This window comes from Rhyacophila brunnea, unplaced genomic scaffold, assembly GCF_057557595.1.
Source record: "Rhyacophila brunnea isolate RB1 unplaced genomic scaffold, BYU_Rbru_1.0 scaffold_5, whole genome shotgun sequence".
Classification (NCBI taxonomy): domain Eukaryota; kingdom Metazoa; phylum Arthropoda; class Insecta; order Trichoptera; family Rhyacophilidae; genus Rhyacophila; species Rhyacophila brunnea.
In genome coordinates, this window is record NW_028233170.1 from 18,682,794 (window position 1) to 18,971,151 (window position 288,358).

The 288,358-nt window shown below is 29.8% G+C and overlaps 1 protein-coding gene and 1 pseudogene across 1 annotated transcript in view; one reads left to right on the top strand and one right to left on the bottom strand.

Annotated features, from left to right (window-relative positions):
• Positions 1–3,458: 3,458 nt before the first annotated feature.
• LOC147066127 (large ribosomal subunit protein uL30 pseudogene) lies at positions 3,459–131,776 on the bottom strand (annotated as a pseudogene).
• Positions 131,777–175,431: 43,655 nt separating this feature from the next.
• Positions 175,432–288,358, top strand: part of LOC147066128 (neural-cadherin-like) — a 549,013-nt gene continuing 436,086 nt past the window's right edge. Inside the window, exons 1-2 of the mRNA XM_085956145.1 lie at positions 175,432–175,546; positions 281,189–281,396. Of these exons, the coding sequence (XP_085812271.1) occupies positions 281,336–281,396 (61 nt within the window). The 5' untranslated portion in view covers positions 175,432–175,546; positions 281,189–281,335. The remainder of the gene's footprint in view (positions 175,547–281,188; positions 281,397–288,358) is intronic.

Sequence of the window (288,358 nt, forward strand, 5' to 3'; positions counted from 1 at the left end):
GGATATTACGTAAATCTATTATGACCTCAAGGGAATCGATCCCAGAGGCTCCGTATGAAAGGCTAGCGCGCTATGCACTGAACTATAAGGGTTGCAATTTATCAGACCTGAAATTCGAATTCAAAACCCACGAAAATATAGACCGACAAGTTACCGCTCGGCAGTGGCGAAGGGTGGAGGTAGGCTGTTAAGATCCGCCATAAATATTACACACTTAACTTTGTCAGTCATACATACTTGTTTTCATTGAAATAAGACTACATTTTACAGATGGTGTTGGTTAGTTTTTAAAATTCAATTAAACCCTGCGAAAACCAAGCCATAATATATAATAATCAAAAAATACTCGTATATCTATAAAATATCTAAAATTATGCAATTAAATCATACATAAATTTGGATATTTTATAGATAGAATAATATTTTTTATCTATTATAGTTTGGTTTAGGCATAGCTTGATGAATTAAAAAAATGAACCAACAATATGTGTCATACGTATTCTTAATCTAACGAAAACAAATAAGTAAGAATGAAAAAATGTGCACAATTTTGTCATATCGCCTAAAATATACCAATATAATTATGGTTTGGTTCAGACAGGGTTTAATTGATTTTTAAAATCCAACCAATACCATCTGTAAATTGTAGTCTTATTTCAATAAAAACATATACATTTGACTGAAAAAGGTTAATGTGCACTATTTATGGCGGATCTTAACAGCCTACCTCCACCCTTCGCCACTGCCGCTCGGTAATCATGGGATAAGTTATTAGTCAGACATATAAAATTAATTTAACATTTTAGTGATAATATTTATGTACAGGAACGTAATGACTCGTGTTCAAGGACATCAAAATGATGTGGTTTGATTCATTTATGAACGAAATTTAAAATATAATTAAAAGATCACGATGTTTTTCATTTGGAATGACTCATTCAAGAAAACCATCCACTTCACATATGAGTGGTTCACAAGCATAGTGAACCGAGTCCATTCTGGTTATTTTTGAGTAAGCTAGGTTTTAACATAGTATTTGAGTATTTCTTATTCTGTATGATTTTCGTTACATAATAACTTAAATGTACTCAAAATAATACTTCAGAATTGCAATCATACCTACCCTTACACAACTAGAAATACACAAATATTATGTTTGAACTAAGCTTATTCAAAAATAACCAGAATGGACTAGGTTCACTGTACTTGTGAAACACTCATATGTACGAGTATTTTGGAAACCGTAAACATCTAAAATCCAAAGTAATATGTGCTAAAGATCCCGAGAGCAATAATTAGAGCAAATTGTGAAGATGAAGTGTGGTACTTACTTCACAACTGCAAAGTCTACAAAGAATTTAGGGTATCCAATATAATCCAAATCATCAAAATATCTTTATTAAAATAGGTTGCTCATGTTCAACGAATGGACCTTAGTCGACCAGTCTGAAAAGTCTTTGACGCGAATTTACTGAGCGGAGGAGTGGAGGAAATTTCGGTGGCTGGATGGCTTGGTGCTGAATGCATGAGCGATTAGAATGCCGGATTGGAAGAGAAAAGTGGAGGATAAACCGAGCCGGAGAAGCCGACTAGAGAAAACCGAGGGCCACTCTAGGCTGTTACGCTACGAATGATTGTGACGCTGTTTTATACAGGGTTATTTAAATATTAAATACTGATACTCCGTAAAAACGCAGTATAAGAAGAATGTAAATTTCCTTGATAAGTTCAATGCAGCACTGAGTCTTTATTCAAAGCTGCTACCTCCAAAATGACCATTGGAAAAGAAGCAGAATCTTTAAATTTGCATTTAATAATATGATAAGATCACGAGTTTATATAAATTTAAGCTACATTTTAGTTTGGATTAGGTATATACATAGTGTATTAAATTTTACCTATTTCAATTTTGATCATCATTTATTATTCTAATAATCAAAGTATCACAAAGCATCAAGGAACAATGTATCTAATAAATTCCATTGTTTTACACAATATAATTGAGCTTATTTCAGTTGAAAACTTATGTTCTGTGATACTCATAATAACGTAAGAATGTATTTCCCTAAAGGTGCATGTTATACTGGGATCAATATCGGTTTATTTGTTTTACAGAATTGGAAATAATAAGACGTCAAACTCGTACCTAAATCAAAGCCGCAATGAAATAATATTGTTGACATTAGGCTGGTAACCCTAGAGCAGATTTTCTCTGTTTATTGTACTTAGACAAAATAAAATTTCGTGTATCGATATGATTTAATTATGATAGAAAAGATTTATATTATTATTATATTTACAATGAAATAATAATAAATAATAAAAATAAATTCTTTTGATAAAGGTAGAGAATTAAGACCCTTTCAATTAATCAGTAAGCTCTTTTTCTCCGAACCAATAATTATTTCTTTAATTTAATTAATCTATAAATATTTTATTCTAATAGTTGATGATTAATGTTTATAAACCTCCTGAACAGTCTAGACTTATTTCGTAAAAATCGTAAGTATATTATTCATATTAATATTGAAAAGTTAAAGGTTATTATGTTAGAAGATTATGAAAGAATACAAATATTTATTGAGTTATAATATGAAAAAATATGAATTCACAACGTAATATATAAATATTTTAAACAAATTCATAATTATAACATTTATACACTACAGTAATTAGTCAAATTCTTGAATTACAAAGTGACCAAAGAAATAAAAATCAAGGAATATCCTTCATCGTATCAGATGTGTAGCAATCATACCACTCAGAATTACAAGGGTTGCACACTTAAATATGTTTTGCTGTCAAAACAAAACAAAGTGACGGAAGCAATTATCAGCATTTTTTTAATCATAACCTAGATTAATAGTGTATATTATGATTTATTTAATTGCGACAATATCTCTTTGAATATATGGACTACATTTTGTATAAAAATAGTAAGAACGATCCATAACTCGACACTCATCTCGAGTCCATCACTCGGCTCACTACTCATCTCGAGTCTGGTATTACGAGACAGTCAACGGTCATTCCACTTGAGTCCAATCTCTCGGTTATATTAACACCTCGGTACATCGCCAGTCAGTTCAATAATATAGTCGATCTTATCAGTACATCTATACCCGCGATTATAGCATCACTCTGACATGTTTATCATTGTATTTATTTACTCTTATAACAATAAATGAACTCTCCTTTGGAGTCATCTAAATTCTAAGCAACCACGACCTTCATCACTTCACACCTCATCATTCTGCAAAGATATTGTGTCTTGTATGAAAAAGGTGTTCTTGTTTTTTAAAATTCGCCGCACTACAATGGTGTGGTCATCAGAAAATCCCGGTTTCTATTTCTCCGTATATTATCTCAACTATTCTTTAATATGGTTCTCAGTATATGCAAGGCTAGCCATGATTGGTACTCGAAACTGGCTGTAGTGATGATGGGAGAATTGCTGATTACATATTTCTTGAGAGCCTCAGAGGCTTCATTGTTGGTTCCCATTCGGACATTCGGAACCTTGAAATGAAAATATAAGATAATGATTTTTTTTAACAAACAGTATAATAAGTAAACACATACACAAATATAATAATGTATGCAGTGTAATATTGATCCTAACTGGTTTTGTCCATTCAGGGGTCAATTTTGAACTAATGGAGAATATTTTAACGAATACGAGTATGTTATTTTATGCCGAGGATTGAAAGTTATATTAGAAATACATTACGATCATGTTACGTGAGCTCACATGATAGAATCAACAGAATATTTGATAATACAAATTGACATCTTACAAAAATATTGTGTCAATAATTTGTTTTGTAGCTCTCTTATGCTCGAAATGCTTATTTTATACTCGAAAATGTGTAAATTTGCATAAAATTAAAAAAACGTTCTACCGCGCGTGAGATCGGTGATGTGGCATAATACGCATAAGGTGACCTTAGTATGGTTCTGATACATTTTGGTAGATTTTTTAAACTGATACTATTCGTTTTTGGCTCAAAGGGTTCTACAGGATGGGAGCACGTAAAAAAATATTGCATACTTTTTTTCCATGGCGAGAGTCTTCCGTGAGCTCACAGGGTTTCGTATGAAGTGATGGTAATATGATTCTAGCATTAAAACCTCAAAACTCGTATAAAAAAGTGCATAGATATTGTGGAAACTGGGGAAACTAAGAAAAACTTACAGATCTCCAACTGGTAATAGAAGACAGAAGAAATTAGGTGATAGAAAAATATATTTTAAGCAGCCGTAATCTATACTGGAATATGGTTCCAATAACGATAGTACTAATTATTAGCAGACTTACCAAATAGTCTAAATATATTGTTTTTAGAAATGAACGATAGATAGTTTTATAAAAAAAAGGTTCCCAAAAGCTAACGTCTGAACAATAGAATGATAGCTTTTGTAACATAAAAAATATTAGAACAATCAACACGCGCTATCCAATCGGATTGTTGTGTGATTTGTCGTTAGAGCTAGCGGCTATTGTCATGTGAGAGATACATGAAATCCTTTTTTTAGAATTGAAGTTATTTTTGGTGTACAGTGAATCTTCCATTAACTAAAATGACAATAAATCCATTAAACGAATCAACAAAATGTCACATTTGCTTAGAAAATAATGTGTTCTAAAAATATTTAAAAAGTAATTAAGGCACTTTACACTAGTTTATTCATGATACTTCACATGATCATATTTGTTTTTTTCTTGAATAAACTTGAATAGAATATTAATTATTCAACTTGAATATTATTTATATTTTAGTTAGAAGCCATTTGCGTTGCCCCAATTAGTGAGAATTAAGAACAAAAAGAGGTCGAGAGAACATTACAGTTTTTTTCTTTCTTGAGAAAAAAATATAGGTTTATCTTTCTTAATAATTCTCATTGCTTTAATAGCGATGTACTCATTATAAACTAATAATAATTGACCAACATAATTTGAATAAATAATTTAGCAAAAAGTTAATTCTTATTTTTTGGTACTAAACTAAGCCAGCATAGAGTTTTACAATATATTGTTCAACTCTATGTGGATAAAATTTAATATAAACTGAAAGAAACATGGACTTAAACTTATGACCCATGGCTTTAGAGGCAACACTACTTGTACTACTATACCGTGGTCGTATAAATATAAGCTCGTGTTAATGATAACAGCTAATCTTGTTTTTGATGAGATGCGAATGATATTTCCATTTTTTTTATTTTCCAAATCGCTGAGGTTCAAACCAGAAAACCATAAATGTCACGAAGAGTTGAAATTTTCGACATGTAGCGGAGACCGGGTGACAAATATTAAAGTTCACAATTGAATGTGATAGAACCGAGAAGTTATGCATATTGTCAAAACCAGAAAACTATTATAGTACCTCAGCCACATTATTAGAGGGCAATAGTATAGCATACCCCAATTAGTCATACAAGAAAAGACCAACGGTAAGCGCAGCGTAAGACGACTCCGCATTTATGGGCTTAAAAACCTCCGTGATTGGTACAAGTTCAACTCTACTGACCTGTGGGTCTATTCTATGCTTATCGACCGCTAAAGTGATAAAGTGAAAAATATTATCAAACTTAGGGTAGGTTTGTATCAAAATATTAGCACTTATTGTAACAATTACACGAAGCCGGTTTTTATTGTTGCAATAAGTGCTATATTTTAACAGCACCTATCTTGCTGCTGTTAAAATATCGCACTTATTGCAACAATAAAAACCGGCTTCGTGTAATTATTACAATAAGTGCTAATATTTTGATACAAACCTACCCTAAGTTTGATACTATTTATCAATTTAGTGTTCGATAAGTATAGAATAGACCCACTGTTCCGGGTAGCAGATAATAAGGCAAATATTGACCTGGCATGATTCGAAGAATATACGGTTATGAAATTGATTTTGAAATTATTGGCTGGGTTCCAGAGTACAACACGCTCTCTCGGGCCGAAAAAAAATTTTGCCAAGAGAAGTTACATTTTAATGGCATCTTTTCCGTGGCAAGGGCGAAAGATAACTAAACACTCATCGATTCTCAGGTATACGAATTCAAAAAACCTATGTTATTTTCTTTCGCTGAAAGACTGTTTTGTTAAAATGGCGCCAGTTTCAAACAAAAATCAAACTGCCTTCTCTAGTCAATTATGCATGATTACAATAATACATAATTCACACGTCTTGCTGGTGTATTTTTATGATGGCAACACTATCTTTTAATATAAAAGAAATAATAGTATTTATAATGAATAGTAAACGTATCAAAATATGATAATGCATGATAAACAAGTCCGCACGTTATAGAAATAATAAGTGGATTTGATGTTTATATTTACGTCTCGGGCCAGTTTTGATTATTTTAAGATGCGCCGAAGGCATCCAACCCCAATTTATATGGCACAGTTCATATCCCCGTCAAGTTTAATATTCTGAATGTCTGAGAAAAGCAGCAATACAACGAGATAAAATAAAATAACATAACCGTTTACGTCGGTCCACCCCCCAAAACCATCCCCAAACCGCCTCCGAACCTTGGGACTTTGAATTCTTTTTGTGGATTTACCATATCTTTATGAATTTTCCGTGCCTAGGTTTGTAACGACGTGCCATATGCCTTTGCTTTATAGGCTCGAAAGAATGATAGGCAGGCGCCACGCCGTGAAACGTGCCCAAACGATTTTTGGACGCCTAATCTAAATTCAAAAATTTACTACAGAAAGTAATATTCATCACAACATTGATATAAACTGCTCCCATATTGTATTTTAGTACCGCGCTAAATGAATCACTCTGTAACCGATTACTAGGTGCAAGGCAAATAAATCTATACCATTTACACAATAATACACTTCACGACATTTTATCTTGATTCAATAACGATAATATAATTATTATAAAATTATTCGTTATCCTAATATATTCGTTTTTTTTTTAAATTATTATTCACAATGTCCTTGCTTATTACTACAAGGTGGTTGTTAGAAATTTTGAACAATCGCAAACACCCAGGCATTGAGAATAACACATATATATTGTATCCTCACCGGGAATCTAACCCAGAACTCTCGAACTCTAGCGCTTATAGTTGCAAGTTTCACAATTATGTGTCATAGTTATTTTTAACAGTAGGCATGCATGCGGTGTCTTTTAAAATGAGGGGTGCTAATCAAAATAAGTCTTTTTATTTATCAAAAGAGCCAGTTATATTAGAATTACCTTTTATAAATGTATTTTACGTGAACTTGCTATCTATGCAATGTTTTATGTTGGATTTATGTGGAAAGTAAAATATTATTTCACCAATATAATACTTCATATTACATAATTTAGTTTCTTATATTACCAAACCTACGTTCATTTTTATCATTCTTTCCTTGGCGTTCCAATTAAGGAATAACGTGGTAAACTATACAGTTAGGTATATAAAATATAAATATTATCAATAAAATACTAAAAATATATTATAATTACGGTATTCGTTCAGTGTGTCCGTTCCTGATAAAATGGTTCAGAGCAGGTTCGGTTTTATGACAATTGGACCAATTGAGTTCAAGCGAGACTTACGCGTTGGGAGCGACACGAGAAAAACACGATCAATTTTCTAATAAAGCTATTCAGGGCCACTATTCAAAAAAAACAGTCTAAATTTAGGTTATTAGCGTTGTTAGATAGGCAGTACAAAATTGTCAACAGAAAGTGTCCTCCATGTGTTAAATATTTAGTAAATTAAAAGGCGTTATTTTAGTATCAAAATACTCGGTAAAATATTGGTTTAAGAAAAAAATTCAAGCTCTCTGTACACTTACAAGAAATCCATTTTCGAAAGAAACAATAATACATTATGGGGTGAAAACCGGACTTTTACGTAAATTGTATAAGTAATAGATATAACGATCAACATTAAATCAAATAGAGAATAAATATGTTAATCGGTGAACAAAACTTACAAAAGATGTTAGTAGAAAGGTTGTGTGGTCAAGATGAAAATTTATAGAATGGAGATCTCAAATGTGTCAATAAAGTATAGAGTATTGGATAATTACCGATTAGATAAATATATGACATAAGAGGAATCACCAATATAGACATAGGAGACGCCTGTATCAAGAAGTAGATATTTGTAGTTTGAAGAAAGAAGGAAAAAAAAATTCTCACAGGCATTGCATACCTACGTCAGAGATTTTGTTTACGAGTAAAATGTCATGGATGTAAAAATACGACAATAATAAAATGAATACGTCATGTTTTAAGACAGCATACCAATGTGTACGAGACACCATAATAAGCTGAAACTTAATACAATGTCTACAATTATTGTTGACGATACAATGGATATTGGCCACATTTTTGAGATCGAGACTAATATGTTGGGAAGAAATAAAACGTTACTTTTGCGGCCCGTGTTACTAATTCAATAAAAATTTAAATTTTAACCTCGATAATATTAAAAATAATGTCTGAGATGGTTTGAAATCCACATAGCTTCCGGCTCGAAATTTTCAATTTCCGGTCTGTAAAAACAAGTCTCGATTTAGACATCAACTAACATCTTTTATACCCTGACCAACACTCTCTGTCACCTAGCCCTGACACTTTTCAACCCTTAACGTTTTATTTTATTTTTTTAAATATAATTTAGTGTCAGTTCTACATTCTAATATTTTTCATCATATAAGATTTCAGATTACCATAATATATTTATATGACCTTTTGTGTATCTTGTCTTCAAGATAACTCATTATTTTATAAACCCTTAACAGCATGGAAAGGGGTAAGCCTTTCTACCATTGATTGGGCTTAATCTAAAATCATTGACACTATGTCGTTTTTTTATATTTTGTAGAACAATCAGGATCATTCATTGATCGGCAAATTGGTGTTAGGTATGTTATAAGCGATTTAAAATTTAGAGACAACTCTTTACCATTATAAGACAACTCGTTACTATAAAATGAGTGCAAACAATTAGAACCTCATTGATTAAAACTATGGTCTGAATTAGTTTCTGACCATAGTTTTAATCAATGAGGCATGAAGAATGAGAGCATGTAATATATTATTTTTAAAACTGCGTGTGATTCGATTATGGTCAGTTTTACAGTAAGCAAATGTAGTATGATTTAAAATACATGAAAATACTGTAGTATTATCTAAAAATATGTCTCCATTCTCATTTTAGGATAACATTATAAACTTGAATGACAGTATTATAATAAAATTAAAGTAACATGAACTCTTCATCTAAGTGAAATTCAAAATTTACAAGTGGCGCAACGTGGCATGGTAAGGTGCATGTTGGGCATACTGCGTAAAGATCACAAAAACAACTAATAAATAAGGAAGTAGATAATAGTACGCGATGTGATAAAGGTCCCTAAGCAGATGAAATGGCAATGGGCCGGACATGTCGCTCAGTGAGTGGACAGCCGCTGGATAAATGTCATCATACAGTGGTACCCAAAGGGCACTAAACGCACACCCACTGGATAGATGAGCTCATAAAGTTCGGTGAATGTACGTGGCGGCAAAGAACTAGGGACCGAGAAGAGTGGAGAGCACTGGATCGACCGCGGCTGATGATAATGATTATAAGTTAGGTAATTTTTCTAGTTGAATGAATTTATACCATACCTTTTCAAAAACCTTTTACATTCAGTAATAGTGTAGTGATTAATTAGTACTCAAACACAAACTTTCATTCTTATAATTATTTTATATCGAATTTATCATCTAATCAATTTTGATCCGTCTTATGTTTATACTTACGTAATATAAAATTTTTCTGTATTGAAAAGTATCAAATAAACCATTAAATGAGGGAAAATAGCAAAGTCGCCTCAGTGAATATCAGCAGCCATTAAATTGAAGCTGACATCGAGTAATTTACGATACTAATGATTTGGCATTTTAATAGGTAAAAATATGCTATCATTAGTTCAACGGTAGTAAATTTGCTATTTTTATTATGGTAATAAAATACGTAATTAGGTGTAAAATTGCGTTGATTTGGCATTAGAGTTTGTGCTAAGTCGCTAAATTAAAACTCTCACGAGATTTTAGGGATAATGGGTCAAAGTTATATGTTAGCATTTTCCAATAGAAACGGAAATATTGATAAAACTATGAAATATGTACAAACAGAGAACTAGTGGGTCGACCATATAATATATAGCAAATAAATGAAATATCGATTTATGATTCCATTCAAAGCTTTCAAACGATACTGATATTTCATTTAGTAATATTCTATAATATACCATAAGAAACTAAAATATAATATACCACAGCACAGTTTTAGTTTATTCGACAACAATATCAAACTATAAGTTGCTAATACAACTTTTCCAATAAGAAAATTGTGTGTTTACTCTGTGATCATTCCCGCCACTGATCATCTGTGCATAAAGTAAACATTTGTATTTTATAGATATTAACCTAATTCATGGAATTGTCATTTTATGGTTTAGTTTTAGTTATAAATTATATGAGCTCTCTTCACTTTTGTTATATTACTAGTGGCTGATTATACTAAAAAAAATGCGAAAAAAATAATATCATTACCTATAGAATGTGGTGATGAAATAATATCATTACCCATAGCCCACGGTGGCCACGTGGCTTAAGCGTTGGACTATCATGCCGTGGGTCCCAGGTTCGAATCCTGGGTCTGGCAAGTATACATATTGTTTTTCAATTTGTGTGTGAGTCAGGGTATGGACCTAATAGGTTGAGCAAGTGGCTGACATCCATTTCTCGTAAAAACAAAATCTGTTAATACAAACCTCTACTCTGTGGACGCCCATATGATCCTATTAGGATTGCACATGGTTGACAAAAAAAAAATGTATGGTAGTCATACAAAATTTAAATGACCAAAGACAATATTCTGTTTTTTAGATGATTTCGAATATTTTTTTTGAAATGAAATGAAAAAAATCCATTACTTATAATGATATTATTTATCCAGTTATGTTCTTTAAACCTGAATAGTTGAAAACTAGTTTTTCCTAGGTATATATTACTGTAGGTGCAATAAGTGATAAGTAGATATATATACAAACTAGATTTTCATAGGTAGGTACATATACGTAATACAATATTATTCCGTATTCCCCAATTGCATCGTTTTCATTATTTTTTATAAGATCGTAACGAAAATATTTATACATTTTTAATGAAATTTTATGACAACAAGATATTGGACATATTTAAATTAAGGAATAAGATTACATTTTCTCCTTTGAAAGGAAGCAAAGACCCTTGTAATATTCTGGCAAATAATTAAAAGTAGGAAGATGGTGACAGTATGATATTATGAGATATAACGAGGATAACATTTTGCGTCCTTAAAAGTACCTACGAATAAGTTAAATTATTGAGTTATGACCAAACTTTGTTAGCGTCTGACCTAAATTTTTCATAGAACTTATTTTTACCATTGAATACGTAGCATGTAGATGATAATAAACTTTCTCGCGTAAGTATTTTGGTTTCGAACTGTGAATATTCAGTTTTCTGCAAATAAAGTATTATTAATCTAGTAATTACGAGAAATTAGATAAAAATAGTGTTTGTAATATAATCAACATGATAGTGTGAAACAAAAATATTGATTTATCAATGGTTTCATGAAATACGTAGTTAGTAAAAATAAAATTAAAAAAAAACTGTTACGATTTGGTGCTCTCAACAGGACAGTCAAATTGCTGGGATCCATGAATCAAGATAATAATTATTTGCGCTTGCTAACCATCAAAGATGAACTCTGGTTGAATTATTGTACTTTATAATATAACTCAGGTGGAGTCTTGATTTAATATGAACAGTAAGTCGTTGAAAAAACCGAAGACCGAATCAAAGACCAAAGCCAAAATATATTGATGTGAAGCTAAAAAAAAAGTTACTAAAGATTATTAATTATGAATTGGTTGCTAGTCATTTAACATTGCAGATTCAGTTTACACTATTAACGCTTGCTAAATCACAAGAAATTTAACACTTTCTAAATATGCAAAATTTTAACAAAAAGAATTCTGAAATATGAATTATTCGTTGTGAATACAAAATAATATATTTTTTTATGAAACATCACTTAAAATCACAATAAACAGTATGTCGGTCGTAAATTATAACCTATTAATCATTAAAAAATGCCGTCAAAGTTAGTGACTAGAGTTTATAAACATCGTCTTTTAATAGGCTGACATAATATAGGATATTGATATTTTTTGGTAGGTACCTAATAATTGAACCTCAATAAAAAAATCTAAGAATATTATCAAGCATTACCATAAAAAAGCTTGTTTGACTTCTTCGAGTTGTTATCCAAACTATTTGGTCAACACGCATATATTTTATATATATAATAAAGATAGATACCTACTTATATATTACTACTATCTACTGCTTGTCCTTTTTTTCAATTTAGTACACAATTATTTATTACTCTGAACATTGTTGATTGTGTATTAGCCAATCGCTGTATTTCGTAATACTGTTTTATTCTTAACAAATAAATACATAAGATAATTTAATAGAACGTATTATTGTGAGTATTAATGTACCGATTAAGTATATTAGGAATTAAATAAAGAAAAAATCAATGACATATTTATCACACAACGGCAAGAGAAATTTTCTCAGACAATGTGATTATTATTAGTTATGAGACTAGAAGATAAATAATGACAAATAAATCTATTTTAGTATAATATTATGTAATGTTTGTAATGAGATAGTGTACTCTTTATTCGAAATCAAATTGTCGTCAATAATGGATATTTGCGGTGAAAGTAACGAGAAAATATTAAATCTTTTTATCCAATGGACGATGTCATACGAATTCAATTTCAATTATTACACTGAGTATTCGCTTCTTAATCCTAGGATAATCCTGCGAGATTATCTGAAAGGATAAACCTTTTGACTTTATTCGCCGGGATTTCCTGAAAATTTTGAACCTGCTATACTTAGTTTGGAAACGGTTTTCGAATTAGAATCAGTAAATGTATTGAGCTTAATGAATCGTTCGGAATAAAGTTTTCCCCAATGAGTATGTCAGCATTATACGAAAACACCTTAATGCTATCCTTAAACCAAAATTTCACTCTTTTAGTAAAAATAAAAGAAGACTTTTAAAATATCAAAATCAGACTAACTATAATAATTAGTATTTAAAGTGTTCCTTGTAGTCAATATCTTCATAGATGAGAATATATTATTATTAAATCATGATCTCCACTCATCGGAAAAGCCTCTTGAAGATCCTTTGTCATTTACAATTACTGTAATCTGCAGTTATGATTTATTTACTTTATTTTTTCATTCCAATAAGTCGGGATCCTTTTACATCCTCTTCAACCTTCCACGATATCAAAATCAGTTGAAAATAATCTATAAGCATCGCTTTTATTGCAATGCAGATAAAGCTAATTTTTCAATAACTTTTATCTGTTTATAAATGGATACGAATTGTATAAGCGTACTCAGATAGGCTAGATTAATATATGGGTCATGGTATCCAATTCCGTCTATTTAAAAAGTTAATGCATTCTCTTCAACAAGACACGAGTCTAATTTATTGAACATGCCCAGCTCACTTTTCAAGTAAATAGTATTTGCATTATTTTTATATTTTTGTTTATTAATGTAGTATTTTCATTAGTTTTTTATATCATATTATAAAATTATTAAAATATACACAAAAAATATTTGTATTCAAGCTTTTTATACTATGCGATTTCATAAGTATCCATGAAAATGTCTACACAAAAGATCCTAATAAACAAATCAAAAATTTTACATTTCGTGATATAGGTAATTTAGTAAAGTGTTTAACGCAGAATTATTTTGACATTTTTACGTATTAACTCATTTATGTATTTTATGTATTAATAATAATTTTATGTATTAATAAATACTTTTTTTGTACTTGATAATAATGCTGAATAAATATTATAGAATACTGAAATGTCATTTTGACATTTCATATTGATTTATATAGTAACGCACGTATATATTAATAATTTAGTTGCTAGAAACCGCTTAGCAACCTATAATTGTGAGTAGTAAATATTACTTTTAACGATTTTTTTCCGAAACATACAAAATAGAATTAACTGAAAATTAATTCAATTCTGCTTAAAGATGGCCAAAAGTATTAAAAGAATACATTGTCGTCGTGTTCTTATATATTCTAAAAGATTCAAATGTCCAGCTAGTCGGAAAGTTAGTTAAAAATCTTCAATCGTCCAATACAAATCTTGGACAAACAAGAAAAATTTGTACTGTACAGACAAGAAAAAATCTGTACCGGACAAACAAGAATACGAGCTATTAAAAACGTTGTAATAAAATATCAGTGCCTGAGGTTAACAACTTGTAGTAAAATATAGGTTATAATCAATGGCTATAATTAGTATTGAGGTAATTTTATATTATACATCTGTTGTAAGGAATGTAATTCAATCCTGAAATCGGACGCGGTATTAAATTTGTGGCCTCAGTATCGTTTACGTCAATAAATTTAAATTATTATTATTAAAAAATCGTATGTTTATAAAAGTTATGAACCTTATCGAAAATAATGATTTAATTATATTATATTATATTGGTGACACAGTTTCATATACATATTTTATATATAATAAAACTTTATGAACGATCTATTATGCAGTAAGTATTATATTTTTAAAATTTCGATAGTTTGTGCTTAATTACAAATACCGCACGCTTCTAAACAGCTGGGTCTCATGGGGGTAGTTAAGACATGAACTGCTCACAGGTGAAACATTCTAAGGGAGGTAATTTACAGAAGTAAATGTGAATAATATCATTGTGAGAGTAGGTTTCGTAGAAACGAGATTTTTTTCGCCTGCAGCGCTGATAACGTCATGTAAATCACAGATTTTTTTAATATTGTATTTTTACATTTAATATTAATAAGTATTACCGTAAAATGGGGTGAATAGACACTATGACACAACACAAAGATTCTTTTTTTAATGATGTTGATATCAGTTATCAAAGAGCAAACCAAAGCAACTCAAAGATCTGTCAAAACTGAAACAAATGCATTATATTTTGATGCATGTGGATTGTTATTCTTTCTGACTACTCAAATTTTTTTCTGTTATTTCAGTAAATGTTAGTAAAACTATGTTATTATTGTTATTAACTCTTTTTTTTTATTTTCTATAAACTAAAGATGTTTTTGTTAGATATTTAATTAAGTTTTGGCATTATTAGCTACTTTTTACAGAATTCCCTAGACATTAGCAATTTAATGTACTTATATATTTTTTTTTGGAAAGAAGTTAAATGTCAAGATCTTTTCCACACATAAATAAGTATGCGTTGTTGTAAAACTCGCTCATTTTACAACGTTTTTTTATTACAACGTTTTTCTTAGCTCATATTCTTATTTGTCCGGTGGTTGTTTGTCCAGTACAAATCTTGCAATCGATTTTTGCTAACTGTCCGACTAGCTAGACATTTGAAACTTTTAGAAAATATCAGAACACGATGCCAATGCATTTTTTAAATACTTTTAGCCATCTTTAAGTAGAATTTAATTCATTTTCAGTTAATTCTGTTTTGTATAAAAAGTTATTTTGATACCATTATTGATTGCTAGGGGGTCCTAGCAACTAAATTATTAATATATACGTGCGTTACTATGGAAATCAATATGAAACGACATTTTATTATTCAGTATTTCTATCAAGTACAATTTTTTTTTTGATCGTTTAAGCTAGTCAAGCCAAGCTTATATGATTCAACAGAAAATTTAAAAACGTTGTATATAAAACGTTATTTTTATCTTGTAATTATTTATAGTTATTTGTCACTTATCGGTGCCTATTTAAATTGATTTTATTTTTATTTGATATTCAACGTTATTTTATCACTGTTGATGGATTTAACCAAGATATACAAAAAGTTTGAAAGCCTTGAAAGTCTTATATCTATATTCCGTCCGGCTCTCTGGATTATATGGTGATTTGCACATTATCAGTTCTAATATGCTTTCGTTTTTTATTTTGAAGATCCATTAACACATTTTCTCAATAAGAGATTTGACCATTCAAAATATCCATACTGTCCACGACTAGAATATTGATATAATTTTTAAAATTGTTTATTGTCTGTTTCCTGGATTTCGAGACATTTGGCCCTTTGAAGACGGCGACTGAGATCGGTTTTCGCTTGACTGATAAAACAAGTGAGTGATATTCAATTGAGTACAAAAAACGGCGAATAAGTATAGAAATCCAAAAAGGTAATGCAGTCGGTATTTTAGGTATTCTTAAGGTATTCGGGGGACTATCAGAAAAAAAATATCTACTTGGGGAAACCTAGTATATCAATAGTTTTATAATTATTATTTTATTTGTCTATAAATACGTAATATAATAAATCATATTATATAAGTGTTTGTTTGAAATAATAATATCAGTAATATATTATAATCCATGCAAATGATATCAGTCCTTATCATGAATATTTTTTTTGCTAGTAATTTTTATATTATGTACAAACTATTTGATGACATGAACGTAATTAAAATTAAGTCAATATATAGACCTATAATTATTATATTGATAGAATATTCCGTTGAACCATATCCATAGCCTTGATCAGTAGAAATATCATTTTTTTGGAAAACTATTGTCATAAAAATAATTTCTCTCCGAAATATATGTTTTGTTGAACAGCCGACATTAAAAGACACAAATATTTTTTGAAAGGCTTACCGACTTGGATATTAAGGTAGTATAACTTAGGTCATAAAGTAAATTTATAGTAGTGGTAGGCTCGTGGATCGCCACGATCTTTTAATTTAATTTGTATTTGCTATGAGAAGGTTAAATAAATGAAATTGTGAATACTTTTGGGAGGAAGAACTCTCTTCCTATTTATACGCAAGATACATTTTACTTTTGCTAACCGAGTATTGCTATCAACAATAAATTGCGACGCGAATAATCAAATACTAATATTTACACTTCCTTAAATAAGGAAGAAAAGTGATTAAAATTCATACATTTCCCTTTGTTCAATACAAGGTTTCGCAAGTGAATTCTACAATTTGTAAATAAGAACAGGAAGTCTAGAGAGCATTTATATTTAAATACCTAAAGATAAATTAGAGAATTTCGTGAAATTATCTGGTAAATGAATGAAATTTTGCGTTGCGTTTAAATTGTAAGAAATACCTTCTAATAAACCAATATTAACCAACACACCGGAAAGTTGCGATATTTGCTTTATATCGTAGATATTATTGCAAATATGAGCGCAGCTGTTTACTTTTAACTGTTACAAATAGTATTTAATTGTATATAAAATAAAGAAAATTAGTATTAAGCAAATTTGGACGTACAAATTTGTCAGAAAGAAAAAAATATCTTAAGTACTATATTTTTATTTAAAGTGTGAGTGCATGATATAAACGGAAAAAATAACAAACGCAAAGAAAACGTTAAGTATATATTCATATTTTTTTATATAAAGTACCTAGTTATCATGAAATAGGTACCTATATCAGATTAGCTAAATAAAAATAAATTGCCATGTTCGATTGTAAACAAAGCATATAGCAGTGGCGAATGGTGAAGGTAGGCTGCTATGATCCTACACAAATAGTGCACATTAAACTTTATCAGTTATTCATATTTGTTTTTATTGAACTAAGACTAGTTTTTAAAAACAATTTAACATTGCCTAAATCAAACCATAATACTTGTTGTGATGTATTGTTATGGGCGATTCGACAAAATAGTGTACACATTTTCATTTATACTTATTTGTTTTTATTGAATTAAGAATAAGTACATATTACATACGTTGTTGGTTAGTTTTTAAAATTCTTTAAGGCATGTCTAACCAAACAATAGTAGATAAAAATATTATTTTATGTATAAAATATCAAAAACGATGCATGGTTTAAAAGCATAATTTTTGATATTTTAGAGATAGACTAGTTTTTTTTTACTATTATCCATTATGGCTTGGTTTTTGCAGAGTTAATTTAATTTAAAAAAAACTAACCAACAATATCTGTAATTTGTAGACTTAGTTCAATGAAAACAAATACGTATGGCTGACAAAGTTTATTGTGGACTATTTATGTCAGATTTTAACATCCTACCTCCACCCTTCGCAACTGCTATATAGACATTCACAGAGTGGAGGTAAATTAATATATTTTTTTTATTTACGAGAAATGGATGTTAGCTACATAGAAAAAAAACATGTGTGTTTTCCAGACATAGAATTTGAAGCCGAGATCCACTACTTTATAAGCCAATACGTTACCGCACGGCTATCACTTACGATAGCCAAATATACGCTATTTTAATAATAACACAACGTTTACCTAAGGTCACAAACACACAAGTGGAACATATTGATATCCGAAGCTACTTCCTAGGATATAGTTATTACAGTTTCAATTGGAGTCACACACAATAGATTAATAATTCTGTCCATTGAAAGAACAACTAACAAATTATATGCACTCAATTATTGAAATATTTTTTTAGCAATACAACATGCCTAGAAACCCAATGATAGTAGTGTATTTAGTAATATAAGAGAAATAATCACAAACACCCAGGCTTTGAGAAAATCATATAACTATAATGTGTCCTCGCCTGGAATCGAGTTCGGCGCTCCCGGATGAAAAGCCAGCGCCTTACCCATTGCACTACGAGAGCCGCCTATGGGACTACAGTTCAGTTAATTATTAAGAACATAAGTTTTTTCATCCATTCGTATATATCGGTAAAATAGATAGGTAGAGGTAAAATAAAGATTGTACTTAATTTTTATACTAAGTACAGTGTGTAAGTATACATATTCCGTTTCTTATATGATAAACCTTATACCTAGGACTTATTAAAAAATATACCTTACCTACATTATTGTATATTAAAAACTAATAGGAATATTATAAAACATAATATTTTATATATCCAAGTAGGTTTATCTAATATTTTAATCATTTGAGAGGTTCTATGTTTTTCATTTTCGTAGACATGTTATCAATTCTTATGTAAGTAGGTTTGTATTTTCATTAAAGATGTAGAATATATTTTAAATTACATGAGTTTCAAAGCTGCTAGACTTCGAGACATCTACGTCATGTATTACACGACAACTAAAAAAATAACAACTCCTATTAAGGTTTAGCATGATCGCATACTGTATGTTCATACATTTATTCCATATTGTTTCCCATGTGCACCTGTGACATGAAAATGCTTGTAAGCAGCTTTTATAAATGCATTCATTGAATACAAATTGTATTAAAGTATTTCGGCACTTGAAACCATTATCGTTTAAACGCATATTATGTATGCATGTTCATATATTTAGGTTTAATGGCACCATAATACTGTTTGAAATGTTGTATACTAAATATTCATTATTTGTATTACGTACATAATATTAAAAAACATAACGAAATATTCCACACAATATAATATTATCTATAAGTGTACCCAGTTTCACCTGCTTTAATAGGATATTTTAAAATGAATTAATACATTAAGCTTAATAATCATATTATGAATTTTAATTCGTTATAAATGTGGTAGGTTTTAATTGAATTATTATAAATGTATTTAATTAGTCGCCATTACATTTATTATGAATTAGTTTTACTTGATTGATCTAATTATATTATATTCGATTTTGATTTCAAAATGGATACTTATTTTATATAGCCTGAAATAATAACATAATTATTATAGAATGAAGCTGAGTAAATTTAACTGAATTATTTTTCAAAATATTTTTTCGAGTATTATATTTAATTCAAAAAAATATTATTATCTATAAATTGTGCGTATGAAATCAATTAAATATTGTCAGTTGAGAATTTTCTATTAAAACGGATGAAAACGGCCGTGATTGTTATTAAATTGGGTGTATAGAATACATGTGATATAATATTGTGCCATATTTTAATTAATAGTTGACAGTATTAACGTGAATAATTATTATTTATTTGGTAAACACAAATGAGAAAATAAATAAATTATATACTTTATAATATATAGATACAAAGTGTTATACTTATCTACTTTTCTTCAAATTCATCTTTCCTGTATTATGTAATAATTCTTACTTTCAAGATAATCAAAATCGAAAAAAAGATAGAAAAATCTTACTTTTTTATTTAAAGATTGTCAAGATATGTATTCTTGGCAAAAGTATTTGGAGACACTTCCGGTATATGTTCAACGTAGAATAGTTTGATCTATCACATATTTATATTTTTCCTTTTCACTTTGGTCACTTTTTCACGTCAGATAGAAAATATCAAAGTTCGACATACATTCACAGTTTTCCCCTAAACTACACCATTCTGCTCAAATTTTCTTTGCATCCCTTCTGTTTTTGGAAAAGGAATATGAAGAATATAATAATTTGGAATAATACATAAAAATAATTATTATTGTCATTTCCGCCTCAAAATATATGATATATTTTTGTAAAAAAAAATCATCTCTTTTCCTAGTTTAGTAAGACATAATATATAGAGACAAATTATTATAAAAAAAGTCTTATTCACACAATTTTGCTACATACGTTTTTAATTAATAATATCGATTTGAGCAAAGTATCTAATTTATATAGCTACAGGTAATATTGGTGTATCTATGTGATGTTTGGATACATTTCGGGTTATAAGTTTTTGAAAATAAACAACGATATTATGTAGTTACAGTAAAAAATGGCTGTTATACAGTTATGATTAAATACGTATGTATCCCTGAAAATCAGGTAGTTTCAAAAAGATAGTGTACAGGCACTATATTATATTATAGCCGTTACAGGTTGCATGGAAACGGACATATTGAAGGAAAATCACATGATATTAAAAATGAATATTTAAATTTGTCAGTATTTTTTTGTGTGATCTAAAGCTTGTACACAATATCAAGATTATCAACAAGATAATAAATAAACAATGTCTTGTATAAACTTTATTAATGAATCAGGCTGCTTATCATAAGAAACTCTGCGTAGAGTTAAGGAACATGGCGTAGAAAGAGGTGAATCTGGACGGAGTGAACGGCGGATACTTTTTTGATGTTATTTTAGAAATTCAGTGAATTAGGTGTAGTATCTTTTTTGAGTCACTTATTATATGTTCATTTGTTTAATAAAATTATATTTGATTATAAATTACGATACATAAAATATCAAGATTGTTAAACAGCAACTTATTAAGAATAATTAATGCGATCATAATTTAACATAATAAAGTTAGTATTTAAATACTTCACAAATGAAAATTCAAAATTCCTTATACAATACCTACTATTATGTATGGCCATTATTTTAACGGCGTAGGATTGTAGTATATTCGATGGATGCCAGTAATGTGTTTTAGTGGAAGAAAATGACCACATATGTTATGCAAATGCGTCAATTTAAAATGTGCGTATAATGACTGTCAATAATCTTAGTCATTACTATTATAACACGTTTTGGATTTCACAATGTTCACGTAAAAGCAATAAAATCCCTCTGTACCGTTACATAAAACACAAAAGTATATTCGCGTCACGAGATTTAACATGCATATTAGATATCAACCCATTTATATTTTTACGAGGCACCAATTTTTATTACAGCTGTGCTCCTCGCCCATTTCCAGAGCAATCATTTTAACAGTAAAATTTAAATGATTATTTCTATACGACTCGATAAAACTCCGGCGTTTTTCTCAAATTTTTAAATGAGTGCTACCGATTATTCACTCAAATTGCTTTACTTATTACGCGCATTAAATTTCTATCAGCATTATAATCATCTCAATTAATTGTTTCAAAAAAAAAAACTCCAAGTGGCTGCCTCCTTGAAAATATATTGTACAGATATACTTACGGGGAGATTATTATAATATGAGTTATTACTTCATATATTTTATGATGTTTTTCTCCGGATATCAATCAAATGTTACAATGTTTTATACTTGGAAATATTCCAATATTACACAACTCAGAACGTTAGTAATATATTTTTAAATATATTTTATCATATGAATATAATATATATATTATAAAGAATATCAATACGGTTTTTTATTATATATATTACTAGCTGAAGTACCCGGCTTCGCACAGGGTCGCTTTGTGGGTATATTTATCTTAGATATTTAAAAAAATATTAAGAGGTAATTGTTTTTTTGATATTAAGATATCTGTGTTATACTATATGGCAATATGAAAATAATTCTAATAGGAGTAAATGTCAAACAAAAGACCACTAAATTAAAATCGAATCCAAAATATGCAAACGTTATTAACGTTATTAATATGTAGTAAAAAAAATCAAAATTGCATTGAACAAACAAACAATAAACGTTGTATTTGATATAATACTAATTTAGAAACCTTCGCAGGTGTGCGCACATCAACTGACAAAAGTTTCATCGCAATCGAACGAATGTAATAAGAACGCATACGAATAGAAGAAGAAGATGATTTTCTAATTCAGAAATCTTTGTGGGCATGCGCACAACAACTCATAAAAGTTTCAATGCGAATAGAAGAAGATAAAATAGAAGAAGAAGGAAATGGTTTTTCTAATTCAGACACCTTTGCGGGTTTTGGCACAATTATTGACGAAAGTTTTATTGCAATCAGATGAATTGAATAGAAACGCATACGAATAAAAGAAAATAGAATGATGAAGAAGAAGAAGATGATGATTTTTCTAATTCAGGAACCTTTGCAAGTGTTGGCACAACCACTAACGAAATTTTCATCGCAATCGGATGAATGGTATAGGGACCATACAAATAAAAGAAGATAGAATGATGAAGAAGAAGAAGAAGAAGATAGTTGTACTCATTCAGAAACCTTTGCGGGTGATACCACAACGACTGACAAAGGTTTGATCGCAATCGGATGAATGGTATAGGAACCATACGAATAAAAGAAGATATAATGAAGAAGAAGTAGAAAAAGATGGTTTTTCTAATTCAGAAACCTTTGCGAGTGTGCATACAACCACTTACCAAAATTTCATCGCAATAGGATGAATGGTATAGGAACGCATACGGGAGATACAGAAAGACAGACAGACAAACAGGCATACAGAAAAACAGACATTCATTTTTCTATATAAGATATGGCCTATACTCTTCACGGAAGGTCAAGCAATAAGTAAAGTTTTATTGCAATCGGATGAACGGTATGGCAGTTCATACAAAACGAACAAACAAACAAATATTATTTTTTATATATGAGATAATTTAGAAACCTTTGCAGGTGTGCACACAACAACTGACAAAAGTTTCATCGCAATCGGATGAATGGTATAGGAACGCATACGAATAGTAGAAGAAGATGATTTTCTAATTCAAAAATCTTCGTGGGCATGCGCATGACAACTCACCTAAGTTTCATTGCAATCGGATTAATGGTAAAGGAACGCATACAAATAGAAGAAGAAGAAGATGGTTGTACTAATTCAAAAACCTTTGCGGGCGTGCGCACAACAACTGGTCAAAATTTCATTGCAATCGGATGAATGGTATAAGAACGCATACAAATAGAAGAAGAAAGAGATGGTTATACTAATTCAAAAACCTTCGCGGGCGTGCGCACAACAACTGGTCAAAATTTCATCACAATCTGATGAATGGCATAAGAACGCATACAAATAGAAGAAGAAAAAGATAATTGTACTAATTCAGAAACCTTTGCGGGCAAGGGCACAACACTTGATCAAAATTTCATTGCAATCGGATGAATAGTATAGGAACGCATACGAATAGAAGAAGAAGATGATTTTCTAATTCAGAAATCTTTGTGGGCATGCGCACAACAACTCACTAAAGTTTCATTGCAATCGGATGAATGGTGTAGGTACGCATTCGAATAGAAGAAGAAGATGATAATTGTACTAATTCAGAAACCTTTGCAGGTGTGCGCACGACAACTCACCAAAGTTTCATTGCAATCGGATGAATGGTATAGGAACGCATACGAAAAGAAAAAGAAGAAGATGGTTGTACTAATTCAGAAACCTTTGCGGGCTTGCGCACAACAACTGGTCAAAATTTCATCGCAATTGGATGAATGTTATAAGAACGCATACGAATAGAATAAGATAGAATAGAAGAAAAAGAAGAAGAAAATGGTTGTATCAATTCAAAAACCTTTGCGGGCGTAAACACAACACTTGACCAAATTTTCATTGCAATCGGATGAATGGTATAGGAACGCATACGAATAGAAGGAGAAGAAGATGGTTGTACTAATTCAGAACCCTTTACGGGCATGCTCACAACAACTGGTCAAAATTTCATCGCAATCGGATGAATGGTATAAGAACGCATACAAATAGAAGAAAATAGAATAGAAGAAAAAGAAAATAGTTGTGTCAATTCAGAAACCTTTACGGCGTGAGCACAACACTTGATCAAAATTTCATTGCAATCGGATGAATGGTATAGGAACGCATAGAAATAGAAGAAGATATAATAGAAGAAGAAGATGGTTGTACTAATTCAGAAACCTTCGCGGGTGTTGGCACAATCACTGACAAAATTTTTATTGTAATCGGATGAATGGAATAGGAACGCATACGAATAGAAGAAGATAGAATAGAAGAAGAAGAAGAAGAAAATGGTTGTACTAATTCAAAAACCTTTGCGGGTGTTACCACAACAACTGATGAAGGTTTCATCGCAATTGGATGAATGGTATAAGGACCATACGAATAAAAGAAGATAGAATGAAGAAGAAGAAGAAGAAGATGGTTGTACTATTTCAGAAACCTTTTGCGGGTGTTAACACAACAACTGACGAAGTTTTCATCGCAATCGGATGGCTGGTATAGGAACAATACGAATAAAAGAAAATAGAATGAAGAAGAAGAAAAAAATGATAATTTTTCTCATTTAGAAACCTTCATGGGTGTGCATACAACCACTAACCAAAATTTCATTGCAATCGGATGAATGGTATAGGAACCATACGAATAAAAGAAAATAGAATGAAGAAGAAGAAGAAAATGATGATTTTTCTAATTCAGAAACCTTCATGGGTGTGCATGCAACCACTTACCACAATTTAATCGCAATCGGATGAATGGTATAGGAACGCATACGGGACAGACAGACAGACATTCATTTTTATATATAAGTATAGCCTTTACTCTTTGCGCAAGTGCAAGCAATAAGTTGACAAAGTTTTATCGCAATCGGATGAACGGTATGGCTGCGCATTAAATACGAACAAACAAACACACAAACATACAAATATTAATTTTTATATATTAGATAATAGAATATGCTTATACATTTTATAGACACATATTTTAATAATCTACCTTACTACAGAATACAGGCTAAAAATAATTAGTATAATAACTCTGCTATTCAAAACTATATAAATGAATATTATTCTTTTTCTTCTTTCTTTCGACCATGTCCGATCCTAATAGGATCATATGGACCTCCACAGAGTAGAGGTTAGTATTAACAGATTTTGTTTTTTACGAGAAATAGAATGTGTCAGCCACTTGCTCAACCTGTTAGATCCATACCTTGACAGACACAAATTGAAAAACAATATGTGTACTTGTCAGACCCAGGATTCGAACCTGGGACCCACGGCGTTATAGTCCAACGCTTAAGCCACGCGACCACCGTGGGTGTATATTATTATGCATATACTTATATACAAATTATTATAACTGTTTAATGGGTCGGATGAAACTTTTTATTAATACGTCAATATTATTTATCCTAAAGCGCGCAGAAGATGGGAATTATTTTTGTAAAATATATTCAACTGCTTACTAGAGTAATTTGTAAAAAAATATTATAGTTTGACAGATAGTTATTATGAGTGTTTATATTAACAATTATTATTATTAATACGTCATAGCGTCGCTACATGAAAGAAACAGTGAGATAAAGTGAAAAAAATCGATTTCGAGATAAGTATGCCAATCGATTGCTGAAAGCTATAATACCTATGTAATGAAACACTGATTATTTTAAAAATGTAATACCCTATTTAAAAGGACAAATGCCACTGTTGCATTTATTAAAATTGTTCTATAAGTACAAAGCAACCGTGATATAACTGAGATTAACTACTGTTAATAATGGTATACAAAAATCCTACAATAGTAATTTATTATAAACCGATGAAAAAACAAAATAAACATATTATAGTTAACTATTTAATTTGTATGATACAAACATTAAAGTTAAATTATCTCGAAACTAGTATTTTTGTTTTATACCCCTGTTGCTTTCAGGTAGCGATGTTAACAATAATTATAATTAACAGATATATTATTTTTAATTGTTAATTATATTAATAGTTAATTATAAAAACAATATATTTTGTGCTTACATAAATATCATGTACATAGCCAAAAAACTAATGAAAAGGCAAATATTTCATCAAATGGTAGGTTTCCCAATAAACTAGGAATTTTCAATTATCACCAGTTAATTTGTCAAATAGTGAACATTTCCATATTTCTATATTAATTGTCAAATAGTTATTCGAAATTAATATGAAACTATAATGATATTGGAAATATATAATTTTGAAAAACACTTTCTGAGAGAGGGGGCGTAAACCCGGGAGATACAGGGTTTGATTCCCCGTCGGGGTGGCTTACTTTTTTCAAAACAGATTTTTTCTATAATATACTCTCTCAGAAAGTGTTTTTCAAAATTATGTATTTTCAATAATTAGAATGATACATTCTTAAAATCTTGTGAATTATTCGTTGAATAAAAGAAATATTTAATTATAATGATATTATTTTTACATACTTAGCCCTTTTAATCAAACTATATAGTAATATATAATAATATACGAACCAAGTTAAGTATGCAAGAACACTTGTCATTAAAAAATAAACCATTTAATACATATATAGTAATTATTTTAACTACAGTGCGCCCTATAAAACATGACTATAAAAGATCATAAAGTGAAACCGTTTATAATCATATTTTGTTAACGAGGTAGGTATAGAGGTAAACATTATAATTTAGTCGTAAACCGGCATACCTGTCATATATGAAAATGTTTTCTTATGATTTTCTTAGGTTGTGTTTCGATTCAAATCTCTATGGAGTTTCAATACCTATCTAAAATGTGTCCATATAAAATAATTGTAATATTGAGTGAACTATAAATTAGAACTAGTTTCAATTTAATTCCTAATAATTAATATGATTGCTTTCTTTTAAATAATTCTGAAATTATTATCAGTGACAGTATGAAATAATATTTATTAATTCATATAACAATAGTTGGATGAAATTGATTAAAATGAAATCTGACACGAATCAAAGAAGATATTGTGACATCCCACCAAATTTGAAAATGTAAGTAACTTGTACATTAATTAACTAATCAACATTAGAGCGAGAAGTTTAAAAGAATACTATTTTATGTAATAAAAATACTTTATGCAGTCATCAAATGTTTAAAATAAATATAAAGGATAATAAGACTTTAAAATAATATAAAGAGATTATCTAAAACATTTAAGGTACGTCCAGGATCATGCTTTGAAAATAGAACAAAAGCTCCATTTTGACCTACGCTGAGCATGTCCCCCCTTAAGTAACAGGAAGGTGTATCTTCTTTATTTACTTATGGTATATACCAATATTTTATTTATTTATTTATTGTCGTTCATTATTTTGATAATGGTGTTACAATAAAATTTTTTATAGATTTAAAAAGAATACATGCTGTAGAAATATATATTATTTATATTATCATAATATTGTTAAATATATTGACAATGGGTATATATGTAAATTCCAATAATTTAAGACATTCCAACCTTATTATATGCGACAACATAGTATAATCTGTGTAAGTATATTTTTGCCATTGATGCATAGTATCTGAAGATACCGAAAAATAAAACTCATATCTCAAAAAATTACCAAAATGGAATACCTGCTCTAAACGTAAAAGCAATTAGAAATTAATGTTGCATGGGACTGATTTCACTGTTCGTTAACTGATGCAAATACAGCGATTAAATTATATTTAGTTTTTATTTTCCACTAGAATGACAAATAAAAATTATATTTGTTAATATGTAAATAAGTATTCAATAAAAATTCATTACGCCCTTTGGTTACCAAGCAGCTTATGCGTCTGTTTATAACGTCGTGAGTCTCAGGTTTGTATCCTGGGTCTGGTGGATACACACACTTGTTCAATTTGTGCTGGGAATCAGAGTATCGACCAAATAGGTTGAACAAGTGGCTAACATCTATTCCTCGTAAAAAATCTGTTAATACAAACCTCCGTTTTGTGAACGCTTATATTAGGTTTTTAATATGATCAGACCTGGTCTAATAATAAAATAAATAGTCATTATAAATAAATTCAAATGTTCGTTAAAAGATATTTTTAATGAATCTGTTAAAAAATACTTCCATTATTATTCAAAGTGCGCTGTAATAAAAGACAAGTAAACATGAAGTTTTATAAAATTAATTTCATAAACCAAATAAAAAAAATATTTGAAACTTATCAGGGCTGAACATTTTTCTTTGGGATCTTTTTTCCATGTTTTATAAGCAAATGAATGGAACTGATGGCGTGGACGATAATAAATTAACTTCTCCCTACGTAAGTTTTTCAATAAATCTAGAAATAAACTACATTACCAAAAAAGTCTTTGAAAAATCGGATGTTGGATATTCGTAGCTTTTGTCTAAAATAAACTGAATTAAGACTGATTCAAAGCAAAAAAAAATATCTGATAAAAGTAAGTTTTTTTTAATAAAAACTAAAGAAATACTTCATCTTTCACTTTTGCTTATTCACTTATTTAAAAAAAAATATGTACTCTCTTACATAAATGTCACCTGTAGGTCAATATCTTAATAATATTCTTGCTTTTAGGTAAACCTTTGTTATTTATTACACGTATTTACTTTAATTCGAGGAATACTGTAATGTCATTTTTGATTGAGTTCATTTTCATGACATTTCAATTAATCATATTTTTGATATTAATATTATGCTACATATTCATTCAAAGACTTGACATATTTTTATATATAATTACATGCTACGTTTCAGGAATAAATATCATTTTATAAAAAATAAAATTGGTACCTAGTAGTGTTTATTTCTTTATTAATTAATATTAATTTTAACATTAGTAATGATATACATGATGAATTTACATATTATACTGTGATATTTTTGTTTAGGATTTTTTTAGTAATAATATAAATGGTAACTATAGAAAATTGAATTTAAACTTAAAATTGATTTAAGTTTTTCGTTTTCCCATTTGAATCGTTTCTTGCGACTAAGAATTTCGCCTATCGGTATCTTCACGTATTATGTACTCACCAGTGGCAAATGAACTACTGACACAGAATATATTTAATTACCATGTAAATAATAACAGGTAAGTACTGAATGATCGAAAAAGATTTTTTTTTATAGACTAAAAGACATCACTTGTAAGTACAATAAAAATTTCCAATTAACTAGTAACTATTTCAAGAATATGAGTGGTTCACAACCATAGTGAACCAAGTCCATTATGGTTATTTTTGAGTACCTAAGCTAGGTTCAAACATAATATAAGGGTATGATTTCCCTAAAATAATAACTTAAATTTGCTCAAAATAACACTTCAGAATTGCAACCATATCCTTACACAATTAGAAATACTCAAATATTATGTTTGAACTTAGCTTACTTAATAATAACCAGAATGGACTTGGTTCACTTGGTTGTGAACCACTCATATCATAATGTGGCCCTCCACAGAGTGTAGGTTGTATTATCAAATTTTGAAATCAGAAATGGACGTTAGCCACTTGCGGAATCTATTAAATCCATAGTCTGGATCCCAACATATATTGAAAAACAACATGTAAAATTTTTCCAGATCTGGAAATCGAACTTGGAAGTCACCACATTATAAGTCTGGTTACGCGTCGTCATGGGGGTAGTATATAATATCTAATATATAAAAATCAATATTTATTTGTTTGTTTGTTTGTTCATATTTTATGCGCTATCATACCGTTCATCCGATTGCGATAAAACTTTGTCAACTTATTGCCTTGCACTTGCGCGAAGGTTATAGGCTATATCTTAAATATAAAAATGAATGTCTGTCTGTCTGTCTGTCTGTCTGTCACGTATATGTTCCTATACCGTTCATCCAATTGCGATGAAACTTTGGTGAGTTGTTGTGTGTACACCCGCAAAGGTTTCTGAATTAGAAAAACCATCTTCTTCTTCATTATATCTTATTTTATTCGTATGGTTCCTATACCATTCATCCAATTGCGATGAAACCTTTGTCAGTTGTTGTCGTAACACCCACGAAGGTTTCTGAATTAGTACAACCATCTTCTTCTTCTTCTATTCGTATGCATTCCTATACCATTCATCCGATTGCCATGAAACTTTTGTCAGTTGTTGTGCGCACACCTTCAAAGGTTTCTAATTTAGTATTATATAAAATACAAAGTTTGTTGTTTGTTTGTTCCATCCAATTTTGAATTTTTTTTACTACATATTAAAACTATTAATTACGTTTGCATATTTTCGATTCGATCTTATTTTGTGTTCTTTTGTTTGACCTCATATTGTATTACACATATATTTTAATATTAAAAAGATAATTACTTATTATTTTTTTTAAATATCTAAGATAAATGTATCCACGAAGCGACCCTGTACGAAGTCGGGTACTTCAGCTTGTATTCTATATTATTAATTAATTACTTTATTCTATATCAGTTGTATGGTTGTAATTGATGAAAGTGCCTAGTACCTTAAGATGACAAAATGTAATAACTGAATGGCCAAAAACGATTGTAATGGAAAAATTCAAAACAAAAATTATTCATTACAATCGAAATAATGATACTCTCATTTGATACAAATAACGTTATTGTCGTACAAGGTGATTAGGAGATAAAGTACCTACGTTTCAAATACATTCATTAACAAAATGTATGTACGAGTAAATGTGGGTACTTAATTAAATATTTAGTTAAAATATAATTTCGAAATTGGTCGTAAATTCGTAAAAACGTGATTTATGTCTATATTTATTTGCAAACAGTAAAACTATCTAAATCAAACGACTTCCCAACTTTAATTCCAGTTCGACATAAAATAAGTTACCTACTGATATTTTTGTTGTATGTGGGAGTATATAAGTACCATTATAGCACTACAGCTTTGATGAGGCTGACGTGTTCTTTGGTCGCCTCCATCGTTGAATGCCACTAACGCTATTCCTGCCTCTTGGCTAACGAGTTTGGCGAAAGCCTAATAATAATAATTTCCAAAATTTTGAAAAATTACAGAATTAGGTGCGCCAATTTTGAAACATCTCGTTTTTAAAACATTTTTTAGAGCGTTAACAGCAAAAAAAGTTACCCAGAGATTCAGCATTACTCTCATTAAAAAAATATATTACTACATAGAAAATTGGAGAGTTTGTAATTTGTTAGTAATTTATTACCCAAAAAGTTCATTTTACAACAGCAAATATAACCTTTAACTTACAACCTTAATTCCCCAGAGTATCAAAGTAAAATAGGCAAGAGCGCTTAGAAATAGTTTTTATCGTCAGTAATGTTAATAACGAAAGGAAACTTATTAATGAGCCAATATAGATTATTGTTTGCTATTTTGATACAAAATCATACGCCGTAAATTTTGTAAAAATAAAATAGTCTATGCCGAGTATTAACAATATTTTAGTAAAATATTAAATATAATTATCATTATAAATAATATGAAAGGGTAAAAATAATGATAATAGTATATAATAATAGTATGTAAGATATTATTTAAAGTACATATAACTTTCATTGTTTAATCTATTAATATTAATTTACATAAAAAATAACACGTCGACAGCATTATAACATAACATAATATTATTAGCGGGTAAACGTTGCGAACAAAAATTTAACTAAAATTTCTTTTATTGTATTAATAATTAATAATTGTCAATTCATGATGGAAATGCATTCTATTATTAATTTAATTCAATAAAACGCAAATTTTATAGTACTTTTCTTACTTTTATTAAATAAATATAGAACGGTTTTGTCGGCCTCAGAGATATATTTTCGACTCTTGTTGATTATTTTATTTGAAATATAATAAATAAAAATAATATATTAAACCAATACTGCCTGGACTTGGCTCAGTCAATACTACCTGTTCTTTAATACAACCTATTGCCGGTATCGTAAAAGCTCTTTTAATAATATTATTATCCGCAGAGTGGAGGTACAGATGTTGGCATGGCAACTGAAGACGCAAAAAGCTCAATGCCCTACTTCAATATGTACTTATTGGTTTATTCATTTCAATACAATTAAAAAACCTCATTCTAAGATAATGACGTTTGTTATTATCACGATTTCTATTTCAATTTAATAAAAACCTTTGTTTTTTTTTTGTAAATGAGATTTTTTTATTTTGACCTTGTAGTCTAATAGAATTTATCAAAGCACAATAAAATTTTATAGTTTAATAAGAAATCAACCCAGATATTACCGTGTAAAAATGAATTAATAATTAGTTAATTCCAGAAATAGTTATTCAATTTCACATTCAAGAATATTTCGGCATTTTTTAGTATGGTTTTTTTTTAAATCATTATAATGATTGAAAAAACATCAAAGGGCATTCATTAAAACTTATAACAGTGACATTTTTATTTCATAAAATACAATAAGAGCATTGGTTTGAATCATGGGTCTGATAGATACACAATATATTGTTTATAAATTTGTATTTGGAGTCAAAGTATGGACCCAAAAGGTTGAGCAAGTAGTTAACATCCATTTTTTATTAATTTATTATCGGACTTGGTCAAAATAAATAATTGGTTTAGAGATCAAATAGATATTCCTAAAGGCACTACATGGTGTCCATATGCTTCCCCTAATGATCGGATATAGGCTGAGAGTTATATCAGATACCACCAAATCTATTGAAAAGAAAAAAAAAAACATTGACAATCAAATAATGTATATATGTTGTTATAATATAATACTAGATAGTTATAAATGAAAGTATGTGTATATAGTAGAGAACACATAAGAATTACGAAATTATTTGGGAGAATTACTAGCAAAAGCTTTTATTCACCAACGGCCTATCAAATAATAGCAACATAAACTTTGTTCTGTGACTCACACAAATGATGTTAATGAGCCAATTTCTTTCGCAAACAGCAGATAGCATCAGACAATGCGATACGAAATGTTAAGCGGTGCCTAGTGACTGTTACTGCTACAGTGGTAGGAAATATTTTCCGCTTAATGGGACTGTCATACTACACATACGTAGTAAAAATAGAGAGTTTAGCTAAATATTATTTTTCTAGTGATTCAAATCTACCATTAATAGACACATACATTTATATTGCGTATAAATACCTGCTACACAGACAAGTTCTGTTTTATAGTATTGCCGTCATAATAGAATCTCAGTGTCTTTATTCAATAACAATATTTTATCAAATTAACATTTATTACTAGTGTAGTAACAGTATATAAAACAGTAAAATTGTCAAAAAAAGTATTTTACGTGAAAGAAGAAAATCAAAATATCGATAATAATTTTATTGTATTCTGTATGACTTCTCTACTACGTATTGTAATCTACTAAGCCAATCTGGATTAAGCCCCCACAAGGGCATAATGATTATTAGTGCTGTAATGACATATAGGTACACATAAACAATAATTATTTATGTATATATTATATGTAATTTTCTATATTTTGTTGTCACACAAATGAATTATTGTATTTTGGATGTAGATAATATTTTTTTTATAACCAATAAGAAGATACTTGTCAGTCTTTCAAATAATAGTCTTATGTGCTAAATTTTAAAAATATTTTTCATACTGAAGAAAATCGTTCCTAAAGGAAGAGCTAAAAGACGATGCTGTCTAAAAGAATTCCTCTTTACTTAAGGGGGAAAGGCATGGCAACAGAGAACCTAGCGAAAAAATACGAAGCTTGCAATTTGAGATTTTTTTTGATAATTTACAATTTCAACTGTATTAATTAATAAATATGTATCTGAAAACATTAAAAAGAATTTTAATTTTTAATTAAATAAAAAAAATTCAAGTTATACACATTTATATTTTTATAAAAATCGATGTTTTTTAAATAAATATTAAAACGATGAATTAGTCAAAAATCTAAACGAAGAAAAATTGAAAACTTAATAAACTAAATTTTATAAATAAATATGACCATAAAATATAATGTAATAATAAAATATGACTCTGTAACGAATTCAAATTTTATTACATTTTTTTACGTAAGTAATTTTATCTTTAAATTAAAATTCTTTTTAATGTTTACATATTTATTAATTAATACAGTTGAAATTGTAAATTATCGAAAGAAAATCTCAAATTGCAAGCTTCAAATTTTTCCGATAGGTTGTCTGCTGGCGTGCCGGGCGAAGTCAAGATATTATAAAATTATAGTTTAGACTCTAAAATGTCATCTTTTATTTTTCCGACCATGTCCGATCCTAATAGGATCATGTGGGCCTCCACAGAGTACAGGTTTGTATTAATAGATTTTTGTTTTTTTTTTTTACGAGAAATGGATGTCAGCCACTTGCTTAACCTATTAGGTCCATATCCTGACTCACTGACCGACTGACACAAACTAAAAACAATATGACGTGTACTTCTCAGACCCAGGATTCGAACCAGAGACCCACGGTGTGATAGTCTAACGCTTAAGCCACGCGGCTACCGTGGGTGTCAAAGGGTGAGATGAGAAAGGATGATGAAGGAAGGGATGTCATCTTCATCGCCCCAAAAATGTATCAGCAAAGGTTATTCTGTGACAAAATTACAACTAATTTTAGTACTGTCGTTAGTAAAAAATAACTATAATGATACTAACAACAGTATTATTTCAAATGTATTCCCCATAATACCGAAAATTCTCACTAACGCCTTTTTAGCTTAACAGTCTCGATATTAGAATGTTTTATCAAAATTCAATATATTGAATACATCAAGTAGAAATAATCACTGTCATTTTTAAAATCAGTCACTGAAGTCAGTCAAGTCAACCCATAGAGATCCGATAAAGTGAAATTGTCACGTGGTATGAATTCTAGTGATTTATGATCACTAATCAGTATGTGGCCCGAGGGCCGATGTTTATTCCGATGCCAGGTGAGGCGGTGCACCTTACAGTGTCGCATTGGTCGTGATTTATGTTAACATGGTTCTTGTATGCGTGCAGAGAGACATCTGCGCTCGCTATTTACCTTTCCTTGCCTAAACCCGGGCCTACAGGGAATATATTAGCCGTGTCGTTTAAGCCCCTGGCAGTTTTGTAATATGTTTTTTATTAACTCTCACGTGCTGGGTACATTTGTAATAACATTGGAATGATGGCGGTATTTATTCAAAACGTATAAAGTAGGCCGCGCGTCTCTGAGATTTTTATTTTCGCCAGTGAAAATGCTCGCTACCCGTAACTCGATTGAAACTGTCAAGAAAAACAGCTTTAGAAACTTTTGCAAAGTGCGAATTTAAAACATAGTTTAAATAATTATACAACCAGGTATGTTATAAAAATATTCTATTTTCATGATCAATAAAAATATTACCTGTATTAAAACCGCCGCGGACAGATTCTTAAAATTATTCAATAAACTAATATTATTAACCCACTATAATATTAGGAAACAAATATTCACTCTAACTTTACAAACCAATAATTATTTCACACAAATAACCTATCATAATACTACTACTACTTTACCATATCACGCCCTAATGTTGGGGAATAGAACAGGCACAAGGTCGCGCCACTTTCCTCGGTCTATTGGCACGTCTCGCACCTAAGGCCATGATTTTTAATATCACAGAACAAAATAATAAGATATAAAGGTGAAAGTTAATCTCTATTGTCCAAGACTTGAAGCCGATTTTGGTTTACGAAAATATTACCGATATTAAACCAATAAATATGATGATACAGAATTTATGTAACTTTACTATTAAAAATAACTAAATTAATATAATTTAAAACTGAAAAAAAAATAACTATAAATGATTAAAAAGCTTTAACACGTGTTTAAGTATAACATCTCACTTAGTAATTAAACCTTGTTACAGTCTTAAATTATTTTTGTATTCCATAGATAATACGGATTGGCTGCAATAGCTAAGTAGTAGTGTCCGCAAATTTAATTATTTATGTATCTAAAAAAATATATTGAGCACAACAGTTCAAAAAATTCGCAATAATAAATAAGGATAAAAAGAATAGGTCAATCAGCTTAATAGAAAAAGAAAGCATAAACTTTTTATTCATTCGTACATAACAGTAAATACATTTTTTTCATTAACCCTAAAATTAAAATACAGAACTGGATAAATACTGGGGTTAAAATATAACATTGCTACTATTTGTCTATGGTTAATAATAATAATTGTTCACATCGGTCATCGTTCGTGAATTGATAAAAAACTATGTTTATTATACGGTATTATTTTCTTCCCGATTTAAAGTAAAGAAAGACAAAATCAATCAAAAAATTAAAATAAACGCCAGAATCTGAAAGATTATCGAATACAATATAATAAATATATAGTAATGATGTGTAATAATTACTTTTGAATGTAGTATAATATACAAATTCTTTTATGCTATTTTATCCTTTTTATTCTTCCTTCTTCTATCCCTTATCGGAGGTTAGACATCACCACCGCCACTTGTTCCCCTGCTTAAATACTAGATACAAAACATTGTTACTGATAATAAAAGGAAAATGTAACTAAGATTATTTTGTAATGCACCTGATAGGTAACTACTGGGATTCCCCTCAACCATCTGCCACGTTTATACACCCGTTGTGCAAGAATATACCGTGCCGTAATGAATGTTAGGCACCTTTCAATGTTTTACTGAGAATATACCATTAGCAACTTCCCAAGATCTTGATCGGCGTGTATTAAAGTGTGCGTGATTCCTATTTTGATATAATATTATTACGGTTAATAATACTAGATGAGAAATACATTTTTGCTCGCCGTAAACTTTTCGAAGATTTCCCTCGTAGATACTAAGTCACAATAACTGACCTAACTGTGGGTCTGACTGAATTGTGAAAATCTTCTCTTTCAACCGACATATCGTGGAGATTCTATAAGGCCAAGCAGACAGAGCTTGGAAGCAAAATCACCGTGTCTGGTTAAGGACTGAGAAGTCAAATGGTGTGCAATAAATCTGGTTATTTCCATGCACTACTGTATATTTGGAATAAAATAAACGCATTTGTTTGACTTTGGAAAAGAAAGCCCATCCCTTGATATACATGAGAGAAAAAATTTCAATAAGTAGTCAAAAAGTTTGCGACATTTTATTGCGGTATCTTCTTATGAAGGTTTTCAAAATAAATTCAATCAGAATAATATGAATCACGTAAATTATCTTTTTATTGTTGTATGATATACCATTATCGGTCTTCGGCAATGTTTTCAGTTGTCTTTTTCATCTGCCTCTATTCTGAATGTACTGAGCTCACATATATTTTAGTGCATGCTAGTAAAAGTTTTGGGAGATTACTTCTAAAACACTATTTCAGTAAAACTTTAAAGGGCACCTCACATTCTTAACGCTATGGTGAATGGTGAAAATGTATTTTGTATTGTCATCCGTGTCATTCAATGTTATAATATGATCGGTTTGGTTTAGTTTAATGTTAAAAAAATCAATGTTCAATTATTTAATTTCTGACAATAAATATTTCCGGTCCAGTGTCAAAAAATACAAATCCAATCCTTAATACGTATATGATATTTAGTATAAGAATTATTAATTAAAATTGCCGATCTTTCAAAAGTAACCAAATTGAAAAACGTTATTTATTAATATTTTATTGACAAATAATATAAAGGACATTCTTTCCAGTCATTGAACGACTTTGATTATTGGAAAATGTAATTTATATTAGTTTTTACTATTATACTAGTTACATAATATATAATATATATATCTATTATATAACATATAATATATTATCTCCTCTATCATTGCTGTATATTTAAATATTCCAGACGATAGTTGGATGAAATGTCTCTTAACACCCTCCAGCTTTTGGGAATAGTATCAGACTAAGCATATTACGTTATCTTCATGTTTTGACACGTGTCAGTTTGTTTCTACTTTTTTTTCAAGAAAAGACCTTCGTCATATAAATGGCGACGAAAATTCAGTAAGATAATATTGTACACATGTAGTATATACGCTATAAAAATATCGCGGAAAAAATGTTGGAAAAATATATATACGTTTCCCAAATTAATTAAGGTATCACTATTTTCTACTACGATCTGAAAAGAGAAATTAATATAAACTGTTAATCTTGGCAATTTTAATAAGCTAATAATTGTATCTCTGATTTTAAAATATTTCCCTTTTTAGCAATGTTTTGACTATTTCCATGATACATTACTACAAAATATAGTATTTTATTCCGTTATGATTCAAAAACTACAGGACCAGTATAATTTATTAAAGTTTGGAAAGCTTATAAACTATATTGTTGATACCAATTAAGTAAACTTTCAACAATATATCTTAAAAGGTTCTGTAGTGAAAATAAAACTTCTCTAACATGCAAAAAATCATCATCTATAAGTAAAGTAACCAGTTAATAGAGGTGCAGTGGTAAAGTAAGGTGATAGTAGAACAAACCATTGTCTATTTATATAGGTAGATAAAATAATTGGTAATTAAGTTCAATTAGTCTATTTCTTTATATGTCGCAGGCGATATCTAGCTATATTAAATATACAATTTAACGCTTCATATTATATCATTGACTTTACCATTCGATGTGTATGTCGATCGCCTCTAAGATATTGTCATGTCGTGTAATTTTCTAGTGTGGTAACGTCTGAATTTATGTATTATTATTGTATTTTTTCTTCTTCTCTTCAGGTTTTCCGTCATTGATGTTATTGGTAGCCGCGTTTTTTCTACGCCTAAGATACAAGAAGCCCAACGAAAGCATCATACCTTAATAAAATACTCTATTTTTGGCTGCACAAACCAGACAGCTGGCTAATAGAGGTATAAATTTTTATAATGATTGCAACATTACTAATTTTAGCGAACAAAATTATTTTTTTTCTAATTTTATTGCCTGTAAAAATATCTTATTTATTTTTCTAGTAGAAGCCCGCAATGTAATATTTTTAATCATATTTATTATAAAATTTTATCGAATCAAGCATAATATAATAATATATTATATGAATATTTGTTGTCAAATATTATGAATCATAACAAATCAGCATGTGTTATTTTCTTCTCGTATCATCCCTTATCAGAAGTTGGACACCATCGGGGTGATCTTTACTTTATTATCTGGTACCCGAAATAGTACGGTGAAGCTACCGTTGTATCAATAACGGAATTGGTTAACGTGGTGTCGTCTTCTGGTAAATTTATTGTTGATTTGACCTATTATAGTGTTACTGGGGTACTGTATTTTTGGTTTTAATAGTACGCAGGATATCTCTGTCATTTTCCCTTCATCTAGAATATTTAAAATTTTTATTTATATTCACGGTGGAGTAGGTAAAAAACATGTGATTCATATGTTATAATCCCGCGTTTGCCAAAATTAGCATATTATTTTTTTGAAACCAAGATCCAACAAATAACAACCATTCTCCGTAAAAAATTACCTCCGTTCCGTGGGGACTTGTATACTATGTTTGAAAGCGGAAGTAATAATTTACTTTCTTACCTTCATTATGTACATCAATCTGATTAGCTACGTATAAACCAAGATTAATACAATATAATATCTGAAAAATATACCAAGTATCGCAATATAACTTGGATAATATTAAAATATGTAAGTAATGTTTTTCAAGGCAACTATAACAATTATAAACTTTTCCTTAGAAAAATGTATTTTTCTAAAGGCCCGCTGTATAAAAATAATATCTTGTTCACAAAAAACCATGCATGAAATGGACTTTCGTATAAGCTTTCGGATTCGGTTGAAGTAAGCTGTTGTATAGAAAAATCAAATTGAAAATTTAATAACAGTATAATAAAATATTGCGAGTTTTTTTCTGTATTGTGTTTTATACTACTATCTTTTGTGAATACATCTGAGAAATAAAAGAAATGCCTATTCTACGTTTATTATGTAATAATATAATATTATCTCACCATTTAATAAAATTACGTTATTCTGACATTAGTCAATACAATTATTTTTTTCCGTTTTCATTTCATTGGCTTTACAATCCACAGTAGATCTTGACTGCCCTGCCCCATGAAGAGGTTTTGTAACATATTTTTTACAATAAAATTGATGTTATCTTCTTATTCAATCTAAGAGACGCATGCTCGGGATTTTATAAAAACATGTAGTTTTTTTCAGACCAGGGATTCATACCCGAGACTCCGACTTATCAAGTGGATACGTTACCACTCGGCTATTGCGGGCGCACACGTTTTCAATTGCATTATAATATCATTAACATATTCATTGTTGCATTTTAACGAACTAAACACATAATCTTATTTATAGAATAATAATATAAACTTAGGGAGGAATGCTATTTTTATATAAACGTATACAAGATCTATAAAAAATAAAGTTTATTGTGGTTTCTAAATTTAATATAGGTAGGTATATGTTTCAAAACTGTGTAAGATATAGAATTTGAGAAGTAAAATTATTTTTACTTAAGGGAGATATGCATGCCAGCAGAGGCACCTAGCGGAAAAATAGGAAGCTTGCAATTTGAAACATTTTTTTGATAATCTACAATTTAAACTGTATTGATTAATAAATACTATGTATCTGAAATCATTAAAAAGATTTTTTTTTAGTCAAAGATAAACTCACAATTGTAAAAAAATGTGAAATTGTTGCAGGGTCCTATCTAATTATTATTACATTATATTTTATGGTCATATTTATTAATAAAATTTAGTTTATTAAGTTTTCAATTTTTTGACCTTTAGATTTTTGACTAATTCATTATTTTCATAATTTTTATATTTATTTTAAAAAACATCGATTTTTTTTAAATATAAATGTGTATAATTTGAAATCCTTTTTATTTATATCATATTTTATTTTAGGTTTGGTTCCAATATTAAAGTTTGACTTGATATGAATAAAAAGGATTCCAAGTTATACAAACTTATATTTTTATAAAAATTAATGTTTATTAAAATAAATGTAAAAAATATTCAAACGATTAATTAATCAAAAATCTAATCGTTAAAAAATTGAAAACTTATTAATTAAATTTAAATAATAAATATGACCAAAAAATATAATGTAATAATAAGATGGGACCCTGCAAGAAATTCACATTTACTTTTTTTTTTACAATTGTAAGGTTTATCTTTGACTTAAAAATAATCGGAGTGTACTTATGTACGCGCGTTAGAAGTTATGCTTCTTTGGCGTAACAGAACAAAAACAAAACTTGTGATTAACTAGACTAAACTAAAAAAATCTTTTTAATGTTTTCATATACATATTTATTATATATATATATTATTTATTATTATATGGTTGAAATTGTAAATTATCAAAAAAATGTCTCAAATTGCAAGCTTCGTATTATTCCGCTAGGTGCCTCCGTTAGTATAAGGATCCCCTTAAATACAAAAAAAAATCTAAAAGACGGTTGAACCGAATGGCATTATAACTCACATTTATTTAACTATCCCGAAGAATGCTTGATGCTGTATTTTTGTTTATGAATAAAAGAACTAACCCTGATAGTGAAAGGTTGTGAGTTTGAATCACAAATAACCCGCTTTTTCCAGGATTTTTTCCAATAGTTATATTTTTGATTATTTTCAAAATATATGTTAACAAAAATATACTGTTAAATAATATTGCGCTTTATTAGGTATTAATACATAGCACCTAACATCAAGGTACTGTGATAAAAAGCTTTAAAGAGAAAGCTAAGAAAGATGGAATGTTTAATAATCGTTTTTGACTGAACATAAATTATTACAATAAAAAACTCGAAGGCCACGGAAGATCATAAATTTTATACGTTCGAGAAAGTGAATAGAAAACCTATAGCTATAGAAATATTGTTTCCATCGTAAAATAGTCTGAAGAAAATAAAATTCTACGTTATACCTATTTTAGTTAATCGCTATGAAATCCAACCAACTCAGTAAACTCTCTCCGGAATTTGTAACACATACTGCTAGGTACTAGTAACAGTTTTTCTATGTGTTTTCCAATGTTTTATACACCCCAACAAAATTTATCGCTTAAAAAGCAAAAAGCTGGTATCTTAAAGGCCATTTCCGGGGCTGCTATTTTGAGGCTGTTTTTTACTGCGAATATGGGGGTTCTGAAACAAACACCCAACCGTCTGAATCAGGAATCTCAAAAGTAAGGCGAACAAAATATCCTAATTAAAATTAACAATTTAATAGACAGTTATAAGTTTTTTTTCAAATTAGAATTTGAAAATGTTATTATTTGATATTATTTTCGTAAAATGTATACATAGCTTTCCTCGTTTATAATACAAAAAAGGTCTCCAATACCGGCTATGTTAACATTTTAAATAAAATGTTAATATACCTACAATACTTCATTATAACAATGATTTTCTATTTTATCTATCAATTTGTGTATAACTATAACAATGTAAAACTTGTAAAAGTTACAAACATTTAAATTTCATATATATTTTTATATTATAAATCATGTGGTTTAATTATATTATTTATAATGACTAAAAGGTAAGTACGTATGTAGGTATCCACGTTAATTATTGTGAAATGTTTATTTAAAATTAATGCCCAATATTCCAATTTATTCTCAGTAAAACTAATAACTTTAAAAGTAAATATATCTCAATTAAAAGCTGCTTGTATTTGAAATTTACATAAATTAAAACTTTGGCAAAGAGTTTTCGATATAATTTTTATTTGGTTGAATGGTTTTCTACTTTTTGAGAATTTGCTTGATGATTTTCGCCAATTTTCCTTAGTAAAAATTACATGCTACCTTTCACACGATATCGTTTAATAAAATTCACAAAATAACTTAATTAAAATGTAGTTCGTAAAAAACTCATCCTTCAAATTGCCGATTTTTTGTTTTATTAAAAAAATACAAAATTTTATAAAGTATTATTTTTCACTTTAACCGAATCGAAACTATTGAAATGTTTTTAGAACATCTGATGTATATAGATGTAATTTAAAAGACACCGAAAAAACCCGTCACATTCGTTTAGAGTAAAGCCTTCAAAGCGACGCACAGTTTATTTGTAAATGTTTACAGAATTTTCATGTTTTGGTTTCATTCAAAGGTTACACATAATTGTGCGCCCGCAATGCGACTGTAAAAACATTCAAATAAATTCTCTAATAGAAAAGGGGGTGTTTTATATTACTTCGTGGAAAAGTCTTAAAAATCTGCATATTCGTAGCGGTTTTCATATGTATGAGTATAAGTGACTTGCACATTATGTGATTGCGGTTTATGATAAATACATTGATTACCAAAAATCTGTGATATTCTCGTCAAAATATCAAATTCACATGAATTAACTTCATTAACATAAATAATTATTTAAAATGTCCCTGTTACATGCAATTATGCAGATTAATTTATTATGAAACTAAATAAATAGACATTCTATACCTAAAAAAACGATGTACCTAATTTTATTATTAAATTAGTGTATTTCGTAAAATGTCATACTGTGTAGAATAACATGACTAAATAATGGTCAACAAGAAATTGGTTATATTTAATAATGTTGTTTGAAATTTACAGATATCTACTTAACCCAAAGGTAGAGTGAAAACTCGTCTATATCTAAATACGAGGGTGGGTCAATAATTTCTTAGAAAAAAAGCATTAAAACAGTTTTTATTTTTGTATTTTTTTTTTATTTCTCAACATAATCTCCTTGGAGCTCAATACACTTGGTAAGACGTTTCTCAATATTTTTTAAACCGTCAGAAAAATAAGTTTTCGGAAGGTCCTCAAAATAAGCATTTGTCCGATCGATGACTTCTTCATTTGAAAAAAAACGTTGTCCACTTAGCCATTTTTTTAAGTTTGGGAAAAGGAAAAAGTCACTGGGGGGGGGGGGCTAAATCTGGCGAATACGGTGGGTGGTCGACCAATTCGAACTTCAATTCTTCAATTTTAGCCATTGATCGTAAACATGTGTGAACACGGGCATTGTCCTGATGAAAGAGGATTTTTTTCCTGTTTAAATGAGGCCGTTTTTCTTCAATTTTGTTTTTTAGCTGGTCCAATAAAGATGCATAATAATCCCCTGTTATTTTTTTTCCTTTTTCCAAATAGTCAACGAAAATAATTTCACGTGCATCCCAAAATACAGTAGCCATAACCTTACCAGCTGATTTTACGGTTTTCGCCTTCTTTGGACATGGCTTGCCTTCGCAATCCACTGCTTTGACTGTTCTTTCGTCTCGGGAGTATAGTGGTTTATCCATGTTTCATCTACAGTCACAAAGCGACGAAAAAATTCATCCGGATTGCGTTTCATGAGCGACAACAGGGTTTTAGAGGCCACCACCCTATTGCGTTTATTGTCGACTGTGAGCAAACGCGGCACCCATCTTGCAGAAATATTTTTCATGCCCAATTTGTCATGTAAAATAGAAATGACGCTACCTTTTGAGATCCCTGTAACCTCAATTATCTCACCCAACTTTAATCTTCGGTCACTTAACACCATATCGTGGATTTTATTGATCATTTCTGGTGTAGTCACCTCTACAGGACGTCCTGAGCGTGGTTCATCCTTTGTTGATGTACGACCACGTTTAAATTCATTTAACCAGTTATAAATAGTTGCAAGTGAAGGAGCAGATATGCCGTGAACTAAATCCAACTCATTTTTTATTTCCTTTGCTGTTAACCCTTTTATATTAAAATGTTTAATAACAGCTCTAACCTCAATTTTCTCCATTTTCCATTTTTCCATTTTCCACAAGCAAATTTTTTTTTTAAATGTACGAGAAACACACAACAACCCGACCAATCTGATTGAAACTTCGCAGCATACTGAATCGGTAGTGCCGCTGCATGAAAACAAACCGCTTACAGTACTAGTCGCGCCACCTGTCGGCTTTTCTAAGGACTTATTGACCCACCCTCGTACCTTATAAATCATATAGTTAAAATTTTCATTAAATATCACAAAATTATATCAACGAACTAAGAAAAACATTTCATTTATAAAGCACAGCAACCTTTTGAAATCTTGTGAGGTACATGATAAAACTATATATTATGCTGATTTGTAAAATTAGAGTAATTCTAAAATACTTTTTTTTAATGACGTTTACTAAAACTGCCTCAAATATGATTGAACATTTATAGCTGTCATACAGCTTATCATAATTTAAATAACTTAAATCAACCCCTTTCTGATTGTATTATTAATGGCGCTATATAGGTTTTAGATTATTCTAGCGTTTGTTTCCTTCCAGCTTTATTAAAAGCTACCTTCCTCCAATTTTGAACTCATAGAATCGACATGTCAGCCTTTATTCATCTCGGAAGAGGACAACCAGCACATTGTTTTTTTTGACTTTCCGAAAGTAGTTTTTTGTCACGCTTTTCATGCTGTTTGCATGATTGAGCCTTTTAAAAAGTTAATGATTTCTAGATAACATGTAGGGAGACATGGAAAAAACATTTAAAGCATTTTTATTCAAATCATATTTTACTATAATATGTATTGTTATAATTTAATAAAATTGTGTCGTGTTAAGTAGGAATTTACTTTTGCACATTACTAGAATGCCGTACGTTTTTCAATTTGGCACTGTTAAAGATGATTTTCATATATGTGTCGCTAGATTTCAAAATCAGCCAAGTCCATAGTGGGTGAATAAGAGAAAAATAGCTTTTTGTTTTCTCAAATACACAGTCACAAGGGTGAAAGTTTATATTATTTCGAGTATAGAATATTTAAAATTATTAAATTCCACATTTTGATAGTGCAAAAATGTTAAAAAGCAGTAGTTCTTCAGCAATTCACAAAAAAATCAAAAATACCTAAAGGTGGACTTGGCTGATTTTGAAATGTAGCGACACATATATATTTAACCATGTTTGATCCTAAGATGATCATAATATGGGCCTACAAAGAACGGAGGTTGTATCAACATATTTTTGTGTTTATGAGATATGGATTTTATCTACTTGCTCAATATATAAGGTCCATACTCTGATTTGAAAAACAACATTTATGTATTTGCCAAGCCCAGAATTCCAACCTAGATCACACGATATTATAAGCCGTCGCGTCACCTGCTCGGCGATCGTGGACGCGGGACTTAAGGGGGATCCTTATATCAACAGAGGCACCTAGCGGAAAAATACAAAGCTTGCAATTTGAGACATTTTTTTGATAATTTAAAATTTCAAAATATGTATCTGAAAACATTAAAAAGATTTTTTAAAGTCAAATTGATAAACTTACGATTGTAAAAAAATAAATAAAAAGGATTTCAAGTTATACACATTTATATTTTCATAAAAATCGATGTTTTTTTAAAATATAAAAATTATTTAAACGATGAATTAGCTAAACGTCAAAAAATTGAAGACTTAATAGATTAATTTTAATAATAAATATGACCATAAAATATAATGTATAGGATGGAACCCTGCAACAAATTCACATTTTTTATAATTGTAAGTTTATCTTTGATTATTTTTTCTTCAGATATTATTTTTTCAGATACATATTTAATAATTAATACAGTTGAAATTGTAAATTATCAAAAAATGTCTCAAATTGCAAGCTTCGTATTTTTCCGCTAGGTGCCTCTACTGGCATGCCTTTCCCCCTTAAGCTTTATATTACTAATATATAATCTTTATATATAAAAGAAAGTCGGGTTAGTTACACCATTTATAACTCGAGAACGGCTGGACCGATTTTCACGATCTTTGATTTTTTAGTATAGTTTTAGTAATAGCAGAATAACTATTAAAACATCGAATAAATCACGGAAAAATTAAATTATGAAGAAAATTATTTTCTCATACATTTTGACATTTTGAACAATGAACTCGCGCATTCGAAAATAAAAGAAAATCACAAAAAAAAAAAAATCCGTAAACGCCATCTCTGATACATGACAGAAACAATAAACAAGAAACAAACAAACAAAAGAAAGTATGAACATGGCGTTTTTGACAGTTGATTCAGTTCAGCCTCAGATAATACTGAAAGACTTTGTTGTAGATAAATAGCGATTTTGATCGTGATTTTCAAACTATAAGTTGCCTTCAAAAATGTTCACTTTGTGAGGTTATCAAATTTGTGAATGTGCGCGTATCGATAATTGCTTCATGATGTAATTTTGAATTGTGTGATTAATTTTCCAGTGTTATTTACAATGCCGCGAGCCAGAAGATCTAATCTATCTATCTATATAAAACAAAGTTGGGTTATTTTTTATATTTATTTTATAACTCAAAAACGGCTGGACCAATTTTTATGATTGTTAATTTGTTGGATTTGTCTCCGTTCTGAATAGCAAAATAACTATTAAAACATCGGAAAAATTCACGGAAAAAAAAATTATGAAGAACATTCATTTTCTTATACATTTCGTATGGAAGGGCTTCTTTGATGATGTCTATTGATGATATAGAACTGATTGACTGGTTTCGATGATTTTTTTTTTGTTCGTCTCGGCCTCGAAAAGCTTCCTCGTGTATTGGAAAAGTAAGAAAATCACAAAAAAAATCCGTATACACCGCCATCTCTGATACATGAGTATTGCAATTCAGTAAAGTACATCAAATACATCTGCAAATATGTCACCAAAGGCAGCGATATTGTGGTTTTTGGCGTTCAAACTCCCAATACCAACGATGAAATCACGCACTATCAAGTTTGTCGATATGTGAGCTGCAATGAAGCAATTTGGCGTATTTTCTCAATCCCCATTCATGAACGTCATCGCACTGCTGTACATTAGGCGGTGCATCTGGAGAATGGTCAATGAGTTTATTTTAATGCATCGAATGTTGCTCAACGTGCTGTAACACCTCCAGCGAGAACATTGACCAGTTTCTTTTCAATTTGTCAAAGCGATCCGTTTGCACAAACGTTTTTCTACTCTGAGATGCCACGTTATTATACTTGAAACGCTTCATCGAAGAAATTTCAACGTCGGAAGCAAGGCGATGCGGTTCCTGATCATCCGGATGTACATTCTAATGATGCTCTTGGTCGCATTTACACAGTTCATCCGAAGAATGACGAATGCTTCTATTTGCGGTTGTTGATGGTAAATGTTCGTGGGCCGACATCATTTGAATCACTTTGAACTGTCAATGGTATAGTGTGTCCAACATTTTGTGCTGCATGTCAACAGCTCAATTTGCTTGAAAACAATATTCATTGGGACATGAAAATTCAGTGGGACATGAAAAAAGCAATTGTTTCTCCATCTCCAAGTCAGATACGCACATTATTTTCTATTATTATTTCGACATGCTTCCCATCAAATCCACCTGAACTGTGGAACAAGTACAAGCATGACATGTCAGAAGACATTTTACATCAAATTCGTGTCAGTTCAGAGAATCCCGATCTCGAAGTGAATGAGGAGATACATAACCAGGCTTTGCTTTTGATCGAAGACATGTGTTATCTCATGTGCGGCAGTTTGTTAGTCAAGTTAGGAATGCCAACGCCACGTCGTGGAATGGATGATGCTTTTAATCGAAAATTGGAACGTGAACGTGAATATGATCGAAATGCATTGAACCTATCGGTTCGATCGAATGTACCAATGTTGAACCCCAAACAGAAGGAAGTGTACGATACGTTAATGAAGGCAATTGATGATGGAAATGGTGGTTTATTTTTCCTCGATGCGCCTGGTGGAACTGGGAAGACATTTCTCATGTCATTGATTTTGGCCACTGTTCGTGCGAGATCCGAAATTTCTGTAGCAGTTGCTTCTTCTGGGATAGCGGCCACGTTGTTAGAAGGATGCCGAACGGATCATTCAGCGTTGAAATTGCAGTTAAACCTTCAAACGACTGAAACACCGACAAGTAGTATTGCGAAACACTCAGCAATGGCCAAAGTTTTGGTAGCAAGTAAAATCATCACCTGGGATGAATGCACAATGAATGAACTATGAAAAATCTGTGCAATTACTCAAGATGTTTTGGTGGCGCAATGATTCTACTATCTGGCAATTTCCGCCAAACACTACCAGTCATTCCAAGATCGACCGCTGCCGATGAAATGAACGCTTGCCTAAAATCATAAACTCTGTGGCGCTATGTGAAGAAATTTCAGCTGACGACAAACATGCGAGTTGCATTGCTAAACGATCCATCTGCCGAAGATTTCTCTAAGCAATTGCTGACTATCGGTAACTGCCGTGTTCCTGTTGACGAATCGAACGGATTGATTTCGTTTTCGCTGAATTTTAAAATTTCGTCTCAGCGAAGGACGACCTCATCAACAAAGTGTTCCCGAACGTCATTGCTAACCACAAAAATTACAATTGGTTGAGTGAACGAGCAATTTTTGCGGCAAAGAACAAAGATGTGGATTACTTAACCTTCACAATTCAAAATCAAATCGTTTGTCCAATGCATTCCTTCAAATCTATCGACTGTGTAATAAACGAAGACGAAGCAACCAACTATCCAACTGAATTTTTAAACTTATTGGATCTACCTGGCTTGCCACCGCACAATTTACAACTGAAGATTGACTTGGTAGTTATCATGCTTTGAAATCTGAACCAACCAAAACTATGTAATCTATTTCATTTTGATTTGATTTTTGCACATTTATTGAACCTAATTCATTTTGAGTATTTTAATTCAGCTAATAAGTTAACACAAGATTTCTTGAATCTGAGACGGTACAAAGTTCGCCGGGTCAGCTAGTAATATATAAAATGATGTTAGTTTATAACATACTTATTTAAAGTTCAAAATTCAGGCAAATATTAGATAAATACTTATATTCTTGTATTCTTATGAAGTAATTTTAATTAAGGGCAAAATTTTAATTATAGGAAGAAATCTTAAATACGAATGAAAAATATAATATATTGGATTAAACTTAAAAATACATATATTTTTTTGTATAATTTCAAACAATCTAAAACTACCACATTATTTGTAGAATGATTCAAAATGTAGATATCTTTCAATAGGTATAGATAAAGTATGAGAAATTCAGAAACTTACCTAAATTAGATTTTTTTCGCTAATGAAAATTTCAAATATTTTTGTGTAAATTAAATTGGAATCGAAAAATTTGGCCTTAAATGACTAAACATTCAGTACATTTACTCTTATTCATCGGGCACCCACCCTTTATGTAATAGAATTCTTTTCGTCTTATCCTTATCTTTCCAAAAAATATATATTTCAAAATCTAAATACATTTTTTTACTTTAACTTTGAAAATCAAATTTTCTTTGCTTAGAGTACTTGTTATCGTGAATTCTTTTACACTCTGCAAAAATACTATTTAAGTCGTACCAAACGATGTGAACAAAAAATGAAATCACGTCAAATTATTGTTCACTTCCGGACTGAGGAAATAGCCTATGAAAGTTATTTGATTTTTAAATTAGGTGGATAGCAAATATTTTTATTATTTTTACGCCGTATTCACGTATTTTAAAACTCATTTAAAATTTCAAAAAATAGATCAATATTGTCTCCTCTTACGTAATCCGTTTGGGTAAATGCTTGAACCACTTTTCATTACTAAGGCATGAATCGTATTAAATATCTATTAAGCCAATCTGTCGAATTATTTATGACCAAAACTGCGTCTGGTATCTCTGCTTATAAGACTATACACATTATAAAATATGGTGTTTGACATACGGTACATATATTTAAAATTATAAATTTGGAATCGCGTGGGATGCAAAAGATTTTTGGACGATGCGAGTATCTTTTTAGAATACGAGTTTTAAAGCTACGAATGATGAAATTTGGAAATATAAAAAATGATTTTTAGGTATATATTTAAAATATTCTAGATTTTATGACCACAAGTTACGCCCAATATTTGTAAAGTTTATACTGACTGGAAAACTATGAATTTAAAAAAATATTATTTATATATTTTTTCTAATTTTAGAGCTAGAACTATAGACTATTCAGGTCCATGTTAAATGGAACAACCACCCTCTACTCCGAGCTACCTCCCTTTCGTCACATTCCCCACATATTATCTATCCATCTTCATCAAATGTGGCCCAGAGGCCGAGTACCTACAGGGGTTCCTTCAAAAAGTTTATGGAGAGCTCCAGATCCATCGTTTCTAACAACTCCCTGTTAAGATATTAACTGAATCTGGATTAAATTGAATAATATCATGATAATCATCCAGGATCGATCCACGGTTAGATGAAATCCTCTCTTAGCTCTTTCCACTCTTCTTGAGCCCTAGTTCTTTGTTGTCGCGTATATTTACGAGAAATTTATGAGGTCATCGATCCATCGAATTTTAGGGCGTTTTTGTGGTTGTTTAGTACCCTTTGGATACCACTGTGTGATGGAATTTATCTAGCTCATTGCCATTTTACATGATTAGCGACCTTATTATATTAAATATATTACTAATTATAATAAATTTAGAAAGTACTTTTTAATAAACCGTCATATAATGCTCATTACGTATCTGCTTATAATGTCGTGGGGTATCGTGAGTCTGGAAAATACACATATTGTTTATCAATTTCTGTTTGGAGACAGAGTATGGACCTGATAGGTTATGCAAGTGGCTAACATCTATTTCTCGTAAAAAACAAAAAATCTCGTAATACAAACCATTCTATGGAAGCCTATGTGATTTTATTATGATCGTACATGGTCAAAAAATATATATACCTACAATAATTTCATACTTATGTGAATAAAACTCTCTCTATCTGTAACGATGATAAACTTGCTATGATCTTAGACTAATTATTGCCCTATGCTCTAAGGCAGGAGCATGCTAGAGTAAGGAGGCGGCTCTCGTGGTGCAGTGCATAAGGCGCTGGCCTTTCTTCCGGCAGCTCCTGGTTCGATTCCCGGTGTTGTCACAATATAGCTATGTGATTTTCTCAAAGCCTGGGCGTTTGTGATTGTTTCACTTCTAAAACTAAATACACTATTGTTTCACTACGCTTCTGTTATTGAGGTTATTGGCCTGTTGTTGTATTATAAAGAATACTCATATAAAGAAAAGTTATAAGATTTTTTATTTTAATGTGATTAGTTAACTCACGAAACGATAAAAAAGTACATTTAAAAATATTAAAAATTTATGACATCTAAAAAATTTAGGTAGTCTATATAATTTATTTAACATACTGAAATAACAAAGGGTATAATATACTTAGACGACATATTATGTTGTTTTATATTTAAATAATTTATAAAAAAAATACATATTACCTATATACGGCTTTCGTTAAAACTGACCTTTATAATGAAATTATTGATCTATTATGTATGGTATACGGAGTCGAAAGAGTGAAGAATATAGCATTTTGCAGGCAGAAAACCCTTTTATTAGTTAGCATTTTCCGCAGCAATAAAAAAATAAGACAATTAGAATAAAATACAGAAGCTGGAGATAACGGCAATGAGGCAAGATAATATCATTGAGTCACGAGGCTTCTGAGAAATGTTTGCAAAACTAAATTGGTTGTAATGATAATCTTATTCACTTAAAGAAATTCAAAATAGAAAAAAAGGGTAAAAAAAAATTATCTTCGTGAATACACCTACATACTTTAAAAAACTTAAGTATTTTAATTTTGAATTTGCTTTAGTAATTAAACAATTATTTAAGTTACGAGGTATTGATGATTTATAAAATATATTTTGAAATAAATTTTTACTACTTGGCATTTAAGAGATTGTTTGGCAAAATCCACACCGTTCATTTCAACAACTTTATTTATATCTTTAAATTAGATGTAATACATTGCTTATAAAACTTGATAAAATGTAATATATACTTGTAGCCGAGAGCCAGACTACATTAAGTCAAAAAATCGTCGATAATCGTCAGAAGGTTTTGAAGTCAGACTCGGTTTATTACTTTATGACGGTCAGACCATAAATCACTGAAAACACAAAGCACGCCGAGTGTCCTCAAATATTACCAATATTGTATGCACGTTTCGTATACAATATGACGAATTTTAATGTATAATAATATTATGATACAACCCAAACTATTGAAAATAATATATTATTGAACACATCTTTAAGTTTATCTCATATTTATACACATTCAAGATTTAATACAATATGTTACAAGAAGGCAACCCATTTTCAGTCATTATTGTGTTCCCGGGGATAATGCAAATTGAGATATTTCATGCCTTTAACGTTAATGTATTTACGGAATTATTGTTTTAATAATTTTATGTGTCTGTAATGAATAAACTTTGTGTGTGAGATGCACCTGAGATATACAGTAGGTAATTAAGGAATAAAACCTATTTTTCTTTTTCACGAAAAATTACTTAAGACATTATGGCTCTGAAGTATAGATATAAGATGCCAAACAATCACCAGCAGACCAATCTACACTTTACCGTCTACTACCAGAAATAGTTCAGTAGAGCTGTACTCGTCTCGATTAAGGAGATTCCACGTATATCGTTGATGTTTCATTGAATAATATTATATTAAATGATATACTTCTGTATTTTCATAGTGTGGTAGAGGTAGGTACTGTAGTTTTTTTTAGTTTAGATATAGAGGTTCTTCACATAGTATCTCAGTTATTTCACATACGTCAGCATTAGTCACCATATAAATCTTTGGCGGTGACGGAGTTGAGAGGTGAAAGACTGATTGGAGGTTGCTCGAGGAGTGAGAACTTATTGATGCGTAAACGTTATACAGGTGGCACAGGAATGGGAATAGAGGCTCGGTGGAAGGAATGCTTGTATCTCAGGCACGATGAGAGAATGCTTTAGGGCGAGGCTTGGCGAGAGAGTGCCTTGGTCCGAGACTTGGAAGAAGTTAGTATTATAAGGTGATATCCGCTCAATCCGGGGCACGATGATAGAGTGTACTACTATATCCCATCAACAGTGACTCGCTATTTTTTTGAAATGCATAAATTGCGACAAGCCATTCTTGATGTAGGTCACACTAAGTTGAGTAATATTATGACTATGTTACTTTGCGGTATTTCGCTGATAAGGCCTGGGGTTGTCGACCATCATCGACGCACCTTACACTTGCAAAATGTCCTGACCGTAGATGAGATGATGTGCAATACTTGTGTAACTCGCTGATTTCCGCGTTGTCGTAATCACATTTACTGATACGATTAGGGGTTGTTGACCAGAAGTTTAAGGGATTTTGAGTATATATAATATAGTATATTATTATATCCACGTGTTGACGAATTCAACTCTCCTGAAATTACCTGATTTAGTGTCCATACCTTCACGTCATAGAAATGAATTGAGATGATATAAGTACGAACCGTATATAGCCTCAGGTCTAGGTTGAAATTTGTATCACAAAGCAAGCATTTTCTTTAGAGACATACAATCCTTACTATCTCATATTTGTTATCAACAAAAAACTTTAGCTACTCAAATAAAAACATTGTATCCACTTTACTTATACTACTTATGCTTTTTTTATATTTCCTAATTTGCAAGATTACTATTTGTTTCGATAATTTCCTCTAGAAAACGTCATATCTGTACTTATATGCATAATGACTTAATAAAAATTAATTTACATTTTTGTCTAAACAAACAGATACTCAGCCCATGTTAAGTCAAAAAGAATAATAAGGCAGGACATTAAAAAAACTAAAAATACATATGCTATAACTACATTTATACAAATGGAAGTACCGGATTATCCTAACTTCATTATTTAAGATTTGAAATATAATAGACTTACGTCTTTATGATTTTAGAAATTTCACATTTCTATTATATTATGCATAGTCAAAAAAAGTAATTGACTTTGAAAAATGTGATAATTTAGTCACAAAATTAATGTATACTAAGAACAGTACTTTTTTTCCCCCAGTACCGGACTTAAAGCAGGACAAACCGGAGCAAATGGAGTCAAAAATATAAATAATACGCTAAATCACATTGTTGGGCTAAAATGAGTCAAAATTATAAATAATATAATATTATTACTCATATATGTAACTATTATATTCTTATACAATCATTCTAAGGTATCGCTATCCATTTTAGGTAGAGTGGTTTTGCGTCTATCGATTTGTGAATGAGAAAGCAAAGTTCTAATCGTTTGAGATCAGCAAAATATACGTAGGTATGTGCACCCACGTACACCTTCAAAATCAAGCGGCCCCTTCGTATTGGGTCCCTAAGGGACATTTATCTGCCAAAACTGCTTTGCCGTTTATATTGGTATGATATAAGCTCTTTGTACGCATATTGAAGGCACTTTCCCTTACTCTATACGCAAAATTGGTTTACCTGTACCATGAGAGCCAAGTTAATTTGAGCTCGGGCCCCATCTAGCTCAGAGTGTTACATTATGCAAACATTAGTTTAGGACTGATCATCGAAAATCAATGACTCGTTACTACCGATAACGAGAAACTTAAATAAATGAGCACCTCAACTTTGGTAAGATATCTTGAATGCCTTGTGGTCGCTTTACACCCAAAAGGTAATTTTACCTGTACGACCCTCGTCGCTGTTCCGTTTTCATTTTTGGCTCTTAATGAAATTTCCACTTGACATAAATTGGCATATACGGCTGGAAATATAATATATTAAAAAGGAATAATATTTTTAAAGTGGGAAAAAAGGAAACATGTATAACATAAAATACTATGTGACGAGAAAAAATATTTTTATACTAAGTATCTACCTCGCTTCTAGCAAATCTATAATATACCCAGACCCATTTATCACATTATATTTTTCAGCCGAAATGGTACATAATATTATTTTTATTATTTATAAAAAAATACATAATTGTATATCTGTACTAGTATGGGAGTGGTCAACCTATTTATACTTAGACGCAAAAAATCCAATTTAAAAAAATGTGACAATGAATTTTTCCAAGGAATATTTTTAAAATTCGTAATTAAATTTTTAGCTTCAAGATAGGTAAGGAAATAAAGTAAAATCTATTGATCTTGATTTTGAAGCAATTTTTATTAAGTCGAGACCTTCATTTTTCAAGTAACGTATTGAAATAAATAATATTTATATACTTAAATACATCAAGCAAGTAATAATATAACATTTTTTTGATATCACTTTGAAAGTGGATTTAAATTTTTACCTATACGATACACGAATATTGATTTTTTCATTATATTGTGCAAGTTTATCTTCAAGTAACAATGATACTGTGAATTCGATTCTTTTTTTATTTAATACAATGCAAATGTCATGAATAATAGTGCGAACTAATTTATTGTTCCATCAGTAGGTAATGAAATTAGGTCATGTGACACTGACGACTTCTTTAAATAGTAAGAAATTATTAGTCAGTAATCGTAACTTATGTTTGTATGAAGATATTTTGGAGAGAAAAGAATGTTGCGTTGGTTTCAACCAACATAATCAATTAATTCCAAATTTTTCGAGTTTTGTCGAATATGAAAAAATATTTTCCATACTTCACTTAGCATTACTATCCTATTTTACTTATAGTAGTATATGTGTTATATTACTATTACAATTTGCAAACAGTGTTCGTTATTTTATTATAAATTCAATTAAGACCTGCGAAAACCTGCATATTTGATAATAGTAAAAAAAATACTCTATCTACAAAATATCTAAAATGATGCAATTAAATCATACATAAATTTTGATTTTTTAATAGAATAATATAATAATATTTCTATCAATAACAGTTTAGTTAAGCAAAATATACCAAAACTATTGTGGTTTGGTTTGGCAGGGTTTAATTGATTTTCAAAAATTAACCAATATCATCTGTAAATTGTAGTCTTAGTTCAACAAAAACAAACATGTACGACTAACAAAGTTTAATTTGCACTATTTTTGGCGGATCTTAACAACCTACTTCCACCCTTCGCTACTGCTATGCAGCAGTTATTGTATTTTTAGCTGTTATTATTTTATTATAGAAATCCAGTAGATTTCTACAGGTGTCTATAACCTAATTACAAAATAATTAGCTTGTCTCCAAAATACTACAACACATTTCGTGTGTTAATAGAAATTTTCAATGCCAATGTCAAAGATTATATCAGTATGATGTATTAAAGCTAATCAAAAGCTTGCTTGTTGGTATATAAATTCTAATATTACGTAATAATTATTTATTTAAGCCCTGTCTGCACTATAAGTTATTCATAATGAATGTATTATTAAAAAAAAGCGTACTAGCTAAAATCGCTGATGGAAGTAGCGCTGCTTTGTAAATAAAGTTGTTTACGGATACTGGAAATTAATTCAGTCTAAACAGAAGAAAAAAGAAAATTTATCCAATTAAAAAATAAAAAAAATACACGCACATTTTCTTTGGCTAACTTTCGACACAAAAAAAACACGTAAATTAATTTGAATATCATAACTTTAAAAGCTTTGCGGAAAGCATTTGACGAACCGATTTTTATATTCACCCCGAAGGCTATTTCAAGATTTTTTTCTTTTGTTTTAAGCTACTGAGCTTTTCTTATAAGAAGTTATCGAATCTTCATTCAAAACCGTCATGTTCTAAAAGCTTTTGTTTCTTTTATACCTAAGTCTATTATAACTTGAGTAGTTAATTGTGTTAATAATATTATTCACAAAACTTGATCAACCTTAAAATAATTTGACATTTCGGATCTTCAGCTTACGTTATTAGTTATTAATGTAGGTATAATTACAATTAGCCCCTCAAAATTACTTCACAAATTATAATCTTAAGATATGTACATACAGTTATCAAATACTTGTCATATTGTATTATACCTTCAATTATTATTTAAATAATATTAAACCAATTTCACCAACATAAATGCCAACATCTTCATTTTCATTTGTGTTTTTGTGATTTGGTGGGTATATCGACCCATATTGCCAATGTCATGATAAAGTGATAAAACAGAACAGCCAGGGAAAAAATAAAACATTCATTTTTGTGGAATCTATTTATTAATTAAATACTTATAAAACTTAAGTTTATAAACGAAATATATAGTCATAAATATTTAACATTTAAAATTTTTAAGTGAAACCATCAACTGTTTATTAGGTATATATATATTATATTTTTACAAAACTGTTATTTTGAAAAAAAATATATTTTTTTCTGCCGATAAGGGTAGCAAACATTACATATTATTAATTTAAGACGTTTACAATATGACATTCAGAAATAAAGAAATATTATTGAAACAGTATTGTATAAAGGTTATTAAACAGTAGACGAGTGTAAATAGAAAAACATATATATTTATAAACTAGATTAAGTACAAGGAAGTACACCGAATGAGCTGAGTAGACCTTATTTTAAGAATTTATAAAACGATTCCTACCAATACTCATCCTCACGCAAGTTTAATATGTCAATATCCGAAGTGGTTTGGTTAAACATAGTTATCGCCCTCCCAATTGGCATTACCAGTGGCAGGTTGGTTCTCCACCTTGGGAGAAAGAACAACTGATTCTCTCTATTTCTAAGATAGTTATCATGGGACACACAAATAAACACTACCCAGAATGGCAGAGTTCTCATTTATGCCTCGTATGAGTTGAATAAAATACGTAGATAAATAAAGATCTCTTCTAAATTGCAGACTGCATTATATAAGCATACCGAAGAGATGATAAGTATGATGATAGGACAAAAGATGATATTATTATGCAGGGTGCCGGACGAAATCCCGAAAACCGAAATCCCGAAAGCCTAAATCCCGATAGCCGAAATCCCGAAGGCCGAATTAAACTAAATTGAAAAACAATGATACAGCTTATATATTATATAACTCATTATGTGTAACTATTCGCAATTGCTGTATAAATTAAAACCCTTTCCCTCATTGTATGTGTCAACCATATAATAATATATATTACGCTGTGGTAATATTAAATGTTATTGTATCCAATTCTGAATCTTTTGACAGCTTTTTCAGTACCTAGTGAACAGCAATGTGTCGATGACCCGGTGAGTTTCCTTACACAGAATTGTATACTCTTGCTATTTTGTTTAGCAGCAAGTTCATAATATCGACTCACATTCATTTAAATATTATTGACGAGACGTAGGATCACGTTATGTCCTGCTGGCTTTTGGTTCATTGCCTAAGGTGCTGTCGTATAAACGTTGGGATGATAATTGTCGGGCATAATGTTTTTCCATATTGAAAAAGTTTCAATAAGTAATAAAATATGCAAATACACGTAGATAATTATAGAAATGATTGAGTTTAACATACACTGATATCTAATATATAGTTATAAGATGTAGGTACAGATAAGATTGGCAATTAGTGCTCAACGGTAAAAAGATTAGATGTACTCTTTATATTATTAAGAAGTGAAATCGTACTGTCACATAGATTTGACAAACAGTGAAGAATTATTTATATATATTATATAAATGTATAGTAGTAGAAATATAAAAGTTATTAAATATAAATAAATGTATGTAATTATATGGGTGTTAAGAGTCTACCTCTAAATGCGTAAAACATTTTAGTTATGCAGTTTGTTAAAAAAACTGTAATTTAGATAAGATGAGAATTATTTATTGCAGGTGAAATACAATAATATACACCTAAATAAAAATATAATCATATAGGTGAAACAAAATATGGAGACATGGTTTTTAGTTATAAGAAGACCTCATGATTTTAAGTAACATATTTAAACATGGTATGAATATACTTAGATGGTGGATGATTAAAGTTCTCTATATTATGTTTGTATAAAGATATTATATAGTATAATTTTACCCCCAATAAAGTCAAAGCGAGTGATAAAATTAATGACATTTATTTTTTAAATATTGAAATAAAAATATTCAATATTTTTTGCCATTGAATATTATAATTCTAGGCGAAGAAAAATAAATTCCATGCAACAATTTTAGACGCACCTTTTGCAACATAATATGTCACTGTGCTAAAACTGTCAAACAAGATTCTCAGTTGGGTGACTAATGACTTGCCCAAGTTGCTAGACATACGTGGAACGGTTATCTACAAACATGCAATATAACTTATCAGTGACAATTGTCAACCAGAAAACTGGTAAAGCACATATGTGTCTGTTTTATCTCTAGTTTCAACACTATATCATCTTCTTAAAAAACCTTTTACAGTATAAGAAAAATAAACAAGAAATAATAAAGAATTATTATTCTAATAAATAGATATTCATCATTATTGATTTAACGATCCTATATGGATCTTGGCTGTATTCAGGATATCTTTCAACGACTACCTATACTGAGTAGTAGTTCTTATGTTTCAAAGCCCCATTCAGATGGTGATTATGTCAACTCAGCCAAGCCATTTCAACTACAGTATTCTAATTGTTCGTTTTCCCTCCAGATTTATTGTTTTTCATATTTTTAGGGACTACGTTTTCTCCATTCTTACCATATTACTTACACATTTTTCATAATCTACTAAAGTATAGAACAGAATTAAGTCATGATATGATTTTTAAAACTATGCTAATAACCGTTCAATAAATTCTGTCATACGGTGGTACCCAAGGAGTAAAAAAAAAACTATAAGAACATCCTTAAATCTGCTGAATAGACGAACTCGTAAAGTTCGATGGATGTAAATGACTGCGAAGAACTGGGTACCGAGTAGAGAGATGTAGCTTGGTAAGACTTTCATTAAAGCAGTAGATTGGCCATGGTTGATGATGAGGATGATGATATTAGGACTAGTAAAGTTATTGATAATATAAATCGTTTCACTAAGTACTATAAAGTTACTATAATAAAGATCTGTCTACGCAAATATTTTCTCATTTTTCGGATATTCTATTGAAATAATTAAAGTTTTCTGAAAATGCAATAAAAAAATCGGTGCTTTCAAGATGTGATGTTGGTGGAGGATTCTTTGTATTCCGTGGATGACAAAGCACACAGACCTTTCAATATTTGAATAGTATGTCATCAAAAAACGTTTATTAGCTCTCTTAACATTAGACACGTTTTTCAAGGTGATCACATTCTATAAAGTACAATATTATCAAAAATTTGACAGTGTTATAATATACAATGGTTAATGCAACCAGATCCATATAAAAACGCCTAATTTGGAAGAAAGTTATTGAAAAAGAATACGCAATTTCAATGATCGCTATCAATAATTAAGCAAAGGTTACGAATCTATTGCGATATCTTGACGTATTCTATTAAGTATAAATATGAATATTAATAGTTTTAATTAGAAACACTTTCAAAGTACGGTTACTTTTGCCATTATTCGTTTATTCGCGAGAAAATTGTATTTAACTGTATTAAAGAGGTCGGTATTATTAAGGTTATAAGAAAAACGGAAGTTAAATTGTAGTAACATACAAGCATTAAAATATACCTACCAACTTATTAAAGTACTTGAGATATATTGTGTATAATAATTATCTTTTAAACAATAGTTCTTCTTCTTTCTTTGATTTTGCTATCTTTTCTTTGTCAACCTGAACAGGGGTAGAGTGTTGCAGTCAAACCAGTCTCATTAGTCATTATCTTCCCTTAGAACTTAATATCTACCAGGTCGTCGTTTTTTGGAAATCTTTTCTTGAATATTATTAGACGCATAGTGATTATTATTATCTATCAGGCTAAAGTATGCTTACATTCTAGTTTTGACTTATATAATATGTGTTATAGTTACATGTGATAAGTAATTTATTATGGTGTTTAGATATAATAAACTGATATAAATTGTTATTATTATTTTGGAGTTTTTGAGAAAACTATAATAATAATTATTATTGTCTGGTATTTTTCATTCCACAGACACGGTTTATTTTTCACGATTTTACAATAGATGAAAAGGTATAACGGTGAAATTTAACGAAAATATTTTCAACTTTTGAATGAGAATAATATGCCGTACTTCTATGATAATGTTGCTGCGAGTATGTACTTTATGTATTAAAATACCTACTTATTATTCTGGTCGTAATTTTAGGCGCATAATTTAAATACTCGGAAATGGAACGGCCTTAAATTATCCCATTTGTTTCGCATTCATTTGTGCAGAGAAGTTTTAAATATATATATAGGTAGGTATAGACATCATGCGAAAGCTTTTTGGTAGATAATATTACGAATTTCTTTTGTCGTAAACCTTTGCATGTTCTACGTACAACCAGGGAATTTTTTAAAGGTATTCTCTTGAGACTATGGTTTTACGGTTCCTGCGTATATTTTATTTAATATGCATGTAATAGTACCAACTCCTAAGTGGCGGTAAATAAATTGTCTTGGTTCCATATATTACAAAGCAACAAATTAATGGTTATTGGTTTATGTAATACTGTATACAAAGTAATTTAATAATAATTTATTGTATTTATTTCAGCGGAGTGCATAATTCATAAAATATACTTATGTAAAGATATTTTAATTGCAGATCACATGATTATAATAATATATGGATATTTTTTATATTAATACGTACCTATAGTAAGTTGTTCTTATTGTTCTTATAAACATTTTTTCTATAACTACAGATATTAGTAAAACGTTCCATATTTGAACCGAAGGGAGGTAAATGTTGTTAAGACTGAGGGGTAATGAATCCAATAAACAATAACTTGCGTGAAGAACGGCTGATATTTTAAACATCAAGACAGATAGTGTACAGTTTACTATAATTATTTTGTTGATTAGAGATATGCTCCCGGTTGGCTTTACCTGCAATTCTCAAGTGATAATAATATCTAATTATCATCCCTTATTTGCAGTTACCACCGGCAAGTAACATAAGGTGACATTAAAGTAACAGGAGTGTCATTTTTTATTTTATGTTGTGTAATTGCTTGGACATTGATGTAATATAATATAAAATATTCTTTATACATTATTCACTGTCGATTTAAATTAAAAACACTTAACAAATTAACATTTTTATAATCGTCAGTCGTTGGTGCCACCACTAAGTAAAGCTTACGACGCTTACGCACTCAGTGGACCGTGTAATCTGTATCATGATATATTATCAACGCCACTGGTTTATTTTACAGTAGTTAATTTAGTAGCAAGTAAAAATAATTTAAAAAATCTAATAATGCAAATACTATATAAAATATAATTTACATATATAAATTAGGAATATATCATATAAGCATATTATACTCAACTATATCATGACATTAATTAGGAAATAACAATAAAAAAATGTTTTTCCATATTATATTTAAATAGGTACTAAAATGTTTTATCTAGATTTGGTGTCATTTTTCGGTACTGTTCGGTTATCAGGAATACAGCGGAAAACACATTTTGAAAATACCCGATATACTGGATTATTTGTTAGTTTAGGTTAGGTTAGATTAGGTTAGGTTTGGTCAAGGTTGGAAGTAAGCTGTGGAGATCCGACATATTATATAGTGCACACTAAACTTTATCAGACATATTTATTTGTTTTCATTATACTAATAATACAAAAAATTGCAGATGGTGTTAGATGGACTAAACCATTATAGTTAAATTTAAAAAAATATTTTTATATCACTATAAAATATCTAAAATTATGCCTAGCAATCGTACCCATATTACTTTAGGTGTTTTTTTAGATACAAGAATATTTTTTTAACTAATATGGCTTGGTTGCTTAGGGGTTAATTGAATTTTATAAACAAACCATCACCATCTCCAATTTGATTTCTTTAAATAGAACTAAAAAAAATGCACAATTTTTTTTGGATCCTCACAGTCTACCTAAACTATTATGGTTTGGTTTAATTGAATTTTAAAAACTAACCAATTTAGTTCAATGAAAACAAACTAGTATAACTGAAAAAGTTTTGTGTGCAATATTTATATCGGATCAAACAGCTTACCTCCACCTTTTGCCACTGGTCTATCTGTACTTAGTGTGTTGTTTTACATTAGAATTTTTTGCATGAATAAACTACCGCTTAACAAGATATTGGTGTTTGTTTCCACGCTAATTTTGAACTTATTATAATCTTAATAATTTCGATTTGAAATGGTTTTTTATTTTAATTTTACGAGTAATACCACACTATGCCGTATATATACTCTTGATGTTTTTTTTTTAGCTTAAACCAGAAATATTTTGACTACTGACTATCGACTATGAATATACTGTGTTGGACATGCGGTGAGTTTTTTAATTAAACAGAATTTTGTAATAATAAAGTGTATTTTTAACAGTTAAGATAGTTTTGTAGAACATAACAATATTATTATGTTTTATGACGATCAAGATACTTATAATAAAATTATAAAAGATGCCACAAATTAAATAGTTGATAGTGTAGTTCTTTGTTTTTCATCATTTCCATTCTACCTTTCAGCATCTTCGGACATGTACGTATGGCACAATTATTTTTAGTTGACTAGTGTTAGTATACCAGTTGATTATCAGTAAGTCAAATTGTATTAATCTGATTTCAAGTTCAATTGGCAGTAAGATTTCTTTTTACACAATTTTATCATAAATTAAATTATCTGTAATATTAGTAGCTTCCATTCTTAAACCTTTTAATTCTTCAGAGTAGAAAGTAGAAAGACGTTTATTTCATTAAATTTACTTAAATTTTGGTATTTTTTGTAAAATCAAACATACGAGTACATAAAATAGATACCAAAATCTTATTATGGTTAGTCATTATATTATAAATAAGAGACAACGTAGAGTCAAAATGAAATTTAAATTCATTCGTTATTCCTAATTACCAAACGATATTTTCTCGTGATTTGTTTTCCCCTCATTAAAATGTTTTCCTTTCTCTTTGAGAATTAACGAGCTTTTGATAATATTGAATTCAAAAAATATTGACAAGCAAATTTTACGCGCACTCGATAGCAGCAAGTTTTAAGCATATTAAGGGTAAGGTTTTTTATTACTTTTTACTGCTCTTGAAGATGAAATATTTTTTTTTGATATATCAGTCACAAGCTTCTAATTATTATCGTCGTATATATATTATTTTTTACATTTTTTGGCATCCATGCGCGGCATTTATGAGGAGGGAGTATTGATTTGTTAAAATTAATATATTCTTTTTTTAACGAAAATCTAATCCAGTCTTTATTTTTCATAATAATTTAAATTCAATTTAGTTATTCTTGGAACAGTTTTTTTTACTAGACATTACAATGAATTAAAGTGTGATAGAAAATAAATTTAAACAAAATAATATTGAAAAAGTGTACACTTCTAAAACAGAATAATTATTCTTTTTCTTCATTCATCTAGATTTGTATGTTCTTTAAAATAAAATTGATATAAATTTTGCTCTCTTTTATTTGATTTTTTTGCCACTTGGGTTTTGTATTTGGGCATTTTCAGGTATTACGCATACTCATGCGTATACAAATAGCAAACGTATAATATAATATTTATAACTGACTTTCATTCGGAAAGCCCAAATAATTAATTTTTTATCCATTATTAAAATTACTGGTAAGAATATCAGGTAAATTTAATGTATTTTGACGTTATACTATTTATATAAACTATACCACAATATACTATATCTGGGGAATAGAAAACGCCCCTTAGTTGAATAATGTAAAAGAGTAAATGACTATTGCTGTTATTGCATTGCATAAGACCCTTTACAGAGTGGACTTTATATTAACAAACGATTTATATGGGACGATTGTCAGCTACATATCTAATTAGCATTACGTTCTTACTCTTAGTGAAATACATTGAAGAAAAAAAATGTCAGACTCGGGATCGAACAAAGTAGGTATAAGTGGTTTATGAATAAATAACACTAACCAAATAGTTAAGTAAATACAATGATAGTAGAAATTTAAGTAGGAGTAACTTACGTATACGCGTTCATGATGTTTTAATTGACAATCTACATATTTTAATATAATACAATAGTATTTTGATTAACCTTATATCGCATAGTAATTTAATATGACTAAATTTGAGTAAGTACCTACTTCATTGTAAACACATATCATGATAATCGTTTATTTAAAAATAGTACCTACATAAATCTTATCACTCACCGTTAAATGTAATTATATGATAAAATAGCTTAAACCCTAAAACTCTTATCAATGGTCAAACGAGTTGTGAATTTTTTCTTTCAAATGTCACGTACGCGTATTGTAAAACGTTACTCTCTACGTTAAAGCTCGTAACTTTAAAATTTACGGGGAAAACACCGTACAGAGATAGCGGGAGGAGAAATTTTGTAAAAATCATAAACAGATGTTAAACATGGACACGTACAGAACAGGGGAGTGAGCAGGTAAACTCGTAACGGCAATCGTAAACACATGTGGGTATTATGTTACTGCCGAGGAATATGAGGGTACAGAACTCTATATACTGTTTGAATTTGTGCGGTATTAGTGCTATGTCTCTAGTTGTAATTTGGTAATATATCAACCAAATATCGTATTAACCTTGTATTTCTGGGAAATTCTGTAAAATTATTACTTACTAAACATATACTATATTTCTATTCTGGTTCAAAAACATTTACTTTAATGATGTGGCTCTAAAGAGAAAAATATATACTTAATATAATTTATTATAGATAATATTACCTATATATAATAATACTATGAGGACTTAGTGACCAGAATCCATGGGTGCATTTTAAATTATAGATAACAATAATTTAAAAATGTAAATATGCCATTATCAAAGATATGGGCGATTTTTGACTCATTGCATCTAAATGACGTGATTTTAAGTTAGAGAATATTTGATAAAGAATACATGATCATATCATCCAAGTCTCTGTACATACGAGAAGTAGTTGAAAAAAATCTTAAAATGTGGTTATTTCCATAAAAAAATCCTGAGTTTTAATTTTATTACTTGGAAGTTTTTGAGTGTTGGAGTCCTCGTTTATGAGGATGAAGATGTATGTAAAAAAAGTGATCTCTTTATAAAGTTCACACATGTTTTGATATTTATGATTGGTATAATGTTAGATATAATATTTGAAAATTTATTAACTTAGCTCTATTTATAAATAAATATTTATTTTATGAATTATTACGAATACCCTGTAGATGGGGTCCCAACAAAACTACTCGGATATTACCGCCCAGAATGCTGATGACATTATTAAATTCATATATTATTATTTATTTTTTTATTTTATTAAAAAATATAGTATATTATTGGGTAGGACAGGTATAAAGGATAAAATATACTCAACCACTTAAATTCCAATCAGGAGAATTAAACTGAAATATCATGATGTTGTAGAAAAAGTCTCAGCATCATTAAAACTCGGGTAGTAGAAGGAGTCTGTGGAAACCGGATTATTTGATATTTTTTAAAGTATTAAAATGCTCACAACATTTATAATAGAACGACATGAATCCCACCATCAAAATTACTATACATAATATTATATCATGTTCATAAACATATTATTTATTCACACTATTAGAAAGATGTGAGTATTTTGTCGTGTATCGGGCTGTTATAAAATGATAATTTTATATAACAAGTACCTACCTCTCATGTTTTCTTCATATTTTTTAGTAAGATTCATTATAAATCAAAATTCTACCCTTACTTAGTTATCAGAGCAAACTCGAGATATGTCAACCAAGATGAAAAAAGTTATAAGTTATAACAAGTTTTTGTCAGCAAATACTGAGATTAGGTTAGAAAAAAGTGATATTGGATTTTGTTCGTGATCTATACCTATAGATTTGATTTAATAAAGGATTACTCAAAACTTGAGTAGAGGGTGAGTTACACGAAAACTATTACCGCTTCCCAGGCGTAGAAAAAATAATTTCATGACAACCATCAATCGTTTAGAAGTCTATTGGATTATTCGCTCAGAGCCGTGGGATTATTTTTTTCCAAGGGTAGAATTTTTATATTACTTTTCCTGAATGAAATGAAATATATTTTGTTACATAAACCAATACAATGTAGAGGTTTAAATTTTCAGAAATAAATTATGCGACGAACGTGAGTTTTACGTTATTTAAAAATATAGTTTTACTTATTTTTTTCTGTAACCACATTGTAAAGTTGAAGATTATTTTACAATAAGATGTAAGAAGTATGAAAATATACAAGTCATGCCTTACTGTAGGGGGAAGTTTGAAGAAAAAGGAGCTTTGGAAAAATACGTATCCCATCTCTGCGTAATCTCTATGATGGTTCAATAATAATTGCGGCTTTATTTAGGATAGATTTAGAAAACGTGGTATACAACCTCATACGATGATCTCTTACCAATTAATAAGCTCATTTTATAACATTTTTTCTTATTTACCATTATGGATAACCTACTTGTTAGGTAGGTGGTCATAAATATTATTTTCATAAATAAAATTTGTAATAGATATCCAGCGAAATTTTAGGGTGGCCCATATTTTTTTTGCCTTGTGCGCTGGTTAGTGCCCTTTGAGTAGATACCGTTGTATGATTGCATTTATACATCAGATTTAACTCGCTGAGCAAAATAACATTTTATCAGCTTGGTGACCTCTATTACATCTTATACTTAATCTTCTTGTCTGCTTATCTATTGTATATTTTGTGAGTTACGTTGAACTACATGTGGTGTTTGAAGTTCTCTTGCACCAAAATATTTTTTTCCCGACTATTTCCGATTCTAATAGGATCATATGGGCCTCCACAGAGTAGAGGTTTGTATTAACAGATTTTGTTTTTTATGAAAAATGGATGTCAGCCACTTGCTCAACCTATTGGGTCTATACCCTGACTCACACACAAATTGAAAAACAATATGTGTATTTTCAAGAACTAGGATTCAAACCTTGGACCCACGACATTATAACCCAACGCCTAAGTCGCTCGGCCATCGTTATTGAGTAGGTACCTACCTGAATTTATAAATCGTCAACCCATTTTTATGTTTGTTAAAAATGACGTTAGAAGCTCTGAATGTGTACATTTTTTTAATAATAAATCTATACTGAATTCAAACAAAATTATGTTTTTTTTCAACACTGCATTAGAACCTGTGAAAACACTTAATATGTGTACTTGCCAGACCCAGGATTCGAACCTGAGACCCACGGCGTGATAGTCCAACGCTTAAGCCGTGCGGCCACCGTGGGTGTAAATATTACATTCGATGAACTCACCAATTCTGGTGGATTTACTCGCCAGTGAAGAACCAGGGACTGATAAGGAGATGCGGGAGACTTTAATTAAGCAGTGAATCAATCCCGGCTGATGGTGGTGGTATACATTTTGTACTCATAATGCCAGATTTAAAAAAACAATGGATAATGGATCACATGCTTGAATCTCACGGTTGGGTCAAATTCACCTGTGTTTTTGATCAAAATATGGATATGATCAAAATATGGATTAAACGATAGCAAACAACTACTATTAGTAAAATATTTTTTTATAACAAAATAATTTTGACAACGAGTATAAGAAGTCTTATACGTTATTTCTGTTATGATATTTACATTATTTTGTAAGTTATCGAATCATGGTCAACTTGGTAAACTCCACAAATATTAATATCGCCCAGTTTCCATTGAGATTTTCTTGCTAAAATAATAGCGGCTATTTTACAACGTTTTTCTTAACTTGTATTCTTATTTGTCCGGTACAAATCTTCCAATCCATTTTTAACTAACTTCCCGACTAGCTAGACATTTAAAACTTTTAGAATATATCAGAACACAATGCCAATGCATTTTTTATACTTTTAGCCATCTTTAAGTAGAATTGATTTCATTTTCAGTTAATTCTGTTTTGTATAAAAAAATATTTCGGAAGAAATTCGTAAAAAGTAAAACTATTATTGGTTGCTAAGTGAGTCCTAGAAACTAAATTATTAATATATACGTGCGTTACTATGGAAATCAATATGACATTTCAATATTATTTCTATCAAGTACAATTTTTTTTGATCATTTAAGCTAGTCAAGTCAAGTTTATATGATTCAACAGAACATTTAAAAACGTTGTATATAAAAATTTATTTTTATCTTGTTGTTATTTATAGTGTCTGGACTCAGAGTATGCCCCTAATACGGTAACCAACTAGCTTTTTCCATTTCCATTTTTCATAAAAACGTTGTATATAAAAAGTTCGTTTTATCTTGTAATTATTTATATTCATTTTGATAATATACTTATACGAGTGTAGTTATAAGCGGTTTTACATGTATTTTTTCAAATAAATAACGATGCCAAATTGTAGTATTATTGGATGCTTATCTCCTCATTGTGATGGTTTGTCATGGAAATTGGCAAATAAGTAGCATAGCAGTAGTGTGAAGTTTTTTGTAATTTGGTAGCTAACTTAATCTGTGGACCAGTGATTCTTTTTTGCTTAAATTTCATACATTTCCACTCAAATTATAGCGAAAAATGTTTTCTCAATATCTATAGTGAAAACAATCCCCACTTCTAATTATATCTATACTCATTTACCTTGGAGCACTAAGAATAAATATTTACCTTTCGTTTTACATATTTTATAGTTCCCCTCGAATGGGATAATCTGGTATACTTATTCGATGTAATCTGTTAAGTATATATTAATTTAATAATGGGCTGGTCCTTCTTCTATCTTTAGTCTCTATAATTCAGTCAGTAGTTCTTGTTTTATGGAAGCACTCTTTAATGCAGGTCACATAAAACAGCTTTTCAACCAAAATAATTCCATTTTAGTGTCATATTATTATGTTGCGTAGTCAGAATAGGTATTTCTCTCATAACAGAAAATAATTAAATTTAACTGTTAGATTTGCATACCACACTGGTATAATATAGCTAAATAGTTTAAACTATAGAGTTGCATTACAGTACATTTTTAATTAAACATTCTGGTGGAATAAAATGCTTTCCCATTCTCCTTCACTACGACATTGGAATAAATACATAGGGTAGATTTAAGCTTTACATTAATCTAAATACAATAATTTTTGCAACCCAATGACATGTTGACATATGTCATTGTTGCAACCTAATATTTATTGATAAAATAATGCTATCATAAAATACACGATTTTAAATAATATTATTTGGAAGAAGAAGGCCAAAATTTAACTAGCATTCCTCGTAAGTAATTGGTTTATATTACCTTAACTTTTCGGATGCCGATATTTTAAAATTTTGAGCAGAAATGGTAATTAAAATATATCAAATATAAGATTAACGGAAGCCAAAATATGAAAAATACTAAACAAATAAAATTGTATATAGATGCTAAATAAATTAACTTCTGGACTATTTATATTTTTATACGTCGTAAATTTTTTTTTCCCAGCATAGATTTAAGAGTTGATCATCTAATAAATTTTCATGTGGAGAGGGCAAGCTAAACATTATTTACAAATATTTTTTTTATATATAGGTACCTATATATTATTTTGCTTTTATGTACCTAATATTAAAAAAAAACTCGAAATTCCCCAACACCATTTTTTCCAGTATCAAATAGCAAATCCCACACCACGACAAATTTATTTTATTGTCTTAATGAGTAGTTCCGACCATCTAGTATTTAATTAAAACCGAAACCATTTTGCATTATAGATAGTTTTTGAGGAATCTACATAATTTATAATATATAGTTATCATTATAAAATATTTCACTCAATAACAAAAATATTTAGTCATGGAGTCAACCAAGATTCTGTTAAAAAAATAAGCCCATACGTAGGATATGTGTGTTCGCTAAAGATTTTTATTGTGTGATTTCATTGATTTATCGTAAAGTAGGTACTTAGTTGTACCTAGTGAATTGGATAGAAACTATGTCATAAATATACGAAAAAAAGCCTCAGATCTCTTTTTAGCACAACACACAACGTATATTGGTGGTGATGACTTGGCAGGAAATAGGAAAACGTTATTGGGCGAGTATGAATTTTCTATTTCGCTAAAACACTTTAGCCGCCGACTTATCGTCCATGTCAAATAAAGATAAACGTTTTGTATCATTTGTCTGCTTATATATTTAATCTAAGCCGAAAGGGATGGTCTGTATTGTGAGGGTGACTCGTCGATTCATTTGTTCCCAGTAACACTCTAATCCGCGCCAATCTTGCCAGGCTCTATTTTTCAGTTAGTGGGGACTATATCAGGAAGTAGGTTCTCACAAACAGACCGAAAGGAAAGCTTCATGAGTAACGGTTGTAATTTTCAAAGAAAGGGTCCAGCGTTAAACTACTGGACTCACATCTTTAATTAACTTTATCACAGTTTCGCAAATTGGATTGAAAAAAAGTCATCAGAGTGAATATGGAGGCGTTAATGTTAAATCAATGTATACATCTAAGAGTTATCCATTTTATAATAAATGTAAAGCTACATTAAATGAAATATGATATTAACGGCTGTTGTGGCCATCTGATACATCAAGAGTAATGATCCATAATATCTATAAACCTAGTATTATTTTTGACTGACATCCTTACATATAATTTATAAGATTGCACTAATGTGTACCTTATTATTTTTTTTAGCAACAAAAACACATTTTATTGTATATTATGATATATTAAAAAATGTACTTAGATAAATAAATCATCATTAGCTTTACAGTCCGGTGTATAATGGCCGCATTCAAAGGTCTCTTGATAAATTTAAATAAGAAATCATTGATATTATAAGTATACCAGGGAATCCAAGTGACTAATCTTTTTCTACAAGTTATGTCAAATTATAAGCATTCTTTTTAAATAGTCGCGTGTCAGTTACCGACCTAAAATAATACCTGACACTATTTTATTTTTAGTGAGATATTTCTTGTTTATCTGTCAATTTATTCATTCGCGGTTCATAATAATTATTACTATAAACCACAAATAAATAAATTGACAATATTGAAGAATATTAATTTCCAATTTCTTTCAATTAATAATTCCATTTCAGTAAAATAAAAATCAAGGCAACATTTTGGTTGAATAATAATAAATCAATGAAAATAGATGTTTGTAGTCATGTTTTTCCAAAGTTGGTCTGCTTTTTATTTATTGTATCGGTACTTAAATGACTTCCATTCTTTTAAAAGTACAATCTGTAAAACTAATATTTTTTAATTCATAGACGGTATATATATGAATACAGAATATTATTCATATTGTTGCATCTGCAATCTATTTGACCGCATATTAAATAAGTGAGTTTGTTAGATAAGGTAAACTAGAACAATTGAGTAAATTTTAAATAAATTTAGAATAAATACTACTAATTTATCATAATATAAAATATAATTTAAACTTTGCTCTTTGGTTCTCGAATTACTTACTTACTTGTCATAGGTTTGCCTATATTGAAAAATATAACACATGAGTTTGACAGACGAGATTAGAATTAGTGACCGTGTCGCAAATATTTTTCAATTTGACCCCTGCAGCGCAAGAATCTTTTTTATAAAAAAATCCCAATTTAAAAAAAAAATTACATACGTCAATTATATTTATAAGTCACGGCTCTCGTGATGCAGTGCGTAAGGCGCTGACTTTTAATCCGGAAGCTCCGGATTCGACCCGGTGAGGACACAATATATTTATGTAATTTTCTCAAAGACTAGGTTTTTGTAATTCTTTCACTTCTATTAGTAAATATACTTATGTTAAACTATACTACTGTCATTGGGCTTTTAGGCGTGTTGTAGTGTTAAAAAAAAGATTACATTCCAAATGAAAATGAAAAAAACTGCGCTAGATCGGTCATGTACATAGAATACCAGAGGAGATAATGCTGGCTATGTACGCATCCACTTAGGACTAGATAACACCTGGGTCCTGGACGGCTTCGATGAATACAGCTACATTTGGCCACAGCGGATTTGCAAATTTCCTCTCAAAGTAATTGGAATGTGGTGTCACTGGAACGTTCGGGATGAAGAAAGTTTCTGGGGTGCACCAAGTCTCGCTACGGGTTGTGGAGTCAATAATAAGTATGATAATGTCTGTAAAAAGTATGTACCTAAATACATTAAAAAAATGTTTGCAATTTTAGATATGTTATAAGGGGTGTAATATATGGTTGGTTGCGTTTTAAAATCACGTCGGGGTCACCACTTATAAGGGGTGTAGTTGTTAGTTATGTCTTTCAACTACTTATTGTATATCAGAAGGTTGCTTGCGCATGTGACATGTGATGGGCAGCGTTGAATTTAGTATTTATATCATTTATATTATGTATTACACGGTACTATGAAAAGACAATATATTAATTTAAGTTTTGATTAAAGGTTTATAATACTTTTGAAATAGATAAACACAATCACTAACTTTTTAATTACCCAATTACCATATTTAAATAACACGTTAATTATATATAGTGGCCAACGACTCCAAACGCGCCAGTCGCAGTGTTAGCACTAAATGGCTTTAAAAGGGAAACGGTCGAACTGCTCGTGTCGACTACATTTTGAGAGCGCTCTGTGACAACTGTGTCATTTCCGTTGCGTTCTTGTCTATGCTCTAGAAATGAGCATAGACAAGAACATATCGGCTGTAGGGTTGTATAAAATCGGTACAAGGTATACGTTCAATTTTTATTTATTAAAAAATATTTTAAATATATGCCGCTTTCATGAAAAATGAAACTATGAATGGTTCACATTGTTTGCTTGTAATAAAAAAAATAGTAGACAGAAGAATATATTTTATTTACTTAAATAATATTATTTGCAGGACTAATTTTGAGAAATTAGTATTTTCGAAGATAATTATATTAACTATTAATTTAAATGTAAAGTTTTACCAGCAAAATATAATTAGATCATTTCATTAATTCTCTTGAGCTAGAAGTTGAAAAGCAAAACGATAAATACCCAAATGTCTGGAGTTGCAAACTCGTTTCGCAGAAATTTCCAGATTATTTTCGAAATATAACGAGCAGATAGTATTACAATCATTTTAAATATGCGCATAATTTTAATTAAATTTGTTGATCATATTATCAAATTACTTACTTTTAAAATAAGCCATGCGTGACATTTGATTAAAATTAATTATCAAAAACAAGTTTGGCTTATATTTACGCCTTTAAGGTAAAATTTAAATTATTTATTTTATAACTTATTTAAAGATACACGTCACGAAAATAGTTTTTTTACATTTTGAGCTATACTATTTTCACACTTATTAAAATTAGTTATTTTTTTATATTTTTGAATTGTCTTAGACATTCTGCGAAATTTAATATATATTTTTTACTTAACCTTAAGCTTTTACTCCACATATTACTATAATTTGTTTTTATTTTAACGTATTTGGCACATTTTACAAGCTTTATGTAAACTATCATTTTTTTTTCTCTTATATGTAGACTTATGTGCCACCATAATAATATTATATTATACTCTATAGGTAGTTGATAATGGAGGTTATCTTAAGAGTCTTTTTACCATTAACAATTATTAGCTATTCACTAAACCCATTGGATGGGTATTTAACTTAAATCAAATAAAAAGTTTTAAAAATAGGTATCTATCTAAGTTTGAAATCTATGACTAGAAGATGATCTGCTCCATCGTAATCGGCAAACTTTAATAATAAAAGAGAGGATATTTTTCTGGTCTAGATTGGATATTTTTGAATATAATAAAATTTATCTTTAGAGTAATATTTGCCACATCTCGATTGAAATACTTTGGTAATACACATGCGATATGCAAAATATGTACTCGTACACAGCTTCGACAATATTAACCATTCTGATTACAGATATGTCCCAAAAGAGCTGTGAGCAATTGGACACTCGAGGTTTTGATCGACTGGTGATGTCAGGGCAGATTGGTGCGGCAATGTTTGAGATCGGTGCTTAGCATCATCGGTAAGTATATTAAACGACGAGTGAGCTACTTGTAAATGCCAGTAACTTGATTTAATTGTAAAAATAAATAAGTAAGTTATTAAGGATATAATATATAAGTGTTTATATAATTAACAACTGTGGCGGTTTTATAAGCCAATTTGTTGAAATCAATTATATATTTTATTATATTGGCAATGAAACACTGCACATTAATTATTGTAGACTATTAAATTAATGTAACACAAGTTCTATTCCCAGGTAGAAATGCGTATATTTGTATGAAACAATATTATTTATAATTTTCTTATAGTAATGTCTTGCGAATGCATTTAGTCACTATTTGCCAAACAATATTTTGAACTTTACAAAAAATGAATAGGTATTACGCGTCTTGGGCGTCATGTTAGGAGAGTGTGACGGCGACGCGTCGTCGGTAGCACATAACGTTTCCCGCCTGTTTATTGTGTACACTGTACGTAGATAGATTGATTCCCCACTTGGCGACGTTTTGCCAAAGTGCATCTCAACATCTACAAACTTTAAACTATATTGTAATTAAAAGTTGTGATTACACGACCTAATTCAAATTGTCGAGAATCGAAAATTTTTAATTTAATTGTATTAAATTTGGTTCTGTAGAATCTAAAATTGATTGATTGATTGTAGATTATTGAGAATTCTCATAATGAAAATTATTGATCAAAAGCTCTAATTGCCACTAAAATTTAAAATAAGTTTATAACCTACATTTGGTGTAGGCGCTGAAAGACTTCTAGAGGCTTTTGTCAAATATTTTGTACTTTTATATTTCTTTGCAATAAAAAACCACGAATGCCTCCGAACTTCTGCTAAAATTTAATTTTCGATTTATTACCTGTTCGTTGTTTGCTATACTTGAAAATATCAATAATTACAAAACAGTCAAATCGTCAACCTGTAATGACTGTTTACAAAATAATATCTTAATATATTAACAAGGATCATTTTAAGACTTAGTTCGTTGAAAAATATTTTGCAAAAAATTGATATTTTCTATAGCGCCTTACAGAAAATTGGCATGGAATTTTTGAGTACCGAAATTTTATAATAACGGCCTGTTAACTTTTATTTAAGACTATAGTATAATATTTTGCGTTTTTATTTTAATTTTATTGTTGAACGTACTTTTAATTTTATTAGTCAAATATTGTAGGATCTAAGATATTTGTACTCTCCAATTCTGCATATTGCAATGCAACAACCCTGCTGAGATACATACGTAAGTCAAAATTTAGTATTAAACGGATTCTTTATTTTTTAATATAGAAAACCAATATTTTAAAATAGCCCTTCCGAAAAAAGTGATTAGAAAATTCCCGATATAATGCTACTGTTTAATTTCTCGTCACGCACCGCGAAGCACCACCGTATCATTAATAATGCGGTATAAATCTGAAATCCGAAAGCCGAGTTAATCTTTCCGGCCGCAATATATCACTGAGGCCCTGGTGCTAAATCGCGAAAAAGGCTCACATTATCCATAAAAATTTTGCCTACGCGTCTCCGGCATCGCATTGGGAGAGTGGCGACGGCGACGCGTCGACGGTGGCAGCGCACAACGGTTCCCGCCCGTTTATTGTGTACAAAGATTGATTCCCCACTAGGCGACGTTTTGCCAAAGTGCATCTCGATATCGACAGAATTAGTCTCTTTTGTAATGCAAAATGTCATCCATACTGAGTACGAATACAGAAAATGTATGTAACAAAACCTTAATTTAATACAGCTTAAGAAACATTTAAGTCGAAAATAATGACATTTATTAAATTAGAAAGTTCTATAAAGATACAACATAATTAATGTAACTACTAATATTGCAATGCTACTTGTAATGATATTTATTAGTAACCTATAAAAATAGAATTTAAATGCGCCTGTCAATTACATGACCTCATATGGATGAAAACTGTTCAACTCAGGTACCAATAACGAAGGCTACGTGAATGGTTAATTCAGTCTGTAGAAATGTAAACATTTTGAGTGTGATTTTTTTTATTTTTTCTGAAATTATCCTTTGTTTTGTTTTTCTTAATATCATATTATTATGAACGTCTTAAATTGTTAATTTTTTGTAGATTATATTTTTTTTATTAATAAATAAATACCTACTTTCAGATTTTCATGTTTTTTTTTGGTACATAATAATATGTAACTATTTTTCCTGTCAAAATATTAAGTTCATCCTTCTCCTCCGTTTTTACATATTTGGATTTTCCATGTCTAAGAAATGTCATGAAAAAAGCATACTGTTAATGTATGGATACAAACAATGCTAAAATAAATGTGTTTGTTGAAAAAAGTTTGTGAACACAGAACGTTTCTCAATGTAAAAAAAAGATGTTAAATTGAAACTTCTTTTTCAGGACAGTTATTCAAGCGTGTTCTGTTCAAATGTGGCATACATAGTAATTTCTTATTAATGTCCGAGTATATGTTATAGTATCATGTTACATTTAACAATTTTATTTTAATTTTACCTAAGTGCACTAAAATTTATAGTAAAAAGTCATACTATTATAGAATATAGTAAGTATACAAAATTCTACGTGCAAATATAATACGTCATAGACAAAATGATAATATTATTTTGACAGTTTATTTACACAGAATGGCACTACTCCACCCAGTGAGTGAAGCGTTACGGTGTCACGACTGAGTCGACTGGATTCGGTGTTCCCCGCTTTTCCTTCTCTTGGATAAAGGGGATTTTACTCTTTTGTCGACCGGTTCACCGGCGAAGTGGATAAATCGATGGTTAGTATTTTGTCCGTATATATTGGAGCTCAGCACTATGAGTTATAATAAATCCTTTATTACTTTTATGCTCTCTTCTTTATCATTAGGTAATTATATATTACTAGGTAGTGGTTTGTTGGGACAATACAAAGAATTTAGAGACATTATCTTGACCTTTCTCGCTCGCGTAGTCTTTATTTATTTTGTGGTTTTAATAAATTGTATTTGACACGAGACGTAGGTATTTGGTAGATTAACCCATTAAACACAGAAATAGGTTCAGCGGTTTTAACATTATTTCAATAAAACCTACATGCGATAGAATTGGATATATATATATATATATTATTTTATAAGAATATTTGCAATTGTCATGAAATACCACACATACTTAAATAACTTAAATAAGAGTACATACGCAATGTGATAGAGGTTGCCTAACTAAATAGCAATAAGTTTGAATGTCGTTAAGCAAGTCGATAACTGCCGATACAATGCAGTCAAACAGTAAAGTTGTAGAGCATAAATATTTATACGTTTTACAACTTTGCACTATTTACTATACTGATACGCCTCTTTGTCTGATTACCTCGCATAAAATCAGATCAAATGATATTTAGTTGTATTATTATGTAGTAATACATAAATAGGCAGATTAGGTACTTAAATATTTTTTAGAATATATTACAATATTATTTTCATCCTAGAGACGGAGTGCAAAGTTATAAAGCATAAATACTTTTATCGGAGGGATGACGGTGATGTTTACTTATCCCCGATGTTAAGTTTAAAGTTCTGAAGATTGATTGTATGTATGTGTGTGTGACATAATATATTTTGGCACTGATAAAGAGAAACACGTGTTGGTATTTTCTTGGTTTTATTTTGAAGTAATTGATTTTAGTTTGAGTGAAGGGTTTACATTATACTTTGGAATTTAGATACGGTGAGCGACACCGAACAGTGGGGCATGTCGACTACATTATAGGAAGGACGAAAGACAACTGTTATATTTCCGTTTGCGTTATTGTCTATGGTCTATTATAAAATGACCTTAGACAATTACATGTCGGTTGCAGATTTATACGAAACCTCTACACTCTACCCAATAGGACCAAAAGACCACAAGCACGCCCTAAAATTCACTAGTACGACGAAGTCATAACATTAGATCGATTTAGGTGGATGTTGATGATGATAAATATTATAAGTTAAGTGCGATGTTCTTAGTTGAAGTTAAATTGGTACGTAAGCATATTATATATTTCAATTTTTAAATAGTATGTTAATTCTGAAATATAAAAATATTTTCTTATATTTTCTTCCATTTCCGATTCTTATGGCGTAAAATATATGTATCTGCACCATGCGGTGCCTCCAAAAATCACTGTCATTCACCAGTATATACTCATAACATACCAGCATCGCATTCCACCACCAGTGTAATATATAATATTAAATTCTACAAAAGCTACCCTTTTTTGCCAATAACTACGTTGGTTGTAGTCATATAATTTAAATAATTTTGTTGAATTTAATCTTATTCAATTTTATATTTATATTAAACATACATAATTAGAATGAACCTCTCCAGTTAGATACTGTGTTATTGATTATAATTAAATGATTATGTTTTAATAACCTTACATCTATTTAAAGTCTAAATATTTAAAGTCTCAATAATAAAAGCCATAACGACTGATCAATGTATAAATTTTTAATTAATTATTTTTTTATTCAACGAATAATTCACAAGGTTTAAGAATGTAACATTCTAATTATTGAACATAAATAATATTTGAAAACACTTCCGAGAAAATATAATAAAACCAATAGAAAAAATCTTTTTGACAGGTTGATCCCGCAGGAATCGACCCTGTATCTCTTGAGTTTCGCGCTCACGCACGTGGACCACTATGCTAAAAGTATTATACTTAATTACGACAAATTTTAACTAAAACGAGCTTTTCTCTGAAGTGAGAGATGCAGGTTCGATTTTGCGGGGTGTCTTACTTTTTTTAAAACGATTTTTTTCTATTGGTTTTAATATATTTTCTCCGAAGTGTTTTCAAAAATTATGTATGTTCAAGATTTAAATATCATGCATCTGTTAGGATTTCAGTGTATTATTTATTTCAAAATAATTAATAACCAAATTATGTGATATTGCAAATAATACGGTAGGTATTTTAAGTATTAATAGCTATCTACAATTAAGTAAGAACATTATCTAGGTGTGTATTTAATAGTGTGATATAAAATTCTTACTTAATTATAATGGAAATAATAAAAAAAAGTGTAAGAAAAATTCTCACGTTTCATAATATCAATTAAACGTACATACGCCACAAATAAACGCCGTGAAAAGCAGGCAGCGACAAAGTTTATTAGTGGGTAGGAAGGAAATTTGAGTTATTTTGGCCTGGCAACCGCTGATTGCACACAACGATCACGTCTCTTCCGTCCGTACCGGGGCGCAATTCATCAAAGCGGAGATAGACGACACCGGGCGTGCGTCTAATACAGGATGCAGGCATTTAATGGAGCCACAAGCGATGCAGATATTCCACATCATAGGAGAAGCAAGCCTTACCTATACGCTTTCAGAGGAATCGAGCGGAAGTGTCGTGTAAACATCTAAAATACCCCAATAAAGTGTACGGCGATAATTAACCCTTAAATGTAAATACAAAATATGTAGATACAATGCTATAAGAATTTATCTATAAACATTCACGTAAATATTCCATTTTTATATTCTCATTGAATTAAATCGAACTCAGCCGCAATTAATAAGAAGCATCATAATACTTTATTAATATATTAATTTTAGGCGAATTCATACAAAATAAATATGCATACCCATAATTCCGCTGTATCAATTATTTATTGTAGGTGTGAGTCACTGAAATATATAAATAAACTAAATATATGTATAACTGAATGTATAATGTTCAACTGTAGATGTCATAAAGGTAAAATCGAACTTGTAATAAATACTTTATTGTGGAAATTGTAAAAAAAATAAAAACTATTAGTTTTTGTTATTTCTTAATTAATATCAGTGAACTATATTTAAGACTTTTTAATGTTTGTACCAACTATGTGTATCGTAATGAAGCAGTGTTAATATGACAAAAATAATCAAATTAATAAGAGAGAAAAGCGAAGCTAGTCGCCATAGACCAAGATTTTGTAGTCAGATTTCGTTTATGACTTAATGACGATCACGCCATGAAATGTAAGGAATATAAAACTTCCAGAATGGCCTCAAAATTGTTATATGAACATATTTTGTATTAATAGTATATGAATATTGAATCCGCGGCGGCTCTCGTGGTGCAGTTGGTAAGGCGCTCGCCTTCCACCCGAGAGTTCCTGGGTTCGATTCCCGGTCATGACAAAAACATTTATGTGTATTTCTCAAAGCCTGGGTGTTTGTGACTGTTCAAAATTACTAACAACCACCTTGTACGAAAAAGCAAGGACATGGTTATTAATAATTCTAAAAAAAAAAGAAAATATTGAATCCGCATTCCGTTTACGTGACAAACTATTATGCATATTTTGATACATACCTAACTGTGTTGAAAACAAAATATTCTTTAACACGTTTTTAATTACTAGTGTATTTCATATATTTGGATACTTATAATATAATATATAATATATAAGATATATTCTTTTTAAAACAGCAGGCCATAAAGCCCAATGACAATAGCCTAGTGGAATAGTAATATATTTAGTAATAGAAAAGAAACACACACAGGCTTTGAGAAAATCACATAAATAATATTATGAGGTCACATCTGAATCAAACTCTTGGCCCCAGGATGAAAGGCCAGTGCCTATCGCACTTGACTATGACATTTATCTACACTCAAGAAGTTTATGTTCTTATTATCACACTCAGAAAGTATCATACTTTCTATTATTTTTGTGTTCCCTGTATACTATATAAATGATTTTGTGAAACCTAATGTAAATATCAAATTTGTCAAAAACACTTGAAAAAACTAAGTGGTATTATTTATAGTGTAGGTTAGTGTGGACTGTAAATATTTAAATGCTCATCATATAATAAATTCTATATCAAAAATTATTAATTTATCCCTGCCTGGTAAAAGAAGATGAGATCGGTTAAGACTGAGATCGATGGACTTCGTCGCAGAAGATTTAAAGATGATCAGCCTAAAGTATTGGAAACTTGTCAATCTACCTACCTGGAAAGTTTTATGGTGAAAGTTTCTGAAGTAGGGCAATACTTTCCAAGAGTTGTATAGCCAAAAATGATGACGTAGTTATTAAAAATAATATATTGAAAAGTAACTGTCTTTCAATAGATATTATTGTAAAGTGTCCAATCGGATTAAACATAGGAAATTTATGGATCAAATTTAATGCACTATGACAGTACTACTAACAGTTAATCAAATTAGACTGCCTTAGATGGCTTTGAAATGTACACAGGATGAACGAGTCACGCATGACAAAGAAACTCACGTTAGGGAAGGCAAAAAGCAAACGAAGATCTGGTCAACGCAGTTGAAGTTGGAAGGATAATGTCGAGTTTTTTCAAAAGACCTTGAACATCTTAACCAAGACGAAAACAGCTTTGAACAGACTTGGATGGAGGCAGGTGATACAGGAGGCCAAGACCCACATAGAGTTATAGCTGGTTGCAATAACTTTTCATTATTATATTTTAAATTTTTGTAATCAATATGTAACTGTTTGTTTTTTAATAAATAAAAAAAAATAGCTCTAGGAAAAAGAAAAATAAGAGTACCTTCTGAGAGTTAAAAATATTAGTATTGTGAAATAATATTCAATTCAAAACAACACAGCTTTAAGCTTATAAACAATGTATTTATACACGAAAATATTATAAGCGTTCATGTATATACAAGAACACTTACCAAATATCAAATCTATATCGACGTAAGCATATAAACTCAATTTTAAGTACAAGTGCATGTCGGATCAATATTTAATATGGCATTGAAAACAATATTATGATACACAATACCTACCGGAATTTTCATAGATAAATATATTTACTATTTACCTACCTAGTTATTTTTATTGACTTCTACAACAATGTCATTAATGGAAAATTACATTTCAAATAATGATAAATAATCATAAAGTCATAAACTCAGAAATAATAATTATTGAAGCTGGATTAAATATTTAGTATCATCAAGTTATAAAACCTTAATGCGCGATGAGAATTATCATATTATAATTGTGAGAAACTTTCTTTCCTGAATTCATTATACTTTCTCGTTATCCATATCCCTTCAGTTTGTTGAATAAATATACACCATGACGTGACGTCTCCAAGAATACCTGTCGTTCATAAGTCATCCTTCGTCCATCCTGTAGCTCCACCGTCTATACCCTAATTAATATAGTATTAAGAAGCACAGGTTAAATTTACCTTTCTCCCCCCTCTTTCTCTCTTTCTCTCTCTCTCTCTCTCTCTCTCTCTCTCTCTCTCTATTTCTCTTTAATTTAGGCATTCCGCAGCTTGTGGCCGAGCCAGATTTAATCTTGATCTTCCACCTTAGTTGTGTAATACATTATTTTTTTTGACCAAGTCCGATCCTAAGAATATAATATTATAGGCCTTCACAAAGTGGCAGTTTGTTTTTACGAGAAATACATATTACCCACTTAACCTAATACGTCCAAACTCTGACCTCGAACAAACATTGAAAAATAATAATATGTGTATTTGTCAGACCCAGGATTCGAACCTGGGAAAATTTTGAATTTGAATTTGAACCCTTCGGGGTCAGTTCTAAATTGGCTTCAGATAGTTTTATAATAAGGAGTAGGTACAACTAAGACAATAATATGACTATTAATAAAATTATATATATTTAAATAATGTGACAAATATCCAAAATTAACTATAGGGTGTATAACAAATATTTTAACTAGTAAATTTTTTTAATAAATTAAGGCTTAGGTAACGACCTTTCACAAATTACAGTAAATAAGAGCATTCGGACCTCATTCCATGTGAGAAAAATTGCTTGATTTTAATTCACGTAATGTTGATAATTTTTTTTTGAAAAAGTATTGTTAACTGTACGCTTGTTTTAAGTATTAAAATATAAACCGTTTTATAGCTATTTTTTATTTATCTGACTCGCTATCCTTGTATAATAGTTATAGTAATATGCACTCAATTTATTTAAGATCATTTTTATTATTGTCTAATATAAATTCGTCGGTAGGTTTATAAATTGACAGTATAACGTATAAATAAAATTATGATTAATAAAATGATTTAACTGATGCATTTAAAATTAAATAATAGTGTACAAATAGTGATGTAAAGTTTAATTGTTTTCCTGGTTTCAAATACAAATTGCTTACAGGTGCACACATTGTGGCTTGACTTCGTGATCGTGACCAGACGCGGAACCAGACAACTAGACAATAACCGAACAATGTAATCTCGGTTTGATAGACAGTCAGAACGTTTAAAAATGTTTATTATCTTTTAGATGTATTACTTAGTTGATATAAAGTTTTATTAACTCTTTTGTGTATAGGAATAAAAAAGTTTTTAATATATTATATTGATTATTCATTTTCGTTCAAACACTTTGTATAATATAGCACTTTAGGTTTGGAACGATTGTGGAAAATAATAAAATTGAATATCTAAATATTTACTTTTATTTATTTATTTTTTTTATTTAAAAAAAACATTGAGCAAATAACAAATTATTAATTCAAGACGTTCACAACATGACATTTAGAATAAAAAGTACAAGTAAATCAACTATAGAAAAATCAAGGTACAGAAAAAAAAGCAAAAAATAATTTTATAGATAAGAAATTAAATAAAAAATAATAACAAAAAAAAATACAAATTAAATAATAAAATAGAATTTTAAAAACAGAATACATAACGCATCGCTAAAAATGACTACATCTCTTGGGAGTGCATTGACCAGCCGCACAGCCATCGCTATTGGTGTCTGGTGAGTCTGACATGAGGAAACAGCTTTCACCCAAAATAGGTCATGGTGCGACCACGCATGTAATATAATAGATGATAAAAAAAATCAGTTAAACATATTTTAACAAACATTGTATTGCACTTAACAACAATTGTAACACATTTAATTGTACAAGTATTTGTGGCTGTCATCGGTTTCTTGTAACTCAGATCACAATAATTATAATATTATTTATTAAATACAGTATAACCCCTATTTTACGTTTTTTAAGTGACTGAAAAAAAACCTAATTGGAGGGAAAATGTGAAAGTATTGAAAAAGAGAACATTGAAATTTCATGTTTCTAAAAAAATAACGTTTTATTAAAAAACAACATTCAATTAAAATTTTTATTGATGTTTTATTGAATTTTTTTTTATTTTTTATTAATAAAATCATGTATATTAGTTTGTTGCATTTTTGTTATGTAATTCTCACCTTACGCCGTTCGAATGTCACGACCCAATCATTGTCAAGCGCGCGTAACTCGCATATTTTGAATATTTTCGACGTAAATCGTGGGAAAGAAAAACGTAATTGCGGGTATTAAATGTACTGAAGTACATCGGGACTGAAAATATTACACGCAATTGCCGGGAAAACGTGAATTTCGGGCACATAAAAACGACGTTATACTGTATTCACTTTTTACGTATAATCAGTCAGCACCTAGGTATATATAATTTGATTTCATAATGCTATGAGATAGCAGTTTTGCAATTTCTTGACATTACAAATTAGTATTTTTCATAATAATTTCAACATTTATTATTTCATAGTGCGCCAGTCAATAAATAGCAGCTCAGAATCGTTTGGACCTTACTCGATTACAAGGTTCCGTTAAAGACATATCGCATCGAATTATTGTTATATTTATTAAATTGCATCGATTGTGTACCCTTGTAATTATTTGAAACAGTAAAGGAATTCTCGCCTCCTCCATCATCACGAACAACTACTACAAATTAAAAAAAAAAAAACAATATAATATGTACAAAAGTAATTTTCGCATACTTAGGAAAAATTTTGCTTACCATCACTTGAGGCCATAATGCATCTATTAAAAGTTTAATATTAGGCATTAACATGATAAAATATTTTGGTTACATTAGGTATGAGTATAATAACAAATTTGTGGTATACTATAATAACACAAAACTTGTTTAAAAGTAAGTCTGTATAATACCACAGTCATTCAATATATCAATAACCTACTAATTTAATATTACAAAAAAACTTACTAAGAGAGAATTTTCCAGCTGATGTGTTTTATATGAGTAGAAAAACCGTACACGAATCAATAGAATACGTGATCTGAGTTCGAAGGTCAATCATAATAAATATAAGTTACAACAGTTAACGTACCTAAATAATAAAAAAAAATTATATCTACAGAGCACGCATCCATTAAAAGTTAGCGGTTCATGGAATGAAGAAAAATGTTTTTTTTTTATTATTATTTTAATTGAAAAAAGCACATTAATCCAAAATTTATTATAAGCAGCCACAATTAAATATGTATGGGTATATGAAAATCTTTGTTTCACTAAAAGCAGCCAAAAAAGTCGAATACTTTTAAAATTGATTTGTTTAATACGTATCTTTTTTTCAATTCCAAAAAATACAACACATAAAATGATTTTCTTGTTTAGTAAAGTGATACTAATAACACAGTTGAATAAAAAAACAAACTACTCTCTACATGAGCAAATATTATGGTGTAGTATACGATTTGCTATTTGGTAGTGAAAAATTAAATTAATGAAAAATGACATTAAAATGTGACAACCTTTTGTTTTTAATCATGGATTAACAATATGACATTTAAAAATATTAAAAAAATTTCTTTTAATATACAATATAATTCATATTATAATACAATAATTAAGTCTGAAAAATAATTCAAATTAGAGTATAAAACAATTATTTATTACAAATTATGGTTCAGATAATATCTTTTTGGAGAAACATCTCTAGTACAACAAGAGTATAACCGATTTTAATTAAAGTTCGCAAAAGGCCAACCTGGATGCTTACACATTTAACAGCGATGGGCTCGATTTCATCATTACCGTCTTCATTATTGAGAATAAATGTTTGTCTTTCCTAAAATATACACATTTATTAGTAAATTTAGCCACTTATTTGAAATGATCACAAAATTTATCAGTATATATATTATAATATGTCAATTTTGTGATGAAAAATGTATAAAGTCAAAATTAAAACATTTAAAACTGAAATTTTATAGATGGATATACAGGAGTTCTACAATGGAAACAGCAGTTTAATATTAACGTTATATAATATGTAGGTACATATTATTTATGTTATGTATTTAAGTGTATCTGTATTTTTGACTGAAATTAATTTTCATTGCATAATTTTCCGTAAATCCAGATTTGAAAAATGATAAACATAGTTTCTAACGTGTTAAAAATACGTAATTAAAAAAATTAGGGGCAATAATGACCTGCAAATATGGGCCCATACTACGTTCTTCAAAAAAACTAACCCTTTTTAATGCTGTTATCGATATGAAATCTTCACCAATAGATTCTTAGAGTTTTTTTTTTCAGTTTTCTATTGAAAATAATGCGAAAATCTTTCAAATTATTTAATAGAAAAAAATATTGTCATTTTAATAAAAACTGTTTCCCATTTCATATAAAACCCCTTTTTAATATATCTAGGTGGTTTTTATAAATAAGTACATAGTGTTGTTTGGCTTCATTATTAGTATCTTTCTTAATGACATAACATAGGTAAAAGTAAATAATGTCGCTGACTTTTATTTACAAAACAACAAAACAGTTCATTTATTTTGTGCACTTTCATTGTGGTCGCAAAAATTCTCTTGATACACCCGACCGAGATAAAAAAAAGTCTTTTATTTTGATCCCAAAACAAATTAATTGCGGTCTATTTGTTTGTGCTAGACTAGCGGTGATAGCACGGCCCCAATTGAAATTGTTTCTGTTATTGAAACGAATGTTAACAGAGATTGCTTGTGTAAATGTGTTTTCAAAACAATCATTTTTCCACTCATTTAAAATGAGTGTTGTTTTAAATAAACAACAAATGCGGAACAAGGAAATTTGAAAATGAAAGTATTCAGGTGATAAATTTGAAGGGTTTTCATATAAAACTGCTGCATATGCCAAACATTGTATACATACTTATTATTTATTGTTAATCATAAGTAAAGATCCAATATAATTGAAACAAAAATTGGTAGGTAGACTTTTCTATATTTAATATATATACATTAAGATCAACACGTGTATTACTGTAGGTAGAGTGCAGTGGCGAAGGGTGACTTTTGAAAAGAGGTAGGCTGTGGAGATCTGATAAAAAGAGCACACTTGTCAGGTATACTTACGAGAGTAGTACGATATTTACTACTAATGAATAGGTAGGTACACACTAGTAATTGACAACGACACACTAATTCAATGAAACTTCAAAAACTCATTGACGACATAAAAATGAGCGATGTGTTTAAATTACGTATTTTTCAAAACATGTATACCCATCAAAAATCATTAGATAAAAATTATTTTTATTAATAAAAACATTTAATACTTACTTATTTATTAATATTAGATTAAGCGCCGTTGAAAATATTTTTTTTATTATCTAATTATTAATGATTTTGGAAAAAGTGCGCAGTCATGACAACATTATTATGCGCGAATGTTTAGGCTCTGCGATAGGAGCTTACCTTATTTCGTACAAATCAGCAGACTTGCTTAGGTTACGAGACGTAAAGTCAATACGAAAAAAAATCAGAATTATTTCACACATAATCGGAGATTTATTTACGTCGAGACGTCGCGGAGTTTATTATTTATTTACGGCGCGCTGTGGTATATTTTTTAATACCTTAGCAGTTGTTTTGTAAACTGTGTAAAACTGTAATACATTCCTACATATACGACATCTCTCGTTGGCAAAATAAATTATTTTTATATAACATAAAATATTGAAGTGATTAAGTATATAAATATGTCAATATGCAATTAAAAAATATTTTTTCTTAAGAAGGTAGGCTTTAAATAATCGCCTAGTATGGAGTCTTTGCCACTGGTAGAGTGTAGTTCTATAATATCCTGCATATAGCCATCCAGCGATAGAATACAAAATATTACTAATTTACATTTTAAATTATTTAACGTAATATCAACATCTAGGTACTAGAACTAGGTTAAGGTAAAGAAATGGAAAATATATTTTTTTTAAATTCAACACTTTCATATTATTAAAACGTATTATTTTATGTACCTATATTATTATAATCGTAATCATCAGCAAGGGTCAATTTACTGCTGGATAAAAGCCTCCCTTAGCTCCTTACGCTCTCCTCGGTCCCTAGTTCTGCGCTGGTGTGTACACCCGTCAAACTTTATGAGTCAGTCTATCCAGCGGATTAAGGGCGTCCCTGTGGTCGAGTAATGCTTTTTGGGTACCTATGAATGACGGCATTTGCTCGTTGAGTGACATGTTCAGCCCATTGATAATTCACCTACTATGCGACCTCTATCACATCGCGTACTCCTATCAACTTTCTTATCCATTAGTTTTCTTTGAGGTCTTTCCTCATTATGCTCATGGCGTATTCTTTATGTATATTTATCATTTATGTGTTGTAAAAAAAATTGAAAAGATCGTAGTACCGATTCATGTTGTCTTCAAAATAAAAATCTGTTTAACTTAAATTCCTAAAAAATATTATGTCAGATTTTATTTTACGAAAAATGGTTCTAAGCCATTCGCAGAACCCATTGGGCCATTGAAATAAATTAAGGATACTTTACACTTTATGATAGACAACACGCCTACGTATTTTTTCGACTGACGGGATAGATTCCAGAACTAACGGCTTCAATATATGGCCGCTCTACAATTCAGCTACGTGAGTGCGAGACGCATTTTTGATGGTAGGTCATAATTATTTCAAAGAATATCTTTTCATTCATTGTACTTACAGTACACTCTCTGTAATCCGCTGCTCGATTATCCGACAACTATTATAATCCGCCGTTATTTTTACTAGTCGAAAGCACAAAATCAAGCTGTATAATTTGCCGGTATTCGATTGTCAAATTCAGTAATCCTCCGCGTACAAGTATACAACGCATGTGAGACGGGTTTATTCTGGAAACTTCTCATTCGTAGAACGTAATTTCATCGCAAAGAAAGTAATGTAGGTACCAGGAAGGAAAGTGCCCAAGGACCGCATCACAATAAAATTATGCCGTGCTCCAATGCAACCGGGACATACAAACTGAAGTTTTTGGTCATAGGGAAAGCCAGGAATCTTAAGCCATTCAAGAATATCTGCCCCACTGATAACTGGTTGTGTCAAGTGATTTAATGTTTAATATTTAGTTAATAAACTTAGCTTTTGATTATAAATAAAACCGTAATTTCCTAGTGCAAATTTTTCAAAAAAACTATTTCTATGATTAATTTTTACCATATTTTGTATATATGCACTATAATTCGCCGCTTTTACTAATCGGATACTTGTCTGGTTTTTGGGATGGCAGAAATTTTGAAAAAAACAAAAAAAAATCACGAAGCGAGTTTGAATGCATTTTAAATTTAATAAGGAAAACATGACAAGGATTATTTTTTATTTACATAAATCGAATTACCTTTATCTTAAAAGATAAGAGAAACCAGTACCAACCATATTTTTTTTATACTTTTTACGGCAAACAATACCTGGAATGAAAAAAAGGTAACGTATTTTTCCACTTTTCTCAACGAGTTTGTTATTTCTTTCCATTCGGAAACGATACCCTTAGGATTTTAAGGCTTTTAGTGTTAGCCTGTTGGGAATATTGTGTTTCAATAATAATTACTTATTTTTTGGGAATTATTCTTTTTCTCTCCCAGAAAAAAAAATAACGATTATTAATTTGTAGCATATATTATACAGTACACGTGTGTAATCGAATCTTTTGTAAAATAGTATAAATCTGAGTTTCTACGGTGTCTACGCTGACCGGAATTGCGTAAACGAAAAAAGCATTTTATTCAATATCCCGTCACCCATCTATAGATATAAACATCACAAAATGTTGTACCAGGTCGTTATAATAATAAATTATTAATTTCATTAAAATAATTATTAGAAATTGCTAATACCTTCATTAGTACTGATTTTTTACGAAAATAATGTAATTATTTACCTATAATTGATAATTTGATTTAAATTCACGATATTAGAGAATCGCTTCGATTACATGACTATTAGTTAATTTAGTCTTAATAGGGTAGGGTGCAGGTGGCTAAATAAATGTGGTAAATCACATTAACCAGAATCTGATGCATGCAGGTTTGAGTCCCGCCTGGCACCATATTTTTTTCAAGATTTTTTTAATAATAATATTATGTAAGTTTCTTAGGTTTTTAAAACTAATATTATTTAAATATGTACCTACTACATAAGGGGATTTTGATAGATGGTGAAATGTGCCGTTTTAGTAATTATATAGTGGTTTTATACATTATACATTATGTACATCAATTTTGGTGATATGCACTAATTTATCATATATACTCATTTAATTTAAACGTGGTTTGTTTTCTAATGAATGCTTCATGGATGGTAAAAATTGAAATAAAAGCCATAGATACTGAATCATAAAAACCTATCATGAGATCTTTTTAAAATTAGTCATGAATACCTAAGTATAAATAGGTGTTGTAAACGAAAATCATCAGATGGAGTAAAAAAACATGTCACACATTTTTTTATTTACTTTTTGATAATATTTTTTATAAAGTATTCATATGTAATAGGTACCTTCGTATATTCTGTATGTTTAATGTAGATGTGTAAAGGTGGTCACAATATAATATATCAGCACGTCACGTTTTTTTTTTTTGTTGATGGAAGTAAAAAAGTTAATGGAAAAATGGAATGAAAATATCGAAGCATTTAAAAAATGTGGTTAAAATTTTTGTGCGTTATAAAAAATGATAGAGACGTTGAATTCGTTAAAATAGCGTAATAAATAATTTAACTTTCAAAATGACAATATGTTACCAATGGCAAGGATTTTATATCGTAAATCCAATATATTACGAAGCTCTCAGCTAGACGCTTTTTACAGCGAGAATACGTTATCAGCTAAATGTAATATTTCAAAACGAAAAAACGCTACTATGACATACGTACTTATGAATAGGTTAAAGCTCCGATTATTGAGAATACATGAATTTCTTTACAAAAATAGACAAGCATTTTCACCCAATATTATTTATTTTATCATGATGTGTTTTTTTTATAAAAATACACTTTCATGTGTATCTACTATTGGTAGAAATAGGAAAGGAAATATATTTTTTACATTGTCGTCAATTGTATAACTATAATCGACAAAAAAGCATTATTATCAGTAAGCGTTCAAATATAACTGTCAGATGCTTACATGGAATACATGAATACTAAACGACTAAGACGACAGGTTAGCAGAATAGTTCAAATAAATGAACGTAAATTATTAACGAGCAACCTCATTGCAATATTATGTAGAAATGTATTTTCAACCCCTAAATACAATAATACAAATGTCTTATACTCTGTATTACAACTAATATAAGCAGGGGTTATTTTTAATCACATTAATCTGACTTCGTCGATTTATAAAAGGATAATAATAAAAAAATAAAGACATCATGATTTTAATAAAATAGTATACGAAAAATAGATTGTCAACAGACAATATATTTAAATTATGGAAATTTTATCAATTTCTTTGCTTAATTCATAGTTGCTGCACCAAACTTTGGATAAAACTCCACTGACATATTTTATTAATGAATTTACTGTAAACACGAAGTATGAAGAAATTTAAATGGAAATCTAATCCATAGTATTAGACATTATTTTTGGTTAAAATATTTATTGGTTAAAATATAATTATTATTCTGTAATATTATGGTGATTATAAAGTTTGTGTTGTTTCACACGGTTTCTTAGTGGATATGCAATTTTCTACTTATAAGGCTTGAAAATTTATTTGCGCGTACAGTAAATTTTTGTGGTACTAATAAATAATACTCTTATAAAATACCAATAGTAGTTTAAATTTCTACACTCTTTAAAATTTATATTCAAAAGCTCCACCGAGAAATGGATCACTTTAAAGATCGCAAGTTGCAGAACTTCCGGGAAAACTTTCCACCCAATAAAAAGGTTAGCTTAATTGCTCCCATCCCACATTAGATTTTATCCTCTTTTTTATTAAACAGTGTATTTTCCGTGGTATAAAACTGGTTGCATTGTCCGTATGGATGATTAGTATGCAAGCGTTGCACTAATTTCGGTGCAATAAATTATCAGAGCTGCCGCCAAATGGGTCCTGCATATACCAGTGCCAATCGGTTTGCATAGTTAATGACGCCTGTTTCCGAATTCAAATTAAAATGCAATTCTGGTCATATTCCACAGAATACTGAGTAATATTCAATAAAACTGATTTGTAGCTGATCGGTAAAATAAACTATGACTTCTCTACGTTCTATACTCTTCTGATAGGTATTTAATAACTGATATTATATTATGTACTATATAAAAAATAAATGAAGTCGTCTAACCTCAATCTTCTTCTAATAGCAACACCCACATATTATGTGAAATCTACCATTGTGATACTTGCATGTTAATATAATAAGCATCTTACATTAATAAAATTATATAATATGTTGTAACAACATGGAGACTTCTAATTTCTATCCGTTCTTTCAGAGTTAATGTGTTTTATCTATGACGTTGCAGAGCAAACGTTATGTTTAAGATAAATGTTGTATAATTATATTCAATAATACATATATTTTTTTAACACTACAACACAGGAAATGAGGCCTAAGCAAAGTAGTGTAGTTAGTAACATATTAATAAAAAACATTTACATACATCCAGACTTTAATAAAATTACATTAACATATTTTGACCTCAACGTGAATCGAACCCACACCCCTCGGATGAAAGGCCAGTACTATCCGCACTGGACTACTTAAGCGGCTGGAAGTATAAAATTATTTTTTTAGAGTCAATTATCCTATTAAGTTAGCGGAAAAATACGAAGCTTGCATTTTGAGATTTTTTTTTGATAATTTACAATTTCAAATTCAATTTAATTAATAAATATGTATCTGAAAACATTAAAAAGATTTTTTATTTTTTTTAAATTTAAAGATAAACTTACAATTGTAAAAAAATGTAATAAATGTGAATTCGTTACAGAGTCACATCTTATTATTACATTATATTTTATGGTCATATTTATTATTAAAATTAATATATTAAGTTTTCAATTTTTTGTCGTTTAGATTTTTGGCTTATTCATCGTTTTAATATTATTTATATTTATTTAAAAAACATCGATTTTTATAAAAATATAAATGTGTATAACTTGAAATCCTTTTTATTTATATCAAATTTTATTTTATGTATGGTCCCAATATTGAAGCTCGATTTAATATAAATAAAAAAAAATCAAGTTATACACATTATTATTTTTATTAAAATTGATGTTTTTTAAAATAAATATAAAAAATATTAAAACGATGAATTAGTCAAAAATCTAAGCGACAAAAAATTGAAAACTTAATAAACTAAATTTTAAAAGTAAATATAACCACAAAATATAATGTAATATTAAGATGTGACCCTGCAACGAATTTAAATTTTATTACAATTTTTTACAATTCCAAGTTTACCTTTAAATTAAAAATAAAATTAAAAATCTTTTTAATGTTTTCAGATACATATTAATTAATTTATACAGTTGAAATTGTAAATTATCAAAAAAAAATCTCAAATTGCAAGCTTCGAATTTTTCCGCTAGGTTCTCTGCTGGCGTGCTTCTCCCCCTTAAAACTAAAAGTTGCGTTTATTCCAAAATATTTTTTTATAATAATATACTATGTAGACTAACAGACTAATATATAGATTAATAATAAAAATTTATTTGATTTAATTCGTTATGATTTTATAAGTTTTTGACCTGCTATGATATTATGTTTTAAGCACAAAAAACTTAATATTAATATTATTTAATATGTTTATTAATTTATTATAATATATGTATAAAACGTTAATTATATTATGTAGTGTAATGACACACAATGCTTATAACTTAAATGTTACAGATGTTATATTCGTTATCATTATTTTGAATATTGTGGATTAAAAAGTTATTTTTCGGATTTTTTTCATGATTGCATGATACAAAAAACTCCGTCAAGATATACGGTATTTTCTGATAGCTGACGTGTTATTTTAACGATATGCTTACCCATATCTTGTTAGTGATAAAAGAAAAACTGAAATAAAGAGTATTTTTCCGACGACGTATCGGATTATGTTTCTGTTTAACTGATAAAAGAGAGAATTATCGTTTTCAATACGAGATCAAAAGCTCAAGAAAACCACACCTTCCTGGAAAATATATATTTTTATGCTTTATTGTTTGTTACATAAATATCGATAAACTGAATGGGTTATTTGAAATAAATATTTTTTCGAGAATGGGATGAATATATTATATTATTAGATACAACTTATAATGATGTCTTTTAAAAAAATAATTGTTATGTCTTTATTCCGTGTATATTACCTCTGTATTTCACTCAGATGAAGCATTTTAGTAATCAAAATGAGTAAAATGGTGATATGTAAGAAAATTCGTATTTTTCTCAAAAAAATATTCATCATTATGGATTCCAGAGAGGTGCGACACAATTATCATAATTGAGTTATGTTTAAGGCCGGGAAAAATATTTGATCAAATAAAAATACAAATCAATAATTTCACGAATAAAAGTGACGCCTGGCCGAATTTAATGTTGATTTGGAAAGACAAAATTTATTCAATCGAAATAAAATATAACACAAAGAGAAAGGACGACACTAATGCTTGAATAATCACCTGGTATTGGAATCTCTCAAGCCGGGAATTCATGGAATTCCATCGATAAAACTGTCATTTTATCGCGATATTTTTCTCTTCATGACATCATTGCTATTAGGCGTAATGAGATTCAAAATCTATATTTGGAATATAGAAAAGTGTTGAAAAAAGCCTTCTTTTATAGAAATGGATCTTAAACGTATTAAGTCGACGTAAATAAAATACCACTAATTATATATATAATATTGATTAAATAACTACAAAAGCTTTTGTATTGTAAGTTCATTAGAAGAGAACTTCACACTGCTACTATGACAATCCACTATAATTTCAAATTCATCTAATTAGTTCATTACATACATGTTTTTATATTGGCAGACAATGCCGAATAAGCCTTGGTGGCGCTTTTAGCAATGGATTGTAATTTGAAGATGATGATGGATGGTAGGATTTCAGACCTAGGGGGGGGGGGGGGGGGGGGATTTACACAGGATGCCAGATACTGACCTTTATGTTGAGAGGGCTGGCGCACGCTGGGGCCGGTTTGGTGTTCACGCATTCACGCACTGGTAAACGGACGGTACATTTTGATAGATGATATATGAGGTTGATAAATGATGATGATAAGTTCAAGATTGATGACATAGACGCGACGTTCGCTCAAACCGTATCAGATTAAGCTTAACGAATATATGTGTTTTATATGAGTCACGCTGTAGTTAGCGACGGTAAAGCTATAACAAACTTCCGCGCTCGGCAGTCTTGGAGTAACTTTTGAATCACTCTGTATAATGCGGTGCGGAAACAAGCACCCGTTCGTTCTCTTGAGCTGACTGAATGTTATTCGCAATCACTGTCGTCTTATGGCCCGTTATTGCTCGTCGTCTGGTCATGTGACAATAATAAATAAGGATGTGAGGTGGGAAGAAAGGATGAGGCCTAGCATTTTGCCCAACCAAGTCTTGAATACTTGGATTCATAAGATATAATTATAAAGTTCGCTTTCACTTGATATTTAATGCATCTCACATAATATTGTCTTACCTATTAAAGCAGCCATTCGCATATTTATTGAGCTGCAAATACCTCTGGAAAGATACTTTTTCGTCAATTTTATGTAGGCAGCCAGAAGTAATATATTGGTCATTGTTTTTACGATAATTAATCGATAATTAGTTGCCTCATAACCCCCTTGTCCTCTTTAAATTGCGTCTTGTTGTGTAAATTGCTGTCACTAATAACTCGAAGATGTTTCTCATTACATCCAACCACTGAAGTCAATATGTCATCACTGTTTCAGATTATAGATTGCAGAAACTTTTCGAAGAAATGTCATCTTGCCGAATCTTGATAAATTGTACGACATCTGGCGCATCATGATACTACATATCAGTCACATAAATTAGACCAAACGCTTTCCAGTGATTTTTTCTTTATTCTATAATAGATATTAGCTGTAAATGACGAATAATTATCTAAATTAAGCTTATATTGTTTTAAAAAAGAAGGAAGTGAAGTAGGAAAAAACTTATCTTTCGTTTTTATTGGTTTTACTTTGATTAAGTTAATAATTAATATCAGATTGGAAACATAAAACACGATAATAAATATCTTTATGCACGTAAGGTTTAAGCCTATTGTATATTTTAACTTTGACGAAAAACCATAATAAAAGCGTTTTTGTACCTCCTGTAAAATTGTGTGGGTTAAATACATTTTTATTTTACCAGTCGCTATATTATATATCTCAACACTGAAGGATATTATTAATGATTGTAATACATATAAAAATTAAAATAAATACATATAGTATAATTACATGGAAATATTATATAGATATATACCTAAATACGTCTTCGGTGTGGATTCGAAGGCCCTCGCAGTCCAGTTCGTAAGGCACTGGCCTTTAATCCGGAGGTTTCAGGTTCCATTCCCGGCGAAATCACAATATATTTATGTGATATTCTAAAAGTCTGGGTATTTGTTTCACTTATTTTACTAACTACACTATTAGTTCCACTATTCTACTATCACTGGACCATCGGTTGTTGTAGTGTTAAAAATAATATATTATGTATAATATACAATAATATATATGGACGCGTCTACAGGTACAACAAATCCAAATTTTAAATAAAAAGTGAGCTGAAGTTTTTGAGGTAATATCTTGACAAAATGTATTCCTTTAACTTAACTAGGTATTAATAATTCATAAATCAAATTACATTTATAAGTCGTATCCAATGATCTCTCAATAAATATGAAAAAATAAACAGTATATGGTCAAATACAAAAATACAAATCCAATTAATGTCAAATTACCTTTGGATAAAAAAAAAAACACAAATTCAAAATAATTCAAAATCTGACAGTTTTCCAAAACTGAAAGTTGGATTGAGTGTTGCCAGTGTTGAATGTGCCTAAATCCTTAGAACACTGTATTGAAAAATATTAATACTTACCGAAATAAAGCCTCTGTCTAAAGGTACAACTGTCCACAGGTACAACACTCTCCCCTTTATTATATAATGTACTATAATATTATATTTATTTAATACCTGAAACGCATTCACAAGTACATAGTTAGCATAAGAGAAAATCACTGTGCAATATACTTACTAAGTTAAAAAATTGGATAAGTAAGTATTGAATGTGCAAGGGAAATCTTTGCTTTACTGATATCAAAATAAAATATTATGGTGCATTATAAAATAGCAATTGATTGCCATGCAGTAGAAATTTTCATTTCGTATTCTTGATTGCATTCAAGGCATTTGAGATATTCATAAAAATAAAGGTCGCTTTAATAGGAGATCGTACGTTTTCACGGTTGGTTAGATTGGGGATTTCCAACGGATAACGGATGTAAAATCCCGCCGTCGACGTTTCAGATGCCGTTACCAGATTCATTCGTCTCACCCTTGTGAATGGATTTCCAATAGAACCTTCCCAAAATGTTGTGATTTATCGTCCATAGCTCAATTGCCTACGTATATTACAATTTCATATCCAATATAGGTAGCAATAGAATTTGATATAATTTTTACTTATTTCAAAAAAAGAAAATGTATAAATGTGGAGTCAAATTAAATATAAAAGAGTATAAAATATGTTGCTTAAATTCTTAGAATCAAGTATAATTATGTAAGTGAGGCGATATATATCGAACAAGTACTGTACTTTTAAGTGATATATAATTTAAAAAATATAATATTTGAGAAGTTTTCAACCACGTTAGGTCTCTACCATATTTTTAATCGTGTTTGATCCTAAGATCATAATACGGACCTCCATACGGCAGAGATTATAATATTAACGGATCTTTTTTTTTACAATAAGTTGATATTAGCCGCTTGCTAGACCTATTAGGTTCATACTCTGGATCCAAATAAACATTGTAATATTATAACATATATTTTTTTTGCCAAACCCGAAAATTCGGAACCCACAAAATTATAGGGCAACACATTACCTCTAGGCCATCGTGGGCATCAACGTAAGCATTAGGTAAGATAGATGTCTTTTTTCTCTCATATACTATTACATATAATATTATATGTAAGATGTGGGCTGGACATGTTGCTCGGCGATTAGGCAATCGCTGGACAAAAATGTCGTCATGCAATGGTACCCAAGGACACTAAACGCCATCATGGACGCCTCGAACCCCGCAGAATAGACGTATTAATCAAATTCGGTTGATCTACGTGGCAGCAATTCACTAGAAACCGATAAGAGCGGAGAGAGACAGGAGAGGCCTTCATCCAGTAGTGCATTGAACCCGGTCGATGATGATATCTAATATATTATGTAATCGATATTATATTATCACATAATACATTAAAATATGTAATATTTATTTTTGATACGGTCGATTAGTGGCAGAGTTATTAATATGTTTTTATTAATTAGTTTAAGAAAGCATCAGTAGAAATTTACTTTTTTTATGAATTATGGAATAAAGGTTAGGACATTTTTTACTAATACTAAATGATAAATCACAGATTTAAAATATAATATGCACTCAACATAACAATAGTGGCTATATTGCGCCAAAATAGCGATCGATGGGTGTTCCATTATTATTTTGATATATATATAAATAGAAATACTACGGCGGGAAATGAGCAATTGTCATTCCGTATAAAGGTAAATCAAAGAGGTTTCTCTAAAAGCCCAACAGCCACTTCAAAGCCTACAGGTAGATGTTAGTCGAGGGTCTCAATCGATAATAGACCATGAAGTACAACTTTGAATGAAGGAATCATTTCAGAAGCTAAACTGACAACTGCAAAATCTTAAGAAGCGAGTGATTTAAACTTTTGAAACTTACGTTTAACCCTGATTTCGACAGGTTATTTTTATTTTCGTATATATTATATTATTACAAAATTTTAGGGAAAATATAAAATTAAGGATTAAAATAAAAATATGAATATTTTAACAGAGAGAATCAGACTCAACACACGCGTGTGAAAAAGAACATAATATTATTATATTATATTTATTAGCAGCGGCGTGGGACTCGGCTTCCACGGTTTCGGATACATAAGGTCTACCAATTACGCCAATGTAAGCCCGTATTTAATTTAATATTCTTCCATTACGTATTAATAATACAATATGATTGAGCCATTTTAGTCGCATTTATTCCGTATTTCCCAACCCACCTCCTAAATCCAGTAGTGTTGTCACAGGACGAAACGAGCGGGGAGTTACGGTCATAATCTTTCATTCACCCTCATCTATCATCCATAAACTGTGTATCCAAATGCGGCGAACATGGTGACCCAAAACAAACTAGTGCGTGAGTGTATGACCCGTGACAGTGCCAGTGCGCGCCAGCCCTTAAATCATCATAAATGTCAGTGCCTCGTATTCTTGTTCATCACCCTCTTCCCCTTTATCCGGAATTCCCAGCATCACCTTCCAATAATACAGTCCACTGGCGAAATGCTCAACCACCATTTAAGATTATTTATTTGGTTAGAGCATTCTTTGAGAACTTTATTTTGGACATATTAATATGATGTACCTATCGATAATTATTGTGCAAAAAAAATATTTTCTAAAAGATGTTCATATACTACCTGACGTATAAAAAAACAAACAACACTCAAATTGTTATGGATTTAGAATTTAAATTGAAATTCCATCAAGTAGCTTCGGTCGATAGTATTAATATTAAAACTACACAATTCAGACTAGCTAAAAGTCCGAGGACAATAAGTCGTCCTAATAATCTATGCTCTGCTAAAGACCAACAGACAATCCATGAATGAATAAAAAAGTCGAGCTTTGACAGTTCTAATAATTAAAAACTTTGTAATGTCTTCCGATATACCTGAAAAGTTGTGTTTTTTACGCGTACATTTACGGTAACCGGACAAAACAAAACATGATATTATGACAGAACTATGACAATTCAGAAGTATGAAAGTTCAGAACAAGGGGAAAAATAAAACACCTATTTTGTTATATCTACGTATTCATTCAGAATTATTAAAAGTCATTATTTTGTTGCAGTCATCCAAGCATTTTGAACATATTAGATTGATTAAGATGAGATTATAGTATTTATAGCTTGCCGGCAACACCGAGTTGAGTCTCGTTTAACTGAGGCTTCCCAGCGATTATGAATGCACAAACTAGATAAATTGTTTTTTTTATGGCGTACCTATTAAAAATCTGTACAACATTATAGAGATACGACAATTTTAATATTTAATGTTATATTTTTCCTCTGTTGTTCTGAAATTTTGTAATAGTTCTGTTTATTGCTGTTCTAGTTTGTCACCGTTATTTTTATTCATGGAGCCTAGATTTACATACAATATTATTAAAGGAGTGAAAACAGCACAAATTTTACGTTGCCGTTTAAGAATATTATAAATTAAAATCTTAATCTCTCATGTTTAGTATGTAGTTTAATAAATCAATCAATAAAAAAAATATCAATTACTTACACTTTTTTCTATTCAAATGATTGCGAATTAATGTCAGCTTAATCTTAAGTAGTAGTTTATGGATGAATTCTGGCGATTTGGTCAGTAACAAACATATCAAACACGTTTGAAACAAAACTGATCTATGGACTTAAAAATCCGCGGATTTGGGGTTTTCCGCGCGAAAAAAAGTTCGATAACCTTAAATCGTTTGACTTGCCTGACAATGGAACAGGGGCATTAGGTTTTAATAGCCCATAAATTATGATTAATAAATATCATTTTCACAATAATTTTATTATTTAAATTTAGTTCTGACCAACCATTTCTGACCGTCAAGTGCCGCGCACCGGGTGACCCAACAAACAATACCACACAAGTGATAGTGCAACCAGAACATGGAGCCAGCTTCAACAGTATAAAAAGTCAGTGCCTCGTATCCTAATATAACCCTCCCTCCCAGCCCACTATCCATATCCACCATCAAAATTAATTACAGTCCACTATAAAAAGCGCAGTCAATATCTAACAAAAAATCTAGAGTCTACTGCAATACTTAACAATAATATTAACGAATAGCACATAGCATAGAAGTATAAAAGCTTATTATGAATATAAATAATCGCCTCTTTCAGATATCTTTATATACTTCCCTGAACTGTTATCTATTTTTACTATTTATCAGCCACAAATAAAATAAATCTCTATATATATAAAAATCTCGTGTCATGATGTTTGTGGTCGAACTCCTCCGAAATGGCTCAACCGATTTTTATAAATTTTTTAATGTATATTACCTAACAAATTTTGTTAGGTTAACTACCAGAAATTGAGATACCACTAGAACCATTGAACGGCTTGCTCATCGGCACGGTTCCAGATTCAAACCTGTTCCTGAAGTCCATTCGCACATTCAATTCATGCTTCCAAATGACTTCGTCCGGAGCAACAGAAATAGTTCACAATACTGCAGCAAATGGTCAACAATTTCATTCTACATTCAAAATCAAAGGCCAAGTATACCACAAAGTAGGCTCATTGCTGCCAATTCCGAACGAACCACATACATTTTTACAAATCTACTTCATTGGCGGTGAGGACATCAATCATGTAGATGCACGTTGCGGCTACAATAACCTCAATTCACCTAATGCCAGGCGCATTGTCGGCGAACTGGACGCCCTGTTGAATGAGCACAATGAATTATTGAAATTCTTCAAAGCACACATGCACGAATTGCAAAGTGAAAATCACGCTATTGTCATCAATCCTGATAAAACACCAGCTGGTTAGCACGTACGTCGATTCAATGCGACTGTTGATGACGACATTGCTGGAATCATGGTTGGCGACCGCACATCGACGCGAGAAATCGTGATTCGAAGAAGAAACAATAATCTGGAGCTCATCGCTGACACACACCGTTCATACGACGCTCTCCAATATCCGCTAATTTTCTGGAAGGGACAAGACGGATATTGCATAAACATTAAACAACGAGATCCTGTCACAAGTAATTCATTCATTATGAACATCATTACTCATTTTGAATTGAGAAAATGAATGGTTGATGTTTTTTTGCTTTTATCGGCGGTCATCGTCCACAGCGCTCTATTCCTCTTTCTGTCATATCCCCACACACTTACGATACATTCGTTATTTTTTATTTAACAACCAAAATATTCACTAGAAACAGCGCTCAAATTGGAAAAATTTACGAACCGGAGCGCTCGACAGTTTTCTGAAGATTTTTACATAGTAAAGTTATCAAAGTTTATGTATTTTTTTCATAAAAATAAGTGTTAGATTTTCTATTATATGGCCTATCCAGTTCAGACGGTCAAATTATCTATTCCACGAGACGGAGCGAAAATTTTACCGATTTCACGAATAGGAACGGCGCTCCGGTGCGTTCCGGTTCATTTAGAGCCCTGACTAGAAATAATTTATATGGCAAAACAACGTTTGCCGGGTCAGCTAGTATATAATAAAAAGCTTTGGCAATAAATCCATAATATTGTACGGTCGCATTGCGTGATATTCATATTCGGTTGCCTAAAAAATCCACGTGGAAACCGGGTTTGTTTTAATTATCGTGCAGTCTAATCAAGAATTTGCGCTTGTCAAAATGGGCCTTAGCTCGTTTACGGACTAATTGGTCGCAGTGTACATATCCAGGTAGCTTCGGCAAACACGACGAGTATACCTTGTTCAACCTTCTATTCGTATGAATGCTCTTAGCTCAAGCATAATATTATTACCTGTAGTGATTTATGAATGACTAATTATATTTGCAGGGTAAGGATTACCAAAGTTGAACCAGTTTTGGGAAAAGTCACTATTACACCAGATAAATCTTGTAATAATATCTAACGGTAACTTGGAAAACCTTTAGAATTATACCATACTCCGTGTTAGGTACACAGACAGAAAAACGGTACTGACGGTGTCTATTTTGAAGTAATATCCATAATAATGTATGATTGTTTTTTTAAGTGAGCGAGAAAGAGCGGGGTTAAAAAAATTAACAGGTGCCACTAACTTTCGATTTACTCCGCCTACTATTAACAGCTTCTCGTGGCTTCAACCACAGTTCTCCAAACTTTGAGTCTTTTCTTTCTAGATGCCTTTATGGATATCTCGCATTTAGTATCGAGGTTTCTTTCAGGGCTATAAGCACCTGATTATAGACACAAACTATAGCTGCGGGTCTATTCTATACACGAGGCTGCTTTCGGTCCGCTACGTCAGCTAAATAGGGTAGAAAAGTATCGAATTATTAACACTTATTTTAGCAATTAAAATAATTTAGTTATAATTGTTACAATATGTACTATGTTTTACAGCACCTCTCTTAGCTGTGATAAATTTTAGACCGAGAGTTTTGACAGTTCAGACAGCTAACTTATTGTAATTGTTACAATAAGTGTTAATAATTCAATACTTTTCTACCCTATTTAGCTGCCGTAGAAGATCAAAAGCAGTGGGTCTATTTTATACTTATCGAACACTAAATTGATAAATAGTATCAAACTTAGGGTAGGTTTGTATCAAAATATTAGCACTTATTGTAACAATTACACGAAGCTGGTTTTTATTGTTGCAATAAGTGTAATATTTTAACAGCAGCAAGATAGGTGCTGTTAAAATATAGCACTTATTGCAACAATAAAAACCAACTTCGTGTAATTGTTACAATAAGTGCTAATATTTTGATACAAACCTACCCTAAGTTTGATAATATTTATCATTTTATCACTTTAGCGGTCGATAAGCATAGAATAGACCCACATGACTGTGTATAGAATAGACTCGCTGGTATACTCATTTACGAGTTATTACGGCATCTATATTCTTTATTTTCGCATCTAAAAGTAGTTATCGAATGCGCATGGCTTAACGGCCATAATGATGAGAATTGTTAGTTTCCGTTTGTATCTTCAGCTCAGTCTTGTGTTTTGGACATTGAATGTCCCGGATTGTTGCATACATGCATGCGTACCACGGGTCTTACCGAGAGAACTGGGTCAATCCGATGAGAAAATTATTCGACAGCCAAATCATCCGGGTTACGATCCTCACTCATGAGGTTTTGACGAGGAAGAAGATGTAATAATATTCTATATTATGTATATACGTGAAGTGCTGCATAGTTTCGAGCTCCCTTTACTTATTTTTTCTGTGTGATCAAACGTCATTCATCAAGTGAAGCAACCGCATTATCTGCATCATAAAAAACCGCCAAGCAAAATCCAAGAAAAAAAATTAGAACAATATTATTTAAATACGTGGCTTTCGCTATTTATCCATCAAGCTACCGAGTCAAGTATCTACTTGCATGTAATATTTTAAAATTCTCTCAACCGTTTCTGGAATATTAATTATATTATTAGCTTGATTCATTTATAGCATTACGATCACTTCAAATAATATTATTGTAATGTCCTTGGACTTTCTAATAACTATTAATATGAATATGTTTAATATACATATAGTTAGTCCTAGTTCCTAGTAGACGCCTATTAACGTATCTATTTATAGCACAGAACAGATTAAAGCCATGCATTAGTTGAGGCACGGTCTAAAAAGATCGTTGCTAGGCGATGTGCGGATTGCGGGTCGCGGGTGCAAAAGACGCCTGTCAAACGAAATATTATTTCTCATATAAATCCAACATACGTCCATTTTATGTTCTGTTTATTATTCTATTAGTAACAATAATAATATATTCATTGACATGTTTTCTTTTTAAAGTAAATGGGTAACGTTTTTAGTCATCTTTACACGATTTTAGAATTAATTGGCCCGTCGCCATCACGCAGCAAAGTGACGTGTGTCTGACTCCACGTTCTCTCAATGAATGCGAAGCGAGTACAAAATTTCGTCGCGCGTACAGTTGAAAATTATTTGGCGTTTCACTGATGCGTCACCTTAATAAATATAATTCCTATAGGCTATACCGCAATGCACTACGTTTTGAATGGGCGAGTGTCATACGAAAATGAACCACACGTTAAAGACGTGTAATAGTGTGTGTTGCAACTTTCAATAACCAATATTGAATGAGCGTCGGTGAATAAACCGAGAACAGTGTTGTCAAAAAGAATAACAAGCGTATTCTCGACACGTGTTTAAGATTATCCTATATTCTTCAATATTCGAGATCGGTTGCCTGTTACTCCACACCCGTTAGGTATTGTGTAGTTCTCATTATTTCTAAGTTACCTGATTTATAATGTTACTAGTCAAATTTACATGTTGTTTAATTTATATTTGGACACATATTATGGACCCAATGTGTTGAACAAGTGGTTTACATCCATTTCTCGTAAAATAAATCTGTTAATACAACTTCCTCGCTATGTAGGCCTATAATAATAATATTATGTTCTTTTTAGGAATACACAAGATGATGCTATATTATCAGATACATTGCTTTCAAAAGATGTGTATTATTGGAATCACATTTATTTTGATTTATGATTTTTTTAATGAGTAAGATTTTGATGTTTTTACAAATATTTTTAATGATATCATGCTTCAACTTAATTAAACGAATGTTATTGATATATTAATTTTCAAAATGGGTATTTAGTAGCCATGCAAAATAATCAAAGCAATAAAAGGATTAAGTATCATATTTCAATAAATGAAATATTTAAAAAAATAGTATGTATTTGCTAATGAAAAATAAAATCTAACCAATATTTTTTTTAGAATGGGGATATTTATTGCAGATAACAATATTTATAATAATGCCACGTTATATTCCAAATTAACGAAAATCAAACAAACAGTACATATTCCGTGATTAAAGATGTTTTAGATAAAATTATAATGAACACAGATATCGGTTTGAATTTGCAAACAAAGCAAACGAATTAACGTTTTGCGTATATAGGTCAAACAAGATGGTATTCCGATTAAATTATTTTATCCGAATAAACGCTTGTACTCATTGTTTATGTATTTATGAATATAATTTATAATACAACGATAGTCAAATATGTCAAATATTATACCACGTTTTTCTAAGCTCGTATTCTTGTTTGTCCTGTGGCTGTTTATCCATTACAAATCTTGCAATTGATTATTAGCTAACTTCTCGACTAGCTAGAAATTTGAAACTTTTAGAATATATCTGAACACGATGCCAATGCATTCTTTTAATACTTAAGCCATCTTTAAGTAGAATTGAATTCATTTTCAGTTTATTCTGTTTTGTATGAAAAGGTATTTTGGAAGAAATCCGTAATCCAATCCACTATTATTGGTTAGCAACTAAATTATTAATATATACGTGCGTTACTATGTAAATCAAAATGACATTTCAGTATTCTATGTAAGTTTATTTGTTGCAAAATAGCAAAAAAATGATTAGTTGACAATTGCCTTATTTGTCCTAAATTATTAATACATAGAATTTTCAAGTTTATATGATTCAACAGAAAATTTAAAAACGTGGTATATAAAAAGTTCTTTTTATCTTGTAATTATTTACAATATCTTATTGCAAAATTAGTATTATAATCAGCCGGGATCGAGTCACCACTGGATGAAAGCCTTCCGTAGCTTCGTCTAGTTCTTTGCTGCCACGTCCATTTATATATCTTAATGAGTTCGTCGATCCACCATAGTTTAGGGCGTCAGTGTGGTAATTTATTGCCCCTCGGGAATCACTGTGTGACTGTATTTTGTCCAGTGGTTATCCACTCGCTGAGCGATACGTTTCATCGGTTTGGCGATATTTATCACATCGCATATTCTTGTCCGCCTCCTTCTTTGTTAGTTTATTCTGTAGTCTTTTTGCGTTATACGCATACCATACGACGTAGCGTTACTGGAGTTTTTGAATTTGTCTTACATTAAGGGTCCAGGGTCCAGTTCATAAAGGGCATTGAATTGCCCAAATGCGCTCCATGCCAGTTTGGTTATACTGCATAAATTGATTTTACGTGAATCTCAGATAACAAAATGTCAATTGGTACTTACTGGTAGAGAAAGAGAGAATTAAACCCCAAAAACCAACTATACATTGATAATAATACAATAATAATAATAATAATTGAATCGTTAAAATTTTTAACGCACATAGGCAAGGTGGGTACCGACCGCCTCAATCTAACTTCTACTCCTAGATACTGAAGCACTTATTAGTCGATCGAAGTACCAACAATGTACTTACAATGATTCTACAATCGTTAAAGCAGTATCGCGTTAAAAAAATAGTTAGTTGCATGAGTCGTCATTATATTTTATACGATGCACGTTTCCTGTCCTCCAAATTCATTCAATCGAAATTTGGGGTGTAATGTACTCATTGTTGTTCAATTTATAAATATTATACGATTTTACATTTACCGTTACTGACACACCTTTGATTTTATATTTCTCTAAAATGTTTTGCATGAATAAAGAAATATTCTCACTTATCCATGTTACTGAATGATCTACTCCGATGAGTGTTTTAAAGATTGCGTCTATGTTTTTTTCTGGACAACGGACGAAGTTTTATAGAAGCACAATATATAAAATCACATATCTCTGATATATTATAGACACATAATAATATATAAGTAAATATAATGTTACGTATTATATACCTACTATCTTCGATTGTAAGCAGAGAATGTTACCATACATATAGATGAAGTTATTATTAAAAGATTTTTGTTCTTATGAAAAATGGAAAAAGCTAGTTGCTTACCTTATTAGGGGCATACTCTGGGTCCAAAGACACTATAACAATAGAACAAGATCTATATTCGGCAGACCTGGGATTCAAAACCCGTGACCCACAACTATATAAGCTGACAGATTACGGCTATTAGGAAAACAATAGTTAAAATATTTTATGAAATACTACTGATTTCAAATGTCTGTGTTATTTTTTGCTCTCTATCCTCTCTTGTTTTTGGATGTGGAAAATACCAGAATTTACCAGTATATTTTATTACATACTATAGTAATTTAAATATATAAAAAAATCGAATAATTATATTAAATATAAACAAAAGCGACCTACTTGTATGCGTTCTTTTTGTTTCAGTGCTTCAATAGCTGTTTATGAAGTCGTGGGTCTCGAATACGATTCTCGGAGCTTTAAAACGTATAAAAATTTGCGTTTGAATCCAAATCATGTATGGACTATAGCCAATATTTATTTATCGTATACACAATCTGTTCAGAAACTTCTTTGTCAGGCATTCAAGATACATATTATTAAAGTATATAATCAATAAAAAATGGACTACCTAGTTTGCTTGAGCATATTTATATAGACTCAAAAATTTATTTGAAGAAATTTTTTTGAGATTATAATATTGGTAAAAATGATTAACTATACATTCTCAGAAAAAAGAACCGATTAAATATACCCGTGTGGCAAAATTCTCATTTACAATATATTCCTTGGAACACCTCAAAAATTTTCAAACATCACCGTTAAGGTACATTTCTAAAAACATATTCTGGGTAATATGACAATACTGTTATATCAGATTTCACGAAATAGCAACTAAAATGAGCAAGACATTGCTTAAGGGTTGTATATAGCCAAATTTTCAAAATATGAGTTTGGAGCTCGTAACATTAAAATAATTATAATAATTTATTTTATTTATATCTAGTTTAATACGTCATACATGCGTTCGTAAAAAGTAATAGTTCAGAAAATATTAATTTCATAATATTCTGATGATCACGATAATGACAGCTATTTTGGATATAAACTCATCCTAAGAACTATCTCAATATAATAGTTGTATTATAATTATTAGATATATCTAAATATATTTTTATAGCGCAATTCAGCTGACAATATCAATACTTTAAATATTCTATAATTATCACTTTTCTTAAATGACGCTAAATTCAAATGTTATATTAAAAATACTAAAATACATCGAAAGTTTAGAATTGACTACAGAACTGATTGAAAGCTATTATTAATTTGTGGAAGGTAGTGAAATTTAGTAAATACAAATAAATATGAAGCTGGAGACTACCACGTCTTTGGTAGCGTGGGTACAAATGTCTTGTAAATGCTTATAAATGGAAAATTAAAGGTTAAACCCAAGCACTCTAAAAAAAAAGAACAGAATTTATTAAATAAAGAATACGATGTTTGTCTGGCTTTACTATTGACCTTACTACCTAGGTGGATTTTTGTGTCTTCCGATAATTCGATACTTACCACTAGTTTGTTGTGCAGTAAATACCATTTATTGTTATCACCAAAATGAATGTCTGCCAGCGAATCTGTAAGTTCTTGGTATAAAAACTGTATGCCACGAAAAGTTTCAGGTGTGCCGTGAAAGAAGAAATATGTCTACTTGTCCGTATTGTGTATTATATTTTAATTATTTAAGAGAGTCGTAGATCGTATATTGTGGTCGACGCATGATCATCACGTGTTCTTAAATAATTTATAATCTGTGATTGGTTATCCAATGGAAGAGTACAAGTTAGAACTGTGGAGAATAAATGATAAAATCTCACTGCTTGATTACTTTCCAAATATAGATGCTTCCTCAACCAAATGACGAAAGTATTTTCCATCGCTTGATTATCAAATGAATATATAGGTCACCAATCCTTTCGCAGGTTACGACGGTAGTCGGTACACGCCCGTCATTATCAGTAGGTAGAAGAAGGTTTAATACACTTCAAAAACGATCATGATGTGCACGAAGCGTCATTTTCTGACCAAGAGTTTTTAGCATTTGGTTTGGAGTCAATATCCTCAATTTACCACTATAGTCATTAAATCTCCGCTGCCGTTAAGATCTTTGAATCTTTGCAAATAAGGTTTCTGGAGTGCTCATGAAAATGGAATTAAAAAAAGGGAGCGATTACAGGTGTGATATGTAGAGTTACGGGTTTTGATAGATTCTTTTTCAATAATATAATTTTATTATTACTATCGCTGAATTTTTTTTATTAAAAATATTAAAGTGGATATATCTATTTTTTGAGGATTTTTATTTGGTGTGCCATAAAACAAGGTGTGCCGTCAAGTAAAAAAGTTTGACAAACACCGGTCTAAATCTTCATGAGGCTTGTTATCGGTTAAAGGTCCATTTATATCTAACAGAAACGTAACGTACAAGACATGATATTATTATGATTGCGCTCATATATAATAATATTATATTAAAGCATAGTGGTCGTATCTACAGATATGAACGGAGAAATATTCAGACAAACTACATGACTAGCCCATTAGTGTTATGTTTTATGAATAACGGTAAAAACGAATATTTAAAAAAAATATATTTTGATTTTTTTGGTTGGAATATGGAAATTTAAAAAAAGTATACTTACTAAAATATTTACACTGGTAATGGAATATACATTTTTGATAGGATATACAATATGTACATATAATTATATCATAGTCTACACTCTACTAGTATACACGTTTTGCGTTGACCTGATAATAATCCTCGTTCTTCACCTCTCTCAAATTGCGCCACAAGAATGAGGGGCGATATCTGTAATGGTTTCCGGACTATGGTAAGGATGACTGGCAGCAAAGCCTGGGATGCTATTAAGAGTATAAGTATACGTTTGAAGGGTCACATTGTTTTTGGAGACATATTATAATGTTATCATTGTATATGTAGGTGCAAGGTCAGCATTTTGTAGACTTAGGCATCTCATTAGATGAATACCAATAGTGAATACAAAACATATAGGTACATATTATATAAGTTATTGTTTAAATAACTTGCTATTAGCTTAGGCCTTAGATCATAATAAAACATAAATCTAATTTATATAAAACGAAAAACGCGTAAAAAGATTTTTTTTTTGAGTCAGCAATTCATATAATATTTTTGATAGAAAGTATTTTCAGTATTCAAAATGTATAGATCGTAGTAAGTACCAGTGGCGAAGGATGGAGGTAGACTGTGGAGATACGACAAAAAAGTACACACTAAACTTTATCAGTCATATTTATTGGTTTTCGTTCAATTAATAATACAAATTCGAGATGGTGTTGGTTAGTTTTAAAATTTAATTAAGCCCTGCTTAAACCAAACCTGCCCTCTACATTTACTATGGCAGTACGACCAATAGGCGAGTGGGGAGTCATATTATACTACGTTAAGTCATTCATTGTCGGCGGGCAGGCTTAGTATTTTTAACTACTATTATACCAGTGGCTCATTAAAACTGATTTATATTTCTATTTGACTTGGGAGATCATAATATATTATCCGAATTAGTATATCATTAGATAAAACCAAAAAATAAATATTATTCCTTGATAAATTTCGTAAAAAAGAAAATAACACTCTATCTTCTGTTGTTTTTAATTTATATGTTTACGTTTCATTCCGATCATGGATATATTTATAACATCGAAATGACTTTAGGATTTTTCATGTCTTTTTTACTTCATTGATGACACAAGCATTTATACCAATGGACAAATAAATAAATTCTCTCTAGTCGAAAAAATCTCATTTATATTGTATGAAACTAACTACTATATTATAATCGCAATCAATAGTTATCAGTAACATCCTAATACACTTATTGGAATCTCATTTTAAGAAGTAAGTTATTTTACTAAATACAAAGGAATTAATGAAGAAATAACTATCAATATAGTCTTACGAGACATCAATATTGCGACAATACATATTATTTTTTGTCAGAAATATGCATGAAAAAATAAAAATATAAACATAGGTATTTGCAGCGAATGGGACAATTGACGCATTTTGAACGCTGCATTTACCGATTATCGGTATCGGCACCAATCATTATTTAATTTGTAAAATACACGATTTCTGTAATTCTTTCTAAATCTGATAGATTTTAATTGTGTCATTGTATTGATTCAATATTCTGAGATTGTTTACCTATTTTTTATTTTCTGTTTTATTACCACCGTTCTACCTTATCTTAAAGTTCAATTTATTAGTTTTGCATGAATCGGGATTCAATTTCTAATCCACGCTATATTATGTGATAATTAAATATGTGATTGTCGAATATACGTTTGATTTAGGGGTAGTATTTCCGGGTAACAAAGACTTAAGTCGATGAATCAAGATACTATAACGGTCCCTATTGTAGAGTGACCAAAATTATACACATTTGTGATTACTGATATCGTTTTAAAAAGTTGATTTTCCTTTATGACAAGACAAAGATGACGTGTACTAAATATTATTACAATATGTATATTCATATGTTCGTGTATTTATAGTGTCGGCAGTTTGTCAATGCCACAAGAAACCGAAACACTATGTCACAAAGCATAAACAACGTCACACCAATCAAGCTGGGTATCGTAGCCAATGTTGATTATTTAAACTGTGCGTTATTTACAATGCTTAAACCAGGATATTTAGCAATCTTTGGTCACATTATTTAGCAACATGAATTATATAAGTTCACCTAAGATGATCAATTTGGTAGCCGCTATCAAATTTATTACGATCTTAAATAATTACGCTATTTCAGTTCATTAACATTTTTTTATTATCGTCACAATTTGTTAAGTAAAATAAAACCACACAATATTATAACTATGTATAATAGTTTAATATTTATTATGACCTATTTCATCCATACTTTTAGTACTTATATAATAAATTATGTGGATCAAATATATACTATAAGTTCTTATCTAAAGTGTGGGGGTTATTTTTTGAAATTTATGTTTATATAATGGAACTATTCCAAATTCAAAACGCATTATTTTTATATCCCACTCGTTTTATACAAGATTAAAAAAAACAAAAGTAGCTTCCATCTACTGTGATTTGGGTACAATTTACGCTTGTGTGTCAATTATTTATTCTCGTATATCAGGAAATGTCATTTTTAAACGTATTATTGTTTAATCATTAGTGAAAATGTGAATTTTCAAACCTATCGGATCTACTTGCAGGCACGTGATAGAATTATTATTGAATCAGCAGAACAACTTTTCTCCACAGATCTTTAAAAATGTATTTTATGTCGATCTACGATAAATAAAATATAATGAATTGCTTAGGTATCTAACAAAATTACGTGTGGAGTGGGCAGAGAACAATATTAAATTTTAAATTAATTATTATATAGTAATAATATATTATATACATACATAATTTTAAGACACTTCTGAGAAATATTTTACCACTAGATTAAAAAAAAAAAACAAAGCTATGTATGTTTGGTAGAAGAATGCGACATTCTTAAATCTTGTGAATTATTCGACGTAGGTATAAAAAAAATACTTTGTTAAATAATCTATGTAAACAATTATCTACTTTTATGTACTATTAAAAATACAGTCCATTAATTATATTTTTTACTATCAAATGGTAAATAATTATTTTTAACGATTTATTATTAATTTTAATCAATAATATTATTATTGATTATCTAACAAATATTGCTTTGAGTGGGCAAGCTTAACGTTATTAACTTATTTACTAATACATGTTAATAGATCTGTACCTTAGAGTTAAAAGTGGTAAAGTCAGATTTTTATCATTTTCGAGTGAAGTATGCAGATTTAAATCTATACCTATCCACAAAAAAATGGAGTCCAATGTCACATGGTTTTCGAAATACTTACTACTTCTAAAACGACGGTAGTCCAATTATTATACTTTAGAACTGAAAAAGTGGATGTCCAATTTAATTTGATTTACTTTAAGCTCTAGCAAAACGATTAATAATTGCAAAAGTGCTGAAGTCCAATATAGGGAGTTTTAGTTCGAACACGAATGAGAATTTTAACTAGATTAGATTTACTCTGTTAAAACTGCTCTCCTGCGAAATATTGAATATGTGACTTCCAGAGTTAAAGCTCTAAGGTACAAAGATTAAGTATGTATTATTATAATTATTATTTCACTTTTATGTACCTAATATTAAAACAAAAATTCCAAATTTACCCTAAATCATATTTAATTTTATTTTTCACTACCAAATATTACACCACAACCACATTTTCTTGCATATGAAGTAGTTTCTGACTGCTATTATTATATAATAATATTTTAATTAGGGTAGGTACGTAAATGGCATTTTCTAATACTGGTTTTAAGTATTTTATTACAAAACAATAAAATATTAAAAATAGAATTATTGTGATAATTTAATTCATTGCGGTGGCCGCGCGGCATAAGCGTTGGACTACAAAGCCGTGGGTCCCAGGTTCGAATCCTGGGTCTGGCAAGTACAAAAAAAAAATGTTTTTCAATTTGTGTGTGTCAGGGTATGGACCTAATAGGTTGAGCAAGTGGCTGACATCCATTTCTCGTAAAAAAAAAAAACAAAAATCTGTCAATACAAACCTCCACTCTGTGGAGGCCCATATGATCCTATCAGGATCGGACATGGTCGAAAAAAAAAAAAAAAAAAAAAAAAATATTTTAAATACGTAGGTGTTCGTTTACGGTATATTAAATATAAAGTATACGGATCATATTACTAAATAAAATTCTTTTGTTTTTTAGTAATTCTTTAAACATAACAAAGTAATTGGCTCTTACGTCACATCTAATATTTAGCTTAAGGCTTTTACGCCAGTCGTCGAATCAATATCCGGTTTAAGACAATCTCCTTTGTGAAAATGTTGAATCTTAGCCTAGCTCCGGGAGCTTCAACATGATATTTGTCGGTAGGTAAAAGATTATAGATAATGAAAATTTACTCCTGATTGTAATCAAATCACAAATGAGTATTTCGGGATGGTAAATTCCAACTCCCAAATTCTTGCATGATGAACGCGAATAGCTATTTTATTAAATTTAATATAAGAGATGGACCATCTTTAGGCTTTCAGATATAATTCAGAAAGTCTTGTCGAGATATTTTATTTTTAAGGGATGAAATCCTTTTTACACAAAGATATAATAGAAAGGCAGCGCTATTGTTGTTGTTATATTAATGGAATACCAACAGTAAGTTTTATAAGCATTGTACACTTATTGAATGTGATTTTATTTTTAGTAGATAACACCTAAGAGCCTTACACTTAGTCATACTTATTGCATATGTGAGTGGTTTTCAAACTTTTTTATATTACGGCTCACTTCATACCTAAAGTTTTTTTTTGTGACACTCTAAGAATACGAATTATTTGAATGAGTTTTTGAAGTTTTTTTTAAACATTAAACTAGACACAGTTTCCCAGTCATATTATATTCTGGGCAAATTTCCATCGTAAGTGAAATGCCGACCCACATTATTTTTAGTCTAAAATTGTTTAAGTAAAGTCATCAGATATACTTCTTCTTCTTCTGCCATATTCGCCCCTTAGTTGGAATATATGGACACCACGCGGCGCCTACAAAAATCCCTGTCTCCCGCCAGTCTTCTTGCTTCGTTCCAGGTCAAACCAGCATTCCATAGCTCCGCTGTATACACTCTATAGGTAGTATTTAGTGGCCTTCCAGGACGCCGAATTCCGGTTGGCTTGAAAAACAGGCAAGCCAGGTTCAGGTTCTCTTCTGGCATCCACAGCACATGGCCGAGCCAGGTCCAACGTTATTTCTTCACTCTCAGCCTGTTGAGAAGCTGCTTGGTGCGTTCTCTTATCTATCTCTATATACTACTTCCACCAAATTATTTTGCTACTTAAAATGGATACAGGCAAAGTTTTCTTTTATTTTTATAAACACACCAATTGTCAGTACCACAAGCCACAAATTGTTTATTTCACGGGATCTATTCTCAAAAATTATGCTATATAATATATTCCATCCCTGTTAGTAGCTGTACACACTTTATAGGTGCAAAAATATTACGTGTCATATGTGCTGCGCTGGATCTGCTATGTGCAAAGAATGCCGGAGAATATACCAGCAAGACGGGCTATGTACACAACCTCCAAGGGCAAGAGAAGACTTGGAATATTTTGCGGACCGCTAATGCAAATCAAAAACTATTATTTATAAAATATTTTTTATTAGTTTTTAAATCTTGCATTATAACTGATAGAAGTACGAGTATCATAATATATAAGTCTGATTATTAACACAAAAAAATGTACCATGAAAATTATATTGTTAATCAGAAATCAATCTTTAAATAAATTGTTAATAATAGTGCAATATCTGCTGCTGCATCTTTGCAAGAATATTTGTATGTGTTGTATCGGAGAGACGAAGCTCTTCATTGACAACCATTTAGTTTTTATTACTGACATAGCCATAAAAGTCTTATCATGTGAATATGTATTTTGTCAAAAATCGGGTCAATACAAATTTTAATTGAGTGATAGAAAAAATGTTTGTATTTTATATCTCAACACCAGAGAAGCATTAGATTATAATAATATTTATATATTTAATTTTTTGAATTACGATTTGCTTTGAATTTTGGCATAAAAGCGTTTTAAAATGGGCGAAAACACTATTTACGGACCGTCAGAAATTATCTGCGGACCGGCGGTTGGGAAACACTGCTCTATTATAATATCGTATAATATTTATTTGTCTACTACATATTTGTTTATGGGTAAGCAATTATTGTGTGTAGAAGAATATTTGAAAAGTCAAATATACCCAGTATATTAGAAATTTATCTGTTTTATGTAAGCATGTAGGTTGCGATGAAAGTTTTTCCGGTTCCTCTGTCAAATGCAGCTGACGACTGTTCCTGGTGAAATGATTCATGCTTTTATTTATATTTCAGACTTCATATACAAATCTGAGACGGTTTTACTTTAAATGCTGTACAAATAAACTCTCACAAATGTGAATTATCGCGTATATTTGCATACAGTTTTCACATAATATTATACAATGCATATAACCAGATACAGTATAATATATTACTACCTACTTAATATCTATCGATATATTTTGATTCATGACATCGTAAAACTCCATTGATTGATTGTCGATCTCGTGTAGGTGCGCGCATACAGACAAATTGTATGGGTGCTATCTAGGTTCCCATCACTACTCGTCATGTATGTACAGCCGTGGATATGCACGTCCGCCTTCCATGATGCTATAAACGTGTCGAAAAGAAGTGATTTTAAGTGCTCATTCCGTCCCGAGACGGAGCCGCACGGGACTGATGCTGCAACCATGCACCGTTGTACTTAAAGAAGGAAGTTAAGAAAAAATTTGGACTGGCCTGCTGTTTGCTGACGTTAAGTACCCTGTGCTATAATAGAGAGTCAGGACTATCCCGCTCCCCATACGATGCTACAAATTTCTCCCATTTTTAGTTTACTTTTAATTTTTTAATTAAGGTGGTAGGTTTAACAAAACCCAGCAGATGCCACTAACTTACACATTCACCCCTCCTACCACTTATAGATTATTGTCGCTTAAAAAATGAACCCTATCACTTTTCCCGGTATAATTCTAGCGATGAACACCTAGCCTAAAGGTATAACGACTGGTTCTCACCTACGAATTACAAATCTACGTAGCCTACTGGTCATAATATTAGATTATTTGATGCCCTTTTGTGTTATACATGCTGTCTTATATTTAATACTAGTCGCGTTAAAATAGTATAATAAACACTGATCGAAGGAGAAGATAAAGTAAAATTCCACTCGTATAAATATTTTGTATTTTTTCGTTCCTGATGTCCAGACGCGGGAAATCCTCTACTCTCACACCTGCTTTATATGCATAATTATTATTTAGAATGAATTTATTATTACCTCATATAACTATTGAGTCAAGATACAAAAGAATAAAAAGAATGAAAGAATACAAAAAGTATTGTAGTAATAACGACTTGTTACCTTTACTTTTACGGCTAGTTTTATTAATCAGTATACAATATTTTTAACTTTACGGTGTAAGAAGTCAAGGAAGTCAAAAGATCAAGGGTTGACGCGGGCAAAGAAGCTTTTCTATTCGATAGCGCTACCATGTAAAGAACGCTGCGGACTTTGAAATACCTTAAGATGTTTGGACGGCAGAGTGCTGGAAAGATTTAATGACATTTTAAAGAACTCACAAATCTCAATAATGAGGAATACAATAACTGAGGCATACCAGATTATGCAGGGTATCTCTTTAATTTATTACTAACTGTTATTTGAATTTTATTAGCTACCAACATTTTGATTAAAAATACCATACCAGATTTTACACGTTACTTTAAATTATTTATTGATATTTAAAAATTGGTTCTATACAAAGTATAGTGTTACTAAATTCGGAAATTAGTCAGGAACTAGCTTCTGGTATTCTTGCTAAGATTTAGCTTCTTTTGTGTTTTATGTTAGGATCAAATTTAATAATTGTAAATTGTAACCGACTATAGATAATTCATGTATACAGGGGCACCATGGCATGGTAAACGTAGCTTGCAGTTGTAGTAGTATTATTTGCTAACATTAGAATACACCCACAAATCACCTTTAGTACTACTGTAGACTGATTTACATATACCGTCCTAGATGGACCAAGCAGGTCAAATTCCGAGAAGGCAGACAGCAGGTACAAATTCGTGCTATCATACGGCGCACTGTACTCTAAAATAAAATCGTTATTCACCACAATTATGAAAATTAAATACAGTTTTAGCTATACCATAATTGAGACTCAGGCCCTTTCGCATACACAGGTGTAGCATCTGTTAGCTAACTAATAAAATTATTTATTTATTTAGGTAGGTATGTACTTTGTATTGTTTAAACATTGCAGCATTAAAAACAAAGTAGGTAACTTATGCTTTTAGGGTTAAATAACAGAAGATACTTATTGTAAATAGTTAAGTACTTACATCAATTTAGTTAAATACCTAAGTTGAAACATAATACCATTAACAGAACTGAAACATTAATAAATCAATTACAGTTATTAACGAGCTATTTAAATTGAAAACTAACCAATTTCTATATTGCATTCTAATGGTACTTTGTTAAGTTCATGCGAGCTTTGGGTGTTTGGCTTGAGAATTTGTTATTAAGATTGTTTTGCAAGTGCTAGAACGCTTGAAGCCAGGTCACCAAGGACCAAAGTAAGCGAAACACTAATGCTATTAGATAAGTTAACATGAAGCAACTGCATAGTCTTGCATATAAAATAATATAGAGACACTTAGATTTGTAATTGAAGATGCACCGAATTACATTGCAGCTATTTTAATAATTTACTAGTACGTTAACCGGGGGCTGACTTTGACAATTGCCTACAACTTTATTTTATTTGTTTCGCATATAAAGTTATTTAATATTAACTAGTTCAATAATTTAAATTTGACATAATACCAGCTTAGAATTTCATGAATAGTTTTTGGAAATGATTTACATACTGAATTCGTTAACTTATAACTAATTCCAAAATTATTCTCGCCAAGGGTTTTGTATTCTCTGTGTTAAGCGTGAAGTATTGGATTTAATAATACTAATTTACATTAATATTTACTTAAATACGTAGTACCCATACAACTATTATTATAGTACCTCTATATAAATATTTTCGTAATATATTAACACAAGTCGGTATAATTAATGAAGGTTTTTGTTTATCTGATGTTGATTTTTTTCAATTTGTCATTGTAAGTATTTTGTTACCTACTGTAATTAATTATAATGTTATATCAAATAAAGTATTTTTTGACCATGTCTGATACTAATAAGATTTTCCACAGAGTAAAAATTTGTATAAACAAATTTTTGTTTTTACAAGAAATGGATGTTAGTTACTTGCTCAACTGACTAGATCCATAATATGACTCAAAACACATTTAAAAAAAAAATGTGTATTTTCCAGACACAGAATTCAAACCCTTGGACCCACGATAACAAAATGAATTTATTTCGTATTAATCCTACTTATTTATTAATATAATTGCGATATGATCACATCATGTAAATACAATCTAATTAGCATGCGTAATTATATAGTCTGTCCCTCGGGTTAAGATATTTAGAGCCTGGATACTCACTGCTTTGAGGACCGTGGTAAAGATTTGTCGTTGGTTGACTGACAGCACTGATGAGTAGCAGCCAAACAAGTACACGATAAAGCAAATAAGCATAAAAATCCAGAGAGGTAAAACGATCGCTGTTTTGGGTACTATTGAGATAATATTTAAAAGACTAAGTGATATATTTTACATACTTACTCACTTATGCATACTTACTGATAGTATTTAGATTTATATGTACTTACTTTTTATATTATGTTAGTACGTTGTTATGAAAAATAACATATTATATTTATCTAGTAATAATTTTATATCTTCTACATACTCCAGTTATCTATATATTTTTCGTTAACACGTCATTAGATAATTTATACATATTATTATAAAAAAACTTACAAAAACCATTTCGTGTTAATACGTACCAATATATTTTTTGTTAATTTTCATTAAAGGTTTTGAGGCAAACTCAATTAAAAAAGTTATAAAATGTATTTTTTTAGGATAACATCTTATATTATATGCCGTTTTGTGACTATATAAGTATATCCCTATGATAAGTTATTTCAAATGTGGGACCTTTTTTTTTAATAATTCCAAGTTTTAATCATGTTAGGTATATTTAATTTAAAAAAATATGATCGATTGTTCTAAAAAATTAAAAATAATTTGAAATCCTTTTCATTTATATCAAATCTAATTTCAGTATGATCACAGTATTGAAGCTGTATCCATATATTATTATTCTTGCCTTTTCAAGTTTTGCTCGGGACCGATTTTCATTTATGCATAATTTTCATCGTTATGTAGGTGTACATAATGTCGTCGTTATCCTATAAATCACACCCTAAGTTTCTGGAGGATAATGAGTAGGTATGTAGTTTACAATAATATATTTCAGTTGTCAAAAAACAACGATTACAGTCAACTAAGCAATATCTCAATTGCGCTGTTGGCAGGAAAACAAATTATGTAAACATGTCAGCGCGTTACAAAATTCGATCGGTTTCGCAGGAACGACAAATCGAAAGGTATGCATAAAAGATTGAGTGTGTATTGGGTAGATACACAAACCTATGTCAAAAAAATATCAGGAATTTTCATGCGCCGGCTCGGAAAATTCTCAGTCGCCTCATGCCCCTCATCTTTTTTCATTTTGAAAGACAAATTCTCGAACTTAGAACACACCTTTGCGCGCCAATAGCATTTTTACGAATTCATTTTTCAAACAAATATCTCCCGCGGGTTCTATTCATGGCTATAATATATTTTGAAGTATTTCTCAAAAGATGTCACATGTGCTCTGAGATATTACACATCTCAATAATAAGGTCCATGAGACACGGCGGTGCCTATCGAAGCCTTTATCGAAAAAAAATGATATATCGTACCAATTTTATTGGGTATTTTGTATTTATTTTACAACGCATTTCCTAAATAACCAAGAGTTATTTAAATTATTTTTATTGCAAATAGCGAAAGTATTTCATAACAAAAACATTCACCATCATCAGCCTGTTTCAATCTACGATTGGATAAAGGCATCATTGAACTAAATCCACTCTTTTAGATGTGTTGTTATTTTCTGCCATACATTCTTTTTAACACAACAACATACCTTGAGGCCCAATGTCAGTAGTGTATTTAGTAATAGAAGTGAAATAATCACAAACACCCATGCTTTGAGAAAACCACATTTGAAACCGATGAAAGGCCAGCGCCTTACGCACTGCACCATGAAAGCGTCCTGACTAGGTAATCCAATCTCGAGCCAAAATTCTGATCCCGGGATTTCGGGATTACAATTTGACAATCCCGGGATCCCGGCACTGGTCCCGGGATTGGCATTTTTTCCATTGTTACTATAAAAATTTCATATTTACAAATAACATTATTTAAGACATTTATTGTTAATATTGTAAACGTTCAATCTTGAAAATACATAATTTTATTGTAGTAAATAATATTTTAATATAAATAATAATGTGAATTTAATATGAGATTGCTGTTTCTGATGGTAAATACTTAATGGATGGGTTAGCGAGATTTAAAATAGTAAAGCAAATCATGGTGTACGTATGGCCTTTCCGCTTCATAAATCTAATTAGTCAGCCAAATATGGAACTGCCGTAAAACGTATGAGATCATGGTGGAATTACTTTGTCAAAAGTGCGAAGCATCGTTTTTTCCAATCTTTCTCATTTTTATTAATTTATGTGAAAAAATAAAATGAATCGGCAACTTACACATTGTTTTAAATTAAACTTCATTCAAACTCAGTTTATTTCTAATGTAGTTATTTGTTATTAAAAGTATTTTTTCTGTTATATTTTCGTTTTTATTTTATTTTCCATAAAAAATGATAAAAAATCAATCCCGAAAGTTTCAGGATTGGAATCCCTAGTCCTGACTCTTCATATTTCGTCAATCCAACGTCAGTTCAGAATCATCTTATATCACCAGAGTATTACTGGATTACTTATCGCAATTATGACTATCGTGTCTGGCCCATATACATTTAAAGGTTACCTAATCGATCCTTATTCTGTTTTTACGCTTGATGCCCAACATTCACATCCCCATGTCACTTTGTGCAACTCTTAAGTTCTAAAATTCTTTGTTACAAAGAGGTTTTGCACTGGAATCATACATTCACTTGAGGTACTGGGATGTCGCTATAGAAAATGACGTTCATAAATTTGAATGCACTCTACGCTAACTTTGTTCAAAGGATAAGTTAGTCATTCACACCACCATCTATGGATACTTGTTCGAGATAGATGTAGGTAGTTGTATATTTGATCGAGTTGGACACCACTGATTGCAATTATCTTTGGATCAGTCGTGTGGATAATGATTATGAGTATTACAATATGTACTTTCATTTTTAAACCTATATAATATTATTGATTTTGTCTTCTAGTTTTTGTGTCAAATTTTGGAGATCATTTGGTTCTATTAAGATGACAACATTGAAATCCACAAAACGTAGGTGACTTAGTTATTTTAATGTATTAAATATATTGTATTTAATAAAATGTGTGTATATATATTTCATTTTATAGTTATTTCAAGTAGAAGATTTAGGTGGGTACTTATAATTACGCATTGTCAAACTGTAACGAACAGAACAATATAAATAAAATCAAAGTTTTATTAAATATTACACGTTAAAAAATATTATGTAGAGTCTGTTATCTATAAACTGGCGTACACGTCACACGGAAAGCATTGTGCCATCGCGTTCAACTGTTGCAAGTTTTCAATGGGAGGGAACGAGATGGATGCTGAAGCGGGGGGGGAAACCGGCATGCCAGCTTATAGAAGACAGACTCACAGACTCTAGATATGGTATTATAGGGAATACATTTATGTAATCTACTAAACTTTCGCAAGTGAATTCTATATAGGCTTGCAGTTGTTAGATATGGGAAAAGTGTCAGATTTAAAATATTTAGACTCGTCTTTTCTTACGAATTTTGGGGGTACGTTCATCAGACCTTCTCACAAATACTCAAGCTTGCGAGCAGACACCGCAATGATCATAAAGAGGCCCCTCACGTGTCTGAATCATATTATAGTATAGAACAGTGCTCCGCAACCGGTGTGCCGCGAGACGATGCTAGGTGTGCCGCGGTGCAATTGCCAAATTTGCGTACATTGCTGGTAATATATTTGAGCACCTGCATGAACTTAATAAAATAAAGCAAGGTCAAAATGAAAATATATTGACGTGCTCTGATAAATTAGAAGAATTCAAAAATAAACTTTGCTTTGGCAGAAAGATTTAAGACAAGGTTCTCTACAAATGTTCCAAAGGAACTACCAGACCACCATTGAAAAGAAGCAATTAATTTTGGATCTGTCTCAAAAACAGTTAACTAGCTGCAAAAGAAATTTCATCAGTACTTTCATACAATCAATGCCACAGGATATGAAACCCCTTTGCAACCAATGCCGAAAATTCTATAGAAGCGCTTTTCCTATAAATTCGAGAGGAATTTTTTGAATTGATAAACGACGGGACGCTAAAACTGAACTTCGCCGATGATCCATTGGCTATTTTCTGGATTTCGGATTTCCGACAAGGCTATCGCAGTTCAGCTCCCATTTTCGAGTCAAAATTATTAGATTAAAATTAGCTATTTTACTACGCAGGTATTAATATTTCAAAACATGTGATTGTAGGATACAATTTATCATAATTGTGTCAATACTCGACAAATAATTATTCCTCACCCGACAACTAACTAACACTAATTATAATAATATAATATAACCATACAAAAAATCGCTAAACATAAAATCAATACCATTAATTTTACCTCGAACACTATTTGAAAGACGCTATTTTAGATTATCACACTGTCTTTAATCTTAGCGATAGGTAAGGGGGCCCGCCAAAGATCTTGGGCTGGGATCCCTCTTCAGGGTATGGGGTCCATATTTTTGTGTATAAATTGTTTTACGTGTTAATTCTGAGAATACCTTTGGTGTGCCGTGGGTGGGAAAAGGTTGCGGAGCACTGGTCTAGAGTCCAGATTCCGCCTGTAGGTATTTCATACCCCCCGTAGTAAACGGTATAAATTCCAGCATGGTGGTTCATCTTGCACTTTGAATCATTGCCAAAATAACAATTAAAGGAAATTGTGTTACTATATTCTTGTCTTACTCCGATGCTGGAGCATGGTCGAGTAGTATAACTTTACAAACACGTCATTACGACGATTATAAATGTTTATTTATGTGATTGAAGTAGTGATAATAATAACTCTGTATTAAATAGTGTATTTCCTATATTAGCAATTAATTTATCAAATTAATAGATTAAAATATTTAAAAAAATGTTCCTATGTATTGTCCGACAACAAGAAATTGGCGATAACAGGAAGTTGTTGTAATCGCATGTAGCAGAATTCTAGTGACAGACGCCAAAAGTTTACTAATAATAATTCTAACGTCGCTCTTGATAGTTTTTAGATATATTTTTATTATAAAAAGCTTCAAAATACGTAAATTGACAGATCCGTACACTACGGAAGCTTATATTTAAATGATTAATTTAGGGTCGTTCCTCATTTTGAAACGGAAATATGATCAGCTGCACTGGAGGAGATTGTTAGTTCGCAGTTTTAACACGTAGACTAGAAGACTTCTTGTTTGAAAGTATATAATATAATAGTTATGTTAAAAGTAGTGGTACATAGTTAGGTAAGTACTTAATGTTTAAAAAAATCTTAAGTATACGAATAAAAGTTATCCAGTATTCAGTCGACGAGACAGTATTATATTGGCTCACAATAGTAATAAAGAAAGAAATAAATAGTTTTACAAGTTTGTTGTTTCGCAAAAATATTTCCGTAACATTTTGTTATCATTCACGGAAGTCAGAATGTTTGCGAGATAAGTGAACTTTTAAAGAAAAATTATGTTATTGCTAGAATTGTAAGGAACTAATGCGAAAGATTTATTCGCGAATAATGTTTTTGCGTTACATGGAAAGTTATTGGATTAAAACTTTCGTTATTTCAGTTGTGGAAGACTCGGAAACCACACTCAACAGTCATTCCTTATTTCTGGCAATTTAACAACAGCGGCACGTGCAGTTGCACTTTCTAAATCAGTTCAAGCGAATTCTTTACACTATTACGCCATTGCTTGCTCTTGAAAAATTAATATAGTAAAACATTATATGTAGTGTAATACTTGAAAGTAGTGTAAATTCAGGGTCGGCGTCTGAATATGGCGACCCAGGCAATTATCCGGAGTGCTGAGATATAGAATGTAAATGAATAAAATATAATATATAGCACATAATATATTTAAAACAGATAAAACAGGGAAGGCAAAGCAGAGGAAGATGATGGAGCTTACTGGGGGCAGCGTTCACTCTGCCTTGAGAGAAACAAGTAACCAAGAGGGGTATAAAGTCTTAGTTGCTCAGAAGATGATGGAATTCCAAGGTGGTCAAGATGGATTGACCAAGAAGATAACATGTGTATGTATTTACATTTCATTGCATCTAGTTAGAACAGAGAACAACATGAATATATTTATTAATTAAATGAACAGTCACCACCATAAAAAAAAACATTTGTTACACGGGCTAGAGTCCTGCGTGAAACTTAGCATAATCTATGACAGTATAATGGTTTTAAAAACAAAGTTATTTTGATTAATTTTACTTTAATTACTTTTTCATAAAGATTTATGCTAGTACTAGTATATTTCACTGACGTGTTTTTCAATTATTAAGCATCTCCAATAAAAATGTTACATTCTTAAATCATAGGATATATTGGTTGAATAAAAAATAGTTTATTATTATAAAGTGTAAGTACGTTATAACTAAATTTGGAGTGATCCTGACACCGGATAAAAAATATGGTAATTGATACTACGAATAAAAAAAAAACGATTACTTCGTAATTAGGTAGGACGCATATAGATTAGTTGGTAGAGCACATTAGCGCGAATCCAGAGAATGTGGATTAGAGTTGCGCAGGGCATCGTATTTTTTTCATAAAGATTTTTTTCTATTTGGTTATATTATTTCATTGAGGTGTTTTCAAATAATATATGTTTTAAAATACATTAATATTTTTGTAACTATAACAACAAATATTTACTTATATATGACTTTATAATATATTAATTTATAATGATTTTTTATGAAATAGGGAATAGTCAGCATCATCCTTTTTATTCATTAATATGTTTAATTATATAATTTATGGATTATTTTGACGTTGTTTCACTATAGTCAAAAAATAATTAAACAAATTTACTAATCGACATGGTAAGTTATGAAAATAATTTTATTTGATATAATGTTACACATTCGTTAACTAGACTCTAGAAATAATGATGATGGACTAGTTTAATATACCTATGTATTACATAATGTTGATATAATATATGTATTTGCTCTACGCAGTAAGAAAATAAAGTTCATTTATCAAAACTAATAGTTTATTCATCGAAACGGTGTTGACTGAAATAGACGGAAATTAATTTTCACTTAAAGCGTCAAGAAAACAAGTGACGTACACCGCAAATATTTTCCACTTAACTTTTGGTACGCTTTTCGCATGGAAAATTATAGTGAATACGGCAAACATAAAAAAATATTAAATACCGCTCTGTTGTAATGGTACACGGTAAAATCCTTATCACGATTGCATAATTCTTAAGTTGTGCACATATTTCATAAATTATTTATTATAATTTTCACCATTTTTATTCTCTACTCATTATTAATAATAAATCAATCCGATCATAAATATTTGGAAACACAAAAAAAAACGTTGAAAACCTTTTTCTATAATAAAGAAAGAGCTTCGATTAATTAAATTTAAGCTAAAAAAAGACCAATAGTCCACATATAAAATTGACTATACTGGCTTTGCACAGAATTTCATATGCTATGGCATTTATTAGGCCAATTAGAAGATTGTGTAAAAAAACAATTCGTCACAAAGAGTAGATAGGCAGTAAAAATACTACACTTTGACTTTGGGGAAAAATCATGTAAAATTCATGAAAAACCGATACGCATAGATAAATATATGCTCAGAATATCAGTCCTATGCGACATTTCTTTTACCGGGAAAAAACTCGGCTACAAATCGCAGTCATCAGTTCCCAATCAATACGAATAAATATTCATCAGAATCACCACCGCCTTGCGCTACAAAGAATTTTCCATGGTTTTTGCAAGGCGGTTTCATAGGCCCTGACCGAATTCAAATTAGCAATACCCTATGCGGGTAGAAGAATAGTTTTCAATAAGGCATATTCTCTCAGCCGACATAATTTTTATTTGACTAGCATCAAGTAGAGTAGTTTGCGTGCCAAATTCCTTAAAAAAATCTCGATAGTAAATGCGAGGTATCCATAAAGGCATAAAAGAAAAAAAAAGATACACAATAAACATAAAAAATGGCTGCAATTGCGTATGGAAAAAAACGGAATGACAACTGAGCGATCTTAATATGTCGAGTTTACCAACTAACCAAAGTTTCATGCGCTTGAGACATAATTTTAAATATCATAACAGACTACCCCACAAGAATTTTTATATTTATAGATCAAAATCTTTAGGAAACACGCATTTAGGATACTTATTCTTAAAAAATGTCTCACTACCATAAATACTATAATACTTTTATACTAAATTTCCCTACTTATTGAGATTTATCTTAACAATCGACCTTGTCTGACTTAATTGCTTATGTCAACTACTAACATCAATAAATAAAGAATCTGTTGACTTAGGTAAACAGTTCATTAAATTGATACCGACTTCATCAATGCTTTTGACACAGTTAACCACAACTTCTGTGCAAAAATAACCTATTTTTATTTTATGGCTTGTTCCTAGTATGGTTGTTCTGTTACGTATTTAATCATTTACAAAGTGTCGTAATCAAGGGCCATTCGTCCGATACTTACGCGGTTCCGTTTTGTATTTTGTATTTTGTACAAGGCTGACTTTTAGGTTCATTATTTTCCTATATTTTTATTAATGACAAAAAGAGGTTTTTATCATTTCAATTATTTATAATATTATGTTGATCTCCAAAAAATTTATATAAAACCAAACTATTGAAAACGTGTTTAATTAAGAGAAATAGTAATATGCATTCTTGTAGCAATAGCAGGTTCATTTTATTGCTTTATTCCGAGATTTAATTGTCAAGTCAAACCAAGTCGCCATTTTTATGATGTTATGACCTACAGATCACGGGTACGATTATTCGTACAAACCATGCAGTATGTATGTAAAATAATATAGATAATATAGAAAATCTTTCGATCATTTTTCTTACAAACGACTTAATTTTGTCTTCCCTGTTGCTAAAATCTCCACCTTTTACGTAGTTGGTGGCTTTCTTTCTCCATTTTCCGATAGAGTTGTTTTGTATGAAGAGTCACAAGAAGTTAGAGGCACACTTAAAGTGACTGCCAAATGTGAAGAGCTTATGAATTCGGTCCTCCATGCAGATGATGTTGGACCTCTTGAGGTACTTCTCGATGATGGTGTTTGAGATGATGGTAATACGGCGGTGGTAAATCTTGGCAAAACCACGCTTGTAGATCATCTCTCTGACTGTCTTGAGGTTTGAGTATCCCCATGTGATGTACGGCTCACAGATGCGCAACATGTTAAGATGGATGAACACTGCGTTGTTGATCTGTTTGAATAGCTGGAGGACTTAACGAACCTTAGGCGCTAATTAGTTGATATCTACCTTTAATACAGGTGAACAGAGTTAGTTTGGCTTCTGAGAGGATGTATAAGTATATTATAATATAAATAATTTAACACTGTTCTGTTTTGAAATCTAGACATCATTTTGTATTATGTAACTAACTAGATTTTGTAAAATTTTCAAAAAATTTTATAACTGAAATTTAATTTAAAAATGTAAAATTCTGAAAATTAATTATTTAGAAGTAGACAAATGGAAAATTTTAATTGTTAACAAGTATTTGCACGGAACAAATTTTAAGCGATAGTTTATTATTTTACAAACACCGCACATTAAAACCTAAACATATTCTTAAAAGGCTTCTTACGTAGGCCATGCGTTAATTTCATATTAAAACATATTCTGCGAAACAATCTCTTAGAAAGGTGCTACTTTCTACATGTAGTACCAAAAATGTAGCGTGCCATATTCCACAGTTATTTCACAATGACTTTGTAGGAAATACCAGGGACAAAAGTTTTCCGTGAAAATTCCTCTCTTAAGACAAAATTGCGTCGGTAGTAAATGAAAGACATGTTGCTAAAATATTAGTAGTGTTTCATTGCTCATGCGGCGTCTTTTCATATTACCCCAAGACATTTTATTGAGAAAACTATTCAGCTGTAAAACTATTGACATCCTATTTGTACGTATTTAAATTGTGTTTACAAATGCAGACAATTCGTTGCAAAGTCGGTTAGCTTAATTTAAAAAATATATATATATTGTTCTAATTCTTATTCTCTAAACACTTTACCATTATTATCTATCATATTCATAGACTATCAAATCCAGCTTAAATTTTTAGAGTAGTATTAAACGGAAGGTGGATTATAAAGTCGGTTATATTTGCGAATCACCATTTTTAATATTTCTAGGCTTTGAACATATTTTTATTAGTTTTAACGGCTTTTAGGTTATTTTATATCATTATATTATATCGTGGGTTACTGCCAAAAGTTGGTACGTCGATAATTTAGTTATTTAGAGTTAACAACAGATTATGTGTATATATATATAGGTATATATACATATGCTAGAAAAAAATCAAGGTCATCCGATATACATAATATAGCATGCACACAAATAAAAAAATAGCATTATGCCTGATTTTAGAGGGCATCAAATTGCAATTACTTCAAATTATGATAAGTATCGTAATAAAATATTTCTAGTACATGTGAATTGTTGTATTATTGTAATAATATTGAGATTGAATGACACCAAAACCGGTCAAATTTTATTTTATTTAAAATTGATGCGTTTTTAGCAAGACACACTTGTGGCAAAAATGAATAACACACTCTTTCGTTCACATACCCAAAAGGGCAGTTGATTCTTTTATTGGGGCGAGAGAAAGTTTTATCTTGAACCCCTTTCAATAAGAAAAACATCAATTCCATAACTGCACATCATATAAATATGTCACGTCAAATGTATTATTAATTATTAACGAAATAAATGTGTCTGTTTAAAAATAAAGTCCTGGTTGTCAATTATTTACCATATGATCAAGATTGTGTCTAGTTTCTTTGTCAGTCCCTTATCGTATCTTATAAACCGGTATCATAATATCTATTCGCATTTTCTACTTATTTATAAATAATAATTGTTAAAAAGAATTGTTTTGTTTTCTTAAATTAATGTAGTTGGCAGTATTTGCGATTAGTGCAAAAGGGCAGAATATGCAGGTAACTGGCTTTGAAACTAGTCGTCTAAAATATTCATTTGTTTATATTATGCGTATAATTTAAAATAAATATAAAATAGGCAATTCAGTGGTGTGTGTTGTTTTTGTCGTATATCATATCATAAAAAATCTATTTTTTGTAAAAAGTGGTATGGTACGCCTAAAACTACAAAAATAAATCGGAAATATAATACACAAATACTCATAAAAGCCATCAAAGTTTTATCAAATGATTTAACAACGAAATTCGACCATTCGATTTTTTTGTTATTCTATAGTCTACTCTTTTTTATAATAGTTAATTGTATAATATTAAGTAAGAAGTCATTTAATATTTAGATAAAAGATCATATTATTTTCCAATCATGATTTTTTAAAACTCGTGTTTTTTTAATAATAATTTATACTTACTACGCTTTACACAAATACACAAAAAAAAACATAGGAATATACACAATATTTACTTATATTTTTATTTTATGAAATGGTATTGTTTTTTTTAATAATATTAAATAATTATACTACTTTTATAAAGCAGCTGTATATTACCGTATAAACTGCGTTTATCGGTATATTATTGAAATATATTTTATCATGTAAATTATTGAGAGCTTAAAATTTAAATTATATAGTAAGATTTTGGTTTTTGTATCATTAATGTATCATTAATGTAAGCTCTCTAATTTATTGTTAGTATAACGCAGGTAGATAGACATAATATAACTATGTATATATCAAAATACGGCATAAGTGTATGAGTTAAATGATTAAATAATATAGGTATCTATGTGACTGTTAAAGATACTCAAATATGTAAATCAACCGATGGAAATCAATATAATTTGCATGAACCGTATTGGAATTACCAAATTCATTGTTCTTAAGAGATATGAATTACTCTCACTTTCGTGGCACCATGGCGCAGCCGGCAATATCAAATAACCGAGTACTTTCCATAATATATTTTTACGATTTTCCGCCCGTACGTTTCGCTATTTTTACGAGTTTCAGGCATTATTGAAACGGTTCCTGAAATTTTTCAATTTCCGACGCAATTTACGTAAGGGAGCAGTGAACCGGGTTTAAAGGGGAATTTTGTCACGCATCCGCGGGCGTATTTCTGGACTCGTTAGCGTCAGTGGTGACGTGGCGCGTCAATCATAAATCAAGGGTTAGTCATAAATCGCTACGTCGTTGTAATGGAATTGTATCGCAGTTTTGCGGTGGAAATGTTTGGTATGCCAGTCGCGTACAGCTATACCAATAAAAACTGGCCGTTCGTGAAAAAAAACGTTTTCGGTTTTATGAGCCATCAATGCTGTTTTATGATTCATGACAGTGACTTTCGATGTGTCGCGGAAAGCACTTGAAATGAGTACGAAAATTGTTATGCGAAAAATATCGAAGGCTTTTATATCCTCAGCCTCTGAGACGCTTTCTTGATCATGGGAATGAGCATTTTATTCAATTTCATTTATAGCCGCGGCGTGCCTTTGTCGAATAGTTTAGTACTGTGAGCGATGTCTGGGCTACCGCGATAGAGATTAAACTGAGATTTCCTTTCTGATAAACAATTCATGCTAAGAATAAAGCTGACGAATATTTAATTGAAGGTTTGCAATGAAAAAAGTCTGAGACTTTCTCTGAAAACGTTTATCTTTTATTTCTTTTAGAAGCAGTAAAAGTCTGTAGCTTAAAGAGAAGCAATCATAATGTTTAACACGATGAACATGAATGTCTAGTATTATCAAGACGGAATAATTATATAAAGCTAAACATCTTTGAAAAAAAAATGGTTGAGTGTTCTACGGATTCATAATATGTTTGTTACAAAAATCTTACGTGACAAGGAATATATAACTTATTGTACAATTTTGCCTTGCTAAGTAATAAGACGGTGTTTTTAATTTAAGGAAATTAGAACCCAAGTTTTAAACTACTAACCCACCTTATTTCTTATATTATGTAAAATTATTGGATTGTTTTGTCATAATCTCTAAATATACACTGTATTTTTACTTAGCAGGGCAGAATTGTTCTTTGTCTTTTCATACAGGAGGTGACTCCGATGGGTAGACCATATCTTCAGAAGAATAGACATTCAACCATCAAAGAGGCTCCTTTTTAATTGACTGCATGAAAAAAAGAGAAACGGGATACCTATATAAAATGTGGTATACAAATTGACTGGCGACAGACATAGGGGAGTGAAGATCTTTGAATAAGTAGGCCAAAAAATACATTAAATTAAAATATAGATTAAAGTGGAATACTAACATAGATAATTATATAATTTAATGATTTTTCGGTACAGTTCGGTTATGAGCAATATAGCGGAAAACACATTTTGAAAATACCCGATATTCTGGATTATTTGTTAGTATGGGTTAGTTTAGGTTATGTTAGGTTGGGTTAGGTTAGGTTAGGTTAGGTTATGTTTGGTTATGTTAACCTAATAAATAATCCAGTATATCGGGTATTTTCAAAATGTGTTTTCCGCTGTATTCCTCATAACCGAACTGTACCGATTTTTCTTATGATTATTAAAATAATATTAAAGAAACAGCTGTCTGCTTTCATTCGTTATTTCATTTCAATTAACACAATTTATTAATCCAGAACGCGATGGGTTTATGAGTAAGGGAAAAGAAAAGCTAATACAATATTTATGAGAAACGTACACGCGCTTAAATCTTGGACATATATAATAATATATTATAGTATGCGATAATATATAGCATTGATAATCAAGTTTAATCCGACAGAGACAAATGTTCTGAATTATCGATCACCAGACGTTGTAAACAATGAAAAGCTCTTTGCTAAATTTGCTTACATAAGATATTATTATGAAAAATTGTCTGAAATTATTTCAAACGCAAAAGTGGACTTATCCGCGACTTAGTTTATGTAGGTATACTTACTGTACTAGTAATATAAGTTAATCATATCAAAACAATTTGAACATACATAATTTTGTAAACACTTCTGAGAAAAATGTCTTATAACCAAATAGATTCCTGTCTAACTTTTTTCAACAAGATTTTTTCTATTTGGTTATAATAAATTTTTCTTAGAAGTGTTTTTCAAATTATGTATATTTATATACTTAGAATACTTAGAATATTACATTTTTAAACTTAGTGAATTATTCGTTAAATAAAAAACAGTTAATCAAAACTATTTATTCAAATTGAAGAGAGAATGAATGAAAAAATGAGATTAAAAATTTAACTCTACTATTCGCTTATTTACGATATAAAATACATTAATATCAAGTATTTTATTATACTAATTCTATCAACCGGCATCTTCAGGGATTATGTGCACTCACCAACAAGTAAATACACCGATCGTAATCATATTGACGATTTTACATCTCTTCAATGTAGTATTTATTGATTATTTTTTAATGATCTATTGTAAGGGTTTGACGATATTATGTTGATTGTATTATTAGTGATAGATATTTTTTACAAACACTTCAACTATTCATAATGTGTGTGTTATATTTTCATTATGTGATAAAGTTTTTACCTACTTTATCGTATTAATTTATTATATAAGTTAGAATTAATTATTGGATTCGTTGTCATTGTGTATTTACCTATTGGTGAGTGCAAATAGTGCCAGAAAATACCAAAAGGCGAAACCCGACTCGCAAAAACCGACTCAAATGGAATAGTAAAACACTTAAATCCATTAGAATTTCAAGTATTTTATGTTTGAGATGTTAAATATTGTACATATAAATTATTGTATATACAAAAATATGAATTAAAAATAAAATTTTCGCCAATAACTACTTTACTGTTGTTTCACTATAACGTGCGTAAAAAGGTAAAATGTCAGCTTATTCTAAAATTTAAAGTAATGTAGGTTAAATATTATATCAATAATTTTCAATTCCCATTTTTGGGCGAATGTAGTTATTTCCTAATTAGACATTAGAAACATAATAATTAAAATATAAAAAATATGTGAAATTTAATTTTTTTTCAAATCTTTACCATGTGTGCAAAACATGCATCGTAAAACAATCGTTATAATATTTAGTGAATATCGATTATTAAACTACTTTTATAAAATATTATTTTTACTCCAACATACCCATTGTATGAATACTATTAATTCTTGTGTTGAGATGTTCTAAGAACAGAATTTATTTTATAAGAACAGTTAAGATGTTAGTAATCGTGTCCATTCGTACATATGCAGTTGGTACCAAATTTTACCATGAGATATTGTATTGGAAACCAATGCCACTATATTATCAATGATATCAAATTTATGACTAAATAAAACATACATAAAATACGTAATAAAACAACCGAAATACTTAGGAAAGGCAGAAGAAAATAGGTAGGTAAGTAAATTAGAAATACAATCATATCGCATAGGTAGGTAAAATAAATTAATTTAAAATTCTGAATGATTCAATAATTATGTTGGAAATTAGATGTTCGTAACAATAACAGCGTGATTATCAGAAAATTTATACCAATCAATATAAAATGAATGCTCTGACTGAATCTAATAAAATTGAAACATTACTACCCGCAATTTTCTTTGAACAATAATCATTTTTTGATCTCAATACTATACCGCCAACTCTTTTTTGTACGAGAGCTTACGGCAAACCATGATATAGTAAAACTTAATTCGTGCTATTTACATGTAACTGTTAATTATTCATCCAATTCATTTAGTTAGACTTTACTCTGCAGTAAACACGCACTGAAAAATAACACGTCATCTGAATTTTTATGATCCTTGGTTTTAGAATTAGATGCTTTGCTAGGTTACTAATAATTATTCAATTACTGTTCCCAATTTCTCAGTAGCGCCAATTTTATTGTTCTAATATAAATATTGTACGACATTCTGTCCCCATGATATGGGGATGAAATACTTACCAAATACGTGTAAGTTTGATTAAATATAAATTATACAGGAATGTCATACCAAAATGTATTATTGATGAGTCCAAAATGATAATTTTTCACTTGAAAAGAAAGCTCTAAAAAAATTCATTGGGCTCATTTAAAATAATTACAAGATAAAAAGAACTTTTAATATACAACGTTTTTAAATTTTCCGTTGAATTATTATGTTCAAACTTGTACTTGATATGAAGTAAATAACAAAACAAACAAACAAATATAGAATACTGAAATGTCATTTTGATTTCCATAGTAACGCACGTATATATTAATAATTTGGTTGCTAGGACCACCGCCTTAGCAACCAATAATAGTCTTATACTTTTTACGGATTTTGATGAAATAACTTTCCATACAATACAGAATTAACTGAAAATGAATTCAATTCTACTTAAATATGGCTAAAAGTATTAAGCGAATGCATTGGCATCGTGTTCTGATATATGCTAAAAGTTTCAAATGTCTAGCTAGTCGGGAAGTTAGTTAACAATCGATTACAAGATTTATACCGGACAAACAACCATCGGACAAATAAGAATACGAGCTAATAAAAACGTCGTAAAAAGGGTTTAAGGAAGCCGGATATTTTGAAGTCAATTTTATGAAAAAGTTTTTGGAAGCCGTTTGCGATGAAAATGTCACGTGGTGAGAAATGTACAACCGCAAGCTATAAGCGTTATAAAATTATCTCCCTTTTGACTCACATATTATTAAAGTTTCCGTTAGGTAGATAATGTATTATATGGAAGATGCTTAACTACCCGCGAACTTTAATAGACCAGAAGGTAAATAGAAAATCGAATGACCAATAGTTTGAAGGTCCAACTGTATACAGAGAGATATTATATCCCTAAGGATACGCCTAGTATGATTCTCAATGGGTTTAACACTATTTATTAATAACATAACATGTCAAATTAAAAAAAAAACATTAAATCATTTTTTCAGCAAGAGCTACATATACAATATTATTGTGTTCGAATGTCACTCCATCCAAGGCAGCCAATGCGTAAGGCAATGGCTGCTAATTTGATTTCTCTGAGTTATCCAATTCCCGGTGAAGTCCCAATGCATTCATGTAATTTTATCATAGCCTATATAATATATTTTTGATGATTTCATTTCTATTACTGGGAACTCATGGTACGTTGTAGTGTTAAAAAAAAGAAATATAACTTTTAATTCGATTTTTTATTGTGTATATTTTTAACGTTGCTAAAAGTTATGTTTATTCTTTAGTCTCACTTAAAATTGATTTAAATTGCAGTGTATGTAGCTTATTATTTGATACTAACATTGACAAACCTCATTAGTATTGGTATATCCAATAAACATTTTGGTAGCTTATTTGACATATTATTTACAGCACTGATCTATATAATTACTTGGCTATAAATATCAAAAAGAACAAGATTAACTTAAAACATGTCAATAGACAGAAAAGTGGAAATATAGTGTTCTTCGCCATAAAAAGTCTAAACTGTTTTCAATAAAAAAAAATGTGACCGTGAAACCGGTAGTTCTATATGAGTGTAAAATCTGGAGTCTGGCGGAGAAGTTCATTCATAAATAAAATTCCCCAAAGAAGAGTTGAAATAGTTAAAGAAAACCAACTATGGTACACCTGTACTGACATTGGAGTTCTTTAGAGACTTACATGATCCGGTCACGTTATTAGATGCGATAGATCTAGAACCCTTCATAAGTTTTATGAAGGAACTCAAGTAGGCATTAAGCCCCTAGAAGAAAAAGGACGCAGGCAGGCTGATTGTAGCCAACTGGAGAGAGAGAGTGCTAAGTATAGAGATCACGAATAATTATCGTACAGTCGGCCATATACTTGAATATTATCTAGCTTCAGCTTAAGTAAGTTATTAAGGTTATTATTATTGATAACATATTTTATTTAACGGATAATTCACATGGTTTGAGAATGTGACATTATTTTTTATTGAACAAACATAATTTGGAAACACCTCAGATATATAATTATCTACCTACTAGAAAGAATCTTTGAAAAAATACTACACCTGACGGGACGACCCCGTATTCAGTGAATTTTCCCCAATATGCTTTGCCATCTTATCTACGTGAGTCCTATCAAATTAAACATTTTTTCTAGGATTATTTCAAGTAGATATAAATCTGTTATATTTTGAAGTTACGCATGTTCGATTACATTTATTTTTCCTACCTAAAAAGGTCGTAATGATATTGTAAATCACAAAAATACTATTATCTTAAAATAACAAATTCAGACTTATCAAGTACATCTTTGAATGTACTAATTGACTTTTCAATATTAATTGCGAAAATCTTAGGAATATTGTACAGATATAAAATACTTGCATTGCTGAATAACTGAAGTGGAAAGATATGAAACTTTCCTGTTACTTTTCGGGTTGATATTTTTTATCAGATGTTCCTAAAAGATTCTGAATGATTGCACTAAAAAGGCAAAAATTTTCTTTTATGAAATAAGCTACGATATTGAAAAATGTGCGAAAAATAACATATATGCTCACTCACGATTTATGAACTCCTGTGCAGTGACACCCTTGTCACTCCCTGGCTTACCACGATTGTCAAAGAGCCTTTAGGTTATTTATTATCGATGCTTACTACGCTACTCATTTTTTACTGGCAAGATAACTATGGGATATTCAAAATTGACATAATAAAATCGGGCATAATATTCCTCTAAAGACAGCCGTATTTTGTGAAAAAATAAAAAGTTTTACATCAAACCTATAATGAAATGAATACAAATAAGTATCGTTTTTTATGATCCACCAAATGGTATAATATTATAAGTTCGATATAATGCTATTATTATTTTATACTATGATAGTTAAAAAAGATAACAATACAATTACATATAAAATATTTGTTATATTTTTTATTTATAGTGGTTTTCAATATTTACAGAAAATCTAGATAATTTTTTTATTACAACATTATGAATAAGTATTGATAATTACGTAAGATGAAAACAATTCATGGTTTTCTATACACTAAAGTCCTATATACATATATAAAAAACACATTATTGTTTCTGTAGTTATTTACTTTGTCAACACTATACTTATATAAATATATATTGTGATTCTTGATAAAATAATAGTCAAATGTATTAAGTATATTTTTTTTTATTAAATAATGGATATACACGAGGTTTTGGGAATTTTGATTCTTTATTATAGAAATGACCTAATTTTGAAAAACCTCAGAACCATACATATTAGAAAAAAATCTAGAAAAATAAGTTGAACCATGACTTTTTTCTAGATTTTCAAGTTTTTCAAAATTATGTTATTTATATTATAGTTAATAATTACTTGATAGAGCATTATATAAAAAATATTACGAAATTATTTTATAGAAAACTACTTAAATTTTATACATATTTAATAATATTTTTACTAATTTAAAAATTTAGTTATGCTTATACCAATACAATATTTTGTATTATTCAATACTTAGGTAGGTATAACAAATAGTTTAGTATTTAAAATAGAATTAGTAGGTACTTATCAGTGATTCTTTTTAATTAAGTAACATTTTGATTTGATTATAGTTTTATTAATTTATTATAAATAATTTGAACTATTAAAAATAATATATACGTATTTTCTTCTGATTTAAAATATACCATTAAATTTGTGAAAGATTAAATGGCTACCAATTAAAGCAATTGTGCAATTTCTGGATTATGAAGACGTGTAAAACCCTTATAGGTACTTCAGAATAATCAACGAGGAATTTTGGTTTGGGACTAGCGTTCATATGAACGAGTTAAGCGTAGAGGATGAATTAGCTAAGTGTATTTTGTAGTTTGTTTACCACTACGACAGAACGGTTGTATTGCAGGGTTACAACATAATAAATATTTTTAAATACATTGAAGACCTGCCACTAATACCGTTACATGGTAAAATGGAAACAATTTCAATATTAAATCTTTGTTTTTATTCATAAAACATTTTGGTAGGTATGACATTACATCGATTGGTCGAAGCACCGTAATACGTTATTGTAGGTATAATAAATACAAAGAATATAATATTTTTGAATGTGCAGTAGAGAAAATGAAATAAATAAAGAAATGAGTGACTTACTAATGAAATGTTTTTTTGTAATACAATCATACTTATAATAAAGTAATACCTTTATAAAAAAAATCTAGAGATAAGTAAATCAATAATTTAGAAAAAATAGATCAACCTTAATGGTGTTTGAAAAATGTTAACCGAATGATGTACAGCATCGTGTTACAATATTATACATAAACTAGACAAATTATCAGGTGGCAGTTCCACTTGTCAACATTGATTATAGATGAGGTCCATTATATATCATAAGCAAAGTAATATAGGGCAACAATATACATAGGTAATGAACGCGGCAATTTGAATATTAATGCAGTTAGCATTAAACAAATACGTTGGAAGGATACAATGTAGGTTTTCTATTTACGCAATCGCGCAACAAATACGCAAATTATCTCGAATAAAAATTTATGTGCATCGAAGAGAGACTGCTTACTGTTCTCTGTACCTACTTACTTATTATGGAAAACATGGAGAGCGTGTGTGTATGCTGTCCTGTGTTGCGCTGCGTTACAGACAGACAGAAAAATCAATATAAATATATAATGTAATACTTTCATGCATTAAAAAAACTGTCGTTCAGTTTATTTTTTCTTTATCTTAATAAGAGTTGACTCTAACATAGTATTATTCATTCACAAAATAGTTTAACTCATTTTTTAGAAAGATTAATCGGATTAATGTATTTTTTATATTATGTTATATAATTATTATTGGAGATTTTTTAAATATTTTTATTTAATACTGACTACACAGGATTTTTATAATCATGCAATTTTTATGGTTAATAAAGGCTGTAGCCATTCGTTGACGGAATTTGTGAATAACATTACTTTATTAGTTAAGTATCATAGCTATTGAAAAATATCTAGAAAAACATATAGTGGATTGATAGATTAGTAGTGAGAGCAGCTGTCTAGAAAGCTAAAAACAGATTATATTCGAATCCAATTGGTCAAAGGTTTTTTATCAGATATTGTCTAAGTGTGGTCGGTAATATTAGAGACTGAAATATTATGAATCGCGTCTAGCACTTATAATTCAATGGGTAAAATAAAATAAATGGTAAAAAATCGTTTTTAGTATTTTAAATAAGAAATAATTACACAGAAAACATATAAAAACCTTTTATTTAATATAATATCTTTCCACCAAAAACTGTTGATAGTTATAATAATCTAAAAAAAGTTTTGATGTACGCTTTGTCGCACTGTTTGGATCAATGTATTAAATTTAAACATACCTTTTATCGACGATTATCTCAATACCACTAAAATGTCGTTTGATCTATGAGTGTACAGCGTAGTTCATTCATAAAATATAATATGTATATATTTAATGTTCATCATAGCGTAACTTACACTAATTATACCTGTATACTAATTTCCTAAGCCCAAATATTTTCAATAATTTATTCTGTATTTTACTAATTATTCAAGGATTTGCTATAGTTATATTATCTGATAGACAACGCAACATAAAACAATCACTTTATCAGTGCTAAGTTAAAAAACCGTTTAATATGTTTAACAATAAAATGTGTCACGTTGCAAATATACCTCATTCAAAACCCGGTATAGTGTTGATCTAAACGAAAAAGACACTAGATTGATTTCTCTTTCTCACTAAATGCGATGCTCGCTGCAGAATAAATGCTTTCGAGAGATCCATCCATGTATGAAGTCAAGATTAAAGTGATCGAGTACAAGCCTTGAATTTTGTATGAAAGTGAAAATCAATCTCTTGTCTTTATTGTTTATAATTTATATCATCCCTATATCAATTTTTGGATAAGTATATTTGCAAAGTGACAAGTGGTAAGATTAATATTAGTTTTACTAAAAACTAATTCAATAAAACATTAATTCAATAAAGTATCTTAGGATTAAAGTCAAATAGATAAATAAATTAACTGAAAAACATGATATCTGTTCGTTATTATGTTATATGGCCCTAGTGAAGTTTGACGTAATATGTAATGTCTGTAAATCTAAACTAGGATATGGCTGGAAACAAATGGGTGTGTATAAACATTTGAACTATTTTGTTGCGCTTTATTCGCTCAATTCACGTAGCATCGTTATGAATAAATATAGTGGTGCGCACATACTCAAAATAGACTATCTATCTTGAAATTCCACTGAGGTTTTCTGTAAGTATTTTGTTTGATAATATCTTACTTAAAATATCCAGCCAACCCACAAACAGTTTTCACAAAACAAACCAAACCGTACGTAATCAGTTATTTAAAATTTATTTCAATACAAAAAAAAAAAACTAGGAGTAAATTACAAGGGGTGATCATTATATCTACGTCAGTAGAAAAAAATGATGATAGATTAAAACGATTTATTTTTTCATTTTATATTATACCTACTTCAGAAATAGCTAAAATTACTTAGTTGACTACTCCTGCAATGACCATATCCTTTTTTAAAAAAATATTTATATTGTTATAAAAGCATAGGTACTCTCATTACCACCATGTTATCTTAACGCTCGAAAAGTCTTGTTTTCGTTGTACATTTTTGTACATTTTTTTTAAACTCTCCAACAAGAAACCATCTAAAGGAACCACGTCAAATCTGTGAAATAAGTGAAATCACTCCTGTAGTCCTCATCCAGCAGGTGTAAATTCTCCTCCCAAAATTGTTTTTAATAATATATTGTTTCATAATAATTATTCCCGGACATAATAATTATAAACATTCACAATATATTTTCCAAAGTATACCTACCTGCTGTGAAGACCATTTTTAAACGGTTTGAGAAACATTAATTTGTCTGTTTAACTCTTCAATTTTCATGTTGCTTCCAAAGGTTTCCCAGTATAACAGTTAATTTTAATGGATGCTCTATTATTATACTGCTTGTTTTAAAGTTTGACTTCATAATAAATTACTTGAAGGAGCTGATTCCCTATAAACTATCACCTTGCGTCTATTGATTTCTTTTACCTTCTTTCTTTCATAGTACCTACTTACGACATATTTTCATCGCTGAGCGGTAGATATTACGAATATAGCAATTTCTTAGACAGTTTGCTCACACCTAGAGTTGGGTATTTCCCGAGAAAATCTTAATCTCGAGATTCGGGATTTCCAGAAAAGAATTGTCAAGAAGTCTCGAGATATCGGGAATTTAAAAAAAAAATGTAAAATCCTTAAAATCAATGTAAAAACAGACAAATTCCAAAAAAATATGATTTTTTTTTATTTATGTAATAAGATAAACAAAATAGAAGTAAGAAAACAAAAATAATTCAGAACATTACTTATTAAAATGGAATTTCAAAAAACACACACTGTCAATCGCTGTGTCTGACAATCGCGTACGTCTTTAAGACACAAAATTCCCTGATGTTGCAAAAATTTCGCTCATGTTGAGTCGACGTAGGCTTAATTGTGTTAAATGCCCCGATCAGTCTTTGAAAGTTTTGTGTTTTCTGTCCACTTTTTTTCATATAGAAAATCGTTTTTTTTCAATTAATATTTGATAATAAAGAAATCCCGAATCCCGAAAAAAGATTCTCGAGATCCGGGATTTCCTGAAATGTTAAAAATTTCTCGACAATTCCCGTCTGGAAACAAAACCCCAAAACCTAACTTTACTCACACCTGCATGCATCACTTCAAGACATCATGTTCCAATACGTAAATATATAGTTATTTATTGCGCTCATTACTTTTTTCATATCGCTTAGATAATAATAATTATAATGAACGCTCTACGAATATGCTATTTAATGAATTATTATTTGAATTGTATAATGAAAAAAAAAGTAATTTTCGTAACGTGTTAATAAATAAATATTATATAAAAATGCATAGATGTGGGTATATTTAGGACAAATTCAAGTATATGTTCGAATATATTATGTGAGATAAAGCAGTAAAAAATATTTTTATTATTATTAATTGAAAATGGCTGTAGACAGGTAAATATACGCGGTCGTTGGAAGGTTTGTTATGTTTTTTTAAACGCCTGAAAAGTAAACCAAAAAAGAGAGTGAGTAATCGTGACTTTCTTGAAAACATCTATTCGGGGTTTGTTTGTTTTTCATTTACTTTGACGCAACCAAAGTACTTTTCGTGGATCGAAATAACCTCCATACCTGATATTTTGAAACGTGAGCAGATTGTGTTGGTGCCAAATAACTTTTTGTTGAAAATAGCGACTAGATAATAAAGTATATTATATATTTTATTTACTATACGTATTAACTTTTTAAACTTATTTTAAAATTTTATAGATAAATATTCATAAAACTCAGCCTATAAATACTATGCATTTTAAATTTATTTAACATTATTTTTGTTGTAAATTTACATACCAGTATTTATAATAAAGATCTATTAAATAAAATAACTTTAAAATCTTAAAATTGCTATACCACATAATATTATTATAAATATATTTTTTAGATGAAATTAAAATAAGTACACGCAATAATATGTAATTATTATTGGAGGATGTAATTGGATTAAAAAAAAAATATTATATTAGTGGTTTTATATTTTGATGGATACTGGAAATACATATTCCTTCCCTATTCATTCTTACATATTCCTATAACCGGTATTGTGCTATCAAAGATCTTTTGTATAGAATATTTTATAAAATCTGTTACAGTCCGATAGCATATTATATTTTTTAATAAAATATATCTTTCATAAGTCATTTTATAAAATGAATACCATGAAATTACCTTTTACCAAAAAATATTATTCTAAGCTAAGATAATGTTTAAAATTCAGTAACTTAATACAAATTTATAAAAATCAACAATTTTATTTGATGACAAATATAAAGTGTGCTATTGTTCTGATCTCAGCAGCATCTTTTAACATATTAAATTATCTGCAGATCTATTAAAATTTTAGAACTATTGGCAACACCTTGTAGAATACGAAAAATATGAAATATAGTAGTCCCCACCCTGATCACAAAATATAAGGTACATGTTCATTTAAAAAAAAAACTAATATAAAATATTTTATGCAGTGTAATACTCCTAGTACCAATCAGTGGCAAAGGGCTACTTTTGGAAAGAGCTAGACTTCATAGATTAGAGAAAAAAACACAGTTGTCATGTATACTTACGGTAAATAAGAAGATAATCTGATATTACTACTGAGGAATAGGTACACACTAATGACAACAATACACTAAATATATAAAATTTAAAAAGCCCACTGACGATATATAATTTAGCTATGAGTTTATATTATGTATTTTCTTAAACGCATAACATACGCTAAAACATGTAATCTTTGAAAAAAGCCGTTGTTGTGTATCTGTTCCACTACAATTTACAATTTCACTCGTAAAACTAGATATGTTAAAATACTTATATATCGACACCTCCTACGTATAGTACTGTAACTTCATAATCGTAACTTTACAGGAGAGCGGTTTAAAGATACAAAAGCTTGGTGTAAGTCGACCTTTTGAATGTTTTGCACCAAATTTGGGATGTCTATTGTCAATTATAAATAGATTTGTTTTGCATTTAAGGATATCTAATATTTTTTGTGGTTTATCAGAAAATGCTGTTACAACATTATACTGCGGAAAAGAATTTGTTCGAAATATTGTATCAAGCACATACAATAGTTTACGGCGGAACCTCTTACATGCATTTAGCTGTATGTGATACTTATCATAATTTACGTCGTCCTAGTTTTGTTGAAATATATTGTATATACTAAAAACATTTTGTTACCTAGGATTTTTTGCGTATTTTAAATCATAATTCGGTAATAACAATAATTAAAAATTATGGTATGGGTCGTCAGACAGGTAGGTTGGAAAAAATACTCTCTAAATAAAATTACTTAATAAAACATAAAATAAATTTAAGTCTTTCATGACGTGATAAAAATTAAACATTCAGACAAAAATAAAGAAGAAACAATTTCAATCAAAAATCCAATTCAAGGAAGTATGTAAATATTGAAATAAAATGAAAAGCAAAAAATAAAAATTACAATCACTTCAAACCAACGTTCTTACGAATTCTTGGTAAATTAATATATCAATAATATCAAAGTAAAATCAGACAAGGGAATAACAATGGGTGATTAGATGGAAGGGCGCACTGCAGGTTAAAATATACGTGAAACTGAAAAAAAATCATTATGCAACTATATTTTTAGTTTGGAATGAATTTTCAATTATATTATGTGACAAAAGAACCATGCAAAATTTAAAACATACAACCAAAAAGAAATTGTTTACACTGGCATATTATTAATTATTAAGCTGATTTTATTTTCATCCTACGAGAACACAATTTGGTATAGGTTTTCGTATTCACAAATAATAAAATCAATCTTCCTCAGAATCTGCTGGTGGAATTTCAGTGGTAGGTATTGACATGTATGAAATTACTGAAAAACTCGATATAACTCCAGGAATGATTCCACTGTTGCACATATTCAGTAAATCATCTGTCATAGCTTTTGGAATTGGCAATATTTGTGATTAAAGACAATGAAGTTTGTCGTTGCGTGGGCTAGGTGTTACTTTTCACGACCATGGTCGAGTAGACAGTGCTAGACAAGTCGCACTTGTAATTAATCTTAAACGGATCATTGTGATTTATAGTAATTTGCATTAGTCCATAATATATGATATTTTAATAGAGCTCTGAAATCAAACATGTCTACGTGATTGATCCCTACCACATCCTCGGGTTTTCTCTCTTGTTTTGCCCATCTAACTAGACAGTACCGTTCTGGAGGTGCAAAAATTTGTTTGTTTTTTGAACATCTTTCAATCAGGGCTTGAGCGCAGTCCTCTTTATTTTGCGTATGTCCCCATTCCAAAAATGTGTACTTTACATTAACATTATATTTATGGACCGCATACAGTCATATTAAAGTCATAATTAATGCGATTTCTGTTTGTTAGACCAAAACCTGAAGTCTTTTGCTCATTGGGCACAATATTTGGTTACAAAATTAAGTAAGCAACTTGAGTCCTCATTTGCACCTCGTTTGCCTTCAGCCTTCTGCTACATGTATAATGTAGCAACCATTTGTGTGAATTGAAAAACAGTAAAATTGAAAACCGATAATTTACGTTTATAATAAAATATACTCAAATTCCCGTGAAGGGCATTCTGCCATTTGATGATTGAACATCATGTTTATCAAATAATTTGAACTGACGATTAAGGTTCTTGCCATAAACTGGGAGTTGCTCAGTGGATGCTACTCTTACTTGTAAGTTTTTGAAAATGTGACATTGGTCACACTGGTCCTTTTTAGGGACATAGTTACACAACACAGTTTAAAATTTTCATTGATTATGAATAATAAATTGATACTGCCTTTCTGTTTGAGCTTTATGTGTGTATATTGTGGGTTCATACCATTCATTATATAGTTTAAACAGAGGGATAAAATCCAGGTCGCCATCCAAGTAAAATTTGCTTGATCGCTGTCGAACATAATATGATTCGTCCGGTTGGATGGACTTAACATGGTCGGAAACACTGATTTTCATATCATAAGTTAATACAACATTATAATGTTTGTGTCGACTTCGTTGATGAGGTATTAAAACGCAAGTTTCATTATCCACCTTGTCCAAAGCTGTGCATACGAATTGGTTACAAATAGAGAATGTAGCTAGAAACTTTTTTTGCAGACTTTTACAAATTCTATATTATTTTCATTTCGTCAGATGACATTTAATGGTAAAACTTTGCCACGACTGAGTTTCAGTAAAAACTCTGCATTGCTTTTCATTTATCGCTAATTTAGCTACATATTTCCACTTTATTTCGATCACCCAAAACCTTAACCATTAAAAATGGGGGGTTTTTTTTAAGGATTATAAATCTCATGCCTTATGGTAACAGTACCTCTTCAGGTGATTTTTCACAATAATAGCTCTATATAATTTATCTAATTACTTTTACTATTAATCTTTTCGAGAGAATGTAGTCTGTTTGTATCAGCAACGCTGGCACTAGTCTCATCGTCACAAATAATGTCTAAAAGTTCCATTATCATATTTTAATTAGCACCTGGAGGCAGTGGTGACTCTGTAAAAAGCAAAACAACTAAATAAACATGAATTTATAAAAGTTATCACACGTATACTATTGCAACTAAAATTGTATGTCGCCGTATAATATGATAAGTACTACATACAATTTATTTTACTAAAATAAGCACGACGTAAATTACCATAAGTGATAGATACAATATTTTTTTTCAGTTTTTTCCGACGTAAAATATGGTAAATATTACATACAATAATAGTTACAAGCAAAGAAACGACGAAGACAATGGTAAGTATTACTTACGATACTTTTTGTTGTCGTACGAGAAAAAAATTAAAAATATTAACTTACCTTGAATTCTAAAGTCACAGTTTCCCTGGGTAGAATTTATTTCGTCCATTGTTGTTTTACTAATATTATCCGTTTCTATAATATTATACGCTGTACTATTAATTGTCCCATCTGGCCTAATCACACATTTTTGTGAACGCATAGATTTTCTATCATTTTTTGTATTCTTGACACTAAAGTGCTGTAGAGGCGGGCATATTGCGCAATTTTTATTGGCATTGTCTAGATCTCTTCATTATGGTATTTAATATTTACCAAATCATACAACAAAATACAATATAACCAAAAGTTCACACTGGTAGCGGTGTGTCACTTCCCGTCCGAAGTGAAGTATCGTAATTAGCAGTAACAATACACCCGCGCGGCAAGATCTCCGTGTGTTTCCCGCGTATAGTATTGCTAAATACTTTACCATACTTCACGTCGGAAAAAATTCAAGATATTTGAGATACAATAATGTGCAATGTTTGAAAATCGCACTTATAATACAAATTTTGAAATTCTGTAAATGGCATCATATGTAATACATACTATGGATACGAAAAATGAAAAAAAGTGAAAAACGCCATTTTGTTAGTTACAATAGTATACGTAGGAGGTGTCGATATTTAAAACACTGAAGAATGACTTAGGTACAATATCAAATTATTTAATCACATTCAGAAAACACAAATACGCTGAATTTAGATCACAAATAAAAATAACATTCATCAATATCTCAACTGACATAACTGACTAAATAAATTATTTTAGTCTATCACATGATATTTTATATTATGATAAATGAAAAAACGAGATAAGTAAAATATTTTTTTTATTTTAAAAAATAATCTATTCATAATAATTATGTGATTGAATCCCACATAAATTATTTTATAATTAAATATTTTGGACAAACGTGCAGTATAATAGATAATAATATTATGGGAAAATGTTTTAGGCTTAACTATCCCAGCCAATCATTTTATATAGGTACAATGTAATAGATATGCTGAGGTCACCTGAGATAAAGTCTTTACAAAAAAATATAAGAATTTATCGGCAAATAATCGAAACAATACAACATTGAAAAAAGATAATATGCATATTTTTTTAAACCTTCAACAGATGATGTTACAATCTCTGTACATACTATATAATACATTTCTACACATACGATAGATGTCATTGGCAAATGAAATTATTTTTATGGAGTGTAAATGATTATCTCTTATATATTATTATCCTAAGAGATTTTGGAAAACGCACCAACAGCTCATTTAAGCGACATTTTATTGTTATTTTTACATCTTCACTTCGAAATGTGCGCTATCGAATTATCTACCGTTTGAATTTAACACGTTTCAGAAATTTTCCATGATTTTGTAGGTATGTGACGTTTATATCCGATATTTTCTCATATACCATATACGATTCGCCACATTTCATTTAACGTACAGCAGAATGACGTCATTGTCGCTTAAGACCTTCTAATCCTTTAATTGACAAACGGAATCGATTATTTTTATTCAAATATCGTAATGTAGGCATTGGCGCACTTTGTTTCGGTGAAAAAACCATAATCTTGGTACAATTCACTACGTAAATAAAAATCTGACAGGCGCGTCCGCCACTGTCCGCAATATCATAGATAACGTGATATTCCAAATTTGATTTTTTAAATACTTCTTTGTGGCTGTCCACACACTATTTTTTTTTTATTGAATAATTACCTAGGCTACTAATTTCCATAGATCACGATATAGTTGCCATTGCAAACAATGAAATAAATTAATACGAATTGTTATAGTTATTAAAATGTGTGATATTGCATAATATCTACCTATTTTTATCGTCCCTATCATCATCAAATCCTATCCACTGCTGGATGAAGGCCTCCTCAGCCTTATTCTACTCCTTACTTACACATGAATTGTTATATTTATCAAAATCGGTGATATTATATTATTATCTACCTATCTATATATAATGCCATTATTATCACGAGCCTCAATAAATCCACTGCTGGATGAAGGCCTCTCTACGTTGATTGTATTCTTGACAGTATTAAATTTCTAATGTTATTTATCTACATTATTCATATCGTCATCATAATCATCAACCAGGACCAATCCACTGCTGGATGATGGGTTTCGCAACCTGATTCTACTACTATCGGTTTAACGAATTTGTGATATTATACCTATTTCTATCATTCTTATATCATCGACCTGAACCAATCCACTGCTCGATAATGGCCTCATTAGCCCGGTTCTACTCCTTTCTGTCATATGAATTTCTGTATTTATCAAAATCGGTGATATTTTATTTATCTCCATATTCATATCGTCATCATCATCGTCGACCTGAACCAATCCACTGCTTAATAAAGACCTCCCTAGCCTGATTATACTCCTTTCTGTCATATGAATTTCTGTATTTATCAAAATCGGTGATATTACAATTATCTATATATTCATATCGTCATCATCATCAACCAGGATCAATCCACTGCTGGATGAAAGGTTCCGCAACCTAATTCTACTTATATATTATACCTATTTCTATCGTCTTTATCATCATTGACCTGAACCCATCCACTGCTGGATAAAGGCCTCCTATGCCTGATTCTACTTCTTTATGTCATTTGAATTGCTGTATTTATCAAAATCGGTGATATTATATTATATATATTTATATTTCCATTATCATCACGACCCTGAATCAATCCAGCGGTGGATGAAGGCCTCTCTAAGTTGTTTGAATTTCTGTCGGTCATACGAATTGCTATAGTTATCAAAATTGCTGATATTATATTTACCCATTCATAATATCGTCATTGTCATCATCAACCAAGATCAATCCACTGCTGGATGAAGGTTATCCCAACCTAATTCTACTCTTCTTGGTCATATAAACTGCTTAATTTTTTTTTAATTTGTAATTTTATGTACCTACCCATTTATATCGTCATCAACCTGTATCAATCCACTGCTGGATGAAGGCCTCTTTAAGCTGATTCCACATCTTTATGTGTTATAAATTCATATTCTTATCAGAATTGTTCTATTCCTCTCAGATATAATATGTATTGCTTCATTATATGTCTCGATATGAATATCCCGCACCGGAAAACTATATTGTTTAAGGTTAATTTTTAATTCAAATATTGATTTTTTAAATATTATTCTATGGCTGCAAGCATTTATTTTTTATGGACAATGAAAAAAAATAATGTTTAAATTTATTTTTTACACTGCTAACCTTCTATTATCTCAATGGAACCCGAAGGAGATTAATATCACGTTATATTGGATCGCTATTTATGATAATCACATAATATATTTCATTCAAATATATCGTTCGAATATCATTATCTAATATATCATTATATCATTATCAAATATATCATTCGAATATATCGAATGATTTAGATGTATAATTATTTATCATATTTAACTGCACATACCTACATATATATTGTATTAAAATTAAAATGTCAGTGGTAACAGACGGTGATTGCCAGGTGTTCTGCTAGGTATAGCAGCCTAAGGCGGTGTTATACGATATTCTGAAGGCCAAACCCCTGAATAGACTACGCATATGAATACAAATTTATATTGGCAGCGACGATTTGCAAATCATAAAAATGACAAATCAGCGAAATGTCAAACTGTCTGACGAGAATAAAAAACCCATCCCGAAGGGAAAACTATTGCGCCATCTATGCATACTTCACAATTATATTAAAATCCAACACTGCCAAGCCGTCTGCAAGACCTAGCGAGACAGACTGGCGACCGCCAGCTGGCTCAGCTAGTCTCCTATATATTATTATCCTAAGAGATTTTGGAAAACGCACCAACTTTTTTATTAAAATGTCAGTGGTAACAATCCAGAGTAGAGAGAATAGCAGACTCCAGAGTAGACTACGCATATGACCCCAAATTTATATTGACAGTGACGACTTGCAAAACGTGAAACTGACAAATCAGCGAAATGTCAAACTGTCTAAGGTGAATGAAAATTCATTCTGAAGGGAAAACTCTATGCATACTTCACAGTTATATTAAAATCCAACACCGCCAAACCGTCTGCAAGACCTAGCGAGACAGACTGGCGACCGCCAGCTAGCTCAGCTAGTCTCCTATATATTATTATTCTAAGAGATTTTGGAAAACGCGCCAACTTTTTATTTAAATACCATTTTGTTGGTTATTAAAGGAATTCAGTTCAATTTTTGGAGTCCCGAATCTACTTCTATTTGAATCCGGCACAATCTGATAAAACTCGACACAATCACAGATAATATCGTTTTTAAGTAGCGTTTTACATCCGTCACCATACATTTTCGTATCTTGCTGTCCATGTACCTCAAATTGATTATAATGTTGATTAAAACTTTCTATATAATCGAAAGTTCACAAATCTAAATTAATATTCCACAAAACTATTCAAATCTGTAAGCGGCACATTGGCGTACTTTTCGTTTTAACAAGAAATAAATACATATTTCCTCACTAATTACTACAAAATTATAATCTTAAACCACTTCACTGCCACTTATCTGTCAAACTAATGGACTAATGATTGTCATTTGTTTTCTTTCGCTTATTTAGTTGACGTGTCAGAATATTTTAAAATTTAGAATTTGTGAAAATCCTAGAAAACATCGAACAGTAACAGTAACATTTCAAATAGCATAGACATTAAAATTTATTGCAATATTATATGTGTATTCATTGCCAATAATAATAATGGAGAATTTTAATACTACTATCAATGAATAATAATTTCAGATACCATGATTATCCTCATATAGTATGTAATAGTATTATTTTTACATTAGGTAGGCAGGTAAATGAAATTAATGTGACGTTTATTCCAAATAATAATTAAATGTTGATGTTATTAATAATAATTAAATTGCAATAATGTTTCTTCTTATTATTATTCTAAAAAATTACATTACGTCTCATTTATGCTTTATCATCTGTAACATCACTTATATCTTATCACTTATTGGCAAATAATATTCTGATAGTCAATTTTTACTATTTTACACCATAATTAGGTAGGTACCATAAGTAAGTAGCTACTATTTTTCCATTTTTGTACGTGATAAAAATAATACCATTTTTATTTCCTCGTCCAGATAATTTGTTAAATATTAAATTAAGCATGTTGGAATTTATTCTGTAGTATTATTAAAAACCTACTAATTTCAAAATAAATAGCATTTTTACTCCTAAGCATAGCATATGGACACACCCCTTTAGAGTGGTAATTATGAGTATCAAAAGACTTAGTACGAGAGATAGTTTTTACATTTTTTCAATCTAATGGGATCTTCCCCCATTCAATAAATAAAACGTATTGTAACAACGCTATAATCTAAATGTATGAAAAATTAGACTATCCTGCTGTGGCGATGGGTGGAAGTAGGGTGGATCCACCATATATAATTCAGACTAAGCTTTGTCAGTTATACGTATTTGTTTACATTTAAATAAGACTACAATTTACAGATGGTATTAGTTAGTTTTTAAAATTCAATTATATCCTGGGAAAATCAAGCCATAATACGCATCTGTCTATGAAATATTTAAAACTAGCTGACCCGGCGAACTTCGTACCGCCTCAGAATCAATAATCTTGTGTTAACTTATTGGCTAAATTTAAATTCATTTTTTTATTAAGTTAAAATGAATATTCAAAATGAATTAAGTTCAATAAATGTGCAAAAATCAAACCAAAATGAAATGGATTACATAGTTTTGGTTGGTTCAGATTTCGAAGCATGATGACTACCGAGCCAACTTTCAATTGTAAATTGTGCGGTGGCAAGCCAGGAAGATCCAATGAGTTTAAAAATTCAGTTGGCTAGTTGGTTGCTTCGTCTTCGTTTGTTAGTGCAAGAACGTAGTGGTCGCGCGGGGGTGGCGTGCCGGCATCTTGCGAAACTCAAACGTATAACCGTGTGTAAAATGTTCTTAGACAGTGTCTTTTTTCGGGCATAATACACATGGCTATATGTTTGAGTTTTGCAAGACGCCGCCGCACCACGCCCGCCAAATTACTACGGCCGAGCACTTACACAGTCGATAGATTTGAAGGAATGCAGTAGACCAACAATTTGATTTTGAATTGTGAAGTTTAAGTGATCCACATCTTTGTTCTTTGCCGCAAGAATTGCTCGTTCACTCAACCAATTCTTGACACGAAATTGCAAAAATTCAGCGGAAACGAAATCAATCCGTTTGATTCGTCGACAGGAACACAGCCGTTACCGATAGTCAGAAATTGCTTAGAGAAATCTTCGGCAGACGGATCGTTTAGCAATGTAACTCGCATGTTTGTCGTCAGCTGAAGGTTCTTCACATAGCGCCACAGAGTCAATGGTTTGAGGCAAGCATTTATTTCATCGGCAGCGGTCGATCTTGGAATGACTGGTAGTGTTTGGCAGAAATCGCCAGATAGTAGAATCATTGCGCCTCCAAAACATCTCTCACAATGCGCGTTTGTGCGCCATTCTAAATTCATCCCAGGTGATTATTTTACTTGTTACCAAAACTGTGGCCATTGCTGAATGTTTCGCAATATTGCATATCGGTTTTTCAGTCGTTTGAAGGTTTAACGGCAATTTCAACGCTGAATGAGCCGTTCGGCATCCTTTTAGCAACGTGGCCGCTATCCCGGAAGAAGCAACTGCTACAGCAATTTCGGATCTCGCACGAACAGTGGCCAAAATCAATGACATGAGGAATGTCTTCCCAGTTCCACTGGGCGCATCGAGGAAAAATAAGCCACCATTTCCATCATCAATTGCCTTCATTAACGTATCGTGCACTACCTTCTGTTGGGGGTTCAACATTAGTACATTCGTTCGAACTAATTAGTTCAATGGATCTTGATCATTTTCACGTTCACGTTCCAATTCTAGATGGAAAGCGTAATTCACTCCACGATGTGGCATTGGCATTCCTAACTTGACTAACAAACTGCCGCACATGAGGTAACACATGTCTTCGATCAAAAGGAAAACCTGGTTATGTATCTCCTTATTCACCTCGAGATCAGGATTCCCTGAAATGACACGAATTCGATGTAAAATGTCTTCTGACATGTAATCCTTGTAGTTGTTCTACAGTTCAGGTGGATTCGATGGGAAGCATGTCGAAATAATGATAGCAAATAATGTGCGTATCTGACTTGGAGATGCAGAAACAAATGCTTTAGCGATTGTCATGTCCCAATGAGTATCATTTTTAAGCAAATTGAGCTTTTGACATGCAGCATGAAATGTTGGGCACACTACACCATTGACAGTTTGAAGTGATTCAAATGATGTCGGCCCACGAACATTTACCAGCAACAACCGCAAGTAGAATCATTCGCCATTATTTGGATGAACTGTGTAAATGCGACCAAGAGCATCAGTAGAATGCACACATCCGGATGATCAGGAACCGCATCGCCTTGCTTCCGACGTTGAAATTTCTTCGATGAAGCGTTCCAAGTGTAATAATGTGGCATCTAAGAGTAGAACAACGTTCGTGCAAACGGATCGCTTTGGCAAATCGAAAAGAAACTGGTCAATGTTGGCGCTGGAGATATTTCAGCACGTTGAGCAACATTCGATGCGTTGAAATAAACTTGTTGACCATTCTTCAGATGTACCGCCAAATGTACAGCAGTGGGATGACGTTCATGAATGGGGAATGAGAGAATACGCCAAATTGCTTCATTGCAGGTCACATATCGACCAACTTATAGTGCGTGATTTCATCGTTGGTATTGGGAGTTTGAACGCCAAAAACAACAATATCGCTGCCTTTTCTGACATATTTGCAGATGTATTTGATGGATTTCACTGAATTGCAAAACTCCACGTTGCAATGCGCCTTGAATGTTTTGGAAAAAAGTGGCGAATACGGAACAATCCAAGTGTTGTCGACCGCGATATCGTTTCACTTCATTTTCGTTGTGATAGTTCTACCGTTATCATTGGGTGATCGACGCCGATACAGTGGATAACCATCATTGGCAGTGATAGTCTCCGCCGCTAAACTTCATGGATAACGCTTGGAACACTGTCTTGCCGTCGACCATGCACGCTGATTGGGGGGGATTGATGGCGCCACACTGTCCATGAATCATTTAAGTAATTACAACATCATGCAGGTATGGATCGGTTTCGGGATCAGGAATCTCGGCACATATGATGTCATCTTTTTGGTCTGGTCGAATTCTTTCGACTAACCAAATAAGAATGTGTGCATGCGGCAAGCTTCGTTTTTGTCATTCAATCGAATACATCCAGCATCGAGTTTCCCAAAGACGCGATGCTTAACAATGTAGTTCATCAGCGACAGGATTTTTTGTTTGAAGACACGTGCCGATCACTTGATGTTTGTCCGGGGAGTAGCAGTTGAACAATTTCTATTCATTTCGGATTTCATGTAAAGGTGATGAATAGATCTGGACGACCGTAATGACGAACATATTTCATTGCATCTTGCGTATATTCATGCATATGACGTGGGCTGACAATGTACATCGCCGATAGAATAGTCAATCGACCAACATTAGCTGCATCTCCTACGGTGCTGATTGCATCGCGTAAATGAATATACTCCTCCGATCGCAGTTTGGCTTGGTTCAACCGAATGAAAGTGAGGCGCTCCGTCTCGATTTTAAGCAATCGACGAATAATAAACACTGGAAAATTAATCACATAATTCAAAATTACATAATGAAGCAGTTATCGATGCACACACAATCACAAATTTGATAACCTCACAAAGTGAACATCTTCGAAGGCAACTTACCGTATGAAAATCACGATCGAAATAGCTATTTGCGCACCTAGCTGGTAATCGGCTCGATTATTCAAGTAGATCGATTGTCGAATGAAGTTCGAAGGATGGATTTTGAAATTGGTAGGTAAATAATGAGCAATACCAGCAATGAGATCATGTAATTTTATCCTTGGCTTTATTTTTGGACGCTGTCGAAGAAGTAAAAAAGATTCAGGCAGGACAACTTCCTCCAAAATTCACCGGAGTATACAACAAAGTCTTTCGGGATTATCTGAGGCTAAACTGAATCAACTGTCAAAGGATAGATAATGCACACAACGCCTTTCATTTGTTTCTTGTTTATTCTTTCTGTCATGTATCGTTGTATATGGATTTAAATTTTTTGTGATTTTCTTTTATTTTCGAATGCGCGAGGTCATTTTTCAAAATGTCAAAATGTATGAGAAAATGAATTGTCTTCATAATGTATTTTTTCCGTGATTTATCCGATATTTTAATAGTTATTCTGCTAATCGGGGCGGAGACAAATCTAACAAATCAAAGATCATAAAAATCGGTCCAGCCGTTCTCGAGTTATAAATGGTGTAACTAACCCGACTTTGTTTTATATATATAGATTATGCCATTAAATCATACATCATTTTGGATATTTAATAAGTCTCATTCGCCGCGGAGTATTTAGTTAATATTTAATTACCACATTTAAATAAAATACTGATTATATCCAATGCGGACACAACAGATGTGCTGTAAGGATTTTTAATATATAGAATAATATTTATAACTACTATTGTTAGGTTGAGGCAGGGTTTAATGAATTATAAAAAAACTAACCAACAACATGTGGAATTATTCCATAGATAACGTAATTGTATTTGATTTTTTTAAATACTTCTTTGTGGCTGTTCACGCACTCTTTTTTTTATTGAATAATTACCTAGTCTACTAATTTCCATAGATTAATATAGTCATATTAAACTAACAAAGTTGCCATTGAAAACAATGAAAGAAATTAATACGAATTGTTATAGTAATCAAAATTTGTGATATGGTATAGTATCTACATATTTTTATCGTCCTTATCATCATCAATCTGGACCTATCCACTGCTGGATGAAGGCCTTCTCAGCCTTATTCTACTCCTTACTAATACATAAATTGTGATATTTATCAAAATCAGTGATTTTATATTATCTACCTATCTATATAATATAATGCGTTATTATCACGAGCCTCAATAAATCTACTGCTGGATGAAGGCCTCTCTACGTTGATTGTATTCTTGACAATCTTGAATTTCTATATTTATTAAAAATGCTAATGTTAATTATCTACATATTCATATCGTCATACTCATCATCAATCCACTGCTGGATGAAGGGCTCCGTAACGTGATTCTACTACTATCGGTTGAACAAATTTGTGATATTATACCTATTTCTATCATCCTTATCATCATCGACCTGAGCCAATCCACTGCTGGATAAAGGCCTCCTTAACCTGATTCTACTCCTCTCTGTCATTTGAATTGTTGTATTTATCAAGATCGGTGATATTATAATTATCTACATATTCATATCGTCATCATCATCATCATCAGCAACCAGGATCAATCAACTGCTGGATGAAGGGTTCCGCAACCTGATTCTACTACTATCGGTTTAACGAATTTGTGATATTATACTTATTTCTGTCGTCCTTATCATCATCGACCTGAACTCATCCACTGCTGTATAAAGGCCTTCCTAGCCTGATTCTACTCATTTCTGTCATTTGAATTGCTGTATTTATCAAAATCGGTGATATTCAATTATATCTATTTATATTGCCTATGAGCCTGAATCAATCCACTGGTGGATGAAGGCCTCTTTTAGTTGTTTGCATTTCCGTCGGTTATATGAATTGCTATATTTATAAAAATTGCTGATATTATATTTACCCACTCAAAATATCGTCATTATCATCATCAAACATGATCAATCCACTACTGCATGAAGGTTATACCAACTTAATTCTACTCTTCTTGGTCATGTAAACTGCTATATTTTTTTAAATTTGGAATTTTATATACCTACCCATTTATATCGTCATTATCGTCATCAACCTGTGTCAATCCACTGCTGGATGAAGGCCTCTTTAAGCTGATTCCACATCTTTAGGTCTTATAAATTCCTATTATTATCAGAATTGGTCTAGAATAGACTCAGATAAAATATTATGTATTGCTTTATTAGTTATCAACATTTGTCGGGATATGAATGTCCCGCACCGGGAAACTATATTGTTTAAGGTTAATTTTTATATCAAAATATGATTTTAAAATATTATTCTATGGCTGCAAGCATTTATTTTTTATAAACAACGAAACAAAATAATGTTTAAATTTATTTTTTATGCTGCTAACCTTTTTATATTATGTAAATGGGACCCAAAAGAGATTAATATTCGCGTTATATTGGATCGCTATTTATGATAATCACAATTGAGATGTATAATTAATTATCATATTTAAATGCACATACCTACACATTTATTGTATTAAAATTAAAATGTCAGTAGTAGCAATCGGCGATTGCCAGCTGTTCTGCTAGGCATAGCAGCCTGACATGGTGTCAGACGATATTGTGAAGGCCAGACTCCAGAATAAACTACGCATATGACTCCAAATTTGTATTGGCAGTGACGACATGCAAATCGTTAAACTGACAAATCAGCAAAATGTCAAACTGTCTGACGTGAGTGAAAATCCATCCCGAAGGGAAAACTATGGCACCGTGTATACATACTTTACAATTATATTAAAATCCAACACCATGTCATTATGACGAAAAGCTGTCTGCAAGACCTAGCGAGACAGACTGACGAGAGCCAGCTGGCTCAGCTAGTAATTATAAATACGTCAATATGAAATTTAAAATATTTTTCTTAAAAAGGTAGTTTTTAAAAGAACTGGTAAGTATAGAAATATGATCGAATAATCATTTTAAATATCTTTGATATTCTAATACCGGCCTTAGATATTATTACTTGAACTGAACTTAGCAGGTACTAATATTGAATTAATACTTCAAGTAAATCTGCTCATGCATATGTGTGTAAACTTGCCTCTTCTTCTATTATTAGGTGACCAGACTTGCGTACATTTTCACCTTAGCTATGATTCAGTGTGCTTGCATATTCATGCGTAAATACCAAGCCAATCCCTTTAAGCCATTTTAGTCTCCCTTTTATTTATGTTTCGTGTTATTTACATAAGTCAGCATTAGTACTTAAATCTTATCGTCGCTGGTTTTTGACAAAATACAAAAAGTATTACCCACTTAATAACAGAGGTGAATTTTTTGCTACAGATTTTAAATATGAGTGTTAAAAACATTATGAGAGTGCTCTCGTTTGTTTTTTTATCTTATCACAAAACGTGTATTATTTCTAGATTTTAAATTATACTCTTTTTTGTGTGGTTATCTTAAATCTATTTTAATTAGCATTCACAACTATTCTAAATTAAGGCCAAACATACTATTATTTAAAATATTATGTAGTAAAACTTTAAATAAATTTTATAAATATGTAGATTATGAATAAAACAGAAATATCACGCCATGGAGTAATTGCAATCTGAAGTTTGAGATACCCTCAAAAATCAGGCATACTGCTAATTTCTTTGTGCTTTATGTGCATGTTATACATATTTGATTTTTTTCTAGCATAGATATTTATATAATATACGTGGATACATAATCCGTTGTTAAATCATAAATACCTAACTTATCGACTTACCAACTTTTGGAAGCTACCCCATGATTTATTAAAATTAAGTGTTTAATTCAATTAATTTTAAGCCTGGATTTGGTTCGAATAGAAGTAGGTACATAGAAGAGAGATATATTTTTAAAGTACACAATATTATCGAAAAAAATATTTATTGTCTATAAAACGCATTCCAACAACTGATTTAATTCAATTACATAGAAAGGTTATAAGTAAATTTTGGTTATTATTGGTAAACTAATTGTTTTAATTTTTTTTTATTTCACTGTGCAATCTATTTTTAATTCATTCCTCTATCAATCTGTAATCTCTGTTAAAAGCTGAAGGATGATATTTTTGTTAAATTTAATCTTAACATTCAATAAAATAGTGCTTTGTACCATCACGTGTTTAATTTTTTTATTTGATATATATACTCATCTGTGCCCGTTGTCTATTGTATTCAAGATAAGCGTGCCGCCTTGAACAGTTAATTCTGTATGGTATGTTACATGTTGAAATCAACGTTGAAATATATCTCAATAAGCGGTGTTAAACCTTCATAGAATAAAATATATAATCTCTTTCTCTATCATTACTAAATTAATTAGCAACGTACTTATATTGGCATCTGTTTGCGTTCATAAAAATCTACTGTTTACTTTCAAATAGTATACTAAACTTGTTGAATGCTTTAAAATAACGTAAACCGATGTAATTTAGAGTTGCTACTTCATAACTTTGCACTCCGGCTCTAGGATGAGAATGATATATTATATTCTGAAAATATATTTTTTACATACATTATCTATGTATTCATTTTTTTTATTCTATTATATTAATACATATGCATATGCATATTATTTAATCTAATTTTATGCGAGGTAATCAGACAGAAAGCCATATCACTGTAGTAAAAAGTGCAAAATAGTGTAAAGTTAAATAAGATAGGAGGGTGCGATGCAAGTTTTCGGATTTTTTTTCAAAAAAGCCGATCAGAAAATTGAAGTTGAACGTAAGGCTTTCAAATTCGAAGCACTTTAAAAATTCACCCTTTTCTATGCCATTACGTATACATATTTTTTAATTTAAAAATATCCTATTATGAATTGGTTTAGGCAGGGCTTAACTTACACTATCTGTCAGTTAAAATACATAATATAATACATATTGTATCAACAGCGTCCATAAACTCTATATCCAGTATATATCAGTGGGAAAAGAATATGTTTTTTGTTTTTCATCCTAATGCCTTGAGTCAATATATTTAGGTAAAAAAATATATAACTAGTGACATATTGCATAGATATAATATAATATTTACAACAAAAATACTAATATAGAAATTACAAGAAAAAAGGGTGAATATGCAGTGAAAATATAATCGTACTTTAATTAAATATGAATTGCCCCAATTAACAAAGTCCACCAATGTACATGCACCGCATAATTTTATTCAGTTAAAAATCCGATTTTCAATGCGTTCGTTAAATTGGCTGAGAAATATTTCACAGAATACCGAATCAAGCAAAACCAATTCAGCAAAAATCCATTCATTGAAATAAAATATTCAGCCAACTCGTCATTTTGCGATTCGATTTTGATCAATTTCCGCGAGAATGGTATCGTGCGTCAAAAATATTTCTTGACTGGCGTCTAGTGAACTGTCAGATTGCATTGTTTTTTTCTTTCTTCAAACGATTTCATGTAAGTACGTAAATAAAATCGAACAATACGTTATATGATAGACGTTGAAAAGAAATATACAATTTTCTACGGTGACATACAAAAAGAAAATGTCTGCAAATATAAAAACAGTAGATCCAGCTAAAATACTAGCATTTGGCTTAATTGTACAAATTTATTATTTGTACAAAATAAATTAATATTTTTAACGTTAACACTAATAATTACAAGATAAAAAGAACTTTTTATGTACAACGTTTTTAAATTTTTTGTTGAATTACTATGCTCAATATGCTCAAACTTGTACTTGATATTATGAAGTAAATAAAAAAACAAACAAAATATAAAATACTGAAATGTCATTTTTATTTCCATAGCAACGCACGTGTATATTAATAATTTAGTTGCTAGGACCTCCTCCTTAGCAACCAATAATAGTCTTTTACTTTTCACGAATTTTTCTGAAATAACTTTCTATACAAAACAGAATTAACTGAAAATGAATTCAATTCTACTTAAAGATGGCTAAAAGTGCATTGGCATCGTGTTCTGATATATTCTAAAAGTTTCAAAAGTCTAGCTAGTCAGGAAGTTAGTTAAAAATCGAATGCAAGATTTTTACCGGATAAACAACTACCGGACAAATAAGAATATGACCTAATAAAAAGGTTGTAAAATAGTCAAGTCAATAATAATTGATTATTGATAGGATTTTACAAAGTTACAAGATTTTGTATTGGGGATGGAAAAATGTAATATCATTGTTAATTATAAAGTTAAGTTTAAGGTTATAAAATATTTTTCATTTGTAAATATTTTCTAGCATTTTTGATTATATTATTTCGAGAAAAACATAATTCATTTCACTTTTTTTTGTAGTCACAATTAATAATGTATTATATTGTGTTGCGATAAAATAAAGGTTGTTAAAACATAAAATGAAAATGGATATGACATAATATACCCTGAAGAAAAGTACACAATCATACAATATCCAATAGTACACAATAAGTATCAAATATAAAATATAAAAAGAGGATCATATAAAATAGATAATAAAATCCAATTGCACAATACGTATACTGAGAGACCACTGAATCGTTAAATATATTAATTAAATAATGCGGAATTACGTGGAAATAAATAATGCATTAGTGGAATAAGCTTAAAAAATCATTTTCCAGCAGTGGATTCATTAAAGCTGCATTATAAGTTTTCAAAGAAAACTATGTATAACGCATAATACACCGTTTATATAGATCTTATAAATAACTCAGGCAAGCAGACATACATACATACACAGTTGTTTATTAATACAAGCGAGGAAAATATTACTGCAGAGCTGTGTGTTTTCAATTATAAATAATCTAGAAGCTATTTTGTTTTCCATTTATCTAGAGTATTTGGCAGCCCTCCAAAGGTGGTAGTCATAATCGTCGCTGCTTTGTTCGTTCAGTCTTACATTAGTTTCCTAACAGATTTCAAACCATATTTTAATTTAATATTAATTCCTAATTGATAAAATCGGCCGACAGTAATTGATGAGGTTTAATCATGAAAATAATATGAAGATAATTTCTAATTTCTTCAAAATATCAAAAAAAAAACATTTTTTTTTTAAATTCAAATTCATTTTTCAATATAATCATCATTATCTTCTTTTTATTCGTTTTTGTATAAACGATTACCCAAATTTTCACCCCTTGTTTTCATTCAATACTTCTGACTGCATTATGTGAACGAATTTCCCCTTATTTTCCAATCTACCAGACCTCTACGTTCGCAAGCTTAGGCAAAGCACTTAATTTTCAAGATTTGCAAAATTTTCAACAAATTTCAACGTTCAGACTGATATCAGAAAATCACAAAACAATTTCAAATGTTATCCAAATAGCCAGATTTATTATTTAAATACGGTCTTTCTGTATTTCCATAATTTTCTTTGTTCATTGATATCACTAAATTATTTAATAATTTTATAGCCATTTATACTATATTTATATGTTTGTATATTACATTGTAATATATACAATGAAATACTTATATATTATTGAGTCGGCAAATGACTATAAGAAGTTTATCAGAATATGACATAATTACGAAATAAATTATTTATAATACGAATCATACAATATTTTATACAGTATACAAGTTTAGTATGAGCTACATTTCTCTTATATTATAAAGACATAATATACCATATTTCCTCGATTATAAGATGCACCCTTATTTTTATATACTATTAATAAAAAGAAAGACTTTATGTAAACTGTATTATATAACAGATATACAAATGCTTTACTTATGACAAATTTACGTCCTGCAGCTCTCATCTGCACACACAATAAGTTTTCTTTTCAATGCAGGTTTTTTAGTCTTTTTGCCAACATTTTAACAGGTAAATAGGGACAAAATTGTTATTCAAACTCAAACATTTTTAGGTACCTAGTGGCTGCTGTAACTCGACTACCTGGTCAGCCGCACCGGACTATCTGACCCCTCCCCAGTACTAATAATCTGTGATGATTCAACATAACCGCGGAATTTTATAGTAATTGTAAGACGCCAGCGATTATAAGATGCATCCTAAATTCAGAGATACCAAAATAGGAAAAAAACATGCGTCTTATAATCGAGAAAATACGTTACATATAAGTAATATAATATCATTAGTATAATCTACATAATACAAAGATACATATCTGCTCCTCATCTAAAATCTCATTCCAAATTTGATATTGTGACAGTCTGGATGAAGGTTTTTCGGTTTACCTTATCTTTATCAAGCCTTCAGTAAATTCCTTCTTGATCACTCTAAATTATTGGTATTCGCCTTTTGTTTCTTTTGCTCAGTACCTTGCTCAGAGCAATTGATATTTTAAAGTTTTATGAAAAAAAACTCATACCACGACGTATCTAGGCCCATAGAAGAAAGTCTCTCGCCGATGTGTAGTTCTTGCAGTATCCAGGAGTTCGTTGTATGTTCTATCAGAAATCATTGCCAGTAATACATATATCTTGAAACTATTAGTATTTTCTTTTTTTGGCTCGAAATGCGACACAATCAAGAACTACTACTAGCCATATCTTTTTAAGATATATAATTATGTCATTATACAAGTCTTATACTTAATTGTTTGAAAACTTTTTTCCGCTACCCAAATGTACGTGTAAAGTCATTTGTTTGAAAGTGTTAAAACTGAATACACGTTCAAATTTTCAAAAAATGCTGTCAAATTAAATGTAGTCTGGACAGTCTACGTCATAAAATATTTCGCGTTTTAATCGAAACAAAATTCCATAAGACTCGCCACTACTTTCGATGAAATCCCCAAATATAGTTACATTTTATTATTTTCCGGTACATTTGCATATAATTTCCATCTGTGGAAAAATACAAATGAAACATGGTCACTTCTATAAAAATATTTAAATGTATTTGTATTACTGTCAGTTTTATACAATGTTTATTAATTGTTTACGGATAAGTGTATCTTGATCTGGACTAGGCATTAGGCATTCGGTAGTATATCAATGAATAATAATATTCCAATATGTGTTTGACGCCTAATGATGGCCGCGTGTAACGTGTTGGTTTATAATATCGTGGGTCCTGGGTTCTTATCTTTGGCCTGGAAAAATAACATGTTATATTTAAATATTTTGTTGTAACCAGAGTATGTATCCAAGTGGCTAATATCCATTTATTAAAAAAAAAACTATCAATACAATCTCCATACTGTAGAGGTCCATATTATATTCCTCTTAAAGCGAATACGGTTTTGTTTATTAATATAATACAATTTATCTACCTATGGAGCAACAAATCTGATCCATTTTCATTTCAATAGTTTGACGATATCGATCACGTTGCATATTCTTATTTTGCACAATCACTACCAAGCCTTATTTACACAGCCAATACCAAAATCAGCAAAGCCTTGTTCATTTGTATAATTTATGATTCCGTAAAATTATTTTGGTAAGTAATTATTATTATTTTGAAATCCACTAACATAATATAATATAATATGCTAACAATCTAAATCCCTAACAAAGCTTCTTCCTGTTTATAAGTTAGTTCTCTAAATAGCTGTAGGGCTAATGATATGGTGCATATATTCCTTAATAATATATTTTGATTTTCGTTCATGTAGAATTTGAGAAAATTTCACGCATCCGCAATTTTGGCAGTGCCTATTTGTGTTCACCGATGTTTACTATGTGGAAGTGAAATTTATTTTCCAATGTATCGGGCATCAATGCGGATCTTATTTCCAGGAATCAAAATATTTTTCCTAAAATCCAGGAAAACCTTTCACTGTAAAATTTTCTCTTATTTAAAGTGTCGGTAACATTATTACAAAGTAAAATATTTTTTTTATATAAATGAGCTTATTGAAGCTTGATCAGATACAATTATTATATTCATAGCTTCGCGCAAGTCGATGTGTTTGCATTATATAAATTATAATAACAATAAATAACTTTAATTTTTTTTGATTTAGACGATTTTTTTTGCACTTTCGATTTCAAATCGAGAATAAAAATTAGGCATAGATAAAGAATTTGGAGTCTTGTAAGAAGAATACTTATAGAATTTTTTAATACAGTTAGTTTTTAAATCAAACTATTGCAGTAGTTGTATTTGGAAACAAGTTCATATTTTTTTTCTTCTACTGGCAGCTCTAAAAATAAAATGGTGGCTCACGTTCTATATTTTATTTCCATAACCTACGTTTTTATTTCTCAGGGTCATCTTAAAAATATTCGCCAATGTTTGGTTACTGCTTTTGTCTACTTGCATAGAATTGGCGAGAAAGTATCTTTCCATAGGTAATATTATAATAGAAGGTTTATTCAAATGTTTAATTAGGTAGTCTAATATATGAAATACGAGAAAATTTCAAATTGAAGTATAATTTAATTATATATATTTAATTATGTCGTTTTCAAATATGTATAAATAACGGATTGAGTAAATCTAAAATTATAGTGGAATCTCATTATAGAATACTGTAAAGTTCAAATGTGCAAAGCAGTCACTTGTAGCCAACTTAATCATTATATCAGTGATGTTTTTATTTGCTTTAATTGAATACATTTAGGATCCATCTCTATAGAAGGTTTTTTTCAAAATCTTTCTATATACCTAATATATTTTTAATTTATATAAAGCCCAGTTTTATCATAATAATTCCATACATGTATAAAGGTGGAATCAGTGCGATGATAAATTAGCGTTTTATTAAAATTAATAATACAATGCATTTCTACCATAAATTCAAAATTGACAGTTAATAACACCATACCTAGAAGATGTCTAACATAGATTTTGAATGTTATTATACCTAATAGTATAATAAAATGTTCTGTATTGCTTAAATTTTAAACATTTACGGTTAACCTCGCTGGAGGACGGTTTTCTTAATATTTTTAACATTTTTTTTTTAGAATTTTTAATAACCATGTCCTTGCTTTTTCATACAAGGTGTTTGTTAGTACTTTTGAACAAATAATACAAACACCCAGGTTTTGAGAAAACAAATAAATAATGTGTCCTCACCGGGAATTGATCACAGAACTCTCGGGTCGAAGGCCAGCGCACGCTTACGCACTGCACCACGAGAGCCGCCATTTTTTTAACATTACAAAATACCCAATTACAGAGATGAATTTATGTAGTAGTAGAAGCGAAACAATCAAACACCCAGACAGAAATTGCATATTATGTAAATATATTGTGACTTCACCGGAATTCAGAGCCATACTCACTTGGGTATAGGTAATAAATATTAATTAAAATATCTCTAAAAATGTATTAGGTTTTTTTTTCACATTGTAAGTTTGTTATCCCATTTGAAAACAAGTAAAGAATTTTGAAATAGGTATCGTTGGGAAAAATTTAATTCATGATTTTTTAATGTTACTTTTTAAAGAAAAATGCTTAGAGTTATATTTACAAAGGCACTTTAGTAAACAATAATTTTATAACCCGAATGCTTTATAAATTAAATTATCCTTTATCTTGTTAACGAGTCATTTAACGCTTTTATTTAGTTTGACAGTTGTCAGATTCTCGGAAAGTATTGGAAGTACCTGTATTTAATACTTTATTGTCACTTCGTGAGGCAAGTAAGTAACACAATAACGTTTTTGGAACACTAAAGTTTTCTAGACTTGTTTGAAAGTCTGTATTATTTTGCTACCCTTTGTTCGGATAAGTTCATCTCAAATTGTAGCGGCCCAATAATAAATTAATCAATTTGTTACAATGTTGTTTTACTTCAATTTTGTTTATCATAAATAATTGATTCGAAAAAAGGCTGAGTAGAACTATAATTCTAACTTAGATACTTCGTTATAAATCAATAATATTTCGAGTTGTTACACAAACAACATTTATGAATTGATGGACTGTTAAAAATATTTCAATATTTATATTGAATATGAAGTTTTTCAAACCAATCTCATTAAATTATAATCTTAAAAGATAATGGAAACTTTTCAGAGAGTTTTTAAATATTATTCTTATAATATATCTTATGGGTAAATACATATTATGTATATATTTGGATTGGTTAAATATATTCAGCTCTTGTTTTATAGTAAATATCCAATAGAATCTCCTACTTGCATATGTGGCAAATTTGAAAATGCCGATAACGTCCTCTGGGAGTAGCCCAATATTTCGGTTGAAAAAAAAAACTACTTTAGTCTTCCAATCGGCTATTGAAATATAGAATATACGAGAAAATGCCTAGCTTTTGAATTAAGGCGTCTATTAGTAAACAAGAAGGTCTCCCGTCAAGATTTGGTGATTATATAAAATCAGATATGGGGTCATGCACACTTTAATCTACGTAAGTCAAATTTTTAGAAAGTTGCAACTGGAAAAATCTCACCACAATATTGAAGGGCGCCTTACGTTATGTACACCGCGGTATATTCTCGTATAACGGCTGTGCATACAATGGTTGGTAGCAAATGATAAATCTAAGTATATACCTCAATTGCTTTATGATATAGGTATAATATTCAAAAACTTACATTACTGTTTAATCAATACATTATATTACATTATGTTATATTAAGGCATAAAAGAAATATTTTTAAATGTGTAAAAGAGAGCTAGACAGAGGGAATACATATTATTAGTGGTAAGGTGAAAAAAAAATCTATAAATACTTAAACGCAAATTCTAAATTTGAAAATTTAACTTGGAATTGTTTATTTTAATCGGGTCGTGAAAGAACACAAAATATGATATTATGATAAGCTCATAATTATTTGACAGATGCTTACAGTGCAGTATCTATAATAATATTGATTAAATTGAAAATATAAAACGACATTACAATTCGTACAAGAACACACTCGATTCAAATTTAAGAGATTACAAATAGTTTCTGTTGCAGAATTAAGCCACATCCAGGAATATTGAGTGGGATCTGGTATTTTTTACTAGTACTATAAATAATTCATATATATATAGCCATAGATGTACGTATTTTATTAATCTATACATAATTAAATCTGTGGCGCTTAAGGGTTGCTAAACGGTCACCGGACCATCCTTAAATCCGGTAGGTCAAGGACTTCATCAAGTTCGCCGGATATATTATATATCGATGACGAATGAGAAGCCAAAAATATTGAAAGGAATTAGGCGAAATCTCCATCCAGCATTGGCTCGACACAAGTTAAAATTTACTAGCCTTTTAATCGGGCTTACTAATAAAGATGATCTGCTGACGTATGAGTCAACCACATGTAATTGGTTGTCACACGTAATAAGTTTTATTTGCAACCATGCTATAAGAGTAATCTATACGCAGTAAGATACTGATGGAATTATTCAAAACGATTGTATTTACATACATATTTTTATATTCTAATACAAGAGCATAAATATATGAAGAAATTAAATAATTAGGGCTATCCGGGTATATCCAAATCACCGATAAGAAATATCAATGAAAAATTAATTATACAAGAATTTTGCTTTCAACTTACCAAATATATCTCTTGAAAGCAGATATTTGTTGTAATAAGGATCTCACTTATTTGTTGATTTCAAAATCCCTTGATTAAAAAACGTTGGCATTTTGGGATTTATGCAATGTTCACTTTCAACCTACTGAGGGTGGAAGAAGATTCCGCAGACAACGTGCAAAATGTCAATAGCATTTAAGTCATAGTTAAAAAACCTAGAAATATGTACATCATATAACTAATCTTAAAGTGTATTTCAAACCAAAATTTACAGCAATATAATTTTTATGATCAGTAAACTCGATTGTGCGAATCGACGAATTTACATTTCCCGCAGTCCGAAGGAATGTTTACGTGTCAAATTTCATCTGTTGTATTACAAGAATCAACAAGTAAATGATGCATTTCTGCTACATTGTAGTGAGAAATCCATTATTTAATTGATAACATTTGTGTCATAGTCAAATTTCGCAGACAAATTTCTAAGAAATAATTCACAGTGTGGGAACCTACAGAAGTCAGTCAACCACGCCGATTCTGATATTCCTTTGTCTACTTTTGCTATAAGAACAAATGTCGCAATACAACAGTAACTAGTACCTTCAAATCATTTAAACTAACTACACGCTTTTCGCTTTGACGTTAAATAATTTTCATTGCAAACACAATTCTTCGTAAATATTATTTGTAAACTTCTCGTTGTACGAACTGTAATTGAACTTGTATTTTTGTTTGTTAAGGGATAATAAATTTGGGCTACTTTATCATGCAATAAATCCTTCTGTTCACTCGTAACCTACCTCATCATTATCCCTTACTACACTACTATTACCATCTGTAAGAGTTAGCAAAAAATTTGGTATACTGTTATTAAGGTTTCAAGATCATTCGAAAATGTCCTTACAGGTCAGACCACAACTTGGATCGAATTCACAAAAGATTTTTTAGATTTTTCTACTTAAAACAGTTTCTTTATGATAAAGAGAATCAAAAGATTTTTCCGACTCATTTTCTTCTGGGTATGCTATAAATGCAATCTCTGTTTGCCCAAAGAGTGATTATTCTTTAAATGTATTTCATTTTATTTCTTTGTGGGTTCATTTACATCATTTACATTATTTAATCCATATATACTAGAAATTATTAATTTTTATGTTTCCACCAATATCACTGGTAACAGTGGTAACTCTGCGGTTTTCACGATACCCCATCGCAAGATAAATATGATATTTTATGATTCTGAGTATCGTGCAAATAACGTCATTGACTGCACCATAAAAACAGATGTTTTTAAATTAATAATATATAATGTTTTTGGAAGTGTTAAACAGGTTATATTTATAATTCATATTTTTATTAATTTGCTTTCATATAAATTAAAAATATACCCCTTCTTCTTTTTTCTTATTTTATATTTATTATTATCAGTAATTAGGATTATTGAACATACATAATTTTGAAAAACACTTCTGAGAAAATATATTATAACCAATAGAAAAAATCTTTTTGAAAAAAGTAAAAAAAAGTTGTTTTTCAATATATAAATACAAATATATAAATTAATAAACATATTAATTATATCTGTAGCAGAAACATTTTGTAAACTATAGAATCGGATAAATAAAATTGAATTATTTTAGATATTGCATACAAATGTAGGGATAATGTTATTATACTAATGAAAATTCGTTTTCTAATTAGGTATTTTTATTTAAAATAGTAATAATATTGTTTTGCTATATTTGGATGAAGTTTTGTTCATAAACATAACATAGTAGGTACTTAATAATAATATGAACACTAAAAAAGAAATCTAAATATCTAATCCCGGGATATAGGAATCGGGAAAGAAAACACTAATCCCAAGATCTCTTGATTACAGAGTTTTGGTTGTAGTCTATAATTGACCTGAAACCATTTCTATTATTTCTAAATATCAAGTTTCACTTTACTTCTTATTTATAATGAAGTATTTATTATTCATTTTATAAATTTATAAAATTAGTTTCTCACTCGATTTTCACGACGAATATTCGTAAAGCCATATTATAGTATTATAAAAATACGGAAATAATTATACAACAAAAAATCTTTACAATAGCTTACTTGTGTGTAATAATGTATAAATTAGCGTAGTAGGTATTTAGAAAAAAAGATAATTAAAAAAAAGTTCCTATGTCGTTTATCAATAAATGCTAATTTAGTTAAAATAATAAACGATAATAATTTTAATATCATATAATGAATTGTAATTTAGAAGTACCACTGGGCATCCGTGGTGTTGGGTTTGAGTTCGTTTCAGGCGCGTAAAGAGCTTTTATTTCGTTTCAACAGTCGCTACCAGTCGTTCGCCGCTCTGCCAGTCAGTATCGCGGCAGCTTTCGCCGAATGAGCCTGATTTTCAGGAGTGCGTATACTGAAAACCAACACACTTTTTATTAAAGCTTCATGATGTTTATTCACGTCTTTGAACATGGTTATGTTGGCCACAGTTTGTGTTCGTAATGGGGACATTTGATAAAATATATACTTAAAATAATCTTCAAATAATTGTATTTATAAACAATTCTAAAGACATGGATTGAAACTATACCAACTTCAGTATTAAGTGAATAAAAAAAGGTGTTTTTGTGAAGAAAAAAAACAATACATAATATTATACACTCAGTATAAGATACATTCATTTTTAAATTGGTATATAATAATAAATAATATATTATATAAATCTTACTTTAACATACTCTTAATATACTTTCAAAATACTCTTAAATAAATGTGAATAACTTTGCTGTTAATTAAAATACAACTTGTTAAGAAAATAATACTTTAGTGATTAACTGGATACTCCTAAGGCATGTAAGTTATAATAAATTATAAGAAACTGTGTGAAATAAAAATTTAAAATACTAGTAAGGAATCTTGATGTTAAATTAAAACAATCTTTTGCTTGTATGTTTTGTTTAAAGTTTTAAATTAAAATTTATTTTATATAGTTATATATTATTATCTTTATATGGGACGTAAAACCCAGATATACAGGTATATTATCTTCAACTACAAAATTAGCTTGGGTTACATATACATATTATATTGATTTATTAATCACTCTCATTTTGTTTCATCTTCTATCTTCTTTAGCTCATATAATGAATTTTGTCACGGACGATAGATATAATTATTAAAAAAGAACATACATATTATAAAGCATATTTTTAATGCAATTAAGTAGTTACCTACTCATATTATTTATCTGAAATAAATAAATATATGATTGGTTTCTAATATTTTAAAAATAGTAATAGTATCACTATATGCCCATTATGGCCAAACGGTCTGTGCGTCGGCATAATATGAATTGGGTCCCAGGTTTGAATTCAGGGTTTGACAAATACACATTTTGTTTTTAATTTTCGTTTAGAGTCAGAAAATAGACCTAATATATTGAATAAGTTGCTAACACCCATTTCTCGTAAAAACTGAAATCTGTTGATACACACTTCTACTCTGTAAAGGCCTATATGATCTTATTTAGATCGGATATGGTCTAATGAAATAAAATTAACTGTATAATGATTAGGTGATAATAATATTCTTATAGTCATTTTTGTTATTTTGTACGAAAAACCATCATATAATATTTTCCCATCAATACGGTTATAAAAAGTCTATATCTCTCCGAGTACGTTCAATGAAGAAATATGATAACAACATGCTAGTCAGAATAATATAACCCCCAAAATAAAATGCCTTTGACAAAAAATGCTAAACAATAAAACCATAAAAACGCGAAAAATTCTACACGTTTGTGATGACAGAGGCACACTAGAATATTTAAAAAATAAATCTCTCTTGAACAGATATCGTACTGTTTCCATTACTTCATGCAAAGGTTGGCTGTTTGTAAGCCTTTGAAGTAGCGCTGAACCGGTGACATGTGAGCCAGCACACACCCAATAATGTTACTTGAGAGACCCATAAAAGAATTTTCAATTGCGATGTTAATATAAAATGCTTATCCTTCAACGAGTAGAGGTTTTTTTGATCCTGGGAAAAGGGTAACCTGCATATTTCAAAGTTTCGCGACAATTTTTATTCAGGCGAGACAGATTGTATTTAAGGTCAGGTATGGTACCTGTAGAAAAAACATTTTATTTATTATAATCCGTTTTTCTTCGAATATATATTTGCTCATTGGTTTGAACTCGTGGGATACAATACTACAGAATCTACTCGCTTTTGAAGTAAACAAACTGTGTGAAACTTTTTATATTATATTTTATATTATATTTAAACTAAAATATTTATCCATACCATTAGCTATTTTAATACGACATCCAGTGGGATTCGAACTCACGCCTCCCGGATTCACGCCTATCTGCTCTCATTTGTGCATATGCAATAAGGAATATTATATTATTAAATCTTGTGAATTATTCGTTGAATAAAATTAATAGTTTATTATATTATGAGTATACCAAAGTGCTTAATTTTCAATAACCTTTTATTAGCTGTCAGGTAAAAAGTGTAACTTTATAAAAATTACAATTACTTAGGTAATTTTGGTCTCTCGACAAATTTCATCAATCTTTATGGGTTAGTAAAACTAAATGGAAATCTATTTTGCTACTTAACTATATACTACTAAATTGCATACAATCTAATAAATTGCACTGCATTGTAATGTCAAGTTACAATTTTATTGGGGAAAAGTAATAATAAAATATGAAGCTATTTCAGTGACTTGTTGAGTCAATAGCTCCAAACTATGGGTGGGGGACTATTTTGATATTGTTTGTTTATTTATCTTTTAGTTTTTTATATACATTTTATTTTTCACACATTTTAGGACCCAGGCTTTTCTATTAATGTTATCATACGTTGAATGGTTTTCGGGTTATTTTAAGTACACTAAGGAAATACATTACATAAAAAACGTATAGTTAGTAATATTAAATTGTTACACCAAATTTTGTGATAAAATTAAATAAAACTGAAGAAAATGTATACCCTGTTATAATTCTCTTAGGGTAAATTTTATGGTTTCAAAATAAAATTTCGGCTACATTTGTCGTAATAGGTAATAAATAATTCACGCGACAAAAAACTAGTTTCCATTCACCTTAAAATATTATGCTAAAGCTTATTTATGGGCTTTTTACAATTCACAAACGTGAATTGTATTAGATTTAAATGTAAAATAATTTACGAAAAGGATACTTTTATGTTAATAATGAACGCCCTTCTGACCTAAACGGTTTTTCAGATTTATTGCCTTTATACATTTATCTCTTTTCTCTTTTCGCGTAAAATGTATTTTAAATTGAGTTAATTCTAATAAGGGTTATCATTTTTATGGTCTTTCTGAAAAAGAAACAAAGAACGTTTCAAAGAAAAATATTCAAAAAAACGCTCATAACTTTTTGAAATGCGAAAAAGGTAGCTAGGGTACCCATGTAATGTCTTTGAATTATTCTTGTTACAAAGTATATTACTATGGATGTTCAAATCATTGTCAAATATTTTGAATTCCTATGAATAACAATACATATTTAAGTATTAGCTACCAATCAATGAAATCATTTCGATAACTACAGTAATAAATCAATGAAATAATATTAATTATGTATCATTATTTATTATACTGCTTTAATCTTAATGAAATTATAATAAATATACAATTTTTATGAAACACATCACGCGTATAATAATATTATGTTTTTTTTTTTGTTTTTACAAAAAGAATGGGTTAACAATGATTGTTCGTATTTTTATATTATAGCATTTTATTGATATTGACAATACGTATGATATTCAAATAATGCATAGGTGCATCGATAATTTAGTACATAAATCTGCCTATATATATGAATGAATTATATCAATAATATTAATATAATATTTTTGAGAACTTGTAAAAGGTACTTGGTTCGTGAAATTTATAATAATTAGATATTTATTTCAGTATTTTATTAATAATTATCAATAAACATACAATGGACAATGCCGCCTGTAAACGTTGTTATTAGTCTTATATATCATGCTTTTAAATATTCACATGTAAAATTACGTAGGTAATGGGAATCTGTATGTCGAAAAAAAAATATTTCGTTTGTAAAATATAAAAAAAACCCTACACTTCATAATATTATATATTAAGAAGGTAAGCGAAGAAATAATTCGATAACGCGGTATCCGGCAATAGCGTATTGAGAGTGTACGCGACTGGTTATCTTTATGGCTAATATTCGAATCAAGATATTTTGGTCTAGATCACCTATTTTTATTACGTTTGAAAATAAATTCCGGCTACTTATATTCTTGACATCGTGAGTTACGATTTTTCATAATTCCACCTCAAAATTCAGTGAAATATCTAGATGGGTACTTTTTCATGAGATACATAGCAATATTTAGCACAAGCAGGTTTAAAAAAAATTTAAAACCCCTTTTTATAATATATATCTCACGTGATGTACTCCGTTATTTCGGCTGTTGGTATCATTAAACGTGAAATAAATCTCATTAAAATAAATCAAATACGTCCAGTGCGTTCCGTAATCAACGAACTCAAATACAAACCGCAGGGGCGTGGCGCGTACGTGTGAAAGATAAAAGAAATAATATTGCGATCGAGCAAGATAAGTGACTTGGTATTTTATTGCTCATGTAATTTAATGTCGCTATATTTAACATTCACGCAATGGCAAAAATGCAATTTGACTTATAAATAGATACCTACGGTATTTTTTTATTTAAATATTTAACCATTTTTTCAATGAAGATGGTTTACTCACAAACAAAATATGATATAATAATATAATATGTAGGAAATAACAGAATTCGGCAATAGGGTATAAGATTAATATATAACATTCATCACAAATTTGTAAATTAAGTTTTATAATTTTAGTAGTAGTTTTTTACGAATTTACCGAGGCTTTGACTGCGACTAGCTGTCATATTGCCTCATCTCTTCTAGAAGGAGATCCGCCAATTAGGTCCTCTAATTCTGTTAAAAAACTTAATAATTTTGCCAAGATCTTCACCGCCAGGGCATCTTTCAATTCGTCAACATTCTCAAAGATATCCGCAATTCGCAGCTGTACTCTGTCATTCATATTTGTGGCATTGTACAATGTTCATCAAAACATCACATTCATCGTAAAGCTGTAAATCGCTTCTTCCCACGAGGACATCAAATCTTTTACCCATTGTGTGACCTATTCTTAGCCTCAGTAACAGCTTAAGCTCGTTTATTCTCTGTCCAAAGGAGACTCTACAAACGAGGGCACGTGTAGTAATACTTACTAAGTATTTATTATCAATACTATTGTGAAATTTAATTCTATTAAACATAAACTTTTTCAGTAAATAAATTTCAAGTAGGTATTGCAAGTTTTTTAATGTTTAAATTTCCACGCCCCTCTCTTACACACACACATAATATTATGTGATATACAAGAAGGAAAATAGTACTCTAGTATCTTGTTTAGTGGAATAGTTTGGAACCATGCCCAATCCTTAATGATGTGCAAGTAATCAGTGAGGCAGTCAAAAATAAATACCATGAGAGTAAGCATTTTTTCATTGAAAACACCTGGTCAATTCGCATATATGTACTTAATGTATAAACAAAAAAAAACTGTTATTACACCGTTCCACTTTATCTTAAACTACTATATTTCTATAAATAATAATATAATCAATTATAAAATCCTTTTTACTAACTGGCGCCAAAAAAATATATTATTATAAAATAAAAGTGTCCACGTGTTTCAATACAATTATTATAAAATGATTGGTATTCAGCTATTATTCTCAATAAAATGACAATAGGTAAACGTGACCCTACTCATAGACCCGCCAATGCCATACAACCATGTTCTGTGTCCATATACACATGTTTATTATTTCAAAGAATCAACATAATATGAAAGTATTCTTGACGCAGATTAGATTCTAACTGAGGAATTTTCGATTGGTAGTTAAATAATTAAGTAGGCTTACACACGGGGGATGATCTTTATTATGAATAACCTTATATTAACTTCACCTGGGTTCTATATCTATCTATAACTTTCAAAGGCTACTTTGCCTATTTACTGAGTAGAAATTTAAAATTTAATAAACAGCGCGTAATAATGGGGTGACAATGCATTTTATCACAATTCAAAAAATAAATCCATGTAAGTACTTCAAGTTCATTAATAGCAGTGTTCTTGATTGGTTCATAAATTGTATTTGAGTACTTAGTCGGATTTCACAACTGTAAATATAAAAAGGGGTCCTGTCGACATATTGAGACAATATCTAATTTTATAATTATTAAAAACGTTGCTTGGCACATATTATGTAGTGAAACGTATATTTAGGGTACCTACCGTCCAAAATTAGCCAGAACCAGCATAAAATTATTATTGATGACAGAGTTAGCCGCAAAACTTTAAGTTAATAAGTTTAATTTTATATTTTGTACAAAATAGTTTTAACAATTAAACATTCACCTAGGTACCAAAAGTGTTACTGAAAAGACCGTTACTTTCCCGATTAACTGTGCCAATTTGAACTTAATCCTTCATGAGGCCAAAACCAAGTCGGCTACATTCCCAATAATTATACTTACTGTCTGTATATTTTATATTAAAAATAAAAACCCCTATTCGAAAACAGGTATTCATAATTCAAAATCGCCTTACTCTAGAGCCCTGACCAAAGTATTTTAACGGCAGTCGCCCTGTTTCAAGTCAAGTATAAATATAAGTATATAAAAAATATGAATAATTTTGTGTTTTCCTATATTCTATAACAATGGATGTAAATAGTACCTAGGTACTTTGAAGTGCTGATTTAATTTCAAAAAATATTTCATAATGGTCGTTATTGCAAATTATATAATATGTATTATGTTTCTGGAAATGAAAAACTTTTTGAATAATTTGTTAGAAAACAGACAATAATTTTGACGTTTTACCGTCAAAGCCTGTATAAATAAAAACGAATAAAAGACTTCGTTTATGCCGTGATGACATTAAACTTGTTGAAGCGAGTGGATCTACAAACAGCCCTGTTAAAAAGAGTTGCGTTGATAATACGGAAAATTGAGCAAAGACAAAAAAGTCTTTCATTTTTCCGTACAGTATAATTTAATTTAAATCACTCCAGGCTAAACACTCGCTCACATGGATTGATATAATAAAATCCATTCCACGTGGATAAGTTATAATGAAAATGTTCCTTTTATAACGGCAAGACATGAAAGAAACTTTGATATTGAAACTTGCTACATACAAAGACGTTTAAATCATAAAACTTAAATTGAAATGCAATCGTCGAAAACTTATGCTTTAATGTGGATTGTGGTGTGTTATAGTTACCAGTGCCACATAGTGATGTAACTACGAAACGTGCAATGAAATATAATTTATTGGATACCAATTTATTACTTTTGCTAAAACATAATTTCATGAAATAATAATAATAATATATTACCTTGTGAAACATTATTATAATCTACCTTTCATTAGAGTATGTCAGCAGATGTGGTATTAATAATATTGTATTTTAGACTAAGTTAATTAGAATTAAATTAATAACAATTATAACATTTATTATTTCATTTATGATTAGTGGACCACGTATTCAAATTGTACTGGACGGATATGTACGGTGTTTAACATATTATAATATAATATTATTTACATTTAGCTTTTGCTGACAGCTAGTTTTCGTTTTATTTTAGACTTTATGAGTTCATACGCTTTGCACTAGAAAGAAAAATACTTTTGTTGTACTAATCTATGATTTGTACAATAGTTTTGTAAATGTACATAGCGAATATTTTAAATACTTATACTATTTTTAAACCACTTTTATTATATAAAAATCTAGTTTTTAATAACCTATTAATATACTTATGTGCATTAATAAAAAAAATAAGAAAACTATTTCTATTTAAAATTATAAATAATTTAATAAATTCTTATTTGATACAATATATTTATATCAGTTTTTAAAGTATTATCAAGAGTAGTCAAGAGTAGTCTTAATAAATGTAAATTATAATATATATTATTTAACTACTTATGTTGTCATAAAATAAAAATCAACAAAATAAATGTTATCTCAATTAATTAATTAATTAAATAATAGTGTTTTAGGTCTGATAAATTTACTTAAATAGGTACATTTACAATAATTACAACATAGATTTTATTTTCTTAAAATTCACTCATGTCACTGTCACCTTTTGGTTTTTATATACAAAGGTTGTTTTTTTAAAGGAATTCTTTATTCATAATAATAGGATAGTTTGTAATATAATGAGTTTTCAAGATAATTAAATAATAAAAAAATATTTGCTTTCTTTAGAAACACCGTTTTGTCACCATATTTTTGATGACACACGAGAACATTTTTATTGAAAACCTTTCGTTAAGTAAGTAAGTAAAATATTCTATAATGGTAAAAATCTTAGGTACCATCCGCTTTGTCAGAAATTTTACGTGAGTACACAAAATGGTCACAGTAGGCATAAAGGTTTGACAGTAGAAACTTTTTGGGTTTTATATGGCATTGTATATTCATAGTCTTGCTTGGAATTTTCCTAAAAGAAAAAAAACAAATCCTTGAAAAAATCGCATTACATTATTTTCAAGCTTGGTTACATTTTCAGTGTAAAAACTATGCTTCTATAAATTCACGCAACATTGTGTTACAAGAATTCTGGGTAAGCTCAGGATTTTATTATTCGATATCATAATCAAACTCTTAGTTTACTCTTGTTGTATTTTACCAGAAATAAAAAATAAGCTCTGATGTTTACCATTATACTAATATAATAAAAAAATCCCAGAACATAAATTAGTTTGTAAAATATTTAAATACCACATTAATTAATTTGTATAAAAATATACTCAATTTAATAACCACATATTAATTTTGTTTAGTGCTTACGTGGATTTAAAATTTAACCGAATAACCTATTATTTTATAAAATTGTATGAGTAGCACTTAACATAGCGAACAGAATTTATGAAATATTGTTCTCTGTTGTCCATAATAATTTCTATGTCGATGTATCCAATTAATTTAAATCTGCAATGGTATACATACATACAAGTACCAAAAATTATATAATATATTTTATAAGCTAGGTACAAGAGTAGACCGTAATATTTTTTTTATTAAAAATATATTATTTTATAAGATCTCAAAATTATGCATATATTATATTTTTAAAATATAAACATATTATCGGCAAGAGAATAAAATCTGTATGTATTCTATTCAGACCATGATTTTTATGGGTATGTTTCTAAAGCTTTCAAATTTCTGTATTTTAATGTTTGTTTATTATGTGAGCTTGGTAATTAAATAAATATCTTTATTTTTCAGAAGATCTACGCTAAAGTAGATTTTAATAAATACTGATTAAATGTGATTAAGATTTTTTTTAAATTTGTAGAAAGTAATATAATACAAACCTTTGTAATGAAATTTGTTAAATTTCAACGAAAATCTTTATAATGTTTAATACTAGAATACAATGTCATTACATGTATTATGTTATATTTAATTATAAAAATAATCAAATTATAGTATTAAGTTTTTTAAATGAATTAATAAGTATAATGAAAACATATAACACTAATCCTGTGTACATAACAAAATACCCACCCCCATCTCCATAAATGAAAAAAATAAGCTAAGGCATAATACATTAGATTACCTTTACGGTAGGGTGTGATTAACTTGTCTATAACTCTCGTTGAGGTGGAGGTTGATATGCATTTTTTTGTATTTGACATTATTTACATAGGTTATAACCAATAACGTGGATTAAAATGTTGGTTCAATATTTTTTTTTAATTTCCACGAACAAAATTTGTTAAAATTTAATTTTTTTGAGATTTTTTGACGATATATTACATATATAATATTATTAAAAGTTGTTTATTTCATCATCATTAACAGCATCACATTACATTAAAAAAACTATTTTTAATATATTATGTAATTATCTGTGTAAAATGAATTAAAAATATATTTAATAAACCATTTCTTTTATTCAACTAATTGAGAATAATATACTATTATACATAACATTGATTTAATACAAAAAAACGATTGTCAATAATAACGCAATTTGATAAGCATTTTTATATATGACCTACCAGTTTAAATTGTTGCAATTAGATAAGTGGTTCGTAGCATAATTGGTTAATGCACAGTTGGCGCGATACCGGTTATATTTTTGAATTATGATTTTTTTGTGGTGGGGTATCTGAGGTGTTTTTAAGTTACTTATATAAAAATATATTTATTTTACTTAAAATATTATATATCTACCATATTATGTACATTATCTAGTTACCTAATTTATGTATACAGTTTTATATACGAGGGTGGGTCAATAATTCCTTAGAAAAGCCGACAGGTGGCGCGACTAGTACTGTAAGCGGTTTGTTTTCATGCAGCGGCACTACCGATTCAGTATGCTGCGAAGTTTCAATCAGATTGGTCGGGTTGTTGTGTGTTTCTCGTACATTTAAAAAAAAATTGCTTGTGGAAAATGGAAAAATGGAAAATGGAGAAAATTGAGTTTAGAGCTGTTATTAAACATTTTAATATAAAAGGGTTAACAGCAAAGGAAATAAAAAATGAGTTGGATTTAGTTCACGGCATATCTGCTCCTTCACTTGCAACTATTTATAACTGGTTAAATGATTTTAAACGTGGTCGTACATCAACAAAGGATGAACCACGCTCAGGACGTCCTGTAGAGGTGACTACACCAGAAATGATCAATAAAATCCACGATATGGTGTTAAGTGACCGAAGATTAAATTTGAGTGAGATAATTGAGGTTACAGGGATCTCAAAAGGTAGCGTCATTTCTATTTTACATGACAAATTGGGCATGAAAAAAATTTCTGCAAGATGGGTGCCGCGTTTGCTCACAGTCGACAATAAACGCAATAGAGTGGTGGCCTCTAAAGCCCTGTTGTCGCTCATGCAACGTAATCCGGATGAATTTTTTCGTCGCTTTGTGACTGTAGATGAAACATGGATACACCACTATACTCCCGAGACGAAAGAACAGTCAAAGCAGTGGATTGCGAAAGGCGAAACATGTCCAAAGAAGGCGAAAACCGTAAAATCAGCTGGTAAGGTTATGGCTACTGTATTTTAGGATGCACGTGGAATTATTTTCGTTGACTATTTGGAAAAAGGAAAAACAATAACAGGGGATTATTATGCATCTTTATTGGACCAGCTAAAAAACAAAATTGAAGAAAAACGGCCTCATTTAAACAGGAAAAAAATCCTCTTTCATCAGGACAATGCCCGTGTTCACACATGTTTACGATCAATGGCTAAAATTGAAGGATTGAAGTTCGAATTGGTCGACCACCCACCGTATTCGCCAGATTTAGCCCCCAGTGACTTTTTCCTTTTCCCAAACTTAAAAAAATGGCTAAGTGGACAACGTTTTTTTTCAAATGAAAAAGTCATCGATCGGACAAATGCTTATTTTGAGGCCCTTCCGAAAACTTATTTTTCTGACAGTTTAAAAAAAATTGAGAAACGTCTAACCAAGTGTATTGAGCTCCAAGGAGATTATGTTGAGAAATAAAAAAAAAATACAAAAATAAAAACTGTTTTAATGCTTTTTTCTAAGGAATTATTGACCCACCCTCGTACCATAATATGACTTAAGTTAAATGTCATAATTTACTAAATAGGTACTCCTAAAAAATATTTGTGCATAATATATTATAATAATAATATGTAAAATAAAGGACTGAATCGGATGTTGTAGTAATTTGAAAGTATGTGACATTTACAAAGATAAATAGACACTTATAATATACTCTTTTCATAAAATTTGCTTAAAAATATTTATAACCAGCCTTCCAGCCAAGGTTCAATAAAATAATAAAGTCACACGTAATACCATTACAAGAAAGTGTGTTTTATTACGGTAGGTACATGCAATAATTTTATTTAAGTCTTAAGTATGGCCGTACGTACGGTAAACTTAAATGAAAAATGACCCACCATATTATTTAATTTTACGTGTAAGCATTTCCTTGAACTCAAAAAGCGTCCTAAGTATTCTACCGTCATGTTCCTTAGCAAATGGAATAAGAGAAAGGCGGGGTTGAAAGAAACATGATGTTACCGTGGCTCCCAGCATGAGAGAACCAGATAAATGTATTGTATACCAACGTGTTTTCCGCTCTGAATTCAACTGTAAAAGTTTTCTTGAAAACCATACACAAAACCTCGTTGTCAGATTATTAACATAAAATAATTTACAATTATTATATATCACATTACTCAGTTATTTAAATATATTTAAAACATTTTATACATATATTTTGATATTAAAATTATCTGTGAAATCGTTATAATCGTAACTAATTGGTATATTAATGTAACAACTTGTAAAAAAAATCTCGGAAATAAAGTTACCTCCATATTAGAAAAATATTAGGCCGAGTGGCAGGCAAACTCAATTTTTTCACTGATTAACTTTTTGTTCTTATGCATTATGAAATTATCGGTTCATATGTCATTCTTCATAGAAAAAAATGCTTATGGTTTCTCAAATTTCGTTAAGAAAATGGCTACAAATTAATATCAAACTATTATTGAATACTGCATAAATGAAAAGAATAAATATTGTAAGCTTTTATTTATATAATATTATATATAATTTTAAAACAAGTCAGATACAAATCTTTAAAAAAAATCTATTTAAAAAAATATTACGTCTAGTGGGACTCGAATCCGCATCCGCTGATTTCACGTGAATATACTTTACCAATTGAGTAATAATTGTACGTGTCATGTAATTATGGCAATATATTTACTAGAAGGCTCTCTAACGTCGATATATTCAAGTGGGTTTATAATAATATAATATGACGTGGTTTCAAATTATGTATGTTCAACAAATAAATGTTATATTCACAAATCTTGTGAATTATTCTTGGAGTGAAAAATTAGTTTCGTAACCCTTTTTATTGAAAATACATAGTTTTCAGAAATATTGACGGTTATAAGTGTCTTTGAGAAGGACACGGTTGTAATAATTGGATATATATTACGTAATTGTTGCCTACTCAACCACCTACTGCAAAAATGAATAACAATTTTTTAACTCGTTTAGTGCTAACAACGCGACTGGCGCGTTTGCATTACCTGGACATTAGATATAATTAACATGATATTTAAAAGTGGTAGTTAAATATTAATTAACAGGTCAGCAGTGATTGTGTTAAGCATATAATTTATTAAAGCAACGACGGATCTATACCCAGCCTCAGATAAATGAAAGAAGCCCACAATAGAAGATAATATATTATATTCGGGTAGCGAGAAATACCTCTCTCACGAAAAAATAAACATTTTTCAATAGACATCTTCACTTGGGTTGAGAATGATGACAAAATAAACTTCTGCCTAAGATATCTTAAAAAATGATTGAATAATAAATAATATATTGGATAATTTATTCATCATAAATATTATTTTTAGATTTATAAAATAAATGTAATTATTTATTATTAGTACAATAAATAGTAGAAAAAATATTAGGTACTTACCTACATATTCATAAAAAATAAAGAAAATATTACTGAAGTGGCATGTTAATAATAACAAACACCTTGTGATACTTTCAGTGCGTACAAGGGCGCTTTGAGAGGTTCATGAATTTTGTATACCTGTGTATTCTATTAATAGTCAGAGTAGTAGTCTATAAATTGAAATTAAAAGAAGAACTATGCTAAGTAACAAAATAATATCGCTTCGGTCTAATGCCAGCGCTCCATTGGCGAGCCAAAAGTCCGAGGACAATAAATCGTCCGATTTGTCTATGCCCTGCTACTGATCAATGAACGGATAAAAAAGTCAAGCTGTCAAAAGTAAAAAATTGCGATTATCGTAATGTCTTCTGATAACCCTATAATTTTGTGTTATTTATATGTAGACTTGCGTAAAATAATATAGCAGTGAAAACAATACAAGATTTACGTTTTCTTTTATGAATTTCATAAATACAAATAAAAAAATAATTGGTAAATCTCTCATTTTATAATGTGTAAATTAACAAATAAATCAATGAAAATGTTTAAAACAATTACAGATTTTTTTGCGGTCCGAATGATTGCGTATTAATGTCAAATCGAATTTGCATTGCGATCAACGGATGAAGTCTGGCAACTCGGAGGTAAAATATCAAACATGTTTGAAATCCAACGAGCCTGGTCTGCGGATTAATTAAAAAGTCCGCAGACCTGGGGTGCTCCACGCGAAAAAAAAGTCCGAAGACTGTAAATGGAGCGCCAGCATAATGGCGATGCAAAATATGACACTCTAAATTCGTCTTATATAAAATATTAATAAAACCAATTAATAGTCACGTACGGCTCAGACACCTGGTCTGTGACCAAAAGCATGGAAAGAGTTTTACGGTCATTTGATCGGAGTACATATGCTACGTGGTATTAATAATTATAGTCCATCGAATTGGATCACTTTTTATAGTTAGGATATAATAGTACATAAAGTAAACGAATAATGCATGACAATGAAACTGTCATTCAGGCTAAACGAAGATCTGGTAGACATTGTACAAGATGAAACGATAGTGTAGAGTTAGATTTAAGGACCTCGCGTGTCCTAAGCTCAATGAAAGCAGCTTTGAAAAGATCTGAATGTAGGCCTACAAAGGGTTGTTGTGCCACGAAGAAAATGTTACTAATACAATTATCAATTATATTCAAATTTTGGATGTCCATGGTAATCCATTGCTCCAAATACTTACCTCAGTGACACTCGCCAGTTCATTCTCCTTTTTTTCTCACGATATCCAATTTCAAACATTGCTAAAAATGTAATTCCGACTATTCTTGTCAAAGTCGGTTACCTCCATATCCCGTAATTTTGACATAATAGCGAAAAATTGTCAAGCACAATATTATCAAGGATTGTTAATGAAATATGTTATTTTCGCGAACATGTTAGGTAGGTCATCATTTTAATAGCTAAATATAAGGTACTAAGAGTCATTAAAATTAATAAACGGTCATATTTAAAGTTGTCGAGAAATATAAAAAATGGGCTGCTAATGAATATATCTAACCGACTTTACAATCCATCTTCGGTTTTCAGCGCTGGAAATGGTAAATTTTACGAACCGTAGCACTAAATAATTTTCAGAAAATATTTACATAGTTATATAATTTAATGTATATTTTATAAAAATAAATGTGTTCGATTTCTTGCTATATTGCCTATCTAGCTCAGATGGTCAAATAATTTTTCAATGAGATGGAACGATAGTTTTGGGATTTCAACAACCGGAACGGCGCTCTGGTGCGCTCCAGTTTATTTCGAACCCTGGGCTTAATACTATATTATTTAAAAATGAAACTTCATTTAATATATCATTAATACATACGATGGAAAAATGCGATCTACAAGCGAAAAAAAAAATTAAAAATGGAAGCGGCTGACTTTGAAACTAACTTTAATTGGACGTTAGTATTTAATAAAAATCGATATCTTAAATAGTTAATTCAAAACTCGACGTCATTAAATGTATATCTACTCGTATATTGGCATATTATGAAAAGCGGCTATTATAAATTATCGTAACTGATCATTCGAAGAAAAATTAAGCGAAGGAGAAATTCCGGTAAAAGACAAATGCTTAAGCGCTAAAAAAGATCCAAAAGGGTTCATTTGTAATAAAGTATACAGTCATTATTTAGAACAGCTACAGCTTAAGGGAAATACTTAGTCTTGATATTACCCGGCTTCAAGTAAGATATTAGGAAGTAGAAGAAGAGGTTGATAGTAACGTTTTTTTCTGCAAATACTAGTATTAATAGCAAGTAATTAAAAAAATGTTTCCTCTCAAATCGATGTAATTTAAATTAAAATAATAAAACACATGAAATATTTATAAGAATATAAGATGATTTTAGATCTCTTTAATGTAGTACTCGTATTTATTGATTATTATTTAACGATTTATTATTAGAGTTTGATGATATATACGCCTATTGATTGTATTATTAGTAATAGGGGTTCGAGAGATGCAGTTTTGATTCCTGCTTACTTTATTAAAAAAAAAAGATTTTTTTGAAAGAAAAAAGTGTTTTCAGAATTATAATCTAATTTTTTATTCAGTATTTTTTATTATATTGTATCTATTTAAAAATTAAATAAAAACTGCGATTAATAATATAACGTATCGTAATATGTATAAAAATCTTTTACTACAAAACGGTTAACAAGAAGTGTTTTTCTAGGAAAAATGATTTTGGGGTAGAATTTTTTTTGTTAAGAGACGGAATACTTTTTAGAAGTATGAAAGTCGCAAGGGAAACGTTTTTTTTCTTGAGTGGCAAAATCTCTTCCGTTGTCAAAAAAATATGATACATGGAAGATTGTACAAGTAGTGGGCCGTAATATTTCCAGCCTAAAGATATTCAACTTGTGGAAATGCTGGCATTTTCAGCAACGGAATTTTACCCAAGTTATGTATATATAAAATAATTGGATTGTAAATATTTTTACCATGAATGAAGCCAATTAAAATTAGATCTTACCTACCTATTTAAGGAGACGGGGGGGATAAAGCATGCAACCGATATGTACTGACAGAACGGTAAGTATTGAATTGAATGTAATTTTCTGATTATTTAATATACGTTTTTTTTTAAATAATCAATAAACTGTTACGTGAATATCGTCTTAAGTAGAATATATGATGGTGTCCCTCAAAAAAGGGTGTATATTATGTAAAAACTAAATTATACAGGAGAAAAGAAAACAACATAAACAACAAGAATTTCAGTCATTTATAGCACCCACCTATGATTTCAAAGGCAATTAATGCCAATGATTAAAAATATAACCATACAATACTGTAATTCGTGTTATTTATTTATTTCAGTGTTTCCTCTCTCCTGTAAAATTTGGTTATCTATTTCATATAGACCCCTTTTCGAGGGACACCTTCATTTAATATATTATTACCATGCTCGATCCTAAGAAGATCTTATAGGCTTCCATATATGAAAGGTTGTATTAGCAGATTTTTGTTTTTACGTGAAATGGATGTTAGTCAAAAGTTCAAGGAATTAAGTCTAGACACACATTAAAAAACAACATGTGAATTTGCCAGACCCGGGATCATTAACATAAACACGATCCTGACGTGTAACCGATTGGCCGTCTTGTGTCTCTATAATCCTTTAAATTCTTACAATTACCCATATATTTATTTTTATTTAAATTTGTTTGATACCTAAAACAATTTAATAAAATAAACTAGGTATTTTTACATGTTTATTACGTACCTATATTGTGTAATATTATATTTATAATGTGTCTATTTGTATCAAATATTGACAAGAGTTTTTTTTTAATTTTTACTGAAAAATAAAATAGAGTAAAATAGAATATAAATATCTTTGTAAGTAGAAGTTATATATATTTATATTTAATTAAGTGAGCTTTGGTATAGTCTCAAAGCCGAAATCTGATTCGATATAAATTATAAACCGCAATGGGCAAACGGTAGCGTATCAGCTTATTAAATCATCAGTTTCTGGTTTGAATCCTGGGTATGGCTAAATCACATGGGATTTTTTCAATGTGCCCAGAGTATGGATATAGTAATAATAGTGAGCAAGTAGTAGCAATAATTTCTCGTAAAACAAAAATATCTTTGTGATATTGCCAAGATTCACATCGAATTGTAGAGAATTGTAGACAGTAAAAATATTGTGTTGTTAAATAATATTTATTATGATTTTAAAGAAAAATCGAAAAATATAAAAAGTAACAATATTTAAAATAATATGTATTACTAAATAAATTACTGGCTAAATCCATCCAGTACTTTTCGTGCTGTAAAATGCGTTTAAAACTATTTTAAAATTTTAATTATAAAAAATGTGTTTATCTACTAACTATAACATAAATAAAAATCCACGGGCGGACACTTCGGAGTCCTCAGAGCTTAACATTGTATTTATTAATTGACCTTTCACAAAAAATTGCAGAACCCTAGTATAGAATATAGAAACGTGTAAACTAGCTCCTAATAACCACTAAACCAGTGGCAGCAATTTCCTACTGAAAAGATAAAACCCACGATACAGAAACCATAAATAAGTACCGTATCAATTTCAAACTAGTGGATGCATTTATATTTCATAAATCACAAGTTTTATTCCGGGGGAAAAAATGCTCGACGAACGATTACTTGAAATTTATTCCGTTCCACATTTATAGTTGGAAGTGGCTTTTGAAATTGAGCTGTAGATTCGCCCCAGTGTTTATTTGCATATTGGTTATTTAATTTTCCGGTCGCATGCATAATATCACAGTCGGTCGCATTATTGTAGTATAGACTGGCATTGTGTGGTGTAGTGCCCGACTGACAATCAAAACTTCCCTCCTTTATCCTGAAAACTTGATACGGGTTGTGTGGGTATATTAATATTTCGACGATGAAGTTTAGCTGCATGAGAAACAATAGAAGGATGCCAAAGTTTTTTTGATGATATGTGCACATTGACTCCTGTGACTGGAAGTTTGTTAATAAATTTTGCACTTAGCTAGAGAATAGCTTAATAAGGAAACTATTGGGCGTGATAAAGTTTCGTTTCATTTTAATATATTGTGTAGAAAATTTCATAATTTTGTATTATGATAATTATTTAATTTCTTTTAGTTAAGATTTTTTTAATTCAACTGAATAATTCACAAGATTTAAAATTCTACACATTTTTCAATAAAATAATATAATAATTACAAGATAAACAAAACTTTTTATGTACATCGTTTTTTAATTTTCTGTTGAATCATATAAACTTGACTTGACTAGCTTAAACGATCAAAAAAAATTGTACTTGATAGAAATACTGAATATACTGAAATGTCATTTTGACACTTCATATTGATTTCCATAGTAATGCACGTATATATTAATAATTTTGTTGCTAGAACCATCCGCTTAGCAACCAATAATGGTGTCGAAATAACTATTCATATAAAACAGAATTAACTGAAAATTAATTCAATTCTACTTAAAGATGGCTAAAAGTATTAAAACAAACGCATTGGCATTGTGTTCTGATATATTCTAAAAGTTTAAAATGTCAAGCTAGTCAAGAAGTTAGTTAAAAATTGATTGCAAGATTCGTACCGGACAAAGAACCACCGGACAAATAAGAATACGAGCTAAGAAAAACGTTGAAAATTACGTTAAGAATCATATTATTTATTTTTTGTATTTTTTTTGCACCGAATGTTACACAGTCGAAATTACCCAACAATTGGCGACTAAAGGCCCACCCACATTAAAGTGCTTGTTGTGGACTATCACGTGAACTCACGGCGTTCGTACGTTAAAATACATGCGGCATGACATTCATAGATAATAGAACACATCCTGCAGACAATAGATAAGAGACAACATTCTCATAGAAAATACATAATGCAAACTGCTAAAAATAAAAAAGAACGTCAGTTTGACGTGACAGACAAAAAGTGTTGGCATATGGAATATGATAAAAATATTCAATTCTCGTTCATTGAATCATGCAGGTGCCGATGCAGTAAAGTTCAACATGAAGTGCGCTCATCCTTGTTTTAATGATTACGGCAGATTTTGCCAACTGACAATACTCGTTTAAAGGTTCAAAATGTGCTACAAAATGGGAGCATCAGTCTGATAAGATTTTAAAACACAACAAAGAACAACGATATTACACTCTTTTTCCCGTCGCGGCAGCCCGTGATAGCAGGTAACAAGCACCGTGACATGCACCTCAATGTGGGTGGGCCTTTAGGTGTTATTTCAAGTTCTGTTAATATTCACCGCCTTTTCTAATTCTGAATCATTTTCCTCTCAAGATAAATCAGGATCTCTCAAAATTTTGGATTCAACGTACTTTTATTTAAAAATATTTTATTTATTGAAATGAATGGTACCCATACAAGATATGTAACTGTAATAATTTTCCGTAATATATATTTGCAAATATAAGGAATTGATCCCATAAGCATCGTATTTTAATCACTGTGCTTTTTTTATAGTGGTAATCCAGTGCGTAGGGCACTGGCTTTTCATCCGAAGATTCTGTGTTCGATCCCGGTGAGGTTATAATAAATACATGTAAGTATGTGGTTTTCTCACAGCCTGGGGATTTGTGATTATTTAAATTTTACTACTAACACTGGCCGCATAGCATATAATAATAATTAATAAAATAAATGTTTATCGTTTTAGATAGCGTTTAACAAAATATATAATAATAACAAACTTGCATTTTTTTTTCTTTTTTCATGTGTTGTGAAAAATCACGCTTATGCAATATTCATGTATTTTAATAATGATATTATTAAATCTTGTGTCTTGATTAAGAAAATAATATGTTTTAGAAAATTTCAATTGAAAAACGAAGACGAAATAGAATAATTATATGATTTTTTTTTATCTATTTATCCATTATATTACACTATATAAGTGTAAACTATTTTTACAATATAAAGAGAATTTGCCTACGCAATAACTTAATCTCGATAAAAAAAAGATATACAATATTAACTTGCACACTAATCCGTATATTATTATAATATGTATTATAAATACGATATTTATAATTATTTAGATTATTGAGTTTGAAGAATATTAGATTCTTTATTATAGAAAAAATATTATTTTGAAAACCTCAGAACTAGAAAAAAATCCATATAGATTTTTTAAATATATCTACGTTTTACGGTACCTACTTCAAATTTCATCGATCAGGAGACAATTTGCGTTACGATCGTTTAAGATAATGACATTACTAATAAATTGATGAAATTGTTCAGATGACCGACGCTAATCAAAATTGATTATTGACGTTTTTATATCTATTAATCATGAATAAAGTTAAGGTCGCGAGTTTGAGTCTCACTCAGTCCAACATATTTTTTAATATGACGTGTGTTTTAGAGGTTTTTCATAATTACGTTTTTAAAATATATTTTTTAAATCTATTGTACATAATAATAATATTGTATTAAATAATATATAAGTACATACTGATTATTTTATTAATATAAGAATAAACCTACCTAACCGTTTTCTATTTAAGGTAGAATCATTGTAAAAACACTTTAAAGGGATAAGTTATTAAAATCTTAAATACTTTTGTATTAGCAACTTTGGAAATATATTGTGATACATAATTCAACTATGTAGGTACTGAAAAACTATTAAACTAAAAACTCAATAGATTACCAAACCAGAAATAAATTTTTGCACTGAATACAAAAGTAGTTAAAAAATCATTAATGACAAATAAAAATTATAAAAATTGTAAGCCTTGAAAAAACTACTAGACAACTTTGTTGTAATTAGATTTGATACATAGCTTAGTGGTAGAGAGCATATGGGCGCGAGTTTCGGAGGGCGTAGATCGAATCTCGCTTTTTTCTTTCCTAGATATTTTAGTGGTTATATATTTCTATGACAAATTTTCAAAGTGTTTATGTTCCATAAAGAATGTTACATTCTTAAATCTTTATTATATTATATTATTCGTTGAATAAAAGAAATAGTTTGTTAAATGAAAAATTATTGAAAATTTTATTAAATATTAAAATGTAATCTTACTAATTTATCGCTTTATATAAAAATAAAACTTAAACTATAAACAGTAAAAAACACCGTATTTAATGAATATTCTCTAATCAGAATTACCATTAAGTATGGTAGGGGATTTGCGTCACTAAAAATCCCCCGTTCCTTCACTACAAAATATCTATGCATTCAGCTAACATTTTTGTTCATTATGCTACAAAAAGCGTTATGTAATTGCTGCCAAGACGTGTTTACGAATAGGTACATATATTATAAATTGAAATAAGTACATAGAAAAGAATATAAATTGAATCCAAAATTATAATAATAAATTTTTGTAGGTACTTAGTTAATAATAAAAAAGGGCAATAATAAAAATACTTATATATAAAAAAATACTTTATCATTTAAAGTATTTGCTTGTGAACATATTTTCATAAGAATCGTACATTATGACAATTGAATATAATTTTATCTGTATCGACGTACTACTAAATGAAAGCCTCTCTAAAGTTTATATTATATTCTTCTTGAACCATGGTATTACATTGCCATGTGTTTCCTATAAACTTAATTACATCGTCAATAAAGTGACATTTAAGTCTGTTTTATACCTATCACTGGAATGCTGGATTTTATTTGAACGATTATCTTGTCTTTACTCAACATGCCAGACCCATTTCCATTTCGTTTGTTGGCGTATGACAATTTATTGTATCATTAAAGTACCTACGTAATTTTAATTTAAGTAGGATTACTGTTTTGTGTGTCACAGATAAGCTATTTTGTCATAAGATCACTATTATTAAAGGTTAGTTTCAAAGTAAGTTTTCAAAATAAAAGTAAAGTATCTGTTAAACATAGAAAGAAGTTAGATTATAATATAATAATTATAATATATTGGACAAAAGTTCTAAAGAACTTTATTCTTGTTTCACCGACGATTCCAAATAATAAACCATTTATAATTTTCCATATATTCCGCGCAAATTTAATAATAAAATATAAAATCAGAGTGCCTACGGTACAATCCTCATGAGGTTCAATTCGTTTAATATATGTACATTATTTTCCAGCATACTAAAATCTAATTGCATGGGAAAAACGTGAAGGAGATAAGGACGAAAGATAAGTTTAGAATACAAAATAAGGGATGATGGATGGATAAATATTATCATTTTTTTATATGTCTATTATGAATTCTACTCATTCGGGCTATTGTGTGCACATAAATTTTTGTCTAGGTACTTTAAATATTATAAATTTAGTTAAGTATATTCATTTTTATTTCAAAATAATTTAATGGAAATTTGGACAATCGTCTGGCATAACATTATTTATGATAGTAACATAATTAACAATAATAACAAAATAATAAAAAAAATAATTTATAAAGTGACATAAGTAATAATTATAGTTTAGGTATAAAAAATTGTAATACCAATTTTGCAGAAGGGTAGAAAAGAAGCGTTAAAACGTATCAATGGTTTTGAGTAAAATGCATTTAATTATCGTACTGTGTTTTATTTAAATTATATTTAAAGGTAAGATAAAAATGTACAACGTTTTTCATCATGTTTTTATTACGTTGTTACACTTTTTGAAGTTATACTTCTTTTGGGACGTACCTAGTGAAATTAGGAAACCGTTACGGAAGTGGAAATGACGTTACTGCGTATGGTTCACCTCGACATAAATATTTCGTTCCGTTTTTCTATTGAAAATAATACCATATTTAAAATTTCTCTTTCCCATTGTTTAAGAAAATTCTTTTATAATTGTTAAACGATGACAAAAATATGAAAACTATACAAAATAAATTCAATAGCTATAAAAACACAATAATTAATATAATTTCATGTATCTGCAATTAGCGAATAAGTGATTTTTAGAGCTCGTGATTTTTCCCGGTATGGTAATGCTGGAGTCTAGTCCGCCATTAAAATTTTCTTACTTAACGTCGTAAACGTCAGATGATGTTTACAATTTTCAGAGATACCATCATGGGAAATAGATTAGAAATAATATTATATAATATAGGTATAAAATGATTAATTATTTATAATAATTTTATTTAACGATACAACAATAATTACTGTGTTTATAATTAATTAATACATATCAATCTAATTTGATTATGCTTTTTAATCAAGACTTTATTGGTTGTATTAAATATCTTTTATTGTATTTCCTACATACGTTTTTTTGTTTTGTTATTTTTGTTTTGTTACGCCAAAGAAGTATAACTTCAAACGCGCGTACATAAGTACACACATCGATTTTTAATTTAGTTCCTGTATAGCTAGAGACTTTTTATGATTTAATCTTTTCAATTTGTGGGCGGTCCGATACTTCAAGCATAGGGTCTCAAAATACTGTCCTTCAAAAAACTAACCTTTTTGTTACTGACACTTTTGATCTGATACCTTCACTAGTAAATTCTTAACCGACATCGTCCAAAAATATAATACATTAAATTATGTTTTATGAATATTTTTGATACTTATTTATTGTTGAATTATCCTAATTGAACCAGAATATACGTAGTGTACCTCGATTATAATAGTTTTCAAGTAATGATTTTATTTATGTGTAGGCTTAGCAAAAAAAATGTTTTAGAATCATTTTTATATTGTACTAGCTGAAGTACCCGGCTTCGCACAGGGTCGCTTCGTGGGTATATTTATCTTAGATATTTAAAAAATAATAAGAGGTAATTGTTTTTTTTAATATTAAAATATCGGTGTAATACAATATGGGAATATGAAAATAATTCTAATAGGAGTAAATGTCAAACAAAAGACCACTAAATTAAAATCGAATCCAAAATATGCAAACGTTATTAGTAGTAAAAAAAATCAAAATTGCATTGAACACACAAACAATAAACGTTGTATTTTATGTAATACTAATTTAGAAACCTTCGCAGGTGTGCGCACAACAACTGACAAAAGTTTCATCGCAATCGGACGAATGTTATAGGAACGCATACGAATAGAAAAAGATGATTTTCTAATTCAGAAATCTTCGTGGGCATGCGCACGACAACTCACAAAAGTTTCATTGCGAATAGAAGAAGAAGGAGATGGTTATTCTAATTCAGAAACCTTTGCGGGTTTTGGCACAATTATTGACGAAAGTTTTATTGAAATCGGATGAATGGAATAGAAACGCATACGAATAGAAAAATATAAAATAAAAGAAGATGGTTGTACTAATTCAGAAACCTTTGCGAGTGTTACCACAACAACTGACGAAGGTTTCATTGCAATCGGATGATTAGTGTAGGAACCATACGAATAAAAGAAGATATAATGAAGAAGAAGAATAAGATGGTTGTACTAATTCAGAAACCTTCGCAGGTGTTGGCACAACCACTAACGAAAGTTTCATCGCAATCGAATGAATGGTATAGGGACCATAAAAATAAAAGAAGATATAATGATAAAGAAGAAGAAGAAGAAGAAGAAGAAGAAGATGGTTGTACTTATTCAAAAACCTTTGCGGGTGTTACCACGACAACTGACGAAGGTTTCATCGCAATCGAATGAATGGTATAGGAACCATACGAATAATGTATAAAGTATAAAGAATAATGTATAAATTATAGGAACCATAAGATATAATAAAGAAGAAGAAGAAGATAGTTATACTAATTCAGAAACCTTTGCAGGTGTTGGCACAACCACTAACGAAAGTTTCATCGCAATTGGATGAATGGTATAGGGACCGTACAAATAAAAGAAGATATAATGATGAAAAAGAAGAAGAAGATGGTTGTACTTATTCAGAAACCTTTGCGGGTGTTACCATAACAACTTACGAAGGTTTCATCGCAATCGGATGAATGGTATAGGAACCATACAAATAAAAGAAGATATAATGAAGAAGAAGTAGAAGAAGATGGTTTTCCTAATTTAGAAACCTTTGCGGGTGTGTGTGAAGAAGAAGAAGAAGATGGTTGTACTAATTCAGAAACCTTTGCGGGTGTTACCATAACAACTTACGAAGGTTTCATCGCAATCAATCGGATGAATGGTATAGGAACCATACAAATAAAAGAAGATATAATGAAGAAGAAGTAGAAAAAGATGGTTTTCCTAATTTAGAAACCTTTGCGGGTGTGTGTGAAGAAGAAGAAGAAGATGGTTGTACTAATTCAGAAACCTTCGCAGGTGTTGGCACAACCACTAACGAAAGTTTCATCGCAATCGGATGAATGGTATAGGGACCATACAAATAAAAGAAGATAGAATGATAAAGAAGAAGAAGATGGTTGTACTTATTCAGAAACCTTTGCGGGTGTTACCACAACAACTGACGAAGGTTTCATCGCAATCGGATGAATGGTACAGAAACCATACGAATAAAAGAATATATAATGAAGAAGAAGTAGAAGAAGATGGTTCTCCTAATTTAGAAACCTTTGCGAGTGTGTGTACAATAACTGACGAAAGTTTCGTCGCAATCGGATGAATGGTATAGGAACCATACGAATAAAAGAAAATAGAATGATGATAATATAGCCTATACTCTTCACGAAAGTGCAAGCAATAAGTTTACAAAGTTTTATCGCAATCGGATGAACGGTATGGCAGTGCATTCAATACGAACAAACAAACAAATATTAATTTTTATATATTAGATAGATTATGTTTTTACTTCTCTTTTCACGTTATCGGCTCCATCCAAAATGTTACGCCATTCCATCGGTACGTCATCTGTGTATTATCATGTCAACCATGCAGCGCGTATATACCTCTTAGAGCACTACTGTATGGTCAAATATGGTCAACCAAAACAATAATAAAAATAACGAAATATCGAAGTTTACAATAATCATAATTAGGGATTGCAATACCGAATGAAAATGGCAATACCAGTTTTTTGGTGTTTCTTATTGAATACCGGTATTTATTAAACATTAAAAAAACAGAAGTAGGTGCTTATCAATAATTACCTATAGCTATTAAAATCTTTTTAAAATATTATTTTATAGCAAAAACCTACATACCTACATTTATTATGTTGACATTTAAAATATGTATTGATCATAATTGTAGAACTAGTGATTTTTTACAAGTAATTTGAATATATTGATAATTTTAACTAAAAAGCCCTCAAAAGTTCATCAAGTACAAATTAGTCCGGATGCAGGAAAAGCTTCTTATATTCAACGCTTGTACAGTCATCAATAATTATAGAATAATTTAACATTTTTGTCACGGATGTTTTCTATTTCGAAATAATATTATGATATTTTTTTAAATATATTTGATGAAATTGTTCTATTATTTTTTCACCTCTGTTAGATTTACTTAATATATTTACATTTTAGCAGCACATAACTTATAATTCATTTTCAAAAACATAAACGAGCGTGCTTTCTTAATACCGAAAATTCCGGTATTTTGGATTTTAAAAACCGGTATTCCGGTATTGATAAATAATAGAATACCGGTTTTGAAATAACGGTATTGCAATCTCTAATCATAATATGTCGATATGAAAATAATTCTGTTAGCAGTAAAGGTCATACAAAAGAACATCAAATTAAAATCAAATCTAAAATATGAAAACTTTATCTTAGTTTGTAGTAAATATTCGAAAAGGGAAGGAACAAACACACGGTGAATTACAAAGATATTAAGCCAATTATTTAAATGGATAGTTTGGAACTTTAAAAAAGAGAAAAATAAAATACTAATTATTTGTTTCATGGAGATTTGTTTCATTATTGCCCTACCATAAAATTTCGTTATAAAGTAACTGTAATATCAAATTAAGTCCTATTTTTTGCCAAAAAAAAATACTTTACGAACTTTGACTTTATTACCTTGGCATTTTTATGTTATTGATTGCATGAGTAACTATGTAAGTATTTTTTTTTTAAATATTACAAAGTTATTAAGCCAACCCTTGGTATTATATTATGTCATCTGGTGATTACTGGACGTCTATAGTTTACACTGCTATTAGGCATAATAACAATGAAAAGAAATTCATGTTCAGCGTATTGTAAGGTGATCACTTGATAAAATATCTACTAATATTTCCTAAAATCTCCTAAAAAAATGTCAGCGAAAGAGTCTCCCCGCACTTACATCAAAGCACACATTGTATAAGATATTGATGAAGCATCTTGACAATTTGATCAATCTTTCATTTCTTCGGAGTAAAAATTTCCACACCATTACCCATTCTGTAAAAATCATAAAACTTTTTGCCTTTGTTTGACGTGGCAGGGAAAAGATAATAGTCACCACGTGTTCAATGTTCATGCGCATTTAATGTGACTATGATGAAATCGAAATGAAAAATGAGAACCTCCTAGCTATTTTCTAAAAAAATCTATATTTCTGTAACACTTTCCGTTGTATTTACAGAAATATTAATATATGTGGACATTGTGTAAAATGTAATAATATCAAACTATGTTAACATACAATATTTTTATAAGTATATTATAACCAAGTTATATTGTGAGTATCCCCAAAGAGGAGTACTAAAATGCCCATAACTTAATAGTCAGAGTTTTTCGGACTACCGAGTGCTTTAAATTTATAATTATATTATTAAACATACATAACCTTGAAAAAAGTAAGACACCCCACAGGAATCGAGCCTGCATCTCTCGAGTTTCGTTTATGTTTAAGATGCCATACTCAATTACGACAAATTTTAACTAATGGCTCCTATAGTACTCTCTGAAGCGCTTTCCAAATTAAGCTGCTATTGGCCATCGGTTTTTGTATTTTAAATCAAAGTAGGAGCCATTAGTTAAAATGTGTCGTAATCAAGTATGGTACTCGTACCTTAAGAATAGTGGTTTATGTGCGTGGAAGTGAAACCCGAGAGATGCAAGCTCGATTCCTGCGGGGTGTCTTACTTTTTTCAAAAAGATTTTTTCTATTGGTTATAATGTATTTTCTCAGAAGTATTTTTAAAATTTAGAAATTAGAATATTACATTCATAAATCATGTGAATTATTCGTTGAATTTAAAAAGTAATTTTTAAAAAATATATTATTAAATTTGAGTATCACCCTTATATTCGGTCAAAATCACTAAAAAATATTTTTAATAATACGTATGTATTCCTATTAATGCTATGATTATACATAATATGCATGTTGAAGACTTGACTACTTAATAATACATAAAATGACACTCAGTAATATTTAATGCGATGTATGTTCTTTTCAGTCTCTAAGTAATTCCAAAACACATAATAGTATGATTCATACAGTCAACGATGAGAGGTACATAATATTTGCATTTATTGCCTTTTTTGGGTATTGCGGGCCCACCTGCCACCTTCCAAAGCTACTTACACCCCCTTACGTCTTCCAGCGTCACCTTACCCAAGGGAGCAGTGATATATATTTAGGCAATCATTGATCTAGAGCGAGAATACAATAAGTTCGACGAATTTCCAATAATGATTCCTTGTAAAAATGTTAAATCTACTGTATAATTAAATTAAATCTGAAATATTTTTGTCGTGATCAATTTTCGCCTATTTCCCGTATACCTTAAAACTTTGATTAATTAATGAGTAATGACGATACATTCTATTAATCTTCGGGGGTAGTTTGGTATAATTCCAAACATGGTATATCCAAGCAACGTTTTAATAGTCTATATATATAAAAATTAATGTTTGTTTGTTTGTTTGTCCCGTATGCGCTCTTATACCATTCATCCGATTGCGATGAAACTTTGGTGAGTTGTTATGTGCACACTCGCGAAGGTTTCTGAATTAGTACAACCATCTTCTTCTTCTTCATTGTATCTACTTTTATTGGTATGGTTCCGATACCATTCATTCGATTGCGATGAAACTTTCGTCAGTTATTGTGCGCACTCTCGCAAAGATGTCTCAATTAGAAAAATCATCTTCTTCTTCTTCTTCTTCATTCTATCTTATTTTTTTCGTATGCATTCCTATACTATTCATCCGATTGCGATGAAACTTTGGTCAGTTGTTGTGCGCTCACCCGCGAAGGTTTTTGAATTGGTACAACCATCTTATTCTATTTGTATTCGTTCCTATACCAAATTTGGATAATCCATGCTTCTCACATGGACAGCCTGCTGTATGTGGCCTACTCATGCTCACACAAAATATTCGTGTACGCACCAGACGGAAAAACAAAAAATATTGTGTATCCATAAGCACTTCAATAAACAGAATTAAAACACAAACACTTTCTTTCTTTGGGTGGCATTGCAACGCATGCAGGGTACTCGCTAGTTACAATATAAATCAAGGCAATAAATTTACATTACATTCATGATGATTCATTACATTCTTTGTAATACCATGGTATCCTAATATATTATATAAGCACGATAACGATAACGATAACGAGGATAAATTTGTTACAAATGCCATTTAATTTTACAACATGTTTCTCGAATTATGGATTGCATAATATTTGTACAGAAATCTACTACCAATAAAAAATTATAAATTACCATTTTTTTGTTAGTTTTGGTAATATTCTCAATGTCATACTAGCGCCCTCGCTGAAATGCCAATTTATGATGGTAGATCTATAGTATCTCTGTAAATATAAGATTTGAAATCCACCCGCTCTAAATAAATATAAATTTTAGATAAAAAAAATGTTACTAAGTGGCAATTTTGATATAATAATGATATGAATAATTAATTCCAGCAACTACGTTATCCGAGGTATTTTAAATTTCAGCAATTGAAGTCGACAAGTTTTTAAATAAATCAAAGTAATGATATTAATAACAATATGATTATATTTAACTGGTGTTCATTATTAATCAAATTATTGACGTCCTTAGACTTTTTAGATTGTTATTGGCTGCGCTTTTCAGCGGACTGTACATTTTGTCGGAATGATTCGGATGCTGAGGAAGGATGCCAGGTACTGACCTTTTAAGCGGTTGAATCTGTAGTAGTCACTCCTAGTTGCACTATCACTCTTTCGCGTTACTATTTATTAAGTCTCCCGGTGCGCGACACTTGACGGTCAAAATTGTGTTCGGTTATGGGTGTTGATGAATGACCGACCGTTAATAGTCTGCCTGGCAAGGATCATTATGTCACGTGGGGAGGACTTTTTTGTTGTATTAGGACCACCCTAATTGGCTTAACCGGTTATTATTGAACACACGCGTTTAAAAAAAATCGTAGTAACTGGAAGGAGTTGAAATAATCTATAATTAATAATGTAATAGTACTGTTTAGTTCATATCGAAAATTTTGGTAATGGTGCTACATCCGAAAAAAGTCAATTATTAATATTAGGTAATAAATTTAAATTAATGTTTTTCTCTAATCTGTATTTGAAAAGATATTTTGTAATTATTTTTTTTGAGAATACTTTTAGTTGCAAAGATAGTCATAATATGTTATAATAAACACCCCAAAATTGTATTAATTTGCTTTCGGTTTCCGACGGCTGGCTTTGTCATTATATTAGTAGTTATTCCATCTGATGTTTTGTTTTTGTTGTGTTTTTTAGCATTGCCAGCGATTAATCACGAACTTTACGCCGGAAAATCGTACGGGAGCCGTTTCTCTTTAAAGTTTTCTTTATGGAAGCCGGATTCAGCGCCATCTGTACGTACGGCGACGTATTTAATGTCAGCGGACTCGCTGCCTCTAACGATTCCATGTGTGAATCATAACTATGCATTTTTTTTTAGTTTTTCACTAAAAGCTTTCGGTTTTAACGAGGCTCATGCATAATGCAATCGTCCAGTTGGTTTAAATTGTCTGTGTGATTTCAATAATCCAATTTTGTCGTTATTAAGTTTTCATTTGTACTATTATCAAACGTGGCGTACTAGTGGAATTATTGTCATTTTATTTCAGTAGCAACGATGCGAAATAATAGTTTAAAAAATTATAATACTAAAAAATATAAACTTTACAGTCTTTATTTTTTGAAGTAAATAATGAAACTTTGGAAACATAATATTTCAAGTGACTATTGTTTATTTGATTAAATATTTTTTTGAAGATAAAAGATTTGAAAAAATGACGTACATTTAAAAAAAAAACATAAAATTATTGTTTATAATAATATCAATATATATGTATAATAATTTACAATATCCGTGGGAATATTATTTCAATATTCTTTTTCTATATAAAATATTATCAAGTTAAATTTACATTTCATATATTTTTTAATATTACTCAGATGTGAGTAAACATACATATTAAAGACTAAAAGATAATGATTTGACTCACAAAGTAAGGTCTACCCTCAATGGAATAATTACAACTCATAAAAAAATTACGTATTATATTAAACTCTAGTACTTATGTAGGATACGGCAGTTAATACAATTATCATAACTTAATTATATTGCAATTATATATTATACATTATATAAAAATAATAATAAATTATACTTCTTTTTAATGATCGTTATTAATAGTAAATACGTATTATTATTTTCCTTCGTATGTATGATATAATGTATAATCGTTGTCACTATTTGTTTTTAATTATTAGTAGCACAGTGGTTATTTGTATTTCGACTTATTGAATTTTATTATTTTATTTATAAACATTGTTTATTTATAAGATTCAAATTAAATAATTTTGTGTCCTAGTTGTATGAAATACAATGCTAAATTACAAAACTACTCATTATAATTATCTCAATTTAACTGTAAATATTTTAAAATAAAATTTATGCCTTCTTTAATACTGAATATCTGGCTTTTATAGAGTAAAAACAAATTCTCTTTTGTAAACCGCACCGTTATTATTACTGGGCGGTTGGTTTATGTCAATGACAAATGGCCTAAAATGGTGAAATATGTGACAAAATTGAACATAAAACAGAGAAAATATTCTTAGTTTTCGGAAGATAGATAGCATCCGGCAGTCAAGTTCAAGTCTGTGTGTGTTATACGAAGACAATTCTTCAGCGTTATTGACTTAGGGTGCTTGAGAGAATCTTGTTTTAAAAAGCGATTTTGACTTTTACAAACCAATGGCGTTGACATCTACTGCATTAGATGTTATATAAAGTTTCACATTAGGTATAGATTATATTATTTCTAAAAAAATAACGTTTCTTTGAAATAGAAAAAGTATAAAATATATACTTTAAGATATTTACAATCATTTATTTGATCATTTCATACAATTCAGATCTAGAAAAAATGTGATTTTTATGTACTTAATTATTACATTTAAAAAAAATTGTATATCTAATAGAATGTAGACTAATTCTGCATATTTTGTTTTTTATGGCGTTACGGTTTAATTTCAGCGTTGACTTTATCCAGAGTTTTCTTCATTCATCCCAGTTCTATTTACCCTCTTCAAGTTCTTTCCCTCGTAATTACTGTCTCTGTGACCTCATGTAATTGAGAATTTAAATTGAGTGAAAGTGTTGTTTGAAGACTGATTTGTATTTATTTAACTATATCCACTGCTTTTAAATCAAATCTCATTGGATTAGTAGAGCGGGACTAGAAATGCATACAATTAATTAATACATTTTTTTAAATCAAAGATTGAATAAAAAAAATATATATATTTATGTGTAATTTTATTTAGTTGAAATTTAATTTCAGTGCAGTTTTACTACGATTTTACTCATCTTCCATATCGCTACTCTAATGACTTAAGACCGTGATTACTTTGGGATAAGTACTGCAAAATTCTGTATTAGCTTTTGTCAACTTTTTCTATATTCTACAATCCTTGTACGGGCAGTGGCTTACCTTTATTTTAATGTGATATATTATTATGTAGGATAGTATAGAATAGTTAAAATATATGTATTTCCAACATTTGCTTGTATAAAATACATTTGGTAAATTTTCAATGTATGCAAAGTTTAGCGGTATTTATTACAAGCAGTGCTGCATTTATAATTGAAGGGGCTTTAGACAATACGTACTGAGTGGCCCAAAAATTCGACTTATTCAGGGTAAATATATTAAAATGAGATTTTTTATCAGTCTAATGACAAAATTATTTTATTAATATATACCCCTAAACCATGGGTGGCTAACTCGCGGCCCACGGGCCCCATGCGGCCCACTGGGTGTCAACTTGTGGCCCGTGGAGCAGTGAGAAAATAAAAATAATATCAAATGATGCCGCTAGATGTGCTAGTTTCGCAAATTGAGATTCGATATTGACTCAAGATTTTAAAAAGCACCATGTGCTTTTTGCTGCATTTGAAACGCCATTCTCCATAGACGTGAATTTATAAGTGGGAATTTTACAAATGGAACATTGTGAAATATGTTGCTATGAACAGTTAAAGGAGAAATTCCATTAGGTTGGTTTAGAAGAGTTTTACAAAACATATTTGGACAAAGAGAAATATCTTGGATTTTACAAACATGCTCTAACGATGACTTCGCTATTTGGGAACACTTAAATGTGCGAACAGCTTTTTAGTCGGATGAAGCATAACAAATCCAGAGTGAGAACACGAATCACTGATGTGCATTTGAAAAACTGTTTGCGTGTAGGAACAACCTCACCCGATATCGATATTGATGCACTTAGTTCTGCCACACAAAATCAAACTTCTCACTAAAATTTATTATTTTTATATTATTTTGTTTATTTTTTTTTTAAAAGTCTAATCTAAAAAATGTGTTTGATTCTCATTTTTATTAATACAATAATTTCTCAGTTTATTAAGATATACCTCTAATATATATTTCTTTTTTGTTTTGTATAATAAAAAAAAATTGGTTGTGCGGCCCGGTAGGAAATCTCATTTTTAGAATCTGGCTCGGCTGCCAAAAAGGTTGGCCACCCATGCCCTAAACTGTTATATTATTTAATTGTTGTTTTTATTATGTATACTTGCTCAATAATATATTTGATTTGCACACAAATCGTATGTTTTTTGTGTTATATAAACAGGACACGTTTGATATCTTTATATATTGTAAATATTTCTCCGGTGTTGTATTTTTTACTGCAATAATATTATATCATACAATAAGTTCCTTCCTATTTTTGTTAAGCTTGGCGCGGTGGTAGCTATTTCCTAATACTCAAGATTTTTTCCTCGATCTTGTCAGTTTATTTTTTCTTGCTCCGGGCCCTCTATCAATTTGTTGGGCCTGGATTATAGCCCTTTTAGTCCTATGGAAAATCTGACCTTGTCTCTAGTAAATTTGAAGTAAGTAGTGTTATATTATTACAATATATATTATTAAGCCCACAGTGTATTTGAGGTCTGAAAAAACACATAATAACAGCAAAAATAAAAACAGCAAAAGGGTTCTCATTATATGTGATGATAAAAAAACATTAGCGGTTAGAGAATATTCCCGCAGATCTCATAAAAAGATTTTAAAACCAGAATTTTGATAAAACAAACGGTTGTTAAAAATAATGCTCACGAATTTGTCAGCGGAGCATTTACATATTCGGTATTTGTCTCGCAACAGTATGAAAAGGTTTTTGTGTAACTGTTTTCCGACGTTAGAGCTAACGCACAAAAACAAGACCACTTTATCAATCTGTACAAACACAAGTAATCAATCATTGCCTCTGCTTTGGCTAGGTAATCAAACGACTAAAGCTTTAAGTAATATCGCAATATATTTTGGACAAGAAATAAAAGAAACAAACAACCGAAGAAAGCAATATATTCTCGCATTTATATATTTTTTAGAGAAAGGATTAATGTTGATATATGGGGTTTGACTCAAGTCGTGGAGAAAATGATATGTTTTCTTGATATACGATATGATTGATATTTAGTTCACAAATTCACAAACATTTTATTACAATTTCTACGCCTTAATATTATTTTTATATCGTTATTATTAAAAATTAAATTTTAAATTGTTATCAGTAGGCACTAGTTACATATTTATATTATTTAACGAAAAAATACATATTGATTTCATCAAATGACGATTTCGTATTATTTGCCTCTCAGCATGTGCAGTGTCTCTGTTTGATATTTATTGTGTAGTCGTTGTGTTGAAACAACTGGAAAAACAAATCTTTATCAAGTACCTACAAGTAGAGCCTGACAATGCCAAACGGTGAAGTCAGACTAGCTTAGAATCAAATGGAGTAGAAGAGTAATTTTGGAGTAGTACTTTACCTACCAGATGCACCTAGCGGAAAAATACGAAGCTTGTAATTTGAGATTTTTTTTTTTTTGATAATTTACAATTTATATGAAAACATTAAAAAATATATTTTTTATATTAAGTCAAAGATAATAATAATATAATAATATAAGTGTAGTTGTTAAAGGATCCCATCTTATTATTACATATTATTTTATGGTCATATTTATTATTAAAATTTAGGTTATTAAGTTTTTATGTTTTATTTAAGAGAATTTTGACTAATTCACAGTTTTAATATTTTTTATGTATATTTCAAAAATCATCTATTTTTATTAAAATATGAATGTGAATAACTTGAGTTTTTTTATATGTATATCAAATCCAGCTTCAATATTGAGATACATACCTAAATACAAAAGAAAATGTATCTGTCATGTCGACAGTGGTAAACAGAAAATCTACTCAAGTAAAAAAAATATTCATATTATGATCACAAATAATAAAACCCGATTAATCCAAGTGTGACTAAAAAACGGCTGAATAGAATTTAGCTTGTTTATTGTTCACTGCACAGTAGGCATGTGATTTTTTTATTGATATATTTTTAATGCATTTTAAAGTTGATGTGTAAACATATTTAAATTGAGTTTAACGGTGTTCTTTATATTGGCATCAGGTTTTTGTTTTATGTATGTACAATGTACAATAAAAATATTCAAACGTCGACATATTACGGTAAGGACAAATAAAATTCCAGTAAATTCCTTGGCGTGGAATAGTGTTAAAAATGGTTGTTGTCACTTCTGTTTCACCCAAAAAAGCCATGTTTTCCAATTACATAACACGCCCGCAAAAGTCCCCGCGTCCACTTATTGAAAAACATATATTCATTCAGGGAGACGTCCCGCGCTATATTTATTCAAAAGTGAGGCGGCACGGCGAGTTGCCATGGAAACGAGCAGTCTTTGCGGACATCTCGCTACTTAGCGTTGTCGTAGCGAGTCGTCATTGATCTCAATTAGGGCAACGTCTAGTATTTGTAGATGGCGCGTTCAATCGACTGACATCAACATTTCTATCAACAACAACAATCGACATTTCAAATCAGTTTTACTGTTCTAATCAGTGGTGGAGATGATCGTTATTATAATTCATTACAACATACGGATTATTAATATAATAATATTACATGTAAATATTATTTAAAACTCAATTTTGTTGTAAGTATATGTATTTAATGTGTATGGCGGTAGATTGTTGTTGATGAAGGAAATGGAAATATTGTACTGAAAACATCAATATTATTACGTTGTTTATTTTTGAAATTATTTATTTATCTTTACGAAATTCTGAACTCGGTGTATTTAATAATTATTGCACCCATTATTTAAAATCTTTATTTTGAGTCGATGACTAAAATTAAACCGCCATATATGAGTAGTAAAACATTAGGTGTGAAGTATTACCTACTACCCATTACACAAGATCGTGTTTATCATAATAACGTATTATCATTACAATGCAACTTATGGTTGTTTCCTCTTTTGACTTTTCTGCTGTCATAATTCTGGTAACTCAACATTTATATGCACCGGATCCGGATACATACACATAATCAAAAAGTAGAAAAAAGATTAGATAAATTTGACTCTAGTTTTTTATATTTACAATTATTTCATTGGCAAATAGTTTTATTGTCAACCTGAAAAATTAACGTGACATGTTAATAATGCTGATACACCTGAAATATCTGTCAGGAAAAAAATACAATTGTATAATTGTATTATAAAATTGACGCGACCATCAAAAACCGATAAGTCAATATTTTTGACAAAAAAATCTTTTAAAAAAATGTAATGATTGGGTCGAAATCTCGATCGTCGAAACGCGGAAAATCTCGAAATTCCAAAAGGCGAAATTTTTATCTTCTTTTAATACAAAAATAATACATTTAATTTCAATGTCAAATCGGGTGGGCTTTTTATCAGGTACATTGAAAACAAACTTTAAATATTTAATCGAAAAATTCTTCACAATATACGAGTATTACGTTGCTCAAGAAATATTAATTTAATTTAAAATAAATTAATTTGATTTCCAATAGATAAATAATAATTGCATATAAGTAATTCGTTTAAATTGTCTTGCTTATCCATATACCTAGATAAATTAAGTTATTATGTAAAATATAATTTTTTACAATATAAGGCGCACGTTATAATAATATACCTACTAATAATATTTAAACATATATAACCATCTTTAATAATATAATGAAAACTATATAAAAGGTTAGTTACATAAAGTAACTAGATAATAAATTCACCAACTACTTAATGTGCCATCGTAATTGAATGCATTTTACGTATTTAAAGAGGACACCTATGGACAATTTTAATTTTTGGGATTTCAGCCCTCGAGATTTTGGCTCGCGAGATATAGTCTGGCACACGTAATGATCTATTATATCGACAATATGCCAAAATCACAAGAAAAAAATATTTCAAAACTTATCGACTTGTAGATGACTAAAAATAATGATAGACATTAGCTGTCGGTATGTCCGATTTTATTTTACTAATATTTATTACAATTTATTGAAGTTTGTTTAGATAATAAAAATTATCAATTTTTTCTTATTTAAAAATATAATATGATGAAAAAAGAACTGAAGCTATTATTATAGTTGACATAAAAACTTTGTTTATCATAAATATAGAATTGTCAATTTATCAGTTTTAAAACTAAGCGCCTCAATAATTTTAATAATACACCTACACTATACTTACTACTAATGTAATTATATATTATTTTTCATATATATTTCTTCAGAAGATATTTTATTTATATTGATATAATATTTTGGTTTTCACATTTTAAATAAATTTTGACATCCGACCTTCGAAAAATATCACATTTTAAAACGGGCCAGTTCCAACACATAATGAAGGTATTTTAATGTTTTTATATTAATTTACTGAATGATAGATTCCTAAATAAAATGAAAAATTTGAATGCAAATACGATATAGAATGGTGATGTTTGATTTAATTAATTAAATTTCTACCAAAAAGTTCAATTAAATAATTAAAAAATACTGTATATGTATAATTACGCTTATTGTTAAGTATACAATGTGATTATTGTTTAATCGTTGAAGTGGTGTTAATTATTGTAGTTATACTAATTAAAATAAAACTACCAATTAGAAAAAATGTGTATATTTGACTGTATTTATGGTTCTGAATTGTTTCATATTGTGAATGTACAACAAAAATGATGATTCATTATTTAAAATTGTATATTATTCAATGAATTGAAAATGTTTATTTAAATATAACAATATAATATATTATGAACCATTTCTTTTATTCGACGAATAATGCAATACAAGACTTGAGATATACTTACATAATTTGGAGTGATCTAGGCGTTGGTTGTATTAAGGGCAATTAATGATAATAATTTAAAACACTAAAACCGATAGTAACAATTAACACAATTTGATAAGCATTTAATTTGAGAACTACTACTTAAATTCATCATATTTAAATTGAATACTCGTAGCTTAATTGGTTAAAGCACATTAGCGTAAATCCAGTGGTTACAGGTTCAAGTCCCGTCGTGTGTCGTATTTTTTTCGAAAAAAATTTGTCTTGTTGGTCTATATCTGAATTGGTTTCAAAGTACGTGCATTTAATAGTATTTCATAAATAGCTAAAATAATTATTAGTGGCGCTCCATTTTTATCTGACTATATTATATTTTATTTATTACTTATAAATTGACGTTATTTTTTCAAAAATAATCTTTAATTTAATATTTCATTTCTTAAATAAGCTAAAAGCATATGTGTATTTGTTTTACTTTGTAATACAAGAGTAAGCACTTAGATCGTAAATTATCGCAATGGTAAAGTTTCCAGAGTCCGAATACTTCCGAAGATTTCCGCCGACCTTCGAACAAAACATTCAACATCTTAACAAAAGATACAAGAATAGCTGTAGAAGGAATAAATTGTGGTTAAAAGATTGCGAAAGGCTGGAAAAATACGCGTTATTTTTTTGTTTATACCAGAAGGTGAACAAAGAAATCTTGTAAAGGACATTAACCTATAATAAAGCGCCACTGATACCCCCTCGATATAGTGCGATAGCCCCTTGAGACGTGTTAGACTCGTCCAAACTTTTGAATCGAGCTTGAGTAATTTGCATAAAAGTAGTTCTGGAAAATGGACTCACTCCATTTTATGTCTGTTCAATGTGGAACGATGTTAGTCTCAATTTGTCATCTAATTTTTAAAATTTCTTAACACAAATTTTATTACCTTAGTACCTTTAATGTTAATCCTTTAGGGGTTTAATCTTTTTTGTTTACTGTATTGACGATAACGTGCATCTTCCAAGTATAATTACAAAGATTTGATATATTTTAACCACTTTTCTTTTAGAAAGTAGGAAACTTATTTATTTTTCCATTTTGAGGTTATTAAAAAAAGCCATTAAGCGCATTTAGGACTGCAAATAAAATATTTTATTCTACAACGTTTTTATTAGCTTGTATTCTTGTTTGTCCGGTGGTTGTATATCTAGTAAAAATCTTGCAATCAATTTTTAACTAACTTCCCGACTAGCTAGATATTTAAAACTTTTAGAATACATCATAACACGATGCCAATACATTCTTTTAATACTTTTAGCCATCTTTAAGCAGAATTGAATTCATTTTCAGTTAATTTTGTTTTGTATCGAAAGTTATTTCAGAAAAATCCGTAAAAAGTAAAAGATAATTATTAGTTGCTAATTGGTGGTCCTAGCAACTAAATCATTAATATAATATGCGTGCGTTACTATGGAAATCAAAATGAAATGTCAAAATGACATTTCAGTATTCTATATTTGTTTATTTGTTTTTATTTACTTTAAATCAAGTACAAGTTATAATAATTCAACAGAAAATTTAAAAACGTTGTATATAAAAAGTTATTTTTATCTTGTAATTATTTGTAAACATATTGGTAAAGAATTAAAAAAAAAAATAGCGAAATAAAATGCCATATACAAAGACGACTTTTCATATAACCTCCGGTTTAATTCAATTTAACCAACAAATGGTGCTGAATTTGATATAATACATTCGATGGAAAAGTACTTTAAAGTAAAAGTAAAGTAAAAATATACAAAAGTTTGAAACTAATAGCTTTACGTGATCTTACTTTTTTATTCTCATTTGTAATAAGTGTAATATTTTATTATACATGGCGAAAAGAAAATATCAAAAATATCATTCTATACCATTTATATAACTATATTTTAATTTTGAGGATATTATGAATTTTATGAATGCTATATGAAAAATTGTATCTTTGGCCAATAAAAAAATATTTAAATTATCATAATATATGTCTTTGAAGATGTACGTTCAATTTTATTCAAAACTCTAAAAACTGTATTAAATACTTAGAGAACGTACCTACGTAAAAAAACGTATTAAGTAAATTGAAAATACATATAATTCGATTTGAAAAATATTTGTATCATTTTATTCGTATTTTTATTTTATGCAGATCTTAGCTGCCTCCGCATCTGCATTTCAGCCATTTCCATCTATATTAAAATTTAGACGTTTGTTGTATTTAGATCCTATTCGAATCATACCTTTATCCTGTAAGAAGTCGAGCAGCTATTTGTTGGCGTCGTCCAAGATATCAATGTCTTTATCATGTGTTACTCGTCCATTATATGTACAAAGCCTAGCCACCTATAGCAGCTTGATTTGATGGACTTTGGGGTATGCGGGTTTCTGTTCAAAACCTGCAGCTCGCTATTGAATCTTCGTTTCCACCCAGAATGCATGTCATTGATGGGACTGAAAAGACCCCGATACTCTCACAGCTACGAAGAGAAATAGAAAACGCACAGCATTATTTTACGCGTCGGTTTATAATATCGTGGGTCTCAGATTCAAATCCTGGGTCTGGCAAATACACGTTTATTGTTTTTAAATATACCACAATATTATATCGATGTAATAATCTTCGTGATCTTCGAAGAAAATAAAAAAAAAATATATAAAATACCATGTTGTAGAACTCGTGGTAGCTTATTCGAGCCCGTATGATAAATTGTATACGGTAAAGACAAATTATTATTTAGGGTTACCACACATTGAGTGAAAATTCTGCTTACACATTTAGTCACCACTACAAAGGCTTTCAGATAGTATTGAAATGTTCATACAACGTCATGTTGACCAAACACGCAGAATGACCAAAAATACTTTTAGTCGCATTACCAACAACATTTTTCATCATTCAAAAACTGCAAGCACGTATTGCTGAAATTTATTGTTTTTGTGTTAAATGGTAATAATTTTTAGTTAATTTAGTAGAAAATATGGTTAACTATGTTGTGTTTAAATTATGTAGCAGTTTTGAGTAGCAACATGATGGTATAACGTTTCATAGTTAGTTTATTATAATGAAATTGATATCCTACTGTACGTTATTATATACAGGAAACACGGGTTCATATATAGCTGAACAATACACACTCTCTTTATTTTATTACTCTGAGATTATACTGGATTTCTACCACCTAAAAATTAGCTCAAGTAATACGATCATTATTTCATTACCAATAAAAACACCAGATGGTAGTCCAACATTATAAATGTGGCTTAGTTCTGCATAATAAATTATTTTCGGAGATGTATCATTTTCAAAATCGCGTTTCTTATTCAATACCATACTTCGTTAACCATTACTTCAATATGTCACAAATTAATTGAAGTATCCAATCATTTATTTTGTTTCCTTTTATGATCCGATTAAAATAATCGATTTCTTTACATTTACACAAAAGACTTATAATCTCTGAATATCACCACGACGTAACGATTTTTAGATATACGTCCTTCCGATAATACTATATGTTGAAGAAATATATTGTTTTCTAGCTGTGTAGTGCTAATTACTGCTGGAAGTCTATTTGTTCAGAAATGTATTATTCTTGACGCTATCCCATGTTCACAAAATTATACTGTTGGCTACAAATACGCTGCATTTCAAATACGAAATATGTCATTGGATAGAAAACTAGCGAGAACCTGATGAGAACTCCAGAGAATTCTCCGCATTCTGGACGTGGAAGTTTTGTTTTAAAAGGTTATTGTTTACAATGCCACTGCGAATCTCATACATTATACGTTCAAACATACGTTACGATAAACTGCCAACAAAGTGTGTATTTTATTGTTTAATATATTATTATGTGCAGATCTTTTCAAGCAAATAAATGTTATAATTATACGCTAAACATATTTCATAGAATTACACATAGTATAATAATATAATATACCTAATGATAAATACATATCGTATTATATTCACCCTTGCTAAGCCAAAAAGGCGAACGTGACAACTTTTAGATGCCAATTTGGAAAAAAAAAATTATTTTTATCGTAATTTTTTTTCATTTCATTTTCGTCGCTTCCTTGCGATATAACTTACTGTTGCAGACATACATTTGGGACGTTAAAAATGAAATTCTATATAATCTACCCTCATAAAAATGGCCCTTTTTTACCCGGGGGCCCTGAGTTCGAATCTCAGTGAGATAACAATATATTTATGTAACATACATAATTTTGAAAACTATTAAAATATTATCACCAAGAGAAAAAATCTTTTTGAAAAAATGAAAGCACCCAGCAGAAATCGAACCTGCATCTCTCGGGTTTCGCGCCCATGCACATATGCTATAGGCGCCATACTTAATTATGACCAATTTTAACTACTGGCTCTTAATTCTCTCAGAAGCGCTTTCGAAATTGAATTACTATTGGCGATCGGCTTTTGTATTTTAAATCAAAGAAAGGTAATTTAATTACTAACCGACGTCATGGATTACTCCAAGATTTTTTGTTGTAACTTACTTGAACTTGCTTATAATTATACAATACCTACTGTTCATTACACTAGTATTATTAGGTCCCATGGTCTGTTGTACCTTTACCATTATCGCTTACGCTATTTTGACCACCTTTTTTGGTAATTCATGGTTCCAAAATATCAAATTTAACTTCAAATTAGTATTTAATAAAATACACCTTGAAATTGAAAATAAAATCAGGCGGTAATTATAAAAAAAATATTCTTTCTCCGCCGTTTTGGAATTAAGGGACTTCTGAGTAAATATTATAAATACATTCATCACCATATTCGATCTTCAGAGGGTCATATGTGGCTTCATATACTGGAGGTTGTATTCACAGTTTTTTTTAAACAAGAAATGGATGTTAGCCATTTGCTCAACCTATTACGGCAATACTATGACTCCAAATACACATTGAAAAACAAAATTTGATTTTTTTTCAGACTCAGAATTCAAATTCGATACCCACGATATGATAAACGGAAATGCTTGGGCATTTTGGGGATTATAAATATTATAATTACTATTAAAATATGTAAAAAATTTATCACGAGACAGTTTATACTTTTATACGAAATTGCATATTTTTATGTTCTATTTTTTTAATATCATTTACTTTTAGTATGTTATTATTGGGAACTAGTACTGTGCATAATATTATGCAAAGTCTCTTCTATAGGGAAAGTGTTTCCGGGGTTATTGCTATATTATGCTATCGCTGAAAAAATATGCTACACTTCATAAATAAAATAATTATACAATAAAATGCGTACGTATTATGGATTTAACTCATTTAGATTTTATCAGATGGGCATCTCTTTAACTCGATGCGAGCAAGGGTTGAGATAAGATAGAATATGACTCAATAGATCCGATATGAGAAATAACGGGCGAATCACTTTTTGTAGTTATATTATGAGCATTCTAGGCGAAAAAATACGAACGAGTCCTTCAGCAAACCGTGCATACGTGAGTTGCTTGTTGATTCCAGTCATGCCTCGACCCTGAATCTTTCTTAACTCGAATCAAATTGGGCCGCGTGATTTATTGGGAGGCCCACAATAGCGGGGGCAGTAAATAAAAAAATCGCATGAAAAGACTCAAGATATATACGAACATCTACTTAGCAACTGTTAAAATGCTGCCTACTAACCACCCCCGCTTTTCAAAGAGAACACATTTTCCGATTTCTAATATACCTACCTACTCACCCGTATTTCTTTACCAGGTACGTAATTATTGTTCTTTTATTTCTGAGCGTTGAATGGATATTTTCCCTCCTTTATAACGTGGGATTTAATGAATGATCTTTGATTTAAGATTATGTTGAATGAATTATTGCAGCCAAATTCTGGAAAAAAAACATTGACCTATTTTATTCAAATATACCTACGTCTAGCTATTTTTAATAATATTATTAAATATATGGATGAAAGTAAAAGAGGTTGTATGGATACTATCCGTGGCTTTATCCAACTGACTTTCTTTTAGGTATGCTTACATACTGCAGTCTGCAATTTTGAAGAGACATTTATTTAGCTACGTAGTTTTTTAAACTTATTCGAGGTATAAATGAGAACTCTGCCATTCTGGGCAGTGTTCCCTGATAACTATCTTAGAAATAGAGAGCATCAGTTGTTTATTCTCCCAAGGTGCAGAACCAACCTGCCACTGGTAATGCCAATTGGGAAGGCGATAACTATGATCAACCAAATTGCTTTGGGTGTTGATATATTCCACTTGCGAGAGGGTCAGTTTAGGTGGACGCTATTTTATAAATTCTTAAAATAGGGCCTCCTTAATAAACTCGGTGTACTTCTTTGAACTTCTATAGATGTATAATAAATTGTATTGTCAGTATTGTTACTGCTTTTGTATGTTTATATTATATTCTCTTTTTATATTTTCATTTTTATCGAATTTATTACTTTTTTTCCTTCTTTATAATAATGTTTCATGTCATGTTGTAAATGTCGTAAACTTATAATCTGTAATGTCCATAATATGCTAAAAATAAATAAATTGAAATTTAAATCATGGGGTTGAAATGCGACGTCTTTATCTTTCAACGAAATGACGCCGAGTTTTAAAAATGCAGGCAATCCATTTACAAAGTACGTAAATATATGAATTATCTGCTTATTCTCAGTCCATATCTCTTTATATAGAGGATAAAATGAAAACCACGCAGCGCTTATAAAAAATCTGTAGTTTGTCAGTTTTATGCACCTTCACGCACCAGTTTCCCGTAGCTCCGCCGTATAGAATATAGATCTTTTAGATATTTCTTTAGATTGGCTTGTAGAAAAGGTATGCCAAGTTGAGACTCTTTTGAGACAGTTCTACAGTTGAGCTGTGGCTCAATCGGAAGAAGTAGAATCTAATTGCTTTTTTATACAACAATTTAGAAAATATTGAGCTAAGTATATTGAAGTTAGGTATTTAAACTAAAAAAACGATAATATTATTCAATATAATATATTAATATATTGAAGTCTGGAGAAGTATAAGAGAAGAAAAGAAGTATAAGAGTCTTTCAGGACTCTAAAATCTTCAATCTTATCAATTATATTTATATATAAATCCTCTCAGTAAGTTATATAATCAGTCGCAAACTAACTAAAGAGAGTCTATCTTGATTTTGTAGTTCACTGATGATTGATTCATTTATCCATTTGGTCATCCACCAGGCTCTCAGCTTCTGCCTACAACACCAAATTTGTGGCTAGTTTCGGCTGCAAGAAGCAGAAGCATAATTATAAATTGTTTTGATAATTATTTAAAGTCAACGATGAATTTACAATTATTTTTTTTTAACGTTATAAAATGTAAATTCATTTAATGATATTATCAATATATATTTATAGTCATGTTAATAATTAAAATTTAGTTAATTAAGTTTTCTCAGCAAAAATATCGATTTAAAATATAATTTACAACAATTTCTTTATTATTTTATCAAATTTAATGTTGGTATAATCACTTTAAATACTGAAGCTTGACAAACATAACCGTAAACTATTATGTAATAATAATAGGTGATCCTTTAACCAATTCAATTTTTATAAAGTTGTTTTTTAATTATATTTTTATCTTTGACTTTAAATACCTACATATTTTTTGTATTTTCAGATACGTATTAACAAATTAAAATACTTAAAAATCTAAATTATCAATATATTATCTCAATCTGCAAGCTTCGTACTTTTTTGGTTGAAGCTTATGGTAGGCTGTGTATATAATTTAACCGTCCATGACTCAAAGACATACATACATACAAATAATCGTAAAAAAATATTTCAAATAAGGATCTCTATGAAACATATTACTCAAGAAGGGGGACATGCTCGTCGAAGGTCAAAATTGAGTTTTTATTGTATTTTCAAACCATGATTCTGGACACTCCTTAAACGTTGTACATAATCTATTTATATAATTTTGAAGCCTTATTATCCTTTATAGTTATTTTAAACATTTGATGTCTGCATAAAGTATTTTTGTTACATAAAATAGTATTCTTTTAAACCTCTCGCTCTAATGTTTTAGAATATAGTCATATTTCGGTACATAACTGTGCAGTGGTGTTAAATTTTTTTACATTTATTAATTTTTAAACGCATTTATTAAACCATTAGTATAATTTATTATGAGATAATTTTTGTAAAATATTCACGATAAAAAATTATATTGATAATCTCTGTGATCCCAAATTTGACAAGAATTAGGCATTTTATTATTCAAAAAATCGGCAAGATTAACATATTTGAAGATGATTCTAAAGATACTTATTATAAGCTATGTCTTTCACAATTCAAGTGTGATAAACATCTTATGAATAATGATTGCTTTATAATAATTATTGACCTAAGAATAAGGTAGTGTTTTTTTGAAATACGCCATTTATTTTATCATTCCCCAGTGGTTAAGCTACAACATACGGCCGTAGCCATAAATTTACAAACTATAATTAAAGTAGGGAGTAAAATGATATTAACGCGCGTGTTTGAACATGTACCTAACCGAATTTTTTTTTATTTTTTTTTAAACACGCGCGTCAATATCATTTTACTCCCAACTTTAATTATAGTTTGTCAATTTATGGCCACGGCCGTATGTTGTAGCTTAACCACTGGGGAATGACAAAAGAAATGGCGTATTTCAAAAAAAACACTACCTTATTCTTAGGTCAATAATTATTATAAAGCAATCATTATTCATAAGATGTTTATCACACTTGAATGGTCAAAGACATAGCTTATAATAAGTATCTTTAGAATTATCTTCAAATGTGTTAATCATGCCGATTTTTTGAATAATAAAATACCTAATTCTTGTCAAATTTGGGATCACAGAGATTATCAATATAATTTTTTATCGTGAATATTTTACAAAAATTATCTCGTAATAAGTTATACTAATGGTTTTATAAATGCGTTTAAAAATTAATAAATGTAAAAAATCTTAACACCACTACACAGTTATGTACCGAAATATGACTTTATTCTAAAACATTAGAGCGAGAGGTTTAAAAGAATACTATTTTATGTAACAAAAATACTTTATGCAGTCATCAAATGTTTAAAATAACTATAAAAGATAATAAGGCTTCAAAATTATATAAATAGATTATCTACAACGTTTAAGGAGTGTCCAGGATCATGGTTTGAAAATACAATAAAAACTCAATTTTGACCTACGACGAGCACGTGGGCCGTTAAATCATTCAGGTTAGTGAATTAAAATATGGGTGATGATATTGATATAATTATGTAAACAATTTAATAAAGACTGAAAGCGAGATTAATTTATTTACATAAGCATGTTAATTGATGTGGTAATTTCCAAAGTGCTTTTTGGTATAGCTTATTGTGTGCGCATACTTTTAATGTCCGCTGGCTAGCGGCGTTGGCTTGTGGAAACATTATAATATTATCTACGCTCTGTGAAGTTCATTTCTCACTTTTGCACTATAATGAAATTGCGTAATTTCCATACAGCGATTAATAAAAGCGTCTCTCAATATCGCCCATCCATCAAAATAACATTGCAAGCCACATAATAATAATATGATGTGCATAATTTAAGCCACGAATATATTCGTAATATATGAAGATTGTATAAATACCAAAGAAGCTGCTAAGTCGTTACTTATAAACCTACCCTTTTGTTTTGCATCCTTAAGGCGATACATCAGTGAAACGGCAAATAATTTTCAACTATAGGCGCGACAAAATTTTGGACTCGCTGCTATTCGGAGAGAGAACGTCGAGCTGGAAACACGTCAATTTGTTTCGTGATGGCGACGGGGCTATTAATTCTTAAATCGTGTAAAGATGACTAAAAACGTTACCCATTTACTTTAAAAAGAAAACATGTGAATGCATATATTATTATTGTTACTAATAGAAAAATAAACAGAACATTAAATGGACGCATTTTGGATTTATATGACAAAATATATTTCATAAAAGGAAAAATATAACACTGGATGAAGCCTGCTTATCTTTTTTAGGCAGCACATCACTTTTTCAAGAAACATTGGAGCTCAAAACACCTTAACAATTCTTCAATAATTTTTTTACCGATGATATAGTTGAAGAAATAGTTGCTCAACCGAATTTGTTTTCCATTAAAAAAGACCCAAGTAAGCCCGTGGGAGTTTCTTGTATTAACATAAGGCAGTATATAGGTATAATTATTTTCGTGTCCGTCTTTCGATATCCTGGCACTCGTTGATATTGGTTGATATTGGTCAGATGTATATCCATTTTAACCAATAAAATCGACAATGCCTACAAATAAATTTGAAAAGATTCGTCACTTTCTGCTGAACCAAAATGCAACGCTTCTTCCCAGAACTGACTCTAACCACGATAGGCTACATAAATTAATTAGGCCTATTTATGGTAAATTAAATCAAATGTTCTATAAAATTCCTATGGAGCAGAGGTTGTGTGTAGATTAACTAATGTGTTCGTCAAAAATTGGGCATTACATGAAGCAGTACATGCCTGAAAAACCAAATAAATGGGGCTTCAAGTTGTTTGTGCTGTGTGATGTGTCAGGCTTTGCCTACCAATTTGAGATATACTCTGGACAAGAAAATGAGGCAAAAAACAGACTTCCGTCTGAACCAGGCCTGGGAGCAAGTCGGAATACTGTCGTCAGATTATTAAGAAATGCTTCAAAAAACATTAATTATATCGTGTATTTTGATAACTATTACATAGGACAATCTAGAGTATATTGTGAGAAATGTGGAAACGTTTTGTGCTTTAATCAAGCAAAACATTGTTTTAAATCATTACATAATGTATTATAAATTGTTTTGTTAGTAATTATAAGAATTTGATTTATAATTAATTATAAGGTTTTAAATAAGTCTTTCAATTTTTCCATTTCATGTTGTAAACTTTCACTTTTATGAGCTAAATGCATGGTGTATGTATATGAATACAAATGGTTTTTATATTAAAATTTGACCAAAAAATAATTTTTATTTTTTTTTATTATTTTTTCCATGTAGACAATCAACTACATAATGAATATATTTTTTTAATCAAAATCGGAAAATTCATGCATTTAAGGGTTAATAACGATCGAACATTGTGACATGATGCGACATGCACAAATGTCCTGCTTCTAAGCTAAAACAAGGCATTTCCACAAGATTCATTTTCTAAATGAATCAAAAAACTTTTTTTTATTCATAGTTAGTTCAATAATATTGTCATTGTAGGTATAAAAACGTACGATCACCGCTTTCGATTCTTTGGTACTTGGTACTGACGCAATATTTTGATTTGTCGTTTGGTATCGCTTTTAAAAATCCTCTGAATATTAGATAACTCTACGATAACAATTCTAAAAATACTTAGTACTCTCTACTATTTATGGAAACATATAATATATTTCTATAATAATATACATTTATTTTTTCCATTTGTGTTTTGCCACCTAAACTCAAAATGTCGCATTTTTTTATTTCTACGTGGCTTATTATTATTTACATTAATGGTATGTATTTACTTTTATATATTTTTTTTGTGAAATAACGTTATATTCTTAGCTATAATGATTATAGTAACGTCACGTCGCCAAATGCCGTCCTCGCAATATTATAAACAATAATAAATAAATAGTTACAAAGGGTTACAAATACAATAATATTATGTCCAGTAATATTGTAAGGTTAGTACATTTCCATTGCATGTGGTTTAGTTGCATAAAGTTTACTTCATAATAATAATACATCCTATAAATAGCTTACAACGGCTGCACAAAATAAATATGAGAGGTAGAAATAGGGAATCTTAAATCTTAAAACTAAAATTATACTGAATAATTACTGTCAGTCAAAATCCGTGACGTACCGGCTTATAAGGTCGTGGGTCTCGGGATTTATAAATTCACATTTTGGTTTTCGATGATTAGTTTTTTTTTACAGCATAGACATATTGGGTTGAGCAAGTGGCTAACATTCAATTTTTATAAAACAATAATCTGTTAATAAAACCTCCACATTTATTTGATCATCTTAGAATTAAACATGGTGGTCTAGTGTAATCCAAAATGTATAATTGTATAGGTATCACAAATAGTCTAAAAACATAATGTATTTATAACTATTTTTTTTTATTCAACGCATAATTGACAAGACTTAATAATGTAACATTATTTTTATTGAACATACATAATTTTGAAAACACTTCTGAGAAAATATATAATGGTTGATGTTTGTGGGCCAGAATCCCGAGAGCCGCAGGTTCTATCCTGCTGGTGTCATATTTTTTTTCAAAAAAGATTTTTTCTATTGGTTATATTATATTTTCTCAGAAGTGTTTTCAAAATTATGTATATATTTATAAGAAGTAGTGTGCGATCCATACACTTTGTTGTAGATGCAGCGTTTCTCTCAATTATTCAAAGATATATACATATTTAAAAGCTATCATCATCATCATCATCAGCCGGGGTCAATCCACTGCTGGATGAAGGCCTCCCCAAGCTTTCTCCAACTCTTTCGGTCCTGTGTCGTTTGCTGCCATGTATAAAAGCTATAATAATAATTTAAGTTTAATTACATAATACTTGTAATTGAGAAGGATATATCATCTAAGAAGTCAATGCGCAACACTGATTAAGTATATGAATTATTTAATATAAAAACAATGGTTAGTAAATAAATTATCTAAAGTGAAGAGTGTTTATTTTCCTAAGTATATATTTAAAATAAATACTAACTGAGTATCATAGAACAAAATATTTATTTTTGTCATTGCATTCAAGTCGCAATTAAAAAAAATAAAACGATTGCGAGAAGTAGATGTAGCTGAAAAGCTTCGTTAATATTTTAGAGTAAAATGCCATGAGCTTGCAAATAACGAGTTGTTAAAAGGTTTTTTTTTGCAAATGAACACCGTACGTATACGGCCTAAATTGGATTAATGGTCAGTATCAATTATGCATTTTACACTTTGTGCGGTCATCAGGGTAAGCTCACACGTGAATACATAAATATAACATTAGCGACAATGTCTATACATTTGTTTATACTAATTTAAAGTTTTACACATTGAAACATTAAAATGTTTTAAAGAAATAAGATGTTATATCCTTTAATTTTAAATATATTTATACAAAAACATGTTCATATTGCATAGACAATTTAAAATTTATATTTTCGAATATTTAATATTTATTTTGAACATACTCCACTTTATAAAATAATATGACATTCAAAAATGTATCCATGAAAATTATCTAATATATTTTGTGGTGCAATAACTTCAAGTGGACTTTAAACACCTCAAACAAACTCCCACATTCTAATTGGACTTCTTCACTCATTTTACAATTGCTGGAGTTCTGATTATCCTATACTCCGTTTAGTTTCTGATCTACGAAACGTGAAATGCTTTCTCAATACTCAATTATCTATACGTATAACATTGCCGGTTCATCGTGGTTTTAAAAATATTTGACGACGACAGGCTCATCAAAAAACTGTCGACTTTATTTCACATTTTTATCAATCAGAAACGATCATATTTTTTAAAATTATTTACATTATTTCGATGCTCCTGGCACCATCTCTTATAAATATATTAACATATTAAATTAGTAGACCAAAATAAAAAAAATTCTAACTCAGGCTATAGGTACCATACTATGGTTTTAAAAAAGAGTCCTGCTTTATTTTCAACTGCTACACCCACTTCAAGTCTCGGAACCAACAGAACGCGGCGTGATTAGAGTGTGGAATTTGCAGGAAGCTTACGTAGCATATTTAATGAACACACGAAGATACGCTCATTGTACTACCCACTGTAGTAATGCATCATCAGAGAAGCTAATTTTTGCTAATATTTGCCTAATATTATCTAAAAAAATAAATCGCCAGCTTTATTTTTGGATTTTATTTGGAAGGAAGTTTTTGATTCCCGAGTAGCGTGAGAGGTATCTATGCTAAAGCCGAAACTTATCATGATGATAAAAGAGGCCAACCGTACCTCGCATAACCAAATCACGTTAAATGTACTCTGCAGAATTAGTTTCAATTGTTTGGTTAAGTGGTCGCCACATCTATCGCCTAGGCATATTAATATAGTATTAGAAAATATTTTTCTAATTATAATATTGTGTAAAATGTAACTTTGTTTTTCATCAACGATCAGTTGGGAATGCGAGAACTTTCCAATTAACATTTTTTACATTTAAATGTTACTGTAGGTACACTGTCAATTAAACTTGAGTCAAACCCTTACAGACAATAAACTGTTGTAATTTTGCGATGAAAAGCTCGGCGTTAACCCTATTTGTATGTCACCCGTACAATAGCTGTACTATTAAACACGTCAGCAATGTCGGCCGCTCTTAGTGCCAGAGACGTCGGAAGATTCTTTTAATATTCCACCGAGATCCCGTCTGAAGCAACGTCACCCATAAAACCGACGTCTTTTGCTGCAAGGAAAGCTATGCAATTCCTGTCGACGAGAATTCATTACTGTTAGAGCGAATAATTTTACGGTTCAACTTTTATTCGAGGCCAGCTAACATTGCGTAAAATATATTATTATTTTAACACAAATTGCCGCGATCGTAAATATGTACGCATCGCAAAAATAAAAGCAACTGTCATTTGGGAACAAATGTTATTATGGAAGGCTGTGATGGACAGAATATGCTACAGTATAAGGCAAAGCTTTTAGTATACCTCAATATTTAGTGCCTTGGTAAACCACCATTTATATGAAACAGTAAATTATATATAACCAAAATTTAATACCGACATATTTTAAATATATGTATATATATATTAAATTTACTATACTTTATATTACTTCAAAGAATTCATTTTATCAAAATTTATTTAAAAATACATATATGAAAATTCTTAAAAAAAAATGGTTAAGTGGAAGTCGACCCTCATATATTATGTTAACTTTACTGTCTGACCTGACTATGATCATTCAAATTAAATCATATACTAATATATTATACGCGCTCTGAAGTATTTGCTAAGTTAGAGTGACCAGATTTTTAATTAAATGGAGGTAGGTATCTATATTATTATTTTTTGCACAAGCTATGAAATTTATAAATTATCAGTACTTTTATTCCAATGTACACACCGTGAGTAGAATGTATCGCGGCAAGATCATTGTATTAATATAACTTTGGTTATTTTAGGCAGTTGCCCCATTACCAATTACAAAATTCAGTCAAAACACATTTGAGTAGTTGGTGACCTCAGTCATGGATAACTGCTCCTGAGACATTCTATATCCTAAAGCATATGCTTCACATTGTCTCGTGATATGCCCGATGTTTTTGAAAGCATAGCCAATTATATATTATAAATATCATCGCGTTAAAATTGATTTAATATACTTCTATCCTAACAATAATATATAATTTATTCATCTTAAATTTATCATCAAAGTTTGCTTGGTATTAGGTCGGTATTCTACTACTACTTACATCCAATAAAAAAAATATTTTTTAGCAAAATACCCTTTTTCCTACCCATAGGTTACAAGGTCAGGTTCTTTTGTCCTTAGTCGATCCTTGGAAAGCAACCGAAGCCCTATGGAAATAGGAAAATAATACGATGGACGAATACAGAGATGATTAATCTATTCCAAAATGAATAAATTATTGAGTAGTTTTTCATTATCCGACAGTTACTCCTCTAAAGCCTCCGACATGATTTTTTGTAAACAAAATATTACAGTAGGTTTTATAAAGTAGATTGTATCTCAACGATTAGGTATATATTTGAAAATAATTATGATTCATCTTATAATATTAAATACACTACTAATTCTGAACACCTCACAATATTAACCGTAAGTAAAAATATTGTTTTTAAATATTGGTTAGGGTCCATTAAGTTCTGGTAAAGGATTTTTTATTTATAAAATAGAAATAATTCCGGTTTAGTATTAATTATTCAGAGTTCATAGAAAATACTTCAAATAATGGCACACGAAAATAGATTTACAACATAAGATGACAATAACCGGATGAACTTGCCAAAGAATTATTTCAGTTCAGGTAGGTATCGGATTTCAAGTTATACACATTTTTTAAATAAATAAAAAAAATAATAAAACTATGAATTAGCCAAAAACCTTTACGAAAAAAAATGAAAACTAAATTTAAATAATAAATATGACCATGAAAAATAATGTAATAATAAGATGCCATCCTTTGACAAATTCAAATTTTATAATACTTTTTTACAATTGTAAGTTCATCTTTGACTTAAAATAAAAAATATTTTTTTTAATGTTTACAGATTCATATTTATTAATTAATACAGTTGAAATTGTAAATAATAAAAAAATGTCTCAAATTACAAGCTTCATATTTTTCCGCTAGGTACCTCTGGTAGGTAGAAGCATCATCCTTAACGCGACAAAATTAAACAATTGCTATGCATCCGAGGTGGTTATCAAATGTCTTTGATATAAGCTACCAACTTTAGTTATTAAAATATATAAATATCTACTTATATGCAGGATGTTTTTTTAATCATTGTAAATAATTACATAATAATATGAAACATATTTTATGAATAACAACAGATTAAACGTTTGAAAGGAATATTTGAAATTATATTTTAAAATAATTGGTATTACACACAAACAAAAATACCGCTAAACAATGTTAAAAAAATGTTTGCAACTGGCGAATTAATACCTTTTGTGTATGCTTATAGATCCCGGCATGGGTTGGTAAATAATTAGGCATGTGTAGAGACAACGAACATTTAAAAAATTACCATAAATTTTCAAACTCCCTTTTTGCATACATTCCCATTCTCATTTTCAAAAAGAACGCATTATGTGCTTTGTTCAAATTTCAACAATCATTTAGGGTATGTGTCAAAAGTTTCATGGAATTTTTATACCAAAAAAAAGTTTATTCCGAGTAAGTCATCAGTTTTACGGCTTCTCCATAACGCGAACAAAGCGGGCCGCATTTTTGTATAAATAAACTTTCCACACGTTTCGTTTTATAGAGATCATGCAAATAAAGTTTAAGGGTTGAAAGTTAAAACAAACACGAGGTTCGTCAATCGAGCGACGTAGTTTTATGGGGAAACTCGCGTCACATGCAAAGCCTCCAAGATGTGGGGTGCCGCGCACGTCCAAGGGCGCGGAATCCCTCCGCTTCTTTTATGACTTCCGGCGGACCATCCCCGTGAGCTTTCTTGCTATTTACGGAGAAAAACACTTTCAACTATTGACATAAACTTATACTGATATCCAAGGTATCTCAATCGAAAATTTACCATACGATCAATGTTGAACTCTTGTATAGATATGCAATGTACTAATGTAGTGAGTGTATTAGGACAGTACTTTAGTTAATACACAACAATTTCTTAATACAATAATGGAACACTCAAAACTGATTAAAGTCCCATTCACAATATACAAAACTGAAATTTGGCATAACTGTAGAGCTTTACTTGTGGATCAATACTATTTAGTATTAAATATACGATTTCCGGTTCAGATGAGATACGCAAGAGCTTCTTAAATAATTTCCGGATTTTTTGCAATTAAAAAAAACACCTAACGATGTGCTTTTATTAATGTTTGATTTTCGTTTATAATTTAATAGTTTTATTAAGTCACCGCACGTCATTAATTACCACATTTAAATAACACGTTAGTTATATCTAATGGCCAACGACTCCAAATGCGCCAGTCGCGGTGTTAGCACTAAATGAGATAAACTATTTTTTTTTCTTTAATATTCTGAAATTATATAGAAGATAACATTTAAGAAATGAAAATAAATACCATAATTTACGATATTCGGGTCGTTACAATATAAAATTATGTATGCATAACTTTAAAACACCTCAGATATAATATACCCTCTAGAAAAAATCATATTTGAAAAAAATACAATGCTCGACGGGCTTGAACCCGTATAACCACTGGTATTACGCCACTGTGCATTAAACAATTATGCTACGAGCCTTCTATCTAATTGCGACTATTTAAACTAGTAGGTCCTTTTGCGTTATTATTGACTATCGGTTTCTGTGTATTAAATCAAGGAATAATAATAATCTTAATTACTAACTTAATTTGGGTATATAATATCTGAAGTGTTTTCAAGTTATATATGTTCAATATATTATGGAATGTTACATTTTCAAAATCTTGTGAATTATTCGTTGAATAAAAGAAATGGTTTATAAAATTATATGTTTAGAAATTATTCCATCTTAGTGTATACAATGTTGATACGTTTATGTATCATGTTACTTTTTTTATATAATAAATAGAAAGTTAAAGAAGCTTTGGCTCATTTCGCCTACTCTGCAAACCTTACAACATTAAATATACTTAATCTGAAACTATAATTCTACAAATGTGCCAAATTTCAGTTTTAAGCTTCGTATTTTGTTCGTCTTCGGAATAAAGACCTTCCTTTACTACTTATAACCTACTAATACAAATTATTTTAAAATAAAAAATTTTATACAGCCACTGATATTTTCCAAATTCTATAAAAAATATCATTTGGAATAATTGAAATCAAACATTGATTAATGAATAAAACCTGAATCTAAATTTTCGTTTGTGTCATTGTCGATTTGACATCAATAAATCTTGAATAATTCAAACATTATTACATCTCCATAATTCATTCTGAATGCTTTCGCTAGAAAATGTTGGTTCTCTTACCCACTATTGTAATTTGTATCTTCAACGTAGTCATTCAATATTCCTTCAGTCATCCGGTTCATGAAAATGTTAGAGCTTTTGTCGTATCCTAAATACATAGCCCAGTCATATAAAACGGTCTGGCGCAATAGTTTTAACTACATAACTTATAGAGCTTATCGTTATATCTTATTATTCACTTCAATTGATAATTTATTTGAAATGCAAGAGTTTAGCAAGGCATAAATGACATATTTCATTGCTTAGCATTAGCAAATTTACGATGAATACAACATCATCCGTATATTAAAGATTGAATAATATTTTTGCTTCTGCAGTCAAGAAGCCTGATTATATAATAATATTCGACTACATTATATCGATTATGTAATAATATTATTTTTCATAAGTTTTAGTTATTTTCATAGTGACGGTTAAAGTGTGCACTTTTGATAAAGTCATTTTTTATTAATAAAAGCATCAACCCTTTATTGCTTTGGCCCTTAACCCTTTGGTGCGAATCGAATGGCGCGTCGGGTGTTTTTTTAGTCTGTATATATGCATGAAATATTTTTAAATTTATGTATAATAAATATAAAACCACTAGATAATTTTTTTTTTGAAAAAAAGACGATACATAGCAGAAATCAAACTTGTAATAATTAAAGTAATTCAATACTTTGATTTAAAATACAAAAGCTGATTGCCAATAATTAACATAGTTAATTAGAAAGCGCATCAGAGAGTATTGTAAAAAATATTAGTTAACATTCATCACAGTTAGATAGGACACGTAAAGGTTTGTAGTTAGAGTACACAGGCGAATCTTGGTAGGCGCCGGCTTGAACCATGCTGGGTGTCATTTTTTTCAAGTAAAATTTTTATAGTGGTTATACATTTCTCAGAAATGTTATGTAATTTTGTATATACTTTTGTAATTTTCTCAAGCCTGCATATTTTTGTGATATATTTCACTACGGTAATAATTAGTGTGTCCTTATGACTAGTTATAATGTAAAATTGCCGCGTACCTTTTCATATAATGAGGCCGGTCTGCAATGAATATTTTGCTCCTTATTTCAATTGAGTCGTTATTCAGTTCTTCAGTTTTTTTTTAAATTTGCCTCGCTATTCTGCATTTTCAATAATTTGAAAAGGTTCAATATCATCAGAAACATTAAGGGTCGTTGTGGAAGAGGGACATCGCATACACAATGGATCGACCGAATGAATGACGCTTTGGATCTATAAATACTTAGATTGGAATGCAGAGATCGCATTTAAATAAAGTCATGTTAGATTAGAGACTTAAAAACTACGATTACTTAGTGCTTAAGTATTGAGGAAAAATACTTAAAAACTGTAATTGTATATAAAATTTTAATTATCATTTAATATATTATACTTATAGAAATATCGGTTCACAAAATCAATGAAAATGTAATAATTGCGGAAACAGATATAATATTTATATTTTACCCATCTGAACTACGAGTAGATTAAGATCTCTTAAATACAATTTTTGAAGATTGAAAGTCTCTGCATTGCTTTATTTGTTGCTCTTATTTAAATAAATAATCAATTATGTTCTCTCATGCAAAATACTGTTTTTGAGGGAAACTTTGGATTGTTGTGATGGTGTATTTTGGTTTCGACGGAAATATTTATAAGAAAATCGCATATTATTTTGTAAATACATTTTCTTCGAAATACATAAATATCAATAATTATCATTTGCTTAATGATATTTATAATTTTCCTGTCGATTTAATGAAAACACATTTTCTCTTTATCACACGAAAATTGATTGTTAATATCATTAATCATGTCATTATTTATAGATTTTACTTAAATTTGATATTCCAATGTGTACTTATGTAAAAAATATTTTTTGTGTTAATATAAATTGCTACTCATCGAGTGCTATTAATATTTAAGGTCAAATGGACCATGTTTTCTATAATAATACATCAAACAAATTGTTTTTTTTATTGTTATATAAATACTTAGGCTGTAGGTATGATAAGTCAGGTACAATTCTCAGGAATAAAATCAAAATCTAACATAACATATAACAGGTACCATCTGTTACTAGGCTATATTAACAATTTTATTTCAGGCAGATTTGTTGATAAAACTTTATTTTTTTGCATAGAAAAATATTAAGAAAATCTTCGCCATTGCTTAAAATAATTCATTAGTGGTTTACCGATGTTTATTATGAGCATTGAAGCACAAGTAATTGAGAAATTATTTAAAAATCTATGACAAATGACCAACGAGTGAAAATGCATGTGATAAGTGAGGCTATATGCATCGTATTTGAACAGGTTCAAAACACTCTTTGTAATCATTTGTATATGAGAAAACTCTCCGAAAGATGGTTTCCACGATTTTCACAATCGACAATAAACGCACACGTGTGACAAATAAATTCAAATGTATATTTTGAGATGTTTAAACGTAATCCAAATAAATTTCTACATCAATTTATTGCTGTGGATAAAACATAGATCTATCACTATACATCAAAGATCAATGAATAGTGGAAATAGTGGGCTTCTCCTGGAGAATCGGCACCGAACAATGCAAAGGTGGTTAAATCGGCTGGAAAGATTATGGCGACATTTTTTGGGATGGACGTGGCAAAATCTAAATTGACTACGTTAAAATTGGAAACAACATTACTGGAAAATATTACTGCAATTTATTAAACCGTTTCACCGACGTTTTGCTAGGAAAAAAGTTCTCTTCCACCAAGACAATGATCGTATGTACACGTATATTATTTCCATAGCAAAATTGCATGAATTTAAGTGTGAATTGTTTCCTCATCAATCATATTCTCCAGATTTAGTCCCCTGCGACTATTTCCTATTTTCAGATTCAAACAAATGGCTCGGCGGAAAAATATTTGGCAGTAACGACGAGATTATCAATAAAAAAACGCCTATTTTGAAGGGTTGGAGAAATCGTATTATTTAGAAGGTATCACGAAATTGGAAAAAAAAACTCGACTTAGTGTATCAAGCTAAAAGATGACAGTGTTGAAAAATAAAATATTTTTTTGCTGAAAAAACATTCCTTATTTCATTTTTACCAGAGTTATTGTAGTAATTTTATCATATTTTTTAAAACTTTTGGTACCAGACATGAAAAAGTCAGAATAAAGGACTGTTAAACATAAAGAATGCACCATAAATCCAGTAGCTTAGCGACTTCTTTGCAAGTGTATATAAAGCATTGAGGCCGTTAATGATTTTTTATTTTTGCTACGCCACTGTCTGGATTGACGAAGTATGGAGAGCGAAGCGGTGAAACTTACTTGTCTACAGATCGGATATTACTAGAGACTAGATTCCATCCATAGACTGAAAAGCCATGTGCCATACAAAACTTATAATTTCTGTTATCAATAAGAACCCTTATACGTGTACATATTGTATATTATATTATGAAAACGGATATGGCCAGACGCTTATATATATATTGTATTTAGTGAAAACATAGTACATCCATGGATAAAAATCATAAGTTTAGTATGGTACACGCTTCAAACCCATATGCGGTTTCAGTCTATGGATGACCTATAAGGATAATGAAAGAGAATAATCAACGATTTTGAGCATCTATTTGAAGAGATCATAGAAATTATAAAAAAAGAAGATTATTGAAAAAGGATTAGTAAAGTTTTAAACTAAACTTAGTAATTCAAATTGTGCCTATAAGTAATATTTTTTGACTATGTCCAATCTAATAAGATCATATTATGGGCCTCCATAGAGTAGAAGTTTATATTAATAGATTTGTTTTTACGAGATATGGATGTTAGCCACTTGTCCAACTGGTGCGTTGCCCATCAGATGGCCATTAGATATAATTATGCTAACTCAAACACAAATTGAAAAACAATATATGCAAGCCCAGGATTCGAGCCTGGGCCTACGACGTTATAGACCGATGCTTAAGCTGCTCGGCCATCGTGGATATAACTTATTATATAATCAGTTTTCATAAAATCAATACGCCGCAATACGCTACATAATTTAAAAAAATATTATTTACTTCATAAAAATATAATTTAATAATAGCATGTATCTTTGGTATCGTTTACTTAAATAAATGAACTTAACGACAGACTAGTTGATTTTATAAAGCTTCCACTGTTTACAGATAAAAATATTCACGATCAAAAATAAAACTTTTAACGTCAACAAAGAAATATGTCATAATGGTGAAGTTATTAATAATAATTGATGGTACCTAGTTAGATTTTAAACCTTTTTGGTAAAATCAGTACCAGTATTGCCAACTATTAGTAAAAAATTTAATCCTATAACAATTCCAAAAATCGATATATTCTTAAATTCTAATGGATTTAAGTTTTGTACTATTCCATTTGAGTCATTGTTTGCGGTCAGGGTTTCACCTTTCGGCATCTTGAGGCACTATATGTAGTCACCAAAAGGTAAATATACACTGACAACGAATACAATCAATTCCTACTTATATAATAAATTATTACAATAAAGTACGTAAAAACTTTATTATCCACCTATTAAGTCAACAAATTATGAATAGTTGAAGTGTTTGTAAAAAACCCCTATCACTAATAATACAATAAATAGAAGTATACATCATCAAACCCTAATAATCCCCACCAAACCCAAATAAACCGACGATGGCCGTGCGGCTTAAGGATTGGCCTATAGCATTGTGGGTCCCAGGTTCAAATCCTGGATCTAACAAATACAAATATTGTTTCAATTTGTGTTTGAGTCAGCATATGGACCAAATATGTTGGTCAAAAGGCTAACATCCATTTATCATAAAAACAAATCTGTTAATATAAACTTCCCCTCTGTGGAGGCCTATAATATAATCTTATTAGATCGGGTATCGTCAAAAAAATATAACTTATTAATACAATTTGCATTACTAAGTTTAACTTAAAAATTTACCTATTTTTCATATTGTTTCAATTTGTGTTTGAGTCAGAGTTATGGACCTAATAGGTTGAGCAAGTGGCTGACATGCAGTTCTCGTGAAAACAAAATCTGTTAATGCAAACCTCCACTCCGTGGAGGCCCATATGATCTTATTAAGATCGGAGATAGTCGAAAATATATATATGTATATTGTTACATCTATTACTACTCGCTCCGTATATCAATGTACCCCGTTTCTTCCGATTTGTTGTTTTTTTTTTCTTCAGAAAAATCTCTTTTAAGAAAAACTTTATAATTTCGATAGGTTATATATTTAAGTCGAACGAATATAGACGACATCACGTTTTCCAATCAAAGACTTTTTCATTTTTCATAGCCTCCTTACTGTCAATATTTTATGAAAAGTGCATCGTCGTGTTTGCACGGTCGGTGCGGACGCGCAGACTACTTAAGCATTCTATGCGAGCTGCCGGCAAATATTTCCAACGATATGTTTTGTCCAATATTCTCTCTCCATGTGAAAAATGCAGCTCGTCCGCCTGGGAGCGATTAGAGGATGGTGTATAGCGTGCAAAACTGAATTGAATTGATGCTATCGGTGGTATATTAGAGAGTTTAATAAATATTGGAATAGGTACTCCTTATGTTGAGTCGATTCGATTACTTACATGAATTGGAAGAAGATTGTGAAAATACGGCGTGAATCGATTTTTGTTCAACAGATATGAAATACGCCAATAAAAATGTGGTATCTATCAATAAATTCAATCTATTTTTTTAAGCTTTAAAGTCTTTAGTGAGATTTTTTTATTTTAGCTGTACATTTATACAATTGTAAAGAACTCTTCACTTAGAATGTTCGGCAGTTTTGTATTAGCTTTTGTTACTTACTACAATTTTTAATATTGCCTCTACGTGCTCATCTCGCCCATGGGTACTCTTGACTTAAAGTCATGTAAATTCAGTCAAATCATATTTGAGTGCATGCAGAACTTAGTTTTGGGTAACTGCTCCTGAGACATTCCCAGTCATAAAAAAATGATTCTTCATATTCAAATGTAGAGTCCCATGATACGCCCGATTGAGACCGGGTGTGGTGCGGGCGGATGTGGTTTGGTAGGGCCATTAACTACAATGTACATTTATTTTATACACTGTCATTATTAAGATTAATGATTATAATAGCAAAAATAATCATAATGGGTAGGTACATAATATTACACGTTAAATTCAAACATGTGGTATTATAATGTTTATACTTGTAGGTTATATTCTCTCAAAACATTTAAAAACACAAAAATGCTTTGATGTGTGGCAGATCAATAAACATCTCAAGATTAAGTGGGAATATTTAAAATGTCTATATTAAATTAAATATTATATGCATAGAAATATTCTCTAATTTCAATCTACATCGATTTTAAATTATTAAATATTGATTAATTCTACTTTATAAGAAAGAGTAAGCTAAAATATTCAACTTTCTTTTTTAACTTGTTTCATAAACAAAATTGAATTATATTTTCAAGATAGCATATAAAAAATAATAGATATCGATTCACATAGAAAAACTTCCGAAATATATTATCTATTTGAAAAGAAAACCTTTTACTGTCCGCCTGCTGTCTATATTCATGCGAATTATTTTTTTAAATATACGTTTTAACTGATGTACTTTAAACTCTGCGATCTACTTTGTGATCAACCAAGTTACATTCCATTACTAACAATGTTTGTAAAGGACGTCCGCAACTAGACAAATATTCTTGATCATAATATGAGTAATGATTTACTTTATTCAATACTAAATATACGCATAGTGTAAAAACATTAAATTCTGTATTTAAAGAAAAACCTAATCTTGAAAAATCCTAGAAGTAAAATATGAGCGGAGAAGGACTTGAACCCTATTTCATATTGAATAAAAAAAATATAACATACATAATATAAATAAATGTTTAAAAAAATACATATTTCATATGTCATTCATTCTAGATCTGAATCGTTTTCTAGATGAAGACCTCGCCTTATTGTATTCACTCTTCTCGATCCTTGGTCTGTCGTTCCCGTATACACTGAATCGATTGTCATTTCCGTGATTTGTCCAGCGACGATCTATTTATTAATTGAGAAATGTAGCTTTTTCATCCTTATTTATTATATACTAGCAATAATCTGCGTTGGTTCGCCTGAACTGCGGAAATAAAAGTCAACATTAAGTACATAATATACTGAAATAAGAAATAGACTAAATTCATTTGATTTTTTAAAAATAATAATATACAGCGGTTGGATCTAGACGCGTACATCTGTAACCACAACTTACCTCATCTTTACGATTAGACCGTTTTAATAACTTTAGAGCTACAGAAGATTTGTGATATAAACAATATTTATGAAACAGGCATAATCTCTGTTGTTTAGTTGAAATATACATGTATCTTTCTTGAAAAATGCAACATCAAAAGAATGCTACGACCTTAAAACCATTAGTTTGATAAGCCATTAAAGATATAGTCAAAATTATTCGCAATAACATTAAGGGTTTTTAGTTTAGGCTTAAAAATTATCAAAGTACTAGAGAAGTACCTTTTAGCTTAAATATCTTAGTTTAAAAAAATCCTAAATTTTAACGTCGATATTTCTAATTACACTAAGGTATTCAAGTGAGCTTAATATTATAAACTCTTTCAGTAAAAATGCATCAATGCAAGAGACATTCAACTGGAAGCTGCTAATCTATATTAAAAAACGGCAAAAATATACATAAAATGAAATCAGTGGGAATATAGAAGTATTTTTAATGAACCCATACAAATTGAAAAAGCAGGTATTGTAATTAATGGGAAATCTATACGGCATGTCAATGATACAGCGCTGATTGCGGGTGGCTTAAAAGGTTTACATTGAATAGGGGGTAAAAATGGTTAACGCGGTCAGCATTCATAACAAAAATTAATAACAGTAGTTATTTTTGAATAGCTACAACAAACATAAGTTTTATTATTAATAGCAAATGAAATAAACGTGTGATATAATAAATAATATCTAGGAACATAGGTCAATGAAATATGGAATCAATCTCTAGACATAAAAACAATATTTGACATAGCAAGGAGTGCCTTTCTTAATATGAAATGCCTTCATAGTACTTGAAACTTCAACCTAGATTTGACATTACCTTTGGTTAGCCATTACGTTATTCTAACCTATTTCTATTTAATGCTTTGTATGTTTATCCAAAAGATATCACTGAGAGTGTATTTTTGTCAAGATGTGGCTGTGGAGATATTTTCTCAAAAAAATGACCTGAGGTGTTAAATATTGATATCCTTGAACATATAGAATGGACCGAGAGGTTTCTGCGTACTATTGAGTCTAAAAAACTACGGTACATCGAAAACATTACGAGAAGACAAATATATAGAATTTCCTTAAACCGATATCTAAAGAAAGATCAATGGTAAACATAACTAAGGATGACATCGCATTTTGAGGCATAAAAACCTCCATCATTGGTACAAGTGAAACTCCAGCAAACTGTTCTGAGTAGCAGACGTAGAGCAATGATCATACTGATGGTCGTTGATCTCCGAGAGAGTATGACACAATAATATGAAGAATATATATATATATAATTGTACAAGTTTTATCAATATTGTTCGAGTAGTTTTTAGTTATAGCGGAATAAAAATAGAAATGTGTGTTTAAGTATTATTCCAATAGTAAAATTTTAATCAAAGACAGATCTAATATCAATATTATTATACTGTTTATTATTATTTATTCTCGGCTACTATTATCCGGTCAAATAAATTTTATATAGCATTATTGATAAGGCCAGCTTGTAATTGAATGTGAAAACAAAGCATTTACTTTATCCAACTAAGTGGCAGATACATGTCGAAATAATGGCAATTTTACCTCTCTCAACGCAAAAGAATATCCTTGGAATTACGGAACCATATTGAGGTTCGTTTGCAAAGGAGCAATTCTGGTGATTCACAACGCATTAAATCACTTTTATTGTATGAGCCAAGCGTAGACCAAGTAAAAAACATCCAAATGAAAATATCCCTGGCTTGCATGTTGCTCGCGAGACGAACGAGCCATTCATTGTGCTCTTGTAATTCGACTTAACATTCAGAGCGGACCCACAAACCGTCGGCATAATATTTTATATACAATACAGTTTGCTTTCTTCTCGGTGGCTTAAAATCTCTCCTTTCCCGCTCGCTTAGAGCGCAATCAGAGTACATTTCAAACAATTAAGAATATTGCCAACAGTTGTTACTCTAAGGCTGTTACCTTTATTCGCAATAAATTTTCCTTTTAGGGGAGGAACCGCTGTTTTAAATTGGTTCTACGAAACAAGATCTGATTATGATGCAGGGGTCGGGAACATTCATTAAGTCTAAAAATAAAAAACAAATTACGGAAAACGAATAATTTGTTACCAAAGCAGATAACAGCATAATCCGTTTATTAGACATTGCAAATTAAAATTATTTATAAAATTGTTTTGTAGTACTTACTCTTTATTTCACAAAGAAACAGCTGTGGGAAACAAAATTTATTTTTGATAAATAAAATACATAAGATAATATATGATTGAAAACATCGGCATGCATATATTCGCGAATATGGAAAGCTCTCGTCCGCAACCTGATAAACGCGGGTTCAAAGCCTATTAGGTTTATGATTTCAAGGCTTTTATAATATGTATATGCATGTTTCTGAGGCTGCTATAAATTGTATAGTAGGTATATGCGATGAAAAATTATATATTCCTTTATAATAATAATATGGTTATATTTTGTCTGAAATAAATAATTTTCATGAATTATTTTAAGTCTCGTAATTTTGAATGAACAAGATATATATGTATGGAAAACTTTAAAAATAATAATATTATGATGAAGTTTCAAATCAAAAAGATAATGTTATTGCTTTGTTTTTATAGAAATCAAAGAGTAAAACAGCATTATTTTGTCTATTTTTATTCTCGCTCGATTAAAAAAGATTAGTTAATTTATATTAACATAATATATAGAGTCTGACTTCAAATTGTGTCAGACAATAAAATAGAGTATATCAAAGAATATGTACTTAATCTATATTCTCTTTTATTACGTACAATGTTTTGAATTTTGTCTGCCAATGAGAAAGCGAGTATTCGATTTAATTGCTATACTCAATTATGTACCCACTACTATTTATTTATAATAATTATTTCTCAGCATAATAATTGTAATCCTTTTAGTTTCCAGAATTGTCTCCGGTGTAATTTCCTCAATACTTTGTTGCTTGCAATATAATATAAAAAGAGGTTTAATATGGAATATGAGTAAAGAAATGCCTTGCGTTATTTCTTGTGCAAGGAAGCAAAATATAAATAGAGCGAAAAACATCGCAAAGCATCAATGACTTAGATTTAAATAAATTTATGAGATATGGAATAAATCAACATATTATATTAAAACCTAACCCCGCCAAGACTCGACCATGCAATTTTACGAATTTTCTACATTTTATCGTCATTCATACTAAAATTGGTATAGGTATGTCAAAAATATAAATATTATAACATAAACGTTGCCGAAATACCTACATATTTCTCTAACATATTATTTGAAACATTATATATCAGCGAGTAGTGTGAAAATAGTTTAACAATTTTATATAAAACATTATGTTACTTGTAAAACTGGCCACGAAATGGATACTTTAAGTTAACAAGTTCAAAGCCACCGTTAACATTCAATAGGTCAGGTGTCAATTATCGGTAATAAAAATGTATGATTATTTAATATATAATAAGGTTATAAAGATCATTGACTATACATTATTCCAATTTAAAAAATGAATGTTAAATAAATTAGCTTTCTTATGGGATAATAAATTTGATGTTTTTTGGTAGGTAAGCCAGATGTTTTTTTTTCTATTAGCATCGTCATGCTATAAAAGACATTATATCAGTCAACTTACAGACTTTTTTTTCATTTTCCCACCTGGTCAAATTTTGATACTTTTTTCCTAGTTTTTCCTTCCAAATTCCTGACGAATTTTCCATTCGATTTTGACTGAAAAGTTTTTTTACTTTAGTTTTACTTAAAAAATTTTTTCACATTGCATTCTCAATATTGTTTTTAACTTCCAGTATTTTTTGACTCTTATTTTGGTGTTGGTTTAAATGGTACCATTTTCAAAATAAAGAACAACAATGGAGTTTTCAAATAAAAATAAATGTAAAAGATATTACTCTCAAATACAAGAAGAATGGTCATTAAATGCAAAAAATCAATTCTCCACCCTTTGATATACAGTATCATCAACAACCGGGGTGGATATACTGCTGGATGAATATTTGATGATATTTCTCAATGACAAAAAATCCTTTGCCATTTAAAAACTTAAATACAACTTTATTTTTATAAATATAAAATCTAAGTAAAAATTTATGTATACAAGCGTAAATGACATTAAAATAAATTGTACCTAAATTCACAGTAATTATCTATTAAATAGTAAAACGTTGTGTAAAACGCCATAGCATGAAATAATATGTTTATTTAGGTCAAGGGGATCATTGAGGATGTTTATCTATGGCAATGTGATTTGTAAATATTTGTGTGTATAAATATCTACAGTATAAATATTTTTATTTAGATATACATTTCATTACAAATTGCTTTGTTGTACGAGATGTATTATGTAAATATATGATTTAGTATATATTTTTGAACAAATGCAAAAATTAATTAAAATCATAATATATTATACAAATAAATTCCTTGGATTTATCAAATTATGACTAACTATATCAGATTTAATTATATGTTCTTAAGTGCTGTGTGAAGGTCAAAATAAAGATTTTTGAGTATCTCTGCAAGCTTAGCCTAGATTAGAAAATTTGTAGGAAAAACGTATATCATGTCATTATGATACCCTTTATTTTCTTATTTTAAAAAATATAATTTAATGACCACATAAAATATATTAATACCATGGAAGAGAATTATTGTTGTCGTGTAAAAATTGTGAATAAAGTCACATTTGGTACATCAGTTTCCGTAGTATTTAGCATTTTTTTTTCAAATTATTATTTTGTCAACACGCGTCATACCTTCAATTTCCATTTAATTTATGGTCAAATATTATATTCGATAAATTATTCAATTGAGTTGTTGTGATTTCTGTTAATTCACAATATTTTGCGTTCCGTATGTGCCTTGATATATTATACTTATGACAGTGTTATACAATATCATTATCTAAATGCCCATTCTTTCTTATTCAAAAAAATCAAGTGTTCAGATTAAATATTTATGATTTTTTATTATAAAAAATTTATATTTAATATGGTTTGGTAATGTAAAGTGATTTGACACGTCTGAAAATATTCAATTAGCGACAAACCTTTGATAAAACAACTATATTATTGATCCATTTTAATCAATTGTTAAGAAATATTTTTTCATCTAAAATAATCTTCTATATCCATAATAATGATTATTATGTTGACATATGGCTCTATCTATTCATAGTCGTTCATTTAAATACGTAGGTATACGTGTTAGTTGGAATGGTAATTATAATGGAATTTTACATACACGTATCTCCATAAAAATTATCAATATAAATATGCATAGGGATATATGCATATTATCATACTAGTATATCACACATATTATCTATTATAAACAAAGCTAATATTTAAAGACAAAATGGGAAATGATTTTTAATACAACTTACATAACAATTATAAATAGCTAATCTGGATAATGGTATGTAACAAATACCAACCAAAGTATCAATCGACTAAAAACTAATATTTCAAATTCTTTGTTTGGGACCACAGTAACTTTGTCAGTAACAAAAAGAAAGTGAACTATCTAGTCACTAGTGTCTCATCAAATCTAATATGAAAAAATGGCATCGTACTTGGCTTAACCATTCGGTGCATAATATGCCTCAAGAGAGTTCCAATATCATCTGCTTTTTTTTAAAACAATCCGATATCGGTGTTCTGGGTGACTACTAAATATCATCCACATGGTGTAAATGGTGCATGGGCATGATCTGGGAAGACAGACAAATAATAAAGATTTATACAGGCGCCGCGTGATCTCCATGTTCCACTAAATATTATAATCTAGGTACTGTTATCTAATACCACGCAATACTTTAAAACGATTTTTAAAAAGTTCTAAAGGTATTTATTTATTTATTTACGCATAATTAAAGGCCTTTGATAAGCAGTGAAATAAAATTGATTGTGTCGATTATATTACAAAGTTAGATATATTTTTTTTTAAAGTTTTATTTTCATGAAAGAGAAAGTCTTCGAAAATAATTATATAAGTGTAAAAAATAATTAATGAGTTTCAATATTCAAGTTTTTCTTTCAATAATAATGAAAAGAAAATGAAAACCTTTTATAAAAAATAAGTTAACGATGGATAATATTTTGAATGATTATAAAGAGGTGATTTGCATTTTTTTCGCCTCATCACAAAAATCTTATACGTTCGTTTAGGGTTCGCAAAAGTCTCGAAAGTTTTTTTTTGTGTATTTTCAACGAAGCTATTTATCCAAGGATTTTTCCGGCCTGTCGACGGAGATTTGTTATATGGCTATAAGCGCACACCGCAACTTTTTGGGTCCATTGTGACCATTCCATAAATAAAGCGTATAGTAGAGGACAGAATTAATAATGATCGTGTAACGTTACCGCAATTTTTCATTTCCTCCCTCAATCAAACTCTTGAATTTCAAATAAATCGGAATATTTTTCCGATGCTCAGCAAACCCTTTCGAATACACATTATGAAAACCTAACGGTTTTAATTTTCAATGAATGAAAAAAGACCCAATTACGTCACTGGACGTTTCAGAATTTGTCATTTTATGTGATTGATATCAATTTAGTGGGTATAATGATACTTTAATTGCTAAATCGATATTTTTTACAGAATTTTCACGAATAAAGAAATCTTCTTTTACCATTTTTATAGAAATTTATACATACTACACAGAGTTATTTTTTATACATTTTTAACGTTTTCTTTAATAGGTATTCTATTTTAATCAGAGTATAATATTGTCAGATAATCCAGCATCCCGTAGATTTACTTAACACCCAGTGGATGGTATTTAGTCACCTTTTAGGCCCCTGAAATCCAATTGACTTTTTAAAAAAGCAAACTAGGTTAAAATTTATAAAATTATTCACTTAAAGTACCTCTCTGTAGTAAGTAGCTAAGCCATCTGTAACGGGCTTTCTTCAGTTTCAATGTAATGATAGGCTACATGGTTGGTTTTCATACCTCCTCATTTTTCTCAATATGTAGTATTAGTCGCAAAATCAGTAGGTATATAGTTATTTATAATCTTTGTTAGATCAGCATCATCAGAATATAAAAATTATACAGGCGGTATTTGATTTCAATGTAGTAAAACTGTTCTAGATAGGTATTTCAATGTTCTGCCCATCGATAATCAGAGAAAAATCTAGGTCGAAATTTTTAACTACATATTCACATATTTGTTTAAGATAATCCATGATATACAGTACGAATTCCCAATACATTGGTCTCATTAGTGATGAAAGGTATTTTCTTGGTAGACAACAACTAATAATATAAAAAATATAACACATAATTTGAAAACATTTCTGAGAAACACATATCCACTAGAAAAAAACTTTTTGAAAAATATACTTCACTTAGCAGGATTAAAACCTGTGATCCCTGGGATTTGCATACTTGTGCGTTGATAACTAAGCTATACAGGTATTATTTATTGTTTTTGCAATACTCTCTGACACGTTTTCTAAATTGCATTAATTATTAATAATCGGCGTTTGTATTTCAAATCAAAGTATTAATTTAATTACTAACTGGTGTCAGGATCACTCCAAAATTATGTTATAATTTGCTTGCAATTGCTAATAATTTAATAAATTATTCGTTGAATGAAAATGAAAGTTTATTAAAAGTTATCAAATTCGTATTATTATATTTTTTTCGATTAACCTTGTAGACCATATGTTGGAAAATTTGGCTAAAAGTGGAATAATAATTTACAGTATAACATTGGTGAATGTACAACGAGCAATATAAACAAAAAGAGTCATTAATTAGTCGTGGAAAAGATATAATTCAGTATTTATCGACTCGAAAAGTGTAATTTTAACCATAAACAAACAAAATATTATGATTGATAATCCGCATGTATTTTTATGTGTTTTCTAAACACGATTAAAGTGCCTTTCATACAAATATGACTGAGGGTCACAGGTTGTTTGACCATTATAAAAAAGGGGTCATGATTCTAAACAGGTTGGAACCTCGTGATGTAGAAAAATATTTAGCTATTTAGTTTTCATATAACGTTATATAATTATAATATAAACTGTATTATATTATATATATACCACATAAATAAGATAATATATGTTTTACATAGAATAAATAAATTGTTTAATTTTTATCTCAATAATCATATAACACATGAGATCAAGGATGATGCATTAATGATAGTTGATAGAATATAACGGTGTATCTAATATATTTTTTTGAATACAAGGTGCTATTAAACTTTGACTAGTATGACAATAACAATTTACAAAAAAATATTTAATTTACTCATTTTTCATAGAACGTTTATAAAGTTAAGAAGCATTGGATAAAAAATACAACATGGCATTAAATTCACTGTTACTTTTATTTACCTTACAGTGATATTGGATTATGATTCATTCTGTACCGTAACATTGCGTTACTTACATCACTAATTGCATTTATTTTACCCAGTCCGTAGGTTTGAATCCTGCTGGGTGTCATATTTTTTCAAAAAAGATTTTTTTAGTATTTATTTCTCAGGTGTTTTCAAATTGTGTAGGTTCAACAAAAGACTGTTGCGTTATTAAATCTTGTGAATTATTCATTCAATAAAAAAATTAATTTATTAAATTATTGGCAAGTGCAAATACTTTAGAACAAAAAATTGGAGTGATCCTGATACTAGTAATCAATCAATAAAAGAAGGTTACATTCTCAAATATTGTGAATTATTTGTTGAATAAAAATACAAATTTATTAAAATATGATATATTTAAGATACCATGTAATACGGTTTTACATTATAGTATGGGTAGGGTTACATAAATTAAAACATTAGCTTCGTAGTTTATGTTTCGAAACGTACAAAATCTTGTTTTACTAAGCAAATTCAGTTTTGTTTTTATCATAAACAGATGAAAAATTGTTTTATACACAAGATCAGATTTCTAGTCGTGTTTTATGTCTTTATATGAAAATCATCAGTTTACATAAATAAGGGAATAAAAAAGGGTTTTGCAGCACATTTGTATGAAATAGCCAAAAAGAAAAGAGGGTCGCTGAGAAAGGCAACTCATTTCATGTAATGAATGTAAAGGTCGGAGCACTCAAAAATACATGTCACCCAGTAAAAGAAAGGTCCGCAAAAAACACACTGACACCGTACTGACTTTCCATTTCATATAAAGTGACCCCAATTGTTTTCAATTATTTTGAATCCTGTAATACGAGAAAAATCCGTTCAAATTGAATGTAGGTGTAGTGGACGGAGTATTTTACTTTATTTTTTAAAACCCAGTTGGCATGATTATAGAAATTTTATTTGAAGTGGATTGTTCTTTCGAGTAAAAAGAACAAAAGACTAAATGTGAAATTATATAAGTAATATTTTTTTATTACCTGCTTTATACATACAATAAAATTCTTTGTAAAATTATTTGATAAAACGTTGCACAATAATAGTTTAAATAAATAATGAATAACTAATAATACTAATTTATAATACGTCTCTTTGTATATAAAATATATTTTCCAGGCGTATGTCTATTCTGTCGACCAATGTCTACCACTAACGTGAAAGCAGAGTCCCCAGGCTCGAAATGTCTCAAACCCAGACAGACAATGTAATTTAGTGACAGGCTCTTGTATTTTATTTGAATAATAAATAGATTTACATAAATCCTAAATCTGGTAGTAAAACCACTTCAATGTTAATGTACCTACATAGTATTCAATATAGTGCGATTCCTTGACAAAGATTAAAAGGTATTATATTGTCAAGCTTGCGTACTCTGAGTGACTTAAATACAAAATAAAATTGATTGCAAATTTGCATAAATCTTTTTGAAGTTATACTTCTTTTGGTACGTTTGGGAAAACAGATAAGAGTGTATTTTTGGCGTGTAACGAAGTTGCGCTCGCCGATGTAACACGTTTGGCGTGTGATGGAAGTTGCACGCGCCGATGCAACACATAATTTATTATTATGGTTATTTTCATTTCGGTCTCCAGGGTATATGCGCATGCGCATAGTGTCATTTAATTAGTCGTTCAATACAACCAAGTAAACAGCACGAGTTGTAAATATAACCGATAGTGTGTCATAATAAAATATATATGTTTATAAACAAATATCTGGAGACTAACATTCTACACTGCTAATTTATATTCATAAAACTTTATTTATCATGGAGTGTATATTTATTTTTCATTATAAAGATTGTGTATCAAGATTTGGGGCTATATTTATGTAAGTATTATTTATGAGTAAAATTATATATCAAAAAATAAATAAATTTTGTCAATATTGTGTTGGTAAATAATTCAAAAAATATATTAAAATTTGATTTTTTATTAATTCATCACGGGCACCTTCTAAATTGATTATAACGCTGTATGGCAAAGATGACTTTTGGTACAATACAATAATTAAATTACAATTATCATGTGCTATATGAGACACAGATGAATTGCGTAAGTTTTCATCAACCTAATCCACTGTAATATTAATAGACTCAGGTAACGGTTTATTTTGTTTTGTTACGCTAAAGAAGTATAACTTCTAACGCGCGTACATAAGTACACACACTGATTTTTTTATAAATATATACGCCCATAATAGAGAAAAAGATGACTTTATATGTGTCTACTTAATTAAATATACCTAAAAAAAATAGACAAACTCTTTTTTTAGTCAACCTGTCTATATGTTTACAATCAAACCATATTATGTCTTCCTGTACTCTATCATAGTTTTTTTCTAGTCTAAATACAGTAAAGTTTCTAATCCTTGCTTGATCATCTTCATGTATTATGTAGGTATTCCACCACAGGCGCTATGTTTTGATAAATCTGAGGCCTAAGATATTTTTCAAGATTCTTCGCTTAAAAATCTGTAATTTCTGGATATCGTTGCAGCATATAAGTCTCTTTAAAAGTTGCATTTTTACAATACAATCATTAATCTCTCGTTTTACAACAATTAAATATTAAATAATGATGTAAAATGAAAAAAACTACAATCATCGCTAGGCGGTCAAATGAACATTATTATCTTTAAACTGTCATTCTTAAGTTTATTTTTTGTATTTAAATTGGTTTAATGACTCGTTATTTTACTTGACTGAAGCAATATGGCTACTCAATTTCGGAAAAGATCGCTAAAATAAAACTGTGGTACATATACAGCTATAATATCATATACTCTTCTGTAATATAAAACCAAAAAGACCATTGTTGTTGACGTGACTCGATGCCTAATTTTAATTCTGACTTTACTTGGCATCACATACTAATTAATATACCTTGGTAAACTGGCTATAACATCTAAGCCACCCGTATCACAAGTCAGTAATCAATATGCTTTGACTGTAAGATTTAATCTTCAAATAAATGCCATTATCTGTTACAACACTTTTTTACTGGAATCCACCATATCCAGCCTTCAGACCAAGATACGCTGCTGAATTTCAGTTCATTCCAAGTTTTATCGATGTAATTAATATGTTTCGGGAGTCATTATATTTTTTTACAGGATTTTTACACTGGTTTAAAAAAAATGGTTCGAAATATACCGAATATCATCTCAGCCGTTAATTTTGTGGCGAAACATTTCATTTCCAACTTTATATGGAAAAATAATTTTTCTATGTTGTCAAATACATGAGAAAATAATAATTAATCATATCCACGTATACATTCAGCCAAGCTGTCAGCGATTGAATATACGCTACGTACGATTTATTAATGATCCGCGATCACAATTGAATTTGGTTCGTCTGCAAGTGATGATTTCCATTAGCATAATAATTAATATAGTTCCGAATCATTTACCCCATACAATATAAATATGTTGTATTAGGAAGCTATTATTTTCATAGCATAAAAGTATTGATAGAATATACCAAACATCAATATAGTTTTGTAGCTTATAATAGAATAAAGTAAATCAGCTTTTTCAATTCGAGACAAAAGATAACAATATGGTTTTTCCATAGCGTAATCTTAACACCTTAAAAGAATTCTTATATTTTGGCTATTGACTTACTAACTAAAACTAATTTAAATGATACTTCTTTGTTTATTACTACCATTTATCATGTATATATTATATATAGCATTCATACCACTCAGCATTACAAGTGTAACAGACTTCAATATTTATGTTTTATTGTCAAAACAAATCAGAGTAGCGAAAGTGATTGTCAGCAATTTTCTCAATGATAACCTAGATCAACAGTGTCTATTGTGATTTATTTAATTGAGACAATAACTCTTGTAATTTGTTGAATTCATTTGTATAAATAGTAAGGACGTTCCATGATTCGTTACCACTCATCTCGAGTCCGTCACTCGATACAGTCACGTACTTAACAGTAGATCTGTAGTCGTCGCTACCAGATCGCGGCTCGGTCCGAACACCTAGCTCACCGCGATAACTCTACACCGTTAATCTTACTCCGACCATTGTAACTCTCTGTACTCTGCATCATGACAATAAACATCTACATCCATCTCCACTACCGCTGCCTTTATCATCTCATTACCTACACCCTCATCGACCCCAAATATCAAACGTTTTGGTACACACAAAAAATAGTCAGACATGGATTTTAATTTAATTTTTGTTTTAAATGTAGATATGATATGAATGATATATGAGAATATTTTTTTATTAAATTATAAAAATCCAGTTTTTTTAAATGAAAAAATAACATTTTTAACATTGTTCAAATGATTTTATTTAATTCTTCATAACATAATAGATATTAAGTACCACTTAAAACCGATGTTTTAAATAGTGATTGTTATTATTCAATACTAAAAATATACACTAGAGCTGAGAATATAAAATTCTTATAAAGTACGTATTGAAAATACATGTATTTTTCTAATTTATATTTTCGTGAGATTAACACTTATTTCCTCCATGAAGCACCTATACGTGATATTGATTATACAATTCTAATATCCTAATAATAGAAGACTGGTTATTAAAACTGTTCATACAGCCCGTTACGTAAAACTAATTTTATTGCAATGATTAAATCATCGTAATATTATATAATAATTGTATCACTACAACATAATATTATAAGTATCCTTAAGGCTATACCTCAGTTAAAGCATTGTGCAAATGACGCGTGCCGAACGAAATATAATTTATCATATAAATCCAACATGCGTCCATTTAATGTTCTGTTTATTGTTATATTAGTAACAATAATAATATATTCATTGACATGTTGTCTTTTTCAAGTAAATGGGTAACGTTTTTAGTCATCTTTACACGATTTAAGAATTAATACCCCCGTCGCCATCACGAAACAAATTTACGTGTTTACAGCTCGCTTTCGCTCTCTGATTGCCAGCGAGTCCAAAATTTCGTCGCACCTATAGTTGAAAATTATTTACTGTTTCACTGAAGTACCGTATTAACGTCAATTCAACAATGTTCTAACATTTATTTATGTTTTACAGTTATGACTATTATAGAAAAGAAATCTTGGACTAAGTATGATGGAGAAAAAACGTCTTTTACTTCATTAAACATTACGTACCAACTGGAAGATATTTTCCAACATCTACGGTATTTGAGGTAGTTTCCATTTCACACAATGTTTTATTACCTATCATTCTAAGAATCTTATTGAATTAAAATATTTTAAGTAAAGAAAATTTTTACTCATACAGCGTGATTAAAAATTCAACTTGTATCTAGTAAATTATTGTACTAAATGTTATTATATAATATTATTATTATACAATATACCTATATACAAATTTCGAGTGAATTAATAGCTACCAAGTGATGAATGTACCTACACTATATTAATTAATATGTTACCTAATTTTTCTAACCTATTAACAATATAATTTAATTGACTAATTTATTAACTTAAAGAGGTCTTCTAAACCTTAAGACGTTGAATCTTGACGCTAGAATAGACCAGAAACATAAGTCGTAAAAAGTGTGTTAAGTCTAAAACTAATTACTTCTGACGTTAGTACGATGACACTGCTAATTTTCGAGTTTCAAGGGTAAGATAATGTACAAGAAAGCAAGACAGTCCATATAAATCTTATTTTTACAAAATATATTTGATAATAATGATTATAACATTTATATAATAACAACATTGAAAACTCACATTTATATTGACAATAATTTTCACCTTTTCAATATTTTTTTACTATTACTTTTTAGGTAGTATCACTACCCTCCATTTTGAATGTGAAAACAAACTGTCACTTTTATTTTTTTAGTATCTGGTTTATTCGTCTGGATTTGGGATGTGAAGGTGGATAAATAACACACCGGAATGGTTTCGGAAACGACGAGTTTATTTGATGATAATATATACTAGATTACTACATTTTATATAATTTATTTTTTTGGATGACGAAATATGCGTAGCGCGCGCGAGCAGTATTTTCTGCGTGCTATCAAGGAAGCTTCTCCCCGCCAAAAAAAACCGTCACACTTGCGAGCTGTGCACAAAATGCGGCGTTGCCATACGTATTTTTTTTTTGACAATGTTGCCGGTCAGATATTTATTAGACAGATATTAAACATTATTTAATTATTTTCGAAATCAGCCGTTATTATTTGTTGGCTTCGATACCGATTCGGGCCTCTCAAGATACACAAAGACATCTCCAAATGGGGACCATACGGGGGTGTCACAGTAGGTATATAGCGAACAATAATTAAAGTGCGCTAAGTCAAAAAATCCTGAATATGTATAATCATCATGTCCATTTTTGAAAAAAATCATATGGGTCTCCACAGATTTTTGTTTTTACGAACAATGATATGTTAGCCACTTACTCAACCTATCATACCTACTATTGGTCCACACACATATTCAATAATCAACATGTTAATTTACCGGATCCAGGATTTGAACCCAGGACTCATAATAGTATAAGCCTGACGTGTATACGTTTGGCCATCGCGGGCAATATACTACTAAATGAAGGTATCCAAAAGTTGATTTTTTCATTATTTTGATGCCCAAGGTTTTAATTCAACTCGACATTATACCTCCATCTTGTATGAGATCGACTTAGTTATTCTTTGCCTTGCGTTTGCTTTTCAAGTGTCCGCGATTCTTTGTCATGTGCGTACTTGGCTATTCTGTGTACATGGCCCAGCAATCTAAGATATATTGTAAAATGTCCGTGGTCTACCTATTTATAGTAGTCCGTAGAGCTTAGTGTTAGTGTATCTCAATCTCCACCCTGACTGTGTATTATTGATGAGACAAATACCCTTCCTATGTTTTTAGTTATACACCAGATTTCCAAGCCATGTAAGAGGACAAGTCTTATTGGTGTTTTGTATAAAATGCATTTCAAGTGTCAGATCAAAGCCTTTTAATGTACCACATTCGTTAGAAAAAAATAGCATTTGTTGCCTAGCACTATGATTCTTCTCTTGTATTAAATTTCTAGGCTACTCTCACTGTTTATGGATGATCCCAGATATACGAAATTGTTGTATCTCCCAAAGGTTCTGTTAGCCACCCTGAAAGTGTCAGAAATTCTGCCCAACCCTCTAGTGAACCATATATTTGTTTTTTTTTTCACATTATTAATAAGTCGTAGTATGCTGGCGTTTTTCTTAAGGTTCACAAAATACTACTGATAGTATTACGTATCATTATAAATATTTTTTACCGCCTACCTTTATACTTAAATAATATTACCATTATAAAATGATACTATTTTTTTTCAATTGACAGATTTTTACATGAAAGAGCTTTTAGAATTATCGTTAGGCAAGAACTTTTTTCAACATTTTGAAATGAATTTAATGTTTTAACGTTGAGAAAAAGAAAGAGTTTGATCTCTTAATTAAAATCGAGTTGTACCAAAATAATTATTATTTTTATTAGGTACTTCAGTGGCAAAAGTAATCATTTCCTTGTAACGTAAAAGTAATTTTGAATGATCAAAGAACTCGATTAATAGCGAATTAATATATTCCGCTTATTGAAATTATCATCAAAATTTATGAAAATTGGTTTCGTAGATTAAATTTAGATAGAAAATAAAATATTTGACGACATTTATAAATGATTATGGTATTAATTTAAATCATATTATTTTCAACAAATTAGAGTATAAATTATGTAGGTTTTATCATTTTTACGTTTACAGTTTGAATTCATATTTCAGGAAATTGTATTTCCAGCGATTATTAACGGGTTTTTTTCTAAAAAATCTATAAGCATAATAATTTTAGTATAATATGTGATTACTTATCGTACGGCCTCGTAGTTATATAGAATGACAGTCGCTCAACCTATCAGTGTCTATAATTATATTATAGTAGGTACGTAAGCAACATTATTTTAATGGAGATCAGATCATATCATTATATTTAGTTAAGCAGATGAAAGTGCTCCTCGTTATTTTTAATATCATATGGATTAAGCACCATATTATTTTCCCTTTTTCTAACATTAAAATAATTCACTAGTATTAAAATAGGAGTAGTTTAAAAATCACAGAAACACAAAGAAAGTGGCATACGTGTATTATGAAGTGACTGGTAATATATATATATATATTTTTAAAGTTAGTGCCTTTTATATTAAACTATTAGAGTTTAATTAATGTTAAAATAATATTTCTCAACAAAAAGCTTGATACCAATAAAATTATAGATAATATAATAAAAATAATCTTAATTTTGTTTACATATTATTGTAATCTAAATCATTTATTATTCTTTAAATAGTTTAGTAATTTATAACATTACATTTAAAATTGACTTTACGATATTTAATTTTTTATTTATTTATTTAGGACAACTAACAGGATCAATCACAGGGAATAGGTATAATAAAAATAAAATAAAAGAATATTTGATGGCCCCAATAAAAGGCAGACACAAAAAGCATAGTAAATCAAATATTAAATACAGTTAATTATAAAGAATATATTGAAAAGTTATTGCAAATCATTAAAAAGGGGAAAAAAACAAAAGTAGTAATCTCAAGAGAATGAAAAATATTAAAAAAAACACTTAAAAAAACATACAAAATCATCTATTATGAAGAATTAACAGACAATATAAGAAAAGAAAAATACAAACAAAAAAGCAGTCGTTCAGATACTATTAGTCGTACATTTTGGGATCAACTTTGTTTGAAAGAAGCAAGAGAACAAAAAAGATCCACTCGATCACTGTAAAGATTCATGGTTCTGCAGAGTCAAGCCACCGGAAAATAGTAGGTACCTAACCTAGATTAGTTTTAAATGTGTGAAATTCATACTAGACATGTAAATATGTGAGGACGAATATTGAATTTGTGCAATGTTAAACTAAATATTTGACAGTACTTGTGGGAAACTTGAATGATTATTATTGTATTTAAAGGTAAAAGATAAACATATTATTCTTCTTCTTCTTCCACGGCGCTACATCCCGGGGTGGGATTTGGCTTCCTCTACAACCGCTCTCCACTCACTCCGGTCTCTCGCCACACTTCTCCAGTTACCGGGTCTTCCTATATGAAGCCAGTCCACTTCTACGGCTTCAACCCATCTCCTTCTTGGACGGCCTCTGGGTCTCTTCCGTTGGGGTAGCCACTTCGTCATAATCCTTGGTGCTCTAGCTTCAGGAATTCTCTCCACATATCCCGCCCATCGTATTCTCTGGGACTTACAGTATCTTATGATTGTTTGCTGTTCAATCAGCTCTTCTAACTCGCGGTTCATTTTTATTCTGTAGTTCCCATTTTCCAACGTGGGTCCAAAGATTTTGCGGAGTATTTTGCGCTCGAAGACAGCTAATTTGTTTTCCTCGTTTTGAGTTAAGCACCAAGTCTCACAGCCATAAGTGACCACTGGCTTTATAATTGTTTTATAAATTAGAAGTTTACTTCTTCGGCCTAGAATTTTCGACCCCACCTTGCAGGCATGCCAGCATTTATTCCCGGAGATAAGGCGGATTTTTATCTCCTCTGCTGTCTTATTTTTGGTATTTAGGCTGGATCCGAGATACGTGAACTTGTCCACCCCTTCATATACATGCTGTTCTATGTCTATATTCTGCAGTGGTACCTGATTGCGTGTGCTGACCATATATTTAGTTTTTGACTGGTTTATTTGCAGCCCAGCGTTTTCTGCTTTTATTTTCATAGTGCCACCATGGTCGATCATCCTCTGTTTGGATCTGCTTGTAATTACTATGTCGTCAGCATAAGCGCACATCTGCGTTGTACTGTTATCTACCCATCCTCTTATGTTGATTTCACGAGCTATGAATTCCACCATAAGATTAGATACCATAGTGGATAGCGCATCCCCTTGTCTCACACCTGATTTGATTTTGAAGCTTTCAGTTTGCTCATTTTGCACAGTGACAACTGCTTGAGTATCCGTCAGTGTGGTTTTTATTAGCCTTATTAGTTTTAAGGAAATTCCCAGTATTTTTAGGCTTTGCAGCATCTTATCCCTATTCAAGCTGTCGAAAGCTTGTTAAAATCAATAAACAGGTGGTGGAGTATAAGGTTGTATTTGTGCGCTTTCTTCATAATTTACCTCATGAGATGGATGTGATCTATGGTGAATCTATTTGGTCGGAAGCCGCATTGGTATTCTCTCAGGATTTCCTCACCATAGATCATTAACCTGCTATACAGTACAGATGAGAAAACTTTATAAGCTGTGTTTAGAATTGTTATCCCTCTGTAGTTATCGCACATTGTTTTGTCTCCCTTTTTCAGAATAGGCACGATTATACCCATCTTCCATTCCTCAGGTAGAATTTCTTTTTCCCAAATATTGAGAATTATCTTGTGGATATTTGCTTCCAGTGTTGGGCCACCACTCTTTATCAGCTCGGCTGTTATCCTGTTAGTTCCAGGTGCTTTATTGTTTTTCAGCATTCTTAATGCTCTTCTTACTTCTATTATTATGCAAATGTTTTTTAAAAACTAAAAGCAGTCTATATTTTAAAATTTTGCTTTATAATAATTTTCTCCGATTTTTGCAGGTGTCAAAATAATATTCTCGGATTATTTATTGTCTAAAGGCGTTAATGGCGTTTATTAAAACGTATGTAATTAAATTGTTCGTGACACACAATATTCATGGATCAATAGAATACATTATGTATGTATTTATAGAACAGATTACCTAGTGTAACATCCGAATAATCTCTCACTAATCCGTAGTGATTAATCTTAGTGAGGATCATTTAACCATTATAATTAATAAGACCTAGCCATTAGTCTCTCATTTAAAAGGTAAATGCCATCTTAGAAAAGAGCGAGCACTTTATTCTATTCCATTTCAATGAACATCTGTATCTAACATGATTGATTGTTGGCCTAGGCAAGTGCATTGTCTATGCGGACCGCCTGTACTTAAACTTAGCTATAATCAGAGTTGGATTTAAGACTAACAATACAGAATTGTACAATAAATTATATCGGTTAGACTTTTATATTAGTATCTTTTGCCCAAATATGTTGGTAACAAAAAGCTTAAATTATTCTTGCTTTAATGAAATAATATGCTATCATCAATCAATATAGCTGTCAGATAAATATTACAAACATTATTTCTCGGTGAAATAATATCAATCGTAAAATTTTCTCAGAACTTATTACTTGTGAATAAGTTTTCATTTTGCTGTCCAACTTTGCCAATCATTTTTATCGCTATCTACTATTTTTCCTTCTTCCTTATTTGATAATACACCGACCACATCGTTAAGCCATATTCTGTCTTTTAAAACTTTTGAAAGACAACCAAGAATTTATATTATTTTACATTACTTAAATAAATTAAATATATTCTTGCAAAATTTTATTATTATGAATTCGTCAAAGTTTTAAGCCTTCACCAACTTATGATTTATTTTTTATTTTATATATAAATCATTTACTATGACAGCTTGAATATTATTATTAATTGGTTTCATAGAATCTATACGGCATGTTTAAAAAATAAACTATCATTTAATTTATCTTGAATGTACTCCTATAATTATGACACTTATATAATTATTACATCTTGCTATCCACGATTTCCCAAAGTGGAGTCTAGAGGGATCTAAAATTTAGGATGCGAGGAATGGATGGGGGGGGGGGGGGTAGGACGAAGTGGACAATAATACATACGCTTTTTTTTTTTTTTTTAAATAAATTGTTTTATTTGAAGATAGCATGTTGGAAAATCCCTCTAGTAGGTATACTCGATAACTTTGAAGCATGTCTATATGCTCATTAATGCTTTTAACTGTCAAGGGCAGTTTTATAATATATAGAAAAACATTATTAGTTACTTCATTTTTATAAACGGTTTTAAAAAAGCGGAGAGCCAAAATAGTTTGGAAATCTATTGTTATTACTTGATGATAACTAAAACAAATTTCCGTAGGTACTTAGATAATTCGTTTCAATTATTGGTTCAATAATCCGGTGTAGAATTTTTCACTTTTATGAGTGGTTATTACTTTCACCATGTGATATTTCCAAATAATGTTTCAAAAGACATAATTTTCCAGTCAACTACCATATTGTACACTTATTTAATAATATATGATATTATGTTGTCCATATAATCATTTTATAGTTTTTCGCCTATTCGCATTCTGGTAAATATTATACCCATAGTTAATATGACGTTAAATAACAAATCTAGAATCTACCAATAAGTTTACTATATACCTATAAGACGAAAAAAGCCTTAATATTAAATTATTTGTAAAATTGGATACGGCGAATAAGTTATCATCTTTATGGCTGCAATTTGATCAGGGCGAAGGTAAATCCGGTACTGGCGACTTAGTTGACGATGGGATTGCTTCTGGAGCCACTTCCTTCCATTTATTGCGGCAAATGGAATCCCGGGACACTAAGCACACATCTTTAGTCCTTTGATTTTATCGCCCTTTGTCTACCCTCGACGACGATGTCTCACTAAGCTCTACTTTATTATTTACTCGACAGCCATGCATTACTGATCTTGTTTCCTCGATCTCATTCATTCGATGTATGAACAACAACCGATGTTTTATTATTCAATGTTTTCTTCAAAATAAATAAAAAATTATTAATAAAAAAAAGTCGTAACTGTGTTTGGCTAAGCTCTATTCTATTATTTAATCAATAAGCACGTATTACCTATTTTTTTAAAATGTGGTAGCAGTAAATTTTCAACAATTTTGGGAACGATCCGGTACTCAAAATAATGTTCAAAAAATTATTTTTTTGTTAATAACGTTACTGATATGAAACAATCACTAAAAAAATCTCCTGAACGGCTTTGTGAATGTAAAAAACTGCGGATGTCATCGGTCCATTTTTCGAAATAATAAAACTTATACATTGCATTCTTTTGCATTCCATGCTCAATAGTATTATAACTAGTCATTTTTACTAGATATTGGTTATTTGTTTAATATCCAATAATCGATGTTTTTATCATCCAATAATTAAAATAAAATTATAAAAGTATATTTTTAAAATAATTCTACTTACACCCTAATTCAACAGTTAGGTGTAATATAATTTATTAATATGGATTTGTATTCGATATTTTGTCATTAATTAAATCGTCACCTTAATACTACAACTAGATAACTCTGATTTGGTCATTATTGCTAGGAAAATGAAATTTAAAGACGTTTAATTGATTAATATAAATCTAGGCTTTAATTTTTATTTAAAATAAAAATGAAAAATTGTGCTTATCTAATTGGGAATATTTAAATAATGTTCAATTAGATGAACAAAATATTGTACCTAGATATATTATTTTATTTATTTAATACATTTATGATTTTAAAGTTATCTAATATTTTCAAACACAACGTTAATACAGTCCCCATTAACTTCTGACGTACTTAGTTTTATCATTTTGTAGAGAAAGAAATGTAGAATAATATTCAATAGCTAACTCAAAAACAGTGAAAATCAAGTTATCTAGTTGTAGTATTGAGGTGACAAAATATTGTAATAACATAATAAATCACGCATAAAATTCATTTCCTGTGTCGTAGATCTTTTAACTGATAACAAATGTGGTTGGTATGTTACATATTGCCGTTACCCGTTAGCCGACTTGGTTGTTCCAGTAATATGCCAATAACGTAGCCCGTTATCTCATCAAAATTTTTGGACGTATCGTTACTCGTTACCGCCAACATTCCTCAGCGTAATCTTTGTCAGCTAGCTGAAAAGCGCAAACAGAAAAGTTTGAATATGTTGAAGTTACGGAATCGAGTATGGGTCAATTCTGGTGTAAGTTTGTGTGATACTACAGTACGTTATTAACACAAAATATAGTAACGAGCACTTGTAACATGGTTAAGTAACATAAATATGGACTGGATTATATACTCGGTAGCTATATATTATTAATCGAGTTTTCTCAAATTATCATATTCATTCAATTGCACAATAATTAAAAAAAAAAAACTAAAACAATGGTCACATTGTATCACTTAAGTCTTGTAAATAATTTATATTGATCAACGAGTCACGTTTTATCAATTTCCTTTTTTTTGATGCTTGAACAACTTGTGTTTAATTATTCAAAACTATCATTTATTTTTATAATTAATTAATTTAGTACTATAGGCAATAAAAAATTCATCATTTATTATATTTTCTAATGATCGCCAAACCCTGTTGGTTATAAATATTGCAAATACTAAATAGTAAATTTATATGACATACTTAGTGGCATAATACATATTTTTGTAGACTATACTTTAATGTATAAATAGTTATAGCTTTATAATATCTCAGCTGCATCTTTATATATTTAATAATAATTATGTTGCTGCATTTTTTTTAAATCTACAGTATTTAGGTATTTGTCGGGTACTGAAGAAATTAATTAATATATATTTACTTATCTGTTTTATTTAAAACCCATTTTTAAAACTTTTTTTTTACTTATTCATACATTTAAAAACATAACCAAAAATTAATCGAAGATTTAAAATGTAAAATAGTTAATGGTTTCGTGTGTACATATTTATTATACACCATCTGTCACTGAGTAAGTACTAGCAAAATGCTTTTATGAAAATTTTCAGAAGTACGGTATTTTAATCCACGCTAAGACTAATACTTGACCCAATTAAAGCATCGCTAATTGAATTCAGGACGCGTTTGTAGAAATGGCTCGAAGTGAATTTCTCCCTGAAAATCACAATCCCGAAAAGCGTCGAGATTTTTCAAGTTACTCTATATGTCTACTTAGGCGTCTGATTTTTAAGCTTCTTTCATAAAAAAAAAACAAACGGTATTTTAATGAATCTTTTTTTATCGCGGTTCTTTTTCATCCCTCAGCTATCGCACTTTATAATCAAATTGAAATAAATTTAATGCTCAGACATATGAAAATTATATTTGACTTTCATTATTTATGATTATTTCTGTTTATGAAAAGTATTTTCATTGTAAAATTTATCCCATGCTTTTTTTGTTATTGCGTATTATTTTTTTGACATTAAACTGAGAGAACAGTATATGTATGTTCATTTTTTGATCATTAATATAAAAAATATTTATATTATTATAAAATATAAAATATTAACAAAAATATTCTATATTGGTACCTACTAATATACGTATGCTTAAAGATCTGTAGTTTTGTATTTTGCTCACCGTCTATCTGCTCAGTAAATATAAGCCTATATTCAATATTTGCTGAATTTGTATAAATTAAGTAGGTTTATATTAAGTAAAAGTTAAGGCAAGTCCGGGATCAAAATTAGTCAGAATCACCTTTATTGAAACTTAATATTACCAGACAGGGCGGTACACTCGCAATAATTCTGTTTAATGTAATATTCGAAACGGTGATTTTTAATAAAATCCAATTAATTAACAGATGCCAATAATCTAATAAAACCCACGATGACCGCGTGGCTAAAGCGTCGGCCTATAGCGTCGTGACTCCCAAGTTTGAATCATGGGTCTGGCAAATATACATATTGTTTTTTTCAATTTTTGTATGAGTCAGAGTATGGACCTAATAGGTTGAGAAAATGGCTGACATCCATTTCTCGTAAAATCAAAAATCTGTTAATACAAACCTCTACTCTGTGATGATGTATCTCCTGAATGCAAGAAAAGCCCTGAACGGGGAAATAACTGAGATTAGACTGCACCACGAGAAGTTCTGCAAGCGACCAAGACAAATGTTAAGTAGAACCTAGCACCAAAGTTATTATGAAGTGTATGTAAATAGTATGACAAATACGTTTCATATACCTGGTTATTAACTTTGTGTATTAGAAGATATCTTTTGAAAGGAAATGTCTTCACAGTTTCTATGGATCATTCAAAAGTGTTAATAATTAGAGGAAAATTAAATACTGCTAATCTTTAAGGTACTCATGGATGAATTATACAGCCTAATTTAATCAATTAATATATAAAAACTGTGCTGGCAATTTAAAGTGTATACAAGAAGAAGCAGTGAAAGTTGTCTATATGATTATCATGTTAATTATTTTTATCTTTAAGAAAAAAGGACAATGTTCATATATTTATTTATAAGGAGATATTATTTGAAATATAAAAATGTAAACAAGAGAATAAAATAAAATTCCAATGGTGGTTCACAAAACATGTTTCCCGCATTTTGTCTACCGTATAACAGTGATTATCAAATGAAACTTTGTGTATACAAATGATGTGTGGCAACATGAGAAAAAAAAAACGTTGTTATTTGAACCGTAATTTGCTTGCTTTCTCATTTTTGCTACATTTCAGCAATAAATGTGCCATGTATTATTCATAGATTTCACTACTACAAACTACAAAATGGAATATCAATATTTCAATGCGGTATTTTGTATTGGCTCTCAAATATTTTTTTATTGACTACGGACAAACAACCCTTTAGTTCGCCATTGTTCTGGGATCCCTTTCTACAAGACCCAAAACAACATTACATAATTAGGATCAAAATAATATTTCTTATAATACAATAGAAAGCTATGCTTTGTTATTTTTCAATTAAATGACCTAAGATACTGTTAATAAAATGTAAAAAAAATACATTTTGAAATAATATTATTTATAATTTGATATATTCATCAAATTTTTTAATCAACTTGTTTTAAGTATTCAGTAAATAAGCTATCTATTAAAAATGGTTAAAGCCATAAACATATTATATTATGATAACATAATATAAACAATACGTATTTAAAACCCATAAAACATTAAAAAATAAATGTCGTAACTATAAAAAGAAAAATACAATAAATTTATGTGAGGGTCAACATCCCCAGGCAGCAAATCATCATCAAATGCTCCGTGATTACAACAACGCAATAATCAGAGAATTTCCCAATTATCGCATGACTTCATCTATGATCAGCACATTCTGCAAAACAACAGTCAGCGTCAGCATATTACCTAATTGTGACCAACATCAATAATGGCTTGCCGCAATTTATCGGATATTCATTTAAATAAATACCAAGTCACAATTGATGGAAGATGGCACTCTACTAACACGCCTCAGATGTGGTACGCACTCTATCATAACATCACAGACTAAGCATACCTCAACGCGTAGGGTACCCTGCACTCTTTTTATTGTATTTATTTATCAGTAAATAAGCTCTCTACTCAATTCACTCGAGCATTCTACATCTAGTCTTTCATCTATACACCTTCACTCTTAAATTTGTATTGATTCCAGTAAAGTTTTATTTTAGTAATTTAACAGACATTATAAAAATAAATAAATAGCCATACAGTAAAAAGCCTTTTTATAACAATTAATATATTTTTTTAAAGTTATTAGCTTTTGTGTATCTATATACCAATGTTATTGATGTTTATATGCAACACTCATGCATATTTTTCAATCTCCTTTAATACACTTAGGAAATTATATGTAATGTAATACATACTTATGTACTATTTTATTACTTATATGCATATTTGGGTGAGATATGTTTGAATGTTTGCATGACAAACCATTCTTGAAAGAGAATAAAAAAAATCTGTTTTATAAGTCTACGCAAGCATCATGAAATAATGACGCCAGTATTCCTCCCTGGAGAACAACAAAGCTCTAAAGCGCGTTCATACACCAGATAACACCTAGCAGAAAGCGTTATAATAAAAGTGAAGCTGTACGTCGTTAATTTAATTAAAATTAAGTTATATATTTTAATCACAGTAAGTAAGCGCCTTCTAAGTATAATCTTATTATTCAAATTAAGTATTAAATTTACTGGTAATTAGTAATAATATCCTTGAAATTTGTTTGTATGAGATGAAAAAGATCCCACATTAGATGATGTAGGTACCTACCTACCTTGACAAAACCAGAAAAGAGCTGACATAAATGAATAGTGTGAATGTTTAGAAACTGATATAACATAATAAATATTGCAACAATTACACTCCATATTATTCACTCGTATAGTGGTATGGTATAAAATATATCAGTGCTTCTCAATCTTTTTGTTTATGATGCTTTTCTGTAGATACTGATAAATAGCTCCAGGAAAAAATGAAAACAAATAAACATTATTATCGCAGTTTATTTTTAAATTAAAAACTAGATTTTTTAAATAAAATAATTATTCCGTATTTATTATCCAATGATCTTCATGACTGATGCAAACTAGCAAGTTTTTAACATGTTTTTGCAATATTGTAACCATTTTCGGCCATGTGTTTTATAATCAATTTACTGTTCGACTAACTATATATTTTATATGTTAATTAAAATGTGGTATTACAGGTATTATTAGAGTAGAGTTACATAAAGAAATTAATCCAAAGTACGGGGTATGAACCAACCATGATTTACGAAAACAAACCGAATATATTTTTTTTGTTAAATAAAAACAAATTATAGTAAATGTATGTATTAATTATATAAATATTAAATATATATCCACATCCAGTGTTTTTAAAGATTGAAATAATATTTTTTCAGTCGTATTATTAAAATCAAAAGTTGAAAAAACCCGTAGGTTTAGATAGGTTGGCAATCTGTGAACTAAATATTCACGTAAATACGGCTACGTATATTGGGATAGTCTCAACCTAAATAATTGCATTATTAATCCACGTATAAACCATATTATAATGTATTTTGAATTATAAATATTCAAATTCCATGTTACGAGATATAATTATAAACGTGACTTTAGTGAAGAAAAAGTATAATAATATGCGTTATCTGTTAATTAGAATAATTATTTATATCTATTATATGAAATATTTAACACGGTTTGTATTAATAAACTTTACAACTCAGTGAGTCGCATCTTGTTAGGAACTGCAAGCTTTAATTATTATTCTCTCGCGTTACTAAAGAAGTTATTGGAAACTGTACGTAAGTATGCATAAAATATTTTATTTATACCAATCGGATAAATTTTCTTCAGGTTTCGAACAGTGTTATTATCTATAACGAGACATTTTTATAATTTAACGTTCTTGTGACGACCGTAATTTTTAATAAGAATATCATTCATCGACTTATACTGAACACATAATATTATAATAAACAAAAATCTCATTATTATATTAGATCTGTTGGCAGAATCGTTTAAAATGTACGAACATTTACAATATTATGTGTAACTGAATAATATTAGCCTAAGTTAATTTTTCAAACACAAAAATCATTTTCTGTAGCAATATTTATCGGATCTGTGTGGACATGTTTTTAGAGTAGGACAATAATACCTACTATTTACAATGGTAAATAATTGTAGAATGTATAAATAATAGTATTCTACTATGATTTTCATGCATCATCGTTGTACTGAAATAAATTATAAAATTGGCATTCAAACAAAGAGTTTACAGTTTAACTAGAGGCAGAAATGTGATTTTTTTATATAGAATATGTAATGAAACTCCTCAATGTTTTAGTTTAGCCATGGAAAAAATTATATTCTGTACATTGTAAAATGATATTGAAAAAAGAAAAAATAAAATCTTGTCCGCGAATGGCAAGAATGTAGTTAGTTCATTTTTTAACCGCATTAATCTGTCTAATAATGTACTGTCTAAGAGCAAGGTTGTGTACGAGAGAAATAAAGATAATGACACTTACTAACTACATAAAGAAGTTTAAATAAATATCTGTTATCTTCGGTCAATTTCTGATAATTTAAAAAGTATATTTTCGTTAGAAGAATAATAATTATTCTAATTTTAATTTCTACTTCTAAATTTAAAAAAATCATTGACATTATTGTATAACAGTAAGCATCAAACGCTGTCATTATTTAAATATTGTGCGTTATTATACGTATCTTTAAATTACCAATAGTTCACATATTATCATTATTTGATCAAAGATCACAGATAGTATCATGTTTAGTCATCGTTCTTGTTACTTAAAAAATGCTAGAAATAGTAAATATTTCACTAAAATAAATTTTCTCGTCTCACTGTTTGGATAAATTTCCTCGGAGTTATGCAGCATGATATCATTATTTATGACGAGCGAATTTTCCAATATCTCGCCATTATACCATGACGCGTATTCTTGTAATTTTATCACCGTCAAATTTGTCCATTTTCTTTTTGACACTAGACGTTTATGCGGTCGTAAAGTTTTCTTGGAGTGGTATTTTCATAGCCGCGGCCTTTGCATGATTTATATTGGCAATGAAAATAAAAGTGTCATTTCAGTGACACATTCGTTTTCAGGCAATTTTATGTTGCGCCTACAACTGTTACAGATAAAACTTAAATGATACCGTATTGTAAAAAAATGTTACGGCCACAGCGGTTAAAAATGCAAATTACAATATCAATAAATACGCACATAAACACGATATTAAAACATTGCGTATATTTCGATGAAGTTATCGGCAAATGTTCAGTCCAGGTATAATATGTGGATCGTGGCTACGTTGAGTTATGATGACGTGTGCGTTCCAGTTTTCTCTCCACGTTATCTATGGAATGTGTGACGCTCGATTATTAGAGATAACCGCGATTTATTTGGCTCCCCCTAGAGCAGTTATTCTCAACTAGGTTCTGCAAATTATTCGAATAACTTAAAACCTTTTAGCAATATAATAAAAAAAGGTTTGTCGTGATTTATTTATATAATACTCAGGCTTTGAAGAAAATCACATACATATATTGTGACTCCACCGGAAATCAAGCCCAGACCCCTCCCCTCCAGGATGAAAACCCAATGTCTTACACTGAACTACGAATACCTTGGCTTAGTTAGGTATCGTCTCAAATATATTATTGAATACCGAGAGTTTTATTTGTGAGAGATTTTTTGGATGAATTATTTAATATATATTGAGGAATTCACTTAAGTAAGTCAGTCACAACCATCGCTACCTGCTACGTACTGTTCTAATTGTTTCTAACAAGCCACGTAGAACTTGTATGCTAACATCATAGTATGTATACTAATTACTGTATAGTATTTTATATTTTATTAACCTGCACTTGTTATTAAGTGTAAACATGTTTAGATAACTTGAGTAGGCAGTAAATATTATTTTGTTATGTTTTTTAAAAAGTAAGTGGGTATGTAATTGAACGTTTACTACCCCTATAGACAGTGATATTCTATGCAGGTAGCTACACTATAAATTATTTAAAGGTAGTATATTCGAAGGTGCTAGAAAATATGGAACCAATTATCATGATGTGGTTAATGTGAGTAGTTTTGGTGCAGTAGACAAAAGTGTAGCGTGTATCGCTAGCATATTGTTTTTTGGATGTAGATAATATAATTTTATTTATTTATTTATAAATTGCGCATGCATCAATGAAAAAAATGAACACATGCAAATGTAGGTAGGTATGAAGGAATAAAATGAATATAGAAATAATGAATACGTTAAAGATTTGATACTTAAATAATAACAGGCGGCATTTTGGGTCTGCTGCACCGTAATACTTTGTGTGGGTATATTTCTGTTAACTGATTTTTATGTATATTTTGTTGATTGCTCTTTAGATGTAATAGACAATAAGAGATTACTCGAGATTATAAAAAAATTATCATGCGTTTTGAAAAACAGTGAAAGGTTGATAATTGCTGATTCAGATTCTAGAACCAAGACGTTGAAGCAATCGCGACACTCCGAAATATTGATTATTCGTTGATATGACGACGTTCTTGCACGATGGTTTAGAATAAACCCACTTTATATAATTTAATAAAGGTCGTTCATTCATAATGCAGTTAGTAAAGACGACCAATTAGAAGGCTTTGATTTTCTCTCTCGCTGTTACTTGCAAGATACGATTAACAACACAGAGACAAAAGTTTCATCTTCTATTATGACACACAAACAAGAAGGTATTTTCTTTTTGAAAATATATTATTCAATAAATAATATACGATATTAGGATACGGTTATTAATATTTTTTTATATTTGGCATTATAGAATAATATGACACCAATATTAATATTTTTAATAGTTATTATCCATTCGCCAAACCTATTTTGCTCCTTGCACTGAAAAAAATGAAATACATATAAAAATATGTATTTTTCGCCAGCCACGGGCTTGAACCTGCGACTTAGCTTGGAATACGACCGAGCTGCTCTACGAACTAAGTCAAACATGGGTGTTACATAGTATACCATTATTTATTATTTCATATTTTTTTCATATAATTCCTGCTACATATTGATACTCTATTACGGTATAAAAAATAAGGGATTTACGTAAAAAATAAACTGCTCTCAAGACTTGTATCTGGAGTACATATTATAAGGGAGCAAGATTCCTGGCATGACTTTTTAAAAATACTAAATAGTCAGATTTTTATAGATCTTCTCCTTTGCTGTATGGTATTTTAAATTTACTTAATACTAAATACTATATCCTTGCAAAATTAAGTCGAACTAACCATTCGGCCTAATAAAAGTTTGGACATGATTAAGTACCTCATATCATTATTTTAATATAATGAATGTATTATTCATAAGTAAGGGCTTATTACACTCTATTAGTTAAAGTACATGCCGTCATTTTATAATATCCCTTAACTTTTCACAATTTTATTCTATAATCAATTTAAAATTTAAATGAAGTGTGTATACTTAATACTCTCGAGTGAAATAAAGTTATTAAAGAAAAACGACCCCAATTTTCAAAAGTAATTAAATAATTAATTTGAAGTTTCTCTTTAAGTATAACGGAGAGTACCATTTTCACCCTTGCGGTTCTATTCACAATAGGCAATGTTGCAATAAGGATTTAGAACAAAATTTATAAACGGCAGTTAGTTAGATAGTTGCGCGAAGTCCCCGATTGTCTTATAACAAGTTTTGAAACAAAAGCCTAGAATAAAGCTCCTCGTAGATACTTATTGACAGAGATTTTCAATCTGTTATTTTTCGTTGTAATGACAATGCTTATTTTTTTAAAACAAAAAAAAACAGTTTATAATGATTTAGTTTTTAATATTGTTTAAGTAATATGATGGCGTAGTTAGTACAGCGGTCTTCTAAGAAACTGTGAGTTTTATCCCGCGTCTGACAATATTTAGACGTCGTGTATCTCAAACAAAACCCATAGTATGCATTCCTTCTACCATATACCACGACTCTAGAATATAACTTAACGAACAAGGCACTCTTTAAAGTTTTGATCGGAGTATTCCAGAAATAACTTCTAACAACTACGGTTAGAAATGGCGTCCATTGAAGTATGAAGAATTTTCGATTTGACTTATATTATTACTATTTTGGTCAAACCTTCTCTGTTATAACTGTATACTGCCGCAAATTAACTAAACAATGAATAATTTTCTTGCTTAGAAAAATCACACATATTATTGCTGATATTATAATGAAATTTGACATCTCTTTATTTTTTTCTCAATTACGTATGACGCAGGAAGATAAATAGGTAAAGCACATTACCCAAAATCCATTGAATGTAGATTCAAGTCCTAGTCAAGTATCAATATTTTTTCTAATATACATGTTTCTGAGGTTGTCTAATTTACGTATGATCAAAAAAGAATTGTATCTATTTTTTTATTTCATAAAAAATAGTTTAAATTTAAAAAAAAATATGCAAAATGATATATCATATAAGTAGGTATATGACTTGTTGTTTTCTTGCTGCCTATAATGTAGTCCAGCAGAATGATTTTCAATTCAACATATTAGCTGAATTATAACTCGCCGTGGTCTTATGAATTTAAAATAGAACAGTGGGACATTTAATCCCTTTTTTGGTAACTTCTTACATTCATGAGGTATATTAATTTTGAATGCTATTGTGAATGATAAGATATTTAGGTAACAATAGTAAGTTAACGACAAATAAGCTATTGTAAGAGTTTTCTCATTAAAACTTTATTTCCTTTTGTTGGGGGTATATGAGAAGTAAACAAGCGTAAAGCCCAAGGCTTCAAACTCATGAAAGTGCGCCTGAAAGCTTTTTCTGTTGAGTATTGACAAAAGGATATTTCAGTCCAATTTAACAGCATTTTAAAATTTTTGCTATTGAGTTACGCAAGTACCGCAATTCGTTTTATTAAACTTTGAGGACTTATGGTTTTATATACATAGATGCCTGATTAAATTTTATATTTAATTTAATTTAACCTATTGACACCTGACATTTTCGGTGTCTTAAACCAACTTAATTTTCATATTAATGTGAATTGAACTATTCTTAAACATTTTTGAATCAAAAGCTTGGCGGGAGATATCCTGAAACGTTGAAAAATAATCAAAAAAAAATACCTATTATATGGTGAGAAATTCTAGAATTTGGGCAGAATGTGTTTATAGCTATTAAGGTTAAAATTGAAAAGATCTCTTTTGTTTCATAGTGTGATGAAGCCAAATTCCGTATATAATTTAAAATTGAAATTAACGTGTGCATCTTTTTAATATGCATTTGAATTAACACTTAAATCAAATAGTGGAATCAACAGTTATTAACGAACCTTTAATATTTTAATGATATCTCGAAACTGTGGAAGTGCATATGCTCCACTTTATGATGAAAATTGAGGTTTTAAAAATATTTGTTATGAGAGTAGGTATTTTTAATTATATTGTTGTCAATTACAATTTATGGAATATGGTGTCATCATTATCATCATCAGATAAGTTTAATTATTTCACTGAATTCCATGGTTTCTATCTCAACCTTTCTCAATCGTGTGTACCACTGGATCACTAGATTTTTCCAGCAATGATATTATTTAAAAAAAAATCTCATTGAGTCAATAAATATTAGTACAATCACAGAATATGTTGACTATAGATACTATATGTAAACCCGTCGTACATACGTCATCGTCATATATGAGTGGTGTTTCTATGAGCATTTCATCAGTGTTGATTTAACAATATGAGGTTATCGTATATTAATTTAATTCATAATTTATCGAAAATGCCCAACCTCATATTATATTAAATTTTATCAACACTTAGGTAATAGGTAGGTAAAAAAGTTCCCTCGTCTATGACGGTGACGTATTTACAATGTGTTTACAGTTAAAATGTATCTTACTGTTAGTATGAAACCTGGTACCTACATAATATCAATCGAAAACATACTTTGAAAGTGTTGTTGTCCTGATGACCTCTCCTTCGTCGAGATTACATACACCTACTAAGTAAGTGTAAAAATGTTTATTTGTGTCAGGTCCCATATATTGCTTTTATCAGCCAAAATGGGAGGTTGGTTGCTGTCTGTTAACTTTGGAGTGATAAACAAATAGGTTTTATCACAGACCGTTACCCGACATTAAGCTCCACGATCGGAGGCAAACAACAAAGGAGGCATATACCCTAGAAACAAAAGCATTGTCACCTAATTCCGCCTCCCTGTAGATCGTGTCAACGGATATAAAAGTTTCAAGATTCTTTCACCGTTGAGCAGAAGGCCTGAAGGATTAAAAGTGTGATAACATAAGCCCGCCATTCCGTACCGAATAAAACTTTGTTTCAAACATTCTCCACAATACCTGACATTTTTGGGTACGCCCCACTCACATTGTGCGGTCATTATTAATGATCTTCTTCAATATTTTATCTACGTCATAGAGTAGGTAACTACCAATTCTTAAATTAATTATAGACCATTTAATGCTACTGCGTTTTTTTAAATGCGGCACCATATTATAGAGTGTGTAGATAACTTATATTATTTTAATGGTTCACTATTAAATATACTTTACTGTGGTGTTTACCAACCTGATTTACGTTACACACACACACACTTATTTAAATGTGAATCACTCAGTAGTAAAATGTAATAAAATTAACATTAATTAATTTATTAGACTGTCAACACTCTTCTTTCTCCTTGGTTTATCTCAGGGGAGGGTTTGGACTTTTCAATAAAATGTCCTCCATCGGCCTCAGTTTTTACTATTTTTTTCCTGTGTTAGACCGTTCTATTCTGCTGTAGTCATCCTCCTAAAATCTATCAACTTACGCCATGTAAATTCTTTACTTTTTCGGGGTTCATGGTTTCCGATTATCCAACATTCTTTTAACTTGTCCGTTCTACAACCTACCAATAATTTACTGTTTAATTGTGTTGTTGAGTATACGTATGTTTTTTTTTTTTTTTATTATCACATTTTATGACGTAGATCCAAAGGTTGTACACATTATTTTTGATTCAAAGACTGATAATTTAACTTTTCTTCGCTCTGAATTAGGGTACAATATTTAGCCTGTAAATTTTACCCTTGAACGTAGGAGAATAATAATATTATGTATGTTATAGTTTTAAAAGTGTATTATAATATACATTGGATTGATATTTAACCAAAAAAAAGAGTCGATAAAAACCTTTAAAAAAATATTATACACCTTTTTCAATGCTTGCGATGATCGAGCGGTAACGTGTCGGATTATGAAGTCGTGGGTCTCGGGTTCGAATTTCGAGGCATGCAAATACAATTGAAGATCTTGGCATAAAAACATCAAATGTCCACTTTTTTCCATTTTCGTTTTATTGCATTTCTATATTCCCTGTGTATGATTACATACAACTGTGCAAAGATATATTTTTAAAAAAAATCATAAGACCCTCAAATCTACTCTCAAAAATATGCCACTTTTCTAAAAACAGCAATAGTCCAGGCATTTTTGTGTGAAAACAGCAAAGGTCCAGTAGTTCTACACTTTTATCACCAGGCGGCGTTAGTAATGTTAGTATACATTCCATACAATTTAGTGTCTGAGCTGTCAAATTATCCTTGATTCGTTTAATTATTGCTTTTTATAACGTTTTCTTATGATTGTTTTTATATTTTATCATGGATATTACTAGCATAGACATCTGAAACGTCTTGAAAGAGAAAAATGAACAAAACCATGCAACGTTTTTACCAAATAACGGTGACTTTCATTATTGTTCAGTTGGATGCAATAAGGAAAATTCTGGGCCCTTCATTATAAAATCTAAAGAGACCGGAGAAAAAGATTTTTTTAATATGAAATATAGGTTAAAACTTTGGCATTTCAGGCTAGTAATAATGTAAAAAATAGACCAGGCTAGTAAGGGAGAAGTGCTTTGCGAACATTTCAGTTTCTCTCTAGGCTGTGGGATAGATTCAATGTAGTGAATAAAAATCAAATGCAAGTCACGATTGCATTTAAAACAACATAATGGTGGATTAGTTCCATTGAAAGGAGCTAAATAAAAAAATATTTTAAAATTAGCTAAATATTTACAAAACCCAATAAATGTATCGTTTAATTTGCAGTGAAGGTGTCAGACGAGGCTAATCGGTTTTCATTTTTCGTGTTAACTATCAATCCATGGTGGAAATCCATTGTTTTAATGATTTAATTTAATAAAACACATTTTTTTAGTACTTTTTCCACTTTTCATAAAGAAATCTGGATAGGTTTCGCCCGCCTTAGAGAGACATTTTCAACTGTTGAAAACAGTTGGCAGAAAAACAGAGGCGGACAAAGCCGGTCCAGATTTATTTATTAAAAGTGGAATAAGTAGGTACTAAAAAATGTGTTTTATTAAATTAAATCAATAATAATAATATGAAGCTAATCAGTATTAACCCGCACATGATTAAAACATTTTTTCAAATATTTAATTCTTGATTTTTTAGAAACATTGAAGTCGTTTGTTAATAGATAAATAATATGTCCAAACCTTATTAAAAGTTGTATTATGATTTAAAAATAACAGAAATATATATTCTTTATTTTATTTAATAAAATTATAGTTTTAGTCGTACTATTTACATTTCGATCTTTTCAATTTTGCAATAAAAACAACAAATGTCCAAAAATTGTGTAAAAACAGCAAATGTCACACTCATTCTTTTTTAAATATCTATTTAACCAAAATAAATTTAATATTTTTTTTACATTCATATAGTGCATATACAATTTCTCTATAATTTCTAATTGTCAAATTAATAAAAAAAAATTTCACAACCAAGATATTATGTTTTTACCCTCTCCTGAAAAAAAAGTGTTTTGTGACATTTGCTGTTTTTATGCCAAGATCTTCAATTGTGGTTTTGAAATTCAGAGCATGGACCTAATAATATGTTGTGTATTTGGCTGAGATCCATTTATCTTAAAAAAATCTTTTCATGATGCGGCTCAGATCTCACAGAGGATCATATTTCTTTAATGAAAATATTCTCCATTATGAAGTATATTGACGACACCCGTATCTTTCAAAATATTTAGATCGATAAAGTCATTAAGAGAAACCTATATTTTTTGAATAGCAATTTACGAAAAAATATGACCACCTTCAAATATTGATAAAATATATTGTCACTGTATTAGTGTATGTAAATATTCCAAATTTAATGTCTTTGGGTATACATATAAACATGACAGAAAAATGTTGCAGATTTTGTAAAATATTTAATCGTTTTATATTATAATAGATGTTATGAAATATATTATATATATCCAGTTTTTAATTTTACTTATCGTTATTCATTGATAATAATATCTCCTTTTTTATATTATACAATGTTTATTGCTATGTAAGTGAAACACATGGAAATTACGCAGAACCTTCAATAATCCTTATCACTTGCCTCTTCTTGTTTGTTTCCAGGTCATGCCAGTATTCCGTAACTCTGCTGAATACACCCTATATAATTTAGATGGTAGTTAGTGGCTTAAAGAATAGGCAGGCCAGGTTGACACTCTCCTAAAGTATCCAAACCACATGGGCGAATAAGGCCTTACATTTTGTCCTAATCTTTATAATATACATAAACATCATGATAATATTGATTTTTAAATTTACATATATTTTTCTTATAAATGAATTTTAAGAATATTTACGTTCTTTACCCTGTCACGCCCCAGTGTTGGGGCATAAAGCAAGTACAAGGTCATGCCAGTTTCCTTAGTCCATTGTTACGACTTACGCCTTCCGCCATGTGAGACCTGCAGCACGTATATCGCTTTTGTAGCACCGCTGCAGGGTAAGGGAGGGTGGGCTACAGTGACGTAACTCTTGAGATTATGCCACATGAACTCCTTCAAGAGTTGAAAGGTGTATATACATAAGTATTAGGTATTAAATGAACAATATTTTAAATTAAAAAAAATATGTATATATACGGAGACATCACAACTAAAATAATTATCATAATATGAATCATAGGTAGTAATGATATTGCCTTAATTTAAATTTCTAAAATGGTTGCCAAATGTTGATTTTATTTTAAAACATCCTTATTTACGTAGGAAGGTATTAGAAATTATCTGCCAAAAGGCACTTGACACTCGGCATAAAATATTAATTGATACTCTCCCGGTAAACTATATAAATGTATTCAAATTCCACTCAGTCTAAGCTTTTTTAGATTTTTTAAATTATGTGTGCTTTTGAGGTTTATCAATAATTTATATGATATTTTTTTTAATACCTTAATAATATGAACTATGTACTTGAAATAACGCGAATAAGCTATTTTTAAATACATTTACTTGTCACATCCATTTTGTTAAAAAAAAGTATTGATTGGCGTTTTAAAATAATTCACCAATAGTTTTCTTGATATCTGTTTAAATCAATACATTAATACGACTTGCTATTAAAACCACTTTATTGTAATATAGTGATACAAATACCTTGTTGCTATGTGGGTTTGCTTTTCATTTAATACTATAATACTAATATAGAGTAGGAATTACGTGAAATCAAGCCTGCCTAGTAACAAGATTTTTGTTTCACCTGAATATTTGGAAACCTATTTTATTATGTAAATGCTACGTAAAACTTTAATTATTTGTCATCTGATGGCTACTTACAAAAAATCTTCAAGATATAATGCAAGAAATCACAAAACTAATCACAGAGTAGGCTTACATGACTAGAACTTTGTTACACTCTCTCTATCTTACATTTTTTGATACTCGACGTGATAAGCTTAATATGACATATATCCATTTCCTCATCAGGAAGTATTGCCAATATTATATTATGACACATAATGACAGTGATGATATTATAATATATCAATATATCTTGGTATACCATTGGATACCAACCTACAATTATATATTACTGTCATATTTTTCAATTAAAATAGATAATTAGTGTGTAGAAACAATTTGTAGTAGTTTTAAAATAATATTATAATTGAACATATTTTTTTAATTAAAACCATTGGTTGACAACAGGTACCCATATTTCTGAGATTTACCGAATTATTAATTTAACTAAATAAAACGAATTTTTTAGAGTACTTATTCCACTTTTATTTAATATCTGGACCGGTTTCATTCGCTTCAGAGGGACATTTTCGAAATTTTCAATAAAAGTGGAATAAATACGATAAAGCATTTACATTTTATTAAATTAAATTAATAATACAATGCATTTCCACCATTAATTGACAATTAAAACAATAAAAGAAATATTTTAAATTGTGAATTATATTCAGTTTAATATACCTAACATTATATCTTATGAATTATTCAAGGAATAAACAAAATATTTAATATGAGTACGTTTGTAATTTTATAGTTTTACAGAAAATTTAGTTAGTATTATCTGATTCATTATTTCTCTAGTCCAGTCTGAGAGACATTTACCCGTAAATAAATAAACATAGTATCAAAAGCTTTTACAAAAATTTGTGTAATACGTCACATTTTAAATATGTATACAGAGATGACCATTATTTTGTATTTCGCCGGGGTTGAAAACAAATTATATAATGTATATGCTTATTTAACTGAGAAACAATCAAGTGTAAAAATGTTTCTTAATCATCGTAAGTATTGACCTGTGGTATTGTAGTTTTTTTGATTAAAACATGCAAATGTGTACAATGTGGGCTATCCAATTTATAGTTTATTTGGCAGATATATGCAGGAGTGGACATGCTTTGAGTTTCAAAAAATTGTTTGTGCGCATCAATTTGTGTGGCGGTATAATTTTAGAAACCATTCTATAGTTTTAACACAGCCATATTATAATACATTGACCTGGAACTTTATTACGCTAATGTGCATGATCATTAAAAGTATATTTCTGCTCGTATTATATAATATATGTTATATATTATGTACATAAGCTAATTAAATGGGAGAGCTCCGCTGAAGGAGGGCTATCCCAAAGCCGTTTGCTCTAATAAAATATGAACCTGCAGTCATTTACTTTTGGAAAGATCCGTTCCGTTAGCCTATTCATCTCTGCATTGAAAAGTTTAGTACTTATACACCTCTTTTACTTACTTCTACTTTATGGGTTTAATCAAGAAATTCTGCCTGATAAATTGCACTGACCAGCGTTTTTTTAACGAAATAGCTTCTACAGTGATTTAGAGGAGGCGAATCATAATTTATTAAAACTACCTACTTAATTAAAAATTATAATTTTCTCCGTTATGTTCCTAGTGTGCCTTTTAAATATTAATAAGATTTTAATCATCGAAGCATCTACTTAATTATCGTTAAATGAAAATAAAAGTAAATATTAATGCAATTTAAATGTGTAAAGACGGAATCCCATGAGGAGTATCATAATTATGTATTTAACGATCAATCTACTAATATATTATACATATGACACATTTATTCAAGTGAAAAAATTGGGGTATTCATGTTCAAGTCATGAAATTATTCAGTGTATTTTGACTCGACGTGTTAAATCGAAAACACTAGGAAAAGACAGTTATAAAAAGTAATCCGTATTTGACAAAAATTCGTCAAGTACAATTATCATGAAATTCCGCCTTTGTGAATTGATAGGATAAAATTAACACTGCCAACCGAATTGAGTATAGTAAAAAATAAATGTACTTATACACTAGCTAGATAGAAATGTATAATATCAGGGGCTTAGAAACAAAGACAGCAGTTTCCACTTCTAGAAAATCTTGGCAAGTTATTAAAAATGTCTCAAGTAGGTATATCTTTCTAATGTATATAATTTCTGAAAAAAGTACTTTTAAATGCTGTTTGTATACTAATAATATAATAATATTTTAATACGCTTTTTTATAAATTATACTGAGAAAAGAAAAATAAAATATTTTTTTATTAACTTGTCAATATTTTACAAAAATTTAAACTGCTGTTTTTGTCTCTAGAACTAATATTAAAAATAACTATAAAAGTGTTTTTTTTAATATACTTTGCAGGTTTACGGTTCAGTGGCAATATTTATGAAATGCCTGCTCTTTCTAATACAATATATTGGCCTATTTCATAAATGTAATTTGTTCAATGTCATCACATAATAATATATTCTATTATAGCTTTTGGCCATAAATAAAACAATATTTCGCTTTTAATGTGAAAGAGTAGCCAATTTATAATCAGCTCGCAAGCTGTATGCGCAACAAATTGTACTGGTAAAAGTGTAATTTTAACATAGTAAATGCTGCAAACCTCGTTCTAGTCTAATCATAATTAATTTGATATCGATCAATATTCACAATAACAAAATTTAATATTTAAAAAAAGCCTAATGACACCACTAGCCAAAATTGCACTCAAAAATGTCACCCTACGAGGGTGAAGAGGTCGTTCATGAATTAATCTTGGGTTTTCCATTCCCCACAACTGACTATTATATTTGTTAACAGATCCACTCAGGTTGAAACGAGCTTTGTCACTCATGATTAAATTTTCATATAAATTTGGGTCTTTCTAATAAAAGAATTTAATAACCATTAGGTACAACATTGTTGCGATAAATTCTCCATACTTAATAATTTTCCAGCATCCAACATTCAAATTATCAATGACTGAATGTCGTTAATATTTTTTTAGTAAAAGTCAAAGAATTTGTTCCAAAGTTATAATCTAAAATAATATGTTAATAATAAACAAAATACTTACTATCATTTATATTTATGATATTTAATCTTTTTTATTTCAGATCTATTGCCTGAATCCATCAAAAACTAGCACACTAGATAACATCACCGAGCATCTTAAACTGGGACATTTTTGAAAGATATGCAAAAATTTACACCGAAGATAATTTATCACTGGAAGTTTTCAAAGGGAACCTGACGCTGCACTCATGGGGCACCATTATCCAGATCTCAACCTGCTAGCAGTTAGTCTTTTTAGACTCATCATCGGTGAGTTTTTTTTTACTTATATATTTTATATTACTACTTATATTATGTGAGAGAGACAATATTTATTTGGCAAGAAAGCACATGTAAATGATGTTAAAAAAATAGTATTTTACTTTTTGTCTTGCTGATAGATTACATGATTACAGCATCTTATGTGGAAGTCTTCGGATATTATGAGTATCGACAATGTAGGATGGGAAGTTGACAGTCGGTAACCACAATCAATCACTTAATCATCCATCCCATTGTAACAATACACTTCTCTCGAAAATAAGCGCACGTCTTCACTGATAAATTCACGCATCATTACTCCGATACTACGATAATTTTATTAAAGAGCGACTTCGAGGTTTTATCTTGAAAGATTTTGTTATTGGCTTATTTTAGAATTTGAAAGGCGATGCCGAACTTTAAATTTAAAGAATGAATTATTTTATAAATAATAATAAAAACCTATCTTTTATCTCATTTTTCAAATTTCAATATGACACCATTCATTTTGTGGTATATGACTTTAATCATATAACATTGAATAAAAAAATAAATCTAAAAAGCTACTTTTATTCGTTTACCCTTTGAATAAGTAGGTATTTAGTTTAATCAAGCTTTTGAGAAAGAAATTGATTTTACTCTCCTATACGTAAATATTAGTCTAGTATTTAATTAAAATCTTAGTTAGCAATAATTAAGATACAATTATTAATAAAATGACAAGTAGGTCCTGTGTCTATTATAGTGCATTAAGTAAACTTTAATTAATCTGACTTACATAATATTATGATTTGTTATTTATTATTTATTATAATTAATAATATAGGTAGGTAAAATTAACGATATTCTGAGTTATACATTACCTATTTAATCCATGTACATTTTCCCTCTATACCTATTTAATATTATGTATTTAACTTTTTTTAGCTTTTTAAATTATAATTACAACTGTATTCGTAGTAGTTTTTAAATAAAAAAAAAGGAAATCATCAATTATTACCATTATTATTTTTGAGCAAAACGAGTAGACCTCAACAGACTGGAGGTTATATTAACATGTTTATGCGAGGAGTCGTTATTACACTGAATGAAACACATATTAAAAAATAATATATGGTTTTAGTCCAACCCGCTTCTAATGATTTCACGGACGGGTGCTCTACTAACTTGGCTAACTGCAAATACCAAAAAAACTCTGTTAGCATCTTTTTTGAGCTATAAAACCATTTCCATAACATTTCCTAATGATCCAAATATAAATTCACCTTGACGATGTGTTTGTGGCCTGAAACAGCTGTTCAAAAGAAAAAAACTCAAATATCGTACAATTAACAAAAACTTTGTTTTAAAACCATTTTAATAAAGATCTTAGACGTGAATTATATCAATAGGTATTCTATGTATACGTACACATATTATGTAATTAATGCATACTATTATAATAATATAAATTTGTTCCAACTGCACAAAATAACAATTAAAAGTATTTTTTGTGTAATTCGGACTTCATTCATAATAATTCTGACCACACCAATTCAATTTCGCAGCATTAAAAAGTTTACAAACAACATAAAACAAAGACGATTCCCTCGTAATGAGGATTAAAAAATCAATAACGCTTAAGTACACCTTGGCCCGTTAATTAATTTATTCATTCCAGTGCCCATCAGTGCTTATAAATTTCTTGAAAAATTGTTTGTATATATAAATTGGGATAATAGGGCCATTTGTCTCCGTCCTACGCCGGAAATTCTCTTCGCAGCCAACGGCCCAAAACCTCTCCAGCTAGGCTCCGCTGTTTCGTACACTGTACCAGGAAAAGTGCCCTACATTTTAGTTTATACCCCAACCTCGAGCTATATTGAACTTGTCCTTATCTCGTTTGTTCTGAATGACCGAATTTCTTTCCCATATCTTTTAACGATTAATGGATGGATAAATGAATTTACGAGCAGTATATTTAATAAAAACAATGAAAACAAACTGCCGCACAAAGCAAAGTGTTAGGTACAGTTTATTATAAGAAATTATCATAAAAATGTTATTTATCTATAGTGAATTCACGTGGAATGACAATATTATCTACACTGAATTATTTACAATGTTATACAACCTTTTTTAGCTATATTTTATATATTGATTGTATTAAGCACTGAGATGTAACCTTGTGATATCTTTTTATACTAAAATTTGAGGTGGGATCTACAACGGGATAAAATAAAGGTTTTCTTTCAATATATTATATGGAAACATTTTGAATATTATTTCATAATAAGTGACCATGTTTTAACACAGATTTATATGTGCTCACTTATGCTATAATAAAAATGATTAATTACAGTAGGTTAAATTGATTTGTGAGTATGGTTATATTAAACGGTGATATAATGTATAGTGAATAGAGAAACGTGATTATGCAAAATTAAATATTATATTATGTTGGTCCAAAAATTCTAAATTATGTTATTTTCAGTAATAATAATAACATCAGCATGTTACATAATATGAACACGTAGTTTTAGATAGTATCTAAAAAAAGATTTTTCATTAAATATCTGCCTATCTAATTAGTTTTGAAATCAAAATTGTTATAATTAAACAAATATATTATAGATAACTTATATAGTTAAATATACATTTTAATAGATTTATTCAGAAAAATATTTTTTGTCTCTTCAAACGGTATTAAATAAACATATTTTTAAAATCCGCATAAATATAATGGTAAAATTTTGATAGTAAATCGGGCTTTGCAATTCCGGAATTGTAAATTATTTATCCTGAAGTCTATAATATAAATACTAGAATACTTGTATTTCTTAATTAGCTTACATGATTGTTTTATCATTTATGGCGTACATTTATGTAAATCATAAGTAAAAGAAAAATGATAGTTTTTCATTAAATATGTCAGTACAAAAAAACGCAAAAATTCACTCATGATCACATTATTAGTGAAAAAAAATCATCCACTTTTAATTGGTCGCTTATAATATTCTACTATAAAAGCAATAATTTAGTGTGGAAAAAAAATATTCTTTACATTTAATAGAAAATTTTGTGGTCACGTTTTGACATTTCTAGTTTTTTCCGGGATTGCTATATCGGATAATAAAATAATAAAAAAAATACTAATCCCGTAATTGATTTTGATTTCCGGCATTGTAATCTCTAGTTAAAGTAGATACACTAAGATATATTTTGATACCTTTGTATATAGAAAGTAAACACATAAAAGATTTTTTTTATTATGTTCGTTTATAAACCGTTGAAAAATATGTAATGCTTTTAAAATCTGTTAATTTTATCATAATAAATATATACGTTTTTATGTACGTATATATAACCTACTTATATTGTATATTATATAAATACATCTGAGTAGAGTCTATTTTGTAAACCTTCCTAAAGTAAACGAATTCTTTGATTTTTCAGATACCTTTGTAAAGAATTGCCTAAAAAAAATCATCCGCGAATAATGTGGAGCGGCCAAAACGCGAAGCGGAAGGAAATACGTTCTTAAATATAAAGCAAAGTACAAAGTCATGTCGCTTGCCGCTACCTTTTAATTATGTTTAGTCAAAGTGAGGACTTTGTAAAGACACAGCTTTTCATTGCAGTCTGTATAAAGTTAATTGTCTAAAGTTGAATTAGCTTTTATACAAAATGATTTTAAGAACACAAATTTTACGTAGGTACTCGTAGTATAACTATGCGGTAATGGGTAGAATATCGATCAAACTCTGAAACTCGAAGTAGAACCTACATTACAGTAATAAGTCTCAAAGTCTCACATAAATACGGGCAAAAGTTTGGTATATTATTTACCTACATACGCATATGTTTACGACTTATACTAAATAGTTTCATTTATGGGAATATTCAAAAGTTCTTTACATATTTTTATGTTATTTATTTATTATTTTATAATTAAAACTATTATGATGTGATATTATCACAGAAGAGGATATTAATTAAATTATAATAGGCTATTTTTCAATACACTACATTTCGACGCAGGGTTTTGAATGTGTGTTTGTCTGACGAAAATAAACCAAACATTATAGACGTGCAATAGTGGGTGTTAAAACTTTCAAATATACCGATATTGAATGAGCGTCAATGAGTAAAACGAGAGCAGTTGTCAGAACAAACGATAAGCGTATTCTTTACACGTGTTTAAGTTTATCCCATATTATTCCAAACTTGAGATCGGCTGCCTGATTCTACACACGGTATTTCAGTTTCCATTATTTCTAAGTTCCCTAGATATTATATTAAGTTATAAAACCTACACTGAAATCTTAACTGTAAATATTATATATTATATGATAGTTGTATACCCATTATGTTGTAAAAATATTATACGTCCAAAAAAGATAGTGACTCATTCAAATACACAATATTTCCATTTCCAAATGTATAGTCAATTCGAATCTCTTGAATTCAATTTTATTAAAACACACATAACTAAATATACACGGTTTGTATAATAACCCAGTGGCATAGGGTGCTTGTTGAAGGGACGAAGGTTGTAGTAGATAACTGAAAACAGTTCTAGGACAGCCAAATTTATGGGACTTGAATATTGAAATTTTGTTTCATCTTCAGTATTTTACCGATAAAATTTTATTTATGTTATAAATATTATATTTTACTTTTTATAAAAAATATTTCACTCAAAAAGGACAATGTACACTAAAATATAAATTGAAAAGACTGATGCCTAACTCGTAATCGAATTTCTGCTAAAAAATCTATAACTTCACTAGTCGGCTCTCTTATTATTGATAATGAGAAATGATATCACTCTGCGTAAAATAATAGCCATTATACAATATGCGCAAAGGTATGTATGCTTTGTCGTTCGAGGGATAGTCATTTTATATAATGAAATAGACAGGTCTGAAAACTCAAGGACAAATCAGTTCAAAATCCATATAAAAACTTTCGGTTATCCCAAGCTTTTGTTTGCATGTATTAGTAGATGATTTGATAGACTCAAATACAGTATAATATCTATATGTGTCAATTTTAAATGCAATTCTTAAAGATTGATGGCTATTTTATTGTTTTTTTTAACTTTTGGTATGTCTATAAATTATGTTATTAAGGTATGTTTTAAATAATTGCTAAGTATGGAGTCTTTGCCATTGCAGTAACTCATAGTTACTGTCCCATTAAAATAACGTAAAATTTTGATTATTCAAAAAAAATATATATTTTAGTTGTCTCAAATAGTAGATCGATAGGATTTATTCCTTTTTGAAGAATCGATTGATGAAGTAAATCACAATAAGTTTATTGTATGGACCTTGATTTGAGAAGTGGATTGCCTTCGAATGTTAGTTAAATTTACAGTTACCACATAAGCATTAATGTACTGAATTATAATACTATTTATGATGTGGGTTTGTTTGAAAATTTTGATATGTATTCGTTACATTTATGGTTAATATAGTAGACCCAATACTATAACTATGTAACTTAATTTGAGCTACTTTGATGATATTACTGAAACTGCCATATTATTTCCTTTTCTACCCTCAGTTACCAGATAACTTCTAACTTTTTGTGTTCCATTCATAAAAACTTAAAAAAATATAAAAAATCTTTATGATCTTCAAATACTAAATTTTATTACTCAGTATAATATTCTAGTATATATAATATACTTAATACTATTGATAACACTAATATTTCGAGACATCTCTTCGTTGTTTCCCTTTTTGACATTTAAGAACCAAATGATAATTTTCAGGATGAAGTAACAGAAGAACTAATTTAATATAGTAATATACACTATAAAGTTAATGTCAAAATCAATGTCATTTATCTAAATAGTTGTAGTATTGAATTGACAATTTTGTAATCGTATTTATAAGTAATTGATCTTTTATTATTCATAAGCATTGCGGGAAGACTGCGAAATATTTTTTTATTAATTATTTCACTTCCTTAACCAATATATCGGGTATGTTAATCCTGGGTGCACAATGAAAAATAATCTAATACTTTTCTTGGTGCTTTATTAATTTAGGACCTTGACTTATAATTATAGACAAAACTTATATTTCGTACGAAACTTATAAATGTTTATTGATGATAAATAATGTGAAAAATCAAAAATAAATCCATCTTCTCCGTATTCAATTTATAAATCAACTCTTCCTTTTCTTTTCATTTCATACGGTCCTCTTCCATCCATATCCAACACATTCCTGCTGTAGCTCTATTGATGTCATTCATCCATCTAGTAGGAAGTTTACCAATACTTACGTATTGTCCAATTCGAATAATCCATTCCAGAACCTTTCTTTTCACCGGTCATCCATTTTACCGACGTGGCCAACCCACTGCCATGTAAATCTTGCGATACGTTGGACGACATCTGTAAGTTTTGTTCGCCGACAGTTTTCTTTATTTCTTGTTTTCTTCTTCAATGAAATTTTAAACATTGATCGAGCTATCGCTCGTTGTGTCACTATTCAATTATATATTAGGCTGGCTAATAGTAGTATGTAGTAATAGAAGATATGTCATCATGGGGAGTATACATTGATTGAAGATCGAAGAAGTAATGTCGCAGATAGGCGTAGATAGATAGATAGATATATATAGATTATGATATATTATATCAACTTATTGAAAGCAGTCAAACCAAGGCGAATAAAACAGTATTTAATATATATCTTTCACTACTGTTTGTATCCCAAATTTATAAACTTATTTGAGATAATCAGAATTATTTTATGACTTCTTTGCAAACAGAAGTTTTTAATATTGTTTATGTTAGGCAATTAAATATTACTTTTGTATTTTTAATGTTCAATTTTATGTTTTATACAGGGACACGTCATGTAGTTTGTTAATCATATCATAAAGATATTTTCAAATTTCGAACAAAATTAAGTTTTAGGGTTTGACATTACAAGAATCATTGTCGCAATTAAACAAATCATAATAGCCAC